Here is a 266,543-nt window from a genome sequence, read left to right as displayed (position 1 = left end):
CCATCTTTATATTTTGGGGGTTGGGGTGAGGCAAGCACGAAACTCCTATGGTATGTTCTTCAGTTCACCTATCACAGATCAGGCAAAAACAAGTGGTAAAGTTCTACGAAATCATATTATTGAGTTAGGACTAAAGTGAATACACCATTCGATGCCGTTTTTTATGCTGATTACGAATATAATACGTAGTTCTCCCAGAAATTAATTATCGCCCCCCCCCCCTATATCGGGTCCGTCAGGGTTAGGTTAGGTTGCTTCGTTTGCAAGGGAAGGGCGGGTAATTCGTTTACATTATAAAATCTTACTATATTTGTAATCAGCATAAAAAAAGGCATCGAATGGTTCATTCACTTTATTCCTAACTCAATAATATGATTTCGTAGAACTTTACCAAACAAGTTTCTTGTTATTGGACTATCAATCCCAGAAAAAACAAGAAAGTTTGGAAACTTTCACCTTTATAGAAGATAATGGACATCGCCTTTGTTTGCCTTCTAATTTGGACATAATGTTCTATATCCATTCAGTGTCGTATGTCTCTTACGCACGATAATAAACATATTTATGCCATATAAACAGTGAATTGTCGGATAAATTTATCTGCTTAATAAAAATCTAGCTTATCATCTAAATTTACCAACCTAAATTTCTAAAGAAGTAACCAGTTTGAATTTCGATCAAGGCTTGATTACGTGACAGGAATTGCACGTCAGTAGCCAAGTTTTAATCTTACTCAAATGTAGTAACTTCTGATACTTGAATCTGTGCAAAATCCATTATGAAAATATGACAGAAATAGCGAGAAAAATTGAAAGAAAACTAATATTAAAAAAGGATGATGAAGACGAGCTAATATTTGAAAGTGTAACTGTTGGAAATTCTGAAAACGAGTATACAGATGAAGAAAAGTGCGAAACTATTCTAAAAGTGAAAAAGAAGAAGCTGAAAAGTACAAAGGCCAGAAATGCAACAAGAAAAAATAAAGAGACTACTGAACCGAAGACCAAAAATACTGTTATAGAGGTATATTATAATTCAGTTCTACCTAGGGGTGGAAATACGGTGGAGGGAATTTTGAACTAATGTGTATTATATTTCAGTTAGTTAGAACCAAGGTTCTGCTTGATACTATATGAAAAAAGAAAGTATATTTTCCTCCAGCTCTTGTTAAATTTATCCGTTTTTATTACCCATCACGGACACGTATGCTGAAATTTTTCTTTGCGGTGAGAGGGGGTGTGAAAATCTCAAAATAACGCAAAAAAGGTGGATTCAAGAGAAACACACTAAAACAAATATGTGAGAAATTTCGAGATTTAGGAGGGGATAGGTCCCGAAGCTCCCTCTCCCACACCATGTAAGTTCCTGGTTCAGTGTACGGGAAGTTACTTTCATAGTAAGTTAACCTTAGAGCAGACAGGTTTGTACTTATGTTGGCTCAGTTTAAGGATCCTTAGTTATGCCGTTGCTGGACAACAGTCTCCACATGAAGCACAACAGATCTCTTTTTTTTTGTGTGGGGGGGGGGGGGTGAAACCTCTGCCGTACCGTCTTTCGTCCCTTCAGCTAAAGTAATAACTTTTACAACTAAATACTATCACAGTAGGGACTGGCTGTAAGACAGTTGTCAAATACTTCAAAAAAGTTTTAAGAAATTTTTCAATGTCTTGATTTTTCATGTTTACATATATATATATATATATATATATATATATATATATATATATATATATATATATATATATATATATATATATATATATATATATATATATATATATATATATATATATATATATATATATATATATATATATATATTGGACAACAGTCTCCACATGAAGCACAACAGATCTTTTTTTTGTGTGTGGGGGGGGGGGGTGGAACCTCTGCCGTACCTTCTTTCATCCCTTCAGCTAAAATAGTAACTTTTACAACTAAATACTATCACAGTAGGGACTGGCTGTAAGACAGTTGTCAAATACTTCAAAAAAAGTTTTAAGAAATTTTTCAATGTCTTGATTTTTCATGTTTATATATATATATATATATATATATATATATATATATATATATATATATATATATATATATATATATATATAAATATATATATATATATATATATATATATATATATATATATATATATATATATATATATATATATATATATATATATATATATATATATATATATATATATATATATATATATATATATATATATATATATATTTAATTTTATTATTATTACTTGAGAAGGGGGGGGCGGGTGACCCAAGCCTGGGTTAGAAATGTTTGTTGTGAGGGGTATTGAGTTTGTTTAACATTTTCTGTGGCTTGGTTTCAAATATATATATTTAGAATTTTGTTTAATTCTTTAGATTGTCCTACATCCTCTTTTTTTTTGGGGGGGGGGGGTCTCTTAAAATCGCTTTTTATTTGGGTCTTTTAATTTTTTTTTTTTTTTGTGTGTGTGTGTGTGGGTGTGTGTGTGTTGAGTCTTTTAAAGGTTGAAATGCATTATATTGAAAATACTTTTTTCTTCTTTTTTTGTATTTGTGTAATTTCTGTTTTTCCCCTGTTTTTTTTTTCCTGGTCATAGAGCCTTACGATTCTATGTTGAAGTGTTTTTGTCGTAAATTTGATTGGTTGAATTAATTGATTGATTGATTGGGGATTCTTCTCAACGTTTACTGAAGTTACAAAGTAGAACCAGAATTATACTTGCTTCTTTGCTCTGCTTCTTCCGTTAAGATAAAATTCTAAGGTCATTATATCTATTTCTAAGCCCCATCGGTACTTGTTACATAACCCGACCACACTCAAGAAGTGAAGTTAAGTTAATCAAAATGAAATATACTAAAATATTACGAAAATATAATACTTTAGTTACAAAATTATGGAAACTACAACAGAGAATTATGGAAAGCAGGTTGCTCAAAACACATTATATTAAATACCTAACCTAACCAAAATACCAATTCTATATATTAAATGTTTAATCAAAACATACCTGCATAGTAGTTTATCTCACTAAGCCTAAGCTAGTTATCTCCAAATGCAAACAAAAAACCGGTTTCAAACACATCAAACAGGTCAAACTTCTTGAGTGTGGTCGGGATATTTAACAAGTACCGCCCCATCAACCGTCCGAAAAATCACATCAAGCGGGATACTTCCTATGGCGTCAATTCAAAGAAATTTAGGGTAGGGAGTAATATGTATTTTTCAAAATCTAGGGGCCAAGAACATCTTTTTTTCCAATGAAAATATAAAAAAAAGCAGTTTTAATGAAAATACCCCCAAAAGAGGTATTTTTCAAAATCTAGGAGAAGGACAAAAATTCTAGGGCCCCCACTGCCCCTCAATTGACCTCTTTTGATACCGTTATGTATGTTATCTATACAGGTGATTTCGTTGCCTTGCAATGCACACCTCCATCAGTTTTGGTTTATAGTAGATGAATATTTTAACCACATTGCCTGGCCTGTATCTTAAGGTAGCCTTGAAAAATAGAAGATATTTGGCACAGAGGTTTTTCAGGAACATTCAATGTCTTGAACATAAGCTTTTCCTTATAAACACAATACAATACTATAAAGCGTCATTTGCAAGCTATGGACAGTCAGGGTGACCACTCGATCATAGAAACGTTGAAACAGACGTCGTAAATAGGGAATAAGTTCACAAGGGTCGTCAGAAATTGTAATCTAAACGGTGTTGTGTGAATACACCCCATTAATGGGGTGCATATATAAAAGGAAACCAGTGGATCCTGTTTTCATTCAGCCAAAATTAAAACTGCTGAGCTGAGCATCTCTCATGGGCGGGGGGAATAACAAAAATAGAAAAGAAAACGCTGTCAGTTCAACACAGGTTTTTGATATGTAATGCACTGATTTTGATGAACTAACTTAATATTATATTATTTGATTTAGTAGTGAGTTTAACTGGAAATTGGCTAATCTAAGGCATATTTACGTTGAGATTTAGCTAGCACTAGACCCATTCATAATAAGAATTATCGAATTTACTACTTTAAATGGGAAATTCCTGCTACTCCTGCTGACTATCCATTGAAGCAACTAGCCACCTGAGACCAGCATTACTCCGCCTGCTCTTTCATTCCGATGCATTCACACCTTCAGCCTTTACCCTCTCTCATGATGTCTTACAGAACCTTGTGAAGACTTCTTCCGACTTTATTTGAGGACGCCCTGCTTTTTGCTTGGTCTTAGGTGGTTAGCTAAAAAGTATAATGCCTGCTAACTTATCATACTCCATCCGTGAAACCCGCATTGAACGTCTCAGCCGTACTTTTATTATACTCCCAGAAAATGGAATTGATCCACGTTTGTCGCACAGCTTGTTGTGTTATTTATGGCTATTAAAACGAGTACCAAAAACTATCCAAAGAAAATTAATGTGGGAGACATCGAGCATACCCTCGTTCAAGCACACCCATGTTTCAATGCTATACTTGTCACTATCATTAGTGAAGCATAAGATAGTTGTTATCACCCAGTAGTTTGGACTAATATATTTCTATTCTGGCAGTCCCATCCACTACAATTACGTTATGGCAACTAAAGTATCACATTATTAAGTTCTTGGAATTTAAGTATGCATTGGTTTTGCTTTTCCTGAGGCAATAATAGTTTCGACGATTTAAATAACATAAAAATTGCAACTTGGAATGTCACAACATTAAAAAACATTGGCATTTTGACTGACGAATTCAAATGTTTTGAGCTGGACTTGTTACGAGTTTCAGAAACCCATTTCTCAGGGGTATGAAACATGAAATTCGGTGTACAGAATCTGTTTACTCTGGCAGAAAGTATATAATAATATACTAGTTGCTCATTGTACCACTAAAAAGTGCAAGGTATCAGTCATAGTAGTGAAAGCTCCTGTAGAAGCAACTGATGGAGATAATAGTGACTCACATTGAATATAGTTAGAGCTGCATAAAATAATAGACAGGATCCTAAGTAGAAATATTGTATTTTCATTAGGGCATTTTAATGCCAAGCTCGGTAGGAATAGGGATAGATGGTATCTTAGCCTATGTAAATTTGTTGTAGGAATGTAGGTATAAAAAACTAGCTATAACCAACAAGGTATTTCGTCATTAAATGACCGTTATTAGCATGGTGAGCTCAAGACAGCTAACTTTATCGATTGCATCATTGCAAACAGAAGACTGGCAGGATTGATACAAGATACAAGAGTTTATAGGGGTTCTGTTATTTATTTTAAAAGTAAAGATCACCATCTAGTGAATCCTAGGGTTAATCTAAAGAGGAAATTTAGGAAGCGTAAATATCTTCCATTAAGTTATGACGCTGGTAGACTCCAGAATGAGGATTTAAGGAACACTTCTGCTACAGTTGAATATTAAATTATAGAGTCCAAAATTAGACAATTTAGAACATGGTTGGAGTAATTTTAAGAAAATAGTCTGTGAAGTAGCAGATGGTGTCTCAAAAATGCATCTTGGAAAATTAGCAAAAACGCTTTAGTAGAGAAGAAGCATTTGTACAAGAAGCATTTGAGTGATAAAAAAAACTAAAACTTTCTCGCATGCTGACTAATGGTTTGCATAGCGCATGTACCGACCTTCTGATTCACTGCCTTTGACCAGGCGTGCAATCCGTGGTTGGGGGCAAATAATCCGACGCTTCCCGTGTTTTTTCCCCAGAATTCTCCAGGTACCCATTTGGAGCTGGGTCGACTCTGGCTGAGCTTACATATTCACTCCGCTGACACCTGTTCCAAACCAAATAACCAGCGACACCAGGATTCAAACCCCGTCCTCATGGACAAAGACTTTCACTTCTAGTTTGCTGTCCACTCAGCTAGGACGGCTGCCATTTGAGTGATAGATCATGTGAAAATAACATGAATTTAAGGAAAGTAGAGAAAGCATTACAACACGAATTAAGGAGGTGGGAGGTTGAAGCCATGAGTAAAATTGCTGAAGATGCAGCCAGCCAGAATAGTATACACAAAGAAATGAATCTGAAAATGAAAAACGGGTCTATGGCCAATAAAGGAAACGAAGAGAACAAAAAGCAAACACATATTTCAGCCGTATACAACAAGGCGTCTTCAGTGTTAAAAAAAAAAAAAAATAGAATCTGAAAGTAAAATAATATAAATATGAAACAATGGATAAAATTAAAAAAGACTAAATAATACAATTGAAACAGATTATATGTATAAGATTGCCAGCTACGCTCATGAAACCAGAAAAGTACTTTTCCGGTTTCATGAGGGTAGCTGGCAATTGTATATATATATATATGTATATATATATATATATATATATATATATATATATATATATATATATATATATATATATATATATATATATATATATATATATATATATATATATATATATATATATATATATATATATATATATATATATATATATATATATATATATATATATATATATATATAAATATATATATAAAAAAAATATATATATATATATATATATATATATATATATATATATATATATATATATATATATATATATATATATATATATATATATATATATATTATTTAGTCTGTTTTAGTTTTATCTATATTTTTATTTATATTGTTTTAGTTTTAGATTCTAGTTCTTTTTTGTTTTTGTTTTTTGACAACCTTGTTTTGTACGGGCAAAATATTCGTTTGATGTTTGTTCTCTTCGTTTCCTTTACTGACCATAGACCCGTTTTTCATTTTCAGATTCATTTCTTTGTTTTGTCACGAGGTCGGCTTTAAACCTTTTAGACGGAATAGTAGTAAAATATTGCATTGGCATGTTAAAAAATTCATCTGGACTTATCCCCGTTAAAGACAGGAACGGGGGCCGTAATTAGTGACATTTTTTAAAATATGCTTGTTGTGAAGTTAGAAGTAAATTACTGAAGATTAAGAATATGGTTTTCGGAAAAGTGGAAGAACCTGGCGATTGTAAGAAAATTTTAAGTAAACCCGACTATAAGAAACATGTTAAGAATGAGTGCGGTAATTATAGAGGTATTAGAGAGGCTAATTATAGAGGCTATTATAACAGTAGGATGTAGCTGATGTACATGTAGCCTGGTTTCTGTAGGAAGTAATCACTTTTTATGATGATACTTTTAGACTTGGACCTGATGTAGATAAAGTTTTAAGAGACGAACAGTATGGTTTTAGGAAAGGGAGAGGATTTGTCGACCAAATTTCTACTCTTAGATTAATAATTGAGAAGTGCCTGAGTCATCAGACCCCTTTAGTTCTTAGCTTTTCAGATTATGAGCAAGCGTTACTTTAAATACATTAAAGTGATTAATGTTATGTACATGAATAACATTGCAGGGGTTAAGGTAGGAAATGAGTTTAGTTGCTGGTTTCATATTGACCCGGGAGTTAAGCTAGGTTGTGTTCTATCCCCATTTACATGGATCACTTTGATGGACTTTGTACTAAGGAACACGGCAAAGGCCATGGGAGAGTATTGAATCAAAAGTAAAAAGTGTTCTAGACTCAGATTCTGATGATGGTTTGAGCGTATTAGATGAAAATGTCAGCAAAAACAATCATTAATTAAATTGTACTTTAGTGCTGCCTCCTACTAGTTCCAGAATTCAACCAAATTGTGTAATTAATGAGTCATTACCCCGGCATCAGCTACATCTTGATGTCAGCTAAATCTTATTGTAAGGGAAGCTTCAATATTGGAGCTGAGAATTACTACCACATAGTTTTCCCATGAGATGGTATGAGAGTTTATGCAGCGGAATTTTTTGAAGCAAAATTTGCTCAAGTTCTGCATCTTGTAATTTGTCTGGGTTAATGATGGTCGAGCGACTAGAGAAAATGTACAATAAAAAGTACGGGAAGTATCAAACAGTTCGTGGTAACGAACTGTGAGTAAGGAGTGATCCGGCTCAATAGTAACCGTAGCTCTAAAAAACGGAATTTTAATACGAATATATACATAAAAAATTGGCTTATTATGCTGATTCCAAATATATACGTTTCATTAAGTTTGGTCTACGAGCTATGAGTCTGAGAAAATTTGTCTGATTTTGATAAATGGGGGGAAGACACCCTATAAATCATAGACTTTTATTGAAAATCACACCATCAGATTCAGCGTATCAAAGAACCCTATCGTAGAGGTTCCAAGCTGCTATCTGCCAAAATGTGGAATTTTGTGCTTTTTTCCACAAGAAAGATCACTAATGTGTGTTTATTTGTTGTTTTTTTTCTTAGGGGTGATCCTATCGACCCAGTGGGCCTGGCACATCAGGCGAGGGCTCATTCTAACGGAAATAGTAAGTTCTAGTGTCCTTTTCAAGTAGTTCTTCTACAAGTAGTTCTAGTGTCCTTTTGCCCTCCTAGTTGGAGGGCAACTAGGCCCCTTCTCACGTCATTTTTTTCCCTATATCGTCTGATCAAAGTTTTGAGATAGCTATTTTATTCAGCATAATTGAAAAGCCTAATAACTATGTCTTTCGAGATAAAATTACCCCCCACAGCCCCCGGGGAAAGGTCTTTAAACTATAACATTTGCCCATTGCTTACGTATAGTATTTGTTATTGGGAAGTATGCATGGTTATTTAGGGTGGAGAGGGTAGGAAGAATTTCGGTTGGGGGGAAAATGCACGGAGAGAAATTTTAATTGAGAGGGAAGTTTCCAGGGGGTGAACTTTTCAGGGGAAATTTTACTCTGGGGGAATTTGCTAGAATTCCTATACGGAATTTCTTGTGATGTCTTGCTTTCTCTTTACCGATTCAATTTTACGTGTGGAAATGTTAAGGGAAATTTTCCGGGGCAAGTTTCCGCCAGGATTGAATTGTACAGAAAATAATTCCGTGGGGAGGGAGATTTTTCCGTGGAAGTGGAGCCAGACATCCTGTTTTTTTTTTACACCACAGTATTTCACCTTTGCCTCTGTGTGCCACCTGCTGAATTGACAATGACTCAACTGCGCAACAAAAAAAGAAAATGCGGGTTGACCCTGCTCCACAATTTCCGCTGAAGACGTCTGTCTCTCTTCCTAAATTCCGATTGTAGATAAGTCCAGAAAATGACCCGGGAACGGGCAATAGTCAGCTCATGAACAAAACCATTCTCACAGGAGTAAACCTTAAGATAGAACAAAAAGTAACTATAAATAGCACGGATTAAAAAGTCGAACATAGTTCATGTGGTAGTATATTTAACAAGGGATTTAATATTCTTTTTGTTGCAAGTGTGTAATAAGTCCTGCCTCTGACACTATCTTCAGCCCTTTCTGTAAAGTAGGAATGTCTCAGTAAGTTAAAAAGTAATTATAAAGAGACATTTTTAAGTACAGAAATATGACTAACTATCGACCAATTTTTGTGCTGTTTGTGTTTTGTAAAATTAATATTCAAATTTCGTTTTAATTATTCATGTACGCTGAGCCAAATTCAAAACCTGCATTAACTCAAAAGCGTTCAGAATTAAATAAAAAAACAGGTTTTTTAACTGAAAGTAAGGAGCGACATAAAAACGTAAAACGAGCAGAAAATATTCCGTATATGAAAGGGGCGGTCCCCGCCTCAACAACCCACTCTTTACGCTAAAGTTTGACTTTTTGTCACAACTCCACTTTTTAAAACAATAAAAATCTTTAGCGTAAAAAGCGGGCTGTTGAGGAGGGGACAGCCCCTTTCATATACTGAATAATTTCTGTTCATTTTAAGTTTTAATGTTACTCCTTACTTTCAGTTAAAAAAAACTTGTTTTTGTTTATTTAATAGAAACAGAAAACAACCTTTTGTTCATTGCAGTATGCCTAGACACACCTTCCCAAGAACCATGCAGTTTTTGTCTAAAAACAATATACCAACTGTTTCTAACCCTCCCCTCCCAATCTTCTCTACAATCGTAATTCGAGCAATTCAACTTGGCTGAAGTTAGTTTCAGGAAGCTGAGTTGAAACGGCTTAGTTGGACCGGCTTAAGTAGATACTTTCAGTGTGTGTTTAGGTGCATTTTAAACTAACCAAAAGGCACTGTGTGCGTACTACTATTAGTTTCAACTAAATCAAAACAAACTACATGCATGCAGGCATGCATGTCAACGTGCAACACGTAACATGTATATATATATATATATATATATATATATATATATATATATATATATATATATATATATATATATATATATATATATATATATATATATATATATATATATATATATATATATATATATATATATATATATATATATATATATATATATATATATATATATATATATATATATATATATAATGAGGAACGGCTTAGAGAATTAAGCGGAAGCTTTCAGGGAATCTTGATGTTTACTGAGGCTAAGAGTCTTTTGGTGAAACTTTAAGAGGATATTTAGGGGGATGTTTAACTAAATCGAAACACACTGTGTGTATTCAGGTTACCACAAGGCTGTTTTAGCAGTACAGCTTAGAGTATTAAATTGAAACTTTGAGGGCGTGTTGGGAGGGATGTTGATATAAAAAGCGCCATGCAGGCTATTAAAAGAGCGTAACAGCTATATCCATGGGCGTAAGGAGGGGGGCAGCTGCCCCGCCCCCCTAGACCTTCAAATTTACATTAGATATGGCTGAAAAAGCAGATGGTTGGAAAAGCAGTTGATAAAAGACCTTCCATCACCCTATTGACTGCCCCCCCTAGACAATATGCTGCCTACGCCCATGGCTATATCCCAGGTACAGCTGAGAGTACTAAGAAGATACTATATGCTTACTACTACTAATATTTCTATTGCTACTACGGACAACAAATACATTTTTACACTTAATATAATTTCTCTTTTTTCAAACAGTTCGTGGTAACGAACTGTAAGTAAAGAGAGACCCGGCTCAATGTTAACCGAAACTCTAAAAACCGGTTTTTTGATACCAATAGATACATCAAAAGAATCAGATTTCAATGCTGAATTCAAATATATAACTTTCATCAAGTTTAGTCCTACCCATCAAAAGTTACTTGCCTGAGAAAATTTGGCTGATTTTCGAAAAAAGGGAGAAAGACCCCCTAAAAGTAATAGAACCTTAATGAAAATCAAACCATCATATGCAGCGTATCAAAGAACCCTACTGTAGAGGTTTCAAGCTCCTATCTGCAAAAATGTGGAATTTTGCATTTTTTTGCCAGAAGAAAGATCACGGATGCGTGTTTATTTGTTGTTGTTTTTTTTTCCAGGGGTGATCGTATCGACACAGTGGTCCTAGAATATCGTGGGAGGACTCATTGGAACGGAAATTAAAAGTTCTAGTGCCCTTTTTAAGTGTCAAAAAAATGGAGGGCAACTAGGCCCCCTCCCACGCTCATTTTTTCCCAAAGTCACCTCATCAAAATTTTGAGATAGCCATTTTGTTCAGTATGGTTGAAAATATGATAACTATGTCCTTTAGGATGAATTAATCCCCCGAAGTCCCCGGGGGGAAGGCCGAAAGTTATGAACTTTACCCAATGTTAACATATAGTATTGGTTATTAGGAAGTACACAGACGTTTTCAGGAGGATTTTTCCTGGTAGTAGGGGGGTGGGTCGGTCGGGGGTTATGTGGGAAGATCTTTCCACGAAGGAAGTTTTCATGGGGGAAGGGACATTACTATGAAGGGGGCGCCGGATTTCCCAGCATTATTTAAAAAAAAGATCAGAAATTAAATATAAAAACAAACAAGTTTTCCAACTGAAAATAAGGAGTAACATCAAAACTTAAAACGAACAGAAAATATTACGTGTATGATTTGGTTCACCCCCTAGTCAATACCTCGCTCTTTAAGCCAAATATTTTTTAGTACTTTCATAAGAGCTATTTATTCTAAATAACGGCCTTTGTGATTAAGGGGTCATTGTTAAAAAATTGGAACAAAATTCGATTTTTAGCTTAAAGAGCGAGGTATTGACTAGGGGCGATCCCCCTAATATACGTATTAAAAATATATGAATATAGAAGTTCATTACGTAAGTTAATTCGTAAGTTACGTATATTTATTACTAATAAAAATATTCATAAATAAAATTAAACAAGTTTCGAGAAAGCCATTTAACCAAATAAAAGTAAAATTAATATGCAAATCTTTTTTTAATTATTCATGTACTATGAGCCAAAATCAAAACCTTAATCAAATCAAAAACTTTCAAAAATTAAATGAAAAAAACAAGTTTTTTTTAACTGAAATTAAGGAACGACGTTAAAACTCAAAACGAACAGAAATTGTTCCGTATACGAAAAGGCTGTCTCCTCCTCAACGCCTCGCTCTTTACGCTAAAGTTTGACTTTCTCACAACTCTTATTTTTTTAAACAATAAAAAACTTTAGTGTAAAGAGCGAGGCGGTGCGGCGGGGACAGCCCCTTTCATATACGGACTAATTTCTGTTCGTTTTAAGTTTTAACGTCGTTCCTTACTTTCAGTTAAAAAACTTGTTTTTTTTCATTTAATAACTTTAATAAATACAATAGCCTTAAGACTTTCTGGCTATTGTGATGATTTCTTTTCAGTAAAGTACAAATTATGTTCTGGTCTTTAGAAGGCACTGGAGGGGGTGTCAGCCCTACTCCTCTTAGTTCTGCTCGTTTTGAGCTTGATCCACTTATTTATTGTAATTTCTGATCGTTTTGGGTTTCATTTATTTATTAATGGTGGTTTATGGAAGTTTCACACTTAAGAAATTATTTGACTTTATTTCTGCTCATCTTTGATTTAACTTGGCTCTTTACTTTTCTTTGAAAAACTTCTTTTGTGGAAATTTTTGTTTTACAATGAGTCATATTTATTAAGAACAATGCATTATTTTGAAAATAATTTATCGAAAAGACTGTAGTCGACTATCTGGGATTTTTTATTTTTTTTTATAGCCCTAATATAATCTAAAACCAAATACAGTAGCAATCACCAAGAATGAGCTGAATATAAATCAACAAACTACCTATTATTTATATTCTTGACAACATCCTCTGAAATCAAAATTACCAGAATATATTAACTTAAATTAAAGGTTGTAAGAAAAAGATTGCTTTAATAAATTAAAGGTTATAAGAACGCCAAATTGCCTAAAATAACAGATCGAGCATGGTTAATCTGATTATAAATGTAAGAAAAGAATCAAAGTAAATACTGAAAAATTGTACCTCAGGAAATTCAGGAATAATAATAAAAAACAAACAAGTCTCCAAAGAAGAGTCTGACATGCAACAAGCTCGCATTACTATATTTCTTTCTTCGGTAGAAGTGGACCGACAAAACAAAACTTTTCCCTGAATTCATATCAATGCTAATTTATTAGATTGGTTTCCAATTGTCTTTAGTTTATCAAGCTGTTAATCTAAATCCAAATATACTTGCAATAACAAGAACCATCAGCATATAAATCGACGGTCTGCCTACTATTAATATTCTTAACAACCTCCTTTGAGATCAAAATTACCAGAATCTACTAGTTTAAATGAAAATTTATAGGAAAATACAAATTAAAAAGATCTGAAACTTTACTGAGAATATTGCCAGAACAGCGTTTTTTTCTTAATATGCAAGAAGAATTAATCCTGAATAGCATGCCAAAATTGCTTATAATAATAGGCCTGGTATGGTTAATTTAATTGTAAAAGAAAGAAAAAAGTCAGTACCTTGAAATCTTGTTTTGTTAATCTGAGGAATGACTTTACACACAAAAAAAAAAAAAAAAAAAAAAGTCTTCGAAGGGGAGTCTGACGTACAATAAGGTCGTGCAAAATGAATCGCCTCGCTTTTATTGGTCTTTAGAACCATACCAATCAAAGAAGACTTCGAGTACAAATAATGACAGAGCCAAGGTTGGGGGCAGATTTAAAAAGAATAGGAGCATCAGCAAATAGACAAGATGAATAGCAGCCTAAGATCATCAATGTAAACAAGAAAAGCAGAGGACTAATGGTAGAGCCCTGTAGTACCCCCTCTTCTTATAAATGAAGGTTGAGGACAAGACTATTCAATAATCACGCTCTTAGAATGGCCATTAAGAAAGGAATCAAACCAATAGATGTAAAAAAAAACTATTAACTAGATTTTTGCGGTTAGACCCAAAATTATTTGCCTTAATCGGGTAATTTTATGGTTTCCTAGTAAATATTTCTCTATCCAGGCTAAAAACCAAATCCATAAAAAAACCACTACCACTGAAGACCTATGACAGCACCTTGGCACCTGAGTGCAACACAGCTGTGCACGGTCATCCTCCGCCCCACCTCTTCAGAATTTCATTCTTTACTCCTTAAGCCTTTCCTTGTAACCCCTCTTCCCCCCTCATGTGAGGTACTACTTTTCATTTGGCTCAGTTAGACTGTCAAAGTGCATACTTTCTGGCAGTTTGTCATTCACAAAACGCAACTTACCATCTTACTCGTTCTTTTTCTGCAATCCCAGAAATCGGGTGTGATCTATAAACTGTGTACAGCTTTTTTTTTAAATAGGGTACTTAAATGGGTACCTAAAACTATCCTTAGATATTGAAAACATCTAATATCTCTTCCTCGTTCGTTACCACGAACTGTTTGAAAGATCAGCATAACTCAAAACTACTTGCAATAACGTAAAATTTATGAAGCTAACATTGTTAAAATTATTCAAAGAAGCCCAGAACGCAATAAAAGTTCCCCAGACAACATTTAGAACAGGAAGTATCACTTTTTCCTGCATGTACGTTTCATTTCTTTTTTAAATCAGGTAATCTAACTCCATTAAAATACTGTAAAATAATAATCAGTTCATAAATACTTGGACTATCCACTAACAGTATTCAGCAAAAATGATAAATACTACCCAGCTTCTCCTATGACCTCTTAAAAAAAATAAGAACAGTCGAATAAACTGTCAAATATTTAGTCTATTTGGCAAATGACCCGCCTATAACAATTTGATCCGTGTTTTTTTCTTTTAGGATCGTGCAAGGAGCAAGAGAAAATTCCGCAAAAGAAAGCGCGTTGCTGGCCATGTTTTGAATTCAAAGAAGGAAGTTTTCATAAACAAGGTACTGTTCTCTACTAGGCTATAGCTTGGATCGTTTTTTTATTTCCTGGAGATTGTATATCAAACTAACGTTTTTTAAATGAATATTTCGTACAACATTCGTGAGGGCGTGTGGGAACCTTCTTCTTTTTCCCTGCAGGTTTCATATCAAACGGACATTATTTTTAATGTGCCTTTCATCATTCACCACTTACAAGGGCTGAAAGCCAAAGTTGAAGCCCAAACAAAAAAAGGAGCCCTACTTTATGAATCAGAAGGAAGAAAAAAAATTATAAGGTATTTCAGACTAGAATGATTGAAGTTTTTTCGGTACTTGTGCATTATACGGTACCCACCGCTGTAGACTGTACAAGGAAGTATTAATGGAAACCCGTCAAACGGGTATTTGCCAGAGATATATTGATCGCAAAGCGTGGTTTGTCATTGAGTTTATAATATTTAAACTGTTGTTTTGGGGGGTTTACGGGGGGGGGGAGGTACTTTGGTTATTTTCCGTATTTAATATATTCTATGATTTACCCCCCCCCCCCCAAATGCAAATATCTAGCCCAAATTTGTTTCTAAAATATTATATATTCATCCTCTTTTATTTTACTTCATTAGCATTAACCAAACTTGACTTCTTTCGTGGGTAACGTATAATGTACAAGTACCGTTTTTTCTTACCGTTTTAGGCATAAAACTTTAGTAGAGAGTGAAGTAGTGTTATTTTGTAGATTCTAATTTTATTTTTAATCACGCATGGAATACCCGCAATTTAATTTTTAGGGAGGGGCTGCAGAAAAGATAGTAGTCTGGATTTTTTTTAACTTAAAATGTATCACCATCAAATCCAATAAAAAACAATAAACTGTTTCAAAAATAAATGTAATGCTTTTGATGCTACGCTTATCTTATGATGCAGTTCAGAATATGTCAGAAGTTCGAAGTATGTCAGAAGCAAACTGGTTTCGAAATTTATTGCTTGTTCGTTGATCAGCATAAGATTTGCGAGAACAAGATCTCACGAAACAAATACATAATACCAAAAGTAAACCCCTGTTTCAGTTAAATATTCTTCTCGCATTAACACTCTAGGTAAAGCTTGAAACTCTAAGTACGGCTCTATGCATGATTTCATAACGAGGGTAAAGAAGAGAGTGGCGACGAGGGTAAAGAAGCTCCAGAATTTATTATCCTTGACCAAGTACATTACTATTACTATACTCCCCGAAATTCTGCGGAGACGTGTCCAAACTCTCTGGCCTAGATAATACCCTAAACGTCATCTGTAAACACTGTTGCACTGAAGTAGACGGTGTTTTATCCCCCCCTTTTTTTTATTAAAATAGGTAAACTCTACAAAACATGGAAGGGGGAAAAGTGACTTTCGAATCTTGAGGAGGCAATTTATCCATTTGCAAGGAAAATATTGACCCTAATTTCCGACCGTGCTTCTTAATGTGGACCCTAATCTCCGACCGCCTTCAATAATTTTCTACAAATTTGGCAATCTAGTTCAAGTCATGTTTAAAAGAGTTAATTCCACAACATATAATAAAGCACTTAAAGTTTTAAGTCCAATATTGGAAACACTAGCAGTGTTATCACTTGGGGTCTATCAAGCTGCATCTTTTGTTTTTAATCTTTTGTACACCTGCTACCATTTTTATTTCAAAAATTACTCCCACAAACACCAGAAGTTCACAGTTTGAACTATAAACCCTGATATGTTTGAATGAAGTGTATGTTACTGTTATGGGCCCAAATATGTATGTACATTCAAAAGATTGTATAAAAAATTTATTTTTTAACTGAACTACCATTGAACTTAAAGAGCCTTCGTGATTTTTAGTTACATTACGTTAATCACCAAGATTTTGTAAGAGTCATAAATAATGCTAAAACAAAAGAAGTAACAATAGAAAAAAAGAAAAAAAGAAAAGAAAATAGAAAAAAAGGTGAAAAAGAGGGGCAACAAAAGTCTCACAAGTTCAAATTTTTTAGCTGCCATTCCAAATTATAACCACCACCCATACCTTTAAGTATGAAATGAAATGAACTACGTCTAGTCGTATCTGTATCATCCCTGTTTCAACCGAAATAGATTAGTCCCATGAACCAAACTATTACTACTTCTACTAACAACTCGTTGCAGCATCAAGTCGTCTGAATTCAACAGAGCTGTGCGTATTCTTCATCCATCCCGATCTATTCAAAGCTTTACTCTTTACCACCTTGTATTAAATTACAATGTCCTTTAAATCCTCACTTTTGACCTCTTCCCATTCTATTCGGGGACAACCTGCATTTCCTGGTCCCAGATGGATGACAAAAAAGTAAAATATTTGGCAATCTGTCATCATTCTTCAGTGAAATCTGCCTTAGCCATCACAACCTTTCTTTTATTATAGTCCTAGAAAATGGCATATGAACATATTTTTGGTTTACGTACGGCTAGTCAAACGAGTACCCAAAACTATGGACATTTCCTCTGGAAAACATTTAACAAAATCTTCCCCTGCCTTCCGAATCCCCCACGATTCAGAACCATACTTGACCACTATCATTACCATAGCTTCAAATATCCCAGTGTTGGTACACAGACTTACCTTCCCATTGTTTCAGACCTTTTTCAATTGCGAGAAAATACCTTGGGCCTTCGCTATTATACTTTTTACATCTTTACTAATAATACGACCATGGTAAGTGAAGCAGTCCGCTTCATCGATCTTCTCGTTACCCAACATCACCTCTTCATCTTCCTTTATTCATAATCTAGTCGATTTAGTCTTCTTAACATTAATTTTCAAACCTATTTTTGCATCTTGAAATCTCAAAACTTCCAAAAATTAATTCAATTTACTAAAATTTACATCCAGGACACTCAAATCATATGCACAATCTAAGCGTAGGATATATTTACCTTCCCATAGCCCTTGTAGCGCTCCTTAGGATCAAGTCCATCAAAACGATCCATATAAACGGAGATTGAATAAACCATGAACCAAAAAGGGTTGAATAAGGAAAAACGAAAAAAAAAGAAACACTGCAATGTTTTATTACAATAAATAGATAATCAAATTGATCTCAGCTTCTTTGTGCTTACTTATTAGTTTGACCAAGTTTAAGTATATTCAGGATTGATCTTCCCTCTTAAATATAAGATTTGGCGACCAGTCAGCAGCTGTAACGCACCAAAATGACAGTATAATATATATTCAATTCAATTTATTATTAATTTATTATTATTATTCAATTTATTAAATACTACAATAATTACATAAACAGACTCAGGCGCTAGAGGTCCCAAGAAGCATAGCTTGGGGAGGACAATTGAGTAATATCAGATCTATGCATTCGCCGATCCAGAACTACAATATTACTCTGAATTTTACCAACAGAATGATCTAAATATGCTTAGAAAATAGGAAAAGTTTCCTATTTTTACATGTTTCTGGCGTATTCTCAACATATTTTTCAATATCAAAAAAGATACAGACAATTTCAGAAATATAAATCGGTAGATGGATGAAACCGAATTTTGGCTACCGAATGATAGCGAAATATTTGTCTAGCGTTGGAACGTTAAAACCGCGGGAGGTACGAGTGCAAAAAAAATAACCCCAAAACCTGCAGAGGGAACAATTCCTAAGCATAGAGCTATCAAATTGAATACCAAAAATTGTTTATAGTGAAATATCCCATTACTGGAAGAATTCCATCGTTATATTCTTCCGCTTGAATTGGTAGAAGATTTTTTTCATCTACCAATTGGTAGATCAATTTTTTTCACTTTTTCCGTCTTTTTTCTAATAATATTAATCTTCTGAAGTCTTAATATTATTATTAACTCCGAAAAATCTATTTTAATGCTTTTAGTTTTATTTGTCTTTGAATTTCTCCTTCAGAAAAGTCTCTTTTCATGTCATGCTGTGCGCATATTCCATCGTTATTCTTACGCATGAATTGGTAGATGACGAATTTAAGGGTCATCACTTTTTTTTCATTTTCTCCGTCTTTTTTCTAATAATATTAATGTTCTAAAGTCTTAATGTTCTTGTTAACTCAGAAAAAATCTATTTTAGCGCTTTTAGTTTTATTTGTCCTTGAATCTCTTCATCAGAAAAGTCTCTTTTCTTATTATGCTATTCGCAGCAGCGCACACCTAGTAAAGATATGTGACGGAAAGCCAAACTTTTCGTCAATAATATGTTGAAAACAGATTTTTTCCAGGAAAAACAGTATAATTATCCATCATCTTTTTCATTTCTAGAAGCTCCAAAAAGCTGGACAGAAGATAAAATGGATTATGAAGACAAGCATGCGATACTTGGGCATTGGCTTGGTGAAACTACTGTCAATCCCTGTTTATGTTGACAACCATAAACAGTACTGTGGGTGAAATTAGTAGCTTTTTCCTAGAAACCGAACCCTGAGAGCAAAACTGTCGCACTTTCCTCTTAGCCTAGGTTCACAATGGAGTAATGTTCAATAGTCATTGTAATTTAGTCGGCCCCAAAATCGCAATTTCAGTTGATTTGTGAAGCAACGACGGGAGTTGTCCAACTCAACCTTTAACAAGTAACTTGGCAATTTTATCTGGAAAACAGCAACTGTCACAAAAGAGACAAATTTTGAGCTTAAAAATTCGACGACAAACATATAAATGCATAACTGAAACTAAAATTTCTCATATATGTGATTGACAAATAACATTTACCGCAACTAGTCTTTTTTTGTGCGAAAGTAGGATTAGGCCAAAAAATAGCAAAAACTCACTTTTCATTTCTTCTTCTTCTTTACCGTTGAGTAACGGTAAAGTTGTTACCGTTGAGTAACGGTAACAGACAACGTTACCGTTGTCTGTATCTCTCCTAGTCAAGGTGCCCTAAGATATACGATGTCAAGCCTGCTCGATTCAAACCTAGGCACACTCAAGCTTTCAAAGCTGGTTTTCTCAAATTCATTACTTTATTGCAGGAATGGAGCGTATTTGGGATTCTGGACTTATTTCTGATTTCTGTTTTATTCCACATCAACACTACGTTGTTGCTGTCATATAACCACACATTTATTCTGTGTTAAACATTTATTATGTTTACATTTATATGCTGCATAACCAAAGATTTATAGATTTATTAATTACTTGATAAAGGTAATAAATTGCACCATAAATAACAAAGTGATTACCCCATGAATCATCAGGTTCAATTATGATTTCATTCAGTTATGCAATAATTTTAAGTCAGAATTGAGACAACTATAATAGTTTGAAATGGCAAATGAAATTACGAATTCAAAATTGCACAACGTGTAACATAATCAAAATGGCATCTATTAAATATTGCTAATCAAGCCAAAATACGAAGAGTAATGAGTAACAAAACCATACCCAGGATTTTATTCTGGCATGGAAGAAGGGGGAGGTACAAATTAGAAAAAAACATTAAAATAAGTGGATTATATCGAAATGTGAAAAACTATTAAAAATTCGTAAAAAATTGTAACATTTTATGTGGCAGAGATTGCAAATGAGCCCAAAGACATACTACCCTAACTACATAGCCGAGAAATATAGTTTTTACTGGTTATACCCACTTAAAACCCTCTCATCTCTTACTCCGTGCTCATTATTCTAACCTAGCTCCCAAGTTCTGCTTATTTGAGGAAAGGACAATTTTGCTGTCAGGAGACGTTACGGTGACGCAACAGTGACACTTTAGGACCTATATTACGGATCCAATGTAAGAGGTTTATGATTGAAGAGTATTTTTATTAGCAAGCTGTCAAACTAGTGCACGATGAACGCATAACACATGTGGCAAATTAAGGCGTTTATTAGCGTCATCATCAATATTAGCTTCAACTATGTTATCAGTGATAAAAATTCTAACGTAGTTATTAGATTCTAGTTTCATATTCAGGGTTCAGATAGTTGTATGTTCATTACCGCAAAACGGCTCGCACATAACAGACGCAGTAGAAACACGGCTTTGTTCACATAAAATCAGATTGCATCCTTTAGGAAAACTGCAAAATTGGAGGTTCCATGGGGCTGAGGAGAAAAAAGAAATCATTGTTGCTAGCAAGGCCGTACCCAGGGGGAGGTTAGAGGAGTTTCAACCCCTCCCCCTCGGAAATGTTGGCCCAACTAGTAAACACGCAGAAAAAATGCCTACTAACAACTTTTTTATGTATTTTTAAAAGTAATTTTGTAAACCCCCCCCCCCCAAACAAAAAAAATTATCCTGGATACAACCTTGGTTGCTAGCATTATTTTAGCTCGTAAAAGAAGTCATATATGATTTTTTGGTAAATTGTAATGAAATTTAAACTCCCAAATGAAGCTAATATTTTTGAAATTTCCATTTTTTTTTATCCGCATCTAATGATTTTTTTTTCTTTAATTTTATGTAGTTCAAAATCACAAAAGTAAATAAAAGAATAAATTTTTCAATGACTCAGGCAAAATAATCAACACAAAAAAGAACTATTCATGGCACATGAACTTAGAGCAAAATCGCATAAAACTTGAAATAAAAGGTAAAAATTTGCGCAAAAAATGCATCTAGGTGAACCGATAAGTAGAGCTAATTCCGCCTGAAATCAGCTATTTGTTATGTAGCCGGTGGTTTCTGCAAACCACCTCATTAATTACATATTTTTATTTAGAATTAGGGACTATAGCCTGTCAGTGATAGCGATATGTATAATCTTAATAAGGCTCAATTAGATGCATTGCCCTCCAATTCCAATGAAATGAGTAAAAAAAATGAGTTCCTTTTGCCGAGGGGGGGTACCCGTCTTTTTGGAGGTTGTTCAAATGGAAAACAGGTTTTTGAAAAAATATATATAAAATTTGCACAATTTTCACATTACGAAGGGGAGGGGGTGTGTAAAAACGGTATTCCTGACTAGCCAATGTAAAGATTACGGATTTGTAAAATGTATCTGCAGCTAAATGACCCTTTCTTTCTATTTAATCTTGTTACGTTTGGTTAGCCTTTATTATGCTCTATATTAGTTTAGCACAATTAAAGACGAATTATGATTTTGTTTTAAAATAAAAATCTATTTATATGACGAAAAGGTATGAAAAGAATTGAAACGACCTTCATGGCCTTCGAAGGCGGTTCTTTGGTGATTCAAGCCAAGCTGCTCTAATCTGACTCTTAGAGAGTAGAACTACCTGTTTTCTTCTAATTTGCCTTTGAAGCTCCTAATATGTTCTAATGTCTTAAAAGCTCAAAAAATAGGGCCTTAGCTTTCTATCAGATGGTAGTAGTAAAAAAAAGTTGATGTGCCTGTGAGCGAGAGAGAGAGAAAGAGAGAGATACATTAATTAATAAAACGGAAACTATTTGCAATTCAAGTGCCAAGAAAGGCATTGAAGGACCTGGACAATTGAAAAATAAATTCTTTTCTGATCTTGACCCTCCTTCAACTAAAAGTTTCTCTGATCCTTCTCCCCCTCTGGGGCAGGCAAAAAAGGTATTTTCTGTCAGTCAAAGAAACAAGGGAGAAAACTCAATGCAGAAAAGAGACAAAACGAGACCTCAGCCAGTAGCAAGATTAAAAACTAGAATAAACTAAAACACCACCAATATTAAACTACAATTGTGGCAACAGAGCCACTTGTTTGGTATGTTCAAAAATTATGTTAGAGAATTTCGAGCTAGTAAATAAGTTTTTTTTTCCGGTTTCCCTTGGAGTTGATGCCTCTTAATTGAGTTGGGAAAATCATGCGCTACCCCCTGCCTAGCTTGTCATTTTGGGGATTATTAAGGTGGGCGACTGGATTTTTTTTGGATTTTGTTTATATTTTTTGTGTCTTGGTATTTTTTTCTCCCCTGTTCTTTCCCGGCCATAGAGCCTTATGCGGGAGATTGTGTTGATGTAGTTTTTTGTTTTATTATTTTTATTCTTAAATAAAGAACTTAGAACTCAGAACCACTAGGGTTACTGTTACTAATGGAGTTACTTCGATGAAAGCACCAAAGCAACTTTCATTTTCTGTCAGTGAATTACTTATAAATTTATTTTCTATTGTGTGTCTACCATCGTCTAACAGCAAAAACAGAAAAAAAACCCGAGGGTGGAAAAGTCTACAACAAGTAAAATCTGAAAAGAATTTTTTTTTTCTTGTAAAAATATAATCAAACGGTATTAAACGAAGAGATTTTACTAAGTCTTAGCCATCTTTCCAAGAGGTTCAGCGTCGTCATCACTAGGCAGATCATCATCTTCAGCTACAAAAGAATAAAAAAAGTTAGGGCGGGACTTGCAATAAGACATTCACAAGTAAGGTGCGTATGCAAATACACGCAAAAGCACACTGCCAGAAAATGGAGGACAGAGAAACTAAGGGAGTCAAAAGAGAAAAATAGTCTTTCCTAACGGTAACTACACATCTAAAGTTTATTTAGCTTGTCCTTGAAGCCAGAATACTGATTTTGAAAATAAACGATCTTTACAAAAAGTTAGATTTAAACAAAATTGAATTTGATCAACATATAGTAACAGTTTACCTTTCAAATTGTATTTAAATATCTCTTGTCGATTTTAAACTTTTCTCAGCTTTAACAACTGTAATAACTTTGAGTGTTTTACTAATAACGAAGAAATGAAACTGGAAAACGCTGCAACAATTCACGCAGCCCGGGTAACATACATCTAGTTGCATCCTGAATTTTGACAAACGTTAAATTCATTTACAGTTGTTTAGCATACGTGTTGGAATGATAGGTGCACGAGGATTTATACCCTTGAAATAGAAAAGTCAATGGAGTGTGAAGATTTTCAATAGAAGAAGCAGAACAAACCAGAAAGAAAACCATCCCCTGCCTCAGTGCATATGGAATCAACCACGCACATTTATCCGCGAGCTATCCAACAAAACGACAAAATCTTCTTGATTTTTTCGACTAATTACAAGAACTATAATATACTGTTCATGCAAATGCCGGTTCAATACAAATAAATCCTTTTATTTGACAGCGAAACAATATTTCGGCCACATATACTGTGGTCGTCATCAGCATATAAACTAAATTAATACAAATAAAATACCGACATTTATACAAAATAACAAATTAATTACATATTGCTCTTATTTTCTTCAAAGCAGTTATAGATTCTCATCTCTTCGATTTCCCAGTTTCCGGTCCATTGGCTTGATTTTTAGGTGAAGGTTCATTATTAGGTAAACAAAGGTCAATGGTATTGGGGTAAACTAAATTTATTTTATTTGACTGTAGTAAATTATCATAAATTTAATTTAAGACAAATTCACCAGCATCTCTGTTCAAAGCCAGAGTTTAGAGTTTCTGGAGATTTCTAAGGAAGTCTCAGAGACAACTGGGGAGAAGAATGTTTTTTGTACTTTACCACAAGTTCCAAGGCTGAGTGAAAAACTGAAAAAGATTTTACAAAGTAATGGTTTAAAGGTAGCTTTAAAAGGTGGTAATAATTTAAGTAGTTTTCTGAATTCTGGAAAGGATCAAAATTTAGTGGAGCATTAAATTCGAGTCTATCAGATCCCATATACTCGCGGAAGCTCCTATGTAAAATTTACTAACCAGAATTTAAAAAATAGATTACTAAAACATCAAGAATCTATTTCGTCAACGCTAAAAAAAAAAATCAAAACCTGAAATTTTCACATCAGATGTATCTGAATACATTTATAATTTCCCGGAAGCATTTTATTATGTTCGAAAATGTCGCTCTAGTTTCTAGGGACCAGGGTTTCAAAAAAAGTTTGTAGGGAAACCATTGAAAAAAAAAAAAAAAATCTTATTGAAAAACCTGGCCTTGAAAAGGTGAATTTGGCTTAAATTGAATTTACGATAATTTACTACAGTCAAATAAAAAGATTAGTTTCTCTAAATACCATTGACCTTTGTTTATCTGATAATAAACCTTCACATAAAAATCCAGTCAATGGACTGGAAACTGGGGAATCAAAGAGACTAGCACCTGTAACTACTTTGAATAAGAGATTTAAACAATATGTAATTAATTTGTTGTCTTGTATAAATGCAGGTGTTTTATTTGTATTATTTTAGTTTATCTGCTGATGACAGCCACTGTATATGTGACCGAAATATAAAGACTTTGTTATCAAATAAAAGAATTTGTCCCTATTGAACTGTTATTTGTACGTCACGGAAAAACTGTGTGGTCTTCGAAAATACTACTATAATACACCTCGCAAAGTTCGTTCCAGATTCTCAAAAGACAGTATAAAAAATTTATTTTCCTGATGCAGACCTGACAAAAAAAACGACCAAAATACAATAAATTAGACCTAGTTAAAAGTTGAGCTTATTACTACCTTCCACAACATCATCTTTTTCAAGCTCACAAGGTTTGAGTCCATTATGGCTATTACAAATGCAGGTCAACTCCTTATTAATGGCTGTCCTCTGGTTTTCTAAGGACATAACCAGTGTACTCAGAAATTCTTTCCTGGTTGATTTAGGAGCAATAGCATAGTTGTATTCTCCAATGACGGTTGATGAATGTAAAATGACAGATTTTAGGTTTGGCTCCATTCCTGGGTCATGACTAGAAAAAAAAAGAGATTTAAGGATTTCTACAGTTTAGAAAAAAACTAAACCCCCTCCTCTGAAGATGCTATAATCTTTACCATATCATATCATCAGATTCAGTTTGTCTTGAAATCTTCGCTCTTGAAGCGTGATATCAAAAATTTGTATCATAAACTCTTCCGCGTACCAAGGCTAGAGATGTTTCGCGTAAACTTAGTAAGACATTTGTAGTAAGATTGCACATTCTCAAATTTGATTTTGTCTATGATAAATTGATGGCGAATACCTTGTCTTGGAAGACAATGCTCAAGAATGTATCTACCAAACGATAAACCATATGAATAATTTAACTGAAATAGATAATCAAAATCTGAAACACCTTCTTTACAAAAAAACAATTTTAGCGATTAAATGTGCCATAAGCAGCTATTGGTCTCCCATGAAGATTACTGATCTTTGCAGATTAAACACTGCGAAGTTTTAAATCCGATATTTTCTAAAACCTTTAATACATCGTGGGAGGCATTCTAGAAATCGATTGCAATTGATTATAATTGATCGATTATTTTTACATCCAGCCTAAAATGACTTTGAACTACAAATCTAGCCCTTTATAATACCCATAACAAGCAAAAAAACTAACATTTTAGCTCTTTCGATACTTGCAATCAGAGCCGGATTTAAATCTTCGGCGCCCCTAGGCCCAAGCGTTTTGGCACCCCTAGACCTAAGCATTTTTTTTTCGGGGAGACACAGAGATTTATGGGGATATCCCTGAAAATTCAGGGATAGATGATACCCTGTACAGAAAGCAACTGATGAGTGATGGGTCAAAAGCAATGCAAGAGTAAGATGATACCAAGCTCTCAGCTGCCATTCTTGGGTAACATCCAATAGTCAATAAGTGGCCACGGAATCCCTGTGCTGTTTTTAATTCAATTTTCTGTGGATAAGCGGCCCAGCAGCAAAGTGCACCTGCAGTTTGACGATAAATCATATCAGTCCAGTTTTTGTTAAGAAAAAAATCGCTCAGTTCTTTCCCCTCGGCATTGTGCGCCCTTAGGCCCGGGCCTATGTGTAAATACTGGCCTGCTTGTAATGCAAAAAAAAAAAAAAAAAAACAGGCCAAATTATTGTATTGTTTTGGAGCACAAATAATAAGCAGTGGATTATTATTATTAGAAATTGCCTTCTGGAACGGATCCCTTGTCGCTTCAACCTGCATTCACTTATAACTTGGAGACTTTTGCGCCTACCTAGAATGTGTTATGTCCTTGAAGCAGTATTAAGCGAAAATTAAACTTTGCCGTAAAGTCGGGGCTGACAGGGGCAGCAGTGAATAGAATACATTTATTTTTTAAAATAATTTTAAGCTAAAATGAGCAAGTCAATTATGAAAAAATTAATTTATTTATTAAAGAAATTAAAAAAGAAATAATAGCAAGTGTCAAAATCCAAACTGGCAAGTACAACCTAAAGGTCAACACAGTAATATATTAAATAAAAAAACATTTTTTTTTAACTAAAGGTAAGGAGCGACATTAAAACTTAAAACGAACAGAAATTATTCCGTATATGAAAGGGGCTGTCCCCTCCTCAACGCCTCGCTCTTTACGCTAAAGTTTTTATTATCTAAAAAAATAGAGTTGTGAGACAGAGTCAAACTTGAGCGTAAAGAGCGAGGCGTTGAGGAGGGGGAGCGAGAGCGAGGCCCTTTCATATAAGGAATAATTTCTGTTCGTTTTCAGTTTTAATATCGCTCCTTACTTTCAGTTAAAAAACTTGTTTTTTATTTAATTTCTGAACGTTTTTGAATCAATGTAGCTTTGATTTTGGCTCACCGTACATAAATAATTAAAACGAAATTTGCATATTAATTTGACTTTTTTTGGCTAAATGGCTGTCTCGAAATTTTGTTTTGACTTAACTTACGAATTAACTTACGTAACGAATTTCTATATTCGTATTACATATATTAGGGAGTTCGCCCCCTAGTCGATATCTCGCTCTTTACGCTAAAGTTCGAATTTTGTTCTGATTCTTTAAGAATGACCCTTTAATTACAAAGGCCGTTAATTAGAATAAATAGCTTTGATGGTAGTACAAAAAAATTTAGCGCAGAAAGCGATTTAATGACTAGGGGGCGGACCCAATCATATACGTAATAATTTCTGTTCGTTTTAAGTTTTGATATTGCTCCTCACTTTCAGATGAAAAAATTTCTTTTTTTTAATTTAATTTCTGATCGTTTTTTTAAATAATGCTGGGAAATCCGGCGCCCCCTCATAGCAATTTCCCTTCCTTCATGGAAAGATCCTCCCATGTAACACCCGACCCCCCTCTCCCAAATACCAGAAAAAGTCTCCCCCTGAAAACTTTTGTATACTTCCCAATAACCAATACTATATGTAAATTGTAAACATTGGACAAAGTTCATAACTTGCGGTCCTTCCCCCGGGGACTGTGGGGGATTAAGTCATCCTTAAAGACATAGTTATTGTACTTTTCGATCATGCTGAACAAAATGGCTATCTCAAAATTCTGATAGGGTGATATTGGGAAAAATGAGCGTGTGAGGGGGTCTAGTTGCCCCCAGTGGTCCTATTCTAGGACCACTGGGTCGATACGATCACCCCTGGGAAAAAAAACAAACAGAAAAAAACAAATAAATACGCATCCATGATCTTTCTTCTGGCAAAAAATACAAAACTCCACATTTTTGCAAACAGGAGCTTAAAACTTCTATAGTAGGGTTCTCTGATACGCTGAATCTGATGGTGCAATTCTCATTAAAGTTCTATTATTTTTAGGGGGTGTTTCTCCTTTTCTTGAAAATAAGGCAAATTTTCTCAGGGACTCTTGATGGACGCGCGCAACATTTGATGGGTAGGACTAAACTTAATGAAACTTATATATTTGAAATCAACATAAAAATCTGATTGTTTTGATATATCTATCGGTATCAAAATTCCGTTTTTTAGAGTTTCGGTTACTATTGAGCCGGGTCGCTCCTTACTTACAGTTCGTTACCACCAACTGTTTGATGGGGAAAACGTCAGCAATACATTAAATAGTCAAAATGACGGAAAAATTCTTTAAAAATGAATTAGAATCTCTTTTTGTTGCCGAAGTGAAATTCTAAGGAAGTAAAAATCTACTGACAGTGGCGTCAATTGGGGGACGGGGGCAAGTATCCATTCCTCCCCCTATTTTTCAAAAATAGCTTTTTCCAATATTTACAACGAAAAATGATTTTTTTTTTTTTTTTGGTACTTCCATTGAAAAAATGAAAAAAAACAAAATTACATCCTCTCCCCAGACTTTGAAACATACGTTCTTATCCACTTCCTCCTACTTTCTATGAATTGACGTCACTGTCTACTGGCATTCTTCTTAGATATTCTAATATGGTATTTTTTCCAAGTCGTCTTGGTAGGGAGGTAGAATAAAAGGGTAAAAGTCAGACGGCAGGCGTTTCAGTCCTAATTCCCAATGTGACTCCCAAGTCAGGTCAGATGAACCTGACTTACACCATCTCCTTAGATACTAAAGGAAGAGCCAAGAATAGTTTTTAGAGCCGCTTTTGAATATTTTTGATCTCTGATGGTTGGTGAAACCAAACGAGAAAAGATCATTCAAGTGTAGGTCGACCATAATAGCAATGAATAACTCAAACTAGTCATCAGAATATTAGTTTTTTAAGTTGAGAAAAAGATTGTGGCAAAAAGCTTGGAGGGGCACCAATGCATTAAACTGTAAGGGGATTTATTTTTCAAAGTCAAGGGACTAAATTTGTTATTTTCAACTTTTCAATGAAAATAATTTTAAAAAAAGAAATTTTTTAATGAGAATACACCGACAAGAAATTTTTCAGAATCTAGGGGGATGGTATAAAAAAATCTATTTGCAAATACCCACCCTCCTCCAATTGACACATCTGTACATGAGGAATAAATTTGAGGTAACTATCTAACCAAACGTATTAGAGTTTTAGAGAGTCTTAGGTGATCATTTAGTCAATGCTGTCAGTTGCATTGGTTTTAAGGAAGGGAATTGACACATGGAAACGTTTTAGTTTTGCTAACATGTCTCAATCTTTAATTAGTTAAGCCATCTCAACGCAGAGATTATGTGATACAATTTTGTTTTTGTTGGTTTTATTAGAATTGTAGTTAGACTTCGATAGATGAAAATCGACTGACTTAACTTTGAATTTTTTTTACCATCCAAACTAGTTCATAGTTTTGTAGTGTGTGTGCCATTGTATGACTTCGGCATTGATTCAATTTTCTGTAAAGAGTGTCAAAGAGGGAGAGAGAAAAATTGATATCGTTTGTCATTGACGTGTGTGTGACTGCGCAAACTTGAAAGTTTGATGAAACTATTGGGTTCTTTTTTCTTGTTTTTTTTTTCAGTTAATTAATAGTGGATTTGCAGGTATTTGTGCATTATACCTTACATGTTACAATTATGCGCCCAGAACGCTATTATGTCTTCGAGAATCGCTGTAAAATTATCTCTACCTTCACACTTCACTTTCGGACGCCACATGTGCAAAATGGATTACATTTCTTGTCATTCAAGTAAAAAGTCATGGTGTGTCCATTTTCACACTCTTTTGTCTTCGGCAATAACCCCTTATCATGAAAAAATTCAACTACCTCTTTTTCTGTCTTTGACAAATTGCAAATTATAATTTTATCATTCATTTTAGATCACCCGCTTCACACAACTCGACTCTAACACAGGGTTGCCACCCTGACCTGGAAGAATTTACTAAATCGGAGCGGAAAACTTTTCTAGATTGCATCTGTTTTTACTAAATGCTAAAAAAATAGCCGCACGCGCACCATCAAGCATCGATTTTTACTATAGGAGGATAATCAATACGATTTTCACAATTTTTTTTTCCTTTTTTCTTCTTTTTTTCTCTTTTCTTTCGTTTTCATAGTATGTTTTAAAATTCCAGAAAAATCCTTTTTTGGAGATATATATATATATATATATATATATATATATATATATATATATATATATATATATATATATATATATATATATATATATATATAATGCTACATTTCTTCTTACTTTTAATTTCTCAGCAGGCTCCTTTTTCCTCAATAAAAGTTATCAAGCTGAGTAGATTCACCTAATCACCCTGGGTGGTTGACTTTTGTTTTGATACCAATAGATTCCCAATCATCACAAATCCAACTGTCATTATAGCTTCATTTTTAGTTGGTAAGATTTGATACACAGAAAGCTGATTTTGTCGACCTTTAGACGCCGGAAGTAAAGTGTCTGTATATGAAAATAGGTGACTGCTTGTCTGTCTCTCAGACAGACAAGCAAAATTATAAATTGTAAAACAGACAAGCAAAAATTATAAATTGTCATATGTTTACAATAATTTTTTTCCCTGAATTCATGGAAAATAAAAAAAAGTTTTTTTTTACTATAAATCATGACTTTTTACTAGTTTTTACTAGATTTCGGAAAATTTACTAGATCCTCTAAGCTTACTAGATTTTTTTTTACTAGATCTAGTAAAATCCTACTGACGGTGGCAACCCTGCTCTAACAACTGTTTTATGATCGGGTATCTCTCCCGCATCTGTCCCGGTAACTGCCGCGTCTCATTCAGGGTTGCCAACTTTTCGGTCCATAAATATGTCCCCTGAGTATCCAAAAAAATTTTATTTTTAGCCAAAATATGTCCATATTTCGTCTTAAATATGTCCATCTTGAAATCTCAGAACCTAGAGGTTATTTTTCTTATCAATTGGGATATTGACCAAAAGACGCTTTGGAAACATCTTTCAAAGCGGCCAGTCAACATCAAGTATATTGAAAACGAAAAAAACTATTTAATACAAGCACATAACTCATAAAAACAAGTAAACACTAAAAATAACTTGCGGGAGCTTAAGATTAGTCTTCTAGCGAGAATTCATCTTGAAAATTGTGTTCAGCATGAGAGTCAGCCTTATTTCTTCCTATGCTAGCAATTTGCCAATCGAAGTATTTCTTCCACATTTCAAAACGTATAATCGAGGATTCCAGCAACGTTCCAGAACGCCAAATTAGTTGCTTGACATACATTAAACAACTAATCGTTTGCATTAGAAGACCATTCAGTAATTTTATTGTGATGTTACCAAGTAGCATAAACTGTCTTTCAGCAGCTGCTGAAGAGTGTGACAGGCCACATAACGTTAGCATAAAATCACAAAGATCCTTGTATTTTTCTTTATCCTAGACATCCTTACATTTTCTTAGTGCAGACCAGAAAACTGATGGATTTGCTTATTCAGAATAGAAATTAAAAGTTCTAGTGCCCTTTTTCAGTGACCAAAAAGAATGGAGGGCAACTAAGCCCCCTCCCACGCTCACATTTTTCCCAAAGTCACCGGATCATAATTTTTAGATAGCCATTTTGTTCAGCATGCTCGAAAAATACAATAACTATGTCTTTGAGAATGACCCCCACAGTCTCCGGGGGACGGTCTGCAAGTTATGAACTATGTCCAATGTTTACCTATAATATTGGTTATTGGGAAGTATACAGAGGTTTTCAGGGTAAATTTTTTCTGGTAGTTGGGGGGGGGCGTCGGGTTTTACGTGGGAGGAGCTTTGCGTGGAGGGGACATTGCTATGAAGGGGGCGTAACAATAAGAAATTAAATAAAAAAAAACAATTTTCAACTGAAAGTAAGGAGCAACACCAAAACTTAAAACAAACAGAAATTAATACGTGCATGATTGGGTTCGCCCCCTTGTCATTACCTCGCTCTTTGCGCTAATTTTTTTTTTGTTTGATCAGAACTGTTTATTCTAATTAACGGCATTTGTGATTAAAGGGCCATTCTTAGAAAACTGGAAGAAAATTTGAACTTTGGAGTAAAGAGCGAGGTATTGACTAGGGGTTACGTAAGTTAATTCGTAAGTTGCGTCAGATCAAAAGTACGCAAAAGCCATTTAGCCAAAAAAGTAAAATTAATATGCAAATTTCGTTTTAATTATTCATGTACGGTGAGCCAACATCAAAGCTGCATTAACTCAAAAACGTTCAGAAAAAAAATTTTTTTTAACTGAAAGTAAGGAGTGATATTAAAACTTAAAACAAACAGAAATTATTCCGTATATGAAAAGGGCTGTCCCCTCTTCAAATATATATATATATATATATATATATATATATATATATATATATATATATATATATATATTGAGCTATATCACCTAACATTAAATTTTACTTACTTAAATTTCTTTCAGCTCCTTTCCCGTGATGAAAATTTTCAAAATGAAGGAATTTACCCCGGGTGTTTGACAACTTGGCTTTAGTTTTGATTTCAGACCATCAACAATCGAAAGGTTTCATTTTGTTAACTTTTCATTGAGCTTTTTGTGTGACGTTCGGAAGCCGGAAGTAAGTTTATATGAAAAAGGCGACAGCTTGTCCTTTATCTTGACCGTGGCGAGTAAAAATCAGGGCTAATAATACCATTTATAGGTGAAAAAATTTAGAAGGCATTTTCAGAAAGTTTGCTTCGGGGAAGAGCAAGCAACACCGGAAAATAAACACAAAGCTTAAAAAATAAGTAGATATAAGTCTTAGCACTCAGTTGGTGATGAGTGACATTTTTTTTTATGAAAGTATTTTGTTTTATGTAATAAATATGGAAAATGTATCCACTTTATGTCCCAAATGTCTAAAATGTGTCCATTTTTTGACCTATTATGTCATTATGTCCAGTCACATAGAAATATGTCCTTTGGACATAAAATATGTCCACTTGGCAACCCTGGAATTAGTGTTGCCAGACTGGGTTGCGAACTTTTCGGTCCATAAATATGTCCTTTGGACATAAAATATGTCCAGTTGGCAACCCTGGTCTCATTTGACATATATAAAAGAGTGGGTATAATGCACAAGTACCGATTTGCATATTATGGCAACTATATGCAAGGAAACCTAAAAAATTAATGTTTTTACCTCCTCTCTAAAGACATCATTCAACAATACATCTAACAAATGATGAGCCAAAGACAAAGAACATATTATCACAGTGATGAGTATTTCTCCAGCTCCAAACTCGAGCAAAAAAACAGCAAGCGCCAGCCAAAGCATACAGCAAAGCAAATTCGTCTTTTCAGGTCAATAAACTGAAAAAGCAGGCAACTTTCTACAAGCAAGCATTAAAAAGAAGCATGCTAACCTACCTTCACCCTTTATTTTAATAAATAGACTTGAATCAGCACAGGGCGTCAATGAGAAGGGCGGTAGCCGGCGTTTACCCCCCCCCCCCTGGAAAATACCCTCCTAGAAAATAACCCCGCGGAAAATACCCCCCCCCCCGTGTAAAATGGGACTTTCCAAATTTGAGAATTTTGTTTGATTTTTTTTCTGTAGGGGAAAGAAATTTTGGTGCTTGTGTATTATACGCCACTCACTCAAGCTTACGCTGTGCAAAACTCGAGAACAAACCGCTTTCTTCATTAGTTTCTTTCAACTTAGCACGAGACAAGACAAAAACAAGTGACAGAATAGATGGGAATATATAATTTGGGCTACATATTTGCACATAGGGGGGGGGGGTAAATTAAATTAAAAAAAGTTTTTTTCAACTGAAAGTAAGGAGCAACATCAAAACTTAAAATTAACAGAAATTATTGCGTATATGAAAGGAGTTGACCCTTCCACAAGACCTTGCTCTTTACGCTAAAGTTTTAACTTTTTGTCCTAATTCTTTAAGAAAGATTCCTGAACACAATGGCCGTTTAATTAGAACAATAAGCTTTATTTTAAAGTTCTAAAAAAAACTTTGAAAAGTTCTAAAAAAAATTTTGGTTTTTAAAGTTCTAAAAAACTAGATAGTATTTGTTAATGGGAAACGTAAGTTTTTTAAAGAATAGTAAAGAGCCTCATTAAACCAAAAATGAGCAGAAATAAACTCAAATAATCTTCAAAGTAAAAAAATATGGAGTCTAATAGAAAAAATAAAAAGACATAAAATATTTTTTTATATGAAAAAGATTATGTGAATAAAAAATAAACGGAAATTAATATAAAAAACTGTTTTAACAAATAGAGAAGTTTTAAGACTATAAGGAATAGATATCAGAATATGCATACCAAACTGACATACATGGTTATTTTTTTTTTTTTTTTTTTTTTTTAAGTAAACTGCAAATTATGTTCTGATCTGAAGAAGACATGGGTGTTGTCAGTCATACTCCTTTTAATTTTTGCTCGTTTAACTTCTGTTAGTTTTAGGTTTCGTTTATTGATTAATGGTGATTGGTGGTAGTTTTAAATTTGGAAGATAAGAAAAACTAAATCGTAGAATTTGACTAACGCTTTCGTCCGTAAAAATTCAAACAATAATAATTTGTTGGTTCCCAAATCAAACTATCTTTTCAAAGGATGGCTAAAACTTCTTAAACTTTTTGGTACCATATTTTTTAGCTTAATTTTGATGATTGTTCGCCTACATTTTTTTCTTCTTCCTTTTTTTTTTTTTTATTTCTGCTAGTGCCAAAAATTGCAAAAGTTCATATGGAAGTCTTTTCACCACAAATGGATTTGCGTTATTTTTAAGCTTTTAAGATACTTCTGGTGTGTAAATTCCTCTCTTTCCCGTTCCTTAGCACTTTTCAACAAAACTTAAAAAAAAAACTCAAAAAAATTCTCAAATTTGGAAACCTTATTTTCAGGGGGGGGGGGGATTTTCCGCAAGGGTATTTTCCGAGAGGGGGTATTTTCCGCGGGGCGTTTTCCGCCGCGGGGGGGTATTTTCAGGGGGGTAAACGCCTAGAACCGAGAAGGGTAATGGGTGGCATTTGCTCCTTGCCCTAGATTAAATTTTTTTTCAGGTATTATATTTCAAGCAAATGCCTCTTTGCATTTTCATTGCAGAAATTGAAAAATACCCCCCCCCCCCTCGCCCACACAGATTTCAAAAAATACCTTTTTAAGGTATTTTCATTGAATGTGCCTATTTTTAGTATTTCCATTGGAAATACTTTTTTATATTTTCATTAAAAAAAAATTAATTAAACAGAAAAAAATTGTCCCCCCTTCATTTTGAAAAATATACACTGCTTCCATAGATTTTGAAAAATACTTTTCGTCCCCTCCCCTTACGCTTCCATGAATTAACTCCACTGAAGCAGCACCTCATATATCTAGATTAACCTCCAGGAGGATACTTCCGAACTCCCTCCACCAGGTGGAATACACAAGATGTATATAGATATACAAAAAAACAAAAACAAGAGGGGCCTGGCCAATGAGAAGAATTCCTCAGGCCCAGGGCACATGGGACTCAGGCTAGGCATAGGTCCGAATATGTTCTGATTCTAAGAAAAAACTCAAAATTGTTTCCTTAATTTTGCTTAGAAAAACAATGTGTATTAAAGTTATTTTACGAAATTTTCAGCAATATCAGTGTAAATATGATTTCTTTCAGTTTTAGTCTTTAAGAGATAAGTTTTTATGCAAAACTGAATAAAACTATTTTTTTATAATTAGTTATTATAGAACTCAGGTAAAATAGCAATTATCTTTAAGTGACCCTTGGCCAAATTACCTCAAGATTTTGGAAGTGAAGATACTCAAAATGCTGAAACGTCAAAACATTAGGATTCATTTCCTTAACATCAGGTTGCAAGACAAAATTTGTTACCTTTTACTTTATCAAGAATTTGTTTGATTTTTTATATAATTTGTTTTTTATTAATTTCAATTGACATACATTTATTGTTATCCCTCTTTGAGTTGTGTGCATTTCTTTTTTGTACTTTTGTTATTCTATTGCATTATGATTGTTTTTCTTTGATTTATTTTTTTGTGTGACAAGAAATAAAATTATGGAATTTTAACTTCTGAAAACCATTTTGATAACAAAACATTTATCTTATTTTTGCCTTATCTGGGTACTTTCTACAAATTTAGGCAAGAAAAAGAACAAAAAATGCATGTCTTTATTGATGGATTCCAAGGCTTATTAGGAAACCAAGGGTATTTTCCAGAACCAAAAACCATTAATGATCATGTGTTATTACCTTGAACCTAAAATGATAGACAGCAAACTGAGCCCTTAAGCCAATTATAATACACAAAAAGGGCTAGCACTGTAGTATGTTTAAACACAAACTGCATATAATGTTGTAATATATGTTGTCTTGAACCCAAAATGCTGGTGGTAACATCCCAAATATTGGGAGTGAGACATCTTGCTGATTAAAAACAACAGGATCTTAGACAGTTCTGTTGTTTTTTTTTGTGTGTAAGGCCATTTGGGATTCTTCATTTTGCTGGTAGGGGCGAAAAAGAGGAGACACTAAGACATTTTTGGATTGCTTAATCTATTGCCTATTAACTTTTCTGGCTATGGGACCCTCCCCAAGTCCCCCCTCCCTTCAATCCTAAATTTTCTTAAATTTCTGGGCACTTTTTCAAATTATTAAATAAAAGATTGTTTTTACAAAAAAAAATTAGCAAAATTGATTTTATAAATAAAATGGCATAGATCAACGAGCAACAAGCAAATGTTTAGTTTGTAAATAGCATACTTACATGTTTTCCTGGTACAGCAAATCAAAATGATTTGAAAATCAGCTTCATTCAATATATCTATATCTCCTAAAAAGTACAAATATTGATTAATGTAATAGAACTGAATAGAAATAGAAAGATTACTGTTTTACAGTTCTGTCTTGAAAAGTGTGCTTTATTTCAATTGGCTTATTTTTGTGACAACAAATACAAATAAATGTCTGAGTATTCTAGCTTCACATTCAGAAGCTTTATTAATGGGAGAAAAAACTAGATTAAACAAAATAGCATACACTAAAAAATGAAAGTCTGACAAAATTTACACCTAGCCTTTATTTTACTAATTTAGCCACCAGACAAACAGAGAAGAAAAATAAACAAGGATTTTGAACAGCTTCTAAAATGCACAAAGGAGTATGCATAGGAGGAATCCCCCTGGATTGTCCAAAATGACTCCTTCATCTTCGGAAAATTAATAAACAATGGAATAATTTTTTCTATCCCCCCCCCCCCTGAGGGTCTGACCTGTAAGCATTTAAAAATATGTGCTATCATTAACTTAATTTGGTAGAAGTACTTGGTATGAAATTAAGGATTTTCACAATGGATTTATCTCTTCTTTATTGAGTGACAAATCAAGATATTAGCTGAATCAATTTTGACTTTTGAATTTTATTCACAAATTTTGAATACTCTGTAGATAAAGGGGAGAGCTGACAATTCTTCATGTTTTTAACAGACAATTAAATGTATTGCAAAATATTGCCTTACTTTGCAAGCTAGATTCAAAGCTGACTTTCTCTGCATAGGAAGAAAATCAAAATTGAAAACAGCATCATTCATATAAAATTTAAAAGTTAGACTCTTGAATTATGGTTCTGAAACATAGTTTTGATGTTGCCTTGAATCTCAAGCTAGATGGAAACTTACATATTGGCTTCCAACAAGGCAAAAGTTTGTCAGCTAGCAATCTAGAATAAAGCTTTTGGTCTGCTGCTTGTTGGCTATGTAAGCTAGGCTCAAGCTTGTTTGCTCTGCACAGCAAGCTTGGATCAAGGAGACATGTCAGTTGGGAACATGACAGCAAGATAATTGTTTTTTTTTTGTTTTTTTTTTAATCTGAACAAGAAAGAAAATGAAAGAAAATGAATAAATAAAACAAGGGACAAATAACTAAGATCCATTTTGCCCCCTTTTATACTTGTGTTGCAGGTGAAGGGTTTGCAAGGACTGCCACTCTTGCACTATAATTAGATTACAATAGGGCCAATTTTTCACTAATCAATGTGCTAAGATATTACATCTTCTGTCAGAAAACGCTTAAAAGTGAAATCTTTAAACTAAGATCTTTCATCTTTTGTCGTTTTTATGCAAACGTCTTTCATCATTCTGCTCAGATCAGCAATTTGAGGACATTGATAAGTATATCATCAAAGTTCTTTCATCATTGTTCTATATGGCAGAAAAATGGCGTTCTTCACATTTTTGCTAACATCAGTGAGTTGTAAGATCTTAGAACAAAGATCAGTTAAAAAACAATAATCTTTGCATAAAGATGCAAGAGCTTAGATGTAAGATCTTAGTGGTAAAAAAAACGGCTTTTATGTTTGATGATGTGTATAGCCTACAGCAAATACTTGGGTAGGTATTGAGCTAATATACTAATTTAGTAAGTTCTTGCTAACTGAAAAAGGTTCTGTGCTATGTAGTGTAGCTTGACTCTTTTCTTATTAATAATTCAGAGGCACATGCTAAACAACTAGCAAAAAAATACCTACACTATTGAAAATACAATGAATATATCTAATTTAGGCTATAGCCTAGGCAATGTTTTACTGATAGGGCTGGAGGGGGTTGGTAAAGTGAAGCAAAGAAAACTTTATGAATAATATAGCCTAAGCAAGTGTATTAGAATGTTTTAAAATAGTTTTGGTGAATATAAAGGTAAACCAGTAACATCAAGAAGTAAATATAGAGCAGTCCATATTCCTGATCTACAAATAAAGTGAACATAATATTCAAGGTAAATATTGAGCAATTAATATAATTGACCTACAAATATAGTGAACTTACCACTAGATGCCATTTTTTATGCTGTTTCTGAACATAACAATTGATTTTCTTGCAAATTCATTTTTAAGCCTTCTTTGGACCCTTGAAAATGACAATTTCTTTCTATTTTTTTTTTTTTTGTATAAAAAGGGTTAAAACAATGGTTTCAAAAATTACTATTTCATTATAAAATCTATTTTTTAAGCTTAGCCTATATAATCAGCAAGCATTGATTTGTCACAATTAAGTTGGATAAAATAAAAATGAAAACAATTTCTCTGTTTTTCCATCCACCATGTTTCTTCTGTTGGCTTTTATAATTTTCAACATATAGGTGAAAAATCAGTTTTTAAGCAGCCTAAATAGAAAACATTTTAAGCAGAATAAGAAGAAAACACTGCAGAATTGTTTTGAATTTTTTCATTAAACTTAATCTTGACAAATCAATGTTAGTGAATTATTTAAATTTTACAAAATGGATTTATAATGAAATAATAAGTTTGAAACAAACATTTTCACCCATTTTTATATCCAAAAAATATAGAAGGAAATTATTATTTTCAAGGGTCACAAAAGGGCTTGATATTGAATTTGCAAGAAAAGCAATTATTTTATTTAGAAAGAGCATAAAAAGTGGCATCAAGTGGTATGTTCACTTTATTTGTAGGTTGAATATATGAACTGCTCAATATTTACCTTATTCAATGCCCTTTTTATGCTCTTTCTGAATATAGTGTAGGCTATTACAGGTAATTACTAGGTAAAAAAAAACTGTCTTCCTAATTTAGTAACTGAGATAAATGAACACTTGAACAAGGTCTAGACCTTACTCGTCCATCCAATCACCTATGACAAAACAGTAAATCCAAACCAATAGTCCCAAAATCATGCCCAAAATAGAGCAAATTCAACATTAACAAATGTAAATCATTGTCCTAAAAGCAGGCCAAAGCACCTTAAGTCTACGAAATTCAATATTCCCCAAGTAATCACCACATATCAGGGCTCCTCAGAGGAAACCTCACTTGCCCATATGGGTTTCGGCACTTAAATTTCCTAACCCAGGAAAATGAGCATGCCTGACATAGAACCATATGGCATAACCTATGTAGTGTTGCCTTTGGAATATCTACAAAAAATACAATACCAAAAAATATAAAAATACCCCCAAAAAATTTTCAAAGCTTCATTCACCACCACTCACCTAAAACTGATTCAAATTAAGAACTACCCAAATCTGAAAGAATAACACTTCAGCCAGTTCACCTCCCATAACTGCATAACAACAAATGTCAACAAATACCATTCACTTTCATGCCAAAAATCTAAGAACTAATCTCCACCTATCCTCTGTAACTAGGCACCTGCTTGTGTTGAAACAAACTCTAAATTCCAAAAATTATAGGGAAGAGAAAAAATACATCCAACAAGTTACATTAAAATATGGTTCAAAATTTCTTTATGATTTTTATTATACTTATTTAAAAGTTAATTATATTGAAAACTAATTTTTTAAAATTTCCAAGCATGTTTATTGGCAAAAAAACCTCTTATGATTAATTTATGGCTAAGTATTTGACTTCTACTTTTAAAATCAATGTAATTAGCACAAATTCTTGCATATCTAAATAGTTGGGAATAATACAACAAATATGTTATATTTGAATGTATATTACTTTTAAGGAATGGGAAATTAACTATTTCAAAATTAAAATCATCTGTTTTATCATATATTTTAAAAACTAATGTATTATTAGGTGTAACATTATTATCTAACTATAGAAAATGGTCATAATTGCCTTTCCTATTGCTGGATTCCATCTTTAACTGTGGTGGGTACACCTTATGTAAAATCTCTAAAAATTCTGCAAAATTTATCTCCTGAAGGTCATCTAAATACCTTCTATTATTTAAAAGCGAGTGTACTATATTACTTGGATTCATTTAATCAATCATAAATTCATATTCTAAATGGCAATAAACAGGTCCACCATAAATGGACTCAGCATTAACCCCCATAGGAATTCCAATACTTTAATTATACAGATTACCATTAAATTTTAAAAAGGTATTAAATAGAATAAATTCTAGTACTTCGTAAATCATATCCATGCTATAGCATCTTGAACTAGTGATATTGTTAACGAAATTAGTCCATCTAGCCTTCTTATTATTCTTATCAATTTTTAGAAAAGCCAAAGTAGACAAATGGAAAGCCTTCTTAATAATCTTTTTTTAAATTTACAAATACGAAATTAATTGGTAGATTTGTATATAATGTAGTGAAATCAAATGAGTCCAGTCTTTTGGCTGAGAGTAAAGCCAGAGAATCTATTACTTGCAATGAATTATTAATGCTCAAATATGGATTAAAACTAGAAAACTTTTTAATTCCTGAGCAATATGCCTTAAATTTATTTTTAATTTCCCTTAAAATACATGACTGGTCAGTTGCTGCAATTCTGGTGGGCTATCTGGCTGCACCAGCAATAAAGCATGGTTTTGGGGGATTCCTATGAAATTTTGCTGTCCAATATAAAAAAGGGAAATTGTTATCATTATCATTAATATTAATATTAATTTTTTTTAGTTTTTAAAAAAATATATCTTCTATTCTTTTCATTAAACTATTATTAACATCTTGAACCTTTTCATATGTATTCATTGTACTTTGCTCCTTTGATAAAACATCACAATATAGCTTTTTACAAATTATTGCAAAATTATTATTAGCTTTACCAATAGGTACAATTACAAAATCTTTCTTTATATTAGGAATCGCTTGTTTTATCTTAGCATTATAGAAAATACCTCATTATTACAATTATTTACATTATTATATATCTTATTTCTAACCCTATTAATAATTAAATTTTTCCAGTTCTGAAAACTTTTTATTAAATTTCTAATTTTTGCACCACTTACCAATAAATAAATATAAATCATTATTTAACCCACTAAGCACATTAGAGGGTTTTAGATGATTAGAAAGATGGAATTTAGCCCCCATTTTGATTATACTGTGCAGATCCATTTGTTTTATTTTTGCCAAATCACCTGTTATATTATGTTTGTAAGTTGGATTTACAAATGATAAAAATTACTCACACTTACATGCAGATTTCCAATTATTATCCATGTCAAAATTCTTAAGCATTAAATTATAATTAAAAATCACTTGTCTTGTCATTTTGGAGAACTTGTATGTTATAATTGGATAATTCTTATAACTTAAATTACTAAGAAGGGCCTGTTTTACATCATGCTGGTTTAAAATCCAGGTATTTGTTTAGCCTTGTGCCACCTAAGGAGACATGTTAAGAAAACAATTCTTACTTTAAAATATGTATAATGATCCTAGTTCTTATATTATACAACGGGAGAATCTTTATCATCGAGTCTTTCTTCTAAAAATCCTTCTTTTTCCAGCTTAAAATAAAATGTTTCCAAAACTCACGCTGCTGAGATTCAATGTTTAAGTGCTTTTTAAATTGCTGCTATTAATTGCCACCTAATAAGTTCTATTACGTATAGCGTTCATGCCGGTCTTTTTTATACTTTTTTTTTAAAGAGCAGTGGCGAAGGGCAAATATCAAAATATGAACGCTAAAGACCGGCATGAATGCTATCCATAAAAGAACTTATTAGGCGGCAATTTATAGCGGCAATTTAAAAAGACTTAAGCATTGAATCTCAGCAGCGTGGGTTTTGGAAACTTTTTATTTTAAGCTGGAAAAAGAAGGATTTTTAGTGGAAAGACTCGATGATAAAGGTTCTCCCATTAGATAATATAAGAACTAGGATCATTATACATATTTTAAAGTAAGAATTGTTTTCTTAACATGTCTCCTTATCAGGTGGCACAAGGCTAAACAAATACCAAAATCCAAAGTAAATTTATATCCTCTATTTGTTAACTTCTAAAATTTATAGATAAATATAATCTCTTCTCCCTATTAACAGTCATATCAGACTTTATATCCTTTGAAATATATTTAGTTCTAGCTAAAATACACACTGTATCATAAATTAGTTGAGTTTTTGAAATTCATTGCGTATTATTCTTTAGAATCCAAAGGAATTTTATTAAATTTTTTTGTAACTTATTTAAACATTTTATTATACTAGCCACACAGTTAGACTCAAAGAGCTGGCACAAATCCCTCAAATAAATATTTAAACCTATATTCTTTTTTCTATTATTCAACCTGAAAGGATAAGCAGTACTAAGGGCATGGATCCAATAATCTTCACATTTTTATAATTTCATATTTTTCTCTTCTTTAGTTAAATTATTTAAATCCAAATTTTCTAAAATTGTAATAGTTAAATTAGTTTATAGTTGTTGTAAATTCAATTTTGATCTAACTTAACCTTATCCAAATATATAGCCTATATTTTATATTTTGGTACTTATGTATTATACTGCCAACACTCAAGAAGTGAAGTTAGGTTAATCCTAATGAAAAATACAAAAACACATTGAAAATATACTACTTTAGAAATAAATTTGGGCTATATATTTGCACATTAGGTGGGGGGGGGGGGGTAACCCCCCTTGTAATGTGAAAATATATAAGCCAAATTATATAATTCCAATGTATTCTGTCACCTGCCACTTATTTTCCACCAAATGTGAGGTAATTGTTTCTTAGTACAGACAGATAAAACTGGTTTGTTTTTTAGTTTTACACAGTGTAATTTAGGTTTTGGCAGTATAATACATGAGTAGGCCTACCTATATTTACCTCTTTTATACTCTTTCTATATATAACAGGCTAATTGCTTTAGATGCAAATTCAATTTGAACTTCAACTAACCTTTCTAACTTTATCCAAATATTTAGTTCATATTATATTTCCCTTGTAATTATCCATTCTCAATTTTGTCACTGTTGTTGATTCAGTTCACAGATAAACTGATTTTGACAAGATTGATAATAACAGAGGTAGATTACTAGGCTACATAGGCCTATCTAAAATAAGAGAAAAATTATCATCTTCAAGGGTCTGTAAAGGGTTTAAAATTGATTTTAAACCCTTAATATGAAAGATCATAAAAAACCATCAAGTGGTAGACTATGTTTACTTTATTTGTAGGTCTGAAATATGGACTGCTCTATTGGCCTGTTTACTATTTTACCCACTCTAAATCCAAATAGCACCAATTTGAAAAAATAATCAACACTACAAGCAAACATGCTAAAATTCTACTTTAGCTAGGTCTACTTTTGGCTATCTTGGAAAGGGGTTAGGAAAATGAAACTTTCAGGGATGAAACTACAGGCTAATGTATGTCCTGGGAAGGTATTTTGAAATATCTACCTCCACTCCTCTTTCTAAAGGGTCCTGACCTTTGATCACCTTTAAAAATCTGCATGTTAAAAAAGTGAAACCTTGCAAAACAGATATTCTACTTAAATGAAGTAGCCTACAACAAAATTGTTTGCAGCTTCATAACTTTGCTCAATCCCAATTTATAAGGTTTTAATGATATGCAAATACATTTCCTAAATTTTCAAAATAAAAACATTGATATGGCTTAAAATTCTACTGGAGGAACAGGAATTTTATTCTCAGAACTAAAGCCAGAGAAAAAGAAATTGATAACTGAAAATTAAGGTAAAATGTTGTTTTGTCTAAATTTCAATAGGACTATAGTTACCTGTGATGTAGGCAACTTTCAGGATCCTCTAGAGGGAGAAGAAGTGAGGTAGGTACTTCAAAATACCTTCCCAGGACACACTTTAGCCTGTAGGCCTAGACCCATCCTTGAAAGTTTCATTTTCCTAACCCAACCCCTTTCCAAGATAGCCAAAAGTAGCTAAAGTTGAATTTTACTGTAAACTTTTTTATACATCAAAGGCTATCTCTAGATATTAGTGGGGGGGGGGGGGGGAAGAGGCAGATAAAATGGAAGCAACTCTGAAGATCATTAAATATAAATTTTACAAATGTAATGAAGTAAATAAAACTGTTCGGTTCAGAAGAAGAGACGGCTTTTTTAGGTTTAAAAACATATTATATGGTGATATGAAAGTTTTACACAGTACTATTTCAATCAAATTTGCTATCAGGATCTGTCTTGTAAATACCTCGTATTAAATATTTGAATTTTATCCCGATTAATTTTGTTTTTTTTAAGCCAGAAAATTGTTGGCTCACGTTTCCGTTTGGACGGCGGAAAAAACCCTTAACAAGCAGCAATTTATCCATAGACATCCATTCACGAAAATTGAGGAGGGGGATGTCGTTTCAAAAGGTGGGGGGATAAATTTGTTGTCTATTAAGCAGGGGTGTTATCCTGAGGAGCGAATTTTCCCCAGGCAAGTGAAAATGACCCAGCGAATGTGATTAATGAGCCACATAGTACCGTAAAAGTATATTAGAGGAACTGATCTGTTTCTGTGAGTGTTTGAGTTATGTAGGCATATCTTAGTTTTGAAAATTTTTTTGAAGAGACTAGATTTCAGCTTGGGGGGGGGGGGGAATGGGGCATGGGGCAGTTGCCTCCTGCCTAGATCGAATAAGCAAAAGATAAATTATGGGTTGGGATAGTCGATTTTGCCGGGTTTTGGGCTGGGTTTTTAATTTTGCGGTTCAACCAATTATAATTTAACAATATAGCTTTTTAAACCTGCTTCAGAAGCGTCTTTGTTCCGTTGATAATCCTTAATCTTGTTTTAAGAGCCTGGTGTCTCAGTTAAAAACGTCTTTGTAGTTAACTGCGAGTTTAGGCTGTAGATAATAAATAGTTAGTGACCAATAATGATAACTGAATTCTGTAGCACCCAGCGTTACTGACATGCTTCAAAAATAAGGGAAAAGGACAAGAGAGAATTGAAAAGAAAGTATCGGAAGGCTCCGATCTCATAGGACTCAAAATCAAAACAGCCAAAGCCCCATGATATTCTTTAGTCGTGTGGCTTTTGATTTTTTCCTATCTTTCTTGGTTTCGATCTTGTAATCATCGAATAAAAATAGTCAAGTCTGATTTGTCTTGTTACCTTGGCTCTTTATCTTGTGGGGTTCTGATCTTGAAATGGTTAAGTGAAATCGCTGTGGTTTGCCTTTGTTAGCAATAAATGGTAAAAAAAAATTATTTTTGCAAAATTTTGTGAATAAGACAAATAGTACTATCGATATTAACAGATAGCAATGTTTAATTTGTCTTATCCATCTTAGTGTTGGAGCAAATCCTACCCTGGACTCATACATGTACGACTTTTTTCATATAGCGATTATAGTTTGGCCAAAAATGAAATTATTGCTTCGGTATAAGATTTTTCTTATAAAATATATCTGACTTGCGAAATTGTTGCATAGGTCCACAACTCTACTTGGCTTGTAAACCGGACTCATAAATTACTTTTAAATCACTAATAAGCTAAACAAAACGGGTTAAAAAAAAATTTGGCGGTAAGAGACCATGCGGATTACAAATAAAACAGGTCTATTTTCTTAAATTTGGCATAAGATTTTTCTTATAAAATATATCTGACTTGCGAAATTGTTGCATAGGTCCACACCTCTACTTGGCTTGTAAACCGGACTCATAAATTGCTTTTAAATCACTAATAAGCTAAACAAAACGGGTTAAAAAAAATTGGCGGTAAGAGACCATGCGGATTACAAATAAAACAGGTCTATTTTCTTAAATTTGGCGAACAAAATTTCGCTTTCGATTTTGGCCTGAGTCTAACTTTGGCTTCGATGATTTGATTTAGATTTTAATTATAGATTTTGATTTATTTTTACAAATTCTTGAAAACGCTAAAAACGAGGATTTTGGAAGGATGCGACCGTACAGCATTTTTCTATAGCCTCCTTTTTGTTGTAGGTATAGCTTCATTTGCAAAATTTTCATCTTTATAACATAGGGCTTGTTCATGTTCATTAAAGGCCAGTACCTCACAGAAGATAGAGAAAAAAACTTCAAAAGAGCTTCTCAGGACATAATTTAAACTCAAGATTATTTATACAAGATTGATTTATTATATGGCTTCCTTTTTTAAGAACTTGGAAACACCATTTTCAGTTTAAAATTATGGCCACTTAAAATTGGATAGAAATTAAATATAGTGCAACCCCTTAACATGATTATTCTGTTAACACATAATTTTCGAATTTCGAATTTATTCTTAAATTATAATAAGAGGCAACGCTATAGCGTTGTATATAATAAAGGCCATACGGCTCCAATGATTTATTATTTTTTCACAGACGCACTTCATATGGAAGGGGTCTTCGTACAAACGTCGAAGGTGGTTCATTCGATTGGAAACCGGAAGTTATAGTGTCCGGTTTAACAGTCAAAAATGACCGGAAGGCAATTGGACCCCCACGCCTTTTTTCCCCCAAATGTATCTGATGAAAATTAAAAAAAAAAATCATTTTGTATGAAAACAGTTCAACAATCAGATAACAAAAACTCTGACGTCGACACAACCCCCACGGCCCGGGGGAAGGCGTTGTAAGCTATGCCCTGGGGACACATATGGTTCTCAAGGAAGGGATACTCGTATAAACTTTAGAGAGGGCTCATTTGATTGGAAATTGAAAGTTCTAGTTCCCTTTTTAAGAGTCAAAAGAGATCGAGGGCAACTGCCCCCCTCACGTCCTTTTCACCTAAACCCATCCGATAAAAATTTTGAGATATCGATGTTGTTAAAATAGTTCAAACACTAGATAACATAAACACCGGGGTCGACACAAACCACCAGAGTCCAAGGGGATGGGTTTTAAGCTATTCCCCGGGGGCATATAAGGATCTACGTGATGGTTAGTCGCATAAACTTCAGAGGTGGTTCATTTAATTAGAAATTGGTTCTAGTTGCCTTTTTGTGAGTCAAAGGGGATCAGACGACATTTACCTTCCCCCCTCCCCCACACACACACCCTTGTATCTCCTAATGCATCTGATCAAAATTATGAGATTGCCAGTTTATTTGAAATAGTCTGACGATCAGATAAAGAAATTTTGGGGTCAACCTACCCCTCCCCCCAGAGCCTGGGGTAAGGATTGTAACTTATGCCCCGGGGGTATATAAAATTTTTATGGAAGAAGTGATCGTAAACCCCTTGGAGGGGACTCAAACGATTAGAAACTGAAAGTTTTAATGCCCTTTTTAAGAGTCAAAACTGATCCGATTGCAACTATCCATCGGATCAACCCTCTTTTTCCCAAATGCGTCTGATTGAATTTTAACATAGCCATTTTGTTCAAAATAGACCAAAGATTATACAACAAAACTCTAGGGATAACACATCCCCCCAGAACCTAGGGCAAACGTTGTAAATTATTCCCCCAGGGCAAGTAAGGTTCTTACGAAAGGGATAGTCGTATAAACTTCAGAGGGGGCTCATTTAATTGTAAATGGAAATTTAGAGAGCCCTTTTTAAGAGCCAAAAGTAATTGGAGGACAACTAGCCCCCCCCCCCCCCTGGCCCTTTACTCCCCAAATGCATTCAATCAAAATTTTGAGATAGCCATTTTGATCAAAATAGTTTAAAGATCAAATAAAAAAACTCAGGGGTTGACACAATCCTTCAGAGCCCGGGAGGACGTGTTGTAAGTTGTGTCCCGGGGCAGATAAGGTTTTATGTAAGGGATGGCAGTATAAACATCAGAGGTGGCTCATTTGATTGGAAATTGAAAGTTCTAGTTACCATTTTAAGAGTCATTAAAACTGAAACTGGCGGGCATATATCACCTCCCCACACCCTGTTTTCCCCGAATGTTCTTTCCCAAAAATTCTAAGATAGCCATTTTTTTTAAATAGCCCAAGGATTAGATGACAAAAACTTCGGGGTCAACCTAACCCCCCCCCTCCCCGCCCAAAACCCAGGAGAGGGGTTGTAACTCATGCCCGAAGGCATATAAGGTTTTTATGGAAGAGGCGGTTATATAAGGCAACTCAAATGATTAGAAAGTTATAGTTTTAGTTCCCTTTTTAAGAGTCAGAATAATCCGATGACAACTAGCCTTCCGCCACCAGCCTTAAGGCCATAAGACTCCAATATATTTTCCCCAGAGACACTTCATATGGAAGGGATGGTCATATAAACTTCGGAGGAAGCTCATTCGATCAAATATGAGAAATTATAATACCCTTTTTAGGAGTAAAAAATAATAGGAGGGCAAATTGTCCCGCACCTTTTTCCCCCAAATGCATCTTATAAAGTTGAAAAATGTTCAAAGATCAGATAACAAAAACTCAGGGGTCGACACAAAGCCCCAGGGCCCAAGTTCAGGTATTGTAAGTTGTGCCCTACGACCATATTCGGTTCTTATGGAAGGAAATTCTAGTTCTCTTTTTAAAAGTCAAAAGAAATCGGAGGTTAACTAGCCCCCCCCCCCCCTCACGTCATTTTTCTCTCAAACCCATCCGACAAAAGTTTTGGGATAGCTATTTTATTGAAATCATTCAATCATCAGATAATGAAAATTTCGGGGTTGACAATACCCCCAGAGCCCAGTTGCAAGTGTTTTAAGTTATATGCCGGGGGCATAGGAGGTTTTTATTTAAGGGGTGGTAGCATAAATTTGATTGGAAATTGAAAGTTCCAGTTAAATTTTTAAGAGTAAAAAACGATCGGAGGGCAACTAGCCCACCAAACCCTTTTCCCCAAAATGTATCCGATCACAATTTTTAGACAGCCATTTCGTTCAAAATAGTTTAAAGATCAACTAACAAAACTCAGGATCGACACAACCCCCCAGAGCCCTCAGAGCCCGGGAGCAAGCGTTGTAAGTTATGCCCCGGGGCGGATAAGGTTTTATATAAGGGGTGATGGTATAAACATCAGAGGTGCCTCATTTGACTGAAAATTGAAAGTTACCTTTTAAGAGTAACCAAAAGTGATCGGCGGGCATATATCCCCTCCTCACACCTTCTTTTCCCGAAATGTATCTGATCAAAATTATGAGATATCCATTTTGTTTAGAATAATAATCCAACAATTAGATGACATAAACTTCGGGGTCAACCTACCCCCCCCGCCCAAAACCCAGGAGAGAGGTTGTAGCTCATGCCCGAAGGCATATAAGGTTTTTATGGAAGAGGTGGTTATATAAGGCAACTCAAATGATTAGAAAGTTATAGTTTTAGTTCCCTTTTTAAGAGTCAGAATAATCCGATGGCAACTAGCCTTCCGCCACCAACCCTAAGGCCATAAGACTCTAATATATTTTCCCCAGAGACACTTCATATGGAAGGGATGGTCATATAAACTTCGGAGGAAGCTCATTCGATCAAATATGAGAAATTATAATACCCTTTTTAGGACTAAAAAATAATAGGAGGGCAAATAGCCCCGCACCTTTTTCCCCCAAATGCATCTTATAAAAATGAAAATAGTTCAAAGATCAGATAACAAAAACTCAGGGGTCGACATAAAGCCACAGGGCCCAAGTGCAGGTATTGTAAGTTGTGCCCTGCGGTAATATTCGGTTCTTATGGTAGGAAATTCTAGTACTCTTTTTAAAAGTCAAAAGAAATCGGAGGTTAACGAGCCCCCCCCCCCTCACGTCATTTTTCTCTCAAACCCATCCGACAAAAGTTTTGGGACAGCTATTTTATTGAAATCATTCAATCATCAAATAATGAAAATTTCGGGGTTGACAATACCCCCAGAGCCCAGTGGCAAGTGTTTTAAGTTATGTGCCGGGGGCATAGGAGGTTTTTATTTAAGGGGTGGTAGTTGATTGGAAATTGAAAGTTCCAGTTAAATTTTTAAGAGTAAAAAACGATCGGAGGGCAACTAGCCCACCAAACCCTTTTCCCCAAAATGTATCCGATCACAATTTTTAGTGAGCCATTTCGTTCAAAATAGTTTAATGATCAACTAACAAAACTCAGGATCGACACAACCCCCCAGAGCCCTCAGAGCCTGGGAGCAAGCTTTGTAAATTATGCCACGGGGCGGATAAGGTTTTATGTAAGGGGTGATGGTAAAAGCACCAGAGGTGCCTCATTTGACTGGAAATTGAAAGTTGCCTTTTAAGAGTAATCAAAAGTGATCAGCGGGCATATATCCCCTCCCCACACCATCTTTTCCCCAAATGTATCCGATCGAAATATGAGATATCCATTTTGTTTGAAATAATTCAACGATCAGATGAAAAAAACTTCGGGGCAAAACAACCTCACCCCCCCCGAAAAAAAACAGGGGAGGGTAACTTTTCCCCGGGGACGTATAATGTCTTTTATGGAAGAGGTGGTTGTATAAACTTCGAGAAGGACTCAAATGATAAGAAATTGAAAGTTTTAGTTCCCTTTTTAAGAGTAAAAAGTGATTCAGTAGCAACTAGCCTTCCCCCACCAACCCAAAGGCCATAAGACTCCAATATTTTTTTCCCCCAGGGAAATTTCATATGGAAGGGATGGTTTTATAAGCTTCGGAGGAAGCTCATTCGATCGGAAATAAGAAATTATAGTGCCCTTTATAGGAGCAGAAATGATCGGAGGGCAAATAGCCCCCACTCCCCTTTTCCCCATATACTTCCGATAATTTTTTTTAAGTTCAAATATCAGAAAAAAAAACTCAGGGGTTCGACACAAACCCTCAGGGCCCAGGGGCAGACGTTATAAGTTATACCCTGGGGCCGTATACGGTTCTTATGGGAGTCCTCGTATAAACTTCAGAGGGGGTTCATTTGACTGGAAATTCAAAATTCTCCTTCACTTTTTAAAAGTTGAAATATGCCGGAGGTCAACTAGCCCCCCCCCCTTCCACCCAGATTCTTTCTCCCCTAAACACATCCGATAAAAGTTTTGAGATAGGCTGTTTTTTGAAAACATTCAATCATCAGAAAACAAAAATTTTGGGGTCGACACAACCCCCGGAGCCCAGTGGCAAGTTTTTTAAGCTATACCCCGGGGGCATATAAGGTTTTTATGTGAGAGATGATTGTATAAACTTCAGAGATAGCTCATTTGATCGGAATTTGAAAGTTCCAGTTACATTTTTAAGAGGCAAGACTGATCGAAGGGCATCTATCCCCCTCCCCCCACACCCTCTTTTCTTTATATGCATCTGATAAAATTGAGATATGCATTTTCTTTCAAATAGTCCAACGACCAGATAACAAAAACTTCGGGACCGAAATACCCCCCCCCCCCAGAAATCGGATGAAGTAAGGGTTGCAACTTGTGCCCCAGGGGGCATATAAGGTTTTATGGAAGAGGTTGAAGAGACTCAAATGATCATAACTTCAAAGTTCTAGCTCCCTTTTTAAGAGTCAAAAGTGATCCAAAGGCAACTAGCCCCCCGCCCCACCAATCCTTTTGTATAGCTATTTTGTTCAAAATAGACCAAAAATCATATAACAAAGACTCCAGGGATAACACAGCCCCCTTCGGAAACTGGGGGCAAGTGTTATTAGTTATGCCCCTGGGGCATATAAGGTTTTTATGGAAGGGATGGTAGTATAAACTTCGAAAGGGGCTATTCGATTGTAAATTGGAATATCTAGTGCCTTTTTTAATTCAGAAGTGACCGCAGGGCAACTAGACCCCCCTGCAAGGACTTTTTTCCTAAATGCATCGCATCAACATTTTTAGATTGTCATTTTTTCAAAACAGTTTAAAGATAAAATAACAAAAACTCTGGAGTTGACACAACCCCTCAGAGCCCGGGCCTAAGTGTTGTACATTATGCAACGGGGGCATATAAGATTTTTGTGTAAAACGTGGTCGTATAAACTTCAGAGTTGGATCATTCTGTTTGAAATTGAAAGTTCTAGTTACCATTTTAAGAGTCAAAAGTTAACGGAGGGCATCTATCCCCCCTCCTTCTCACACACCCTCTTTTCCCCAAACACATTTAATCAACAATTTAAGATATCCATTTCGTTTGAAATAGTCCAACCATCAGAAAAAACTTCGGGGTTAACATACCCCCCCCCCCCCCAGAGCCCGGGGAAGGGTTGTAACTTATACCTGGGGAAATAAGGTTTTCATGGAAAATATAAACTTCGGAGGGGACTCAAATGACTATAAATAAAAAGTTCTAGCTCCCTTTTTGAGATTCAAAATGAATCTGATGGCAACAAGCTCCCCCCCCCCCCCGACCAACCTTTTTTTCCCCAATGGCGTCCGACAGAATTTTTTGGATTTTCATTTTGTCCAAAATAGACCAAAGATCATATAACAAAAACTGAAAAACAAAAAACACAATGCCTAGAATCCGGGGGCAAGTGCTGTAAATTATGCCCAAAGGTATATAAGGTTTTTCGTGGAAGGGATGGTCGTATAAACTTCATCGAGGGCTCATTCTTTTGGAAACTGAAAGCTCTAGTTCCCCTTTTAAGAGTCAAAAGGGACCGGAGGGAAACTATCCCTATTACTCTTTTTACCCATAATCCATCCAATCGAATTTTTGAGATAGCCATTTTGTTAAAATAAGTCAAAAGATCAGACAACAAAAACTTCAGGGTCACCGTCCAGAGTTCGGGGGTATGTGATGTATATACTATACTGGGGGCATATTAGGTGCTTGTGCGAGGGTTTTGAGAATAGTTCAGAGATCAGATTTAGAGAACGAGAGATCATAGTTCAGAGAACCCCCATGCCTACTCAAAAAGCTCATGAGTGCTATTTTATTCTAAAACTTAAGGGACCTGACCCCTAGCGTTCTCTGCAATCCCCCCCCCGAAAAAACACAATTTATTAACAATAATCTATTTCAAAACTTATGGGAGCTGACTCCTGGTCCTCCATGGCCCAATACCCCTCCATCCCCCAAAACAAATTATCAGTGATTAATATATCATGCGAGCTGGCCCTCCCTCCATGGCCCGACAACCCTCCTTCGCCAAAAAACCAAAACTTATTACCGATATTTTATCCCAAAAATCATGGGAGCTGACCCCTGGTCCCCCTCCATGGTCCCTCTACCGAAAAAATATTAGCGATATTATATTCCCAAAATTGAGGAAATTCAGTTTATTAGCTCTTTCAAAAACTGTTCAAGACACCTATATACTTCACTACAATGGGCAACTGCCTGTATCTCTAACGGTAAAAGCATAAGGCCTGTTGCGTATTTGGCGCTTTACTAAAATGAATTATATTATAAATATTTAGTTTTTTAAATATTATAACATTAAAAATAAAATAAAAATTGCACTGAAATTAGACCAGGATTCACCAGTAGGCCCACCAAGCCCTGTGGCTATCACTATTCCCAACCTCTTGGGATTTCACCAAAAATCTTGAAAAATGGAGCGGCAAAAAAGCATGGGCCTAGAAGTGGCAAAGCTTTTGATCCGGCTTTGAGCGAAACAAAATCTTGAGCTAGTGAGCTTTCAGCAATTAATATCATTATATATCAAATATTAAGTTTAATTTTATCAGTTTTTTCCAAGACTGTTCAAGACAAAAATTGCTTCACTACAAACAAGAGTTAAATGCTAACCCCTTCCCTAACTCTAAAAGTCTAAAGCCTACTGCGTCATTGATGCTTCACTAAAAAACAAATTATATTACAAATATTTTCTTTTACAGTTATTACAGCATTGAAAATGAAAATAAAATTACAGTGAAATAGAATATTGAAATGATGATCTTTCAACAACTAATATCATTATACCAAACATTCAGTTTGATTTTATTTGTACTTTCCCTGACTATTCAAGACACATATAGTTTTCAGTAAAGCGTCATTGACTCAGTAAATTTAAACTTCTACAGCGAGAGTAGTAGGCAAAACCCTAACTTTTGTTTGTAGTGATTTTTGTTCGTTTTAAGCTTGATTTGCATTTTCTATTAAAGTTTCACTCGTTTTAAGATTTATTTATTCATTTATATTGGTTCCTATTGTATGTTCGTCTGCCATGATTGTTTATCTAATTTCTGTTCGTTTTGGGTTTCATTTATACTTCAAAAGCAAAATATTTTTGTTCATTTTAGTTTGATTTGCATATTAAGTTTAAACTTTACTTGTTTAGCGATTCATTTATTCATCTATATTAATACCTGTTGTGTGTTTTCTGCTATGATTGCTTATTTAATTTCTTTTCATTTTGTATTTATTCTTTTATAGTAATTTCTAGTCGTTTAGTTTTTGAGTTATTGTAGGTTTCTATTTCTTTTGATATTAAGTTTAATATGACCTTTACTTTTCTTTAAAAACTGCTTTTTCGTTTTTTTTTAAATTAAAATATAAGAAAAGCGTATGTTTGTTAACCCAGGGAAAAAAGGAAAACAGTGGCCTAGTCCTTCAAATTTTGCAGTCAGAAAATACCGTTAATACAGAGTAAGGTTGATTTCTAAAATAAAATAATAAAAAAAAACTGATAAAAATCTAGCTCTATTTTTTTTGTATCTACATAGAAAACGACCGGTTACAAGTTCGGAATGGCTACTGGTTTGAAAAGAGAGTAGTATGTGATCGCATTTGATCGTGTTATATCTACTAAGATGGAAATTGTTATGGGTGAAGGGCATGGTCTTTCTATTATCATTCTCCTACAGTAGGCATTTTATTTTGTTCTACAGAGTGGATTATTGAACATGCACTTAAGTTGTAACTTGTAACTTTGTCTTTAGACTAGTTCTTGGAAATTATTGCAGTGTGGCTTTTCTGCAGAGTCGATTTACAAGGAATTAATAATTTTGAAGTTTCATTTAATTTCCATTTCTAAATAGTTATTATTTCTTGCCTATTGTTGGTGAAGATGGTAAAAGATTATCACTTTTCTTTATCTTAGACTTTGAGGATATAAATTTCCTACTGCTTCAAGTAGCTAGGAGATCGTCAACTACATTTTTAGATAAAGTATTTTTTTTTAATTCTTTCGTTAAAATTTCTTATGACCCAGTTTATGGGTTGAAAGTTCCTGTTATTTATTTTAAGTTCTAGCCTAATTCTATGACAGCAATTTTTGATTTGGCTCATTGCCATTCTTGAATGTAATCTGCCTAGCAAAACCGTTTATGACATGGTCATCTAAAAATAATCTACCAAGCAGAGGTAGCTTTACATTCTTACAGACCTTACGTAAAATGTTGATAATTCTGCTTAGACAATATGACACCGCTGTTAAAAAGAAATAATAATAAAAAAATGCTAGATTGGTCCATTCTGGTGTTCAGTTTTAAGAAATTAATTTTTGTTTGTATTTCTTGAAAGCACGATGTTTCTTTTTTCTTGTGGGGCACAAATATCCAAAAAATCGGGGTTTATATGCCAAATTATTTATCTTTTGTTTTCCAACCAAAAAACATTCCCTGAAAAACGGAAAAAAATCTATTACACAATTTCAAAAGACAGCCAAATGAAGTCATATCCTTCAATTTTTCTCTAGTTCTTACCTTTCAGACTTTTACGACAGCCTTCATTTCGTGCGTCATGACCGCAGCAAAACAGAGGTTTATACTAGTTAAATTTTGCTATGATAATAAAATGATGATAATAATAGTAAAGCGCTGATAAGTAAAAGTAGTAATAATGAAATTAAAATGATAAGGACCACAATAAAATAATCAAATTTCACTAACCCAATCAGCCGAAATGATTCAATCTGGTACATATCATAGCCATCTCAGGGAACCTCAACGCTTAAGGAAGAAACAGTATAAACGAATGGCTAGTGCCCCAAAAAATGGGAGAACATTTGTTAATTTTTATTGTATCAGCTATTTGTGTTCAGTTTGTTCTTTGTCAACTGCAACCTCAGCAGCATCAGTTTCCCAATCCACAGCCTATGACAGGACAACCTTCAACTGTGCTGCCACAGGGCATGCCAAACATACTGCAAATGGGACAGCCAATGATACCTCCTCCTCAAGTTGTTCCTCAAATGCAGGAAACTGCTGGTTCAATTTCAACTGAAGACTCTGACCAAAATGGTCCTCCTGGTGTTGCCATGGAGTACAAAATTCATATAGAACCTGGAAAAGAAGAGTGTTTCTATCAATATGTTGAACCTGGTGCCACATTTTATGTCAGCTTTCAAGTAAGCTTTGTTTTGTAAAAGCACAGAAATGGGGCTATTGAGAATGAAAATGGTAAAGTTCTACCAAATCATATTATTGAGTTAGGAATAAAGTGAATACACCATTTGATGCCTTTTTTTATGCTGATTACAAATATAATAGGCCTAATCATTTCTATCGGAAATGAATTTCAGCCCACCCTTTATATACCAAACCTACCCCTGAATTGGCATATATCGGGGGGGGGGATGAAATTCATTTCCAATAGAAATAAATAGGCTATTATATTTGTAATCAGCATAAAAAAAGGCATCGAATGGTGTATTCACTTTAGACCTAGGATAAAAAACCAGTATCCGATTGATCAAATTCGTTCCAAACTAAAACCCTCACAGCTTGTTACCACAGATAACTTGAGAAGGATAGGTCATATTAATGAATATCTAAATGTATAGACTCTTTATCAGTAGAGTTATTAATCAGGTTATATAAGATCAGAGACTTGAAATTTTTAGTTTATTGACTTACCTGCAGGGACCTCTTTTTGGAAATACCAATTATCCTATTTTCATGCAAGTATTCTTTTAATGTTTCAGTTTTACTCACATATTGACAGAAAGCTGACTTTATTCTGATTCTAGAAATATAACTTTTAATGCTTGAAATTTATTCTATAGATCACAAATATTTAAATAGCCTATAGTTTTTCTTTCAAATTGCATTTCAAAACAGAGACCATATTTTCAGTTAATGCTGACAAATCATTGGTGAAAATTTGACCAAGAAGGCGGGGTTCTTGTTACTGCCCTCACATTGCTTCATATTGTAGTAAAAAGGGGTGGTCCAAAAACCCATTGCTATTTTTCCAAAATGCCAAAGAAAAGTGGTCTTTCCCAAAAAGAGGTCTTTTACCCTAGGCCTAACTCAATAATATGATTTGGTAGAACTTTACCATGAAAATTGTTAATATAATAATTCTTATGCCATAATATGCAGAAAAATTGTAGGCTAGTTAACACATTTTGAATGCACTTCCACTAGCCTATATTTTCCATAGTGGACATGTCTACTTGACAGGTCTATACCTATTGAAATTTTTATAAAACAACATTTTACTTGTTTAAATTCTACTTTAGCTACTTTTGGCTGTCTTGGAAAGGGGTTATGTTAGGAAAATGAAACTTTCCAAGATGGGTCTACAGGCTAAAGTATGGGGTTAAATATATACCAAATCATATTATTGAGTTAGGAATAAAGTGAATACACCATTTGATTACAAATATAATAATCATTTCTATCAGAAATGAATTTCAGCCCCCCCCCCTATATATGCCAATTAAGGGTATATATTTATACATTAGGGGGGGGCAAATTTTGGTTCTGTTGTAAATGGGAGGTAAGTTTTAACTCCCCCCCCCCCTAAATGTACAAATATATATCCTTAATTGGAATATAGAGAGGGGGGGGGGGCTGAAATTCATTTCCAATGTAAATGATTATTATATTTGTAATCAGCATAAAAAAAGGCATTGAATGGTTTATTCACTTTATTCCTAACTCAATAATATGATTTGGTAAATATTTACCAATACGGGTACTCCTATATGCAGTTCTTAGGAAGTAGGCTAAGAATTGGGTAAATTTTTACCAAATCATAATATTGACTTACAAATAAAGTGAATATACCACTTGATGCCTTTTTTCATGCTCTTTCCAAATATAATACTTATTTGTGTCTAAAATTTTATTCATCCCCACCCCTACGTACCAGTTCAGGTTAGGCCTATGTTTGCAAAGTAGGGGGGTGGGGTAAGGTTGAAACTTACTTCTCATTTACACCAGAACTAAGGTTTGCCCCCCCCCCCCAATGTGCAAAGACATACCCTGAATTGGTATATTTACGGGGGGGGGTAAAATTCATTTACAACACAAATGATTATTATATTTGGAAAGAGCATAAAAAAAGGCATTGAATGGTATATTCACTTTATTTGTAAGTCAATAATATGATTTGGTAAAAATTTACCAAGAATTGTTTTCTTTACATTACCTTAAATTACCTTAAATCACACTTGCTAGCGATAGGACGAATCCTGTGTCCGCCAGCTTCAGTGATGATAGTTAATCATCATCTGTGGCGTCCCAAATGGTGCACCACGGTTTGTTGAGTCACTCCCTATCCACTGCGGACTTGAACGCATCCATGCTGTTAGAGGTTACTGTTTTTTCGCTAAGGGAGTTCCACAAGCTGACAACTCTATTTGAGAAGAACTTGTTCCTTAGTCTGGTGTTGGCTCGTTTTCGGAAAAGCTTTTGAGAATGACCACGAGTTCTGTTTGAATTGTCCGGTTGGATTGTTTGAATTGTCCAGTTTTGTTTTTTATAGCCCTAGTTTAAGGCTTCTATCCTTGGTTTTGTCAATATTACATTGTTATCAAGCTCTGTTGCACCAAAAAGTTCATATTCAAAAATAATTCTTGGCCTAAGTACAAAGAGAAAGGGTAATGGGCTATAGCATATTCAGTACTTGTATGAAATGCCCCCTACATAATATTCTTCATATATGTTTCTCTGATGCTCAATTCAAATGGCATATACCAAAGTAAGATTAAAATATAATACTTGAGAAACAAATTTTGGGCTATATATTTGCACATTGGGGGCAGTAAAGTATAGTGGGTCTGTTTCTCTGATGCTCAATCTTAATGAAATATTAAAAAAAATATAATGAAAATATAATACTTCATTAATCAAATTATGGAAACTACAGAGGTACTTTACCCCCACCATGGGCGCCCATAAGCTGAATTCCAGGGGGGGCAAACTTCGTCTAATTGCTACTTTTAATGCTATATAATAGAAATCTCAGAACAAAAATATAAAAACAAGGCAGCATCATTCAGCCAGGGGGGCAAGAGCCCCCCTGCCCCCCATATGGACGCCCATGACCCCCACCCCCCCATGTGCAAATATATAGCTCAAATTTGTCTGTAAAAAAACATCAACAAAAAAACTGGTTATACTGAAGTTCTACTTAGATAAAGAATATTGTGTAGGGGGTATTTTATACAAGTACCACCTGCTCTCCTAGGTTAGACTAGCCTACCTAGGACAAATGGTAGATTTTTTCTTTTTTCATAATTTAGCTAGGAAGAAATAAATACATCACTTGATGACTTTCCACTCTTTTTAAATATAATAATTGCTTCCACAGGAAATCTCTGTTTGAGCCCTTAAAGCCCTAAAGGGTAATCTTGTCCATAGTTTTTGACTGTGATGTAAGTTTAATAATTAGTTAAAACCTTGCAATTAAATTATTAAATCCATTATTCTAAAGTAATATAGGCTATTCCAAAGGCCTAGCTTCATTCCAAATGCATATTCATAATAAATGATTGAATTTGCAAAAGTTATTCTCAAATCCTCAACATTTTTCCACTGGTTGTATTTAAAGGCATGTTTTCTGCAAAATTAACTTTTCTATAGCATAGTAATAGTTAGTAGGAAAATTAAGTGAAAAACAACCCATTGCCTTCCTTCTACTTTGGGTAAGTTTATAAATATTCACATAATTTAGCTAGCTTAAGAAGAAAGTAAATACATCATTTGATTCCCTTTTTTTTGCTGCTCCCAAATTTAAGAGTCACTTCTGAGGCCAATTCCATCTTGAACCCTTAAAAAGGCTCAAAACAGCCCACAGTAGGCCTTTTCAAAAGTATAAAATGGGTTTCTAAAAAAAATCTTTCTAGTGAGAAAAAATTACCATTTGTAGCTGATTTAGGAATCGAAATTTTTACTTTGGAATTGTCATAATAGTAAAATGTTATTTTGAAAGCAAATTTGAAGGAAATTTTAAAAAGAGCCTGAAACTTTAAAAATCACACCACAGTAAAACAAAAAGTACACAATTGAAATATCCTTTGGTGAAAATTATAAAGAGGAAACCTGTGGCCCCAATCTTGAATGAAGATCACAAAGATCTTGAAGGAAAATCACATTTTGTCATGGATATCTCTGATGATTCCTCTTTTTCTTTTTTTGTTCTTTTTTTTTCTTTGTTGCTAACAGGGCACTGAAACATCATAGAGAGTTCTTTAAGACCTTGTTTAAAAGCTAATTATTATACCCAATTAGTTTTTAACCATATACTATATTCTAAAAACTGTAGTCAAGGTAATTAGTTCCCTTTTTGGGCTCCACTAAGGGTTCAGAATGGAATATGCTCTAGGAGTGATTATTGAATTTGGAAAGAGCATAAAAAAGGAATCAAGTAGTGTATTCACTTTCTATGCCAGCAACAAGGTGTGAGTGATCTACTTGTAGAACATTACTGGGTGGGTGACATTGTGGTGCTACTATCTTTGTGTGGACTTAGTCTGGACTGTAACTTCACTTAGAGAATTCTACAAGGGGATGCCTTGAGCAGCAAAGAAGTTGTATTGTTCATGGTGTTTGTGGACACACTGTTGTAGCTTCTTTGAGTGTCCCCTGGTGATTTCTGATTCAGTTGGAGAGAAAAGGGCATTGCCTGCATCTGCATACAAAAATTTCCTCATCATTATTACATCTTCACACTTTCCCCTGCAGGCCAGAGTTGGGAAATTCAGCGTTTTTTTTAGCCATTCCTCATACTGCAGATGTTTGAGGTTCTTTGGGAGCTTAGTAGCTCTCCTTTGGACTCTATCCAACACATGTTTGTCTGTTTTATAGTGGGAGCTGGCAACTTCTGTCCCAAAAATTCAAGTTTTGGACATACTAATGCTATGCACAGCTTCTTTATAATATTAGGTTTTCTAGTCATGATAGTTCTTTTTATCAGTCCAAGTGTCATGTTGTTTAGTTCAGTTTAGGTTCATGTACAAAGATAGTAATGTTATTGGAAACTACAGCTGCTGCTGAATCATTAATGTACAGGCTGAGCAGGGTAGATCTATGCTTTGTACCTTGCAGCATGACACTGAGGACATGCACTGGATCTGAGTACACCTGTATCCTGTTTTCATTGTTCAGGACTACATAATATGTTCTTCCACAAAGAAAACTAATAATCCATTCAATTATATTGGGATTAGCTTTGTAGGCTTTAAGTTTTTTAGTACGATAGCAGTGCACAACTTTATCAAAAGCTTTTGCCTGGTCAAGTAACACTGTGTCCACAGGGATATTTTCCCTATCAACTTGGTCACTATGTTGTAAGAGTGAATGAAGTTAGTCTGTTTAGACTAACCTTTTCTGAAGCCATGTTGTCCATCAACCAGAAAGTTTTTTTGTTAGGTTATCATTATTATTATTGTTTACTGAAAACCTGTCTTTGTACAAAAAGAACATGACAGCACTACAAAGAGAAAAAAAGAAGCAAAATATCACTATACAAACATGACAAGGTAACTATAGTTGAAGAAATTGGCTCCAAGTATCTTGAAATCTTGTGGCTGTGTTTCTCCATAAGTTTAGCAACAGCTATAGTAAGATCTGCAAATTGAAGACTGTTGGTGAGTTTTGAATTACATGTCCAAGTTGAATATCACAGTAGGTGTTTTGCAAAATGGAAGAAAGTGCAGCAGATTTTCAATTTATCAACATTTGTAAGAATGGTCCAGAAGCCAATGTAGAGGATTTGGGGGAGAGCAACAGTGTCTTACAGCATTACAAGATAACAGCAATTGAAACAAGCTTAGCAGAGACTGTGGAAGTATAGGCAGCTGACATGTGGTGTTTTATGACTTCTGTTAAGATATGACTTGTATGAGAAATGGTATTTCCGATGGGAATACCAAGATAAGTGATTTGGTCAGATGGGCAGATTGTTGAAATCCCAAGTACAATTTAATGAGGAAGTGGGCCTTTCCAGTTAAAAAGCATGATGTTGGATTTTGCAGCATTAAATTCAAGACCAGGTTTTAAAGATTCTGCTTCAGTTAGTACATTAGAATGACTTCAGCATGCATTTAGAGAAGTAACATACTATCCCACTTTGTGACAGAGCTCTTGCGCTGGTGCTTTTTAAAACTTGTTCAAACTAAAAGCTCATTGAGTTTTAATATTGCTATGTAAAATTTACTTTTAAGTTGATGTTATCCTTCATCCTTGTGGACAAGTATTTACTTACTCCACTTCTCTTCAACTGAAAGTGAATATTTGTTCAAATCTTGTACACATAGCAAATTCTCTCAAATCCATTTATTTGTCACTTAAAAGAATCTTTATAGGGCTGTTAGCTATCAAGGTGTACATACAATTAAAGCAGGTAATGGGAAAACTGAAACATGGAAGATTAGTATCCTAAAACAGCCATACTACAATGCATCAGCAATTCTCTGTTTATTTTGGGGATTAGATTAGGGTAAAACTAATATCACAGCTTCATAATGCATGTGACTGCCAGGCTGCCAATCAATAATGTTCTCCCAGAAAATAAAATAGTAATAGTTGTAGTATAGTGATCAATAAGTATCAAGCATGCAGTTGGGTAAAAAAAACTATTGATATTTCTAACTGCAAGCTATACTAAGTTACATTTGTTACTGTTCTGTAAATTTTATGCATAAAAATACTTTTGCTCAAAACAAAGCTGTCAAAACACAAGTTTTACTGCTAAAGTGTCAGCAGCTTTTGGAATTTTGCTACTGGCAGCTTTGGAACTTTTTGCATACCTGGTAAGGATCTTTGACACTTAACTGTTTAGCCTGCATGTATAGCCAGAAGAAATTGTTACCATAATTTTCTATCTATCATTTTTATAGGTATTGAAAGGTGGTGATGGTAAGGCTGGCTTTGCTGTAAGAAATCCAAGAGGGGAATTGGTTCATCCATACCAGTGGAAAATAGATTCTGATTACCAGGAAGTATCTATTAGTGGAGGGTACTACTCAGTCTGCATTGATAACCAATTCTCAAGATTTGCTGCTAAACTGGTGAATCTCTACATCACAACATTCAGGTAGAAAAGTGTTACTTTTTTGTTTAAAATAAGATTGAACCTGTAAGACTTGTCTCAAAATGAGGTTTCTTGTATATACTACAATACTTAAGTATAGTTTGATTTGTAAAAGGGTCCTTAATTTGATTGAAAAGGTCTGGGGCCAATTCATTTGATTTGTTAGTGGACTGAGTTCTTTATTGTTTATTGAACTCCTTTAATGTCGTCTTATTTGCTTTGACCTCAAATGCTGAGTTTTATGTTGCATTTTCATGCTTGTTTCGAAGTTTGAAACACTTTTTGAAAACTTGGCTCACACTGAAAAAACCCTAGCTTGAGTTTATCCCCCCCCCCTGCTCCTCTGAAATATATTTCTAAAAATGTGTCTGAGTAGGTTTGATGTAATTTACCAATCCTAGCCTAGGAAGAAATAATGGTAGATTCTGCAATAAAAGTAGGCGGAATAGAATTAAAGAAGTCCAAAGCAGAGTGAACATTAAATGTCAATTTAATAGTTGGCTATCTATATTAAGAATATAAATATGTAAAATGGCACAATTGAGTTAACTAATGCTAATTACAATAAAACTAAAGTTGCAAATTGAGCTTTATCTTTGGGTTCACAATTGTCAGACCCATATTTTTCCTTTTTTAGTAACAAACTATTCAAGGAAACTATAAAAATTTAAATGTAAATCTCATTCCCAAGTGATGCTGAAAAGACCAAGTTATGCTATATCAATTTCAAGGTTTTCCAATAATATATGTTTGCCATGCGTGTTTGATGTTTATTATTTAAATCAGAACTACAGTAAACTCAGAGCTCGCACTGCAGCCCTGGTAAAAGCATCTGTCATTAATTTGGGAAGAAGGGGTCAAATCTTGGCCATTATTGACAATATTTCAGATACTTTTCACTAACTTGCTAAGCAACCCCATGGTCATACACAGGGCAAACTGTGACAACACTGGCAAATAACACTCTAAGAGGGTGTTTCAACAAAGATAGTTGACCTGCTAAGATAATACCCTGAGTAACATACAAGTATTTGGTGAGCTAACATAACTAATTGAAATAGCATAGGGCTTCTGCCATGAATGGCTGGCATCGCCAATTCTTTTCGCGTATGTTATCGTTTAGATTATGAAAAACGCAGTGAAAGAAGATGATGGTGTTGCCATTTAGAGATAGAGGTATTTATTTCGAGAAATTACTATCACAAGCCCTGAAGAGCCGAATTCAAATTTCGAAGTCCATAAAAAAAACAAACAAGCAAGAAAATCATAACAAAAGCACAACAACTAAAAAATTGGCAACCAATGCAAAAAAATAAAAATAAATAAATAATCAAATTTTGGAATGCTATATGATTCCTTTGTCACTTATATTAAAAACTGCAAAATGACAACTAGTTAAAAAGATAAAACTGATACAACTGAAAAAATAAATAATATACACATTAACAGATGTTTAAAAAACAACGTAAAAAGGGGATAAGGGAAAAAAAAAGAGTATAAAGAAAAACGAGCTGTTTCTTTTATTATATAATAGAAAAGACAAAATTTATGTACAAATTAATGACTATTTATTATATCAGTAAAAAAAGGGATAAAAGATTTCTTATACCGCAAGGTAGTACAAAGAATGGGAGATAAGGTGGGGATAGGCTGGGACACAGTTCGTGTAGGATAATTTCTATCAGGTACATGGTATTCGGGGAAAAGGTTCGCAGTACAGGGGTCCAAAAGTGCCAACTTACCAAAACGGAGGCACAAATTATTTCTTCGTCTCTCAAGGGTCTCTAGTTTTGAAATATTTAACAAATGCAGAATGGTATCATGCCCTCTTGAAAAATAATTCTTAGACCTCTCTTTTGGACATTTTCAATTTTTTGTGTTTCTTCATTTGAGAGGCCTAGGTGCCACACAGGACAAGCATACTCTAATATGGGACGCACAAAAGAGATGTATAGTTGTAGTAAATGTGATTGGGGGCAACTGAATTTATTTAAAAGTTTAAGGTGGGAAAGCGAGGAGTTTGCTTGTTGTAGGATATTATTTATATGGGCATCCCATTTCAAATTGGAAGAAATTGTAACACCAATGAATTAAAGAGATGTGACAGAGGTTTCAGGAGGTATAGGAGGAAGAAAAAGGGGAAGGGATTTAAGGAAACTTACTGAGACTGTTGCGGATTTAGAAGGGTTAACTGTCATCTCAAAGGAAGAGGCCTCCCTGGCAATATCTTGGAGTATGCCCATTGGGTTGCTAAAAATGTTTTTATGACATATCTCTAAAACTGTCAAGTCATTGACAAATTTCCACCTATTGCCGTAAAGGGTTGAAAGGTTAATCATAAGAGGAAAAAGGTGAGGGTCTTAAATAGTACCTTGAGGAATGCCATTAAATATGGAAAGATGATGTGAGAAACATTTTAGATATTTAACTGCTTGAGATCTGTTAGAAAGAAAAGAGGCAACGAGCTTAACAAGGAAAGTTTCAATGTGGAATTCCTTTATAAGTTTATCTATGAGTAAATTGTGGTTAATCAAATCGAAAGCTTTTTGAAGATCAATAGAAATTAGATTAAGCCAAGTGTTAGGTTTTTCAAGTAATTTACCCATGGTATCAACAAGATGGATCAGGCAATGAGAGGTTGATGTGGATTTCAGATTACCAAACTGTCTAAGATCAATGAGGGGGAGGACTTTCATCTTAAGCCAGTCTGCGAGAAAACTTTCATACAATTTTGAAAAATTGAGGTGAGGGTAATAGGACGAATGCCATCAAAGCCAGGCTTCCCATTTTTCTTTTTGATTGAGGTAATAACGTCTTGTTTCCAATATTGAGGGAACTGTCCAGATTTGGTAATTTCATTAAATAGGGTGGATAGGGGTTTTGAGAGGTAATCACTGAAAGCTTTAATCAGAGGAACAGGAATATCTAAAGGGCAAATACTTGATTGCTTTAGTTTTTCAATTTTTTTTACAACTTCAAGTGGAGAAATATGTTGGAGTGAAAAAGGATCAGAAATATCTGGAAATGTGTAAGATCGTGGTGGGAGAATCTGGAAAATAGTATCCTGACACTCATTGTGGTCATTAGCTGTGGTCTTTGGAAGTTCATTTATATTAAAATTTAGTTGTTCTTGACTCTTGCCGGTAAGTTTTTTAATTTCAGAGTACCAGTTCTTTGATTTATCATGGCGCAAGTATTTAATTTTATTTTTATAATAGGCTCGGGCAACTTTTCTAATTTGACTTTTTAATTCCTTTCTTAACTTATTTGCTTCAGCTAAATTACCCCTTTTAAATAAGCTTATTTTCGTGCGGATTAACATTTTTATGTGATTATTTATGTAAGGTTTATCACTGGATTCATATTTTTAGATGTTTAAAAATATGAATAACTATATTTTAGATTCTCCAGTTGTAAAAGAAGATTAGCCTAATTGAGGGAGTTCAGAGGCATGTCATAAAGTGCATGGCTGGCCTACAAGATATCCCTAACACCAAGAGACTGGAGCATTTTAGTTTATTAGTTGAAGATATTAGATATTAGTTGAAGTGAATCATTAAATTAGCCTAGATATTAGTTTTACATTAGTTCTGCAAGCTAATGTTGAAGTGAATCAATAAATTAGGCTAGATATTAGTTTATTAGTTGAAGATATTAGATATTAGTTGAAGTGAATCATTAAATTAGCCTAGATATTGTTTTTACATTATTTTTTATATCTATTGTTGAAGTTAATGAATAAATTAGACTATATATTTGTTGTATATGAGTTCTTCAAGCTAATGTTTAAGTGAATCAATAAATTATTCGATATTTGAGTTTATTAGTTTAAGATATTAGATCTTAGTTGAAGTGAATCATTAAATTATACTAGAGTTTAGTTTTACATTATTTATGAAAGCTAATGTTGAAGTGAATCAATAAATTAGGCTAGATATTAGTTTATTAATTGAAGATATTAGATATTAGTTGAAGTGAATCATTAAATTAGGCTAGATATTTGTTTTACATTAGTTTTGCAAGCTAATGTTGAAGTGAATCAATAAATTAGACTAGATATTAGTTTATTAGTTGAAGATATTAGATATTAGTTGAAGTGAATCATTAAATTAGGCTAGATATTGGTTTTAAATTAGTTTTGCAAGCTAATGTTGAAGTGAATCAATAAATTAGGCTAGATATTAGTTTATTATTTGAATATTTTAGATATTAGTTGAAGTTAATCATTAAATTAGGCTAGATATTGGTTTTACATTAGTTTTGCAAGCTAATGTTGAAGTAAATGAATAAATTAGCCTAGATATTAGTTTTACATTAGTTTTGCAAGCTAATGTTGAATTAAATGAATAAATTAGCCTAGACATTAGTTTTACATTAGTTTTGCAAGCTAAGGTTGAAGTGAATCATTACATTAGCCTAGATATTAGTTTTACATTAGTTTTGCAAGCTAATGTTGAAGTGAATCAATAAATTAGGCTATATATTAGTTTATTAGTTGAAGATATTATATATTACTTGAAGTTAATCATTAAATTATGCTAGATATTGGTTTTACATTAGTTTTGCAAGCTAATGTTGAAGTGAATCAAGGCTAGATATTAGTTTATTAGTTGAAGATATTAGTTGAAGTGAATCATTAAATTAGGCTAGATATAGGTTTTACATTAGTTTTGCAAGCTAATGTTGAAGTAAATCAATAAAGTAGGCTAGATATTAGTTTATTAGTTGAAGATATTAGATATTAGTTGAAGAGAATCATTAAATTAGGCTAGATATTTATAAGTAGTAGGTTTAATGTGTCACTGAGTTATATATTTCTGTATATAACTTATATAGGCCTAGTCAGTGAGTTACACATATTTTAAGTAGTAGGCTAAATATGTCACTGAGTTATATATTTCTGTATATAACTTATGTAGGCCAAGTCAGTGAGTTATGTATATTTATAAGTAGTAGGTTAAATATGTCACTGAGTTATTGCCTTTGCAAAACAAAAGTAATATGTTTGTCTGGCCTCCCCCAGGCCATTCAGCATGTCCCCAGGTGGCGATAGGGGAACGCTCTACAGATATGTAGGGTACCTCCATAGGAGGCATGGACCAAGGGGGGACCTTGTCCCTGGGGGTCCATAATAGACTCTGGGGCACCCTTGCCCGGGGTCATAAATACAGGCGGAGGAGGAAGAAGGCCCCTCAAATGTACACTCAAAAGGGCCCACTGGTTTATCCACCAATCCCATAAGTCATGTAATTTTTCCCTGTAACGTGGAAAAGAGCATATTAATGCAAAACACCCATACAAGTTGATTTATTATTGGAGGGCTACTGCGGTGGAGCGCAAACCAAAGACAAATTAATCGCGAGCTCTGCACAGGGTTTTCACGTCACTGTTATGGCACCTGCCCGAGCGGGGACCGTGCGTTAAACTCTAGTCCCACTTGAGGAGTGGCGCCCCTCGAGGAAATTATAGCCTAGTAAACGACACAGCATTCGCACGGGATTCTGACTAATGGACAATTTTTCTGGGATTGGTATAATTTGATGGGCGTCTTTGGGCTGAAAAACCTCTTCCTAGCTAATTTATCTATTACGGGTTGCCTCCCCGTAGTAGCATAATATTTGTAGGCATGAATATATAATGAGTCGGAGGTAATAGGCTTGAGATTGTCTGTGCAGGATTTCGACTCTTGTTGATAGAAGAGCATCGCCAAGCGCTGAAAACCATGTTGTGACCAAAATGGGCCCAGGATTGCACAAAGCCTCCATTCATGGAGGTCCCAGGGACTTCTTGCTGTCCGGTTCTAAGCCGGCTTAAGCACTTCGGTGTAGACTTGAGAAGATATGTGATCCCCGTCCTGCACTGGTATCCGGGATCATTGCTTTTCCTGAGGCGAAAAAAATTTCAATGATTTAAAGAACATGAAAATTGGAACTTGGAATGTTACGACATTAAAAAATGACTATCGTATCGACATTTTGACTGACGAATTCAGACGATTCGAACTAGATCTATTAGGAGTTTCAGAAACTCATATCCCAGGGGTAGGAAGCATGAAATTAGGTGATATAGAATTTGTTTACTCAGGCAGGAAGGATGGGTTACATAGACAGGGAGTAGGGCTCATGATGAATAAGGAAGCGGCTAAGTCTTGTTTAGGCTGGGAAGGTATTAATAATAGAATACTAATTGCTCATTTTATGACTAGTAAGTTCAATGTATCAGTTATAGTAGTATACGCCCCTGTAGAACCGACTGATGGAGATACTAGTGACTCAGATGAATTCTACTTACAGTTACAGGAGCAAATAGACAAGGTCCCAGGTAGAAATATGATGTTATTACTGTGATATTTTAACGCCCATGTTTGTAGAAATAAGGATAGATGGTATCCCATCTTAGGTAAATTTGGTGTAGGAAAAGAAAACATTAATGGATACAGACTTTTGCAATTTTGTAGGTATAACAATCTAGTTATAACCAATACGGTGTTTGGTAAAAAAATGGCTCATAAGCTAACATGGTATTCACATGATGGTAAGACAGCAAACCTTATTGATTATGTTATAGTAAATCGAAGACTGGCAGGATCAATACAAGATACTAGGGTATATAGGAGTGCTGTTATCGATGTTAAAAGTAAAGATCACCATCTAGTAGTGTCAAGGGTTAATTTAAAGCTGAAATATCGGAAGGGTAACTACCTCCCGGGAAGTTATGATGTTGGTAGACTCCAGGATAAGAATTCGAGAGAAACTTTCCAGGAACAGTTGAATACTAAACTTGTGAGTTTAAAATTTGATAATGTGGGAGATGGTTGGAATAATTTTTGAAAAATAATTTGTGAAGTTGCTGAAGGTGTATTAGGTGAAGAAAGCTAGAACTGCAGCTAAGAATATTAGTGAAAAAGCTTTAAGTTTAATAGAAAGGAGAAAAGACTTGTACAAGAATTATCTGAGTGATAGATCACATGAAAACAAAAGAAATGTAAAGAAAGTGGAGAAAGCATTGAAATATGAACTAAGGAGGTGTGAAGTAGAGGCCATGGATAAAATTGCCGAGGATTTAGAAGATGCAGCTAGACGGCATAATAGTAAAATATTGTACTGGCACGTTAACAAATTGAGAGGTAGTAGTCAATCCGGACTTGTCCCAGTTAAAGATAGGAATGGGGTGGCAATTAGCGATAAGACAAAAGCTAAAGCGAGATGGGCCGAACATTTTGAGAATTCGCTTAACCGAGATAGAGTTGCAGGAAAAAATATAGAGGAAAATGAAAAAGTTTGCGATACCTTGGATGTGAAGGAAGATTTGTTTTGTGAGGAGGAATTAGAAACAGTACTAAAAGGATTAAAGAATAATAAGGCTCCAGGTGCTGATAGGGTAGTAAATGAGTTTCTTAAATATGGTGGCTCTGAGGTTAGAAATAAGTTATTGGAGATTATGAATATGATTTTTGAAAAAGGGGAAGTACCTAACGATTTTAGGAAAACCTTAATTAAGCCACTTTATAAGAAAGGTGATAAAAGTGAGTGTTGTAATTATCGAGACGTTAGTCTGATCTCTGTAGGTAGCAAATTGTGTAGTAGTATGATACTTCTTAGACTGAGAGATGCCGTAGACAAAGTTTTAAGAGAAGAGCATTGTGGTGTTAGAAAATGTAGAGGATGTGTTGACAAAATTTTCACTCTTAGGTTAATAATTGAGAAGTGCCTAAGTTTTCAAACACCTTTGGTCCTCAGTTTTATAGATTATGAGCAAGCGTTCGATTCTGTTGATAGAGGAGCTTTAGTAAAGGTTTTATCCTTGTATGGTATACCAGACAAATACATTAAAGTGATTAGTGCTATGTACGAGAATAACACTGCTGCGGTTAAGGTAGGAAATGAGGTTAGCAGCTGGTTTTGTATTAAATCAGGAGTTAAGCAGGGTTGTGTTCTATCCCCCTTTATATGGATTATTTTGATGGACTTTGTTTTAAGGAGCACAGGAAAGGCAATGGGAGACCACGGAATCAAATGGGGAGGAAAAAGTCTCCTGGAATTGGATTATGCTGATGATTTAAGCATCCTAGATGAAAGTGTGAGCAAAATGAATGAAGTTTTAGAGGTTTTGCGAGTTCAGGGTGCTAGTATTGGTTTGAAAATTAATGTTAGGAAGACCAAGTCACTAAGGCTAGGAATAAGTGAAGATGAAAAGGTGACGTTGGGTAATGAAAAGATTGATCAGGTGGGCAGTTTCACTTACCTTGGTAGTATTATTAGTAAAGATGGTGGGAGCAGTGAAGATGTTAAAAATAGAATAGCCAAGGCTCAGGGTGTTTTTTCACAGTTAAAAAAAGTCTGGAAGAATAGGAAGATAAGTCTGCAAACCAAGATTAGAATATTAGAAGCTACAGTGATGACAGTGGTCAAATATGGCTCTGAAGCATGGACGCTCCGAAGAGCGGATGAAGATTTGCTGGATGTTTTCCAGAGAAATTGCTTAAGGATTGTTCTGGGTACCCGGCTGACTGACCGTATTTCGAACAATAGGCTGTACGAAAAATGTGGTTCAATACCGCTTTCTAGGTCTATAATGAGAGAAAGGTTGAGGTGGTTAGGGCATGTTGTTCGGATGAAGGATGACAGATTGCCGAAGATTGTTCTTTTTGGCCAACCATCTAGGGCTAAACGGAAAGCAGGTCGTCCCCGTCTGGGTTGGGAGGACGTCATAAAGAAAGATTTAAAGGAAATGGGAACTTCGTGGGCGGGTGTAAAAAGGGAGGCTTTGAATAGATTGGGGTGGAGGAGGAGTGTGCGTAGCTGTGTTGGCCTCGGGCGGCTTGGTGCTGCGATGAGTTGTTAGTAGTAGTAGTAGTAGTTTATCACTGGAGCATTTTCTGATTTTTTTTTCTGGGAAACATAATGAGTAGGAATCAGTTAATTTTTTGTGAAAAATCTAAATTTTATCATCAAGGTTATTAGAATTATAAAGGTCTGACCAACTTTCACTGGTCAGCCATGATCCAAAAGAAAAAAGGCCTGTGTCACTGAGGGGACGGCAAACCCCAATGTAAGTAGTAAAGGAATGTTCAATGGCTGAAGAGGGAGAAAAAAGAAGACAATAGTGGTAACTGCCTCCTACTGGTGGCAGTGCTTGCGGGGAGTTGTAATACTTACTCATGTTTGAACAAATAACATCCAAAGAAGTGTTACCTTTTGTTGTAGATATTCTAACCAGTTGTTTAATATTTAGAGAGGTGCAGATAGTCCATCTTCAGGTCATTCGCATCGCCAAGTAAGCAAATACCAGCGTTCGGATACTTCGATAACACAAAGTCAGCACTTATAAAAAATTGTTGCATAAATTTGCGTTTCTGGTCAATACTTAGGCTAGGGGAATGATAAAGACGGTGATTACAATTAAATTGAAAGGGTGGGGAAGTACTTTTGGTCTAAGGCTCAGCCATAGGATTTCATCATAATCAGATAAGTTTGGGGTGGGGATGAGTTTAGGTTGGAGGTTATCTCGGACAAAAAATAATATACCACCCCCGTTTTTACCAAGAGGGTGATCGGGAGGGCGAAGTTTTATAAACTGAGTATAATTGCTGATTTTTAGGAAATCTGGGTTCTGGGACTGAGCCTCTGTCACAGCAATAATATTAATTTTATGAATTTCAGAGATGCCCTCGAGTTCGGTAATTTTGTCAATATTCAGACTCTCAGCATTGGTAAGTAGGAAAGTTAAACCGATTTGGGTACTTGGATTTTTTTTTTCAATTCGGGATGGAGTTTTTTGGGGTTGAAATTTATGAGACGGATGATGTGGGTAAGGGGGTGGCTTTGAGGCATTATTAAAACACGGGACTGGACCGGGCTTGAAAGGAAAGGAGGACAGCGGACAAATTATGGGAATATTATTAAATTGGGGTGGAACTACGGTGGAATTCGTCTTACTATTTGAAGTCTTAGAAACTCTGCATGGAGGTGTTACCTGTGGATCGTTCTGCCTGCTTACTCTTAAACCAGAGTCATACTGATAGGGTAGCCAGGGGGGATAAAGTGCTAGGGGAGGGAGAAAGGTTTCCTGGTGATCTGGGAACAAGTCAAATTGGGAATGTTCTTTATATGGGGGGGGGGGGGCAAGATGATGTTGAGGGAAGGAAGTACGGTTGGGGGTGTATGAGAGGAGAGGGGTTGTGTTTGTTCGGCAAATAACGGGTGGAGTCCAGAACCGGTCGGTAACTTCTGGGATGCACGGAGAAGAACGGAGTCGAAAGGAAGTGGATTTTTGGGAGGAAAATGAGTCCGGGGGGGTTTGGGGATGGTCCGAATTGAGTAAAGTGATTGTGGGGGTTGGACTGACTGGGCAGGCATAAGTACTTGGGGTGGAGGATTGTTTCGAGGGATGGATTCCTGAGGTATACTGCGCTGTATCGGGTATGTAGGGGGATAAGACTGAAAGTCGAATGGAACACGAACTAGGGGAGGGGGGTCGTGAATACTTTCGGCGTCGCCCTAAAAAACGTTGGGTTTTAAACCTGTGCTCCAATCCTGAAGATGCATGAGCAAAAGTACACGACTTATCAACACAAGATAAAACAGAACACAGATCATCATGGTCAAAAATACGCTTATCAGACACACAAACTACCGAAATAAAATGACGACAAATATGTAGAAACTTGCGGTGTTTGCGAAACGTGCAGAAACCATTATCAAAATTCGTACAGATCATATTTTACTGTCTGGCTTATTTTTAAATTTGTTTCCCTTTTTTCCATCACTCTCATACTTTTTTCAAAACTAGTAACAATGTCATCTTCTGGTAGTGACGTCTCCATAACCTTTGTAATCCTTTTGTTTAGTTCATTATCACCTGATAATTTATGTAAAAATCCGGAAGTCACTGGACTATTCCCGAACTCAAGGGCGTCATCAGTAGTCATACTCTACGTAGGTATTTGTATGCTCTCATGGCATACTTTGCAATTAATGCTGGATTTGCTGAACTGTGATAATTAATCCCCTAGTGTAGTAATAAGTGCTTCGTTGTTTTTTTTAGTCCTCTCGTAATTTGGGGATTTTCGATTTAAGAGTCACTTGATTGTTTTCTAGATTGTAGAGTTCATCTTCCATAAGAAGGCGGTGGGAATTATGGGAGTTGATATTTTCACTTAATTTTTTAATTTCCAGATCGCCTTTATGGAGTATATCGTTACCAATTTTTTGGTCATTGAGAAAAATGTCAACTTGTTTTTTCAAGTCTTCTATGGCTACTTCATGGTCTGAATTCTTCTCTAACTGGGACTTGTATTTATCTCGGAGATCAGCCAGCTGTTTGATGTGTTTAACACAGTCAACACAAGGGGGGACTTGGGAAGCTTGATTTTTTGAAACTGATTTTGGGGTTGTAGGTTTTGTGGCAGACTTGTGTGTAGAGTGTGGTTTACAGCCGGGGGGTAGAGAACCGTTGCTGACACTGAATATGCTGACAATGGTACTCTAATTGCAGACTCTACCCAGAAACACTGCTAGCAAGGTAGAACTTGTGATTAGTATCCCTAAGACCTACTCAGCATGCGTGCATTAAATTTTATTACATGACCGGGAGACCTGGGCCCTCTATGTGGAGGAGGATTATGATCTTGACACTCTTGACCGAAAATACCTATGGCCTATTTGCAACATAACGATGTCGTGAAGAATCAGCAACTAGCAGATGACGAAAATGTATGGACAAAAACTTGACTTTTTCAGTTTAATAAGAAAGTGGCTAGGCCACGTAATAAGGTGCCGAGAAGAGACCCTGACACGCTAGGCACTACTAGGGGTCCCCCCTTCTTCGTGGAGGAAAAACCTAGTGACCAGATGTTTTGGAAGAAACGTCGTCAAAATGTATGTCGACTATTTGGGTGTTTCTGAAAGCATGGATGCAAATGGGACTAGACTTTATTCGACCATACACAGAAGACAGAATCCAATGGAAGCACTTGGTTCAGCAGCTTCTTGATGCTGACATGGTCTGAAGAGTATGTATCTCATCTTAAGTTTGTAAGAAAGTTATACTCACCAATGTTTGAGAAAGTTTTCAATCTTGATCCATGAAATGCTTATGTGAAGCGGTGTTTTATTTAATTACTTTTCTACCAAACAGGGAAGATGTTGTTTGTGCCCATTTGCCATATAACATATGATTTTTCCCACTTCAAATTTTGGCATTAATCAATTCCTTTCTCTCCATATCATTGATGGAGAACTATCAAGAAGGTAAAAACAGGAAAATAAAAATTATGCATTCCCGTGTTCAAGAAATCTTGTGAACTGCTTTTGTTTAAGGTTTCCGATTTGAAACGCTGTTTTCAGTAATAAAAAAAATGAATCAAATTTTGTAGACGTAGTTTTTCATAGAAAAAACTGCTTTTTGGAAAAAGCTAAGTGTTAGAAAACCTTTAGGCTAGGTAGAATAAGAATTTGTGCTGGATTAATGTAGAAAAAAATTACTAGGTTTGAAAATTGGAAAAATTCTCCCGCCATTGGTTGCAACAACATGCAACCAATAAAACCAAAAATTCTTTCTTCTCATTGAATCGCCTTGTTTTACCTTAATTTTTATCAGTCCTGGTTGAACTTCGCTGAAGTAAGGATGCTAGGACTGCTTTGAAAAATTTTTAATTTTTGGTTTTATTGGTTGCATGTTCTTGTGAGTCTTTTTTCTTTTATATATCTTTGTCTTGCTGAGGACGGCCCTTGGACATAGGGCCAAAATATTCCTTCAAATTATCTCCACTGTCTTGCAAAAATATTTTCCTATTGTTTTTTGTACTTTTGTTGTTTGTTAAGGAAAGGCAGTGTGGTCTTCGTCACTATTTTCGTCTCACTTATGGGGAACAATCGACCAATGATATCTTTTATTTTATTAGTTTATGCGAGAAACACAATAATGTCATTAAACAGCAAAAATTCTTGGAATCTTGTAAGATCGAAAATCTTATTCCCAAGTCTCTAAGATTCAGCTTACACTTAAATACCCGAAATGAAGAGCAATTTGCTCGCACACCATAATTAAAAACATGAGCACACATCATTAAAGACAAAATACAAAAAATATACACTATTTCCTCTGAAAGAAAATCCTATAGAAAAATTATTATTTGAAAATGTGTCGTCTGTTGATTTTAGTCAGGTTGCTAGATTGGAAAGAAATTTGTTCAGTCATGATTTCCGCTTATCAAGGGAACGACTTATTAAGAAATTGGAAAACCTCAGATATGAATTTTCGAGAAATAGCCCTACTTACACTCCAAGATTCACTCCTGGACCGGCTGTTGTTAATCTATCCTCTAGAACGCTTGAACCAAAGGAAATTCAAATTCTCGAAAAAGGTCCAAAATTCTCTTTTCTTCCAAGACATGTCCCTGTAGCAGATTTAATTTCCTCTCTAGAATCCTCTGTGCACAAATTTTATACATCTATATCCAACCCGGATGAAGTTAGGGCTAGTCTTATAGATACCCTTTACAACAATCAAAAAAAGATTAATTCTCCCGCCAGTAAAAAACCAGATAATTTGTATGACCTAAAAATACTATCTAATCTCCGTAAAGAGTCATCCATTATTATAACTAAAGCAGATAAAAGCAATTCTCTGGTTGTCATGGATAGGACAGATTAAGATACAAACAATTATTCTCATCTAAATGATGGGACAACATATAGGACTACAACCCACAATCATACTGATCAATTTGCAAACAAAATTATAAATGAACTAAAAAGTTTAAACAAAATGGTAAAATTACTCCACAGCTATACAATAAATTTTTCCCCTGCGGTAGCTTTTGCCCAAAGTTTTATGATCTACCAAAATTACACAAGCAAGGCACTCCTTTAAGACCCATAGTAGCTTGTACGAAAGCCCCCACATCCAATATTGGGAAATGGTTATGTACAGCCTTTAAACCTTTACTTTACTCTCAAAAATCATATATATGTAATTCGGTAGATTTGGTTGAAAAACTCAAAAACGTAAATATCTCAGAAAATACAATTATAAGTAGCTTTGAAATTGTTTCAATGCATACAAATATTAATATCACAGTATCTGAACAGTTATTAGAAAATAAAATCAAAGAAAATTATCACCTAATAGAAGTTTTAGCAGCGGGAATAGATTGTGATTTCTTAATGATCTTGGTTAAACTGTGTAACTAGAATTCAATGTATTTATAATTCCATGAATCTTTTTAACCAGCAAATTAATGGCTTAGCGATGGGTGCGCCCTCTCCGGATTACTGACTAATATGTTTGTGGAACATATTGAAAATTGGGCATTAGATTCGTATTTTTTAAAACACGTCTTTTGGGGACGTTACATGGATGATGTAATTTCACTCTGGAACTATGGGGGAAATGAGCTTAAGGGTTTTTTTTAGATCACCTTAATACATACGATAGAAATTTACAGTTTACTTTAGAAATCGAAATCGCAAATAAAATCCCATTCCTAGATGTGTTAGTTATTCGTAGCTTCGATAAACTCAATTTTACTATTTATAGAAAACCAACACAAAATAATAGATATTTGCATTTTAAATCAAACCACCCCCCACAAGTTAAAAGAGCAGTTGTAATATCCCTCGTCAATCAGGCCCTAAATATTTGTTCTGATTCCCACATAACAGCAGAATTAAATTTTATCAAGGACATACTTTTTGGAAATGGGTATCCTATTTTATTTATTAATAATGTAATTAATTGTAGACTGAAGAGACATTCCCGTAAAATTAATGATAGTTTACCATGTGATATTTCTGACAAGCCCTTAAACATAATTTACCTCCCCTACATCCCAAAAATCACAACAAATCTTAAAAAAGTTTGCACAAAAAATAATCTGTATGTAGTATTCACAAATAATTTTAGAATCATAAATTTTCTAAATTCTGGTAAAGATAAAACCCCAGTTACTCGTCAAAGAGGGGTCTATCAAATTCCTTGCGATTGTTGCAAATATTATTTAGGTAGAATACACCAGAATTTAGAAAAGTGCATACAGCAGCATAAAGATGATATAGTCAGAGCTCTAGATTCTAGTATTTCTGCTGTTTTATCTGATTCTCCATTAGGCAGCCTTATTTTTGAAAATCCTAGCCACAATGTACTTTTTGATGAATCCGCCCTTATTAGCAATGATCTAGGCATAAAGCAGGTAGTCCGAGAATCAATTGAAATCAGACTTAAGATTAATAATAATATTTCCTTAAATAGGGACTTGGGGCAATATACACTAAATGCTCTATACACAAATTTAATTAAAAATGATCTTACAAAATATTTTAAAAAACTGATAGACATTAACACAGAACTGGTCACAAAAAGACCTTTGAGGTTAGCTGCCAAAAAAGCTGGATTAGCAATAATAACGTGTTTTTAAATTATTTTTCTTTCTTCTCATTGAATCGCCTTGTTTTACCTTAATTTTTATCAGTCCTGGTTGAACTTCGCTGAAGTAAGGATGCTAGGACTGCTTTGAAAATTTTTTAATTTTTGGTTTTATTGGTCGCATATTGTTGTGAGTCTTTTTTCTTTCATGTATTTTTGTCTTGCTGAGGACGGCCCTTGGACATAGGGCCGAAATATTCATTCAAATTATCTCCACTGTCTTGCAAAAAGATTTCCCTATTGTTCTTCGTACTTTTGTTGTTTTTTATGGAAAGGCAGTGTGGTCTTCGTCACTATTCTCATAGTAACACTAAGTAAAAAGCAATTCTTGTCAATGGAAACTCTAAAAATTTTCAATTACCACATATGCAACAATAAAATACATTATTCATGCCGATTCTGACTATGAAAATGTATTAATTTTAAAGTTACTCATTAAAAACTATTAGCATACAAAATTTTGTTTAATTTTTTGCAACATAAATTACAATTTCCCATAAAGGAATGTCATTTTAATGGAAATTATGCAATTAAGTTCAGCATTTATGCGTGACTGAAGGCGCTTTTGGCAAAGTGTTAAATTAAACCTCCTTGCATTTAGGGTAATACTGGATATACTATGAAGAACGAACAGAAATGAAATAAAAAAAGAAGCTTTCTCAAGTGAAAGTAAATAGGGACATTAAAATTTAAAAGGAACAGAAATTATTCCATATCTGACAGGGATCCCCCCTCAATCCTTGCTCTTTACGCTAAAGTTTCATTGTGCTTTAAACATACTTGCGGTTCCTATTAAATTACGCTTGCGTTTGAGCGGTCATTCTTAGAGAATTCTGAGGGGGGTAGCCCCCCTCATATGCGGAATATTTTCTGTTCGTTTTAAATTTTATGTCGCTCTTTGTGCTGCTGAGAAGGTAGTATGCTGGCATCATATATTTTGCATTATCTAAATTTCGAAATTTTCCATCAAATATTTTGCATTATCTAAATTTCGACTTTTTCATTCTTTTTTTCAGGTAGAAGAATTAGGTTTAGACCTAAAAAGCTAGTATTGTGGCCTTTTTAGAAATAAAATCTGTTATATTCGGATATCTATCTATTGATTAATCAATAATTTTGAAGTACCCTTCAGCGATTTATTTTACAGCTTTTGATCCTTGTTAGTCTACAGTTGATTTCGATTTATGTGTACATTTCTAAAATCCTTAGTAAAGTCTTCTTTTTTTTAAGAACTATGTGATTTAGGGTTGGACCTGGAAAGCTGACAAAATAGGCTGTTTACTAATAAAGTTTGTTGTGTTTGTTTGTTTATAAAATATTTACTGTTTTTTCCTTTCGAAACATCTCTTTTGTTTGTTTGAAATCTGTAAACTCTTTATCCCAACCTTCTCTTTTCATAGGTATGATCAGTGGGAGAAATATGCCGACGAGTTGAAGGAAGCCGAAATTAGTGTATCTAGTTTCATTGTAAGTATCTCTAATTTCAACTTTTGTTTTGGGATAATTTTTTACTTTCTTTCATGGTTGTGTTGATATAAATCACGCTGTCAACCATTTATGCACACTTTAAGGTAGGGTCTTTTCTTTTATTCAGGAACTGCTTTAGAATGTAGACACGATAAAGATCGAATTGATTGCTTCTTTGTTGACAAGTGCTCAGCCATTGAATGGCATGTATGTGTGGTGTCTTCAGTGGTGGGTGCGTGCAGGGACCGCTTGGTTTATTTGCCAACCGATTCAGGCTGGCAGAGCGAAATTGTGCAAGAAGACTTTAGGGTAGATGAATCGGTTTGAAGTGCAGCTGGTCGTCAGTGTTCGCATAATCCTCCAGAAAGATAATAGCTGGGGCTCCATATTTCCAAAAAATTAGATAGAAAAATGGTTTTGAACGTATATTGTAAAAAAGCATTTTGTTAGTACCCCATGAGGCTCTTAGGAATGCATATAGGAAGAGGGGGGCTAAGACCTAGAAAACTCTGTCGTGGGGAGGAGGGTAAGCTTCAGAATTGTCTTCTGTTGCAATTTACATAGTGCAAATACGAGCTTTATTTTTATCTTTTTCAACCCCTGGTTGGCTATTAAGGAACACGGGTGAGCATAAGAAATAGCTTTTATTACCAAAATTGATATACAATCAGGATTACGTCTTAACTTGCTAACCTTGACCATTGAAGTATTTATCATATCTCTGAACCAGCTTTGTCATATCTTCTTAGAAAATGTCAATATGTTCAATTATATGACCTGAAATGTGATGATTTTTTCGCACTCATCTTCACTTAGGAACTGTTACTTCCAAACCAACTAGAATCTCGATGTCTGTAGACAAAATGACAGTATGTCCGAAAATGTAAAACAGTGGATGAACACAAATTCCCTAAACAAACTCACAAATTCACACCAACATTCAACAACCGCAAGATGATGGGATGGTAGTTGTTCCTGGAACCAAAAAGGTGTATTACTTGTGGAGTTTATGGAGCTGAAATTCTTTTTGTAAAATGTTCTGATGGTTACGCTAAGCTAATCAAAATAACTGAAAGTGTTTTTACACATTGCGGAAATCCGTCCGGATTTAGCAATCCATGTGGAGATTCCATCCGTTTTCGTACTTAAAAAACTCTAGCGTTCCGCAACGATTTGGTCAAATCAGGACGCATTCTTGGCATGGTTTAAAAATGAATAAAACTATTGCTATGGATCATCAAAAACTTTGTGATCTTATAACATTGGTTCAAAGCTATCCCAGCTTGTATAATACTGCTCACCTAGGCTATAAGAAAACCGAAAAATTGTGTCATTTGGCTCTCTATCGCTCAACAGCTTTCAGAGGAGGGTCACGCTGATGCATTTATTTGAAAACTCTGCCTTAAAGCGTAGTGTTTTCTGGGCCATCGTTCGAAAAGATACGGACGGATTTCCAATGTGTGAATGAACCATGAATTGGCTATCCTCATATTACTCTTGTAACCGAACGGCTCTTTCAGCTATTTAAATGGGTGGTTTTAGACACCAACAATGTCCTGGCTTGACACCGATTTATTTCTATAGTTTTCCTGAATTGCAGAATCGGCTTTGCGGTAGCACTTCCAAACTAACAAGGAGCTGAAAGACACCGTCACGGCTCACTTCCCATCATTGGCAGCTACCTTTTATTATGAGGTTATTACGAAGCCTTTGCTATTCATTCACAGATATAGTAAAGGCTTCAATTGCCATTGTGATTATGCAGAAAAGTAGTCTCGATTGAATATTACTTTGGACAATAAATACATTTTTTTTTCGACCATCTTTCATAGCTAATTGGAGGCTAAAAGCAAATAATCCTTGCATGTACAAAGAAAGAAGACGAACGAAATTTGCTTAAAGGGGAGATGTGGTTGGCACAGATCATTTTTCTATTTTTGATTTCTGTTACAAGACTGAATAACATATTGAAAGGTTTTCTTGTGTCAAATGAAAATAGAACCATGTCGACATCAATATAATTTGTCTTCGATTTCTCTTTCTCGATGCTTTGATGTCTTCAATACGGAAAATCGTTGTATTGATCGAATATCCTAGACAACTTTACTAAAGGGGTATTATTGACTAGGAAGCATAGGTTTGACTACCTATATTTCCTGCAGATGTGTATACGCTCTTGTATTTTTTTAAAATAGAAGCATACCTGCATTTACTAAAGAGACCCCTCCTTCCCTCTTTAAGTATTCTCTAAATACTTCTGAGTATCTAAAATAGAAACCTCACTCAACCTGCAATGTAAGACATTTAAGGATAAAATGACAAAAGGGATTGGAAACGAAGAATGATATTTATTGACTCTATGCAAATGAATTACCACAAAACAATGGCAATCTTTACAGTAATGCTGTTTTGTCTGTTTGTGCAGTTTTTGTTCTTCTGTGCTACTGTCTTCTATGTCATTGAAAAAATGTTGTTATGCGTCTTTGTTTTTCTAACAAAGTTGTCCTTGCCCTCTCCCCTCCCCCTAGAGTCGTAGCAGTTTTATCCTGTGTAGGATCAAAGGTAGCAAAAAAAATAACAGAAATAATATGAACGAAATTAGGAACAAAAGAGTCTTCTTCCTGTGTCTTGCATATTTCCTATATTAAAGCCAAAACACAAGGTGATAAATAAAGCCAGAAGGAAAAAAAAGCTTCTTGTTCTAGCCTCTATTGCATGCATCGAAGTGATATGGACAAATAAATCAATGTTTTGCTCCCTCCGTTCCTTAGCTGCTACTGAGGCAGAGGCAAATACACCACCGTACATAGTAGTTCAGTAATCTCTATCTATGATATTTTTTGAGCAGCCTGAATAGTTATTAAGATGTATGAGGATTCATGGCAATAATTACTGCTGTGTTTAGCAAATGTTTTTACATCATTATCTTTTCTTTGTGAAAATTTCAAAATTGGGAGCAACAGGTAGTGAAAAGCGAAAGTTGTGCTACAGATTAGTACATGGCATCGTGCGGTTGGTTTAAAATTAGAAGTTTGGTGTTTGTGTGTGTCTGGTGTTTGTCCGTATGTATCTCTTTGTCACTGTTTGGATCAATTCTTTTGGATTTTGAAATTCTTTTTGGCTGATTGATTCATGTGTGGTCGTTTTTTTACCTTTTGATTTCTACTGTTTTTTCCTTTATAATAAATTTTTTTCTGTATCATAGGGGTGTATTATAGCATTCTCGTATTTATGTAGTAGGGTTTCCCTTTTTATTCTAACTAGTTGTCTTGAAAGACTGATTATTTCCACACCTGTTTATAAGTTCTAAAATGACATTTTCATCTTCTCATTGCTAGAGTGTTGAAAGCTTAAAAGGGGGCTCCTTAAATGTCACTTTGATCTAGGTCAGTGGTAAGATACATATTAAGTTATCACATTATCAAATCCCTCCAGTATATTTGACAAAAAAACAGTCGTTTGGAGATATTATTGTCTAATCCATGCTTCATTCGTGTTTTGTCACGAAGGTTCCATTGCATATAAATATGGGGAGCGTAAAAGTGTCAATTGAAGAATAATTAAAAAACTACAGAGAGGAAAAAACGGTAGATAGGTTGAAATTGCGAAACCTGAACTAAAAGACTGGTGGAAAACTTTTGCTTTTCCTTAGATCCTTCTGTGCCTTCAGAAGTGCTTAGGTCATCGCCAGTTATCTCTCGTCAATGCAGCTGTCTAGATTTCTTCTTGATGGGGGGAAGTGAGGGGTTGACATGTTGTAATGATAGCTATGTTATAGTATGTCTTCTGGATGTTATCATTTTCTGGAGTCTCACGACTGCTGCTGAAGAACTACTAATACTACTAACAACTCACCGCAGCATCAAGCCGCCTGAGTCCAACACAGCTACGCCCGCTCCTCCTCCATCCCAATCTATTCAAAGCCTCCCTCTTTACATCCTCTTAGGACGTTCCCATTTTCCTTAAATCTGTCCTAACGCCATCCTCCCACCCCAACCGGAAAAGAGCTGCGTTTGGTTTAGCCTTATATTTTTGGTCGAAAAGGACAATCTTTGGCAATCTGTCATCCTTCATCCGCGGAACGTGCCCAAGCAACCTCAATCTTTCTCTCATTATAACCCTTGAAAGTGGGATTGAACCACACTTTTCATACAGCCTATTGTTTGAGAAATATGGTCAGTCAGTAGGGTACCCAAAACAATCCTTATTCAATATATCTGGAAAACATCTAACAAATCTTCCTCTATTTCTCGGAGCGCCCACGCTTCAGAACCATACTTGACCGGTGTCATCACTGTAGCTTCCAGTATTCTAATCCGGGTTCGCAGACTTATCTTTCTATTCTTTCAAACTTTTCAACTGAAAAAAAAAACACCCCGGGCCTTGGCTATTCTACTTTTAACATCTTCACTGCACCCACCGTTTTTACTAATAATACTATATAGATATGTAAAGCTGTCCACTTAATCGATCTTCTCGTTACCCAACATCTCCTTGCACCCTGAACTCACAAAATCTCTAAAAGTTCATTCATTTTGCCAACAGTTTCATCTAGGACGCTTAAATCATCAATCTAGGTCCAGGAGAGTTTTATTTCTTCATTTGATTCCGTTTTCTCCCATAGTCTTTGCTGTGCTTCTTAAGACATAAGTTCTACAAATTATCAGTATAAATGGGAATAGAACGCTATTCTGCTTAACTCCTGATTTAATACGAAATCAGGTGCTAACCTCATTTCCTACCTTAACCACAGTAATGCCAATCTCGTACATAGTACTAACCACTTTAATGCATTTGTCCGGTATACCACACAAGGGAAGACCTTCGCTAAAGCCCTTCTTTCTGCTGAATCAGACGCTTGCACATAATCTATAAAAGTAAGGACTAAAGGTATTTGATGAAGATAATTTCTTAAACCAACGTATCTGATGACTCAGGCACTTCTCATTATTATTCTAAGAGTAAAGATTTGGTCGACGCATCATCTACCCTTCCTAAAACCACGCTGTTCTTCACTTAAAACTATATCTACAACATATCTAAGTCTAAAAAGTATCATCGTACTAATTAATTTACTATGTAAAGAAACTAGGCTAATGCTTCTATAATTACCGCAACCACTCTTATCCCTTTTCTTATAAAGGTGTTCAATTAGAGTTTCCTGAAATCACTATGTACTTGCCCTTTTTCAAAAATCATATTCATATGTTCAGTAACTTATTTCTAACCTCATAACTGCTATATTTAAGTAACTCATTTACCACAGTATCGGCACCTGAGGCCTTATTATTTTTAATCCTTTCAGATATGTCTATAATTCTCCCTCACAGTATATATCTTCCCGCGTTTACAAAGTTTCAGGAACTTTTTCAATGGTTCTTCTGTGGTTTCCTGTTACTCTATCTATATCTTTTCCACTGAAGAATTATCTTTTGGAAGTCATGTTTCTGTCATACGAATCAGGTGCCAAGATTAATCTACTTCTCTTGCTTCATGACGGCTAATAGAGGCTGGGACGTCTATTTTTAGCGTTTTTACTTTTTTAGTCCTATGGATGTTGATGATCAGTCTTAAGCACATGCTTTTCAACTTATAGAAATGTCTCTTCCAGCTATTGGTCTAAGTGCCATGTTTCCCAGACGTAGCAGAGTGGGGAGAAACTTTGCTATTGAAGTATCTTAGCCTTAGTTGCAGAGAACAATTTTTGATTCTCCAGATAAACGGTCTTTCTAAAGCTTCTAAACTTTCTAAGCTTTCTAAAGCTTTCTAAGCTTCTTTCTAAAAGAAGCTTGACTCCCCATGGACATGATGTAGTATAATGCAAGGTACTCTTCTTATGCTTAAACTCGATAATCTGTTTGACCGTCTGGTTATCACAACGTAGATCTAACGAGGATCCAGTGTTTGCCATGCTTTTTGTTTTATTAACATCGATCCTAAGGCAAAAATGTTTGATGACAAGTTGATGACCAGGCCATAGGTTCTCCTCTCTTCAAAGGAACAAAATATCAAATTATTTCCAGGTACATATTCATTATCCGTTTCAATGCAATAATGACGTCGCTATTCCAGATATTAGCGTTCAAGGCCTAACACAGGCATGAAGAACCGTTGTTAGCCCCTAACCCAGGAACACTAATGTATTTTGCGAAGCATTTAATTTCGGATAGCTTCAATTCTTAGCCCAAAAATCTTTGAAACAACTTTATTATATTAATATTTGCAGATATATAGATTTATTCCACAAATCTGAGTAATTTGTAGAACAGAGTCAGCAAAACAGGTATAATTTGGTGCTTTTACAAAGCCGAATTAGAATAAAATGCGAAGGTAAGACACACAATTTCTAAATGTTTTCGTTTGAGGGCTTTAATAGAGTTTGACAATTTTTTTTATCAACTCTGCTATTTCAGCTTGTATCTGTAAGACTATATTGGTATCAGATATCATCTAAGGAAGGGGGGAGGGGATTACGACGTTCCAGCTAGCAGCTCCCTCGTACCGTGGTCCTACATTAGACATAGCTTTGACAGAAAACGTCAACTTTTCAGCAGAAAGTTTCCTTATTAGTCATTAGTATAAATAATTCATGGTAAATATAGATTAAATTTGTATAAAAACCTCAATTTAAAGGCTACCAGTATAAATATGGCTGTTACTTTTGGTTTATTAAAATCGTGGATTTAAAAAGTTTTTTTTTCAAAAATTTCACTCAAACTTTGCAAGCTTTTCAACATGGAGTAAATGAGCATGGATTTGCAACTAAATTTAGCATTTTAACCCAAAAAATTAGTAAATGTTCATTAAATAAAGAAATTTTTTTTAGGGCTTTAGTAAAAAAGTCAGGGCCGGACTTAACGCTTTGACGCTTCTTGACACCAGCGTGTTTGGCGCTTCATTTTCCCGAAATTTTAGGGGAAGCCCCCGGACGTTAGGGGGTGGCGGAAGCGCTGAATAGAATTTAACTGATGAGCCAAAAGTAAGAGAAGACAGAGGTAATACCAAACTCTCAGCTGTCATTCTAGCAAGACACCTGACAGTTTATAAGTGGCTATGGAATCCTTATGTTGTTTTAAAATCACTTTTCTGGGAACAGGCAGCGTGGCGGTGGAACCTTGCACTTTCACGATAAATCACATCGGTCTAGCTTTTGTTACAAAAAAAAAAACACACTCAGTGATAATTTATTGCGCCCCTACACTCTTGAGTGATAATTCATTCCTCATTGTGTGCCCCTAGACCCGGGTCTAGTGGGCCTATTGGTGAATCCGGGCCCGAATATAGTTTAAAGAAGGGTCTTCTATTTTCCGCAAAGTAAAGCCGGAGTTAAGAATTAACCAGGCTAATAATTTGTAATTTACTTTTTAAGTTTTCAAATGTTTTAAGCACTTTCATATAGTCCTTGTGTAATAGTAATTGTGATAGTGATAGTCTTGTAATAGTGATTGTGGGTTGTTCATTTCCTGAAGTTTTCCTTTCTCAATACTGTCTTGGAAAAATCAGAACCTGCAAATTTGCACCATTTATATCTTCGTATTACAAATGTGAAAATATTTTATTTTATATAAAAGGACGCGTCAATTTCAATACTATTGGGCTGGGGGAGAGGGGGCGGGGGGGCGTAGAATATTCTTATGCGGGGCCAGGGAGGAACATTACAACAATAATATGTAACACCTACACATTTGGTTCTACTGGAATAAGTAACTAAGTGTCAATGCTTTGATTTTTATTCATAATTGTTTGTTTATTCTTTTTCTGTTTATTTACTAATCTAGGCTAATCGTCTCCATTTCAGGAAACTTTGTCGCATGTTGACAAAAGAATTCAGGAGATGTTTCAGTTTACCCAGAATAGGCGGAGTGGCGAAGCTAGAGATTTCAATCTTTTGCGTGACAACAACGAATACATTCAAATGTGGTCAATTGCTCAATGCCTAGCCATTGTGGCATCAGCAACACTGCAAGTTTATTTTGTTCGTAAACTTTTCGATACAAAAAATATTACCGGAAAAAGTATGTTCCGATAGTCGATTTTGAAGCGTAATTTAAAGACAAGAAGTATTTATAATGAAGGGAGCAAAAATCTCCATGACCTGACTATGGGTATTTCTTCTTTTGAGATTGCATATTTAAATCCAATTTTCATAGTTTAACACTAATTTTTATATACAATTTCATAGTTTAAGACTAAGGTCTTATATACAATTAGTTGTATTAGAGTAACACAATTAGAAGGTTATTACATAACTTAGATATGAATATACTTTATATTAAGCCTTTATCTTTGTTAAGTATAGCCTAAACATGATTTATGTTTTTTTGAAGAAGCATTGTTCTTCGTCCATTTCGAAACTGAGTTGAGTCAATATTTGTCTCTTTTATTTAAGTTTTTGTCTTTCTAAATAAATTTTGCAAATCGTAGTTTCAAGGATAGTATCAAATATTTACAGTCTAAATAAATGCATTATTTTTTAACTTTGCATTATTTTTAAATTAAATTTGCATTAAGCAATGCATTATTTTTTAACTTGTTTAACTTTAATTGTTCCTAAACTTCTCTACTGGATTTTTGGGAAAGCCTCTCATTAAAGAATTAGTGTGATTCTAGAGGAGGCTGAAATCGTATTTTGAGACTTAGGCCTCCGCTAGTCTCTTTCTAATTTTGCGGTTCTTCTCCTCTTAGTCAATTTCAAAGTTCTCGCGTTTTTTTTTGAAGATTCATTTATTTTATTATGTGTCGTTTATATTATTTATATTGGTGTCGCTTTGGTTGTTTAAAAATAGTTGTTTTTGACGCCCCATCTCTTATCATGTGGCCAAGTTGAACCATGAAAATAAAAAAGCGAAACTAATTAGTTGAGTCTCAGAAAGTTTTTCGTCCATAACAATTCAAACTTTGACCAAAGGAAAGCTCCACCTTCATAAACTGTTTTGTGCTTGTCTTCCTTGCCTTCATATGTTTTTAGCTTGTCTTTTTTGATGATTATTCACCCACATTTTTTTTTCTTTAAATTTGATGCCCGCTACTACCAAAAACTTTAACGTCTCAGTAAGGTGTTTTTCATTGAAAATGAAACTTCCGATTTTTCCTAATTTTTCAAGATTTATACTGTTGTGTAAATTTCCCCTTAACCAGTTCAAAAAATCAGGTTCCATTTTTACTGTCCTTCGTACTTTAGATGCATTGAATTCTTGGTCAATTGAATTCCGCTTCTTAATGTCTTTTTTGCCAAATCTATCGGTGATTGGCATTCATAAAAAAATGCTCTGTCTACATTCCATTGATGTGCTGATTCTGTCGCTGAGGCTGTTCTGCCTGAATATTTTTTTTTTATTAACAAATGGGTCGCAAAAAACAACAACATAGAAATATCCATATGATACTTACAATACAAAACTGTATATAATACTAACAATATCAAAATAGGTCCCGACGCATATTAGCGTGAAATTGTGTTATTATTTTTAGTCGACGCGTATTTTGTTCTTAATTCAAGTGGATTGAAACATTGATTTATTTTTAAAAAATTGACATTCCATTATTTCTGTGTTGCTTTATTTTGTTTTAACTATCTGGTGGTTTGTTATCGGTGACTGTGATGGAAAATATTTTAGAAATAAAGTTTTTAATTTTTTATCTTTTTTGTTTTCTTTTTATTATATGTGCAAGTCCTTAGACATTCTGATGGGTCGTTAGGAATTGGATTCTCATGAGTAAGCAAGTGTTGGCATACTTTCTAGGTTTTGGAATTTCCCCGCAGGGTTTTGCTTCATATATATCAACAAGGGAAATGAATAATTTCTATACAATTGTGAAAAAATTATGCCAGCTTTGTCTCTCACAGAGAATATCTGTCTTGGCTTTAATCTAATCAGCCATGTCTCTCAAGTTTTTCATCACTTCTACCAAGTTAATTATAATTTAAAAATCAACAGACAAAAAGTTTATTCTCTTTCTTTTTTAGTGAAAGTTATGTATGCAAAAAATTGACATTCTGTGTTTTGCTAGATTTCATTTTCATCTGTTGGAAATTTAAAGCTTCCTAACGTTTCTACATATTTCTTTGAGACAAATTTGCTTTGCTAATTTGACTTCATTGGGGGACAAATACGGTTTGCTTCTGCTAAAAAAAAACAAGAACTGGTACTTGCGTGTTATAGCGACCACACTCAAGAAGTGAAGTTAGGTTCATCATAATGAAATATACCAAAATATGATGAAAATATAAAAACCTTAGTAACAAAAATATGGAAAATACAACAGAGAATCATGGAAAGCAGGCCGCCCAGAACGTATTTTATTAGATTCTTAAGCTAACCGCTTCTATATATTAAATATTTAATTTAAATATACCTTCATAGTTACCGTTTATCTCGCTTAGGCTAAGCTGATTATCTCCAAGTCGACACAGAAAACCGGTTTCATTACAGTTCAAGAACAAAGTGTGGTCGCTATAACACGTAATTACCCAAGAACTTTATATTTTCTATCTCTTTATCGATTTGCCTGAAAATAGGTCCCCTGTATTGTGGTTGTCTTTGAAAATGGGTCTTACCGACACGTGTATTGTGTCGGTAATTTGTAGGAAAGGCAAACATAGATGTCGTTGAAGAATGTAACCCTTAAGGACTAGACAGACGTGACGTTTTCTTCAGCGCTTCAACAGCATACACTTGCGAATGATAAACCGGCTTTTTCACAGAAAAAGTAACGTCTTCTTGGCAAATTATTTTAAATTCCTAAAGTATGGATACAGACCGAGGGTAATTTATGTAGGTATTTTTTGAAAATATTTCAATATACTGAGGAAATCTCTCAAACTTATAAGTCAGCCTAAAAAACGTTCAAAATGAGCGTTAACTTAGCAAGAAATCATGGTTTCAAAGAAGGCATAAAATACCCTTGTATTGAATAGGTATAGCCGTTTTTAGCATGAGATACGCTACGTCTGTCCGCCAATTCAAAGGACTATATTTACTGTAGACATGTTTAAGCTCATAGGTGGGGCTTTTAAAAAATATAATGCCATCCATTATCGGTCTATCCAAGATAATATTGCTTATTTCATGTATCTAGATAACAAATTACTGACAAGAGTGCTATTGCAGGCCAGTAATGCAAACAGTGGCGGATCTAATGAGAAGAGGGGTGGCCCCGTAGCTTAGGGTACATCTTCATTTTTCACTTATAAATATACGAATTTTTCGAACAAGAAAAAAAAGGAAAAAAGGGTCATCCAAACATAATGTTTCAAGCAAAAAAAAAGATTATATTTCCAGCCATTTGTCTCTCCCCTCTGACAAGAGAGCAAACTCAAAAATAAGAAAACTTGAAAGCTCAAAATCTTAATTCTAAACATAAAAACCCTACTAGAAAAATGAACTCTTTATATCCTGTGTATTGTTTTTTTTGGCTATGATGACTCAAAAGGTGGTATGTTACATAGCTTGAATTTTTTAGAGCAGTGGGAAAATTGAAAAATGTTTTTCGCTTTCTCAACTGTTGTTGATAAGTAACTGATCGTAAAACAAAACTCCTTTTTATCGGCACGGATGCAGCGAAAACAACTTTTAATTGAAAATTTCCAATTTCCTCGTACATTCACGAGTGGCAAAAGATGGTATATTGTTGGAAAACAAAAGCTAAGGATTTTGGGTACTGAATAAGATAGAAGAAAACACATTGAGCCAGTTCATAGAACTTGTTATGTTTTTGGGAGGTTGAACACAAACCTAAGTAACTGAACGACGTCATGCAGCGGCCTTTTTGCTTTGCTTTGCTTTCTGCCATAGATAAAGGAATACCTTTTCGCACTTAAAATTCGATTAAACCTAATTTAAGCTTGTTTTGAAATTTTTTAGCTCTACAAAGTAACGCTGCACTGTCAATGGCGCTGTGATTCTTTAATTCCTATTATGCTTGTGTTAAAGTGACAAAGATTACTCTCTATTCAGTTGCCTATTTTCTTTGGCGGAACATTAATTGAGATCAATAAGCAGATGTGCCGTCGTTTTTTGGTATTTGTGGGTTGACATGCTGAGTGTAGATGTTTGTATGGCTATCATTATTGCTTTTCCTTCAAACAGTTCGTGGTATCGAACTGTAAGTAAGAAGAGACTTGGCCCCATAGTAACTGAAATTCTAAGAACAATAATTTTGGTAACAGTTAGTACATGAAACGAATTAACTTTTTACGCCGAGTCCGAATATCTAAAATTCATTAATTTTATGTTGCCTGCCAAAAGCTACGTGCATGAGAAAACTTTTATAAAGAAAGAAAACAATCGAAAATGGGGCTTTTAGTGTTAAATGAGAATACTGAAAAAACACACAAAACAGATATTTTGAGAGGACAACCGCCTTTCTTCAGTGCGAATAAAATAATGTATTCAAGGAAATGCCGAAGAAAAAGCCAACAAAACAAACGCCTTAGACATCCGAAAAACCACAGACATCCGATTAAAACTTTAAGATAGCCATTTGATTCAGCTCGGTTGAAACATCCAATAACTATGCTCCTGGGGATGACATGAACCCCAACAGCCCCCGAGGAAATGGCTCAAAGCTATGTAGTTTGCCCATCGTTTACGCAAAGAATAAGATATTGGGTAATAGTAGTATCTCTCGTCTGGATTCTGGGACTTTATGTTCCTTCCGGTTTTTCTGGTAGTCCTATTCTACAGGGGCATTACACCCTTTCAAAGAGAGTGAGTATCCTCTCACATAGCCTTATACTTCTACAACGCCCCCGTACCAACAGGTTTTTCTGGTAGAACCTTATACTTTGCGTACGCCCCCGTACCAAACAGGTTGTGCCAAGAGATTTACGAAATTTAAGGACAATTTTTTCTGAAGTATTTGTCTTTTTCCTTATATAAAAGTTTTTTTTTTTAGGTTAAATCTGTGATAATTCATCTTTACGCTGATTTGAAGGTTTTTTTTTTTTTAACTTCGATAATATGTTTTTAAACATATTAATAAGAACGCTAAATTCATTCTATTTTTGGAACTAGGAGCGAGATTGTGTGATGCTATCAGACAAATTTCTTTTAATGGGTTAATTAATAGAAGGACTAATGTTTTTGAAAAGAGTAATTACTTCTTTAGTTTACGAGATTTGCGAATTTTTTGCGAAAAGGTATTTACGTAAAGGTATTGCGATTGTTAAGAATGCCTCACGGGTAATTAAAGAATGGGATGCTTGCATCAACAATACAAAGAATATGCTCAGATACTTAATAGATTTGACGCCTACAAGAGACATTGGTAGAAGGTATTCAATAGCTTAATTGAAAAGTAACGATAGAATGACATTGTGACTTGACCTAGCTTTACCTCTCCGATGTGGTCTGTATAATACACAATTGATGATTTGCACAGTGTTGTCAATTTTAAATAGTTTAGAAATAAAAAAAAATTAACAAGAAATGGCTGAAAAGTGTTTTGAGGGAGTTGAGTTGCACGAGGGTTCAGTTACATGCGGATTCAGTTACACGGGGATTAGTTAAATGGGGTCGAGTAGCACGGAGGTTCAGTTGTACAGGGTTTCGGTTATACAGGGGTTCAGTTACATGGAGGGTTCAGTTGTAAGGGGTTTCGGTTAGACAGGGGTTCAGTTACATGGGGGGTTCAGTTATTTTTTCTGATTTTGTGTGTTTTCGCAAGAAAATAACTGGTGTTTTAGCAAACTTAGCCATAGCTACCTGAAACTCTGCATAAATATCTTCATTTTTAATCTAATTGCATAGCTACTAAAGGAACATTGAACATTTTTTCTGATTTTGTGTGACCACCCGGCACCCCAAAGACTCCTGAGCCTCCATTATAATACTTTTTAAGGCTTGATTATATCTTTTCAGAACAAATTATATCTTTTCAGAACAAATTATTATTTTAGGCAATTATTTCGGTGAAACAGTTAGAGACATTTTAAGAGATGATTTTAGAAAAGGACTTGAGGGTGAAACTCTGTGATCGTTATAATACACAAGTTCCATTTGAACGGTGTTGTGAGGTCCCTTACCACAACCCCTAAGAGCTCCGATCCCCCCACCCCCACCCCGAAGGAAGCCCCCGGACAGCAAAGGTTCTCTGGACCCCCAAAGGACCCCCGGCGCCCCGATGCCTCCTGAGTCCCCCATTATAATACTTTTTAAGGCTTTATTATATATTTTCAGAACAAATTATTATTTTAGGCAATTATTTCGGTGAAACAGTTAGAGACATTTTAAGAGATGATTTTAGAAAAGGACTTGAGGGTGAAACTCTGGTCGTTATAATACACAAGTTCCATTTGAACGGTGTTGTGAGGTCCCTTACCACAACCCCAAAGGGCTCCGATCCCCCCACCCCCACCCCGAAGGAAGCCCCCGGACAGCAAAGGTTCTCTGGACCCCCAAAGGACCCCCGGCACCCCGATGCCTCCTGAGTCCCCAATTATAATACTTTTTAAGGCTTTATTATATCTTTTCAGAACAAATTATTATTTTAGGCAATTATTTCGGTGAAACAGTTAGAGACATTTTAAGAGATGATTTTAGAAAAGGACTTGAGGGTGAAACTCTTTGGTCGTTATAATACACAAGTTCCATTTGAACGGTGTTGTGAATTCCCTTACCACAACCCCAAAGGGCTCCGATCCCCCCACCCCAACCCCGAACGTAGCCCCCCGACAGCAAAGGGTCTCTGGACCCCCAAAGGACCACCGGCGCCCTGATGCCTCCTGAGTCCCCCATTATAATACTTTTTAAGGCTTTATTATATCTTTTCAGAACAAATTATTATTTTAGGCAATTATTTCGGTGAAACAGTTAGAGACATTTTAAGAGATGATTTTAGAAAAGGACTTGAGGGTGAAACTCTGTGGTCGTTATAATACACAAGTTCCATTTGAACGGTATTGTGAGGTCCCGTACCAGAACCCCAGCTCTGTTGTTCTAAGCCGTTTGATTTTTTCTTTACATGGTATTCATTCAAAAAGCGAGGATTTCTGTTAAATAAATAATTCTTATATTTTTTCCGTTCAATTGAAAGCGAGGATTTCTGTTAGATAAATAATTCTTATATTTTTTCCGTTCAATTGAAGGCGAGGATTTCTGTTAAATAAATAATTGTTATACCTTTTAAAATGGCTTTACGGGGTTTGAGGGACTCTGTTGTTTTAAGCCGTTTGATTTTTTGTTTACATGATGTTAGTTCAAAAAGCGAGGATTTCTGTTAAATAAATAATTGTTATACCTTTTAAATTGGCTTTACGGGGTTTGAAAGACTCTGTTGTTTTAAGCCAGTTTGATTTTTTCTTTACATGGTGTTCGTTCAAAAAAGAGAGAATTTCTGTTAAATAAATAATTCTTATATTTTTTCCGTTCAATTGAAGGCGAGGATTTCTGTTAAATAAATAATTGTTATACATTTTAAAATGGCTTTACGGGGTTTGAGGGGCTCTGTTGTTCTTAGCCGTTTTATTTTTTCTTTACATGGTGTTCGTTCATAAAGCGAGTATTTCTGTTAAATAAATAATTGTTATACCTTTTAAAATGGCTTTACGGGGTTTGAGGGACTCTGTTGTTTTAATTCAGTTGGATTTTTTCTTTACATGGTGTTCGTTCAAAAAAGCGAGAATTTCTGTTAAATAAATAATTCTTAAATTTTTTTCCGTTAAATTGAAGGCGAGGATTTCTGTTAAATAAATAATTGTTATACCATTTAGAATGACTTCACGGGGTTTGAGGGGGCTCTATTGTTTTAAGCCGTTTGATTTTTTCTTTACATGGTGTTCGTTCAAAAAGCGAGGATATTCCGTGTGATTTTTTTTTGGGAAGTTTAATGAATTTATTAGTTACCGAGAGTTCAATGACTCCTCCCCTCAATGACTTCCAGGGGTTTTATGACTCCTCCTCACAATGAATTCAGATGGTTTTAGGACTCATCCCCTAGCCATAACTCCATTCAACCTTGAGCGAAGATATAAAAGTTTGATGAAGTATTTTTCTGCTTAACAACTACATTAATAACTTCCAAGATGATAGGACTGTATGACACAGAATTTATCAGTTTGAAAAAATCATCTTGTGGTGTTATATTTGAATGTGCATTTTTATTATTGTCTATGGAACTCGAAGAAATTGATTGTTATCATTCGATAGTGAACTATAACATGTTTGAGTATGATAAAAGCTTGTGGAGTACTACATTACGTCATATAAACAGACTGGGATTTTACGATAGAGTAATTACACCATTTAATAATGCTGGTCGGGAACTGAGAGATGTTCAGGAGGAAGTCAGTGAAATTTGCAGCTTTTTCGGGGTTGAAGCGCTCTACGTAAAGGGCAATGTACCTACAGATAAAGTTTTAATTCAAAAGTGTGACCCTAGGATTCCACTTTTCAATCTAGAAGTTTAAGTGTCCTAAATTTGAAGGGCGTTATCACCGTCCTGAATACGAGGTTAGGTTCTTCGCACAGTGGATACCTAAGAAAATACCTGATCGTGATAAATCCATAAGACATGGTAAAAACTATTCTATATCATGGGACCATCGTTTGTGGATGTTTAAGAGTTAACTCTAAGTACTATTTTTTTATGTAAACATTTGTTGTTGTGTTTTTTTCTCAAAAAAATCTGTTAATACGTTTAAGCAATAAATATCTTAAGCTTAACCCGTCTTTATTCTTTAGAATAGTTCTATTGTAAGCAAGTACAATTTCTTTCTTGAAATCAACTATTGGATACACAATACTGAAATTTCATTCAAGAAATTATGAAGGAATTGTAAATAGGTAACACACTCATTCTTGAGGTCACCTCTTGGAAAACACAATACAGAAATTTCATTAAAGAAATTATGAAAAAATTGTAAGTAAGTAGCAAATTCTTTCTTGAATTCACCTGCTTGATAAACAAAAAAAAAGACATTTCGTTCAAGAAATTATGACAAAATTCTAAGTAAGTAACAAACTCTTAATTGTTTTCATGACTTAGATATAGGATGTAGAAATTTAATTCAAGAAATTATGAAAATATTTGTAAGTAAGTAAATAACTCTTTATTGATTTCACCTCTTGGATATACAGTACAGATACTTCATTCAAGAAATTATCAGTCGTTTTATTCCGTGTGATTTTTTTTTTACATGGTGTTCGTTAAAAAAGCGAGGATTTCTGTTAAATAAATAGTTCTTATATTTTTTCCGTTCAATTGAAAACGAGGATTTCTGTTAAATAAATAATTGTTATACCTTTTAAAATAGCTTTACGGGTTTTGAAGGGCTCTATCGTTTTATTCCGTGTGATTTTTTCTTTACATGGTGTTCGTTCAAAAAGCGAGGATAATAAATAATTGTTATCCTGCTGGATAAACAAAAAAAGACATTTCGTTCAAGAAATTATGAGAAAATTCTAAGTAAGTAACAAACTCTTAATTGTTTTCATGACTTAGATATAGGATGTAGAAATTTAATTCAAGAAATTATGAAAATATTTGTAAGTAAGTAAAAAACTCTTTATTGATTTCACCTCTTGGATATACAGTACAGATACTTCATTCAAGAAATTATCAGTCGTTTTATTCCGTGTGATTTTTTTTTACATGGTGTTCGTTCAAAAAGCGAGGATTTCTGTTAAATAAATAATTCTTATATTTTTTCCTTTCAATTGAAAAAGAGGATTTCTGTTAAATAAATAATTGTTATACCTTTTAAAATAGCTTTACGGGTTTTGAGGGGCTCTATCGTTTTATTCCGTGTGATTTTTTCTTTACATGGTGTTCGTTCAAAAAGCGAGGATAATAAATAATTGTTATACGTTTTAAAATAGCCTTACGGGTTTTGAGGGGCTCTGTCGTTTTATTCCGTGTGATTTTTTCTTTACATGGTGTTCGTTCAAAAAGCGAGGATTTCTGTTAAATAAATAATTCTTATATTTTTTTTTACGTTCGATTGAAAGCGAGGATTTCTGTTAAATAAATAATTGTTATACTTTGATTTTGTCGATGCTACCCCAAGTATCCGTCAATAGATGTCGATTGAGAATTTATTCATTCTTATACCTAGATTTTCTCTATGTTAACATATCTATCCAATATATGATGTATGTAAATCCTTTTCTTACATCTCCGATGTTTTAATACATTCTAAACGTTCGATATGCTAGCTTACTCTAAAAATAATGAACATATAACAATGTAAGGTATAATATATTTTTAATGAAATAATGTCATGTAGAATTGAACAACTTTGAACATTTTGAATCTGTTCCATAAAATGCTTCACCATGAACTCTCTTGATAGTCTAGCTATTGTCTTCTCTTAGTTTGTAATCAGTAGAATAATCATTATTCCATTTTGACTCATACACAATTTTTATAGGTGTGTCATCGACAGGGTCAATATACTTTTCGTCTTTGGTATTATTTGATTCATTGACTGTTTGATCAATGGCAGTAACGTTTGCTGGTACTTTGTTTTTCATCGACTCATCTTTATATTCCTTAGTGATATTTTCTGCCAATGCCCTTTTTATTTTTCTAGCAATTTCACTGTCTCTTATCACACTATTTTTACACAGGTAACAGTTCCGGCACATAGACAGGATATGGTTTATGATATTAGCAGAAGCGTAGGCCTTTTTTTCGTCTTTGCTTTCATTTGAATGCTAATACCCCAAAGCTGCCGATAGGGTTTAACACTGGGTAACATGTTACCAGAAGCACTAGCAAGAAGATACCCCTCTTCATCAACTATTATTTTTATGTTGGCATTCTCTTTGAGTGCGATCATCTCCGGAGATCTCAATCTCGCATATCCACAATCATAAGAGTTGAATTTGTTCGGTACTCCAAAGATATTCAGTTTCTTACTGTCATGACAACGCACGCATACGTTTCCGATAGTACTACCACTTGTACTTATTTTATAGTTTAAATACTTCTCCTTGTCAGCATTCAATGCTACAATAACACTATCATGTGAACACACTTTCTTAAAATGCTTCATCTTCACTTTTTAGAGATATTAGTTATGTGTTTATCGTTCCACTGTGTAAAGAATGCTGATTTAATACATGCAATAAACTAGGTAGTGTCGATAACTGGCCATAGAGCAATAGTGGGAAAGCCACATCGTGTCTCAGGGACAAGCATAGAGTACAATTCATTAAAGAAATTATGAAAATATTTGTAAGTAAGTAATAAACACGTTTTGAAACTACATGCTATTTGCATGCCTTTCCTTGGCACCTTTCCAAAAACGAGCGGGGATCCCCCACTGGTTCCTACACATTGCAAAAAGTGAGCAGTACGAAAACTTGGCACCTTTCCAAACGTGCGGGGATTCCCCACTGGTTCCTAGACATTGCAAAAAGTGAGCAGTACGAAAACTCCACGTTTTCAACCAGACTGGTTTTTTAGGGACCAATCAGGAGAGACAGGCAAAGTCGACATAGCTTTATTTCATTTTTTTACGGTTAATTTAGACGAGGTTAGGTGCCCGCACGAAACCTCGTCTAAATTAACCTTAAAAAAATGAAATAAAGCTATGTCGACTTTGCATGTCTCTCCTGATTGGTCCCTAAAAAACCAGTCTGGTTGAAAACGTGGAGTTTTCGTACTGCTCACTTTTTGCAATGTGTAGGAACCAGTGGGGAATCCCCGCTCGTTTGGAAAGGTGCCAAGTTTTCGTACTGCTCACTTTTTGCAATGTGTAGGAACCAGTGGGGGATCCCCGCTCGTTTTTGGAAAGGTGCCAAGGAAAGGCATGCAAATAGCATGTAGTTTCAAAACGTGTTAATTACTTACTTACAAATATTTTCATAATTTCTTGAATGAATTGTACTCTATGCTTGTCCCTGAGACACGATGTGACTTTCCCCCTATTACTCTATGGCCGGTTTTCGACACTACCTAGTTTATTGCATGTATTAAATCAGTATTTTTTACACAGTGGAAAGATAAACACATAACTAATATCTCTAAAAAGTGAAGATGAAGCATTTTAATAAAGGGTGTTCACATGATAGTGTTATTGTAGCATTGAATGCTGACAAGGAGAAGTATTTAAACTATGAAATAAGTACAAGTGGTAGTACTATCGGAAACGTATGCGTGCGTTGTCATGACAGTAAGGAATTGAATTTCTTTGGAGTACCAAAAAATTCAACTCTTATGATGGTGGATATGCGAGATTGAGATCTCCGGAGATGTTTACACTCAAAGAGAATGCCAACATAAAAATAATAGTTGATAAAGAGGGGCATCTTCTTGCTAGTGCTTGTGGTAACATGTTACCCAGTGTTAAACCATATCGTCAGCTGTCGGGTATTAGCATTCAAACGAAAACAAAGACGAAAAGAAATGCTTACTCTTCTACTAATATCATAAACCAGATCCTGTCTATGTGCCGGAACTGTTACCTGTGTAATTATAATGTGACAATAAACACTGGAATTTCTAGGATAATGAAGAGTGTATTGTCAGAAAATATCAATAAGGAATATAAAGATGAATCAACGAAAAGGAATATACCAGCAAACATTACCGCCATTGATCAAATAGTCAATGAATTAAATAATACAAAAGACAAAAAGTATATTGACCCTGTCGATGAAACACGTATAAAAATTGTGTATGAGTCAAAATGGACTAATGATTATTCTACTGATTACAAACTAAGAGAAGACAATAGCTATACTATCAAGAGAGTTCATGGTGAAGCATTTTATGGAACAGATTCAAAATGTTCAAAGTTGTTCAATTCTTCATGACATTATTTCATTAAAAATATATTATACCTTACATTGTTATGTGTTCATTATTTTTAGAGTAAGCTAGCATATCGAACGTTTAGAATGTCTTAAAACATCGGAGATGTAAGAAAAGGATTTACATACATCATATATTGGATAGATAGGTTAACATAGAGAAAATCTAGGTATAAGAATGAATAAATTCTCTATCGACATCTATTGACAGATACTTGGGGTAGCATTGACAAAATCAAAGTATAAAAATTATTTATTTAACAGAAATCCTCGCTTTTTGAACGAACACCATGTAAAGAAAAAATCACACGGAATAAAACGACAGAGCCCCTCAAACCCCGTAAGGCTATTTTAAAAGGTATAACAATTATTTATTATCCTCGCTTTTTGAACGAACACCATGTAAAGAAAAAATCACACGGAATAAAACGATAGAGCCCTTCAAAACCCGTAAAGCTATTTTAAAAGGTATAACAATTATTTATTTAACAGAAATCCTCGTTTTCAATTGAACGGAAAAAATATAAGAATTATTTATTTAACAGAAAGCCTCGCTTTTTGAACGAACACCATGTAAAAAAAAAAATCACGCGGAAAAAAACGACTGATAATTTCTTGAATGAAGTATCTGTACGGTATATTCAAGAGGTGAAATCAATAAAGAGTTTTTTACTTACTTACAAATATTTTCATAATTTCTTGAATTAAATTTCTACATCCTATATCTAAGTCATGAAAACAATTAAGAGTTTGTTACTTACTTAGAATTTTCTCATAATTTCTTGAACGAAATGTCTTTTTTTGTTTATCCAGCAGGATAACAATTATTTATTATCCTCGCTTTTTGAACGAACACCATGTAAAGAAAAAATCACACGGAATAAAACGATAGAGCCCTTCAAAACCCGTAAAGCTATTTTAAATTTTATAACAATTATTTATTTAACATAAATCCTATTTTTAATTTGAAAGGAAAAAATATAATATTTTTTTTTTTAAAATAACTCCCCGATTTTTTAAATAATCCAATGTAAAAAAAAAAAAAATCACACGTAATAACAAGACGGATAATTTATTGAATGAAGTATCTGTACTGTATATCCAAGAGGTGAAATCAATAAAGAGTTATTTAATTACTTACAAATATTTTAATAATTTCTTTAATTAAATTTCTACATCCTATATCTAAGTCATGAAAACAATTAAGAGTTTGTCACTTACTTAGAATTTTCTCATAATTTCTTGAACGAAATGTCTTTTTTTGTTTATCCAGCAGGTGAATTCAAGAAAGAATTTGCTACTTACTTACAATTTTTTCATAATTTCTTTAATGAAATTTCTGTATTGTGTTTTCCAAGAGGTGACCTCAAGAATGAGTGTGTTACCTATTTACAATTCCTTCATAATTTCTTGAATGAAATTTCAGTATTGTGTATCCAATAGTTGCTTTCAAGAAATAAATTGTACTTGTTTAAAATAGAACTATTCTAAAGAATAAAGACGGGTTAAGCTTAATATATTTATTGCTTAAACGTATTAACAGATTTTTTTTGAGAAAAAAACACAACAACAAATGTTTACATAAAAAAAATAGTACTTAGAGTTCACTCTTAAACATCCACAAACGATGGTCCCATGATATAGAATAGTTTTTACCATGTCTTATGGATTTATCACGATCGGGTATGTTCTTAGGTATCCACTGTGCGAAGAACTTAACCTCGTCTTCAGGACGGTGATAACGCCCTTCAAATTTAGGACCCTTAAACTCTTCTAGATTGAAAAGTGGAATCCTAGGGTCACACTTTTGAATTAAAACTTTATCTGTAGGTACATTGCCCTTTACGTAGAGCGCTTCAACCCCGAAAAAGCTGCAAATTTCACTGACTTCCTCCTGAACATCTTTCAGTTCCCGACCAGCATTATTAAATGGTGTAATTACTCTATCGTAAAATCCCAGTCTGTTTATATGAGGTAATGTAGTACTCCACAAGCCTTTATCATACTCAAACATGTTATAGTTCACTATCCAATGATAACAATCAATTTCTTCGAGTTCCATAGACAATAATAAAAATGCATATTCAAATATAACACCACAAGATGATTTTTTCAAACTGATAAATTCTGTGTCATACAGTCCTATCATCTTGGAAGTTATTAATGTAGTTGTTAAGCAGAAAAATACTTAATCAAACTTTTATATCTTCGCTCAAGGTTGAATGGATTTATGGCTAGGGGGATGAGTCCTAAAACCATCTGAATTCATTGTGAGGAGGAGTCATAAAACCCCTGGAAGTCATTGAGGGAGGGAGTCATTGAACTCTCGGTAACTAATAAATTCATTAAATTTCCCAAAAAAATCACACGGAATATCCTCGGTTTTTGAACGAACACCATGTAAAGAAAAAATCAAACGGCTTAAAACAACAGAGCCCCCTCAAACCCCGTAGAGTCATTTTAAAAGGTATAACACTTATTTATTTAACAGAAATCCTCGCCTTCAATTGAACTGAAAAAATTTAAGAATTATTTATTTAACAGAAATTCTCGGATTTTTGAACGAACACCATGTAAATAAAAAATCAAACTCGCTTAAAACAACAGAATCTTTCAAACCCCTTAAAGCCATTTTAAAAGGTCTAACAATAATTTATATAACTGAAATCATCGCTTTTTGAACGAACACCATGTAAAGAAAAAATCACACGGCTTAAAACAACAGAGCCCCCTCAAACCCCGTAAAGTCGTTTTAAAAGGTATAACAATTATTTATTTAACAGAAATCCTCGCCTTCAATTGAACGGAAAAAATATAAGAATTATTTATTTAACAGAAATTCTCGCTTTTTTGAACGAACACCATGTAAAGACAAAATCACACTGGCTTAAAACAACAGAGTCCTTCAAACCCCGTAAAGTCATTTTAAAAGGTATTACAATTATTTATTTAACAGAAATCCTCGCTTTTTGAACGAACACCATGTAAAGAAAAAATCACAAGCCTTAAAACAACAGAGTCACTCAAACCCCGTAAAGCCATTTTAAAAGGTATAACAATTATTTATTTAACAGAAATCCTCGCTTTTTGAACGAACACCATGTAAAGAAAAAATCACACTGGCTTAAAACAACAGAGCCCCTCAAACCCAGTAAAGCCATTTTAAAAGGTATAACAATTATTTATTTAACAGAAATCCTCGCCTTCAATTGAATGGAAAAAATATAAGAATTATTTATCTAACAGAAATCCTCGCTTTCAATTGAACGGAAAAAATATAAGAATTATTTATTTAACAGAAATCCTCGCTTTTTGAACGAATACCATGTAAAGAAAAAATCAAACGGCTTAGAACAACAGAGCTGGGGTTCTGGTAAGGGACCTCACAAGACCGTTCAAATGGAACTTGTGTATTATAACGACCACAGAGTTTCACCCTCAAGTCCCTTTCTAAAATCATTTCTTAAAATGTCTCTAACTGTTTCACCGAAATAATTCCCTAAAATAATAATTTGTTCTGAAAAGATATAATAAAGCCTTAAAAAGTATTATAATGGGGGACTCAGGAGGCATCAGGGCGCCGGGGGTCCTTTGGGGGTCCAGAGAACCTTTGCTGTCCGGGGGCTTCCTTCGGGGTTGGGGTGGGGGGATCGGAGCCCTTTGGGGTTGTGGTAAGGGACCTCACAACACCGTTCAAATGGAACTTGTGTATTATAACGACCACAGAGTTTCACCCTCAAGTCCTTTTCTAAAATCATCTCTTAAAATGTCTCTAACTGTTTCACCGAAATAATTGCCTAAAATAATAATTTGTTCTGAAAAGAAATAATAAAGCCTTACAAAGTATTATAATGGGGGACTCAGGAGGCCTCGGGGTGCCGGGGGTCCTTTGGGGGTCCAGAGAACCTTTGCTGTCCGGGGGCTTCCTTCGGGGTTGGGGTGGGGAGATCGAAGCCCTTTGGGGTTGTGGTAAGGGACCTCACAACACCGTTCAAATGGAACTTGTGTATTATAACGACCACAGAGTTTCACCCTCAAGTCCTTTTCTAAAATCATCTCTTAAAATGTCTCTAACTGTTTCACCGAAATAATTGCCTAAAATAATAATTTGTTCTGAAAAGATATAATAAAGTCTTAAAAAGTATTATAATGGGGGACTCAGGAGGCATCGGGGTGCCGGGGGTCCTTTGGGGGTCCAGAGAACCTTTGCTGTCCGGGGGCTTCCTTCGGGGTTGGGGTGGGGGGATCGGAGCCCTTTGGGGTTGTGGTAAGGGACCTCACAACACCGTTCAAATGGAACTTGTGTATTATAACGATCACAGAGTTTCACCCTCAAGTCCTTTTCTAAAATCATCTCTTAAAATGTCTCTAACTGTTTCACCGAAATAATTGCCTAAAATAATAATTTGTTCTGAAAAGATATAATTTTTTCTGAAAAGATATAATAAAGCCTTAAAAAGTATTATAATGGAGGCTCAGGAGTCTTTGGGGTCCCGGGTGGTCACACAAAATCAGAAAAAATGTTCAATGTTCCTTTAGTAGCTATGCAATTAGATTAAAAATGAAGATATTTATGCAGAGTTTCAGGTAGCTATGGCTCAGTTTGCTAAAAGACAAGTTATTTTCTTGCGAAAACACACAAAATCAGAAAAAATAACTGAACCCCCCATGTAACTGACCCCCTGTATAACCGAAACCCCGTACAACTGAACCCTCCATGTAACTGAACTCCTGTATAACCGAAACCCTGTACAACTGAACCTCCGTGCTACTCGACCCCATTTAACTAATCCCCGTGTAACTGAATCCGAATGTAACTGAACCCTCGTGCAACTCAACTCCCTCAAAACACTTTTCAGCCATTTCTTGTTAATTTTTTTTTATTTCTAAACTATTTAAAATTGACAACACTGTGCAAATCATCACTTGTGTATTATACAGACCATATCGGCGAGGTAAAGCTAGGTCAATTCAAAATGTCATTCTATCGTTACTTTTCAATTAAGCTATTGAATACCTTCTACCAATGTCTCTTGTAGGAGTCAAATCTCTTAAGTATCTGAGCATATTCTTTGTATTGTTGATGCAAGCATCCCATTCTTTAATTACCCGTGAGGCATTCTTAACCATCGCAATACCTTTACGTAAATACCTTTTCGCAAAAAATTCGCAAATCTCGTAAACTAAAGAAGTAATTACTCTTTTCAAAAACATTAGTCCTTCTATTAATTAACCCATTAAACGAAATCAGTCATATATCATCACAAAATGTCACTCCTAATTGCAAAAATGGAATGAATTTAGCGTTCGTAGCAATAGGTTTAAAAACCCATTAGACAAGTTAAAAAAAAAAAAACTACTAATCAAATTACAGATGAATGACAACGGATTTAACCTAAAAAAAAACTTGTATATCAGGAACTAGAAATCTACGTCAGAAAAACTTGTCCTTAAATTGCGTAAATCTCTTGGCACAACCTGTTTGGTACGGGGGCGTACGCAGAGTATAAGGTTCTACCAGAAAAACCTGTTTGGTACGGGGGCGTTGTAGAAGTATAAGGCTATGTGAGAGGATACTCACTCTCTTTGAAAGGGTGTAATGCCCCTGTAGAATAGGACTACCAGAAAAACCGGAAGGAACATAAAGTCCCAGAATCCAGACGAGAGATACTACTGGTAATATACTGAAAATTTTTGGTGGGAATTATATAGGGGATGGGGGGATTTTCCACGGGAAGAATTTCCCAAGAGGAAGAAATTTTCTGGCGAGAATATTCATCCAGGGGAAATTTTACATGGGGGTGGAAGGGAGATTTCCTGGCTGGGTTTAAAAAACGGTCAGAAATGCAATACAAAAACGAAACAAGTTTGTTCAACTGAAAGTAGGTATCAACATTCAAACTTAAAAAGAACAGAAAACTACGTACGTGAAGTTGGTCGTCCCTTCCTCACATCTTGATCTTTTCGTTAAAGTTTGTTTTTTTGTCCCAATTCTTTAAGAACAACTCCTGAAACTCAAGGGGCGTTGCATTTGACTGAGAAGTATTTTTAAAGGATTTTAAGACTTTACGTGCCCTCCACCTTCTCATGGAAGAATCTGCTGATTTCCAACTTAATAGCTGGTGTAAGAATATGCGATATTCTAACGGTTAGTTGGATAAACTGTCTGTTGTAACAATATAAACTGTATGTTATATCGCGCTCAAGTATGGCCTCCGAGACTGGGAGACCATAATTACCCATTCAATACTTCCCAGATTTTACGCTCGATAATAGTTCAATCCTGTTTTGGCATTGCTATTTGTAGAGAAAAAGGTATAAAATGGAACTTTACTCTAGCATTACCTGTTTTGTTACTTCAAAAGGACACTATATATTAAATTTTCGTTCGAATGAGCCCTCTTTAGATAATCGGCGAGCACCGGCTTACTACAAATTACCCCTGGGAAGAAAAGCGAAACTCATGCTCGGCCATCCTTCTTTGAAAAGAAAACATTTCTTATATTTGTCGAAAGTAGCTCTAGCCTTCTAACACATCTTTAATTTCATTGTATAGTTTTCATCGAGATCGCTTTTTTTTTGGAGTTTAAACCTTTTTTTCTGAAGTCGTTAAAAAGTTAATAGTTTTCAATAAGTATACTCAAAGGTAATGAATTTTACATTTTTAAGATTAGCATATAAATAGTACATTTTTTGGATGCGTATATTATAGTCTATATATATATATATATTTTTTTTTAGAGTTTTGTTTTTATTGACAAGGGTCGCTCTTTATTTACAGTTTGTTACTAGACTACAACCGCTATAACTTTTTAATTCAAGGCTCTTTCTAACGTAAAGTAGGCTACCATCCTTCCCCTCTTTAAACACTTATTTCTAAAATTCTGTTGTGAAGTGTTATTCTATGGTATTTGGGGGGTGTAATCGTAGATGCCTTTATTCTCCCTTTATAGGGGAGATAAACTCTGGGCCTAAGGTAATTTAACTTCGGTAGCGTACCTTAAGCTATGACCAAACTAATGAAGCGTACCTACTGGGTCTATTCGAGAGGCTAAAAATAGATCGTAGAGAGGTTGTCTAAAATACAGTACTTTTATTCATTTAACATATAATATAATCGGATATATTCTGTCTACTGGGACTGGCTGTCCCAAGTAGACCACAAGTCTAAAAAAAACAACAATAATATATAAATAGATACTTAGACACTTACAATGATAAGACAAAGTTCCAAAGTATTTCTAAAACAACGGACCAGAGGTCAGTCCGGCATAAAGTTAGTATAAGATTTTCTCTTCCGATAAAATGTATCTTTTATACATTTTTATCAACCACACCTTCCCACGTAATCGCTAGGAAGTGGTAATTTCTCAATTTCCCGTTAAACAGAACTTAGCAGGATATGTTCCTTATCTTAATAAAAAGTTGTATTTCAAAACTTCATATTTGCGCCTTATATATTTTTACTAAATTAATAATTAACTAAATTAGAAAGCTTTACCATAATTCAAGGTCGATGTTCGGATAACAGTGCTTCAATCCTGACTGAAAGAATTCACCCCTTAACATGTTTTGTCGAGCGGGAAGGGGTCAAAAGCATCCAAAAAGAAATTTAGGGTCTTCTTTGTCAGAGTCTTCAAGGAGCATCCATAGAAAAAATATTACACTGTATGTAGAATTGGTATAATAATTTACTTTTTGAAGTCTGTAATAGGGTTCTTTGACTTGCTGAATTACATAATGTAATTTTTGTGGAGGTCAATCTCCTTCTGAATTGGCTCAGGCTCATAATATTTGATGAATAACTCAGTTCAGTAGACTTTAAAATTTTCAAATCACCATAAAAACCAATTCTGTTGATGTCTAAACTGTTGTCAAAATTATATATTTTAAAGTTTTGTTACTGTTAGTTATAATTAGTTAGCACGAACTTGCTGCTAACGTCATTTTTTGCTCTGATTAATTAAAAAAAATCATTTAATGCCGCACTGTAAACAAGCTGGGCTATCGATTTCGTTTTTGTTCAATATTTAAATACTTCCTACGATTTTAGCAGTTATGTTTAAAACTTTTGTTTGCTTTCGGCTTTTTCGGCCCATCTCTACGGTTTTGTTTAAAGAAACACGATATTTTAATAGAAATTCTGAATGTTAAGCAGGGGCTGTGGCAGTTGTAAGGATTATTTGTTGGAATGTTGCCAGCATGTTTTTTTTTTTGGGGGGGGGAGGGTCTAACTAACTAATTAATTTACTATGCCACTCCTTGATAAAAATTATATGTAAATACTAAACTTAAAAGTCTAGAAGATCCACCTCTCAGCCCTCCTCTTTAGGGGATGGGGGCGGAATCCTTAAAAAGTGACCTTTTAGTTCCCCTGTAAATACCTCGAATTAATGATATTTAAAGAAATTACTGTATGCGCAACAAGGGAGTTTTGGTAGCCCTTCTGTTGGCCCCAAAAATGAAATTTTTTGTTCCGAAAACCTAACATTTATTCTCCCCATCCCTATTGTTCACGGACGTTGTTTGGGGGGGGGCAAGGGGGCAGTTGCACCCCCCTAATAATGCGGAGAAAAAACTATTATATACCCCATGCCCCTTGACTATCCCGATATGGAACCCTCTTGCCCCCCCCCCCCCCGAAATAAAATGCTGGAGATTCGCCCCTGCTATTGTTAACTCCCAAGTACGCCTATGAAGAATGCTAAAACTCTTCACTTTTGTCTTGGCAGCGTGCATAATGTCAAATTAAATCACTTGACTCGTAAATATTAACAGAAGCAAAAAAGGAAAAGTGAATAGAACCATTAATTTTTTTTTTTGTGTGAGGTCAATATCTTTGTTTAATTAATAGCTGGACATTTGTTTGTCTCAGTACATATTCAAGAATGGTCTTCGAATTTGTGTTTACAGAATTCTTCAGGAAAATAAAGTAAGATTTTTAGCTTCCGTTCTTAAATACTGAGATGTCAACACAGCCATAATCAAAGAAAAAAGAAGCGCTGACTTGTACTCGTCAATTCTTATCAAAATTAAATAAAAACTAAAAAAATTTTGCTGAAAGTAGGGAGCAGCATTAAAACTTAGACAGAAATTGTTCCGTATATGAGGTGAGCTGCTCCCTCCTCAATACCCCTCTCTTCACGCTAAAGTTATCAACAACGTTTGTAAAAGGTTGATTCTAATTACACGGCCCTTGTGTTTCAGGAATCGTTCTTTAAGAATTGAGACAAAAGGTTGAACTTTAGCGTAAAGAGCTGAGAATTGAGGAGAGGGTAGTCCACCTGATATATGGAATAAATTTTGTTCGTTTTAAAGTTTGATAATGCTCCCTACTTTCAGCAGAAATTTTTTTTTTTAATTTAATTTCTTATCGTTTTTCAAATCAACCCAAGAAATCCGCCCCCCGCCGTTGAAAATACCCCCACGAAAAATTTCTCCATAGAAAGTTCCTCCCACGTAAAATTTTTCCGCCGAGAAATTGCCCCCGGGCAATTCCATTCTTGCTTCGAATTCCCCCAGAAAATTTCTTGCTTAGGATTCCGTATGAAAAATACTTCTTAGCATACTGTCATTTGAAGAAAGACTTGTTTTTACTTAATTTCTGATCCTTTTTGAGGTTGTGGGGAATCCCCTCCCCCACGGCGTGGGAATTTTTTTCTGGCAGTCCCCCCCCCCAAATCGAACGTTTTTTGCGCAGAAGATTTGCTCCTGTGGGAAATACTACCCGCCACGTAAAAATCCACCAAAGAGTTCCAATTCCGCAGAAAATTTCCCCCGGACAAATTCCCCAAAGTATCTCCAAATGTAAAATGGGGTCGCCAACGAGAAGGGGAGACATATAAAACTAATTTTGTATACGAATTCTGGCGTATTCACTCCGTGTAAGAGTTTCCTTGGAAAGTTTACCCCCCGGGAACTTTCATCCCAGTAGGAAATTCTCCCTTAAAAAAATCTATACTCAGAAAATATCCCCCCCCCCCGAAAAATTTTGGTATACTTCCATATAACAAATACTATATGTAAACAATGGGCAAATTTCATGGCTTGCAGTCCTTCCTCTGGTTGTTCTGGGGGGTCATTGCATCTCCAAAGTTATAGTTATTGTACCTTTTAACTGCACTGAAAAAAAAATGGCTTTCACAAAATTTTGATCAGACGATTTTTGGGGAAAAAAGAGCATGAGAGGGGGGGGCTAGTTTCCCTCCAATTTTTGGTTCTTTAAAAATGACACTAGAACTTGTAATTTCCGTTAGAATGAGCAATCTCGCGATATTCTAGGACTGGCAAAACGTTCTATATTTTTGCAGATAAAAGCTTGGAACATCTACAGTAGGGTTCTCTGATACGCTAAATCTGATGGTGTGATTATAATCACGATTTTTGACTCTAAGGGGTGATAGCGACACGGCTCTTTGCGCTAAAGTTTGAGTTTTGTCCCAAAAGTACTAAAAAACGTTAGCGTAAAGAGTCGAGCAAAAGATGTCGAGGAGGAGGCAACCCCCTTCACATACGTAATAATTTCTGTTTGTTTTAAGTTTTAATGTTGCTCCTTACTTTCAGTTTAAAAAACTTGTTTTTTTTTATTTAATGCACATAACAAAACGACTGTGTAAGTAGGACAATTACTGTGTCAATACCAACTTTAAAACTGAAATTGTTCCTTCAATTAAAGGTTAGGATTAAAGCAAGTTGTCCCCGGCTGGGGTGGGAGGATGTCGTAAAGAAAGATTCAGGGAAAATGGTAACTTCTTGGTGTATAGAGGGAAGATTTGAATGGATTGGGATTGAGGAAGAGCATGCGTACCTGTTTCGGCGTCAGGTGGCTTCTTGCAGCAGTCAGTTGTTACTAGTAGTAGTCTGTATTAAATGAAGATTTGTTCATCTTAGTAGATTTTACAGCATGTAACTAAACCCAAAATAGAGGCCTTTTCTGGCGAACAAATTGTTGATAAACAATGTTAACCAACACAAGTCTTTATTATTGTTCGAAATAAACTGCTCAATGAATTGTTACAAAATCAGTTGAAAGTTCTTTTCAGTAAACTCATGTATAATTCTTTAGTTTCCTCTGTTTATACTTTTTTTTACTGAAAGGGGTGAATAATTGAAAAGAAAGTACAATCTGATGTTTTATTTTAGGTAAGTGATTAAGCAAAAACGAAATAAATCTAACAACCTTTATGGCAAAGTAACTATTTTTCTCTTCTAAAATTGAAAGAACAAAAACAATTTCCCCCCATGATATTCGTCCTTAAATTTCCTGCTTACATTTGACCAACAAATTGGACAAACAGTCATTTCAATTGTGGGTTGCTTTCATTCAAAATGTCAATCAACACCCCCTTTTTCTGTATACGACAGAAAAATCAGTACAACAATTATTCTTTTACTAATATATCCCCATATCGGAAAAAGGTAATACGGTGTTGAATTCAATGGATAAAAACTAGGTCTTTATCAACTGTATTGTGTATCTTGTAGTTGTTTTCAAGCCATATCTAATGTTCATGCAACATAGTTGCGGTGTATTTTTTTTTTTTTTTTTTTTTTTTTTTTTTTTTTTATAGTTATTATCGTAAGCCCAGACGAAAGATTTTATGTTACTATAATCCATTAATATGAAAGACCCGAGACCTGAAAATACATTAAAAGACCCGCGAGGATTCAGAATTTCCGTGGGAAGAATTGTTGAGCTTTGTCCTCAGAGGTATAGGATTTTTAAGAGTCTCAGCATCAGCTGACCGTTTCAAAGAAAAAGTGCTCATTAGCAATTTTCTCCCAGCATCACAGAGAGTTCCCAAAGCAATCTTGGTAAAAACTGATCCAGGATCCTTAATGTGTCAAAAGTTTGAAAAGCTAACAAGAGGCTAGTTTAAAATAAAGAAAACGTATAATAAAGTAGAAGAAGGCATTGCTACACGACCGGGAGTGACATCACAACCAAAAACCCTTTGAATCCGACCGGTACATGACCACATCCTCTTTCTAAACCATTCACATAGCTAGAATACTGGGCTAAGTGACTTCAGAGCAGATTTCTGCTGTTTCAGCATTGCATTTGAGCATTGAGCATTTGAGCATCTGCTCTTTCAGCATTTCAGCATTGCATTTGCGCCATAGCTCCAAGAGGTATTAGCAATCGACGCAACTAATATAAGGAAGACACAATTTCACCTCGTGAACATTCCTTGATAACTTATTATAATTAATTACCAGACAGAATGATGTGTAATTAATACAGACACTAATTACCTTTAACTTATAGTATATTTCGATTGTGTAAGAATTGAGGAGAGAAGAATCAAAAGATTTCATTGGAATTTGGAATTCATCTTTGCAAAGTTGTCAGAAACATGGAAAGGTCAGAGGTTAATTAACATTTTAAGTGAATTAGTTGGGGTGAAACAGATTGAAACATATGACTTGACATAGCTTTACTTCTCGGCTGTGGTCGCTATAATAAACAAGTGCACAATATGGGATTAGTGAGATGGTTATGGATTTGAACCATCAAGGACCGCAACCTCCAAGGGGCCCCCTCCCTACAAATTTTTGAGCCCTTCCTCCCATTTTTTGTATACTTTTTGAAGCTAATTTTTTTAAAATTATAATTTTATTTCAACTTTTTTCACATGTCTTAGAATAAACAAGTACACAATATAAGATTAATGAATCGGTTTTTGACTTGAGTAATCAAAGACTGCAAGCACTAATGCCCCCGGCCACCAAGGACTTTAACTGTCAAGGCCCCTGCTCCTCCACCGCCCAGAAGCCCCCTCACTCCAAAGGTTCGGGCCCATCCCCACCATTTATTATAATACTTTTTTGAAGTTAATTTTTTTAACTTATTCATTTTATTTCAACTTTTTTTTACATGTCTTAGAATGACATAAAACATACTTAAAGCATAAAAAATTTATAATTTAGAGGAATATTTGGGGTGAAACAGATTTAGACATGTGACTTGGCATAGCTGTACTTCTCAGCTGTGGTTACTTTAATAGACAAGTACACAATGTGGGATCAATGAAATCGCTATGGATTTGAATCATCAAGAACCACAACCACCAATGACCCTAGCCACCAAGGACCTCAACCTCCAAGGCCTATCTCCCCAGCCTCCAAGGGGCCCCCTCCCTCCAACGTTTTGGGCCCATTCCCCCATTTTTTTTATACTTTTTGAAGTTTATTTTTTTAACATGATAATTTTATTTTAACTTTTTCTATATGTCTTAGAATAAAACAAAATACATTTAAAGCGTAAAAAATTCATATTTAAGCTAGATTTCATAACGTATTTAGATGTTTGTTTTTCTGAAACCTACGGTTTACTTAGAATGCTGGGTTCTCTATTTTAGCCACTTGTTACATATGTTTCTTAGCCTTTTATAGGTTATTGTTGTTTGAAATATATGATTTGGGTTGTTTGGTTTACTATTTTAGACTTTTTTTTAGCTAGGTTTCTAAACCTTTCATAGGTGTGTGTTGCATTAAGCTTATGATTTGGGATGTCTAGTTTGCTATTTTAGACCTTTTTGAGCTATATTTCCTTGCCTTTCGTAGGTGTATGTTGTCTGAACCCTATGATTTGGGATACTTGGTTTACTATTTTGCACTTTTCTGAGCTAGGTTTCATAGCCATTCATAGGTGTATGTAGTATGAAACTCATTGATTAACTTTTTTTTTTTTTGGGGGGGGGGGGTGATCCAAGGCCTCATTTGGTAAATTTTTGAATATTTTTTAAATAAAGTTGGGTTTTAGTTTTCAGAAATATGAATGTCCATGTTTAAAATACATCTGGTTTTATTAATGATATTTGATTTTCTAATAAAGCTGGGTTTTAGTTTTCAGAAATAAGAACGTCCACGTCTGAAATACATATGGTTTTATTAATAATGTTTAATTTTCTAATAAACCTGGGTTTTAGTTTTCATAAATAATAACAACCATGTTTAAAACGAATCTAATTTTATTTGCAGTATTTGATTTTTTTTAATAAAGCTGGGCTTCAAATTTCAAAACTACAAACATCCCCGTTTAAAATACATCTGATTTTATTAATAATATTTGATTTTTGTTAAAATAAAGTTGGGTATTAATGTTCAGAAATACGAACATCACCGTTTAAAATACATGTGATTTTATTAATAATATTTTTTTTTTAATATTTGACTTTTTATCTATACTTTTTATGCCCCCAGGGCATAACTTACTAACCTTGCACTGACGGCTGAAGGGGGGCTATCATCCTCAAAGATATAATTTCCGGGCCTTTTAACAACGTTGAAAAAAAAATGGTTACCTCAAAATCTTGATTGGATGTCTTTGAGGAAATGGTGGGCGTGGGAGAGGGGTTAGTTGCCTTCCAAGCACTTTTGACTATTTAAAAGAGCACTAGCCCTTTCAATTTCCAATCGAGTTGGCTATTTTCAAAGTTTTTACGACAACAAATGGCCATCTCAAAATTTCAATCAGATGCATTTCGATAAAATGCGAGGTAAAAAGGGCACCAGAACATTTTATTTCCAATCAAATGAACCCATTCCGGAACTCTTACGATTAAATTTTCTATATGTACCTCATATGCCCCCAGGGCATAACTTATAACCCTTTTCCTGAGGGCTCTGGGGGGATGTCATCCTCAAAGACATAATTTCTGTGCCTTTCAAATACGTTGAAAAATGGCTCTCTTAACATTTTGATTGGATGTGTTTGATAAAATGGTGGGCATGGGAGGGGGTTAGTTGCACTCCAATCACTTCTGACTATTTAAAAGGGCACCTGCCCTTTCAATTTTCAATCGAATGAGCTCTTTTCGAAGTTTCTACAAGAGCAAATGGCCATCTCAAAATTTATATCAGATGCATTTCGGGAAAATACGAGGTGTCGGGGGGGGGGGGGTCCACCCTCTAATCGCTCTGAATCTCAAAATGGGCAATAAAACTTATGATTAACAATCCGATGAGCCACCTCCGAAGTTTATACGATCACCCTAACTATATATACCTTAAATACCCCCAGGGCATAACTTACAACCCTTGCCCTGAGGGCTGTGGGGGGTTGTTATCCTTAAAAACATAATTTCTGGATTTTTCAACGACGTTGAACAAAATGGCTATCTCAAAGTTTTGATTGAATGTGTTTAGGGAAGTGATGGGCGTGGAAGGGGGGTTAGTTGCCCTCCAATCACTTTCAACTGTTAAAAAGGGCACTAGCCCTTTCAATTTCCAATTGAATGAGCCCTTTTAAAAGTTTCTACGACAACTCCTTTGATACGAAGTGCCCTGGTCTAAACAAAATAAAATACTTTTTTTTTTAATCCTTAATACTTACTAGTCAAAAGCTTGTGTTCAAACTTTTGTTGAGGACTAGTGTCACGCATAAGATGTATTCTTCCCACAAAGAAAAGACGACTTGAGGGGGGCCGTTTATTATAGCGGAATTTGATGCCTATGATATCTCAGGATCTGTAGTTAAGACACACTAAGAAAAGACTTCCCCAGATTGCAAGAACGGTTGCTTGGCCTGAAAAAAAGTTGCCGTTGACAGTTTTCTCAAGCAAAAAGAAAAATGAAGTCCAACTGACTGCTTTTCTGTCCTGTACATTTCTTGTCAGTCAAAATTCTGACATTATATTATGGATGCGATTCTGTTTCAATTCTTTCATAATTTCAGTGCAAACAGTTTTTTCGTTTTTCCACTACCTTTTTTCACAGACTGAAAAGTCGTTTAATCGTTAAATCGTTTTCGAGCCATAATATCTTTCGCTAACCATTCACAATTTTCCATCAATTGTTCATGAAATCATTGCTAGCGGTACGAAATATTGCTAATGGCTTTGCATTTATCGTTATAGCCCACATACTGTTTGTTTTTACTGTATTTAACATTAAAGCAGATACCAGAGCACGCAATAACATTTTATTATTGAATAGCAAAAATCATATCTTCACATTTTTGAAAATTGTTCAAGAGCATCGAAAAACTCCAGTAAACTAAGACGAGTCTAAATTTTTTCCTGTGACCAATATCTCTGTACCACTGTGCCCATCTTAGTAATTGAGAAACACCTACACATGCCTTGAAGGCAGTTACTTCCAAATTCATTAAAAAAGACAGATACGCGACTTTTACAATCCATTGTCAATACTACTTCATACAGAACGGCTTCGGTTTTCCCTACAAAAATTAAAAGGCATATAAGTTGGACGTATAGATGTTCTTGACCAGGCAAATTTTTTTAGATATAATTTTTTTTTATCGTAGGCCAGATCCATTCCTAGGGTTGGTGGGGCCCGGGGAAAAATTAATTATGGACCCCCTCCTCTCTCCCAACTCAAATAGCCTATAAGCAAAAAAGCCGAATAAAAAATTTGATCGAAGTGGACAATCTCCGCCAAGCTGCGGTGCCCACTAGCCACGGCACCCGCCGCAGCTACGCCCTTGCCCCTTCAAACGGATTCGTCGTAGGCCTACACCCACAACTTGCCATGTGGGAAGGTGAGGAGGTGTATACTAGGATGCCCCCTAGAAAATTTTGCTTTAGAGTAAATTTCTTGGGAGAGAGTAAAATTTCAATTAATAGGTGATATATTAAGAAACGAAAACCGTTCCAAGACTTAAATTCGTAGTAAAATCTACGTTAAAATGAAGAATACTTAGTTTTGAGGTAGTCCGAGGGCAAAGGGATGCACACAGAACCCCAAGTATCAACATTGAATTTTTTTTATTGCTTCCCTCACTCCAAGGGGCCATAGATCCCCTGGTCTTTCCCTGGTTATGCCTATTGGTGTAGGCTAAGACTGCGCTTGCAGTTAATGTAGGGAAATGGTCTCTTGACTCGAAATTTCGAAAAATTACATACATTGATAATATACTTGCTAGGACCGATAGGGAAAATTAAACCTCCGAATTCTGGTCTGGGAGCCGAATAGAGCAAGAAAATAAGGATTATTTATTTATCCAGAAAGGTTAAACCTTCTCTATTGATCCTGTACTGTACGTTATTAATGCAAGTGATTTTCCAAATGTTTTAGTCGAAATTTTATTTTTGCAAACTTCGTCCCAAAATTAATTGGGGAGGTCATTTTCCCCATACTGATCCCAGATAATATGTTGTCAATGAATGTGTTATTTAAATTGTATATGATCAGTTAAAAACAAATAAAAAAACAAACAACAAATTGGTTAAAAAATTAGGCAAAATTTGCTGAATAAAAAATATTGTTGTGTCACCGCTCATTATCTTAATTGGGCTAATTATTTTTATCGTTTGAGCTAGAATAGTCCAAGAAAACTGACAATCTTATTTCGTTGAACTCAATTTGGCTATTATTTGGCTATTATTATATGCTAACAAATTAAAAGACCTTAATTTAGAAGTTTCTAAAAATCTATTAGTTAGAAAAACACATATCAACTCAATTATATATTCAGTAAGCGAAGCCGCAAATCTGACAAAATTAGGCAATTTTGAGACCACAATAGAATAAAATCATAAGATAACATTTCTATACATAGCTTCTAGTATAAGGATGTACGATAGGTTGAGAAGTAAGAAGTCTTTCAAAAATGCGTACGAAAATGTGCCTAGTATGTTTTCAATTGTTTCGGCTACGGCTGGCATTCGAAATGATTTAAATACTAGCTCTCAAGCTCTAACAAGGTAATTGTGTTGATTGTTTCCTCGCCAACTTTTTCTGAAATTTTGAATTCCTAACGAATCCAAATTTCTCTGGAATTCCCTTCAACTTTCTTCTGTCCTTGAGGAAAAAAACACCTTTGTAACCTTAAAGTTGATTCAATACATAGACCTACGCACACATTTTCGTCTGTAGTATATTTATTTCCAGAGTCTCGAGTTTTCTATTTAGAATCGTTGTTCCTTTTAGTAATTTTAAATCCTATTAATTGCTGAATTATTTCCAGGCTTCATTGTTTACATATTTATTAATCAAATTGAAGGTCATTTAGGAAGAAAATTGCATATCAAATATGTTTAGGGAAGCAACCTTAAAGTAGGGTGTAAATCTACATAATATAATTAATTGTGTTTGAAGTTTGCGCCCTCCTGGTCTCCAAAAATCGATTCCAAATTTCTCTGTAATTCCTTTCAACTTTCTTCTGTCGTTGAGGGAAAAAACACTGCTGTAACCTTGTTTTGGCCCTTCCACTTTGATGCCTCAAAAGTTTTACTATTATTTCGTATATTTTCCATACAAACTCCTGGCTTTTTGCGTTTTTTTAAGTTGCCCCCTTTTCAACATTGGGCACACCTTAAGTAAAATTCCAACAAGTATTTCCTAAAATTCCTACAAAAATTCCTAAAATCCCTACAAATATTCATTTTAATTAAATATTCATTATTAATTTAAATATTCAACATTAAATATTCAATATTCAAACATATTAAAATATTCAATAGCGTTATACAATACTTAGCAGTGCGACTTAAAGGAAAAACAAGCTAAGCTTTTGTTTTCCAAAGTCAACCTTAGTTCTACTTTAAGAAACAACAACACAATTATCATTTCCAAAGTGATTATTAGTAATTTCATTAATTTCTCCACTTAAATTCTTAGTGAATTTTAAGGTGAAGGAGCTAAGTTCTATTTTGGGTCTCATCCAAGTCACACTACCCAGATAATGAACTTACTTTAGCTTTAAAGTGTAATTTTTTTTTAATAAAACGTGTAGCTTCAGAAATATAAATAAATATTTGATTTTGAATTAGTGTTCGGAAGAAATTAGAATTCCCTTAATATCTACACTACTCATAAGAAAAGAAAATATATTATGACTAATAATTATTTAACGTCTTTTCGGAACATTCTTTAAAGTGTTTATATTTTTTACATTTTTTTGCTGCTGCTAAGTAATTTCAGGGGAGAATTTCTTTGTTTGCAATTGGCAATTCCCTAGCTCTTTTGGGAATCTTGGAAAAAACTTCCAAGATATCGATTATAATATCAATATTTTAGTAATACCTTCCCCCGTTAATGTTTTGTTTCTGTCTTTTAGTTTTTATATATTTATTTTATAATATTTATTTATTTATACTTATTAGATTTATTTGTAACTATAATATTCAACTATAGACTTCCTAAGCTCCATAGTTACTGTAATTAGCGATTTTGTTTTGTTTCTTTCATTTTCAGTAATCTTGCTGTGGCAGACCAAAGTTCTTAGAATCCAAAAATTTGATTGGTTATATCCATTTCTTTGATTATATTTACCTGTCAAAATTTTTCATGGACCTGCCCAGCCGAAACTGCCACATTAGAGTTTTACTAGTTAAATCATTTCATCCCCTATTTACCGTGTAGGGTACCCCCTTTATTTGGTTTTATCACACTAGCATCCTGGCAGCATTTGATAACTTTTACATCCAACAATTGACCTAATCTACTGTCAGCATTGCCAGTCAGACAAACGAGAAAACAAGCTTCAGTGATAACCGCTCATTTTCCTGCAAAATTTTTTCATTTTTATAGTGTGCATTACGATTCATAGGAGGAAGGGGGGGGGGAGAAACAGCTCCCTTCTTATTGCAGAAATGTTTCAGTGTGAAATGAAAGATTAAATTCAAACCCTTTCGGGAAAAGGATTGAAAGGACACCATAAAAAAATTCCCCCCTCTCCCAATGAAAATTTTCAAATTATAACCGGAAGATTTACTTTTCGCATTCCAGAAAAATCGCAACCCTTATTAATTTTCCTATCATTGGAATTTCATTGAAAATGAAGCAGATTTATACATTTTTTTTTCAAAATTCAAAACGGAACTTTGAATTTTGAAATTTGCGGTGTTGCATGGACACAACACCCTCCAAGTGGTTTTCTTACCGTTATTTACCGTTAAGTGGGAACTCATGGGGAAATAAGGACCTGTTCAAAGTTTTCTGCTATTGGGTAAGCTCACCTCTAGGGCTATTAAACCTTTCATGAATGCCAGTTTGTGTTTAAAATTAATGGTAACCGCCAAAAAAAAAACCAGAAAGTAAAAAACCATTTAAGAGTTTAATTGAAAAACAAAGAAAATTGTGCTAAACGGTCTCTTTGATTGTTTATAAAGTTTTGGGTATTCCGCTTGTATTATATAATTTTATTACTGCAGTGTTGTTCTTCTTCTCAAGAACATTGACCATGGCCAGAATGTCACAAACAAACTATTCTATTCTTTAAATTAATTAACATTTCTCTCTAAATACGAGTATAGCACAAGTATTTTTTCTGCTAAGTATTATTTTTCTTTTACTATAATTAATTTTTAAAAACTTTCTGAAAAAGAAGTTTTTCAAAGAAAAATAAATGACATTTTAAATTTAAGACCAGCAGATACGAATTCCTGTTAAAATTCAAACTCAAAACGACCAGAAATTACTATTAAAGAATAAACGAAACCCAAAACGAACAGAAATTAAATGAACAATCATAGTAAAAAACATACAAAAAGTAATAATATAAATGAATAAATAAATCTTAAAGCGAGTAATGTTTAAATTGAATATGCAGATCAAGCTTAAAACAGAAAAGAAATGTTTTGCTATTGAATTATTCATGAAACCCAAAACAAACAAAAATTAAATCAACAATCAACATAAACAAACATACAATAGATACTAATATACATGAATACATAAATCTTAAAACGACTGAAACTTAGATTGAATATGCAAATTAAGCTTGAGACGAACAAAAATTACTACAAGCAAGAGTTTGGGTATCACCTCCTTCTCTAACCGTAAAAGTCTAAAACCAACTGCGTCATTGGCGCTTTGCTGAAAACTATATTTGTCTTGAACAGTCTTGGAAAGTATAAACAGAATCAAATTGAATATTTGACATATAATGATGTTAATTGTTGAAAGATCCATCAGTTCATGATTTTATTTCGCGGTAATTCCATCTCAATGTTTAGTGATTTAAGAGCTAGAAAAGAAAATATTTGTATCATAATTCCTTTTCAGTGAAGTGCCAATAACCCAGTAGGCCTTAGGTTTTTACAATTAAGGAAGGGGGCAGTATCCAAACTATTTTTTGTAGTGAAACTATTTTCGTCTTTAACACTCTTAGAAATAACTAATAAATTAAAGTCAATATTTGATGTATACTAATATTAATTGCGGAAAGCTCATCAGTTCAAACTTTTACTGTAATTTTAATGTTTATTTTCAATATGAAGTACAAAAGAAAATACTTGTAATATAATCCATTTCCAGTACAGTGCAAGTGATGCAGTAGGTTTTAGACTTCTGCAATGAGAGAAGGACGCAGTACTCGAACTCATGTATGCAGTGATTTTTGTTCGTTTTGAGCTCGATTTTCATATTCAATTTAAGTTTCACTCGTTTTAAGATTTATTTATTTATTTATATTAGTATCTATTGTATGTTTGTTTACATTAATTGTTTATTTAACTTCTGTTCATTTTGGGTTTAATTTATACTACAATAGCAACATAATTTTTCCGTTTTATGCTTGATTTGCATATTCAATTTAAGCATTACTCGCTTTAAGATTTATTTGTTCACTTATATTATTACTTGTTGCCTGTTTTTTTCTGTGATTTTTTAGTTGATTTCTGTTCGTTTTGGGTTTCATTTATTCTTTAATAGTAATTTCTGGTCGTTTTGAGTCTGAATTTTAACAGGCATTTGTATCTGCTGATCCTAAGTATGAAATGGCCTGTACTTTTCTTTGAAAAACTTCTTTTTCAGAAAGTTTTTTTTTTATAAATTTTTGTTCGTTTTTGATTGCAAAAAGTTTCAAGTTTTTAAAAATTCCTTATTTCAAAGAAACAAAAGTAACCTTATTTCTAAACATCAAATGTTCATCAAAGTATCAAACCAGTATCAGAGTAACAATGTCAAAGTACAAAAAAATAACAAAGTAAAGAAAGCATCAAAGTAAAGAAGGTATCAAAGTAGCAATAAGCAACTTGCATAAATTACAGTATTTGCACCGTAAATCAGAGTTGCCACGTAAATCAATAAATCCAAGTATTGAAGTAAACAATGTATCAAAGCAACAATAAACAAGCTCCGTAACTCAGAGCCATTTCTCAAGGGGTCGAAGGTGGGGAGTGTAACCCCGGAAGCATAATTATTTGGCATTTGAACTTTTTGAACAAAATGGCAATTTCAAAATTTTGACCGGATATCCTTTGAAAAAGTGGGGCGTGGGCTAGTTGCCCATTGATGACTCTTAACTCTTAAAAAGAACTAGAAATTTCAATTTCCGATCAAATGAGCCCCCTTCAAAGTTAATACGACCACTCCTTTCAAAATAATTTTATATACTATAATAGAAGCCTTATATGCTAACGATAAGCTGCTAGTATAACTTACAACCCTTTCCCCCAGGGCTGGGGGGGATTCAAACCCGAAACCGTAGCTGTTTGACATTTGGACGATTTTGAACAAAATAGTTGACTCCTCCAATAACCCTACGATCGCTTTTGACGCTTAAACATTGAAATAGAACTTTCAATTTCCAATCAAATGAGCCCTCTTTGAAGTTTATACGAGCATTCCTTCCATAAGAGCCATATATACTCCCAGGATATAAATTACAACGTCTGCCCCCGGGCCCTGGGGATTTGTGTCGAAACTGGAGTTTTTGTTATCTGATGTTTGAGCTATTTGAAAAAAAAACGGCTATCTCAAAATTTTTATTGGTTGGGTCTGGGGAAAAAGGGAGCGAGGAGCGGGGTCTAGCTGCCCTCAGATCTCTTTTTATTTTTAAAAATTAAACTAGAACTTTCAATTTCCAATCAAATGAGCCCTCTTTGAAGTTTATACGAGCATCCCTTCCATAATAACCATATATTCCCCCAGGGCATAACTTACAACACCTGTACCCCGGGCCCGGGGGGCTTGTCTCGACACCAGAGTTTTGTTATTTGACCTTTGAACTATTTTTTACTAACTGACAAACTCAAAATTTTTATCTGATGCAATTGGGAAAAAAGGGCATGTGGGGGGGGGGCTAGTTGCCCTCTAATATCTTTTGACTATAAAAAGTGAACTATAACTTGTAATTTCCATCAAATGAGCTCTCTCTGAAGTTCTGAAGAGCATCCCTTCTATAAGAACCATATTTGCCCACATGGCAATACTTACAACGTCTGCCCCCAGACCATGGGGGCTTGTGTCGACCCCGGAGTCTTTGTTATATGATCTTTGAACTCTTTTTAACTGAATGGCTACCTCAAAATTTTTATCGGATGTATGTGGGGAAAAAGGGCGTGGGGAGGGGGCTAGTTGCCCTCCGATCACTTTTTACTCTTAAAATAGGGCTCTAGAACTCTCGATTTCCAATCGAATTAGCCCCCTTTGAAGTTTATAACGACAACCCCTTCTATATGAAGTGCTTCTGGGAAAAACAATAATAATAAATAATTCAACATTGGAGCCGTATGGCTTTTACTATAGGCAACGCTATAGCGTTGCCTCTGAGTAAGGTCAGGTATCACGAATGGGAACAAAATCAGATGCCGTCAAGGTTTTTTCGAGTTTTTGCTTTTTTAAATTTCATTTCCGAAAAAAAAATTATATTCCATTCCAAACTCGAAGGTGTATTAAAAGTGTCTGATATGAAGTGTGTATTTGAAGATTTGTATCGTTGTTTGGGTTTGCAAATGCAGAGTTAAATTTAACTCGTTTTACGTCAAATTGGCACATATGGGACGGACTATTGGAAAGAAGAGCAGTATGTTCCGTGATTCATATACTTTTGGCTCTATGCGTATCCTATGATCGTATTATACATACTCCTGTCTTTTGGTTTTAAGCTCAGAGTCAAAAATCGATATGAGCGTATATATCTTTATTTTAATATGCACACATACCTTTAGCTCAATATGCCACAAAAGATTCTTGACTTGAATCTCATGTTCCTTTAGTTCCTTTGTTCTGCTTCTTTGTTGAGATCACTGTATATACATTTAGATGTATAATTTATAATTTTATATATAATTTATATGCAGTGGTTGAGATCTAGTTTTTATTAGGCCAAATTTAGCCCGAAAAGTGAGACGAACTATTGGAAAAAAGAGCGGTCAAACATGTTCCGCAATTCATATAATTCTGGCTCGTCTGTGTATCGTATCATATCGCATCATAAACGCTCCTTTCTTTGGGTTTTATGTTTTTACTCGTAAGATGATATGTCTGCATTACTCTTTAAATTACTCTTTAAATATGCCATAGAAGATTCTTGACTTGAATCTCATTTTTCTATGTTCTGCTTCTTTGCTTAGCTCTATTTGCCGAATTGAGCGCAAATAGAGTGATGACAACAATGGATTAGTTTCGATAGGTCCCAATTTCCTAACCATCATCAATAAGTAAAATTAAATGAAAGAAGATTTGTCTCTGAACGTTGAACAGTTAAATAAAAAACAAGTTTTCAACCAGGGGCGTGATTTGCTATGGGGTAGGGGGGTAACTGCCCCCTCCAGACCTTAGTTTGCCCCCTTGACTTTGGTTTGTCCCCCAGCTGAAATTTAGTTTCTGCAAAAAATCTTGTCAATAGTAAGATAATCCTGCATAATCCAAGCATCCAGAGAAACGGATCAGTTTTCTTGGTACTTATGTGTTATAATACACACTCGAGAAGTGAAGTTTGGTGAATGCTAATGAAATAAAACCAAATATGATAAAATACAGTACTTTTGTAAGAAAACTATGAAAACTATAACAAAGAATTATGGAATGGGGGCCGCCAAGAGCGCATTATATTAAATACTTAACCTAAATTAAACTAACCTAACCAAAATATCAACTAAATATTTAATTAAAATATAGCTATAATGTAGTTACCCTCCGAGCCGAAGCTAATTGTCTGGTATAAACACCGTGAAAACCGGGTATTGTCTCGTGTTCACAATAAAAGTTCTCGAGTGTGTATTATATAACACATAAGTACCTTTTTCTTTAGTATATATTTGCCATTATGGTACTGTATTGCTTATTTTTCATTTTTCACTGTCATTTTCTCTTATTTTCGGAAAATTGGCTCCAACTTTGCCCCCCCCCCTCTCCCAGGATTCTGACAAAATTACGCTACTGTTTTCAAGTGAAAGTAAGCAACATCAAAACTTAAAATGAACAGAAATTATTACGTATACGAGGGAGTTGCCCCCTCCTCAATAACTCACTCTTTATGTTAAAGCTGTTTTAGAACTTTAAAAGAAACTTGTTATTCTAATTAAACCGCCCTTGTGTTTCAAAAGTCGTTCTTAAGGAATTGGGACGAAAATTCAAACTTTAGCGTAAAAAGCGGGGTATTGAGGAGGGAGCAATCCCAACATACAACTAATACTTTCTGTTTGTTTAAGTTTTGATGTTGCTCCGTTTTGATGTTATCTGTTTTTTAGAGTTTCGGTTGCTATTTAGCCGCATCAATCCTTATTTACAGTTCGTTACCATGAACTGTTTGACAATAGCAAGAAAGCGGATATTTCGTTGAAGAAAGACTACTTTTGAAAATGGTATGCTTAAAATTTATCTCCAATCATACGAATTAATAATGAAATTTATGTTATAAGTAATGATATTTAGTTATGTCAATTTGGTTTTGGTCATATTTATGTAGACATTCATCGTATTTTTTGTTTACACGTTTGTTTTTCCCTTTCTTAGCTATGATCAGGAAGCCCCTCCACCTCGCCTAAGATCAAACTCAACAGACTTCATTGGGAACGGATTAAAAAGTCAAAGCAAGACAGTTTTAAACCAAGATATATATTCGAACGCTTCAACTGAATTCATAAACCACATCAACAGCTACGTACCAAACAAACCTCTTGAACAAATTAAGGTATTTTTGTCTAGTTTTATTTTTATTATTAGTGTATGGCTACTAGAAGAGAATAGAAAATGCAAAGTAGGAAAAACGAAGAATAAAACAAGAGGAAAGAAAAACGATAAAACTAACAACGAGGACAATTTTTAGCCAATGAGTCTCGAAACAAAGCAGATGCTTGGGCAAGGACTTCCGCCAAATGGTCTTTATTGCTCAAACAAATATAAAAACATAAATTAAAAAATATAAAATATAAAACAATATAAATGAAAAAAAGGAAGGAAAAAAGAGAAGGCAGTAACCTTATTATAACGAAAGTTCTTAAAATTGTCAGTAGCCCTACTTTTATTTGTGGTACTTATTTTAGTTTTAAGTTGGACGCTTGTGTTAGTGAACAATTAGAAAAGAGTAAATAATTCAATTGTTTGGAATAAATTTTAAAGATAATAGTTTTATTTTTAAGCGAATAAGTATTTGACTCTTATTGTTACTGAAGTTACCAGTTAAAAATTAGCTGCCTAAGAAAATATGCGTTAATTGTCAAAAATGAAGGGCTCATTGAAAATAGAGACAATTTTGATAACGATTTAGGCTACCAGTTTTATTTATAAATAATATTTACTTTATTTATTAAGGGAATTTTTTCGGAAAAGGGAGAGTTTTCTGCTGAAGGCAGGTTTTCAGTAAAATAAAAATCTTCTTGGATATGGATAAGAAAAGACCGACTTCACAAATTCTCGTCTCGACTAGCGTTTTGGAATAGCAATGACATTAAAAAGCAAAATCAAATATTCCCTTAAACCTTAACGCTAAAAGGGAGATACGTTTTTCGTAAGATGAATTTCTTTGATTTAATTTTTATTTTTAAACTTCTTTCCACCATTTTTACTACTTCCTGAAGATCACTGGTAATTTCAATTAGAAAGTTGAACTAGGGAGCTCGAATGTTGTAGTCAGGACTAGAAACTATATCTGAGTGTATCATAAAGCTGGCACTCAACAAATCCTTCGATAAGTAATTCCGTGTTTTGACCGTGAATCTTCAATCAGTGTGAATCGTAACAAATTCCTTTGCATAGTATTATAATGGAAATATAATCGAATCATTGGGAGATATGATGTCCTCAGGACATTCTGAAAAGCTTTTTAATAAAAAAAAAAAAATAAAAAAAAAAAAAAAAAAATTAATTAAAAATGTGATTTCTAGTTTGGCACTCATGAAGGAATAGACAGTAACTGTCGTGGTCGCACGGAACTAGAATTCAAGATTTACGTTCAATAAACAGTTTTACTCGAAGGATTTGGTGAGTTTCAGCTTTGCCCAAATTTATTTTTTGTGAATCTCTTTTGGTCACTCGCTCTAGGAACATCTTCACAATCAAATCTGAAATTCTTGGCAATTTTTTCCGAACTATTTCTTTCTTAAAAAATCTATTAGCAAAACCAAAATAGCTTGGTCTTTTGTAAACCATCCTATGGTATTACAATCCATATAGCAGTGTAAGATGCCTCTGCTTCTATGGAAAATACCTTTCTTACAAGACATATTTACATCAATGCCATTTGTGGTGCTAATTCACCATTTCCGGTGCATTTTCATGGCTCATTTTACCTTTTTTCTTGTAGTAACCCTTTACCAAAATGTGACACTTTGTTTGAGGGGCACTGTTTGCTAGCTCTGTCAAAAATTTGATCCTAACCATAGAAGGGACGCTTACATCGTATTTTTACTTAAATAAGGGAAAAGGACCATACCCACCAATCCTGTCATAGAGCTTGATTGGGGTGTGCGTGTAACGCGACTCTTCTTTAACTCAACCCCGTTCAACTCAGCCCATTTAACTCAAGCCTCGTTTATATCAACACCGTTTCGACTCAGCCCCCACTTTATTCAGCCTAGGTTTAACTCAACCACCGAATGGAGCTCGTCCGGAATGATGCAGACCATGTCTGCTAACCACGTACCTCTGGATACAGGGTTTCACCTAACTAAACATTCCGATCAGGGTGGCCTCAACCTCGTGAGGTGGGTGGAGCCCACCGCAGGATTCTCAGTATCCAGGTAAATCCTGGCTTTAATCAGAATCCAGGCCTAGGGTTGGTTGGGCTTGCAACCCTCTACCCGAGACCCATTGCAACGAACAGCTTAGCAACTGCCTCGGATGACCAACCTTCTTTTCTCCCATCACGACCCTTGCTTGCCCCTGGACTGAGAAATGACCAGCGTTTGAATATTCTTGACCAAGGTGGCCTCCGAATTGCCACCTGGAATGTATTGACATTAAATTTTCCCGGAGCTAATACGCTTCTGGCGACGGAACCGAAGTGATTCAACATCTCTATTGCTAGAATAACAGAAACCCACCTAGTCGGGAATGGAAATGATCCCATAGGTGAGGGATACCACCTTCTCTGGTCTGGCAGACAACCACCAGAAGAAATGGAGTCGGACTAGTTATTAACAAATCCAAGAAGTGTCTACTGTCATTCACTCCCGTCTCGGATAGAATCGCTAATGCTCGACTCAATCACAAGCAAGGAAAAATGACGGTCCTTGTTTGTTATGCCCCGAAAAACGAAGCTGACACCGAAATAAAGGAAACTTTCTACTCTGCCTTAACGAATGAATCGTCTAAGATATCCCCGCACGATATTGTCATTCTCCTGAATGACCTTAATGCAACTGTGAGCGACAACCACAACTTATGGTGACAAGTCATTGGACCAGTTAATCCTGGATCCCCTAAATGACAATGGTCTAAGGCTCCTACAACTCTGCAGCATGCACAACCTTGTGATTACGAATACCAAGTTTGCAAGGAAGGACATTCACAAATATACATGGTACAGCAACGACGGCCACACCAAAAAAATGATCGACTACATCATCATGTCACAGAGATGGAGGTCTTCGATCAGTAACTGCAGGATGTATAGGGCAGCTGAGATTGGCAACACTGACCATCGCCTCGTCGTTGCTAACATGCGACTAAGGCTCAAAGCCCAGCGCTCAGAACCAAGACCAGTCAAGATCGATGTATCTCGCCTCTGCGATCAGAAGATACGGTCGAAATATGCCATTGATGTCTCGAACCGCTTCGACGCACTCCTGCTATTTGAAAGTTGTGAAAATGCATGGCTCTCGTTAAAAAAGAATGTCCTGGAATCAGTGACAGCAAACGTTGGACGGAAAAAGGGTGCTTATAAAGCGTGGATTCAGTCGGATACGCTTGACGTCATAGAGCAGAGACGCAAGGCGAGGTTACTCGGTGACACGCCAACTTATAGAAGCCTTAATGGTGTCCGCGACAAACTGATACAGCGAGACAAGAAGCTGTTTGAGGAAAGGAAGGCACATGGGCTAGAGGATGCTGCCAAGAAAGGTGACGCTGGCAGTCTCTATAAGCATCTCCGTGATCTAACAGGCGACGTAGCCCCCTCGGTTGCATCTGTTGTCTCTGCAGATGGCCAGCCGCTCGATGACGAAGCTGCCCAGGTCAGTCGATGGAAAGACCACTTCTCGGGCCTCCTCAACGCCGAAGCCGTAGCGCAGACTGACCAGGAACTCATCAGCCTAGCCGCCAACACTCAGGAACTGCTAACAAGTGACACAGAAACTCCTTTCTTGTCATCAGAAATCTACACAGCAGTAAAACGTTTGAAGAACAACAAAGCGGCAGGCGTATGTGGAATATCTGCTGAGCTCCTGAAGTATGCCGGACCGGCGATGCTACAATGGCTCCATATGCTGTTTTCTGTGGTTTGGCGCACAGAATGGATCCCGAAGGACAGGCGAGCTGGTATAATCCTGCCCTTATGGAAGAGAAAGGGAAGCAAGAGCGTCTGTTCAAACTACAGAGGCATAACGCTACTTTCAGTGCCCGGAAAGCTTTTTGCTATGACCCTGCTGGATAGATGCATGAGTATCCTCAGAAGAAAGAGGAGAGTCCAGCAGGCAGGGCTTATGCCCAGGAGATCCACTGTCGAACAAATTTTTACCATGCGCCAGTTAATTGAGAAGACGAAGGAATTCAGGAGAAAAACATATCTAGCCTTTGTGGACGTCAAGGCTGCGTTTGACTCGGTGGATCGCAACTCACTCTGGCTGATGCTTCGATCAACTGGTCTACCCGACAAATACTGCAAGTTGTTTGAAAAAATTTACGAAGAGACCGTGCGTTGCGTCCAACTCAACGGCAAACGGAGCACGACATTCGGCATCAAAACCGGTGTACGACAAGGGTGTGCAACTGCCCCGGAACTGTTCAATTGCGTGATAGACCATGTCATGACACGAACAACAAATCGCCTGCTCTTTGGTCTGCAGTTTAGAGATCGCGTTCTGACGGACGCTGACTTCGCAGATGATCTTGGTGTCGTTGCTGACTCGATCGACCAGTTGACTGACGCTCTGGAAGTCCTGCAGGAAATGGCAGCAAAAGTAGGGCTGAAAATAAACTGGCTTAAGACGAAGATAATGGCAATTGACCCCCGGAGCCCAGTCTCGCCCCCTGAGAACATAACTGTTTGCAGAGCTCCTGTTGAAGTTGTAAAGAACTTCACTTATCTTGGCTCCGTGCTGTCTAATGACGGTTCTATAGAGAAAGAGGTGTGCAGCCGAGTTTCAAAAGCCTCGTCTATCGTCGGAAGGCTCAACAATCTCTGGAGAATGCCGCATATATCTAGGCATACGAAGGTATTTATAATGCATTCGTAAGTTTAGTCCTCTATGCAGCGGAAACCTGACCTCTCAAATCAACAATCCTCGGCACGATCGACGTCGGCAAGACGAAACAGCTCCGCCAGATTAAGGGACTCCGGTAGTACAAATTTATAAGCAACACAAGGTTGCTCTCACTCACCTTCCAAGTGCCATTCTCCGTCCAAATAGCGCACCGCACTCTCAGATGGTTTGGACACCTCCTGCGTATGCCGACGACAACCCCAGCCCGAATAGTCTTCGATTTTTACGCTAAATCTCATGGCTGGTCTCGCCCGAGGTGCAGACCTCAGACAAGGTGGAAGGATAGCCTCAACAAATTCCTTGAGATAGCTAGCATTGCTATCGACGAGGCCCCACTAGTATCAGAATACCGGTCAGCCTGGAGGAGCAGAGTTGCGACGCTCTCTAAGCCGCCCCTAACGCGGCAGGAGCCTTAAGTCAAGTAAGTCACCGTTTAATTCAGCCCTATCCAACTAAACTCCTATCAAATTCGACCCCATGTGACTTCACCCCCGTTCAACTCAATCCCCATGCAACTCGAGATTCATAGTTTTGTGCTCTTTCCAAATAACTTGTTCGCTTTTCTGAAAATGAAACCCCCCCCCCCCCTTCCTTGATGGTCCCAGATATAGTCCTAATAATATACTTGTCTGCTGTTTTCTATCTCATAATACCTCAAGTCTCCTTTGTTAAGCAGTTTTCTTGACCCTGTTGAAAATGTGGTCGCATTCTTGACCCTGTGAAAACTTTCCACCAAGATATTTCGATACAAATTTGGATAGGAATGCTATTTGAAATAATATAAAAATGGCTATAACAATGGAAGGAAAATGATAATCTGATTAATAGAAACATGCCGCAATCATACAGTAAGAATATTACAAGTAAATAAGCTATAAAGTAAGAACACTTTTTTTTTTTTTATCTTTTTTTAATATATATCCTAGTTTTATATATGGGACCACAAGAGGGGGAGGGGGGCACATTGTCTGAAAAACAACTGTGATATTTGCAAAGAACCAAAAATTAGGAGTAAAATCGTATCATTTTTACTTTTCAGACATGTTTTCTTAGGTTGGGGTCAACCACGTCAAATTTACCCATCCCGAATTAAACCTAACCTAATTTGTTTTAGGGGTTGACTTGAATTTAGGCTGAGTTAAATGGGGACTGAGATGCATAGGGGTTCGAGTTAAATGGGGTTTGATTTAAATAGGGGTGAGCCGAACGATGTTTGGGTTGAATGGGCCTCAGCTAAACAAGTGATGAGCTGCATGGGAACTCTTGATTGGCTATTAACAATCCTAGACGGTCATACTTCTTGCCCATCTCATAGACATATTTAAAAACGTATTATAAACTGGGTAGGCTTTTGATGCTTAACGTAAAAATATTACTCAAAATAAAAAGCGATGTGTATCTTGTGACTACGTCTTAGAATCGGTTGAAAATTGGTCCTGACCAATTAAGGCCTGAATTCTGGTCTCATTAGCTTTCTAAGGAAACCGTAAACATTCTGAAATTGTATGGATACATTACCTACCAATATTCCCGTATATTGAGTAAGTGGTGGCCATTAGACTTCCACTATAGTTCTCCTAAGAGCAAATTATTATTTCCAAAATCATAGGCAGTGCGCTAGCGCTGCCTAAGTAAAGAACGATGTGGCCACAATGTGTTTTTTTTCATTCTTCGACAGGCACTTGGTATTGAAGTTGTCGTAGAAACTTCGAAAAGGGCTCATTCGATTGGACATTGGGATGGCTAGTGCCCTTTTTAATAGTAGAAACTGATTGGAGGGCAACTAGCCCTCCCCCTCCACGCCAGTCATTCCCCAAAACACCTCCAATCAAAATTTTGAGATAGCCATTTTGTTCAGCGTAGTTGATTTCCAGATAGAAAATATCCTTTTGAGGAGGACACTCCCCCACAACCCTCGGGGCAAGTGTTTTAAGTTATGCACTGAGGGCATATAAGAACAATGTTGGCACAATATACCATATATTATTTTGTTACTTTAGAGAAGGGCACTTCATATGGAGGGGGTAGTCGTAGAGACTTCAAAAGGGGCTCATTCGATTGGAAATCGAGAGTTCTAGAACCCCTTTTAATAGTCGAAAGTGATTAGAGGGCAACTAGCCCCCCCCCCCCCCCATCATTCCCCCAAGCACATCCAATCAAAATTTTGAGATAGATATTTTCTTCAGCGTAGTTGATTTTCGGATAGAAAATGTGTTTTTGAGGAGGGCACTCCACCACAAACCTCAGTGCAAGGGTTTTAAGTTAGGACCTAGGGCAATTATAGTTTTTTCTACAGAGTGTTGTCGTTAAAACCTCAAAAAATGCTATCTCAATTTTATGTTTAAAGTTTTAGTACTTTTTTTAATGATCGAAAGTGTATGAGGGGCACCTATCCTCCCCCCCCACACAGAATATCGTGGGAGGGCTCATTGGAACGGAAATTAATAGTTCTAGTGCCCTTTTTAAGTGACCAAAGACAATGGAGGGCAACTAGGCCCCCTCCCACGCTCATTTTTTTCCCAAAGTCACCCGATCAAAATTTTGAGATAGCCATTTTGATCAGCATGGTCGAAAATATGATAAAAATGTCTTTTAGGATGACTTGATCCCCCAAAGTCCCCAGGGGGAGGGCTGAAAGTTATGAACTTTACTCAATGTTAACATATAGTATTGGTTATTGGGAAGTATACAGACTTTTTCAGAGGAGATTTTTTCTGGTAGGTGGGGAAGGAAGGTGGGGGACGGAGCGGGTCGGGGGCGATATGGAAGGATCTTTCCATGAAGGAAGTTTTCATGGGGGAAGGAACATTGCTATGAAGGGGGCGCCGGATTTCCCAGCATTATTAAAGAAAAAGATCAGGAATTAAATAAAAAAAAACAAGTTTTTCAACTGATAAACTGATTGTGATTAAGAGGTCATTTTTAAAGAACTGGAAAAAAAAATTCGAACTATAGTTTAAAGAGCAGGGTCTTGACTAGGGGGTGAACCCCCTAATATACGTGTTAAAAATTTATGAATATAGAAGTTCTTTACGTAAGTTATTTCTAAGTTACGTATATTTATTACTAATAAAAACGTTCGTAAATAAAATTAAACAAGTTTCGAGAAAGCCATTTAACCAAATATAATATGCAAATTTTGTTTTAATTATTCATGTACGGTGAGCCAAAATCAAAACCTGCATTAATTCAAAAACGTTCAAAAATTAAATTAAAAAAAACAAGTTTTTTTTAACTGAAAGTAAGGAAGGACGTTAAAACTTAAGACGAACAGAAATTATTCCGTATATGAAGGGGGCTGTCCCCTCCTCAACGCCTCGCTCCTTACGCTAAAGTTTGACTTTCTCACAACTCTATTTTTTTAAACAATAAAAAAACTTTAGCGTAAAGAGCGAGGCGTTGAGGAGGGGACATCCCCCTTCATATACGGAATAATTTCTGTTCGTTTTAAGTTTTAACGTCGTTCCTTGCTTTCAGTTAAAAAAACTTGTTTTTTTTATTTAATTACGATTAAGACTGGTTATAAAGGTTTTAGAATTACTTGTGATTCGGGTTCAGACAAAATTATCTCTTTGATTTGTTTTAGTCAGTTATTACAGGCCTTACAGCGCACACTGGAGCCAAAACAAGTTCACCATCAAAATTAAAGTCAGATTCTACGACACTGGTGTTATGGAAAGATAAAGATGGCTCAAGCAAATAAAGTTATTTCAAGCAAATTTATGGTCCTATGTCAATTTTAAATTCTTGGTCAACCTTCTTGAGACCATAGGCGGGTGTGCCTTGTTTGCCTTTTTTGAATTCTTGATCAGCATGCCAAAGACTCTAGGCAGGCATGCCTTTCCAAAAACTAACCTGACAAGTATGTGTCCAATAAAAGAGTCATGCATACTCCTGCCATTTACCCGTGCCCCTGCCGTTTAAACTGCCTCTCAATTACTTGGACTATCTGTCTTGGCTTTTCTCTGTCTACAATTACCTAGCGTCTTGATGCAACCTATGCAACCTATTGCAAAATACTTCATAACTTCAATTCACGTTATTAGTTTTATAACATTTCTGCGAAGCGGATACCCTGAGAGGTCAAAAAGCAATGCCTTTTGATGTTTTTGACCTTAACTGCTTCTAATACATCCAGTGTATTAGCCAAGTTTGACCTAGAATATCAAACAAAGAAGTAAATTGATGACACGAATAGATATCCAGTTACAATAAAAAATTGCCTTGTATTTCCAAACGTGATAGTGTGTTGGAATCAGGGTGTTTTATCTTGAGGCAGATTTACGTATAACCGGACACTGCCATCGGGAACGTTAAGGCAAGATGGTTATCGTAGAGACCTATAGCAGACACATAATATTATCTTAGTCTTTGAGAAGGCTTCTAGAATTGAAAAACTTCTCTGATAAGACAAAGAATTACTGAAAAATACTTCTCTGATTGAGAAGCGTTTGTCTTATAATTGAAGAATGTGTCCCTCCAAAAAAAAAGAATAACAACAATAACTGGAGTGTTTTGTATTTTTGTTGGCACTGGACTGACAAACTTCGTCTCACACGGCAAGGAAGTAATCAAGCATTTTATTCATTGGCAACACTTTTATATCCCCTCAAATATATACATTTTTAAAAGGGTCCGCTCTGTATTGGCCTATGGCATAGTAGCCTGGCATTGCGCTCCCTAGAATTCAGCTAAATTATGATGCATAATCGAAGTTGTAGTATTTGTGAGAGTGTCTTTTAGATTTATGATCAAATTTTATTTTTCAGTAGCAGAATGAAAATGCACAATTATGGCAGTTTAGCATTAATCAAATCTGTCTGTTATTTTTCTGTTGACTTTTTGACAGTAACATTTGCGAGATTTTGCAAAACCGTAAACAGTTGAGGTTTATAATTCGAGAAAAGCTCACAAAAGAATAAATAAATGAGTAATTTTAAAGAATCTCAATATCTATTTGAAAGCTATCCGAATGAAATAGCAAGGAATTCATTCAAATTTATGGGATTTCAAATTGTCTTACTGCTGAATGATCTCAGCATTATTGTTTGTCCAGTAACTGAGAATAATTTGAAAGCCGAAGGCTTCAAGTTAAACACCATTGAATGTCTACGAAGTGCCTTATCAAAATATACAAAAATTCCCCCAAAAAATTTCACTCTATTATATAGAGACAGACAACTCACGAGTAAGGATGATCTACCAGAGGGATCTCAGATTACTTTAGTGCCATATGATTTTAGTATTGTGATTTTTCCAGTCATTGGAAATAATTTAGAAGCTAAAGTCCGTAATACAGATACCATTGAACGTCTAAAAAATGCTATTTCAATATATCTAAAAATTCCCAAAGAAAATTTTGTCTTATCGTTTAGTGATACTCAACTGAAAAAAGGCTCACTCAAAGAGAACGGGATAACAAAGGGGTGTCGGATTACCTTACTGCCTTCTGCTAGAACAGGATTACTGGGTAGAAAACATGAATACAGTGCATGGAGACAATTACAAAACGTCAAAGAAAAAGAGACGAACAGCTTTCTCAATGAAACAGAATCTCTTCAATTTTTAGTTCGATTTCGTGGATATGAAACCAAATTTCAGGTAAACTTGACTGAAGCAGAATTAGGTAATTTTTCAGGAGACAAAAACTGTGTACGATCAGTGGAACAGTATCAAGGTGAAGACCTATCCCCATGTGAAAGTGGACTTGAAACTAAGTCGTCTAAGTGGGAAATAAACAATACAAATTTTGAAGATTTAGTGCAACATCTAATACAGACTGCGAAGCAGGTATCTTCTGATGATTGTAGTGAACAAGGAAAATCAAGAATATATATTAATGTAGCATTCAAACCGAAAGTGAATTTAACAGACCCATTGAGGTTGACTCGGAAAGATTTAGTCAAATATGTTAAAATTTATGCAAGTAGAATTATTTCTAGTTTAAATAAACTTCTAAGTATAAGACCAGAACATAAAAGAATAAAAGGAAAGGGAAAATTACAAATCGAGAACATCAGTAATCAAACAGAAAATGCATTAAAACAAAACGAAATAACGCGTAAAACACTTGAAAGACTCCGCGTGGCCATGAAGAAAGGCCGTACAAAGCGAAACAAGATGACAAATATAACAAAACCACGATAGTTTCGACCAAGTCAATAGCTTATTGGTCAAATCATGCCAACCTTTTTGTATCATCAAGGTTGCCAAATGGACACATTGCCAAATGGATTTTCTTCAAAGTATGGGATTACGTGTTTATATGAGTTTGGCGCTTTCACACCAAGTCATTATGTAAGCAGTATCCCATCACTGCTATTAGGCATACACATAGCCCACACTCTTTTCTTCCTTTAATGATTTAAGATGAAGGAACAGTTTAACGGCGATTCCCTCAAGACCCAGCTGTTATTAATTTTCTAAGTGATGCAGGTGTGTGTTACATAATAGGGAGTGTTTTCTTCAAGAAGCAGGTGCTTGTTATGTAATAGGGGGGTTTACTTCAAATATTTCTATGGTTGTAAAGTAATAGGACTTATGAGAGTCCGCTAGTCACGCGGGGAGGTCCCGGTTGTACAAAATTGATCATGGTCCAATATTTACAGATGAAGATGACGTAATCTTACGTGACGTGTTTTGGTTCCGGTGGACCTTTATAATCAAGCAAAAACCTGTTTTGACGGTCAACGACGTGTAACATGTTAGATCTTGGGTTCACTCATCTCAGTATTGAAAAGTAGTTCAGTGCGTCAACATCGAGGATATTATTCTTTTGTAACGGATGCTATTACTCTATTGGGTATTGAAGCCACTAGCAATGGCGAAACGGAACCTAGGGTGCCTTACGTAGCAGTAGAAATTACAAGAGGTTGTCGGTTAACCCTAGAATGGGACGAGATGTTTGTATGATATGTAAAATAATTGAGCAAATAAAAGTCGGAAGAACAGTTATACTTTGCAGCAAAAGTGAATATAATGCGTATACAAAAATTTAAAGATGGATTAAATGCATTAGTGAAATATATTGAAGACAGCGATCTGAATCAATATATAAAAAAGGAGTAATTTTTTTAGACATTTTACTAGCGAGGAAGAATCTTTATTGATTTTTAGTCTATAATCGGAAGTGAGAGTGTCAGGATTAAAATGCCTGAATTTAAGAAACAAAAAATCATAGGGAATTGAGTGACTTTCAAAAAATGTTTGATTCCCGCTGATGATTTTCAAGAGTTATCTCTTCAAAGGAAAATATTTGCTCAAAGAATGCTTAAAGATATAATGAGAAATGGTTTTCAGTCTTTGGAATATTATATGAAACTTTTACGTCGTGGGTCAGATGCATTTACTCAATTTATTGAAATATTAATTGAAACAAAACAAGATGATATTGTGGATTTCCTTTTGAGCAATATCTAAAAATTCGTTAAGACGGCCATTTTGCCAAGTAACGTGTCCTAAAATATAAAAAAGATTCTTTTTTAGTTCTTAGTTTAGGATCGCTAAAGTTATTATGTTAAATGCAAAAATATTTATGGCGTCTGAGCAATAATTATAATTTTTTCAATAAAACTAGAAAAATACCTGAGATTTAAATTTGGTTTCACTTATTACGTCATATATGACGAAAGAAGTGAATACAATACTCATGCACGTTTATCTTTTGACACGGTTATTTTATTTTAGTTCTCAGTTCAGGATCGCTAAAGTTATTATGTAAACTGCAAAATGGTGTCTGTACAATAATTTTAGTTTCTTAATTAAAACTAGACAAATACCTCAAAATTTTAAAATTAGTTTCACTTATTTTGCATTAAAGAACGAACTTTAGTCAATAGTAAGTTAAGCATTATAAGGAATCATTATATAGATGATTAATTTCCCTCACGAAATCATCATAGGTAAAAATTTCCCATACCGGGAATCAAACTCAGGCCAACTAGTTGAGAGCCAGCTATGCTAACCACTAGACCATACATAATATTGGAAAATATCTGTTTAATGAAGTTTATGTTAAGCAATCCGGGTTTCAGCGGTAGCTAGAAACCTAGTAAGAGACGATCACGTCCAATGTTAAGAAATAAAAAAACTCATAGTTCCTAAAAAAGGAGTCAGATCAAAACAAAAAGTACACCCTTAGAACCGCCTTGTCCGAAAATCCTGAATAGTAAACTTACTGTCCCTTGGCTTGAACAGCAAGGGAAATATATTGGCTTGAAAATCAAGAAAATTGACTTTAACCGCGTTATTCTCCCCAAACGGGATATTTCTTTCTTTCTTTCGTTTCCAGAGATAGCTTGGCACTGGAACATCGTAGAGGGTTGTTCAATGGCTCATCTTAAAGGAAATTAATTGGGTTAAAAACCTTTTATAACTAAAATCAATTATTTCTAAAAGAGAATAAATTTTTCCACTAAAAACTGTATTTTTGATGCAGTGACGTCATAATTATTATATAAGAAACATCAAAACTGTTAATGGTCTCATTCATGAATACATAATGGTTAGATCAAAGCAAGCTACACGCAAGTTAAAAAATCAGTACTACAAAAAAAAACAGAGATAGTAATCCGGGTTGCAGCGGTAGCTAGCAACCTAGTAAGAGACGATCACCTCCAATGTTAAGAAATATAAAACCCCCCAACTCCTAAAAAAAGAGTCAGATCAAAACAAAAAGTACACCATTAGAACCGCCTTGCCCGAATCCTCTATAAAGGAAACTTACCGCCCTTTGGCTTGAATAACAAAGAAAATATATTGGCTTGAAAATCAAGAAAATTGACTTTTACCACGTTATTCTCCACAAACGGGATATTTTTTTCTTTCCGCTTTTTTTCCTGCTCAGCTAGCTGGGCACTGGACAATCATAGAGAGCTGTATAATATCTCATTTTAAAGGAAATTGCAAAATCTATTCACTTTTGTATTTAAAAATAAAATAATTTTTAAAGTAGAATAAATTTTGTCAAAAAAATTGCATATTTGATGTATTTTCATACTGAAGTCTTTTCAAAGATATTTGAATTTTGAAGCAATAAAACAGTCCATGGTAATGAACTCTATAGTAATAATAGCTACTTGTCTCAATAGTAACCGAAACTCCTGGAACCAAAATTTTCTTTTTTGGCTTAATCGCTAAAATTATTATGTAAACTGCAAAAATATTTATGATGCCTAATCAGTAATAGTAATTTTTGAATTTAAACAACAAAAATACATGAAAATTCTAAAATTAGTTTTTCTTTTTGTCTCCTGGAAGAAAATTTTTTTTCATCTCAGTTCAAATTTATTATTGTATCCTGTAACCAAACTTTTTTTGGTTTTTAACCCGTAAAGTACATATCTCCATATTATTGTCTCATCATTGCAATGATTTTAGTTTTAAGTCCAGAATCGCTAAACTTATTATGTAAACTGCAAAAATATTTATGGTGTCTAACCAATAATACTAATTTTGTAATTCAAACAAGATAAATACCTGAAAATTTTAAAATTAGTTTTGTTTAATGCTAGGTTTTAGATACTCGACACGGGATTTTGTGTACTTAATAATTTTAAACCTTGAAAAAATATGGTCTCACGCGAGTGGAAAAAAAGATTATAATAAAGATCGAACTCTTCCCTATACTAACTTGCATACGCAACTTCCCTATAGTTAAGATTACAGTATTTATATTATACATCATTATAAATTATAAAAGGTTCAAATGTTCGTCGAACCCGAGCCTGTTAAGTGAAAATTAACTATCCTAGCCACTAGACCATATGGAGCCATAAAGAAGTATGATTTAAGAGCCATATGCATATTATTATTTCACCATACCAATTATAATAAGGCCAAAACAAAATCGTCGACTTTTACTACTTAAGAACGACAAAGATGTAAATGGTCTCATTCGTGAATTACATAATGGTTAGATCAAAGCAAGCTGCACGCAAGTTAAAAAAACAGTACTACACAGAAAACAGAGATAGTATCTTGAAAATTATAATAAAGATCGAACTCTTCCCTATACTAACTTGCATACGCAACTTCACTATAGTTAAGATTACATTATTTATATTATACATCATTATAAATTATAAAAGGTTCAAATGTTCGAAGATTATAGAGTTAAAAATTTTCCCACACCTGGAATCGAACCCGAGCCTGTTAAGTGAAAGTTAACTATCCTAGCCACTAGACCATATGGAACCATAAAGAAGTATGATTTAAGAGCAATGTGCATATTATTATTTCACCATACCAATTATAATAAGGCCAAAATCCGGGTTGCAGCGGTAGCTAGCAACCTAGTAAGAGACGATCACGTCCAATGTTAAGAAATATAAAAACCCATAGTCCGGGTTGCAGCGGTAGCTAGCAACCTAGTAAGAGACGATCACGTCCAATGTTAAGAAATATAAAAACCCATAGTTCCTAACAAAGGAGTCAGATCAAAACAAAAAGTACACCATTAGAACCGCCTTGTCCCAAACCCCTGTATAGGAAACCTTCTGTCCCTTGGCTTGAACAGCAAGGGAAATATATTGGCTTGAAAATCAAGAAAATCGACTTTAACCACGTTATTCTCCCCAAACGGGATATTTTTTTCTCTTTTCTTTTTTTTTCTTTTCCAGAGATAGCTTGGCACTGGAACATCGTAGAGGGATGTTCAATGGCTCATTTTAAAGGAAATTAATTGGGTTAAAAATCTTGTAACTAAAATAAATTATTTCTAAAAGAGAATAAATTTTTCCACCAAAAACTGCATTTTTGATTTCTTTTCACACTGCAGTATTTCAAACATAATCGTATACCAGCGGTAAGATTTGAACCCACGCCTCCGAAGAGACTGTTGGCTAACACCAGTGCCTTGGACCACTCAGCCAGGCTGCCTCTCATAAATAAATATATATGTGAATTTGGGTTGCAGCAGTAGCTAGCAACCTAGTAAGAGACGATCAGTCCCATGCTAAGAAATATAACAAAACTCCTAAAAATAGAGTAAGATCAAAACAAAAATACATCATTAGAACTACCTTGTCTGAAACCCTACTAGATAAATAATCCGGGTTGCAGCGGTAGCTAGCAATCCGAGTTGCAGCGGTAGCTAGCAACCTAGTAAGAGACGATCACGTCCAATGTTAAGAAATATAAAAACCCATAGTTCGTAGCAAAGGAGTCAGATCAAAACAAAAAGTACACCATTAGAACCGCCTTGTCCGAAACCCCTGCATAGGAAACTTTCTGTCCCTTGGCTTGAACAACAAGGGAAATATATTGGCTTGAAAATCAAGAAAATTGACTTTAACCACGTTATTCTCCCCAAACGGGATATTTTTTTCTCTTTTCTTTTTTTTTCTTTTCCACAGATAGCTTGTCACTGGAACATCGTAGAGGGTTGTTCAATAGCTCATTTTAAAGAAAATTAATTGGGTTAAAAATCTATAGTAACTAAAATAAATTATTTCTAAAATCCGGGTTGCAGCGGTAGCTAGCAACCTAGTTAGAGACGATCACGTCCAATGTTAAGAAATATAAAAACCCATAGTTCCTAACAAAGGAGTCAGATCAAAACAAAAACTACACCATTAGAATCGCCTTGTCCGAAACCCCTGTATAGGAAACTTTCTGTCCCTTGGCTTGAACAGCAAGGGAAATATATTGGCTTGAAAATCAAGCAAATTGACTTTTACCACGTTATTCTCCCCAAACGGGATATTTTTTTCTTTTTTCTTTCTTTTCCAGAGATAGCTTGGCACTGGAACATCGTAGAGGGTTGTTCAATAGCTCATTTTAAAGGAAATTAATTGGGTTAAAAACCTTTTGTAACTAAAATAAATTATTTCTAAAAGAGAATAAATTTTTCCAATAAAAACTGTATTTTTGATGCAGTGACGTCATAATTACTATATAAGAAACGTCAAAACTGTAAATGGTCTCATTCATGAATATCACAATAAGAGACGATCACGTCCAATGCTAACATAACAATAAAGAACGAACTCTAATTAAATTTTGTTATTATCCGGGTTGCAGCGGTAGCTAGCAACCTAGTAAGAGACGATCACGTCCAATGTTAAGAAATATAAAAGCCCATAGTTCCTAACAAAGGAGTCAGATCAAAACAAAAAGTACACCATTAGAATCGCCTTGTCCGAAATCCCTGTATAGGAAACTTTCTGTCCCTTGGCTTGAACAGCAAGGGAAATATATTGGCTTGAAAATCAAGCAAATTGACTTTTACCACGTTATTCTCCCCAAACGGGATATTTTTTTCTTTTTTCTTTCTTTTCCAGAGATAGCTTGGCACTGGAACATCGTAGAAGGTTGTTCAATAGCTCATTTTAAAGGAAATTAATTGGGTTAAAAACCTTTTGTAACTAAAATAAATTATTTCTAAAAGAGAATAAATTTTTCCAATAAAAACTGTATTTTTGATGCAGTGACGTCATAATTACTAAATAAGAAACGTCAAAACTGTAAATGGTCTCATTCATGAATATCACAATAAGAGACGATCACGTCCAATGCTAACATAACAATAAAGAACGAACTCTAATTAAATTTTGTTATTATTATAATAAAGATCGAACTCTTCCCTATACTAACTTGCATACGCAACTTCACTATAGTTAATATTACATTATTTATATTATACATAATTATAGATTATAAAAGGTTCAAATGTTCGAAGATTATAGAGTTAAAAATTTTCCCACACCGGGAATCGAACCCGAGCCTGTTAAGTGAAAGTTAACTATCCTAGCCACTAGACCATATGGAACCATAAAGAATTACAAAAAGACGATCATTAGGATATCATACATAAGGCATTATAGTATGGTAAAGATCGACCTCTAGCCTATTTAAATTTTTACTATAGAGTTCATTACCATGAACTGTTTGATTGGTTCAAAATTCAAATATCTTTGAAAAGACTGCAGCATGAAAATACATCAAAAATGCAGTTTTTTGACAAAATTTATTCTACTTTAAAAACTATTTTATTTTTAAATATAAAAGACACTAGATGTAGCAATTTCCTTTAAAATGAGCTATTATACAACTCTCTATGATTTTCCAGTGCCCAGCTAGCTGAGGAGAAAAAAAGGCGGAAAAAAGATGCCGTTTGTGGAGAATATCGTGGTTAAAATCAATTTTCTTGATTTTCAAGCCAATATATTTTCTTTGTTATTCATTATAATAAAGAACGAACTCTTGCCTATAATAGATTAGATACTCAACTTAATTATAGTTAATGATACAGTAATGATAGGGTTTTATTGATAGCTGAACTACAAATTAAAAGAAAAAGACACCAGCTGGATTTGTTACATTAAAATATAATAAAGATCGAACTCTTCCCTATACTAACTTGCATACGCAACTTCACTATAGTTAAGATTACAGTATTTATATTATACATCATTATAGATTATAAAAGGTTCAAATGTTCGAAGATTATAGAGTTAAAAATTTTCCCACACCGGGAATCGAACCCGAGCCTGTTAAGTGAAAGTTAACTATCCTAGCCACTAGACTATATGGAACCATAAAGAAGTATGATTTAAGAGCCATATGCATATTGTTATTTCACCATACCAATTATACTAAGGCCAAAACAAAATCGTCGACTTGCAACCTTACTTTTGACACATTAGTTAAATCTTCATCAGGCTTAAAAAATTTTTTGCTAGTTAATTTCTAAATTGTTAATTTGTAGTTAATTTGTAAAGACATCCATTTAGCAAAAGAAAAGTAATATTTTTTATAATAAATTATAGTAAAGAACGAACTTCAGTCCATAGTAACTAAAACAAGATTATAATCAGCTTTGGTATAAAATACTGTCATCCGGGTTGCAGCGGTAGCTAGCATCCGGGTTGCAGCGGTAGCTAGCAACCTAGTAAGAGACGATCACGTCCAATGTTAAGAAATAAAAAAAACCATAGCTCCTAAAAAAGCAGTCAGATCAAAACAAAAAGTACACCATTAGAACCGCCTTGTCCGAAACCCCTGTATAGGAAACTTTCTGTCCCTTGGCTTGAACAGCAATGGAAATATATTGGCTTGAAAATCAAGAAAATTGACTTTAACCACGTTATTCTCGTCAAAAGGGATATTTTTTTTTTTTTTTTGTATCCAGAGATAGCTTGGCACTGGAACATCGTAGAGGGTTGTTCAATAGCTCATTTTAAAGGAAATTAATTGGGTTAAAAATCTATAGTAACTAAAATAAATTATTTCTAAAAGAGAATAAATTTTTCCAATAAAAACTGTATTTTTGATGCAGTGACGTCATAATTACTATATAAGATCATCATAGTTTTATATTAGAGCTATGACGTGAATAGAGTGACGTCATAATTAGTATATAAGGAAAGTCAAAACTGAAAATTCTCTCATTCTTGATTAGAATAATGGTTAGATCAAAGCAGGCTATACGCAAGTTGAAGAAAGAGTACTACACAAACAACAGAGATAGTAACTTGAAAAGAAAAAAGCAAAGGTATTCAACCGACCAGGTGTATCGAGAAGTAATAATTGAGAGAGCAAAAAAAGGTATTCAACCGACCAGGCGTATCGAGAAGTAATAATTGAGAGAGCAAAAGAACGGTATGGTAATGATGAACATTACAGAGAATATAATAAAGAACGACCTCTTACCTATACTAAATTTTATACGCCACTTAATTATAGTATAGGTTAGTAATTCAACAGATAGCATGGCACTGGAACATTGTAGAGAGTTGTTCAATGGCTCATTATCCGGGTTGCAGCGGTAGCTAGCAACCTAGTAAGAGACGATTATAATAAAGAACGAATATTGTGTACTAATAACCATATATGACTTAATTAGCGACGTGACGTAAAAATTGAAAAAATTAATTTTTATTTTATTTTCGTTTTTAGTTCAGAATCGCTAAAGTTATAAACTGAAAAAATATTTATGGTGTCTGAACAATAGTTTTAATCTTTTAATTTAGACTAGAAAAATACCTGAAATTACAATAAGGAACGAACTTTAACCCATAGTAACTTAAGTATTAAATCAAACGGTTCGTTGTCATAGTAAAGAGCTGTGTAATGGCTCATTTTAAAGGAAACTGCTGTATATAGAAACCTTTTGTAATTAACAAAATTAATTATTATTATAAAACAAATTATTACGATGTGGTAAAGAACTAACTCTAGGCGATAGCAACTAATTTAATTTTGAAAAGAAAGAATTACAGCAGAAACCTAAATCGTAGTATAAGTAAGCTACATTTAATAACGACCGTCCACCAGCATTTGAACTCGGATCGCAGGATTCAAAGTCTTAAGTGCTAACCACTACACCAAGAAATGTTCATATAAGAAAGAATTTTAACAGTATATGATAACTTAAAGACCAAACTCTATCCATCAGTATTGTCTATCAGATCGTTTTAACGAACTTTATAGCAATTTTATACATTAAAAGACGATCATTGGAATAAGAAATTATTGCATACATTGGACTTAGTTAGCTACTTGATCGTTTGAGGTTCGTCTCTTACTATTTCAAACAAGAAAAAGCCGTAGGCTTTTTCCTGTTTGTAATATCCGGGTTGCAGCGGTAGCTAGCAACCTAGTAAGAGACGATCACGTCAAATGTTAAGAAATATAAAAACCCATAGTTACAATAATTACAATAAAGAGCGTGTATGGGCGTGAGGAGTGGTTATATCATCATAGTAGTAGCTATAGCTGCAATCTAGTAAAAGTCCAATTGCCAAAGCCAAAAGCGGTGGCGTAATCTTGTGAAAGTTCAGGGTTACAGCGGTAGCTAGCAACCTAGTAAGAGACGTTCACATCCCGTAGTAAAAACAAAATAGCCCATAGCTCCTAAAACTACAGTCAGATCAAAAAAGAAGTCCAAAATTAGAATTGCTTTTTCCGACACCCTTATTTAGGAAAATAACAGCCCTTGGCTTGAATAACAAGGAAAATATATTGGTTTGAAAATCAAGAAAGTGGCTGTAACCACGATATTCGGCATCTAGAGCATCTTCTTTTCTGTTATTTTTTCACCCAGATAGCTGGGCACTGGAAAATCATAAAGAGCTGTTTAATAGCTCATCTTAAAAGAAATTGCTACTTTTAGTACCTTTTGTAATTAAAAAACAAAAAGTTTTTAAAATAGCATAATAAAGATCGAACTCTTCCCTATACTAACTTGCATACGCAACTTCACTATAGTTAAGATTACAGTATTTATATTATACATCATTATAGATTATAAAAGGTTCAAATGTTCAAAGATTATAGAGTTAAAAATTGTCCCACACCGGGAATCGAACCCGAGCCTGTTAAGTGAAAGTTAACTATCCTAGCCACTAGACCATATGGAACCATAGAGGAGCATGATTTAAGAGCCATATGCATATTATTATTTCACCATACCTACAATAAAGAACGAACTGTAGTCCATAGTAACTGAATCCGGGTTGCAGCGGTAGCTAGCAACCTAGTAAGAGTACAATAAAGAACGAACTGTAGTCCTTAGTAACTGAAGCATTCTAAGGAATCGTTATATAGATGGTAAATTTTCCTTAAGAAATCATCAGAGGTAAAAAATATCTCTTACCGGGAATCGAACTCGGGTATAATATATAATAAAGAACGACCTCTTGCCTATACTAAATTTTATACGCCACTTAATTATAGTATAGGTTAGTAATTCCACATATAGCTTGGCACTGGAACATCGTAGAGAGTTGTTTAATGGCTCATTTTAAAGAAAATTAATGGGGTTAAAAACTTTTTGTAGTTATAAAACAAATTATTTTTAAATAGAATGATTTTTCTTACGAAATTATTATAATAAAGAACGACCTCTTGCCTATACTAAATTTTATACGCCACTTAATTATAGTATAGGTTAGTAATTCCACAGATAGCTTGGCACTGGATTATCCGGGTTGCAGCGGTACCTAGCAACCTAGTAAGAGACGATCACGTCCAATGTTAAGAAATATAAAAACCCTTAGTTTCTCAGAGGAGTCAGATCAAAACAAAAAGTACACCATTAGAACCGCCTTTTCCGAAACCCCTGTATAGAAAACTTTCTGTCCCTTGGCTCGAACAGCAAGGGAAATATATTGGCTTGAAAATCAAGAAAAATGGCTGCTACTACAGCTTTCTGCCTAAACGGCATCTTTTTTTTTCTTTTTTCTTTCTTTTCCACAGATAGCTTGGCACTGGAACATCGTAGAGGGTTGTTCAATGGCTCATTTTAAAGGAAATTAGTTGGGTTAAAAACCTTTTGTAACTAAAATAAATTATTTCTAAAAGAGAATAAATTTTTCCACCAAAAACTCCATTTTTGATGTCTTTTCACACTGCAGTCTTTCAAACATCCGGGTTGCAGCGGTAGCTAGCAACCTAGTAAGAGACGATCACGTCCAATGTTAAGAAATATAAAAACCCATAGTTCCTAACAAAGGAGTCAGATCAAAACAAAAAGTACACCATTAGAACCGCCTTGTCCGAAACCCCTGTATAGGAAACTTTCTGTCCCTTGGCTTGAACAGCAAGGGAAATATATTGGCTTGAAAATCAAGAAAATTGACTTTAACCACGTTATTCTCCCCAAACGGGATATTTTTTTCTCTTTTCTTTTTTCCTTTTCCACAGATAGCTTGGCACTGGAACATCGTAGAGGGTTGTTCAATAGCTCATTTTAAAGGAAATTAAGTGGGTTAAAAATCTATAGTAACTAAAACAAATTATTTCTAAAAGAGAATAAATTTTTCCACCAAAAACTGCATTTTTGATGTCTTTTCACACTGCAGTCTTTCAAACATAATCGTATACCAGCGGTAAGATTTGAACCCACGCCTCCGAAGAGACTGGTGGCTAACACCAGTGTCTTGGACCACTGGGCCAGGCTGCCTCTCATAAATAAATATATATGTGAATTTGGGTTGTCCGGGTTGCAGCGGTAGTCCGGGTTGCAGCGGTAGCTAGCAACCTAGTAAGAGACGATCACGTCCAATGTTAAGAAATATAAAAACCCATAGTTCCTAACAAAGGAGTCAGATCAAAACAAAAATTACACCATTAGAACCGCCTTGTCCGAAACCCCTGTATAGGAAACTATCTGTCCATTGGCTTGAACAGCAAGGGAAATATATTGGCTTGAAAATCAAGAAAATTGACTTTAACCACGTTATTCTCCCCAAACGGGATATTTTTTTCCCTTTTCTTTTTTTTCCTAACAGAGGAGTCAGATCAAAACAAAAATGTAACCCATAACTGGGTTACATATATGGGTTACATTAACATGGGTTAATGTAACCCATAACTCCTGAAAATCATGGTAAAGATCGAGATTGGAACTGGATTACATAAATTACATAAAGGACTGATATAGTTCTTCATAAATGGTGTTTGTCTATACAGTTTTTTTTATATAATTGTCCATTATTATTGAAAATGCAGTAATTTTTGGGGGGTTTTAACAAAAAATTAATTTGTTAACTGAAACTAGAATAATTCCTGAAATTTTTAAATAAAATAATTTTATTTTTACATGTTACATTAAAAGACGATCATTGGAATAAAAAGTTATTGCATGCATCCGGGTTTCAGCGGTAGCTAGCAACCTAGTAAGAGACGATCACGTCCAATGTTAAGAAATATAAAAACCCATTTTTCCTAACAGAGGAGTCAGATCAAAACAAAAAGTACACCATTAGAGCCGCCTTGTCCGAAACCCCTGTATAGGAAACTTTCTGTCCCTTGGCTTGAACAGCAAGGGAAATTTATTGGCTTGAAAATCAAGAAAAGTGGCAGCTACTACAACATTCTGCCTAAACGGGATATTTTTTTCTTCTTTTTTTCTTTTTTCTTCTTTTCCAGAGATAGCTTGGCACTGGAACATCGTAGAGAGTTGTTCAATAGCTCATTTTAAAGGAAATTAATTAAGTTAAAAATCTATAGTAACTAAAATAAATTATTTCTAAAAGAGAATAACAGTAAGGAACGAACTTCAGCCCATAGTAACTAAGATTATAATTGAATTATATTAAAAGATGATCATTAGAAGAACAAACCGTTGCATATATTATACTTAGTTAGCAGCCTGATTCTTTGAGGCTCGTACATAAAGAACCGATACAATTTATTATAAATGGGGCCTATGCTAGTTTCATCGGATATAGCTGAAAACCTAGTAAAGAACAAACCACGGCACAAAATAACTAAAAGTTAAGATAGTAAAATCATCTTTTGAATGGAAGTTTGTTGCCTGACTTTTTGAGGTTCGTCTCTTGCTTTACCAAATAAGAAAAAGGCACAGGCTTTTTCCTGTTTGGAAACTAAACTGGTATAGGAAACTTATAAAGGAAACTATATTGGTGTAGGAAACCTATAAAGGAAACTATACTGGTATAGTAAATTTATAAGGGAAATTTTGTAGTAAAGAACGAGCTGAAGCCCAAAGAAACTGCACCCTGTGGCTCACTCATATAATCTTCATTATTTTAATTAGGATGTAAATAAGACGAGTTTCTATTCAATTACAATAAAGAATGAACTCTTGCCTATACTAACTTGTATAGGCAACCGGGTTGCAGCGGTAGCTAGAAACCTAAAGTTAATCTTAATACTAGCTTTAATTAAGTAAATTATCATGGTTGCAGTCTTAGCTAGCAACCTAGTAAGAGACGATCACGTCCAATGTTAATCCGGGTTGCAGCGGTAGCTAGCAACCTAGTAAGAGACGATCACGTCCAATATTAAGAAATATAAAAACCCATATCTCCTAAAAAAGGAGTCAGATCAAAACAAAAAGTACACCATTAGAACCGCCTTATCCGTAACCCCTATAAAGGAAACTTACCGCCCTTTGGCTTGAATAACAAAGAAACTATATTGGCTTGAAAATCAAGAAAATTTACTTCAACCACGGTATTCTCCACAAACAGGAAATTTTTTTCTTTCTTTCTTTTGTTTCCAGAGATAGTTTGGCACTGGAACATCGTAGAGAGTTGTTCAATGGCTCATTTTAAAGTTAATCTCTAGATCTAGTGCTATTAGTACTTAATTTTTTTTTAATTAATTATTTTTTACGAAAAAATTAATTTTTTATATACAATATTGATCAATGACTTCATAGTCGTTTGATGTAGTTAGTATTACATAAAGGCTCGATCATCAAATTTAAGCTGAAACTAAGTAAAGGACAATTATACCTCCATATATTCACAGTGATGTATAAGATTTCCCATTACATCTGTAAACTTTTCCACATTTGCCGGTCCATACCTTGGAAGCTTTTCACTAAGCATGCAACATTTCTTTTGGATATTACTATGAAGTTTTGCGAAAGCATCTCTAGCTGACTTTTCAACAAAATCAATTCTATCAGAGAAAATTATTAATCTTTAATTTTGAAAATTTTTCGTAATCCCGGTAAAACATTCGTAAAATTTTTCTCAATTTACAAAGATCAGCCTGTGCGTTCTTTGCAGCTTGTGTAAACTGCAAAAATATCCATGGTATCCGAGCAATAGTTTGAATATTTCAATAAAAGCTAGAAAAATACCTTAATTATTATATAGATGATTATTTTAATTACACTTCTAAAGTAATCATTAGTAAAATTTTCCCATACCGGGAATCGAACTCGAGCCAACTGGGTGAGAGCCAGCTATCCTAATCACTAGATCATGTAGGATATACTAAGATATTTGATTAATGACGTTTATCTTAATTTACTTTGTTCTCTTGAGACCATAATATATTTATAGCTATGTTTCCAAACACCTCCTTATATTATGATGTTTCGAGTAGTAAGAACCTATCAAAAATACTAATTAATTTTAAAATTTTCAGGCATTTTTCTAGTTTTCATTAAAGAATAAAAATTATTGCTCAGACACCATAAATATTTTTGCATTTTACATAATAACTTTAGCGATCCATGAAACAAAATTTTATAATATAGAATAAACTTTTGCCTATACTATTTTATATACGCAACTTGATCCGGGATGCAGCGGTAGCTTGCAACCTAGTAACAGAAGATCACATCCAATCCCAAAAAATATATCCGGGTTGCAGCGGTAGCTAGCAACCTAGTAAGAGACGATCACGTCCAATGTTAAGAAATATAAAAACCCATAGTTCTTAAAAAAAGAGTCAGATCAAAACAAAAAGTACACCATTAGAACCGCCTTGTCCGAAACCCCTGCATAGTAAAATTTCTGTCCCTTGGCTTGAACAGCAAGGGAAATATATTGGCTTGAAAATCAAGAAAAGTGGCAGCTACTACAACATTCTGCCTAAACGGGATATTTTTTCTTTTTTTCTTTTTTTTTTCTTTTGTATCCAGAGATAGCTTGGCACTGGAACATCGTAGAGGGTTGTTCAATAGCTCATTTTAAAGGAAATTAATTGGGTTAAAAATCTATAGTAACTAAAATAAATTATTTCTAAAAGAGAATAAATTTTTCCACCAAAAACTGCATTTTGATGTCTTTTCACACTGCAGTCTTTCAAACATAATCGTATACCAGCGGTAAGAATTGAACCCACGCCTCTGAAGAGACTGGTGGCTAACACCAGTGCCTTGGACCACTCGGCCAGGCTGCCTCTCATAAATAAATATATATGTGAATTTGGGTTGCAGCAGTAGCTAGCAACCTAGTAAGAGACGATCAGTCCAATGCTAAGAAATATAAAAACCCAAAACTCCTAAAAATAGAGTCAGATCAAAACAAAAGTACATCATTAGAAATACCTTGTCTGAAACCCTACTAGATAAATAATGAACGTCATCATAGTTTTATATTAGAGTTATGACGTGAATAGAGTGACGTCATAATTAGTATATAAGGAAAGTCAAAACTGAAAATTCTTTCATTCTTGATTAGAATAATGGTTAGATCAAAGCAGGCTATACGCAAGTTGAAGAAAGAGTACTACACAAACAACAGAGATAGTAACTTGAAAAGAAAAAAGCAAAGGTATTCAACCGACCAGGCGTATCGAGAAGTAATAATTGAGAGAGCAAAACAAAACAGCAAGATGTGTTATCACAATGATGAAGATTATAGACATGCAAAAATTGAGACAGCCAAACAAAAGATCAAGGAACGGTATGGTAATGATGAACATTACAGAGAAGCAAGAATTGAGCAGGCTAAACAAAAGATCAAGGAGCGTTATCACAATGATAAACTTTATAGAGAAGCAACAATTGAGCAGGCTAGACAAAAGAGCAGGGAACGTTATCACAATGATGAAGTAATAAAGAACGATCTTATGCCTATACTAAATTTTATACGCCACTGAATTATAGTATAGGTTAGTAATTCCACAGATTTATATTAAAGGAAGATCATTAGAAAAGCACACCATTGCATATATTGGACTGAGCTAGATCTGGAATTTACATTATTTATAGTACCGGGAGCCTGGAGGCTTTGCTGCTGGGCCCCAGCACTCGGCACGTGGCAGGCTTCTATATATATATAGATTCTATATATATGAATTCTGATTGTCACTTGTCTTCTAACCGCAGACAATTTGTTGTCTTTATAATAAAGAACGACCTCTTGCCTATACTAAATTTTATAGGCCACTTAACTATAGTATAGGCTAGTACAGTTATATTTAATTACATTATCCGGGTTGCAGCGGTAGCTAGCATCCTAGTAAGAGACGATCACGTCCAATGTTAAGAAATATAAAAACCCCTAACTCCTAAAAGAGAGTCAGGTAAAAACAAAAAGTACACCATTAGAACCACCTTGTCGGAAACCCCTGTATAGTTAACTTTCTGTCCCTTGGCTTGAACAGCAAGGGAAATATATTGGCTTGAAAATCAAGAAAAGTGGCAGCTACTACAACATTCTGCCTAAACGGGATATTTTTTTTTCTTTTTTCTTTCTTATCCACAGATAGCTTGGCACTGGAACATCGTAGATAGTTGTTCAATAGCTCATTTTAAAGCAAATTAATTGGGTTAAAAATCTTTAGTAACTAAAATAAATTATTTCTAAAAAAGAATAAATTTTTCCACCAAAAACTACATTTTTGATGTCTTTTCATGCTGCAGTCTTTTCAAAGATATTTGATTTTTGTACATAAATCATAATCGTATACCACCGGTAAGATTTGAACCCACGCCTCCGAAGAGACTGGTGTTCCTAAACATAGAGTCATATCAAAACAAAAGTACATCATTATCCGGGTTGCAGCGGTAGCTAGCAACCTAGTAAGAGACGATCACGTCCAATGTTAAGATATATAAAAACCCATAGTTCCTAACAGAGGAGTCAGATCAAAACAAAAAGTACACCATTAGATTCGCCTTGTCCGAAACCCCTGTATAGGAAACTTTCTGTCCCTTGGCTTGAACAGCAAGGGAAATATATTGGCATGAAAATCAAGAAAATTGACTTTAACCACGTTATTCTCCTCAAACTGGATATTTTTTTCTTTTTTCTTTTTTTTTCTTTTTCTTTTCCACAGATAGCTTGGCACTGGAACATCGTAGAGGGTTGTTCAATAGCTCATTTTAAAGGAAATTAATTGGGTTAAAAATCTAAAGTCACTGAAATAAATTATTTCTAAAAGAGAATAAATTTTTCCACCAAAAACTGCATTTTTGATGTCTTTTCACACTGCAGTCTTTCAAACATAATCGTATACCAGCGGTAAGATTTGAACCCACTCCTCCGAAGAGACTGGTGGCTAACACCAGTGTCTTGGACCACTCGGCCAGGCTGCCTCTCATAAATAAATATATATGTGAATTTGGGTTGCAGCAGTAGCTAGCAACCTAGTAAGAGACGATCAGTCCCATGCTAAGAAATATAACAAAACTCCTAAAAATAGAGTAAGATGAAAACAAAAGTACATCATTAGAACTACCTTGTCTGAATCCCTACTAGATAAATAATGAATGTCGTAGCTTTATATTAGAGCTATGAAGTGAATAGAAAAACACGAAATTATATTGTTGTTTCTGATGACGTCATGATATAATAAAGATGAAACTCTTCCCTATACTAACTTGTATACGCAACTTCACTATAGTTAAGATTACATTATTTATATTTTTTTTATATTAAAAGACGATCACTGAAATAACAAACCATTCCATACATTGGACTGAGTTAGCTACTTGATTGTTTGAGTTTCGTCTCTTACTATTTAAAAGAAGAAAAAGCCGTAGGTTTTTTCCTGTTTGTATAAATAGTTAAAAAACGATCCGGGTTGCAGCGGTAGCTAGCAACCTAGTAAGAGACGATCACGTCCAATGTTAAGAAATATAAAAACCCATAGTTCTTAAAAAAAGAGTCAGATCAAAACAAAAAGTACACCATTAGAACCGCCTTGTCCGAAACCCCTACAAAGTAAAATTTCTGTCCCTTGGCTTGAACAGCAAGGGAAATATATTGGCTTGAAAATCAAGAAAAGTGGCAGCTACTACAACATTCTGCCTAAACGGGATATTTTTATCTTTTTCTCTTTTTTTTTTTCTTTTGTATCCAGAGATAGCTTGGCACTGGAACATCGTAGAGGGTTGTTCAATAGCTCATTTTAAAGGAAATTAATTGGGTTAAAAATCTATAGTAACTAAAATAAATTATTTCTAAAAGAGAATAAATTTTTCCACCAAAAACTGCATTTTGATGTCTTTTCACACTGCAGTCTTTCAAACATAATCGTATACCAGCGGTTAGAATTGAACCCACGCCTCTGAAGAGACTGGTGGCTAACACCAGTGCCTTGGACCACTCGGCCAGGCTGCCTCTCATAAATAAATATATATGTGAATTTGGGTTGCAGCAGTAGCTAGCAACCTAGTAAGAGACGATCAGTCCAATGCTAAGAAATATAAAAACCCAAAACTCCTAAAAATAGAGTCAGATCAAAACAAAAGTACATCATTAGAAATACCTTGTCTGAAACCCTACTAGATAAATAATGAACGTCATCATAGTTTTATATTAGATTACATTAAAAGACGATCATTAGAATAACAAACCAGTGAATACATTGGAATTAGTTAGCTACATGATTGTTTGAGTTTCGTTTCTTATCCGGGTTGCAGCGGTAGCTAGCAACCTAGTAAGAGACGATCACGCTCCATAGTAAAAACTAAAGTAACCCATAACACCTGAAAAAAGATTCAGACCAAAACAAGAAGTACACTATTAGAACCGCCTTGTTCAAAACTTCTATATAACAAACTTAAATTCCTTTGGCTTGAATAACAAAGAAAATATAGACTTGAAAATCAAGAAAATTGACTTTAACCACGATAATCTCCACAAACGGCATCTTTTTTTCTTTCCGCTTTTTCTTCCTCCTCAGCTATCTTAGTACTGGAAAATCATAGAGAGTTCTATAATAGCTCATTTTAAAGGAAATTACTACATCTAATCACTTTTGTAATTAAAAATAAAATAGTTTTTAAAGTAGAATCAATTTTGTCCAAAAAATTCATTTCTGGTGTATTTTCATACTGCAGTCTATTCAAAGATATTTGAATTTTGAAGTAATCAAACGGTTCATGGTAATGAACTCTATAGTAATAATAGCTACTTGTCTCCATAGTAACCGAAACTCTAAAGAACAAAATTTTGATACCAATAGATACATCAAAGCAGACAGTTGACGTGATAAAGAACTGTATGTATAGTAAGAGTGACTCGTCTCAATAGTAAAGCTTGCTACATCTAATTCCTTCTGTAATTAAAGTTAAAATATTTTTTTAATAGTTCCGGTTTTTTTACATTAAAGAACGAACTTTAGTCCATAGTAATTATAATAAAGAACGACCTCTTGCCTATACTAAATTTTATACGCCACTTAATTATAGTATAGGTTAGTAATTCAACAGATAGCTTGGCATTGGAACATCGTAGAGAGTTGTTCAATGACTCATTTTAATTACAATAAGGAACAAACTCTAGCCTATAGTAACTAAAATATAAAAATAAATTATTAAATAATTACAAAAATATCTTATTTGTCAACTGAAACTAGAATAATTCCTGAAAATTTTAAATACTTTTTTTTATTTAACTGAAAACGGCACATTATAATAAAGAACTACCTCTGGCCTATACTAAATTGTATCCGGGTTGCAGCAGTAGCTAGCAACCTAGTAGGAGACGATCATGTCCAATGTTAAGAAATATATCCGCGTTGCGGTGGTAGCTAGCAACCTAGTAAGAGACGATCACGTCCAATGTAAAGAAATATAAAAACCTTTAACTCCTAAAAAAAGAGTTATAGTAAAGAACGAACTCTTGCCTATACTAACTTGTATAGGCCATTTAACTTGTATAGGTCTGTTTTAGTCATGGTTAGAAAATATTTCGGATTGCTTAATAAACTTTCGTCTTGAAATCAAAATGGCCTCTAGCATCCAGGTTGAAGCGGTAGTTTATAATAAAGAACGACCACTTGCCTATACTAAATTTTATACGCCACTTAATTATAGTATAGGTTAGTATTTCCACAAATAGCTTGGCACTGGAACATCGTAGAGACTTGTTCAATGGCTCATTTTAAAGGAAATTAATGGGGTTAATAAACTTTTGTAATTAAAACAAATTATTTTTAAAATGGAATCATAGTAAAGAACGATGTGGGCACAATGTGTTTTTTTTTTCTCCATACTTCGTATCGGGCACTTCTTATCGATGGAGTCGTCGCAGACACTTCAAAAAGGGCTTATTCGATTGGAAATTGGAGTGGCTAGCGCCCTTTTTAATAGTCGAAAGTGATTGGTGGGCAACTAGCCCCCCCCCCCCCCCAGGCCCATCATTCCCCCAAATACATCGATGTGGGCACAATGTGTTGTTTTTTTTGGGAGGGGGGTTTCTCCCTCCCCGGGCACTTCGTATCGAAGGAGTCGTCATAAAAACTTCGAAAAGGGCTCAATCGAGTGGAAATTGGAGTGGCTAGTGCTCTTTTTAATAGTAGAAAGTAATTGGAGGGCAACTAGCCCCAAAGGCACTAAACAAAACAAACAACGTTGTACTACTGCAGTACGACCTCACACATAATGGTTACCTAATAAAGGGCCAACCCCGGCCCATAGAATCCGATTCAAGAGAAGTAACTATTAGTCACCTCCAACAAAACAGTGTTTAGGAATTTTACAATAAAGAACGACACCTAGCCCATTAAAAATGAAACATAAATAGGGATTATGTAATTTCCATCAGTATCATGGCTGTAGAGACGGCTGATACCTAGTAAAGAACAAACCATTACAGCATAGAACATTTCATGTTAAAGATTGATCAATGATGCCATAATCATAGTTTGTAGCCAGGTCGTCTCTTACTAATCCAATCAAGAAAAAGCCATAGGCTTTTTCCTGTTTGTAATTTCACATCATCCGGGTTGTAGTGGTACCTAGCAACCCTATTAAGAGACGATCACGTCCAATGTTAAGATATATAAAAACCCATAACTCCTAAAAAAAAATTCAGATCAAAACAAAAAGTACACAATTAGAACCACCATATCTGAGACCCCTGTATAGGAAACTTTCTGTCATATGGTTTGAACAGCAAGGGAAATATATTGGCTTGAAAATCAAGAAAATTGTTTTTAAACACGTTATTCTCCATAAACAGCATCTTTTATTCTTTCTTCTTATTTTCCACAGATAGCTTGGTACTGGAACATAGTAGATAGTTGTTCCATGGCTCATTTTAAAGGAAATCTCTAGATCTAGTGCCATTTGTACTTATTATTTTTTAAATAAAATCAATTTTTTGCGAAAATTTACGAACTGTAAATGTTCTCATTCATAATTAGATAATGGTTAGATCAAAGCAAGCTATACGCAGGTTAAAAAAACAGTACTACACAAACAACAGAGGTAGTATCTCGAAAAGAGAAAAGCAAAGATATTCAACCGACCAAGCGTATCGAGATGCAAAAATTGATAGTGACAAACAGCGTTATTATAATGATGTAGTTTATAGACATACGAAAATTGAGACAGCCAAAGAAAATCCTGGTTGCAGCGGTAGCTAGCAACCTAGTAAGAGACGATCACGTCCAATGTTAAGAAATATAAAAACCCATAGTTCTTAAAAAAAGAGTCAGATCAAAACAAAAAGTACACCATTAGAACCGCCTTGTCCGAAACCCCTGCATAGTAAAATTTCTGTCCCTTGGCTTGAACAGCAAGGGAAATATATTGGCTTGAAAATCAAGAAAAGTGGCAGCTACTACAACATTCTGCCTAAACGGGATATTTTTTTCTTTTTTTTTTTACAGTAAAGAACGATCTCTCTCCCATACTAACTGATATATGGTGGCTCCAGGTTTAGTTACATAAAGGACGAATATAGCTCATCATAAATGGTGTTTGTCAATTATCCGGGTTGCAGCTATAATACTCTTGCCTATAATAACTTATATAGGTATCCGGGTTGCAGCGTTAGCTAGCAACCTAGTAAGAGACGATCACGTCCAATGTTAAGAAATATAAAAACCCATAGTTCCTAACAAAGGAGTCAGATCAAAACAAAAAGTACACCATTAGAACCGCCTTGTCCAAAACCTTTGTATAGTCAGCTTTCTATCCCTTGGCTTGAACAGCAAGGGAAATATATTGGCTTGAAAATCTAGTATGAGACGATCACGTCCAATGATAAGAAATATAATAACCCATAACTCCTAAAAGTAGTGTCAGATCAAAAAACAATACGGGTTGCAGCGGTAGCTAGCAACCTAGTAAGAGACGATCACGTCCAATGTTAAGAAATATAAAAGCCCATAGTTCCTAAAAAAGGAGTCAGATCAAATTCAAGAGTACACCATTAGAACCGCCTTGTCTGAAACCCTTGTATAGTAAACTTTATGTCCCTTGGCTTGAACAGCAAGGGAAAAATATTGGCTTGAAAATCAAGAAAAGTGGCAGCTACTACAACATTCTGCCTAAACGGGATATTTTTTTTCTTTTTTTTTCTTTTTTCTTTTGTATCCAGAGATAGCTTGGCACTGAAACATCGTAGAGAGTTGTTCAATGGCTCATTTTAAAGGAAATTAATTGGGTTAAAAATCAATAGTAACTAAAATAAATTATTTCTAAAATAGAATAGATTTTTCCACCAAAAACTGAGTTTTTGATGTCTTTTCCCACTGCAGTCTTTCAAACAGAATCCGGGTTGCAGCGGTAGCTAGCAACCTAGTAAGAGACGATCACCTCCAATGTTAAGAAATATAAAAACCCATAGTTCTTAAAAAAAGAGTCAGATCAAAACAAAAAGTACACCATTAGAACCGCCTTGTCCGAAACCCCTGCATAGTAAAATTTCTGTCCCTTGGCTTGAACAGCAAGGGAAATATATTGGCTTGAAAATCAAGAAAAGTGGCAGCTACTACAACATTCTGCCTAAACGGGATATTTTTTTCTTTTTTTTTTTCTTTTTTTTTTCTTTTTTTGTATCCAGAGATAGCTTGGCACTGGAACATCGTGGAGGGTTGTTCAATAGCTCATTTTAAAGGATTATAATAAAGAACGACCTCTTGTACAGTAAACACCGATCTGTAGCCCGTAGTAATGAAGATCCGGGTTGCACCGTATTATAATAGAAAAAAGGAACTCTAACTTATATTAATTGGATTACATAATTACAGTAAAGAACGATCTTTCACCCATAGTAACTGATAATCAATGACGTCATAGTCTTTGGATGTAGTTAGTACATAAAGTCTGGATCATCGAATTAAAGCTGAAACTAAGTAAAGAACAATTATGCCTCCATATATTCACAGTGATCTATAAAATTTCCCATTAAATCTATAAACTGTTCCACAGTTGCCGGTTCATACCTTGGAAGCTTTTCACTAATCCGGGTTGCAGCGGTAGCTAGCAACCTAGTAAGAGACGATCACCTCCAATGTTAAGAAATATAAAACCCCCCAACTCCTAAAAAAAGAGTCAGATCAAAACAAAAAGTACACCATTAGAACCGCCTTGTCCGAATCCTTTCTTTAAGGATACAACACTGTACAACACTGTAATAGCAAATGGTATTAACATCACCTTAAATACAAAGATCAAAATAGTGTTATTAATTTTATCAAAAGTATGTAGATATAGTTATATTATATATATTAGGTTCTTTAGTTTTAACAAAAAAACTGATTGCTGAATTGAAACTAGATTAATTCCTGAAAATTTCAAATAGAATAATTTAATTTTATTTCTTTAAGGATTTCTTTAAGGATACAACACTGTACAACACTGTAATAGCAAATGGTATTAACATCACCTTAAATACAAAGATCAAAATAGTGTTATTAACTTTATCAAAGTATGTAGATATAGTTATTTTATATATATTAGGTTCTTTAGTTTTAACAAAAAAACTGATTGCTGAATTGAAACTAGATTAATTCCTGAAAATTTCAAATAGAATAATTTAATTTTATGGATGACTAAAGTTATTATGTAAACTGCAAAAATATTTTTGGTGTCTGAGCAATAATTCTAATTTTTTAATTAAAACTAGAAAAATATCAGAAAATTTAAAATTAGTTTTTATTTTTGATAGGTTTTCGATACTTGATGCGTGGTTTCAATATAAAGCAATAGTATTGTAATTTGAAACAATGACTAAATATTCAGACATTGCAAATGAGATTCTTATGAGCTTCTCTTCTCAGCTGAAAAACTTGATAACCAATAGTTGGAATCATCTACGTCAAACTCCTGTTGTTGAAGAATCACCTCTTAATTATGATGAGATTAAAGCTATTGCTGATTTTTTATTATCTAAAACAAAGTACAGGTGCCAGATAGGAATTATTTGCGGCTCTGGGTTAAGTGAACTTGGAAACTTATTAGAAAATAGAACCACCATTCATTACGAAAATATACCCCATTTCCCTGTTTCAACCGTTGTTGGGCATAAGGGCCAAATGGTAATAGGGCTGCTTAAAAATGTCCCAGTTGTGTGTATGCAAGGTAGATTTCATCCGTATGAAGGATACCCGACTTGGAAGTGCGCTTTACCGGTTCGAGTCTTGCACGTAATGGGAGTTAAGAGTTTGATCATTAGCAATGCTGCTGGTGGTTTAATGTCCAATCACAAAATTGGCGACATAATGATAATAAAAGACCATGTAAGCATGCCAGGGTTAGCTGGAAGATCTCCATTGGTTGGCCCAAATGATAACAAATTTGGCACTAGATTCCCCTCAATGCAAGGTGTGTACAATAAAAAATATCGTGAATATGCACTAAAAATTGGTAGCGAAATTGGCTTGAAAGAAAATATTCACGAAGGTGTTTATTGCATGAATGGTGGTCCAGCATATGAGACACCGTCTGAATGCCAAATGCTATTACATACATTAAATATTAATGCTGTAGGAATGTCTACTGTACCAGAAGTTGTTGTAGCTCGCCACTGTGGCATGTTTGTTTTTGCTTTCAGCCTTATTTCAAATAAATGTGTGATGGACACTGATTCTGAAAATTCACCTAATCATTCAGAAGTTATCGCAGCTTGTGAAAGTAGGAAGTCTGACTTGAAGGTTTTCGTGGAAAGAATGGTACTTCAAATAAATGACGACTTGCAATCACTGCCGTCAGAAAATGACAAAGTTTAATGGTAATCATGCAAAGGAGTTTATGTTTTGAGGATATCGAGGACTTATGCTCATTAGAGTCCCGAACAAGTCCAACAAAGATTCGAAAAGATTATAATAAAGAACGACCTCTCGCCTCTACTAAATTTTATAGGCCACTTAACTATAGTGTACGCTAGTACAGTTATATTTAAGGCCAATATCCGGGTTGCAGCGGTAGCTAGCAACCTAGTAAGAGACGATCACGTCCAATGTTAAGAAATTTAGAAACCCATAGTTCCTAAAAAAGGAGTCAGATCAAATTCAAAAGTACACCATTAGAACCGCCTTGTCCGAAACCCCTTGAAAGGAAACTTACCGCCCTTTGGCTTGAACAACAAGGGAAATATATTGGCTTGAAAATCAAGAAAAGTGGCAGCTACTACAACATTCTGCCTAAACGGGATATTTTTTTTCTCTTTTTTTCTTTTTTTCTTCTTTTCCAGAGATAGCTTGGCACTGGAACCTCGTAGATAGTTGTTCAATGGCTCATTTTAAAGGAAATTAATTGGGTTAAAAATCTATGGTAACTAAAATAAATTATTTCTAAAACAGGATAAATTTTTCCACATAAAACTGCATTTTTGATGTCTTTTCACACTGCAGTCTTTCAAACATAATCGTATACCAGCGGTAAGATTTGAACCCACGCCTCCGAAGAGACTGGTGGCTAACACCAGTGCCTTGGACCACTCGGCCAGGCTGCCTCTCATAAATAATATAAATGCGAATCTGGGTTGCACCAGTAGCTAGCAACCTAGCAAGAGACGATCAGTCCAATGCTAAGAAATATAAAAACCCAAAACTCCTAAAAATAGAGTCAGATCAAAACAAAAGTACATCATTAGAACTACCTTGTCTGAAACCCTACTAGATAAATAATGAATGTCATCATAGTTTTATATTACAGCTATGAGACGTGAATAGAAAAACACGAAATTATATTCTTGTTTCTGAAGACGTCATGAAATAATACCATTGCGCCATGACGTCATGAAATAAAATCATTACGCCATGACGTCATAATTACTATATAAAAAGCGTCAAAACTGTAAATGTTCTCATTCATAATTAGATAATGGTTAGATCAAAGCAAGCTATACGCAAGTTAAAAAAACAGTACTACACAAACAACAGAGATAGTATCTTGAAAAGAGAAAAGCAAAGGTATTCAACCGACCAGGCGTATCGAGATACGAAAATTGATAGTGACAAACAGCGTTATTATAATAATGTAGTTTATAGACAGGCGAAAATTGAAACAGCCAAACAAAAGATCAAGGAACGGTATGATAATGATGAAGATTACAGAGAAGCAACAATTGAGCAGGCTAGACAAAAGAGCAAGGAACGGTATGATAATGTTACATAAAGGCTCGATCATCGAATTTAAGCTGAAACTAAGTAAAGGACAATTATGCCTCCATATATTCACAGTGATGTATACGATTTCCCATTACATCTGTAAACTGTTCCACAGTTGGCGGTCCTATCCGGGTTGCAGCGGTAGCTAGCAACCTAGTAAGAGACGATCACCTCCAATGTTAAGAAATATAAAACCCCCCGACTCCTAAAAAGAGAGTCAGATCAAAACAAAAAGTACACCATTAGAACCGCCTTGTCCGAATCCTCTATAAAGGAAACTTACCGCCCTTTGGCTTGAATAACAAAGAAAATATATTGGCTTGAAAATCAAGAAAATAGACTTTTACCACGTTATTCTCCACAAACGGGATATTTTTTTCTTTCTGCTTTTTTTTCATCCTCAGCTAGCTGGGCACTGGAAAATCATAGAGAGCTGTATAATAGCTCATTTTAAAGGGAATTGCAACATCTAGTGCCTTTTGTAATTAAAAATAAAATACTTTTTAAAGAAGAATCAATTTTGTCAAAAAAATTGCATTTTTGATGTATTTTCATAGTGCAGTCTTTTCAAAGATATTTGAATTTTGAAGCAATCAAACAGTTCATGGTAATAAACTCTATAGTAATAATAGCTACTTGTCTCAATAGTAACCGAAACTCCTGGAACCAAAATTTTCTGTTTTGGCTTAATCGCTAAAATTATTATGTAAACTGCAAAAATATTTATGATGCCTACTCAGTAATAGTAAGTTCTTAATTTAAACAACAAAAATATATGAAAATTTTATAATTAGTTTTACTTTTTGTTTCCTGGAAGAAAATTTTTTTTCATCTCAGTTCAAAGTTGTTAGTGTATTCTGGAACCAAACTTTTTTTGGTTTGTAACCCGTAAAGTACGTATCTCCATATTATTGTGTTATAATTGCAATTATTTTAGTTTTCAGTCCAGAATCGCTAAACTTATTATGTAAAATGCAAAAATATTTATGGTGTCTAACCAATAATACTAATTTTGTAATTCATTATAATAAAGATCGAACTCTTCCCTATACTAACTTGCATACGCAACTTCACTATAGTTAAGATTACAGTATTTATATTATACATCATTATAAATTATAAAAGGTTGAAATGTTCGAAGATTATAGAGTTAAAAATTTTCCCACACCGGGAATCGAACCCGAGCCTGTTAAGTGAAAGTTAACTTTCCTAGCCACTAGACCATATGGAACCATAAAGAAGTATGATTTAAGAGTCATATGCATATTATTATTTCACCATACCAATTATAATAAGGCCAAAATCCGGGTTGCAGCGGTAGCTAGCAACCTAGTAAGAGACGATCACGTCCAATGTTAAGAAATATAAAAACTCATAGTTCCTAACAGAGGAGTCAGATCAAAACAAAAAGTACACCATTAGAACCGTCTTGTCTGAAACCCCTGTATAGGAAACTTTTTGTCCCTTGGCTTGAACAGCAAGGGAAATATATTGGCTTGAAAATCAAGAAAAGTGGCAGCTACTACAACATTCTGCCTAAACGGGATATTTTTTTCTTTTTTTCTCTTTTCTTTCTTTTCCACACATAGCTTGGAACTGGAACATCGTAGAGGGTTGTTCAATAGCTCATTTTAAAGGAAATTAATTGGGTTAAAAATCTATAGTAACTAAAATAAATTATTTCTAAAAGAGAATAAATTTTTCCACCAAAAACTGCATTTTTGATGTCTTTTCACACTGCAGTCTTTCAAACATAATCGTATACCAGCGATAAGATTTTAACCCACGCCTCCGAAGAGACTGGTGGCTAACACCAGTGCCTTGGACCACTCGGCCAGGCTGCCTCTTATAATTTGGGCTGCAGCAGTAGCTAGCAACCTAGTAAGAGACGATCAGTCACATGCTAAGAAATATAAAAACCCAAAACTCCCAAAAATAGAGTCAGATCAAAACAAAAGTACATCATTAGAACTACCTTGTCTGAAACCCTACTAGATAAATAATGAATGTCGTCATAGCTTTATATTAGAGCTATGACGTGAATAGAAAAACACGAAATTATGTTGTGGTTTCTGAAGACTTCATGAAATAACATCATTGCGCCATGACGTCATCATGAAATAAAATCATTACGCCGTGACGTCATAATTACTACTTAAGAACTACAAAGATGAAAATGGTCTCATTCGTTAATTATATAATGGTTAGAACAAAGCAAGCTACAGGCAAGTTAAAAAAACAGTACTACACAGACAACAGAGATAGTATCTGGAACAAAGAAAAGCAAAGGTATTCAACCAACCAGGTGTATCGAGAAGTAAAAATTGAAAGAGCAAAACAAAACAGCAAGATGTGTTATCAAAATGATGAAGATTATAGACATGCAAAACTTGAGACAGCCAAACAAAAGTTCAAGGAGAGTTATCACAATGATGAAGATTACCGCATCAAATATAAGAAAAACCAAAAGCAAAGGTATTCAACCGTCCAGGTGTATCGAGAAGTAAAAATTGAGACAGCCAAACAAAAGATCAAGGAGCGTTATCAAAATGATAAACTTTATAGAGAAGCAACAATTGAGCAGGCTTGACAAAAGAGCAAGGAACGGTATGATAATGATGAAGATTACCGAAACAAACATAAGAAAAAAGTTGCTACCAGAATAATGGGTAGATACTGGGGTGACAAAAGCTATAATGAAAAAATTAAATTCTCTGCGAGGTTGTACCGAAGAACGCATAAGGACAAAGGGAAAAATTATATTCAGAAATACAAGAAGATGGCAAAAATGCAGGCTGATCTTCGTAAATTGAGAAACATTTTACGCATATTTTACCAGGATCACGAAAAGTATTCAAAATTACAGATTAAAATTCTCTTTGAAAGAGCTGATGCTGTTGAAAAGTCGGCTAGAAATGCTTTGGCAAAGCTTCATAGTAATATCCAAAAGAAATGTTGTCAGTTTAATGAAAAGCTTCCAAGGTATGGACTGGCAACTGCGGAACAGTTTTTACAGTAAAGAACGATCTCTCTCCCATAGTAACTGATATGTTACATTAAAAAACGATCATTGGAATAAAAAGTTATTGCATGCATTGGACTTAGTTAGCTACTTGATCGTTTGAGGTTCGTCTCTTACTATGTCTCTTAATGGTGTACCTAGTAAGAGACGGTCACGTCCAATGTTAAGAAATATAAAAACCCATAGTTCCTAAAAAAGGAGTCAGATCAAAACAAAAAGTACACCATTAGAACCGCCTTGTCCGAAACCCCTGTATCGTAAACTTTCTGTCCCTTTGCTTGAACAGCAAGGGAAATATATTGGCTTGAAAATCAAGAAAAGTGGCAGCTACTACAACATTCTGCCTAAACGGGATATCCGGGTTGCAGCGGTAGCTAGCAACCTAGTAAGAGACGATCACCTCCAATGTCAAGAAATATAAAACCCCCCAACTCCTAAAAAAAGTCAGATCAAAACAAAAAGTAAACCATTAGAACCGCCTTGTCCAAATCCTCTATAAAGGAAACTTACCGCCCTTTGGCTTGAATAACAAAGAAAATATATTGGCTTGAAAATCAAGAAAATAGACTTTTACCACGTTATTCTCCACAAACGGGATATTTTTTTCTTTCCGCTTTTTTTTCCTGCTCAGCTAGCTGGGCACTGGAAAATTATAGAGAGTTGTATAATAGTTCATTTTAAAGGCAATTGCAACATCTAGTCACTTTTGTAATTAAAAATAAAATACTTTTTAAAGTAGAATCAATTTTGTCAAAAAAATTGCATTTTTGATGTATTTTCACACTGCAGTCTTTTCAAAGATATTTGAATTTTGAAGCAATAAAACAGTTCATGGTAATGAACTCTATAGTAATAATAGCTACTTGTCTCAATAGTAACCGAAACTCCTGGAACCAAAATTTTCTTTTTTGGCTTAATCGCTAAAATTATTATGTAAACTGCAAAAATATTTATGATGCCTAATCAGTAATAGTAATTTTTTAATTTAAACAACAAAAGTACATGAAAATTCTAAAATTAGTTTTGCTTTTTGTCTCCTGGAAGAAAATTTTTTTTCATCTCAGTTCAAATTTATTATTGTATCCTGGAACCAAACTTTTTTTGGTTTGTAACCCGTAAAGTACATATCTCCATATTATTGTCACATAATTGCAATTATTTTAGTTTTCAGTCCAGAATCGCTAAACTTATTTTGTAAACTGCAAAAATATTTATGGTGTCTAACCAATAATAATAATTTTGTAATTCAAACAAGATAAATACCTGAAAATTTTAAAATTAGTTTTGTTTTATGCTAGGTTTTAGATACTCGACACGGGATTTTGTGTACTTAATTAATTTTAAACCTTGAAAAAATTTTGGCAGAATGTTGTAGTAGCTGCCACTTTTCTTGATTTTCAAGCCAATATATTTCACTTGCTGTTCAAGCCAAGGGACAGAAAGTTTACTATACAGGGGTTTCGGACAAGGTGGTTCTAATGGTGTACTTTTGAATTTGATCTGACTCCTTTTTTAGGAACTATGGGTTTTTATATTTCTTAACATTGGACGTAATCGTCTCTTACTAGGTTGCTAGCTACCGCTGCAACCCGGAACATGGGTTACAGTTCGTTCCTTATTGTAAATGGAAAAGAAAAAAAGAAAAAAAAATATCCCGTTTAGGCAGAATGTTGTAGTAGCTGCCACTTTTCTTGATTTTCAAGCCAATATATTTCCCTAGCTGTTCAAGCCAAGGGACAGAAAGTTTCCTATACAGGGGTTTGGGACAAGGCGGTTCTAATGGTGTACTTTTGAATTTGATCTGACTCCTTTGTTAGGAACTATTGGTTTTTATATTTCTTAACATTGGACGTGATCGTCTCTTACTAGGTTGCTAGCTACCGCTGCAACCCGGATTAGATCTGACTCTTTTCTCAGGAGTTAGCGGTTTTTATATTTCTTAACATTAGACGTGATCGTCTCTTACTAGGTTGCTAGCTACCGCTGCAACCCAGACTATGGACTAAAGTTCGTTCTTTAATGTAAAAATTCGATGATCGAGCCTTTATGTAACCCGGATTAAAAAATTATTATCATATCTTATATGTAACTTTTATTTTATAAGTGTTCGATAGTCTAATGGAAAGTATACCCACTTGTTACCTAGGAGAAGGGGGTTCGATTCCCCCTCGGGGAAAACCTTTAATATTTTGAATTGAAAGCACTATCTTTTCAATTTAAAATTTTAAAAAGAAACTTGTTTATTTACATTCTAGCTAAAATAATGAACATAATATGAATGAACCATAGTGTTCAGTTTCTTTGAACTTGAGTTCATTTTTTAACTATAAATGCAAACAGGAAAAAGCCTACGGCTTTTTCTTCTTTTAAATAGTAAGAGACGAAACTCAAACTATCAAGTAGCTAACTAAGTCCAATGTATGGAATGGTTTGTTATTTCAGTGATCGTCTTTTAATGTAAAAATATAAATACTGTAGTCTTAACTGTAGTGAAGTTGCGTATGCAAGTTAGTATAGGGAAGAGTTTGATCTTTATTGCATAATTTCCTTTAAAATGAGCTATTGAACAACCCTCTACGATGTTCCAGTGCCAAGCTATCTGTGGAAAAGAAAAAAGAAAAAAAGAAAGAATAAAATATCCCGTTTAGGCAGAATGTTGTAGTAGCTGCCACTTTTCTTGATTTTCAAGCCAATATATTTCCCTTGCTGTTCAAGCCAAGCGACAGAAAGTTTCCTATACAGGGGTTTCGAACAAGGCGGTTCCAATGGTGTACTTTATGTTTTGATCTGACTCCTTTGGTAGAAACTATGGGTTTTTATATTTCTTAACATTGGACGTGATCGTCTCTTACTAGGTTGCTAGCTACCGCTGCAACCCGGATATTTAAATGATCGTTCTTTAATGTAACAGCAACCCGGATCAATTAACATGGGTTAAGGGTCGTTCTTTACTATAACCAAGGAGCTCTAAGTTTCCTACATATGGGTTTCGGACAGGGCAGTTTCGATAGTTTACTTTGTGTTTCGATCTAACTCTCTTTTTTAGGAGTTATTGTTTATTCTACTTCCTTAGTATGGGAATTGACCGTCTCTTACCAGTTGCTAGCTACCGCTGCAACCCGGATCTTTACTCTAATTTAGAGTTCGTCCTTTACTATATTTAAAGGTAGAACTCTTTCTAATTGATTACAAAAAGGAAAAAGCCTACGGCTTTTTCTTCTTTGAAATAGTAAGAGACTAGCCTCAAACAATCAAGTAGCTAACTAAATCAAATGTATGTATTGGGTTTTTATTCCAATGACCGTCTTTTAGTGGAAAATTTTAATATATTGACCTTAAATATGATAACTGTACTAGCCTATACTATAGTTAAGTGACCTATAAAATTTAGTAGAGGAAAGAGGTCGTTCTTTATTATAATTCTTTATTATAATTTTATTGTAAATCTTAATGTAATAAAAATAATTTATTTTAATTACAAGAAGTTTTTAACCCCATTAATTTTGCTTTAAAATGAGCCATTGAACAACTCTCCACGATGTTCCAGTGCCAAACTATCTGTTGAATTACTAACATATACTATAATTAAGTGGCGTATAAAATTTAGTATAGGCAAGAGGTCGTTCTTTATTATTTCATGTAAAACTAGCAAAACATTTTTTAAGTCTGATGAAGATTTAACTAATGTGTCAAAAATAAGGTTGCAAGTCGACGATTTTGTTTTGACCTTATTATAATTGGTATGGTGAAATAATAGTATGCATATGGCTCTTAAATCATACTTCTTTAAGGTCCCATATGGTCTAGTGGCTAGGATAGTTAACTTTCACTTAACAGGCCCGGGTTCGATTCCCGGTGTGGGAAAATTTTTAACTCTATAATCTTCGAACATTTGAACCTTTTATAATTTATAATGATGTATAATACAAACACTGTAATCTTAACTATAGTAAAGTTGCCTATGCAAGTTAGTATAGGGAAGAGTTAGATCTTTATTATACTCGTTTTCGCCATAATTGAAAAACATTGCTTTTCCTTCGCTGTTGATAGGTATGCTTGTATATATATTTTTATTGCTGCTACATAAACCGCAATTGCTCCTTCCAAAATTAATATACGAATTTTCTAAGAAGTACGCCTCCGTATATTCGCTGTGTTGTCGAACATTTTCCATTGCATCTATAAACTGTTCTGCAGTTGCCAATCCATACCTTGGAAGCTTTTCATTAAACTGACAACATTTCTTTTGGATATTACTATTAAGCTTTGCCAAGGAATTTCTAGCCGACTTTTCAACAGCATCCGCTCTTTCAAAGAGAATTTTAATCTGTAATTTTGAATACTTTTTGTGATCCCGATAAAAAATGCGTAAATGTTTCTCAATTTACAAAGATCAGCCTGCATTTTTGCCATCTTCTTGTATTTCTGAATGTAATATTTCCCTTTGTCCTTATGCGTTCTTCGGTACAACCTCGCAGAGAATTTAATTTTTTCATTATAGATTTTGTCACCCCAGTAACGCTTCTTGATCTTTTGTTTGGCTGTCTCAATTTTTGCATGTCTATAATCTTCATCATTGTAATAACACATCTTGCTGTTTTGTTTTGCTCTCTCAATTATTACTTCTCGATACGCCTGGTCGGTTGAATACCTTTGTTTTGCTCTCTCAATTATTACTTCTCTATACGCCTGGTCGGTTGAATACCTTTGTTTTGCTCTCTCAATTTTTACTTCTCGATGCGCCTGGTCGGTTGAATACCTTTGCTTTTCTCTTTTCAAGATACTATCTCTGTTGTTTGTGTAGTACTGTTTTTTCAAATTGCGTATAGCTTGCTTCGATCTAACCATTATTCTAATCAAGAATGAGAGAATTTACATCTGTGTCGTTCTTAAGTAGTAATTATGACGTCACGGCGTAATGATTTTATTGACGTCAAGGCGCAATGATATTATTTCATGACGTCATCAGAAACAACAATATAATTTCGTGTTTTTCTATTCACGTCATAGGTTTAATATAAAGCTACGACATTCATTATTTATCTAGTAGGGTTTCAGACAAGGTAGTTCTAATGATGTACTTTTCTTTTGATCTTACTCTATTTTTAGGAGTTTTGTTATATTTCTTAGCATGGGACTGATCGTCTCTTACTAGGTTGCTAGCTACTGCTGCAACCCAAATTCATATATATATTTATTTATGAGAGGCAGCCTGGCCGAGTGGTCCAAGACACTGGTGTTAGCCACCAGTCTCTTCGGAGGCGTGGGTTCAAATCTTACCGCTGGTATACGATTATGTTTGAAAGACTGCAGTGTGAAAAGACATCAAAAATGCAGTTTTTGGTGGAAAAATTTATTCTCTTTTAGAAATAATTTATTTGTTACTATAGATTTTTAACCCAATTAATTTCCTTTAAAATGAGCTATTGAACAACCCTCTACGATGTTCCAGTGCCAAGCTATCTGTGGAAAAGAAAAAAAAGAAAAGAGAAAAAATATCCCGTTTGGGGAGAATAACGTGGTTAAAATCAATTTTCTTGATTTTCAAGCCAATATATTTCCCTTGCTGTTCAAGCCAAGGGACAGAAAGTTTCCTATACAGGGGTTTCGGACAAGGCGGTTCTAATGGTGTACTTTTTGTTTTGATCTGACTCCTTTGTTAGGAACTATGGGTTTTTATATTTCTTAACATTGGACGTGATCGTCTCTTACTAGGTTGCTAGCTATTGCTGCAACCCGGAAAAAAAACACATTGTGCCCATATTGTTCTTTACTCAGGCAGTGCTAGCGCGCTGCCTATGATAATAAACTGATTACACACAGGAAAAAGCCAACGGCTTTTTCTTCTTTTAAATAGTAAGAGACGAGTCTCAAATAATCAAGTAGCTAGCTAATTCCAAAGGTATTCAATTTTTGTTATTCCAATGATCGTTTTTTATTGTAACTAGGTTTCAGCCATCTCTACAGCCATGAAACTATTGGAAATTACATAATCCCTATTTATGTTTTAGTTAACATGGGCAAGGTGTCGTTCTTTATTGTACTATTGAACAACCCTCTACGATGTTCCAGTGCCAAGCTATCTCTGGATACAAAAAAAGAAAAAAAAAAAAAAGAAAAAAATATCCCGTTTAGGCAGAATGTTGTAGTAGCTGCCACTTTTCTTGATTTTCAAGCCAATATATTTCCCTTGCTGTTCAAGCCAAGGGACAGAAATTTTACTATGCAGGGGTTTCGGACAAGGCGGTTCTAATGGTGTACTTTTTGTTTTGATCTGACTCTTTTTTTAAGAACTATGGGTTTTTATATTTCTTAACATTGGACGTGATCGTCTCTTACTAGGTTGCTAGCTACCGCTGCAACCCGGATATGGACTAAGGTTCGTTCTTTCATGTAAAACTAGCAAAACATTTTTTAAGCCTGATGAAGATTTAACTAATGTGTCAAAAGTAAGGTTGCAAGTCGACGATTTTGTTTTGGCCTTATTATAATTGGTATGGTGAAATAATAATACGCATATGGCTCTTAAATCATACTTCTTTGTCGTTCAATATGGTCTAGTGGCTAGGATAAATAACTTTCACTTAACAGGCTCGGGTTCGATTCCCGGGGTGGGAAAATTTTTAATTCTATAATCTTCGAACATTTGAACCTTTTATAATTTATAATGATGCATAATATAAATACTGTAATCTTAACTATAGTGAAGTTGCGTATGCAAGTTAGTATAGGGAAGAGTTCGATCTTTATTATAAAATAGTAAGAGACGAACCTCAAAGAATCAAGTAGCTAACTAAGTCCAATATAAGCAATTGTTTGTTCTTCTAATGATCATCTTTTAATTTGGCGTTTCTTACTAGGTTACTAGCTACCACTTAAACCCGGATTATGTAATAGGTTGCTAGCTACCGCTGCAACCTAGATATTCTTATTTCTTCTACTATGGGCTAAGGTTCGTTCTTTCATGTAAAACTAGCAAAACATGTTTTAAGCCTGATGAAGATTTAACTAATGTGTCAAAAGTAAGGTTGCAATTCAACGATTTGGTTTTGGCCTTATTATAATTGGTATGGTGAAATAATAATATGCATATGGCTCTTAAATCATACTTCTTTGTGGTTCCATATGGTCTAGTGGCTAGGATAGTTAACTTTCACTTAACAGGCTCGGGTTCGATTCCCGATGTGGGAAAATTTTTAACTCTATAATCTTCGAACATTTGAACCTTTTATAATTTATAATGATGTATAATATAAATACTGTAATCTTAACTATAGTGAAGTTGGGTATGCAAGTTAGTATAGGGAAGAGTTCAATCTTTATTATAATTTTCTAAGAAGTACGCCTCCGTATATTCACTGTGTTGTCGAACATTTTCCATTGCATCTATAAACTGTTCCGCAGTTGCCAATCAATACCTTGGAAGCTTTTCGTTAAACTGACAACATTTCTTTTGGATATTACTATGAAGCTTTGCCAAAGCATTTCTAGCCGACTTTTCAACAGCATCCGCTCTTTCAAAGAGAATTTTAATCTGTAATTTTGAATACTTTTCGTGATCCCGATAGAACATGCGTAAAATGTTTCTCAATTTACAAAGATCAGCCTGCTTTTTTGCCATCTTCTTGTATTTCTGAATGTAATTTTTCCCTTTGTCCTTATGCGTTCTTCGGTACAACCTCGCAGAGAATTTAATTTTTTCATCACAGCTTTTGTCACCCCAGTATCTACCCATTACTCTGGTAGCAACTTTTTTCTTATGTTTGTTTCGGTAATCTATATCGTTATCATACCGTTCCTTGCTCTTTTGTTTTGCTGTCTCAATTTTCGCATGTCTATAAACTACATCATTATAATAACGCTGTTTGTCACTATCAATTTTCGCATCTCGATACGCCTGGTCGGTTGAATACCTTTGCTTTTCTCTTTTCAAGATGCTATCTCTGTTTTTTTGGTAGTACTCTTTTTTTAACTTGCGTGTAGCTTGCTTGATTGAAACCATTATGTAACCATTAGTTGAATTTTTATGTCCCGTATCAAGTATCAAGAACCTAACAAAAAATTAAACTAATTTTTAAATTTTTAGGTATTTTTCTAGTCTAAATTAAAAGATTAAAACTATTGTTCAGACACCATAAATATTTTTGCAGTTTGTAACTTTAGCGATTCTGAACTAAAAACGAAAATAAAATAAAAATTAATTTTTTCAATTTTTACGTCACGTCGCTCATTAAGTCATATATGGTTATTAGTACACAATAGGTTTTAGATATTACGTCATATCACTTATTACGTAATATATGGTTATTAGTAGATAATCGGTAAAATATTCGTTCTTTATTATAATTATATAATACTAACTACATCCAACGACTATGACGTCATTGGTCAATATTGTATATAAGAAATTAAGTTTTTCGTAAAAAATAATTAATTGAAAAAAAAATCAAGTGCAAAAGTTGCTAGATCTAGAGATTTCCTTTAAAATGAGCCATTGAACAACTCTCTACGATGTTCCAGTGCCAAGCTATCTGTGGAAAAGAAGAAAGAAAAAATATCCCGTTTAGGCAGAATGTTGTAGTAGCTGCCACTTTTCTTGATTTTCAAGCCAATATATTTCCCTTGCTGTTCAAGCCAAGGGACAGAAAGTTTCCTATACAGGGGTTTCGGACAAGGCGGTTCTAATGGTGTACTTTTTGTTTTGATCTGACTCCTTTTTTTGGAACTATGGGTTTTTATATTTCTTAACATTGGACGTGATCGTTTCTTACTGGGTTGCTAGCTACCGCTGCAACCCGGAAATAATGTAAACCACCTTATATCAGTTACTATGGGCCAGAGATTGTTCTTTACTGTAACAATGATTAATCTTTAACATTAATTATAATCTTATTTTAGCTACAATGGGCTGGAAGTTTGTTCTTTAATATAAACAAAGTCTAATGGATGCAATGGTCTGTTATTCAAATGATCGTCCTTTAATGTAATTCTTTGTTATTCAAGCCAAAGGGCGGTAAGTTTCCTTTATAGGGGTTTCAGACAAGGCAGTTCTAATGGTGTCCTTTTTTTATCTCACTCTTTTTTTAGGAGTTAGGGGTTTTTATATTTCTTAACATTACACGTGATCGTCTCTTACTAGGTTGCTAGCTACCGCTGCAACCCGGATTCCTTTAAAATGAGCCATTGAACCACTTTCTACGATGTTCCAGTGCCAAGCTATCTATGGAATATGAAGTTTTAATATAAATTTACCACGAACTGTTTGATTGCTCCAAAAATCAAATATCTTTGAAAAGACTGCAGTATGAAAAGACATCAAAAATGCAGTTTTTAGTAGAAAAATTTATTCCGCTTTAAAAATAATTTGTTTAAGTTACAAAAGGTTTTTAGTCCAATTTATTTCCTAAGAAAATGAGCCATTGAACTACTCTCTACGATGTTCCAGTGCCAAGCTACCTGTGGAAAAGAAAGAAAGAAAAAAAAAAGATGCCGTTTAGGCAGAATGCATAGTAGCTGCCACTTTTCTTAATTTTCAAGCCAATATATTTCTCTTGCTGTTCAAGCCAAGGAACAGAAAGTTTCCTATACAGAGGTTTCGAACACGGCGGTTCTAATGGTGTACTTTTTTACCGCTGCAACCCGGATGGGTTCAAATCTTACCGCTGGTATACGATTATGATTTATGTACAAAAATCAAATATCTTTGAAAAGACATTTGCAGTATCAAAAGACATCAAAAATGCAGTTTTTAGTGGAAAAATTTATTCTCTTTTAGAAATAATTTATTTTAGTTACAAAAGATTTTTAACCCAATTAATTTTGTTTAAAATGAGCCATTGAACAATTCTCAACGATGTTCCAGTGCCAAACTATCTGTGGAAAAGAAAGAAGAAAGAAAAAAAATATGCCGTTTAGGTAGAATGTCGTAATAGCTTCCACTTTTCTTGATTTACAAGCCAATATATTTCCCTTTCTGTTCTAGCCAAATGACAGAAAGTTTCCTATACAGGGGTTTCGGACAAGGCGGTTCTAATGGTGTACTTTTTGTTTTTGTCCTACTTTTTTTTATTATTTATGGGTTTTATATTTCTTAACATTGGAAATGATCGTCTCTTACTAGGTTGCTAGCTACCGCTGCAACCTGGATTACTATGGGGCGTGATCGTTTCTTACTAGGTTGCTAGCTATCGCCGCAACCCGGATTCCAGTGTCTATGGGCTATAGTTCGTCCTTTAATGTAATTAACATGGTCTAGGTGTCGTTCTTTATTGTTATTATGTTTGAAACACTGCAGTGTGAAAAGACATCAAAAATGCAGTTTTTGGTGGAAAAATTTATTCTCTTTTAGAAATAATTTATTTTAGTTACCATAAATTTTTAACCCAATTAATTTCCTTTAAAATGAGCTATTGAACAACCCTCTACGATGTTCCAGTGCCAAGCTAGCTGTGGAAAAGAAAAAAAAAATATCCCGTTTGGGGAGAATAACGTGGTTAAAGTCAATTTTCTTGATTTTCAAGCCAATATATTTCCCTTGCTGTTCAAGCCAAGGGACAGAAAGTTTACTATACAGAGGTTTCGGACAAGGCGGTTCTAATGGTGTACTTTTTGTTTTGATCTGACTCATTTGTTAGGAACTATGGGTTTTTATATTTCTTATGGACGTGATCGTCTCTTACTAGGTTGCTAGCTACCACTGCAACCCGGAAAACAGGAAAAAACCTATGGCTTTTTCTAATTTGGAATAGCAAGAGACAAAGTTCGAAGAGTCAGGCATCAAACTAAGTCTAATATGTCCCATGGTTTGTTCTTTATTAGGTTTTCCAATTCTCGTTCTTTACTATAAATTAACATTAATTATAATCTTATTTTAGTTACTATGGGCTGGAAGTTTGTTCTTTACTGTAAATGAGCCATTGAACAACTATATACGATGTTCCAGTGCCATGCTATCTCTGGATACAAAAGAAAAAAAAATATCCCGTTTAGGCAGAATGTTGTAGTAGCTGCCACTTTTCTTGATTTTCTAGCCAATATATTTCCCTTGCTCTTAAAGCGAAGAGACAGCAAATTTTTCTATAGAGGGGTCTCGGACAAGGCGGTTCTGATGGTGTACTTTTTGTTTTGATCTGACTCCTTTGTTAGGAACTATGGGTTTTTGTATTTCTTAACATTGGACGTGATCGTCTCTTACTAGGTTGCTAGCTACCGCTGCAACCCGGATTTGGCTGTCTCAATTTTCGCATGTCTATAATCTTTATCATTGTGATAACACATCTTGCTGTTTTGTTTTGCTCTCTCAATTATTACTTCTCGATACGCCTGGTAGGTTGAATACCTTTGCTTTTTTCTTTTCAAGATACTATTTTTTTTTTTTTTTGTAGTACTGTTTTTTTTAACTTGCGTGTAGCTTGCTTTGATCTAACCATTATGTATTCATGAATGAGACCATTTACAGTTTTGACGTTTCTTATATAGTAATTATGACGTCACGGCGTAATGATTTTATTTCTTGACGTCAAGGCGTAATGGTATTATTTCATGACGTCTTCAGAAACAACAATATAATTTCGTGTTTTTCTATTCACGTCATAGCTCTAATATAAAACTATGATGACATTCATTATTTATCTAGTAGGGTTTCAGACAAGGTAGTTCTAATGATGTACTTTTGTTTTGATCTGACTCTATTTTTAGAAGTTTTGGGTTTTTGTATTTCCTAGCATTGGACTGATCGTCTCTTACTAGGTTGCTAGCTACTACTGCAACCCAAATTCATATATATATATTTATTTATGTGAGGCAGCCTGGTCGAGTGGTCCAAGGCACTGGTGTTAGCCACCAGTCTCTTCGGAGGCGTGGGTTCAAATCTTACCGCTGGTATACGATTATGTTTGAAAGACTGCAGTGTGAAAAGACATAAAAAAATGCAGTTTTTGGTATAAAAATTTATTTTCTTTTAGAAATAATTTATTTTAGTTACTATAGATTTTTAACCCAATTAATTTCCTTTAAAATGAGCCATTGAACAACTATCTACGATGTTCCAGTGCCAAGCTATCTCTGGAAACAAAAGAAAAAAAAATCCCGTTTAGGCAGAATGTTGTAGTAGCTGCCACTTTTCTTGATTTTAAAGCCAATATATTTCCCTTGCTGTTAAAGCCAAGGGACATAAAGTTTACTATAAAGGGGTTTCGGACAAGGCGGTTCTAATAGTGTACTTTTTGTTTTGATCTGACTCCTTAGTTAGGAACTATGGGTTTTTATATTTCTTAACATTGGACGTGATCGTCTCTTACTAGGTTGCTAGCTACCGCTGCAACCCGGATGCCTATATAAGTTATTATAGGCAAGAGTTCGTTCTTTATTATAAATAAAAACATGATACCGCCGATACTTACGAAATTCCAATTTACAGTATCGATCCCTTATGTATGGTCTCCTAGTGATCTTTTTTTTTAATATAACTTCAGTTACTATGGACTAAAGTTCGTTCTTTAATGTAAACTTTTTGTTTTTATCTGACTCCTTTGTTAGGAACTATGGGTTTTTATATTTCTTAACATTGGACGTGATCGTCTCTTACTAGGTTGCTAGCTATCGCTGCAACCAGAAAAAAAACACATTGTGCCCACATCGTTCTTTACTCAGGCAGTGCTAGCGTGCTGCCTATGATAATAAACTGATTACACACAGAAAAAAGCCTACGGCTTTTTCTTCATTTAAATAGTAAGAGACGAGTCTCAAATAATCAAGTAGCTAGCTAATTCCAAAGGTATGCAATTTTTTTTATTCCAATGATCGTTTTTTATTGTAACTAGGTTTCAGCCATCTCTACAGCCATGATACTATTGGAAATTACATAATCCCTATTTATGTTTTAGTTAACATGGGCAAGGTGTCGTTCTTTATTATATATAGACTAAGGTTCGTTCTTTCATGTAAAACTAGCAAAACATTTTTTAAGCCTGATGAAGATTTAACTAATGTGTCAAAAGTAAGGTTGCAAGTCGACAATTTTGTTTTGGCCTTATTATAATTGGTATGGTGAAATCATAATACGCATATGGCTCTTAAATCATACTTCTTTATAGTTCAATATGGTCTAGTGGCTAGGATAGTTAACCTTCACTTAACAGGCTCGGGTTCGATTCCCGGGGTGGGAAAATTTTTAACTCTATAATCTTCAAACATTTGAACCTTTTATAATTTATAATGATGCATAATATAAATACTGTAATCTTAACTATAGTGAAGTTGCGTATGCAAGTTAGTATAGGGAAGAGTTCGATCTTTACTATAATTTCCGTATGGGAAATTTTTACTTATGATGATTTCTTAAGGAATATAATTAGAATTTCTTCATGTAATAAAAATAATTTGTTTTAATTACAAAAGGTTTTTAACCCCATCAATTTCCTTTAAAATGAGCCATTGAACAACTCTCTACGATGTTCCAGTGCAAAGCTATCTGTTGAACTTATACTATAATAAAGTGGCGTATAAAATTTAGTATAGGCAAGAAGTCGTTCTTTATTATACAATACAGGGGTTTTGGACAAGGCGGTTCTAATGGTGTACTTTTGAATTTGATTTGACTCCTTTTTTTTTAGGAACTATGGGTTTTTATATTTCTTAACATTGGACGTGATCGTCTCTTACTAGGTTGCTAGCTACCGCTGCAACCCGGATTAAAGGTAGAACTCTTTCCAATTGATTACAAACAGGAAAAAGCCTACGGCTTTTTCTTCTTTGAAATAGTAAGAGACTAGCCTCAAACAATCAAGTAGCTAACTAAATCAAATGTATGTATTGGGTTTTTATTCCAATGACCGTCTTTATAATATGGACGAGAGATCGTTCTTTACTGTAATAACAGCTTCATAGAAAGGTGGCCTGATAGCAAAACATATCGAAGAGTTTAAGTTTTAGTTTAGAGTTTTAATTTAGAGTATTATGGCGTTTATAATGGCATTATAACGGCATAGTTATGTGAGGCAGCATGGTCGAGCGGTTTAAGGTGCTGGTGTTAGCCACTCTTCAATTCGGAGGCATGGGATTGAATCCCACCGCCGACAGTATTTTATACCAAAGCTAATTATAATCTTGTTTTAGTTACTATGTACTGAAGTTCTTTCTTTACTATATTTTCAATTTAAAATTTAAAAAAGAAACTTGTTTATTTACATTCTAGCTAAAATAATGAAGATAATATGAATGAACCACAGTGTTCAGATTCTTTGGACTTGAGTTCGTTTTTTAACTATAAATACAAACAGGAAAAAGCCTACGGCTTTTTCTTCTTTTAAATAGTAAGAGACGAAACTCAAACAATCAAGAAGCTAACTAAGTCCAATGTATGGAATGGTTTGTTATTTCAGTTATCGTCTTTTAATATAATTAAAAGCACTATCTTTTCAATTTAAAATTTAAAAAAGAAACTTGTTTATTTACATTCTAGCTAAAATAATGAAGATAATATGAATGAACCACAGTGTTCAGTTTCTTTGGACTTGAGTTCGTTTTTTAACTATAAATACAAACAGGAAAAAGCCTACGGCTTTTTCTTCTTTTAAATAGTAAGAGACGAAACTCAAACAATCAAGTAGCTAACTAAGTCCAATGTATGGAATGGTTTGTTATTTCAGTGATCGTCTTTTAATGTAAAGAAAATTATAAAAATACTGTAATCTTAACTATAGTAAAGTTGCGTATGCAAGTTAGTATAGGGAAGAGTTTGATCTTTATTATGCTGGAAACAAAGAAAAGAGAATCTTATATAGTAATTATGACGTCACTGCATCAAAAATACAGTTTTTATTGGAAAAATTTATTCTCTTTTAGAAATAATTTATTTTAGTTACTATAGATTTTTAACCCAATTAATTTCCTTTAAAATGAGCTATTGAACAACCCTCTACGATGTTCCAGTGCCAAGCTATCTCTGGATACAAAAAAAAAGAAAAAAATATCCCTTTTGGGGAGAATAACGTGGTTAAAGTCAATTTTCTTGATTTTCAAGCCAATATATTTCCCTTGCTGTTCAAGCCAAGGGACAGAAAGTTTCCTATACAGGGGTTTCGGACAAGGCGGTTCTAATGGTGTACTTTTTGTTTTGATCTGACTCCTTTTTTAGGAGCTATGGGTTTTTATATTTCTTAACATTGGACGTGATCGTCTCTTACTAGGTTGCTAGCTACCGCTGCAACCCGGATCTCAATTATTACTTCTCGATACGCCTGGTCGGTTGAATACCTTTGTTTTGCTCTCTCAATTATTACTTCTCGATACGCCTGGTCGGTTGAATACCTTTGCTTTTCTCTTTTCAAGATACTATCTCTGTTGTTTGTGTAGTACTGTTTTTTCAAATTGCGTATAGCTTGCTTCGATCTAACCATTATTCTAATCAAGAATGAGAGAATTTACATCTGTGCCGTTCTTAAGTAGTAATTATGACGTCATGGCGTAATGATTTTATTGACGTCAAGGCGCAATGATATTATTTCATGACGTCATCAGAAACAACAATATAATTTCGTGTTTTTCTATTCACTTCATAGCTCTAATATAAAGCTACGACATTCATTATTTATCTAGTAGGGTTTCAGACAAGGTAGTTCTTATGATGTACTTTTGTTTTGATCTTACTCTATTTTTAGGAGTTTTGTTATATTTCTTAGCTGGGGACTGATCGTCTCTTACTAGGTTGCTAGCTACTGCTGCAACCCAAATACACATGTATATTTATTTATGAGAGGCAGCCTGGCCGAGTGGTCCAAGACACTGGTGTTAGCCACCAGTCTCTTCGGAGGAGTGGGTTCAAATCTTACCGCTGGTATACGATTATGTTTGAAAGACTGCAGTGTGAAAAGACATCAAAAATGCAGTTTTTGGTGGAAAAATTTATTCTCTTTTAGAAATAATTTATTTTAGTTACTATAGATTTTTAACCCAATTAATTTCCTTTAAAATGAGCTATTGAACAACCCTCTACGATGTTCCAGTGCCAAGCTATCTGTGGAAAAGAAAAAGAAAAAAAGAAAAAAGAAAAAAATATCCCGTTTGGGGAGAATAACGTGGTTAAAGTCAATTTTCTTGATTTTCCTGCCAATATATTTCCCTTGCTGTTCAAGCCAAGGGACAGAAAGTTTCTTATACAGGGGTTTCGGACAAGGTGGTTCTAATGGTGTACTTTTTGTTTTGATCTGACTCCTCTGTTAGGAACTATGGGTTTTTATATTTCTTAACATTGGACGTGATCGTCTCTTACTAGGTTGCTAGCTACCGCTGCAGCCCGGATATGGTCTCACGCGATTGGAAAAAAAGATTTACATAAAGGATCGATCTAGTCCGGGTTGCAGCGGTAGCTAGCAACCTAGTAAGAGACGATCACGTCCAATGTTAAGAAATATAAAAACCCATAGTTCCTAACAAAGGAGTCAGATCAAAATCCGGGTTGCAGCGGTAGCTAGCAACCTATTACATTAAAGGACGAGCTATAGCCCATAGTAACTGGAATACGGGTTGCAATATTTGCTTGCAACCTACCCGGGTTGAGGCGGTAGCTAGCAACCTAGTAAGAGATGATCACGCCCCATAGTAAAAAATGAAATAGTTACATTGAAAGACGATCATTGGAATAAAAAAAGGATTGTATACATTGGAATAAGTAACAGTAGAGTTGGTCAATGGCTCATTTTAAAGGAAATAAATGGGGTTAAATACCTTTTGTAATTAAACCAAATCATTTTTATCCGGGTTGCAGCGGTAGCTAGTTTTAATAAATAAAGAACGACCTCTTGCCTATACTAAATTTTATACGCCACTTAATTATAGTATAGGTTAGTAATACAACAGATAGCATGGCACTGGAACATCGTAGAGTTGTTCAATGACTCATTTTAAAGGAAATTAATGGGGTTAAAAACATTTTGTAATTAAAACAAATTATTTTTATTACATTAAGAAATTTTCATTATGTTCCTTAAGAAATCATCATAAGTAAAAATTTCCCATACAGAAATTGAACTCAAGAATACTGGGTGAGAGCTATCCCAACCTCTAGACCATATAGGATATATTAATATATTAATATAGCTTTAATTTATAGCTTTAATTAAGTAAATTATCATGGTTGCAGTCTTAGCTAGCAACCTAGTAAGAGACGATCACGTCCAATGTTAATCCGGGTTGCAGCGGTAGCTAGCAATCTAGTAAGAGACGATCACGTCCAATGTTAAGAAATATAAAAACCCATAACTCCTAAAAAAGGAGTCAGATCAAAACAAAATGTACACCATTAGAACCGCCTTATCCGAAACCCCTATAAAGGAAACTTACCGCCCTTTGGCTTGAATAATAAAGAAAATATATTGGCTTGAAAATCAAGAAAATTGACTTCAACCACGTTATTCTCCACAAACGGGATATTTTTTTCTTTCTTTCTTTTGTTTCCAGAGATAGCTTGGCACTGGAACATCGTAGAGAGTTGTTCAATGGCTCATTTTAAATTTAATCTCTAGATCTAGTGCTATTAGTACTTAATTTTGTTTTTAATTAATTATTTTTTACGAAAAACTTAATTTTTTATATACAATATTGATCAATGACGTCATAGTCGTTGGATGTAGTTAGTATTACATAAAGGCTCGATCATCGAATTTAAGCTGAAACTAAGTAATGGACAATTATGCCTCCATATATTCACAGGGATGTATAAGATTTCCCATTACATCTGTAAACTGTTCCACAGTTGCCGGTCCATACCTTGGAAGCTTTTCACTAAACATGCAACATTTATTTTGGATATTACTATGAAGTTTTGCGAAAGCATCTCTAGCTGACTTTTCAACAAAATCTATTCTTTCAGAGAAAATTATTAATCTTTAATTTTGAATATTTTTCGTAATCCCGGTAAAACATTCGTAAAATTTTTCTCAATTTACAAAAATCAGCCTGTGCGTTCTTTGCAGCTTGTGTAAACTGCAAAAATATCCATGGTATCCGAGCAATAGTTTGAATATTTCAATAAAAGCTAGAAAAATACCTTAATTATTATATAGATGATTATTTTAATTATACTTCTTAAGTAATCATTAGTAAAATTTTCCCATACCGGGAATCGAACTCGAGCCAACTGGGTGAGAGCCAGCTATCCTAATCACTAGATCATGTAGGATATACTAAGATATTTGATTAATGACGTTTATCTTAATTTACTTTGTTCTCTTGAGACCATAATATATTTATAGCTATGTTTCCAAACACCTCCTTATATTATGATGTTTCGAGTAGATAGAACCTATCAAAAATACTAATTAATTTTAAAATTTTCAGGTATTTTCTAGTTTTCATTAAACAATAAAAATTATTGCTAAGACACCATAAATCTTTTTGCAGTTTACATAATAACTTTAGCGATCCATGAAACAAAATTTTATAATATAGAATGAACTTTTGCCTATACTAACTTATATACGCAACTTGATCCGGGATGCAGCGGTAGCTTGTAACCTAGTAACAGAAGATCACATCCAATCCCAAAAAATACATTTCTTTAAGGACACAACACTATACAACACTGTAATAGCAAATGGTATTAACATCACCTTAAATACAAAGATCAAAATAGTGTTATTAACTTTATCAAAGTATGTAGATATAGTTATTTTATATATATTAGGTTCTTTAGTTTTAACAAAAAAACTGATTGCTGAATTGAAACTAGATTAATTCCTGAAAATTTCAAATAGAATAATTTTATTTTATGGATGACTAAAGTTATTATGTAAACTGCAAAAGTATTTTCGGTGTCTGAGCAATAATTCTAATTTTTTAATTAAAACTAGAAAAATATCAGAAAATTTTAAAATTAGTTTTTATTTTTGATAGGTTTTCGATACTTGATGCGTGGTTTCAATATAAAGCAATAGTATTGTAATTTGAAACAATGACTAAATATTCAGACATTGCAAATGAGATTCTTATGAGCTTCTCTTCTCAGCTGAAAAACTTGATAACCAATAGTTGGAATCATCTACGTCAAACTCCTGTTGTTGAAGAATCACCTCTTAATTATGATGAGATTAAAGCTATTGCTGATTTTTTATTATCTAAAACAAAGTACAGGTGCCAGATAGGAATTATTTGCGGCTCTGGGTTAAGTGAACTTGGAAACTTATTAGAAAATAGAACCACCATTCATTACGAAAATATACCCCATTTCCCTGTTTCAACCGTTGTTGGGCATAAGGGCCAAATGGTAATAGGGCTGCTTAAAAATGTCCCAGTTGTGTGTATGCAAGGTAGATTTCATCCGTATGAAGGATACCCGACTTGGAAGTGCGCCTTACCGGTTCGAGTCTTGCACGTAATGGGAGTTAAGAGTTTGATCATTAGCAATGCTGCTGGTGGTTTAATGTCCAATCACAAAATTGGCGACATAATGATAATAAAAGACCATGTAAGCATGCCAGGGTTAGCTGGAAGATCTCCATTGGTTGGCCCAAATGATAAAAAATTTGGCACTCGATTCCCCTCAATGCAAGGAGCGTACAATAAAAAATATCGTGAATATGCACTAAAAATTGGTAGCGAAATTGGCTTGAAGGAAAATATTCACGAAGGTGTTTATTGCATGAATGGTGGTCCAGCATATGAGACACCGTCTGAATGCCAAATGCTACTACATACATTAAATATTAATGCTGTAGGAATGTCTACTGTACCAGAAGTTGTCGTAGCTCGCCACTGTGGCATGTTTGTTTTTGCTTTCAGCCTTATTTCGAATAAATGTGTGATGGACACTGATTCTGAAAATTCACCTAATCATTCAGAAGTTATCGCAGCTTGTGAAAGTAGGAAGTCTGACTTGAAGGTTTTCGTGGAGAGAATGGTACTTCAAATAAATGACGACTTGCAATCACTGCCGTCAGAAAATGACAAAGTTTAATGGTAATCATGCAAAGGAGTTTATGTTTTGAGGATATCGAGGACTTATCCTCATTAGAGTCCTGAACAAGTCCAACAAAGATTCGAAAAGAATTTAGTAAGTTCCCTTGCTTGTTTTCTATGTTCTATATATCTATCAAACAGTTCTTGGTAACGAACTGTTTAGTAAGAGTGAATCGTCTCAATAGTAACCGAAACTCTAAAAAACGGAATTCTGATACCAATCGATACATCAAAAGTACATAAAGGATCGACATAGTTCATCATAAAATGTGTTGGTCAAGAGGATGTCATGTAGTAGTTATTAATAGGAGTTTAAAAAGACAAATGTATGAAAATTGTCTTCGGCAGGATTTCAATCTATGACCTTTGGAGCAGAACTCCAACACACTATCCACTGCGCCTCCTAGGATTTCAAGGACACGATTTTAAAATAGTTTATGTTTTTTATTAAAAGATGATCATTGGAATACTAAACCATTGCATATATTGGACTTAGCTGCCTGATTCGTTGAGGTCCCTCTAATACTATTCCAAATAAGAAAAAGCCGTAGGATTCCTTAAAAAAGGTCAGATCAAAGCAAAAAGTACACGCGTAGAACCACCAAACCCCTGCCTTGTCCCAAACCCCTATAAAGGAAACTTACCGCCCTTTGGCTTGAATGACAAAGAAAATATATTGGCTTGAAAATCAAGAAAATTGACTTTAACCTCGTTATTCTCCACAAACGCCATATTTTTTTTCTTCTTTTCCCCAGATAGATTGGCACTAGAACATCGTAAATTGTTCAATGGCTCATGTTAAAGGAAATTTCTAGATCTAGTGCCATTTGTACTTAATTTTTTTTTTAAAATAGAATCAATTTTTTACGAAAAACTTAATTTGTTATGTACATTATTGATCAATGACGTCATAGTCATTGGATGTAGTTAGTACATTATAACTACCCGACGTGTGATTTAATATGTATTTCCAGACCAAAAAATTCAATTTTTTTTATTATATATCTTATTTTTCAGTGTAGAATCGCTAAAGTTATTATGTCAACTGCAAAAATATTTATGATATCTGAACAAAAATTTTAATCTTTTCATTCAAACGAACAAAATACCTGAAAATTTAAAAATTAGTCTTATTTTTTGTTAGGTTATTCGTACTTGATAGGAGACGAAATTATAATAGGATAATTAAAATAGTAATATCCGGGTTGCAGCGGTAGCTAGCAACCTAGTAAGAGACGATCACGTCCAATGTTAAGAAATATAAAAACCCCTAACTACTAGAAAAATAGTCAGATCAAAACAAAAAGTACACCATTCGAACCACCTTGTCCGAAACCCCTATAAAAGAAACTTACCACCCTTTGACTTGAATAACAAAGAAAATATATTGGCTTGAAAATCAAGAAAATTGACTTTAACCACGTTATTCTGCACAAACGGGATATTTTTTCTTTCTTTTGTTTCCAGAGATAGCTTGGCACTGGAACATCGTAGAGAGTTGTTCAATGGCTCATTTTAAAGGAAATCTCTAGATCTAGCGCCTTTTGCACTTAATTTTTTTTTATTAATGATTTTTCACGAAAAACTTAATTTTGTATATACAATATTGATCAATGACGTCATAGTCGTTGGATGTAGTACATAAAGCCTCGATCATCGAATTTAAGCTGAAACTAAGTAAAGGACAATTATGCCTCCATATATTCACAGTGATGTATAAGATTTCCCATTACATCTGTAAACTGTTCCACAGTTGCCGGTCCATACCTTGGAAGCTTTTCACTAAACATGCAACATTTCTTTTGGATATTACTATGAAGTTTTGCGAAAGCATCTCTAGCTGACTTTTCAACAAAATCTATTCTTTCAGAGATAATTTTAATCTTTAATTTTGAATATTTTTGGTAATCCCGGTAAAACATTCGTAAAATTTTTCTCAGTTTACAAAGATCAGCCTGTGCGTTCTTTGCAGCTTGTGTAAACTGCAAAAATATCCATGGTATCCGAGCAATAGTTTGAATATTTCAGTACAAGCTGGAAAAATACCTTAAAATGTTAAAATTAGTTTTATTTTTGGTTAGGTTCTAACTACCCGATGTGGGATTGACTATGTATTTTCAGACCAAAAAATTACATTTTTTAATATATATTTTATTTTTCAGTTTAGAATCGATAAAGTTATTATGTAAACTGCAAAAATATTTATGATATCAGAGCAATAATTTTAATCTTTTCATTCAAACTAACAAAATACCTGAAAATTTAAAAATTAGTTTTATTTTTTGTTAGGTTATGGATACCTGATACGAGTTATAAGAAGTGTTAATTAGATGAAAATATTATTTCTTGTTTTGTAATAAGATGCCTTCTAAGCGAGTTATTATACGTAATTTAAAAAAAACAGTACTATACAAAAAACAGAGACAACATCTTGGAAAGAAAAAAGCAAAGGTATTCAACTGACAAGTTACAGTAAGGACCGAAGTCTATCTCATAGTAACTGATGCAACAGGAAAAAAAGAGGTATGTGGTATATCTGGGTTGCAGCGGTAGCTAGCAACCTAGTAAGAGACGATCATGCCCCATAGTAAAAACTAAAGTAACCATAATTCCTGAAAAAAGATTTAGATCAAAACAAGAAAGATACTATTCGAACCGCCTTGTCCAAAACTTCTATATAGCAAACTTACCGTCCTATAGGTTGAATAACAAAGACAATATATTTGCTTGAAAATCAAGAAAATTGACTTTAACCACTATATTCTCCACAAACGGCATCTTTTTTTCTTTACGCTTTTTTTCTCCTCTAGCTAGCTGCTGGGCACTGGAAAATCAGAGATAGCTGTATAATGGCTCATTTTAAAGGAAATTGCTGCATCTAGTGCCTTTTGTAATTAAAAATAAAATATTTTTTAAAGTAGAATCAATTTTGTAAAAAAACAGCATTTTTGATGTATTTTCATACTGCAGTCTTTTCAAAGATACTTGATTTTGTTTACATAAAGGACCGATATAGTTTATCATAAATGGTATTTGTCAATTAGGTTTTTATTATATAATTATCCATTATTATGTAAAATGAAGTAATTTTTGGTGGTTCCGGGTTGCAGCGGTAGCTAGCAACCTAGTAAGAGACGATCACGTCCAATGTTAAGAAATATAAAAACCCCTAACTCCTAGAAAAATTAGTTTTATTTTTGGTTAGGTTCTAACTACCCGATGTGGGATTGACTATGTATTTTCAGACCAAAAAATTACATTTTTTAATATATATTTTATTTTTCAGTTTAGAATCGCTAAAGTTATTATGTAAACTGCAAAAATATTTATGATAACTGAGCAATAATTTAAATTTTTTCATTCAAACTAACAAAATACCTGAAAATTTAAAGATTAGTTTTATTTTTTGTTAGGTTATGGATACCTGATACGAGTTATAAGAAGTGTTAATTAGATGAAAATATTATTTCTTGTTTTGTAATAAGATGCCTTCTAAGCAAGTTATTATACGTAATTTAAAAAAACAGTACTATACAAAAAACAGAGACAACATCATGGAAAGAAAAAAGCAAAGGTATTCAACTGACAAGGCGTATCGAGAAGTAATAATTGAGAGAGCAAAACAAAACAGCAAGATGTGTTATCACAATGATGAAGATTATAGACATGCAAAATTGAGACAGCCCAACAAAAGAGTAAGGAACGGTATGATAATGATGAAGATTACCGAAACAAACATAAGAAAAAAGTTGCTACCAGAATAATGGGTAGATACTGGGGTGACAAAAGCTATAATGAAAAAATTAAATTCTCTGCGAGGTTGTACCGAAGAACGCATAAGGACAAAGGGAAAAATTACATTCAGAAATACAAGAAGATGGCAAAAATGCAGGCTGATCTTTGTAAATTGAGAAACATTTTACGCATGTTTTATCGGGATCACGAAAAGTATTCAAAATTACAGATTAAAATTCTCTTTGAAAGAGCGGATGCTGTTAAAAAGTCGGCTAGAAATTCTTTGGCAAAGCTTCATAGTAATATCCAAAAGAAATGTTGTCAGTTTAACGAAAAGCTTCCAAGGTATGGATTGGCAACTGCGGAACAGTTTATAGATGCAATGGAAAATGTTCGACAACACAGTGAATATACGGAGACGTACTTCTTAGAATCCGGGTTGCAGCGGTAGCTAGCAACCTAGTAAGAGACGATCACGTCCAATGTTAAGAAATATAAAAACCCATAGTTCTTAAAAAAAGAGTCAGATCAAAACAAAAAGTACACCATTAGAACCGCCTTGTCCGAAACCCCTGCATAGTAAAATTTCTGTCCCTTGGCTTGAACAGCAAGGGAAATATATTGGCTTGAAAATCAAGAAAAGTGGCAGCTACTACAACATTCTGCCTAAACGGGATATTTTTTTCTTTTTTTCTTTTTTTTTTCTTTTGTATCCAGAGATAGCTTGGCACTGGAACATCGTAGAGGGTTGTTCAATAGCTCATTTTAAAGGAAATTAATTGGGTTAAAGATCTATAGTAACTAAAATAAATTATTTCTAAAAGAGAATAAATTTTTCCACCAAAAACTGCATTTTGATGTCTTTTCACACTGCAGTCTTTCAAACATAATCGTATACCAGCGGTAAGAATTGAACCCACGCCTCTGAAGAGACTGGTGGCTAACACCAGTGCCTTGGACCACTCGGCCAGGCTGCCTCTCATAAATAAATATATATGTGAATTTGGGTTGCAGCAGTAGCTAGCAACCTAGTAAGAGACGATCAGTCCAATGCTAAGAAATATAAAAACCCAAAACTCCTAAAAATAGAGTCAGATCAAAACAAAAGTACATCATTAGAAATACCTTGTCTGAAACCCTACTAGATAAATAATGAACGTCATCATAGTTTTATATTAGAGTTATGACGTGAATAGAGTGACGTCATAATTAGTATATAAGGAAAGTCAAAACTGAAAATTCTTTCATTCTTGATTAGAATAATGGTTAGATCAAAGCAGGCTATACGCAAGTTGAAGAAAGAGTACTACACAAACAACAGAGATAGTAACTTGAAAAGAAAAAAGCAAAGGTATTCAACCGACCAGGCGTATCGAGAAGTAATAATTGAGAGAGCAAAACAAAACAGCAAGATGTGTTATCACAATGATGAAGATTATAGACATGCAAAAATTGAGACAGCCAAACAAAAGATCAAGGAACGGTATGGTAATGATGAACATTACAGAGAAGCAAGAATTGAGCAGGCTAAACAAAAGATCAAGGAGCGTTATCACAATGATAAACTTTATAGAGAAGCAACAATTGAGCAGGCTAGACAAAAGAGCAGGGAACGTTATCACAATGATGAAGTAATAAAGAACGATCTTATGCCTATACTAAATTTTATACGCCACTGAATTATAGTATAGGTTAGTAATTCCACAGATTTATATTAAAGGAAGATCATTAGAAAAGCACACCATTGCATATATTGGACTGAGCTAGATCTGGAATTTACATTATTTATAGTACCGGGAGCCTGGAGGCTTTGCTGCTGGGCCCCAGCACTCGGCACGTGGCAGGCTTTTACATATATATAGATTCTATATATATGAATTCTGATTGTCACTTGTCTTCTAACCGCAGACAATTTGTTGTCTTTATAATAAAGAACGACCTCTTGCCTATACTAAATTTTATAGGCCACTTAACTATAGTATAGGCTAGTACAGTTATATTTAATTACATTATCCGGGTTGCAGCGGTAGCTAGCATCCTAGTAAGAGACGATCACGTCCAATGTTAAGAAATATAAAAACCCCTAACTCCTAAAAGAGAGTCAGGTAAAAACAAAAAGTACACCATTAGAACCACCTTGTCGGAAACCCCTGTATAGTTAACTTTCTGTCCCTTGGCTTGAACAGCAAGGGAAATATATTGGCTTGAAAATCAAGAAAAGTGGCAGCTACTACAACATTCTGCCTAAACGGGATATTTTTTTTTCTTTTTTCTTTCTTATCCACAGATAGCTTGGCACTGGAACATCGTAGATAGTTGTTCAATAGCTCATTTTAAAGCAAATTAATTGGGTTAAAAATCTTTAGTAACTAAAATAAATTATTTCTAAAAAAGAATAAATTTTTCCACCAAAAACTACATTTTTGATGTCTTTTCATGCTGCAGTCTTTTCAAAGATATTTGATTTTTGTACATAAATCATAATCGTATACCACCGGTAAGATTTGAACCCACGCCTCCGAAGAGACTGGTGTTCCTAAACATAGAGTCATATCAAAACAAAAGTACATCATTATCCGGGTTGCAGCGGTAGCTAGCAACCTAGTAAGAGACGATCACGTCCAATGTTAAGATATATAAAAACCCATAGTTCCTAACAGAGGAGTCAGATCAAAACAAAAAGTACACCATTAGATTCGCCTTGTCCGAAACCCCTGTATAAAAAACTTTCTGTCCCTTGGCTTGAACAGCAAGGGAAATATATTGGCATGAAAATCAAGAAAATTGACTTTAACCACGTTATTCTCCCCAAACGGGATATTTTTTTCTTTTTTCTTTTTTTTTCTTTTTCTTTTCCACAGATAGCTTGGCACTGGAACATCGTAGAGGGTTGTTCAATAGCTCATTTTAAAGGAAATTAATTGGGTTAAAAATCTATAGTAACTAAAATAAATTATTTCTAAAAGAGAATAAATTTTTCCACCAAAAACTGCATTTTTGATGTCTTTTCACACTGCAGTCTTTCAAACATAATCGTATACCAGCGGTAAGATTTGAACCTTACAATAAAGAACGAACTCTTGCCTTTATTAACTTGCATAGGCAACCGGGTTGCAGCGGTAGCTAGCAACCTAGTAAGAGACGATCACGTCTAATGTTAAGAAATATAAAAACCCATAACTCCTAAATCTGGGTTGTCAATCCGGGTTGCTCGTCTCTTACTATTTCAAAGAAGAAAAAGCCGTAGGCTTTTTCCTGTTTGTTATCAGGGTTGCAGTTTATATAAAGAACATACTCTATTCAGCAGTAACTGAAATATTAAACTGAAGTTTAATTTGAAATATGCATGATTACGCAGCACACTTATCTTTTAACAAGATAATATAAAACTATGAAGACTAATCGAGATAATACCAATATAACATCATCTTGCATATGAAGATCTAGTTTTTTTTCAAATCATGGTTGCAGCTAGAGTTGCAACCTTGTGAGGGTGAACCACAGCCCATACTAACCAAAAGCTAAAAATAGTGTATGAAAAAAAATGCTTAACGAGAAAAATTGCTATCTAACACTGATTCAGGAATGGAAACTATTATTTCGGTCATCAGGGTTGCAGTGCTTGCTACAACCTAGTTAAAGGCAAGCCGCAGTCCAAAGTAAACAAAACATAAAAACGCCTTTAAAAAAAACTGCCTAATGAGATATCTAAATGAGAACACGCCTGAATATTCACGTTTACTCACCGATATCTTTGACAATGAATTTACCATATATATTCCAGTGAACAATAAAAATGGTCGTTAGTTGATATAAATACACTGACGAAACTACATGAAAATAGACATTTGTTTTTCGTCCTGAGCAATTCAAAACCCGTACTAGGGCAGGCCATGCTGAAGTATGGTGTTGACAAGGAATTCATCAACCTCATATCTGAGCTCTCTAAATTTCACTGAAGTCAATGTTTAATTGCCAGAACTAGTTAAGCAACAGACAAAGCAACATCGTTCTATTGTATGTGCTCTAGCAGTCAAAAACAAGGGACAAGATTTAAAAATCAAAAGAAAATGTCTTTTCCAAGCGGGCAGTAGTTACATTAAAGAACGAACTGTAGTCCATAGCAACTGAAGTATAATAAAGAACGAACCTTGGCTCATAGTAACTGAAATATTCATTGATAGTTTAATGGTAGTATTATCATCGGTACATTTTTCTTGGGTATCGGGCAATTTTTGACTTACTTAGTTGTCTGATTCCCTGAAATTCGTCTCTTGCTTTTTAAACTAGGAAAAAGCTGTATGCTTTTTCCTGTTTGTTTACATTAAGGAAGGAACTGTAATTTACATAAAGAATCGATAAAGTTCATCATTAATGATGTCACTCAAGAGAATTTTATGAATTAGATATTAATAGTAGTTTTGTTTAGACTTTAAATTGACAAATGTGTAAAAACTGCCTGCGGCAGGAATTAAACCTGCAACCTTCAGGGTACAATTCCAATAAGCTCTTCACTGCACCAAGCAGGCTTCCGAGGACACAGTTTTAAAGTGGTTTATCATAGGCAGCGCGCTAGCGCTGCCTAAGTAAAGAACGATGTGGGCACATTGTGTGTTTTTTTTGGTTGTCCATACCCGGGCACTTCGTATCGAAGGAGTTGTCCTAGAAACTTCGAAAACGGCTCATTCGATTGGAAATTGGAGTGGCTCATGCCCTTTTGAATAGTCGAAAGTGATTGGAGGGGAAGTCGCCCCCCCCCCCACGCCGATCAGTCCCCCAAACCCATACAATCAAAACTTTGAGATAGCCATTTTGTTCAGCGTAGTTAATTTCCAGATAAAAAATATGTTTTTGAGGAGGACACTCAACCCTCAGAGCAAGGTTTTAAGTTATGCCCTGGGGGCATATAAGGTTTTCTATAGAAGGCGTTGTCGTAGAAACTTCAAAAGAGGCTCATTCGATTGGAAATTCAAATGGCTAGTACCCTTTTTAATAGTCGAAAGTAATCGAAGGGTAACTAGCCCCCCCCGCCCATCAATCCCCCAAACACATCCAAAATCAAGATTTTGAGATAGCCATTTTGTTCAACGTAGTTGATTTCCAAATAGAAAATATATTTTTGAGGAGGACACTCCCCCACAACCCTCAGGGCAAGGGTTTTAAGTTATGCCCTGGGGGCATATAAGGTTTTTATAGAAGCCGTTGTCGTAGAAACTTCAAAAAATGCTCATTCGATTGGAAATTCAAAGAGCTAGTGCCCTTTTTAATAGTCGATAGTGATAGGAGGGCAACTAGCCCCCCCCCCATGCCCATCATTCCCCCAAACACATCCAATCAACATTTTTAGATAGCCATTTTATTCAACGTAGTTGAAAGTTTTTAATAGTTGAAAGTGATTTGAGGGCAACTAGCCCCCCTCTCTCTCCCACCTTTTCCCCAAACACATCCAATCAAAATTTTTAGATAGCCATTTTGTTCAGTGTTGTGGATTTCCAGATAGAAATTATGTTTTTGAGGAGGACACTCCCCCACAGTTCTCATGGCAAGGGTTGTAAGTTATGCCCTGGGGGCATATAAGGTTTTTATAGAACGTGTCGTCGTAGAAACTTCAAAAAGGGCTCATTCGATTGGAAATTCAAATGGCTAGTGCCCTTTTTAATAGTCGAAAATGATTGGAAAGCAACTACCACCCCTTCCACGCCCACCATTTCCCCAAACACATCCAATCAAAATTTTTAGATAGCCATTTTGTTTCACGCAGTTTAAGGTTCAGGAAATTATACCTTTGAGCAGGTACAATAAAGAACGACACCTAGCCCATGTTAACTGAAACATAAATAGGGATAATGAAATTCCATCAGTATCATGGCTGTAGAGATGGCTGAAACCTAGTAAAAAACAATATATAAGAGATCAATGTCAGTCAAGAGGATCTAATGAGGTTTATAGTTAAGTCCAGGTTGCAGCGGTAGCTAGCAACCTAGTAAGAGACGATCACGTCCAATGTTAAGAAATATAAAAACCCATAGTTCCTAAAAAAGGAGTCAGATCAAAACAAAAAGTACACCATTAGAACCGCCTTGTCCGAAACCCCTGTATAGGAAACTTTCTGTCACTTGGCTTGAACAGAAAGGGAAATATATTGGCTTGAAAATCAAGAAAAGTGGCAGCTACTACAACATTCTTCCTAAACGGGATATTTTTTTCTTTTTTTCTTTTTTTCTTTGTTTCCAGAGATAGCTTGCCACTGGAACATCGTAGAGGGTTGTTCAATGGCTCATTTCAAAAGGAAATTAATTGGGTTAAAAACCTTTTGTAACTAAAATAAATTATTTCTAAAAGAGAATAAATTTTTCCACCAAAAACTGCATTTTCGATGTCTTTTCACACTGCAGTCTTTCAAACATAATCGTATACCTGCGGTAAGATTTGAACCCACGCCTCCGAAGAGACTGGTGGCTAACACCAGTGCCTTGGACCACTCGGCCAGGTTGCCTCTCATAAATAATATATATGTGAATCCGGGTTGCAGCAGTAGCTAGCAATCTAGTAAGAGACGATCAGTCCAATGCTAAGAAATATAACAAAACTCCTAAAAATAGAGTCAGATCAAAACAAAAGTACATCATTAGAATTACCTTGTCTGAAACCCTACTAGATAAATATTGAATGTCGTCATAGTTTTATATTAGAGCTTTGACGTGAATAGAAAAACACGAAATTATATTGTTGTTTCTGAAGACGTCATGAAATAATATCATTGCGCTATGACGTCAATAAAATCATTACGCTGTGACGTCATAATTACTATATAAGAAGCGTCAGAACTGTAAATGTTCACATTCATAATTACATAATGGTTTCAATCAAGCAAGCTGCACGCAAATTGAAAAAAAAAGTACTACACAAACAACAGAGATAGTATCTTGAAAAGAAAAGAGCAAAGGTATTCAACCGACCAGGCGTATCGAGAAGTAATCAAGCAAAACAGCAAGATGTGTTATCACAATGATGAAGATTATAGACATGCAAAAATTGAGACAGCCAAACAAAAGATCAAGGAACGGTATGGTAATGATGAAGATTACAGAGAAGCAACAATTGAGCAGGCTAGACAAAAGAGCAAGGAACGGTATGATAATGATGATTACAATAAGGAACGAACTGAACCCATAGTAACTTAAGTATTAAATCATTACAGTAAAGAACGATCTCTCGCCAATAGTAACTGATATACGGTGGCTCCAGGCGTAGCTACAAGTGCATAAAAGGATCGATATGGTTCATCGTAAATGTTACTATTTAAGAACGACAAAGATGTAAATGGTATCATTCATGATTACATAATGGTTAGATCATCCTTACAGTAAAGAACGACAACCTAGTAAGAGACGATCACGTCCAATGTTACGAAATATAAAAACTCCCTAAACGGGATATTTTTTTTTCTTTTTTCTTTCTTATCCACAGATAGCTTGGCACTGGAACATCGTAGAGAGTTGTTCAATAGCTCATTTTAAAGCAAATTAATTGGGTTAAAAATCTTTAGTAACTAAAATAAATTATTTCTAAAAGAGAATAAATTTTTCCACCAAAAACTACATTTTTGATGTCTTTTCATGCTGCAGTCTTTTCAAAGATATTTGATTTTTGTACATAAATCATAATCGTATACCACCGGTAAGATTTGAACCCACGCCTCCGAAGAGACTGGTGTTCCTAAACATAGAGTCATATCAAAACAAAAGTACATCATTATCCGGGTTGCAGCGGTAGCTAGCAACCTAGTAAGAGACGATCACGTCCAATGTTAAGATATATAAAAACCCATAGTTCCTAACAGAGGAGTCAGATCCAAACAAAAAGTACACCATTAGATTCCGCCTTGTCCGAAACCCCTGTACAAGAAACTTTCTGTCCCTTGGCTTGAACGGCAAGGGAAATATATTGGCATGAAAATCAAGAAAATTGACTTTACCCACGTTATTCTCCCCAACCGGGATATTTTTTTCTTTTTTCTTTTTTTTTCTTTTTCTTTTCCACAGATAGCTTGGCACTGGAACATCGTAGAGGGTTGTTCAATAGCTCATTTTAAAGGAAATTAATTGGGTTAAAAATCTATAGTAACTAAAATAAATTATTTCGAAAAGAGAATAAATTTTTCCACCAAAAACTGCATTTTCGATGTCTTTTCACACTGCAGTCTTTCAAACATAATCGCATACCAGCGGTAAGATTTGAACCCACTCCTCCGAAGAGACTGGTGGCTAACACCAGTGCCTTGGACCACTCGGCCAGGCTGCCTCTCATAAATAACTATATATGTGAATTTGGGTTGCAGCAGTAGCTATCCGGGTTGCAGCGGTAGCTAGCAACCTAGTAAGAGACGATCACGTCCAATGTTAAGAAATATAAAAACCCATAGTTCTTAAAAAAAGAGTCAGATCAAAACAAAAAGTACACCATTAGAACCGCCTTGTCCGAAACCCCTGCATAGTAAAATTTCTGTCCCTTGGCTTGAACAGCAAGGGAAATATATTGGCTTGAAAATCAAGAAAAGTGGCAGCTACTACAACATTCTGCCTAAACGGGATATTTTTTTCTTTTTTTCTTTTTTTTTCTTTTGTATCCAGAGATAGCTTGGCACTGGAACATCGTAGAGGGTTGTTCAATAGCTCATTTTAAAGGAAATTAATTGGGTTAAAAATCTATAGTAACTAAAATAAATTATTTCTAAAAGAGAATAAATTTTTCCACCAAAAACTGCATTTTGATGTCTTTTCACACTGCAGTCTTTCAAACATAATCGTATACCAGCGGTAAGAATTGAACCCACGCCTCTGAAGAGACTGGTGGCTAACACCAGTGCCTTGGACCACTCGGCCAGGCTGCCTCTCATAAATAAATATATATGTGAATTTGGGTTGCAGCAGTAGCTAGCAACCTAGTAAGAGACGATCAGTCCAATGCTAAGAAATATAAAAACCCAAAACTCCTAAAAATAGAGTCAGATCAAAACAAAAGTACATCATTAGAAATACCTTGTCTGAAACCCTACTAGATAAATAATGAACGTCATCATAGTTTTATATTAGAGTTATGACGTGAATAGAGTGACGTCATAATTAGTATATAAGGAAAGTCAAAACTGAAAATTCTTTCATTCTTGATTAGAATAATTTATAGTAAAGAACGAACTCTTGCCCTTAGTTACCTACTATGTCTTGTCAAATTAGCTAATTAATTTAATCTAATTTTGTTTAAAAATAATTCCCACACCGGGATTCGAACCCAAGACAATTAATTGAAAGTCAATTACCCTAAACCACTAAACCATATGAGATATATATAGAAAGCGAATTAATTGTTTTATGATCTCTTATAGCATAAATTTCATCGGATATAGTTATAATAAAGAACGACCTCTTGCCTATACTAAATTATATACGCCACTTAACTATAGTATAGGTTAGTAATTCCACAGATAGCTTGGCACTATAACATCGTAGAGAGTTGTTCAATAGCTCATTTTCAAGGAAACTATCGGGGTTAAAAACCTTTTGTAATTAAAACCAATTATTTTTAAAATAAAATCAGTTTCTTATTTTATAATAAAGAACGACCTCTTGCCTATACTAAATTATATAGGCCACTTAACTATAGTATAGGTTAGTAAATTTACATTAAAAGACGATCACTGAAATAACAAACCATTCCATACATTGGACTTGCTTGACACTGGAACATCGTAGAGAGTTGTTCAATGGCTAATTTTAAACATATTTCATATTAAAGATTGATCAATGATTATATAAAGGACCGATATAGTTCATCATAAATATTATTTGTCAATTATTACAATATTACATAAAGGACCGATATAGATCATCATAAATGGTGTTTGTCAATACGTTGTTTTTTATATTTCAGGCAAAGTGTTGGTAATTTTGATATATAGACGTTTCTGACAAGGCGGTTCTAAAAGTGTGTTTCTTGTTTCAATCTGAATTTACTTAAACGATCGAAATAGTTCATCATAAATTACATTAAAAGATAATAATTGAAATAACAAGTCATTGCATACATTGGGCTTAGGTAGCTACTTGATTGTTTGAGACCTAAGTTACAGTAAAGAACAAACTTCCAGCCCATAGCAACGAGAATAAGATGTTTGCTTTGGTATCAAATACTACCAGCGGTAAGATTTGAACCCACGCCTCCAAAAAGACTGGTGGCTAGGACCACTCGGGCACGCTACTTCTAATAACTATGTGAATCCGTGTTGCATCAGTAGCTAGCAACCTAGTAAGAGGAAAAACCCAGAACTCCTAAAAATAGAGTCAGATAAAAAAAAGTACATCATTAGAACCACCTTGTCTGAAACCCTACTAGATAAATAATGAATGTCGTCATAGTTTTATTAGAACTATGACTTGTAAAATTAGTATAGAAATAAGTGACTGATATCAGTTTTTGAAAGAGACACGATTTCAAAGCTTCAAAAATGTTAAAAATAGCCAAACGTTAGATGGCACTGGTGCGCTGACTTGAGAATTCTTTGTCCCAAGGGGCACGGGTTCGATCCCTGCAGTGGGCAGTTATTTGAGTTTGGGTCGCGGGTCAGTGGTGTGACTCTGTAAGCTTAGCCAGAGTCGACCCAGCTCTAAATGGTAACCTGGAGAAATCTGGGGAAGGTAAACAGGAAGGGTGTGCGAAAGCACAGGATGGCTGGCCCCCATACTCCCATTGCACTTCCTGGCTGAGGGCCACGAAACGGAGATCAGCACCGCCAGTTTGGTCCTTAGGGGTCTAGTGCCGTCATACTTACTTACATGACTTGAATAGAAAAACACGACATTATGTCGTTATTCATCAAAATGTCATTAAATAATTACATGAAGGATCGATATAGTTTATAATTACTATCGAGGGGGGGGGGTTGTTATCTCCTGTCGTGATTTGACCATGATTTTGGTCTTGTTTGCGTTAATCTGCATAACAAACGGCTTCGTCGTTTGGGAGATGTAGTCAGCCTGACTCTGGAGTTCTTGGGCGGTAGTGGACATCAGGTCAATATCATCCGCATATGCTAGTTTGTCAATTAGGATTCCTCCTATTCTGGCTCCATATTCGACGGGTATCAGGGAGAGGATGGCATGCAAAAACAGGTTAAACAAGTGCTGCGAGAGGGTGCGTCCTTGCAGGACTCCAGAAGTTGTTGGTTACATTAAAAGACGATCACTGAAACAACAAACCATTCCATACATTGGACTCAGTTAGCTACTTGATTGTTTGATCCGGGTTGCAGCGGTAGCTAGCAACCTAGTAAGAGACGATCACGTACAATGTTAAGAAATATAAAAACCCATTGTTCCTAACAAAGGAGTCAGATCAAAACAAAAAGTACACCATTAGAACCGCCTTGTCCGAAACCCCTGTATAGTGAACTTTCTGTCCCTTGGCTTGAACAGCAAGGGAAATATATTGGCTTGAAAATCAAGAAAAGTGGCAGCTACTGCAACATTCTGCCTAAACGGGATATTTTTTTTTCTTCTTTCTTTTTTACATTAAAAGACGACCTTGGTGAAAGACGTTCTAATGGTGTACTTTTTGTTTTGATCTGACTATTTTTTTAGGAGTTAGGGGTTTTTATATTTTTTAACTATAATTTAAAACTCAAACAAGTAATTTGTTTGCTTTTTATATTAAAGGAGGATGATTAGAAGAGCAAACCATTGCATATATTAGACTTAGTTAGGTGCCTCAGTTTTTGAGGTTCATCTCTTAATATTTTAAAGAAGAAAAGGCCATAGGCTTTTTCCTGTTTATTTATTTTAAAGTAAGAGCGAATCGTCTCATATCCGGGTTGCAGCGGTGGCTAGCAATCCGGGTTGCAGCGGTAGCTAGCAACCTAGTAAGAGACGATCACGTCCAATGTTAAGAAATCTAAAAACCCATAGATCCTAAAAAAGGAGTCAGATCAAAACAAAAAGTACACCATTAGTACCGCCTTGTCCGAAACCCCTGTATAGTAAAATGTCTGTCCCTTGGCTTGAACAGCAAGGGAAATATATTGGCTTGAAAATCAAGAAAATTGACTTTAACCACGTTATTCTCCACAAACGGCATATTTTTTTCTTTCTCTTTTTTTCTTGTTTTCCAGAGATAGCTTGGCATTGGAACATCAAAGTTGTTCAATAGCTCATTTAAAAGGAAATTAATTGGGTTACAAATCTATAGTAACTAAAATAAATTATTTCTAAGAGAGAATAAATTTTTCCACCAAAACTTAATTTTTGATGTCTTTTCATGCTGCAGTCTTTCAAGAATAATCGTATACCAGCGGTAAGATTTGAACCCACGCCTCCGAAGAGACTGGTGGCTAACACCAGCGCCTTGGACCACTCGGACAATCTGCCTCTCATAACTATATATATATATGTGAATTTGGGTTGCAGCAGTAGCTAGCAACCTAGTAAGAGACGATCAGTCCAATGCTAAGAAATATAAAAACCCAAAAACTCTAAAAAATTTATTCAGATCAAAACAAAAGTACATCATTAGAACCAACTTGTCAGAAACCCTACTAGATAAATAATGAATGTCATCATAGTTTTATATTAGAGCTATGACGTGAATAGAAAAACACGAAATTATATTGTTGTTTCTGAAGACTTCATGAAATAATACAATTGCGCCATGACGTCATGAAATAAAATCATTACGTCATGACGTCATAATTACTGTATAAGAAACGACAAAACTGTAAATGGTCTCATTCAGGATTACATAATGGTTAGATCAAAGCAAGCTGCACGCAAGTTAAAAAAACAGTACTACAAAAAAAAACAGATAGCATCTTGAAAAGAAAAAAGCAAAGGTATTCAACCGACCAGGCGTATCGAGAAGTAATAATTGATAGTGAAAAACAGCGTTATTATAATGATGTAGTTTATAGACATGCGAAAATTGGGACAGCCAAACAAAAGTATGGTAATGATGAAGATTACAAAGAATTAACCATTGAGCAGGATAGAAAAAATTTCAAGGAGCGCTATCACAATGATGAAGATTACCGAATCAAATGTAAGAAAAAAAAGCGAAGGTATTCAACTGACCAGGTGTATCGAGAAGTAAAAATTGAGAAAGCTAAACAAAAGAGCAAGGAACAGTATGATAATGATAAAGATTATCGAAACAAACATAAGAAAAAAATTGCTACTAGAATAATGGGTAGATACTGGGGTGACAAAAGCTATAATGAAAAAATTTTACATTAAGAAACGATCTGTAGCCTATAGAAACTGAAGTAATAAAATGATTACAGTAAAGACAAATATTTCATTAAGGAACGAACTGTAGCCCCTAGTAACTGAAGTAATAAAAGGATTCTTTATATATGTTGTTATTTTAATTATATTCCTTAATAAATCATAAGTTAATATAATATAATAAAGAACGACCTCTTCCCTATACTAAATTTTATTGGCCACTTAACTATAGTGTAGGTTAGTAAAGTCTACATAATCCGGGTTGTTATCCGGGTTGCAGCGGTAGCTAGCAACCTAGTAACAGACGATCACGTCCAATGTTAAGAAATATAAAAACCCATAGCTCCTAAAAAAGGAGTCAGATCAAAACAAAAAGTACACCATTAGAACCCTCTTATCCGAAACCCCTGTATAGTAAACTTTCTGTCCCTTGGCTTGAACAAGGGATATATATTGGCTTGAAAATCAAGAAAAGTGGCACCTACTACAACATTCTGCCTAAACGGGATATTTTTTTTCTTTGTATCCAGAGATAGCTTGGCACTGGAACATCGTATATAGTTGTTCAATAGCTCATTTTGAAGGAAATCTCTAGATCTAGTGCCTTTTGCACTTATTTTTTCAAATTAATTATTTTTTACGAAAAACTTAATTTTGTATGTACAATTTTGATCAATGACGTCATATTCTCTGGATGTAGTTAGTATTACATATAGGCTCGATCATCAAGTTTAAGCTGAAACTAAGTAAAGCACAATTATGCCTCCATATATTCACAGTGATGTATAAGATTTCCCATTACATCTGTAAACTGTTCCACAGTTGCCGGTCCATACCTTGGAAGCTTTTCACTAAACATGCAACATTTCTTTTGGATATTACTATGAAGTTTTGCGAAAGTATCTCTAGCCGACTTTTCAACAAAATCTATTCTTTCAGAGATAATTTTAATCTAAGATCAGCATGTGCGTTCTTTGCAGCTTGTGTAAACTGCAAATTATCCATGGTGTCCGAGCAATAGTTCGAATATTTAAATTCCAGCTAGAAAAATACCTTAAAATGTTAAAATTAGTTTTATTTTTGGTTAGGTTCTAACTACCCGATGTGGGATTGACTATAGTTTCAGACCAAAAAAATCAATTCTTTAATATATATTTTATTTTCCTGTTTAGAATCTCTTAAGTTATTATGTAAACTACAAAAATATTTATGATATCTGAGCAATAATTTTAATCTTTTCATTCAAACTAACAAAATACCTGAAAATTTAAAAATTAGTTTTACTTTTTGTTAGGTTATGGATACTCAATACGAGTCATAAGAAGTGTTAATTAGATGAAAATATTATTTCTTGTTTTGTAATAAGATGCCTTCTAAGCGAGTTATTATACGTAATTTAAAAAAACAGTACTATACAAAAAACAGAGACAACATCTCGAAAAGAAAAAAGCAAAGGCATTCAACCGACCAGGCGTATCGAGAAGTAATCAAACAAAACAGCAAGATGTGTTATCACAATGATGAAGATTATAGACATGCGAAAATTGAAACATCCAAACAAAAGATCAAGGAGCGTTATCACAATGATAAACTTTATAGAGAAGCAACAATGGAGCAGGCTAGACAAAATATCAAGGAGCGTTATCACAATGATGAAGATTACCGAAAAATATATATGAAAAAAGTTGCTAACAGAATAATGGGTAAATACTGGTGTGACACAAGCTATAATGAAAAAATTAAATTCTCTGCGAGGTTGTACCAAAGAATGCATAAAGACAAAGGGAAAAATTACATTCAGAAGTACAAGAAGATGGCAAAAATGCAGGCTGATCTTCGTAAATTGATAAACATTTTACGCATGTTTTACCATGATCACGAAAAGTATTCAAAATTACAGATTAAAATTCTCTTTGAAAGAGCGGATGCTGTTGAAAAGTCGGATAGAAATTCTTTGGCAAATCTTCATAGTAATATCCAAAAGAAATGTTGCCAGTTTAATGAAAAGCTTCCAAGGTATGAATTGGCAACTGCGGAACAGTTTATAGATGCAATGGAAAATATTCGGCAACACAGTGAATATACGGAGGCGTACTTCTTAGAAAATTCGTATATTAATTTTGGAAGGAGCAATTGCAGTTTATGTAGCAGCAATAAAAATATATATACAAGCATACCTATCAATAGCGAAGGAAAAGCAATGTTTTTTCAATTATGGCGTGTTTGTCAGACTAATTATTTAAAACAAATTCCTGGAACACGGACTCAAGAAAAAAATATTTCTAACTGTGTTTTAAACAGTTGTTTTAGTTCTACTGAATATTTGGCAAAAAATGCTCTGTGTAGTAGAACAAACTGTCCTGGAAAGTAAGAGACAACTATTAAAAAGGCTCTGAAACTAGATCTGACAAGGAAATTATGATGGCTGGAGTCAGCTATAACAATCTGAGTAAACATTCAAACCCAAAAATTTGGCAGCAGGTTACTTGGCAATGTCACCCTGATATCTGCAAGCTCTATCCGACGGATATTGAATTACGTCAAATTCTTTTTGATATCCTTGAAAATAATATAGCATTAAAATTTTCAACTGACAAAGTGGTTAATTCCTACCTTGGCGAATTGGATTATTGTGAAATCAGTTACAGGGACACAAGAAAGCATGGGCATTCGTTATACTGTAGCCCAAATGAGGGATGTCAGAGCTATTTGCGTTGTCTAAGGGCACTAGCTCCACATTTTCCTGTCTTGACCTGTTTCATTAATAGCGTATATAAGGCAGTATCAAAATCTAAGATTATACAACATATTAATCTACTAAAAGTCGAGTGTTCGTACAATGAACTAAGTCATTATTTAGAAGAGTGTCAAGTAGACTTTATCGTAATAGTCAAGACGTCATCTATGGTGATAACAACAATAGAGTTTCTGTGGATGAAAATACAATAATAAAATTATTTGGTGAGAGCTTTGATAAGGTAGCTAACATCAGGGATGTATACCCCACAATGCATTGTGACAGTTGCGAGCAGATAAAGACAAAATACCAATTGAAGAGTCTAAGATCCCTTTCAAATAAGAAAGGTTTTGATGTAATGTTGGCCACGATTTTAGAACACCTCCAACAGGACATACCCAAAGATGACAGAGAACAGCTAATTCATTGTACAGGTTGGAAAGAGGATGTCATAGATTCATTCTCTGTCTGTGATTACTGTGCTGGGAAAATGTTGAAAAGTCAGGAGAATGTCCGATCAGTATTAAATAACCTTCATATCGACTATACACCGGAATGCATAAAGTGTTTAAATAATTTTGAAATGGCAGTGATTCGATTTGTAATGCCTTGTCTTACGATCGTCAGATTAGGGCAAGTAACTGCGTTGAAGAGACCTAGAACAAAACTTGTTGACGCTCTTAAGGGTAGAATAGTATATCTACCTGTTGATGTGCAAGCAAATGCAGATATTGAGCCTGAAAAACTTCTTAGCATTGATAGTTTTTTAGTCATTGTCAATAGTCAGCCTACTTACAACGAGAATGTTTGGACTGCACTAATAGATCTGAGAAAAGTCCATGAAGCACTGTTGTGGTTAAGAGGGAACACCAGTCTCTATAAAACAATACTTGCATACACCCTAGAAGATTTAAATAAAATACTTGAAGCGCGTCTTGCTGAAAAAGCGGTTGGTGTTGATAATTTACCTGAAATATCGGAAGCTGCAATCCTTCAGAAACTGACAGAAAGCACAAAATCTACATTGGTTGAACATTTTTCTGTCCAGCCTCTCAATTCAGCGGTTCGAAAAGACTTCATAGAAGATTATAAGCAGATGAAAGATCTTGGTACTGACCAATTTCAAATCAAGAAACTAAAAGGTGAGAGCGAAGACTTATTTCAGGAAGAACTTGATCTAAAAGTGTTTCCAAATCTTTTCCCGAAATGCAAATATGGCTTGCGTGACAAGGCAAGACCTTTTCGGATTAGGAATTCAGAATATTTTAAATCAAGGCTTCTTAGCAGACATACTATTTTATAATAAAGAACGGCCTCTTGCCTATACTAAATTTTATAGGCCACGTAACTATATTATAGGCTAGAACAGTTATTATATTTAAGGTCAATATATTAAAATTTTCCATTAAAAGACGATCATTGGAATAAAAATCCATTACATACATTTGATTTAGTTAGCTACTTAATTGTTTGAGGCTAGTCTCTTACTATTTCAAAGAAGAAAAAGCCATAGGCTTTTTCCTGTTTGTAATCAATTTGAAAGTGTTCTACCTTTAAAATGAGTACGTATATAAGGGATTATCCACAGTATCCGGGTTGCAGCGGTTTACATAAAAGACCGATAAGGCTCATCATAAATGGTGTTTATCATCCGGGTTGCAGCGGTAGCTAGCAACCTAGTAAGAGACGATCACGTCCAATGTTAAGAAATATAAAAACCCATAGCTCCTAAAAAAGGAGTCAGACCAAAACAAAAAGAACACCATTAGAACCGCCTTATCCGAAACCCCTTTATATTAAACTTTCTGTCCATTGGCTTGAACGGCAAGGGAAATATATTGGCTTGAAAATCAACAAAAGTAGAAGCTACTACAACATTCTGCCTAAACGGGATATTTTTTTTTTCTTTCTTTTTTATCCAGAGATAGCTTGGTACTGGAGCATTATAGAAAGTTGTCAATTGGCGCATTTTAAAGAAAATTAATTCGGTCAAAAACCGTTTGACACTAAAAGAAATTATCTTAAACAGGATAAATTTATCCCCCAAAAAATGTATTTTTGATGTTTTTTCATACTGCTGTCTTTTCAAAGACATTTGGTTTTTGAAGCAATCAAACAGTTCGTGGTAAGGTTGTATTTTAAACTTTATAGTCCATAGATAGCTTAGCACTGGAATATCGTAGAGAGTTGTTCAATGGATCATTTTAAGTTAAATTAATAACATTCAAGGACGTATCCAAAGGGTTTAGTGGGTTTGAACCCCCCTCCCCCAAAATGTTTTTCAGATTTAATAAAGAACGACTTCTTGCCTATACTAAATTTTATAGGCCACTTAACTATAGCATAGGTTAGTAAAGTGTACATAATCCGGGTTGTAGCGGTAGTTACAAACAGGTAAAAGCCTATGGCTTTTTCTTAAGTGGTTACATTAAAAGACGATCAATGGAATAACAAACAATTGTACACATTGGAATTAGTTAGCTACTTGATTGTTTGAGGTTCATCACTTACTAATTCAAAGAAGAAAAAGCCGTAGGCTTTTTCCTGTTTGTAATCAGTTTATTATCCGGGTTGCAGCGGTAGCTAGTTACATAATGGATCGATACTGTAAATGAGAATTTTCAGCGTTGCAGCGGTAGCTAGCAACCTAGTAAGAGACGATCACGTCCAATTTTAAGAAATATAAAAACCCATAGTTCCTAACAAAGGAGTCACATCAAAACAAAAAGTACACCATTAGAACCGCCTTGTCCGAAACCCCTGTATAGGAAACTTTCTGTCCCTTGGCTTGAACAGCAAGGAAAATATATTGGCTTGAAAATCAAGAAAATTGACTTTAACCACGTTATTCTCCCCAAACGGGATATTTTTTTCTCTTTTCTCTTTTCTTTTGTATCCAGAGATAGCTTGGCACTGGAACATCGTAGAGGGTTGTTCAATAGCTCATTTTAAAGGAAATTAATTGGGTTAAAAATTACATAAAGGCTCGATCATCGAATTTTATAGTAAAGAACGAACTCTAGTCCATAGTAAATGAAAAATAAATCGTGATTGCTACGGTAGTGGCAACCTAGTAAAAGACGAGCAGGTAAATGAGGACTATTTAAGTTTCGTCGGATATACCTGAAATTACTATATAAGAAGCGTCAGAACTGTAAATGTTCACATTCATAATTACATAATGGTTTCAATCAAGCAAGCTGCACGCAAATTGAAAAAACAGTACTACACAAACAACAGAGATAGTAACTTGAAAAGAAAAAAGCAAAGGTATTCAACCGACCAGGCGTATCGAGAAGTAATCAAACAAAACAGCAAGATGTGTTATCACAATGATGAAGATTATAGACATGCAAAAATTGAGATAGCCAAACAAAAGATCAAGGACCGGTATGGTAATGATGAAGATTACAGAGAAGCAACAATTGAGCAGGCTAGACAAAAGAGCAAGGAACGGTATGATAATGATGAATATTACAGAGAATCAAGAATTGAGCAGGCTAGAAAAAAGATCAAGGAGCGTTATCATAATGATAAACTTTATAGAGAAGCAACAATTGAGAAAGCTAGATAAAAGAGCAAGGAACGGTATGATAATGATGAAGATTACCGAAACAAACATAAGAAAAAAGTTGCTACCAGAATTACAGTAATTACAATAAAGAACGAACTCTTGCCTATACTAACTTGCATAGCCAACTATATTATAGGCTTGTACAGTTTTATTTAAAGCTAACATGTTAAAAATTCCCTCCAACAGGGAATTGAACCCCAATTACATGCGTAACAAGCAGCTATGCTTCCCGTTGTACCATCGAAGACTTATGAAAAATAAGTTACACATAAGACAGGATAAAAAATTTGTTAATACACTAAAAAATTATATAATTAATCTGTCTGGTCAATTATAAATGGTCCGGGTTGCAGCGGTATTACATTAAAAGACGATCATTGAAATATTAAACCATTGCATACATTGTAATTAGTTAGCCTCTTGATTGTTTGAGGTTCGTCTCTTACTATTTCAAAGAAGAAAAAGCCGTAGGCTTTTTCCTGTTTGTAACCAGATTATTATTATCTGGGTTGCAGCGGTAGCTAGCAACCTAGGCGATCACGCCCCATAGTAAAAACTAAAGTGACCCATAGCTCCTGAAAAAAGATTAAGATCAAAGCAAGAAGTACACTATTAGAACCGCCTTGTCCAAAACTTCTATATAGCAAACTTACCGTCATTTGGCTTGAATAACATTATAGTAAAGAATGAACTCTTGCCCTTAGTTACCTATTTCTTGTCAAATTAGCTAATTAATTTCACCTGATTTTGTTTTAAAAATAATTCCTACACCGGGATTCGAACCCAAGCTAAATGGTTGAAAGCCAACTATCCTAAACCACTAGACCGTATGAGATACGTGTAAAATGCTAATTAATTGTTTTATGATATCTTATACCATAAATTTCATCGGATATAGCTGAATTACATTAAAAGACGATCACTGTAATCCGGGTTGCAGCGGTAGCTAGCAACCTAGTAAGAGACGATCACGTCCAATGTTAAGATTCGGGTTGCAGCGGTAGCTAGCAACCTAGTAAGAGACGATCACCTCCAATGTTAAGAAATATAAAACCCCCCAACTCCTAAAAAAATAGTCAGATCAAAACAAAAGTACACCATTAGAACCGCCTTGTCCGAAACCCTATAAAGGAAACTTACCGCCCTTTGGCTTGAATAACAAAGAAAATATATTGGCTTGAAAATCAAGAAAATTGACTTTAACCACGTTATTCTCCACAAACGGGATATTTTTTTCTTTCCGCTTGATATTTCTCCTCAGCTAGCTGGGCACTGGAAAATCATAGAGAGCTGTATAATAGCTCATTTTAAAGGAATTTACAGTAAAGAGCGAACTTCAGCCCATAGTAACTAAAACAAGATTATAATTTTAGACTCCAACTAGTAATTTGTTTGCTTTAGTATAAAATACTTTCATTATATTAAAAGACGATCATTAGAAGAACAAACCATGGTATACATTGGACTTAGTTAGCTGCCTTACACCTTGAGAGTCGTCTCTTACTACTCCAAAGAAGAAAAAGCTGTAGGCTTTTTCCTGTTTGTAATCAGGGTTTAGATAATTATATTAAAAGACGATCATTTGGATACCATCCGGGTTGCAGCGGTAGCCAGCTACCTAGTAAGAGACGATTATACCCCATAGGAAAAACTGCCTTGTCCAAAACCCCTGTATAGGAAACTTTCTGTCATTTTGCTTGAACAGCAAGGGAAATATATTGGCTTGAAAATCAAGAAAATTGACTTTAACCACGTTATTCTCCACAAACGGCACGTTATTTTCCACAGATAGCTTGGCACTGTAATCCGGGTTGCAGTGGTAGCTAGCAACCTAGTAAGAGACGATCACGTCCAATGTTAAGATTACATAAAGGCTCGATCATCAAATTTAAGCTGAAACTAAGTTAAGGACAATTATGCCTCCATATATTCACAGTGATGTATAAGATTTCCCATTACATCTGTAAATTGTTCCACAGTTGCCGGTCCATACCTTGGAAGCTTTTCACTAAACATGCAATATTTCTTTTGGAAATTACTATGAAGTTTTGTGAAAGCATCTCTAGCTGACTTTTCAACAAAATCTATTCTTTCAGAGATAATTTTAATCTTTAATTTTGAATATTTTTCGTAATCCCGGTAAAATATTCGTAAAATTTTTCTCAATTTACAAAGATCAGCCTGTGCGTTCTTTGCAGCTTGTGTAAACTGCAAAAATATCTATGGTATCCGAGCAATAGTTCGAATATTTCAATTCAAGCTAGAAAAATACCTTAAAATGTTAAAATTAGTTATCCGGGTTGCAGCGGTAGCTAGCAACCTAGTAAGAGACGTCACGTCCAATGTTAAGAAATATAAAAACCCCTAACTCCTAGAAAAATAGTCAGATCAAAACAAAAAGAACACCATTAGAACCGCCTTGTCCGAAACCCCTATAAAGGAAACTTACCGTCCTTTGGCTTGAATAACAAAGAAAATATATTGGCTTGAAAATAAAGAAAATTGACTTTAACCACGTTATTCTCCACAAACGGGATATTTTATTCTTTCTTTCTTCTCTTCCACAGATAGCCTGGCACTAGAACATCGTAGAGAGTTGTTCAATGGCTCATTTTAAAGGAAATCTCTAGATCTAGTGCCATTTGTACTTAATTTTTTTTTCATTAATTATTTTTACGAAAAACTTAATTTTTTATATACAATATTGATCAATGACGTCATAGTCGTTGGATATAGTACATAAAGGCTCGATCATCGAATTTAGGCTGAAACTAAGTAAAGGACAATTATGCCTTCATATATTCACAGTGATGTATAAGATTTCCCATTACATCTGTAAACTGTTCCACAGTTGCCGGTCCATACCTTGGAAGCTTTTCACTAAACATGCAACATTTCTTTTGAATATTACTATGATCCGGGTTGCAGCGGTAGCTAGCAACCTAGTAAGAGACGATCACCTCCAATGTTAATAAATATAAACCCCCCCCCCCCCCCACTCCTAAAAAAAGAGTCAGATCAAAACAAAAAGTACACCATTAGAACCGCCTTGTCCGAATCCTCTATAAAGGAAACTTACCGCCCTTTGGCTTGAATAACAAAGAAAATATATTGGCTTGAAAATCAAGAAAATAGACTTTTACCACGTTATTCTCCACAAACGGGATATTTTTTTCTTTCCGCTTTTTTTTTCTGCTCAGCTAGCTGGGCACTGGAAAATCATAGAGAGTTGTATAATAGCTCATTTTAAAGGTAATTGCAACATCTAGTCACTTTTGTAATTAAAAATAAAATACTTTTTAAAGTAGAATCAATTTTGTCAAAAAAATTGCCTTTTTGATGTATTTTCATACTGCAGTCTTTTCAAAGATATTTGAATTTTGAAGCAATAAAACAGTTCATGGTAATGAACTCTATAGTAATAATAGCTACTTGTCTCAATAGTAACCGAAACTCCTGGAACCAAAATTTTCTTTTTTGGCTTAATCGCTAAAATTATTATGTAAACTGCAAAAATATTTATGATGCCTAATCAATAATAGTAATTTTTTAATTTAAACAACAAAAATACATGAAAATTCTAAAATTAGTTTTGCTTTTTGTCTCCTGGAAGAAAAATTTTACAATAAAGAACGACACCTAGCCCATGTTAACTGAAACATAAATAGGGATTATGTAATTCCCATCAGTATCATGGCTGTTCACATTAAAAGACGATCATTGGAATAACATACCACTGCATACATTGGACTTAGTTAGCTACTTGATTGCTTGAGGCTCGTCTCTTACTATTTCAAAGAAGAAAAAGCCATAGGTTTTTTCCTGTTTTTATATTAAAAGACGATCATTAAAAGAGATAAACATTGCATATATTGGACTTAGGTACCAGCCTGATTCTTTGAGGATCGTCTCTTATTTCCGGGTTGCAGCGGTAGCTAGCAACCTAGTAAGAGACGATCACGTCCAATGTTAAGAAATATAAAAACCCATAGTTCCTAAAAAAGGAGTCAGATCAAATTCAAAAGTACACCATTAGAACCGCCTTGTCCGAAACCCCTGTATAGTAAACTTTCTGTCCCTTAGCTTGAACAGCAAGGGAAATATATTGGCTTGAAAATCAAGAAAAGTGGCAGCTACTACAACATTCGGCCTAGACGGGATATTTTTATCTTTTTTTTTTCTTTTGTATCCAGAGATAGCTTGGCACTGGCACAACGTAGAGGGTAGTTCAATAGCTCATTTTAAAAGAAATTAATTGGGTTAAAAACCTTTCGTAACTAAAATAAATAATTTATAAAAGACAATAAATTTTTCCTCCAAAAACTGCATTTTTGATATCTTTTCACACTGCAGTCTTTCAAACATAATCGTATACCTTACAATTGCCCATGTTAACTGAAACATAAATAGGAATTATGTAATTTCCAATAGTATCATGGCTGTAGAGATGGCTGAAACCTAGTTACAATAAAAAACGATCATTGGAATAACAAAAAATTGCATACCTTTGGAATTAGCTAGCTACTTGATTATTTGAGACTCGTCTCTTACTATTTAAATGAAGAAAAAGCCGTAGGCTTTTTCCTGTTTGTATTTATAGTTAAAAAACGAACTCAAGTCCAAAGAAACTGAACACTGTGGTTCATTTATATTATCTTCATTATTTTAGCTAGAATGTAAATAAACAAGTTTCTTTTTTAATTTTTAAATTGAAAAGATAGTGCTTTTAATTCCACATATTAAAAGTTCTCCCCGACGGGGAATCGAACCCCCTTCTCCCAAGTAACAAGTAGGCATACTTACCATTAGACTATCAAAGACTTATGAAATAAAAGTTACATATAAGATATGATAATAATTTTTTAATCCGGGTTACATAAACCGGGTTGCAGCGGTAGCTAGCAACCTATTAAGAGACGATCACGTCCAATGTTATCCGGGTTGTAGCGGTAGCTAGCAACCTAGTAATATATAATAAAGAACGACCTCTTGCCTATACTAAATTTTATACGCCACTTAATTATAGTACAGGTTAGTAATTCAACAGATAGCTTGGCACTGGAACATCGTAGAGAGTTGTTCAATGGCTCATTTTAAAGAAAATTAATGGGGTTAAAAACTTCTTGCAATTAAAACAAATTATTTTTATTACATTAAGAAATTTTAATTATGTTCCTTAAGATCCGGGTTGCAGCGGTAGCTATCAACCTAGTAAGAGACGATCACGTCCAATGTTAAGAAATGTTTATAATAAAGAACGATCTCTTTCCTATATTAAATAAACCTATACTAATTAATGATATAGTAATGATATGATTTTATTGATAGCCGAATGAAAAATTAAAGAAAATGATCCCGGTTGGCTTGAACCACCATCCTTTCGGTTAAAGGCCGATCGTGCTTGCCACTTCTTTTATGACGTCATTAATAAAAGTTAAAAAATTAACAATATGTTACACATGATACTTTTATCAATTGTCTTTTCATATTGCAGTCTTCTCAAAGATATTTGATTTATTAAGCAATTTTGCCAAAATCCCGGTTGCAGCGGTAGCTAGCAATCCGGGTTGCAGCCCAAGGCCAGAACATAATTTGCACTTTCTGAGAAAAGTATCAATGATTTTACTTTTATAATTTTAATAAATCAAATAATATTAAGATTTTAATTACTAAATATCAGCATATGTAAATTAAACTGACAATGCACATTCATTTGTATTTTTTTCAGTAAAGGGCAGATTATGTTCTCAATTTCCAATCAAATGAGCACCAAATGAAATTTCTACAACAAATTTCTATATAAACCTTATATGCCCCCAGGGCATAAATTACAACCCTTGCAGTGAAAGCTCTGAAGGGGTTATCATCCTAAAAGACTTAATTTCCAGAACTTTCGAATACGTTGAACAAAATTGATATCTCAAAATTTTGATTGGATGTGCTTGGGGAAATGGTGGGCGTGAGAGGGGGGTTGGTTGCCCTTCAATCACTTTCGACTATTAAAAGGGCAATAGCCCTTTCAATTTTCAATTGAGTGAGCCCTTTTAGATGTTTTTACCACATCAATTTCAATAAAAACTTTACATGCTCCGAGGGCATAACTTAAAACCCTTCCCCTGAGGGTTGTGGCTGGATGGGTTGTCATCCTCAAAGACCTAATTTCCAGAACTTTAAACTACGTTGAATAAAATGGCTATCTAAAAATTTTGATTGGATGTGTCTGGGGAAAAGGTGGGCGTGAGAGGGGGGTTAGTTGCCCTCAATGCCACTTTCAACTATTAAAAAAGGCACTAGCAGTAGAGATGGCATTCTGGATTCTATGGAAGCTATAGGAAAACATTTCTATGGAAGCTCTACACCTTTTCAAAGAGAGTGAGTAGCCCCTCGCATCTAGGTAACTCTTTTATAGAAGCTCTACACCTTTTCAAAGAGCCCGAGTACATGCATTACCACGGACTATTACTAGGATCGGTATATGCCTTAACAGACGGGTTTCTGAGGCAACATCTATTTTTTGGACAATTGCCTTTAGTCAAGACTAGTTTGTTAGGAATGCGTCGCCGCTAATTAAGGAATAGGATGCTACACTCAGAACTGATTGATTGACCTATGGTGTTAAATCAATTACCAAAAAATAACTTTATTTGCGAAAAAAGATATAGTATTTGTGAATTGGACTGTATGAACGATCTTAATTGAATAATAGGAGAAAACGAACCTAGATAACATTTGAGGATTGGATTGTATGAAGGTGGTAAAAAAGGGTTAAACTTATTACCAGTTAAGGTAGCCCCAAAGGGCTTATTAACTCAGGCAATTTGTTCTAAATTTGGAACAACATAAATCTATGAAAATGGTTAATGATGATAAAATGACCTTGTGAGTTGACCTAGCTTTACCTCTCCGATGTTTTCTGTATAACACACAAGTGGCGTTTGAACAGTGTTGTCAATTTAAAATAGGGTCTAACGTTATAGTGTACTAAAAAGTTGATACTATGAGAGATGTAGATGGCAAGAAAAGAATTTTAATAAAGAAATTCAGAACAATCCATAGAAAATCCTTACAAATCAAGTAGTGAGGTGTATATGAGTATGAACCGCAAAGGATCTTAAGAACCAATGACCCTAACCACCAGGGACCTCAACCCCCAAGGCCCCTATCCCCAAACTCCATGGGGATCCCCTCCCCCCCCCCAACTTTTTGCCCCCCTCCCCCAATTTTTTTTCAACTTTTTTTTACATCTCTTTGAATGACATGAAAAATGGCTCATTCGATTTGAAATTCAAAGGGCTAGTACCCTTTTTAATAGTCGAAAGTGATTTGAGGGCAACTAAACCCCCTCTCACGCCCACCTTTTCCTAAAATACATCTATTCAAAATTTTTAGAAGCCATTTAGCTCAACGTAGTTGAAAGTTTTGGAAATAAGGTCTTTAAGGATGACAACCGCTCCCCCCACGGCCCTCGGTGCAAGGGTCGTGAGTTATGGCCTGGGGGAATATAAAGTTTTTATTGAAAGCGTTGTCGTAAAAACTTCAAAAGGGCTCGTTCAATTGGAAATTGAAAGGGCTAGTTTCTTTTTTAATAGTTGAAAGTGATGTGATAGCGACTAATACCTCTCTAGCCCACCATTTTCCCAAACACATCGAATTAAAATTTTGAGATATCCATTTTGTTCAACGTTGTTGAACGTTCTGGAAATTAAGTCTTTTGTGATGATAACCCCCTCAGAGCCCTCAGTGCAAGGGTTGTAAGTTATGCCCCGGGGTATACAAAGTTTTTATTGAAAGCACTGTTGTAGAAACTTCAAAAGAGCTCATTCAATTGGAAATTGAAAGGGCTAGTGCCTTTTTTAGTAGTTGAAAGTGAATGGACAGCGACTAACGCCCCTCTCACGCCAACCATTTTCCAAAACACATCCAATCAAGATTATGAGATATCCATTTTGTTCAACGTAGTAAAACGTTCTGGAAATTAGGTCTTTTAGGATGATAACCCCCTCAGAGCCCTCAGTGCAAGGGTTGTAAGTTATGCCCTGGGGGCATATAAGGTTTATGTAGAAAGTTGTTGCATAAATCATAGGCAGCGTGATCGAACTGCCTAAGTAAAGAACGGCGACACTCGAGAACGAGACGAGAAACGGGGACTAAGTAAAGAAGAGGACACTCCCCCACATTCCTCAGGGATAGGGTTTTAATTTATGCCCTGGGGGCATATAAGAACGATGTTGGCACAATGTATTATTTATTAATTTTTTCCTTTAGAGCAGGGCACTTTGTATCGAAGGAGTTGTCGTAGAAGCTTCTAAAAGGGCTCATTCGATTGGAAATTGGAGTGGCTAGTGCCCTTTTTAAAACTTGAAAGTGATTGGAGGGCAACTACCCCCTCCCCCAACGACCATCATTCCCCCAAACACATCCAATCAAAATTTTGAGTTAGCTATTTTGTTCAGCGTAGTTGATTTCCACATAGAAAATATATTTTTGAGGAGGACACTCCCCAAGAACCCTCAGGGCAAGGGTTTTAAGTTATGCCCTGGGGGCATATAAGGTTTTTATAGAAGGCATTTTTGTAGAAACTTCAATTGAGGCTCATTCTATTGGAAATTCAAAGGGCTAGTACTCTTTTTAATAGTCGAAAGTGATTGAAGGGCAACTATCCTCCCCCCCCCCGCCCATCATTCCCCCAAACACATCCAATAAAAATTTTGAGATAGCCATTTTGTTCAACGTAGTTGATTTCCAGATAGAATATGTTTTTGAAATGGACACTCCCCAACAACCCTCTGGGCAAGGGTTTTAAGTTATGCCCTGGGGGCATATAAAGTTTTTATAGAAGGTGTTGTCGTAGAAACTTCAAAAAATGCTAATTGGATCGGAAATTCAAAGGGCTAGAACCCTTTTCAATAGTCGAAAGTGAATAGACGGCAACTAGCCCCCCCCCCCCCAACGCCAATCATTTCCACAAACACCTCCAATCAAAATTTTGAGACAGCCATTTTGTTCAGCGTAGTTGATTTCCTGATAGAAAATATGTTTTTGAGGAGGACACTCCCCCATAGCCCTCAGGGCAAGGGTTTTAAGTTATGCCCTGGGGTCATATAAGGTCTTTAAAGAAGGCATTGTCGTAGAAACTTCAAAAAAAGCTCATTCGATTGGAAATTCAAAGAGCTAGAGCCCTTTTCAATAGTCGAAAGTGAATGGAGGGCAACTAGCCCCTCCCACACCCATCATTCCCCCAAATACATACAATAAAAATTTTGAGATAGCCATTTTGTTCAGCGTAGTTGATTTCCAGATAGAAAACATATTTTTGAGGAAGAAACTCCCCCACAACCCTCAGGACAAGGATTATAAGTTATGCCCTTGGGGCATATAAGGTTTTATTGAAATCTTTGTCTTAGAAACTTAAAAAAGGGCTCATTCAATTTGAAATTCAAAGGGCTAGTAACCTTTTTAATAGTCGAAAGTGATTTGACGGCAACTAATCCCCCTCTCACGCCCACCGTGTCCCCAAACAGATCCAATAAAATTTTGAGATAGCCATTTTATTCAACTTAGTTGAAAGTTTTGGAAATTAGGTTTTTAAGGATGAAAATCCCTCCCCCCACAACCCTCAGGGTAAGGGTTATAAGTTATGCCCTGGGGGCATATAAAGTTTTTATTGAAAGCGTTGTCGTAGAAACTTCAAAAGGGCTCATTCAATTGGAAATTGAAAGGGCTAGTGCCTTTTTTAATAGTTGAAAGTGATTGGATAGCGACTATCACCCCTCTCACGCCCACGATTTTCCCAAACACATCTAATTAAAATGTTTAAATATTCATTTTATTCAACGTAGTTGAAAGTTCTGGAAATTAGGTCTTTTAGGATGATAATCCCCTCAGAGCCCTCAGTGCAAGGGTTGTAAGTTACGCCCTGGGGCATATAAAGTTTTATTCAAAGCGCTGTCGTAGAAACTTCAAAAGAGCTCACTCAATTGGAAATTGAAAGGGTTAGTGCCTTTTTTAATAGTTGAAAGTGAATGGATAGCGACTAACACCCCTCTCACGCCAACCATTTCCGGAACACATCCAATAAAAATTTTGAGATATTCATTTTGTTCAAGGTAGTTGAACGTTCTGGAAATTAAGTCTTTTAGGATGATATCCCCCTCAAAGCTCTCAGTGCAAGGGTTGTAATTTATACCCTGGGGCGATATAAGGTTTATATAGAAAGTTGTTGCATAAATCATAGGCAGCGTGATCGCGCTGCCTAAGTAAAGAACGGGGACACTCGAGAACGAGACAAGAAACGGGGACTAAGTAAAGAGGAGGACACTCCCCCACAATATTCAGGGTAAGGATTTTAAGTTATGCCCTGGGGGCATATAAGAACGATGTTGGTACAATGTATTATTTATTAATTATTTTCCTTTAGAGCAGGGCACTTCGTATCGAAGAAGTTGTCGTAGAAACTTCGAAAAGTGCTCATTCAATTAGAAATTCGAGTTGCTTGTGCCTTTTTTAATAGTCGAAAGTGATTAGAAGTTGACTAACACCCCTTCCACGCCCACCATTTCCCAAAACACATCCAATCAAAATTTTGAGATTGCCATTTTGTTCAATGTAGTTGATGTCCAGATAGAAATTATGTTTTTGAGGACAGTCCCCCTTGGGGCAACCCTTAGGGCAAGGGTTGTAAGTTATGCCCTGGGGGCATATAAGGTTTCTTACAGAAGGCTTTGTCGTAGAAACTTTAAAAAAGGCTCATTCGATTGAAAATTCAAAGGGCTAGTGCCCTTTTTAACAGTCGAAAATTATTAGAGGGCAACTAACCCACCTCTCACGTCCACCTTTTCCCCAAACACATCTAATCAAAACTTTGAGATAGCCCATTTATTCAACGTAGTTTTAAGTTTTGGAAACTAGGTATTTGAGGATGACAAGCCCCCCCCCCCCTCACACAGCCCTCAGGGCAAGGGTTGTAAGTTATGCCCTGGGGGAATACAAGGTTTTTATATAAGGCTTTGTCGTAGAAACTTCAAAAAGGGCTTATTTGATTGGAAATTGAAATGGCTAGTGCCCTTTTTAATAGTCGAAAGTGATTGGAAAGCAACTAACACCCCATCCATGCCCACAATTTTCCCAAACACATCCAATAAAGATTTTGAGATAGCCATTTTGTTCCATGCAGTTCAAAGATCAAAGAAGCCATACCTTTGAGCAGGATACTTCTCCCACAGTCTTCAGGGCAAGGGTTATCATATGCCCTGGGGTTAAATAAGGTTTCCTCATATATCCTTATCGCGGAAACTTGTAAAAGAGCTCAGTCAACCGGACCGTCACAGGGATAGCGCTCTTGTTAATAGTCAAAAGTATGGTGAGGACGAGTAACCCCCCTCTCAAATACATAAGTCTCACACGCGTCTCCAAGCAAAATTTTAGCAAGTCATGTTATTCCATAGAATTGATGTCCAGATAAAAAGTATGTTTTTTAGGAGGATACTCCCCCACAATCCTCAGGGCAAGGGGTTTAAGTTATGCCCTGGGGGCATATAAGGTAGAAGGCGTTGTCGTAAAAACTTAAAAACAGACTCATTTGATTGGAAATTAAAAGGGCTAGTGCCCTTTTTAATAGTCGAAAGTGATTTAAAGGAAACTAAACCTCCTCTCACGCCCATCTTTTCTCGAATCAATCACATCCAATCAATCATAGGCAACGCGCTAGCGCAGCCTAAATAAAGAACGATGTGGGCACAATGTGTTTTTTTTCTCCATACCCGGGCACTTTGTATCGAAGGAGTTGTCGTAGAAACTTTGAAAAGGGCTCATTCGATTGGAAATTGGAGTGGCTTGTGCCCTTTTTAATAGTCAAAAGTGATTGCAGGCCAACTAGCCCCCCCCCCCCCACGCCCATCATTCCCCCAAACACACCCAATCAAAATTTTGAGATGGCCATTTTCTTCCGCATGGTTGATTTCCAGATAGAAAATATGTTTTTGAGGAGGACAATCCTCCAAAACCCTAAGGGCAAGGGTTTTAAGTTATGCCCTGGGGTTATATAAGGTTTTTATAGAAGGTGTTGGCGTAGAAACTTCAAAACAGGCTCATTCGATTGGAAATTCAAAGGTCTAGTACCCTTTTTAATAGTCGAAAGTGATTGGAAGGCAACTAGCCCCCCCCCCTCCATCTCCATCATTCCTCCAAACACATCCAATCAAAATTATGAGATAGCCATTTTGTTCAGCGTAGTTGATTTCCAGATAGAAAAAATATATTTTTGAGGTGGACACTCCCTCAAAACCCTCAGGGCAAGGGTTTTAAGTTATGCCCTGGGGGCATATAAGTTTTTTTTTATAGAAGGCGTTGTCGTAGAAACTTCAAAAAATGCTCATTCGATTGGCTATTGAAATTGCCAGTGCCCTTTTTAATAGTCGAAAGCGACACCCCTTCCAATCCCACTATTTCTCCAAACACATCCAATCAGAATTTTGAGATAGCTATTTTGTTCAGCGTTGTTGAAATTTTTGGAAATTAGGTCTTTAAGAATGACAACCCCTCCCCCCACAGCCCTCAGAGCAAGGGTTGTAAGTTGTGAAATGGTTGTAGTTGATTTCCAGCTAGAAAATATGTTTTTGAGGAGGACACTCCCCCACAACCCTCAGGGCAAGGGCTTTAAGTTAAGCCCTGGGGGCATATAAGTTTTTTATAGAAAGCGTTGTCGTAGAAACTTCAAAAAAGGCTCATTCGATTGGAAATTGAAATGGCTAGTGCCCTTTTTAATATTACAGTAAAGAACGATGTCTCGCCCATAGTAACTGATATATGGTGGTTCCATGGGTAGTTACATATCCGGGTTGCAGCGGTAGCTAGCAACCTAGTAAGAGACGATCACGTCCAATGTTAAGAAATATAAAAACCCATAGTTCTTAAAAAAAGAGTCAGATCAAAACAAAAAGTACACCATTAGAACCGCCTTGTCCGAAACCCCTGCATAGTAAAATTTCTGTCCCTTGGCTTGAACAGCAAGGGAAATATATTGGCTTGAAAATCAAGAAATGTGGCAGCTTCTACAACATTCTGCCTAAACGGGATATTTTTTTTCTTTTTTTCTTTTTTTTTTCTTTTTTTGTATCCAGATATATATTGGCACTTGAAAATCGTATAGGGTTTTTAAATTGTTCATTTTAAATGAAATTAATTTTTTTAAAAATATATATTAAATAAAATAAATTATTTCTAAAATAGAATAAATTTTTCCACCAAAAACTGCATTTTGATGTCTTTTCACACTGCAGTCTTTCAAACATAATCGTATACCAGCGGTAAGAATTGAACCCACGCCTCTGAAGAGACTGGTGGCTAACACCAGTGCCTTGGACCACTCGGCCAGGCTGCCTCTCATAAATAAATATATATGTGAATTTGGGTTGCAGCAGTAGCTAGCAAACTAGTAATAGACGATCAGTCCAATGATAAGAAATATAAAAACCCAAAACTCCTAAAAATAGAGTCAGATCAAAACAAAAGTACATCCTTAGAAATACCTTGTCTGAAACCCTACTAGATAAATAATGAACGTCATCATAGTTTTATATTAGAGCTATGACGTGAATAGAGTGACGTCATAATTAGTATATAAGGAAAGTCAAAACTGAAAATTCTTTCATTCTTGATTAGAATTATAATAAAGAACGACCTCTTGCCTATACTAAATTTTATCGGCCACTTAACTATATTATAGGTTAGTAAAGTTTACCTAAAGGACCGACATGTTCATCATAAATTCATAAAGTACCGATGCAATTCATTATAAAATGGGGCCTTTGCTAGTTTCATAGGATATAACTGATTATAGTGGGGCCTTTTCTAGTTTCATAGGTTATAACTGATTATAGTGAAGTTACATTAAAAGAAGATCATTGGAATTATATTAAAAACCGATCATTAGAAGTTATAATAAAGATAGAACTGCAAGAGTTCTAGCTTTATTATAACTTCTAATGATCGCATTTTAATATAAACCTTCAACATAAAGTTTCTTAATCAGATATTTTAATATATTCTGTATGGTCTAGTGGTTAGCATAGCTGGTTCTCACCTAGTTAGCCTGAGTTCGATTCTCGGTATGGGAAACTTATACTTATGATGATTTCTTGAGGAAAATTCATCATCTATATAATGATTCCTTATATTACTTAAGTTACCGTGGACTAAATTTCGTTCTTTAATGTAAAATTTTATATTTCTTAACATTGGACGTGATTTTCTCTTACGAGGTTGCTAGCTACCACTGCAACCCAGATAAGTGAAACTAATTTAAAAATGTTCTGGTATTTTTCTTGTTTTAATTAAAAAATTAAAATTATTGCTCAGACACCATAAATATGTTTACAGTTTACATAATAACTTAAGCGATCCTGAACTGAGAACTAAAATAAAATTGCCTTGTCGAAAGATAAACGTGCACAAGTTTTGCTTTCACTTCTAACTCCTATACGAACTGGTATAGGTCACTTAACTATAGTGTAGGCTTGTACAGTTATATTTCAAGTCAATATATTAAAAATTCCCTCCAACGGAGAATCAAACCCCAATCGCCCTCGTGACAAGCAGGTATGCTTAGTACTATTTGAGACTTATGATAAATATATTACCTATAAGACATGATAATAAAATGGCTAACGTACTAAAAAAATTATATAACGAATCGGTCAGGTTAATTATAAATGGGGATTATGTAGGTTTCATCGGTATCATGGTTATATAGAGATGACCGGAACCTAGTAAAGAACAAATCATGGCACATACTGGGTGAGTCAGATCAAAAACGAAGTACACTATTAGAACCACATTTTTCAATACCCCTATATACAAAACTAACTGTCCCTTGGCTTCAAAAGCAAGGAAAATATATTGGCTTGAAAGTCAAGAAAAGTGGGTGCAACCACGATATTCCGTATCGACAGCAGGTTTATTTTTTCGTTGTTTTCTCCTCAGCTTGCTGGGCACTGGAAAATCATAGAGAGCTTTATAATGGCTCATTTTAAAGGAAATTGATAAATCTAGTGTCTTTTGTAATAAAAAATAAAACAGTTTTAATTAATTTTAAAAAAAAACTGCATTTTCTTGTACAAGCTTGATGAATGACGTTATAGTCGTACATGTTATAACCATAAATGACGTAATAAGTAAATGCATTATTTATACACTCTTATCTTTCGACAAGACCCATAAGTACTTATCTCTCAGAGGTACATTTCGAAAAGACCCTTAACCCATAAAGTACGTATCTCTACAGCGTTGTCCTATATTTCCAAAGAAAAATTCATTTTTTTGTTTTAGTTTTCAGTTCAGATTTGCTAAACTTATTATGTAAACTGCAAAACTATTTATGCTGTCTAACCAATAATACAAACTTTTGAATCAAACCAGAAAAATACCTAAGAAATTTAAAATTAGTTTTGTATTTTGTCTCCTGGAACAAAATTTTTTTTGGCTTAACCCATAAAGTTCATATCTCTATAGCATTGTTCTATTTTTCTAAAGCATTTTGTTTTATTTTAGTTGTCAGTTCAGAATCTCTAAAGTTGGAAAAATATTTATGGTGTCCAATAATATTGATTTTTTAAATTCAAACTTGAGAAATACATGAAAATTTTAAAATTAGTTTTGTATTTTGTTAGGTTTTAGCTACTCGATACGTGATTTCGTGGATTTGATAATATTAAACATTGATTTTTAAAAGGGTCCACTTTGTATTGGCCTTTGCTATGGGAAGCCTGGCATTACTTCCCTTAGTCTTTAGCTAGATTATGATGCATAATTAAAGTTGCAGTATTTGTGATAGTTTCTTTAACATTTATAATCAAGTTTTATTTTTCTGCAGCAGAATGAAAATGCACAATTATTGCAGTTTAGCATTAATCGAATCTGTCTATTATTTTTCTGTTGACTTTTATGACAGTAGCATTTGCGAGATTTTGCAAGACCGTAAACAATTGAGGTTTGTAATTTGAGAAAAGCTTACGAAAGAATATATAATGAGTAATTTTGCAGAATCTCAGCATCTATTTGAAAGCTGTCCAAATAAAATGGCAAGGAATTCATTCAAATTTATGGGATTTCAGAGTATCTTACTGCTGAGTGATCTCAGCCTTACAATTTGTCCAGTAACTGAGAATAATTTGAAAGCCGAAGGCTTCAAGTCAAGCACCATAGAATGTCTATAAAGTGCCTTATCAAAATATATAAAGATTCCCAAAGAAAATTTTACTCTGTTACACAGAGACGGACAACTCACCAGTGAGGATGATCTACCAGAGGGATCTCAGATTACTTTAGTGCCTTAGACTTTTAGTATTGATATTTTTCCAGTCATTGGAAATTATTTAGAAGTAAAAGTCCGCAATACAGATATGATACCATAGATCATTTAAAATAAATGCTATTTCAATGTATCTACAAATTCCCAAAGAAAAATTTGTCTTATCGTTTACTGATTCTCAACTGAAAGAAGGCTCACTCAAAGAGAATGGAATTACAAAGGGGAGTCGGATTACCTTACTGCCTTCTGCTAGAACAAGATTACTAGGCAGAAAACATAATTACAGTGCACGGAGACAATTACTAAATGTCAATCAAAAAGCGACGAACAGTTATCTCAATGAAACAGAATCTCTTCTATTTTCAGTTCGATTCCGTGGGTACGAAACCAAATTTCAGGTAAACTTGACTAAAGTAGTATTAGGTAACTTTTCAGGAGACAACAACGGTGTACGATCAGGGGAAATCAGCAATGGAATTACGTTTTTATATGAGTTTCACGCTTTCAAACCAAGTCACTTTGTAAGCAGTATCCCTTCACTGCTTTTAGGCAAACACATAGCCACTACTCTTTTCTTTCCTTAATGCTTTAAAACGACTGAAAAGTTTAACGGCGGTTTTCCCTGAAGGCTTTTCACTGGCCCTCGTAGGGTTTTTAAACGTTTGACGTAACTATGGTGTAATGTCTAAGTCTGTATCTTGATTTGACTGGGCTCTGAGCTCTAACAAGTCCTATTAGGTAAAAAGCAAAGAAATCCTGAAGTAAATATCCCTATTACCTAACATGCACCTCCGTCTTGAAGAAAACACTCTATTATGTAACAGACAACTGAATCTCTTAGAAAATTAACTACAGCTGCTTCTTGAGGGAATAGCCGTTAAACTTCTTCGCCGTCTTAGACCATTAAAGGAAGAAAGGCCAAATGCAGATGATTTTTACACAGCGAATTATACCCCCTTCTTTCTGCATTGGAGACCTTATCCCATTTTCCAAAAAAGGAAAAGCGAATCTAGAATATTCATCATTTCGACCTATTACCGTGGCGACCTCCTTTTGCAAGGTCTTCGAGCTTCTTTTCCAACCTGAATATGAAAAGACGTGTTGCACCCCACCTCACCAGTTTGGGTTCAAGCGAGGAATAGGTTGTACTGATGCTCTCACAGTTGTAGCTAATGCACGAATTGATCCCAAATCCTCAGGAGAATGTCTAGTTCTCGCTAGTCATGATATCAGACGCGCCTTTGATTCCCTCATCCACCCAGTTATACTCCTCAAAGCGGCCAAACGTCGACTAAATTTCTTGGTGACTCACTGTCTTCAAGATATGTACTCTCGACTTTGTGTTCGTTTAAAACTAACTCCGGATAAAAATATGCCCCTGTTGCCCCCTGGGAAATTCATTCCAGACTTGAAAGGAGCACGTCAAGGAACAGTATCATCTCCCAATCTTTTCAATGATTGTGTTTTGGATGCTCAAGACCAGTGCCCCATCAAGACCAGTGCCCCTTTGATTCTATCTTCTCTAAATCTGTTTCTAGTGTGTCTGGCAGATGATGTTTTGAATCTCAGCCACACCCTCCAAAGAATGAATGACATCTTTTTCACACTTAAACAGGAGCATCTTAAACTTGGTTTTGGTTTCAATCCTGAAAAGTCTGAAATAGTGCTTTTTAACTCGAAAGGTGAGCCCCGTCCCTTATAGCGCTTGGTGATACCATGGTTAGAGTCGTTGACCACCTCGTTTATCTAGCTCTTCCCATTGGCTCGTCACTACGCCACACCCGATCTCTGCTCCTAGACCATCTCACACGACGTATATCTGCTTCTTATGCATCAATTGTTTCAGCAAAACCTCGATTGAACCACCTACTATTGCTGTTTACTAGAACTGATTGTCTGAAAGTGCAGTCCATTTTCTTTCGGCTTGCTAAGTATTTGCTTCAACTTAATCCTTGGCATTGACATTCTCATTTAATCAGAAAATTTAAACTTGCGGATCCTAATCTTGCAATCCTTAAATTAATTGCCAAGCATAACCGAAAATTGAATTCACAGAATGATTGGTACCATGTTTTAATTCAATAGTGCTCTAATTCAACAGTGTTCTGTTTTGTTGTTTGTCTGTGTCATTGATTTCCTGTTCGTTAGCTTTTGTTTTGTTTGTTTTTTTTCTTTTTCTTTTCTTTTCTCTTTACTCCATCTTGTCATGTTTTTTGATTGATGGGTTTTCAATAAATAATAATAATAATAATAATAATAATAATGGCTACGTGTGTGCCTAAGCGCAGTGAGGGGCTACTGCTTATGTAGGAATGTTTTATATGGATTTTTTTTTATTTTGATTTATATTTGATGTTAACTCGCCACTTTGAAGAAGGTTTAATAAGTATCTTTTGGTCAGTAATACAATTAGTAAAAATAACTTGTAGTTTTTGAGATTTAGAGATGGCCACATTTTTGCTAAAAATTACACATTTTTTAAGGCTTAGGGAACACATACATGGACCAAGAAGTTGGCAACCCTGTGTATATCCCACACGCGAAAAGTAGCCTCAAATTGAAACAGGAACGATAATAAAACAACACGAAGCAGCAGCTGTTCTTCTTCTCTTTGTCCAAATAATTAAGATAGCATTGGACGGCAAATTCGAATATTTTTTCGTCTTAAAAAATAATTTTTTCCGGCTTGCAGCATACTTACTTTTGGTAATAAAATTTTCAATTGATGACTACTTCAACTTCTTCAAAGAACAAAATGCTACCAGTAATGGACTAAAATTAACCAAGCTACATCTGCAACTATTAAATCAGCTGCTAATGTTATCGCTGTATGACTGCTTCTAATTTTACTGATCAAAATATTTTTTAAACATGTTTAATTATTAGAACATACGCAGAAGGCCTGCTCTGCATCTCCAATTGCGTACATCCGGGCTGCAGCGATAGCTATTAACCTAGTAAGAGACGATAACGTCACGTTGTAAAAAGTAAAATAGCCCATAACCCCTAAAAATATAGTCTCATCAAACTCAAAGTACACAATTAGAATCGCCTTGTCCAAAAACCCTATACAGGAAACTAATATCTCCTTAGCTTAAGCAACGAGTAAAAAAAATTGGCTTGAAAACCCAGAAAAGTGACCACAGCCACGATATTATTCATCGACGGCATACTTTTTCTATCTGTGTTTATTTTTCTTTGCAGCTAGCGGGGAAATGGAACATCACAAAGAGCTGTTCAATGGCTCATTTCAAAGGAGGTTGATGTATTTAAAAACCTTTCATAATTAACAACAATAATTTTTATAATGGGATAAAATTCTTAAGTTTTTTACAGCACTGTAGTAGAAAATGTTATTAACATCTTCTTGTTTACGAAGATAAAAATAGGATTTCATTTTTAACATTACTATTATAATAAAATTATATAAAGGATCGATATAGTTAACTATAAATGGAGATTTTGTAAGTTTCTTGGTTATCATGGCTAAGATAGCTGAAACCTAGGAGAGCTGAAACATGTTGGTAATTATATATAATTAGGGTTACAGCAGTAGCTAGCAACCTATTGAGAGACGATCACGTTCCCTACTAAGAAGTACAATCAAAGTTGAAGTGGTAGCTAGCATCAAGGTTGCAGCAGTAGCTAGAAACCTAGTAAGAGACGATCACGTCCCATGCTAAGAAATACAATCAGGGTTGCATCAGTAGATACCATCCGGACTGCAGCAGTAGCTAGCAACCTAGTAAGAGAGGATCACATCCTATAGTAAAAAAGGAAATAGCCCATAACTCCTAAAAATAGTGTCGGATCGAAATCAGGGTTGCAGCGGTAGCTATATATATAACATTGCTCAGAATAAGTTTAGTTAGCAGCCCGATTCTCTGAAGTTCATTTCTTACTACTATTTTCTTGTTCTTCAAGCAAATAGATTTTCCTCGTTATTCAAGCCAAGGGGCGGTAAGTTTCCTATATAGGGTTTTTGGACAAGATGGTTCTAATAGTGTACTTCTTGTTTTGATCTGACTCTATTTTTAGGGGCTATGGGCTATTGTATTTCTTAGTATTGGACTTGATAGTCTCTTACTAGGTTGGACGTTAGCGCTGCAACCCGGATACAAGTCAGTAAAAGCTGTATGCTTTATCTTGTTTTTAATTATATATAACCAGGGTTACATTGGTAGCTAGCATGTTTAGCAAACAAGTAAGGGACTATCACTTCTCATAGTAAAAAGAAACTAGTGTCAGACTCCTAAAAATAGTTTCAGATCGAAATGAGAGTCTTAGCGGTAGCTAGCAACCTAGTAAGAGACGATCAAGGCCCATACTAAGAAATAAATTTACCTGTAACACCTAACAATACTGTCAGATCAAAACAAAAAGTACACTATTAGAACCACCTTGTCCGAAACCCCTAAAAAGGACAAATCACTGCCCCTTGGCTTGAACAACAAGGAAAATATATAGGCTTGAAAAACAAGAAAAGTGGCTGAAACCCCAATAATCTACATCGGAGGCATCTTTTGTCCGTTTTGTTTTTCTCTACAGCTAGGGGGTCATTGGAAGATCATAAAGACCTTTTTAATGGTTCATTTTAAAGCAAATAGCTACATCTAGTGCCTTTTGCAACAAAAAATGTTTTTATAATAAAATCAATTTTTACGAACTATAGTAAAGAACTAACTCTAGCCTGATGTGTCTTATTTTGTTCCGTTTTTTTTTTGTCATTGGTAACGGGAAACTCTAAAACATAGAGAGAAATTTAAGGGCTCAAAAAATGAAATAGAAAATATAATGCAACTCTTGACAAAAAAAATTCCATATACACAAGATGATGTAATATGTGTATCTTTTCTAGAGCATGATGTCATATTTGATTGACTCCACTGATTAAATATTTAAGTGTGCATATTAGTAACTGTGACTTAATTGGCAGCGTTCCACTCTTTCCGTTCTTCTGCTTAAGAATTACCAGAAGGAATAATTAATTTCACATACACAATATCATAATTAATTTTGTGTATTGTATGATAATTTATTTAATAAATTCATCATTAAACTACAATCAATGCATAACTCATGTCGTGTGTTTCATAACCTAGAAAGGGAATTTGATTCTTTTGGCAGATCTCCAGTTCTAGTGATCAAAAAACAGAAATAATTAGATACTAGTAATTTAAGTGTTCCCAAGTATTCCCATGAAAACTTACTTCAACTAAAGTTTTCAGTAATGAAAACTTACTGAAAACTAAAATGCAGTTTTTGTAAAAAATGATTTCATATTAAAAACATTTTTCTTATAATTACAAAAAGCACTTGATGCAGCAATTTTCTTTAAAATGAGCTCTAAAACAGCCCCCTATGATGTTTTAGAACCCCGCTAGTTGTCGTGAAAAAAAAAGGAAAAAAAAAATATCTTCGATGCAGAGTATTATACTTGCAGCCACTTTCCTGGTTTTCAAAGCCAATGGATTTTTCTCGTTATTCAAGCCAGGGATCTCTGGGTCTCCTGTATAGGGGTTTTGGACAAGGCAATTCAAATAGTGTGTTTGTGTTTTGATCTGACTCTATTTTTAGGAGTTATAGGCTACTGTATTTTTTACTATGGGACGTGATCGTCTCTTACTAGGTTGCTAGCTACCGCTGCAACCTGGATGTACGCAATTGGAAAAGTGCTTGCAGCCATTCTCCTTATTTTTCAAGCCAATATATTTGACTCGTTGTTCAAGCCAAGGAGCTGTGAGTTTCCATTTTTTGGGTTTTGGACAAGGCAATTCTAATGGTGTATGTTGTGTTTTGATCCGACTCTATTTTTAGGATTTATGGGCTATATAAATTTTTACTATGGGACACGATCGTCTCTTACTAGGTTACTCGCTACCTCTGCAACCCGAATGTCGTAATATAAGTTTATTACATAATCATGCATAGGATAATTACGTTTTTGCCCAAAACTTTATTTAAGTTTAATTTTACAGTTACTATGGGCTAGAATTTGTTCTTTATAAAGGACTGCGGGAAAGAGAAAGCTCTTTACTATAGTATTAAACCAGTCTTTATGATGTTCCAGTGCCCCAGTGGCTGCACAGAAAGAAAAAAAGAAAAACAAGCCTTCAGTGAAAAATATCGTGGTTTCAGCCCCTTTGCTTGTTTTTCAAGCCAATGCATTTTCCTAGTTGTTCAAACCAAGGGACTATAAGTTTTCTATATAAAGGTTCTGAACTAAGTAGTTCTAATAGTGAACTTCTTGTTTTGATCCGACACTATTTTAGGGAGTTATGGGCTAATGTATTTTTCAATATGGGATATGATCGCCCCTTACTAGGTTGCAAGCTACTGCTGCAGCCCTGATTCACCACTTAGTAGATTAAAGCTACTGCTACAACCATGACTTTGAGCTCTAATATAGTAATTACTATGGGCCAGTGTTCGTTCTTTACTATAAACTACGTAGGGGTTTCGGACAAGGTGATCCTAATTGTATAGTTTTTGTTTCGATCTGACTCTATTTTTCGGAGTTATGGGCTATTTATTTCTTAGTAATGGACGTGATCGTCTCTTACTAGGTTGCTAGCTACCGCTGCAACCAAGATAAATCGATGAAAAGATGTATTTGATGAAAAAAATCGTGGGTGTAACCACTCTTTTTTCAAGCCAATGAATTTACCTTGTTGTTCCTGGGAATTATCCAAGGATCTCTAATTTTCCATTAGAAGGATTTCAGACAAGGCAGTTCTAGTAGCGCACTTCTTTTTTGATCTGACACTATGTTTAGGATTTACGGTCTATTGTATTTCCTAGCATGGGACGTGATCGTCTCTTACTACATTGCTAGCTACCGCTGCAATCCTGATATTCATCCCTGATGATAGCCATCTTGTGAAGGGTTTCAAAAAATAAGTTTATGTTTTTTTCTGCATAAACCCTTTATTTTTGTAGCTATCGATGACGCCTTGACTATCACAATCGAGTCTTCTTAACACTTCAACTGAATAATCACTTAGTTCTATGTACGAACCCTCGACTTCTAGAGTTTTAATATGATCATATAATCTTGAATTTTGATGCTGCCTTATATACATATTATCACGTCTTAGACACCACAAACTGAATGGTATATTTTTATAATAAGTTACCATAGTAGAGTGTAGAAAGGACCGTCCTTCTGCGCTGAAGGATTCGAGTTCAATAAACTTTGTGGTACCGATCAATCTTAATAATATTTAGCAGCAAAAATATATCTTTGGAACATTACACGTCCACCCACTTCAAGTAAAAAGCTCATGAAAGCACCGGCTGTTCTTTTTTTTGTTGTTTCAGATATTTCTCTAGTTTCAATTAAATAACTAATTCTCATTTGTGACACACTCTAATTCTAGTTTTCGCATGTATTCTAACCGGAATTGTCTTTGCTCTTCATTTTCCACTTTTACAAGTTTTGGTTTTAGCTGTCACTTATCTACTAGCCCCATTTTTCCTTGTTCTTCATTTTGGATTTTGATTATTTCAGACAAATTGTCAGTACCATTAGCTTTAGTTGCCTATATTGGTCTCGTCTCTTCTGATGGTCCAGGCTGTTTATCTTCACCCATTGTGAATTTAACTTGTTCAGGCTGTTCTCTTGGTCTTATCATGTTTGATAATTCGGGTGGTTCCTTAGAACTATCATTTGCAACAATTGCAAATTGTCGTTTTTTTTAGTCTTTCTAGAGGCATTGTATAACTGCTTACATTGAAAACTGTACGCTTACTGGTTTTTATTCTGTCGTATTTCTCACATATACTATCTTTATATGTGAGCAATAATTGTGAATATATTTATGTATGTATTTATTCTGTTTCTCGAAAACGGCTCCATATTTTTTCGGGAAAATTGGTATCTTGGAATATTCTTGTTTTAAAAAAATGATCTAGATAGGTCAGAAGTCTGAGAAAATCGTTAAGAGCCTTATTTTTGCAAATGACGTCATATACTATGTTATTACATCATATAAGCATTTCTTATGACATCATATTTGACATCATATAAGTATTTTCTTGTATGATGTTATGCGTAACATAAATAAGACAGGAGTTTCCAACGCAACAATTATTTAAATAATATAATGTCTGTTGAAAGGCCAAAAAAACGAAAATTTGAAGTTGCAGATAGTATAAATGATGATTCTTTGGAACCAAAAACTGAACTATCAAACGTGATAAGATGTGAAATTTGATAACCTGGACCATCAATTGCGACAACACCAATACGGACAGCTATTAAAAAGACCATTGCTAAATTGTCTGCAGTAATCAAAATCTAAAAAGGTGTAAAAAATTACGTTGAAGAGCAAAGACACGGGCGGTTCGAAGATATGCGAAAACGACAATTAGCGCATGTTAAAAACGAAAATGAAGGGCAAAGACACACGTGGTTAGAAGATATACGACACCGAACAAGTGGGGGATTCAAAAATGAATAGCGATGATAAATGGGTTTTGGATTTTGACAGGGACAAGGTCATCAATATCTACCGTACCTTTGAAAATCAAAAATATGGACTGGATAAATCGTGGGATGAAATAGAAGTTTTTGTCCCATCACATGAACAGTTAAAAGAAACAAAGGTTCGGCGATATGTCTTTCATAATGACAAAAGACAAGCCAAGGTGAAAGAAGAAGTTTTTCTCCCACCGTCTGAACAATTAAAAGAAACAAAGGCGGTCGTCAATGCCTTCCATACATTGTAAAATGAAAAACCTGGACTATATAAATCGTTTGGAAAAAAAAGAAGTTCCACCTGAACAACTACCTGAATTTTGTCCCACCACCTGAACAATTAAAACAAACATAGGATCGGCGATATGTCTTTCATTATGAAAAAAGACAAGCCGAGGCAAAATTTAAATGTCCATTAAAAAAACATGTAATTTTACAAAGGCACCACCTCTAATTTAAGGTCCATTTGGACATCATGACATGGAGAAAAGGCTCAAATTGTCTGCGTTAAGAACAAAAGCGACGGTGAGAATCTATATTTAAAAGTTTGCCGCGTGCCCCATACCTTTGTTAAAAAAAAGGTTCGACGATACCTATTTCATAATGACGAAAAATAAGCCGAGGTGTAACAAACCAAGCAAATTGAAAATGATAGCGATGATGATTGAGTTTTGGATTTTGACATGGATAAAGTCATCAACATCTACCATACTTCGGAAAATCAAAGATATGGACTGGATAAATCGTTGAAAGAAAAAGAAGTTTTTGTCGCACGACCTGACCAATCAAAAGAAATAAAAGGTTCGGTGATACGTCTTTTATAATAACAAAAAACAAGCCAAGGCAAAAGAAGAACTGTTTGTTCCACCACCTGAACAATTAAAAGAAACAAAGGTGGTCGTAGATGCCTTCCATACCTTTGATAATCAAAAACTTGGACTAGATAAATCATTGGAACAAAAGGAAGTTTTTGTCCTACCACCTGAACAATTGAAAGAAACAAAGGTTCGGCGATGTCTTTCATAATGACTAAAGACAAGCCGAGGCAAAAGTTAAAAGATCCAATGTAATTTTACATTTATATATATATATATATATATATATATATATATATATATATATATATATATATATATATATATATATATATATATATATATATATATATATATATATATATATATATATATATATATATATATATATATATATATATATATATATATATATATATATATATATATATATATATATATATATATATATATATATATATATATATATATATATATATATATATATATATATATATATATATATATATATATATATATATATATATAGATCGTTTTTAGATCGAATTAGATCGTTTTTGTGGCCAATTATGTCAATTTGCCAGTTTTAAGGGAAAAAAAAACCGTGTAGCCGATTTCAAGACCAAGCCCCATAATGGTTACGCGACAGGATTGTCTATATTGATTCTCATTGTCCCTTATCTTGTAACCGTAGACAATATGAGCCTATTCTGGATGTCATGGCGTCACTATAGATTTGATACAACCACCTTGTTAAAGATACAAATCCTTCCTTAAATTTTCGGCCTTTTTAGATGGTTTTAGTGGCCAGAAATGTCAATATCCCAGTTAAGAAGAAAAAACTATGTAGCCGGTTTCAAAACAATGTAGTCGATTTCAAAACCTCCAAATGAGTCAGCCTTGTTTGCTACTTTTTCCTCGGGAAAATGGAGGGCTCCCCAGGGAACACATAAAACCATGAATGGTCCCAATGACTTATAATAAATAGTTGCATTGCTTATGGCATCTTTGAAAGTTTGCACTTGGTTTTGCGTTAAAGTTTGTGATGGTGATGTTCTTGTGTTGGTGATGGTGTTGTTCTTCTAACGTAATATTTCTCTCTTCTTCATTTTTACTTTTGACTCGTTCTGGTTATGCTATCACTTGTCTACTAACAGCGCAATTCTTTGTTTTCACTCCATTTTTGAGACTTTCTGATACTATTTTTCTCGCGATTGCTTATAATTCTCACTATCGCTGATTTTTCAACCGCATATTTCCTTGTTGTCGCTTTGGCATATCATTTAACCACATATTTATTTGTTCTTCATTCTTGTTTTTGAGTGTAGTTTGAAGTGACGTGTTGTACCAATTTTTACTCCCAATTATTCAAGAACAATTTAAGGAAAGGTCTAACTACTAAATTTGAAATACCAAGGACAGTGAAACTAAAATTGTATTGTTCGATTCGGTTAATGGGAAAATTAAACAACCCTTTATATCTTTAAACTTAATCGCAATTGGGAATCCAATTTTTAATGGACAGGACCTCCGATAGTAGCAGACGCCAAATTAAAAAAAATAAAACGTGGTTGTAAAATCAGCAAAATATAAGCTAAAAACTTATGGCACCAAACAGCTTAAGAAGTTACAGCTTTTCTTTGAAGGTGTTGGTATCTTCGGTAATCCACAAATAGTTATTGTTGAATTTTTATGGATGAAGAATGTTGTTAAAGTAATTACTTTACTTACTTACTTGTACTTGTTGCGGGACCAGACGCGGACGCCTCACCTGGCATCTAGAAGACTACGTATGATTGACTCCCATTTGTCGCGATCTTGTGCCAGCTCTTCAGCAAACCGGAGCCAGCAGCTCTCCCATTTTCTGCCAAACTTTTGAAATCTGGCAATGGGGTCGGGGTCATTTTTGGCAGTTGTCCACCAATTCTTAAATTAACCGCCATATCGCCTTCACCAATCTTTCAACGGTGGTAGCTAGAAACAATTTCTTTATGATGCGGTCATCGGGTCTTCTAAGGATATGACCAAGCCAACAAATTCTTCTCTGCTTGACAACATGGCGGCGGGTTCGATGTTACAGCAGCGGTGGCGCACATCAACATTTGAGATTCTGTCGGATTATCGAATCCTCAGGATTTTTCGTAAACAGCGGTGGTTAAAGACTTCCAAATCATGGATATGAAGCGCCTTCAGTGGCCAATTTTTTACTGCATAGAAGAGAATAGATCTAACAGCCGATTTATAGAACAAAAATTTTTGTCTTCATGCTGATCTCCCGCCGAATCCACAAATGGCAGCGGAGTTGTGTGAAGGTGGCTTGGGCTTTGTTGATTCTGTTCTGTACGTCAAGGTCACAGCCTCCACGAAAGTCTATTATTGAGCCAAGATAGGTGAAGCTGCCGACTTTTTCCAATTCTTGTCCGTAAAGCACAAGCTGATAATCCGGCTCTATGTTTAGGTCCATGACTTTAATTTTGGCCGTGTTGATTTTCATACCCAGTAGCTGAGAGAAATAGGCTATTTCATTTAACATCAGTTGCTTGATCAGCAGCAAGAGCGTTGATGTTATCCGCGTAGTCCAGGTTGGACACGTTAATGCCCAATACCATAACAACACCATCAAAACTCGAGAGTGCACTCTCTAGAATCCAGTGTATACAGTAGTTAAACAAAACAGGGGAAAATATGCACCCCTGTTTTACAAGACTTTCAACATTGAAGGGCTCAGTTTCTTCTCCCGGCACTCTTACGATTTGCAATGCTCTCAGTAGGCCTTCAACAGCTCTATGAATTCAACTGGCATACCATCTTCCAACATGATTCACCAAAGGTTTTCACGAGTTACAGAGTTGAAAGCAGCCACAAAATCAAGGAACATGTTAATTATGGGGAGTTTGTAGCGTTCGCACTGTTGAGGAATAAGGCGAAGAGGGAAGACCTGGTCAGTGCACTCTCTCCCTCTTCGAAATCTGCATTGATTTTCACGTGTCCGCGCATCCCTTTCTTCCTCAAACCTTTTAAGCAAAATCATCACAAATACTTTGGTAGCCATATCCATAAGTGATATCCTTTCGGTAGTTGCGGCTGTCGCATTTGTCCCCCTTTTTAAATACTGGGACTATTATTGACACCTTTCAATCAGACGGGAAGGTCTTCTTCTCCCGTATCAGACTAAAAAGTGTTTCTAGTTACTCCGTTACAACGTATGTCGACGCCTTGTAAACCTCGGGAGGCAGACCATCTTCTCCAGGAGACTCATTGTTTTTTAGCCGTTAGATCGTGTTTAGCATCAGTGAAGCTGAAGGTGGTGCCATGTCGATTTCATATGGTGGTCTCTCAGCTGTTGGTGGTAGCATCAGCGTTGGATCTTGCCCATCTGTATTTGGATTAAGCAGGTCTTTAAAGTGATTCTTCCAGTGATCAAGTTTACCTTGTAGGTCAGGGATCACACTTCCTTGAGTGTCTTTTAAGGGACCAGCGGTAGGTGACTTTATTCTAGTTATTTCTTTGAGGATTCTATTCAGACTTCTCGTGTCATTATTTCTGGCTGCTTTTTTCACCTCTAAAGCAACCTCATCCGAAAATTGTTGGCGGTCTTGAAGTAAGCTTGTTTTAACCTGTTTAGGTAGCGACTTTTTTACTGCTATTGATGCGTTCGATGCCTGTCACCTAGCCTAGATTAGCTTTATAGCTTTCTCTGAGACATAATTCTTCCTTGTCTTTGCAGGGGCATAGCCGATAACTTCAGCGGCCACCTTTTCAGTGGTGTTCCGGAATTATTTCCATCGGGTGGTAAGGTCTTCATCACAGTTGGTTAGGCTTGCGAATTGGTTTTGTAACTTCAGGCAAAAGTCTTCTTTCACTGTTTGGATTTTCAGTTTCTCCACGTGTAACTTCCTTTTCGGGCGTTGTCTGTTCCTCGCACTCAACTTCAGGAGTATTTTAACACCTACAAGCGTAGGTGTTCTCTCTGTCTATACAAGAGTGAATTTCAAGCTATGATACAAATTCTAAAGCTAGTCTATAGTCCTAATACTATCAAGATGGCCTTACTTCGAACTTGCACATAAACTAATCATGACCGATTGTCCTTTTCAGAACCAAAACGAGAGCCAGTCATTGAACTGAGCCATTGTGCAGAAGTGATACCAAATTAGACGTAAAAAAAGTTAAATCCTAAAATGGATTGTTGCTTTATCTTAAAAGGAATTGATCCTAAAAGGGATTTATAATATTTTGATTCTATAGATAGTGACCTTAATTGGTTTGCTTTTAATGTACGAAAACTCCTATATTATTTTGTGTTTTCATTAAAGCGCTGGTTTCGCATATTCGTAAAAGCATAGGAGGATGTAATTAATTGGCCTACTTGTGGTACTATTACTAATATATGTTAGATAGGCTGTGAAGTAATAATTTTTGTTCGTTTTAAGTTTCAACTTCGCTCTTTACTTCCCTCGGAATAACTTTGTTATTAAAAATTAATTTTCTGGAAATGTTCAGGGGGGTATTAAACTAAATCGACATACCCTCTGTGTATTCGGGTAGCCAAAAGAAAGTACCACCAATATGTAGGAAGAGCTTAGAGTATTAAGTTGGCACTTTCAGGGTATTTTGAGGGGGATGTTGAACTAACCAAAAGGCCAAGAGTGTTCTATTGAAACTTTCAGGGCATGTTAAGGAATGTCGAACTAACAAAAGGGCAGTATTTGCATGCTACTACTACAACAATTGCCATTACTGCTACTGCTGTTGAACAACTGCTATTACTATTGTTGCTACAACTGCTACTACTATTACTGTTACTATGACTAAACCAAAAGAAACTAGGCGCATGCTAATACTACTTCTACTGCTGGTCTACTACTTCTACTAAAGGAAAGGGTATTAAAGTTATATTTTCAGGAAATGTTCAGGGAGATATTAAACTAAATTGACATACGCTCTGTGTATTGGGTTGCCAAAAGAAAGTACTACCAATATCTAGGAACAGCTTAGAGTATTAAGTTGGCACTTTCAGGATATTTTGAGGGGTATGTTGAACTAACCAAAGGGCCAAGAGTGTTCAATTGAAACTTTTAGGGCATGTTAAGGAATGTTGAACTAACAAAAAGGCACTATTTGCATACTACTACTACAACAATTGCCATTACTACTGCAACTGCTACTTCTATTATTGTTACTATGACTAAACCAAAAGCAACTATGTGCTTGATAATACTACTTCTACTGCTGGTCTACTACTTCTACTAAATGAAAGGGTATTAAAGTTAAACTTTCTGGAAATGTTCAGGGGGATATTAAACTAAATCGATACACGCTCTGTGTATTCGGGTTGCCAAAATAAAGTATAACCAATATCTAGGAATACCTTAGAGTAGTAAATTGGCACTTCCAGGGTACTTTGAGGGGGCTGTTGAACTAACCAAAAGGCTTAGATTATTAAGTTGAAACTTTTAGGGCATTTGAGGGATGTTCAGCTAACGAAAATCCACTATGCCCATTCTGCTACAACTGCTATTACTACTGCTAGGGCTACTACTACTACTGAGTTTAAGGGCTGTAAGATGAAACTTTCAGGAAATTTAAAGGGGAGTTGTTGAACTAAATCAAAACACACTATGTGCAAAACACACCATTTGCACTCACACAGTGTGAGTCGCTCTTTTGCCTTCAACAGCATCGATAAACGAAAGCGATAAACGATAAAACAAACTACCATATACTAAACAAACTAGTATATGAATAATGGGCGCTATAAACTGTGTCCAGCTAATTCCCTCCTCAGACAATCCTTCCTCCAACAAAAATCTCCAACTGTTGAAAAAAATCCCCCGTTGAAAATTTTCTCTGAAAAGCTCCTTCATCGTGGAAAATACTCCCCGTAAAATACCCCCCCCCCCCAACAGTTTTTATAAGGAAAATTTCCCCCTTGTGAAATTGATCAGCCAGAGAAAAAGTAAGAAAAATAAAAATAATAAAGACAAGGAGGGAATCAGGAAAATTCTATCAATATTCCAAAATACAGCTAGAGTACATGATTTTGAATATCCTATACGATTCATTTTTTAATTTTCTTACTTTTAATTCTTTTTTGTCGTTTTTTTAACGGGTCTAGGTGGTTATCATAGGAGGGTAAGATGGATAAACTAATAAATTGAATAGAAAAATAAAAGAAATGAATTAATTTACTTGCTCTTTTCAAATAATGAGTTATGTCAATCTGACTAGGGTCTAACTTGGTAGTTGAATCCATGGTATTGACTTAAATCCCCCCCCCCCAAAAAAATAAGTATCTCTCCTTAAAGGTACTTCAGATGTACTGATACGTGAATAGTGAGCACGTTCTCGATTGCACGAGGTTAAAAGGAATTATGTATTATTGGTCTCGGTACCAGACCAAGTCCAAGGGAAATTATTAATATTATCTTAAAAAAAGGCCCCTTAAATATAGTAATGGTCGGAAAATTCTCTTATGCACGCCTAGTAGACAATAGCCAGCACTATTTTGTGAACAGGGTTAGTAGAAAGAAGCGTTCAGATTTAAACAAAAGAGAATCGGAGAATTCCTGCAACAATGTTTTGAGAGGAAGTGCGAACAGATCAAACAGTAACTCCTGGTCTTGTTTTCTGGGGCTGGGCAAATTCCTATCTACTTTTTTTCCGAGTGGCGTACTGAAACATCCCGTAAAAACAATGATAAGAACTCCATTTTTTTTTAATTTTAACTGTTATACGGGATTCAAAGAAATTAGAATTATGTTTACGCATTCACTTTTTACCTTTTGTTTGTGAAGCAAATTTTGCTATATCTTATCTGACGGATATTATTTTACCCAAAAGTTGACATTTTATCTAAATAAGTGCAGATGCTTTTAGCATGGGAATGATATGCCAAATTTTCGTGGTCTATTAATTTCATAATTTATGTGATATATGCAAGCGGATTATTTAACATTTTCTAAAGTATCTCTCCACTTTCCTGTAATTTTTCCCATACATTTGTTCTCATATTTCTAATTTCTTGCGCTCATATGGAAAAGGTCAGATACATTAAACCAAAATATATTCAAAGAAGATACATTATACGTCATTTCACAGCATTCTCTTGGATAAATTCTATTTATGAAATGAAAAGAAATTGGTCACATTTTTTCGAGGTCTTTTATGTTTTATGATGTAAATTGACCCTTTAATAAATGATTTTCTTTGATCCTAGGCTATTTTTCTAAACTTTCATAAATTTATTTTCAAAACAGCATTTTACTATTAAGACTAATTCAGATAAAAGTTATCTTTCTTAATCAGCTACACATGAAAATTTTTTCTCACCAGTTTTTTAAAAGCCTTTGTTCAATTTTTGATTACTATGGGCCGTGGTTTATTCCTTTTCATCACAGTTGGTTAGGTCTTCATCACAGTTGGTTAGGCTTGCGAACTGGTTCTGTAACTTCAGGCAAAAGTCTTCTTTCACTGTTTGGATTTTCAGTTTCTCCACGTTTAACTTCCTGTTCGGGGGTTGTCTGTTCCTCGCACTCAACTTCAGGAGTATTTTAACACCTACAAGCGTAGGTGTTCTCTCTGTCTATACAAGAGTGAATTTCAAGCTATGATACAAATTCTAAAGCTAGTCTATAGTCCTAATACTATCAAGATGGCCTTACTTCGAACTTGCACATAAACTAATCATGACCGATTGTCCTTTTCAGAACCAAAACGAGAGCCAGTCATTGAACTGAGCCATTGTGCAGAAGTGATACCAAATTAGACGTAAAAAAAGTTAAATCCTAAAATGGATTGTTGCTTTATCTTAAAAGGAATTGATCCTAAAAGGGATTTATAATATTTTGATTCTATAGATAGTGACCTTAATTGGTTTGCTTATACTGTACCAAAACTCCTATATTATTTTGTGTTTTCAGTAAAGCGCTAGTTTTGTATATTCGTAAAAGCATAGGGGAATGTAATTAATTGGCCTGTTTGTGGTAATATTACTAATATATGTTAGATAATCTGTAAAGTAATAATTTTTGTTCGTTTTAAGTTTCAACTTCGCTCTTTACTTCCCTCGGAATAACTTTGTTATTAAAAATTAATTTTCTGGAAATGTTCAGGGGGGTATTAAACTAAATCGACATACCCTCTGTGTATTCGGGTAGCCAAAAGAAAGTACCACCAATATGTAGGAAGAGCTTAGAGTATTAAGTTGGCACTTTCAGGGTATTTTGAGGGGGATGTTGAACTAACCAAAAGGCCAAGAGTGTTCTATTGAAACTTTCAGGGCATGTTAAGGAATGTCGAACTAACAAAAGGGCAGTATTTGCATGCTACTACTACAACAATTGCCATTACTGCTACTGCTGTTGAACAACTGCTATTACTATTGTTGCTACAACTGCTACTACTATTACTGTTACTATGACTAAACCAAAAGAAACTAGGCGCATGCTAATACTACTTCTACTGCTGGTCTACTACTTCTACTAAAGGAAAGGGTATTAAAGTTATATTTTCAGGAAATGTTCAGGGAGATATTAAACTAAATTGACATACGCTCTGTGTATTGGGTTGCCAAAAGAAAGTACTACCAATATCTAGGAACAGCTTAGAGTATTAAGTTGGCACTTTCAGGATATTTTGAGGGGTATGTTGAACTAACCAAAGGGCCAAGAGTGTTCAATTGAAACTTTTAGGGCATGTTAAGGAATGTTGAACTAACAAAAAGGCACTATTTGCATACTACTACTACAACAATTGCCATTACTACTGCAACTGCTACTTCTATTATTGTTACTATGACTAAACCAAAAGCAACTATGTGCTTGATAATACTACTTCTACTGCTGGTCTACTACTTCTACTAAATGAAAGGGTATTAAAGTTAAACTTTCTGGAAATGTTCAGGGGGATATTAAACTAAATCGATACACGCTCTGTGTATTCGGGTTGCCAAAATAAAGTATAACCAATATCTAGGAATACCTTAGAGTAGTAAATTGGCACTTCCAGGGTACTTTGAGGGGGCTGTTGAACTAACCAAAAGGCTTAGATTATTAAGTTGAAACTTTTAGGGCATTTGAGGGATGTTCAGCTAACGAAAATCCACTATGCCCATTCTGCTACAACTGCTATTACTACTGCTAGGGCTACTACTACTACTGAGTTTAAGGGCTGTAAGATGAAACTTTCAGGAAATTTAAAGGGGGAGTTGTTGAACTAAATCAAAACACACTATGTGCAAAACACACCATTTGCACTCACACAGTGTGAGTCGCTCTTTTGCCTTCAACAGCATCGATAAACGAAAGCGATAAACGATAAAACAAACTACCATATACTAAACAAACTAGTATATGAATAATGGGCGCTATAAACTGTGTCCAGCTAATTCCCTCCTCAGACAATCCTTCCTCCAACAAAAATCTCCAACTGTTGAAAAAAATCCCCCGTTGAAAATTTTCTCTGAAAAGCTCCTTCATCGTGGAAAATACTCCCCGTAAAATACCCCCCCCCCCCAACAGTTTTTATAAGGAAAATTTCCCCCTTGTGAAATTGATCAGCCAGAGAAAAAGTAAGAAAAATAAAAATAATAAAGACAAGGAGGGAATCAGGAAAATTCTATCAATATTCCAAAATACAGCTAGAGTACATGATTTTGAATATCCTATACGATTCATTTTTTAATTTTCTTACTTTTAATTCTTTTTTGTCGTTTTTTTAACGGGTCTAGGTGGTTATCATAGGAGGGTAAGATGGATAAACTAATAAATTGAATAGAAAAATAAAAGAAATGAATTAATTTACTTGCTCTTTTCAAATAATGAGTTATGTCAATCTGACTAGGGTCTAACTTGGTAGTTGAATCCATGGTCTTGACTTAAATCCCCCCCCCAAAAAAATAAGTATCTCTCCTTAAAGGTACTTCAGATGTACTGATACGTGAATAGTGAGCACGTTCTCGATTGCACGAGGTTAAAAGGAATTATGTATTATTGGTCTCGGTACCAGACCAAGTCCAAGGGAAATTATTAATATTATCTTAAAAAAAGGCCCCTTAAATATAGTAATGGTCGGAAAATTCTCTTATGCACGCCTAGTAGACAATAGCCAGCACTATTTTGTGAACAGGGTTAGTAGAAAGAAGCGTTCAGATTTAAACAAAAGAGAATCGGAGAATTCCTGCAACAATGTTTTGAGAGGAAGTGCGAACAGATCAAACAGTAACTCCTGGTCTTGTTTTCTGGGGCTGGGCAAATTCCTATCTACTTTTTTTCCGAGTGGCGTACTGAAACATCCCGTAAAAACAATGATAAGAACTCCATTTTTTTTTAATTTTAACTGTTATACGGGATTCAAAGAAATTAGAATTATGTTTACGCATTCACTTTTTACCTTTTGTTTGTGAAGCAAATTTTGCTATATCTTATCTGACGGATATTATTTTACCCAAAAGTTGACATTTTATCTAAATAAGTGCAGATGCTTTTAGCATGGGAATGATATGCCAAATTTTCGTGGTCTATTAATTTCATAATTTATGTGATATATGCTAGCGGATTATTTAACATTTTCTAAAGTATCTCTCCACTTTCCTGTAATTTTTCCCATACATTTGTTCTCATATTTCTAATTTCTTGCGCTCATATGGAAAAGGTCAGATACATTAAACCAAAATATATTCAAAGAAGATACATTATACGTCATTTCACAGCATTCTCTTGGATAAATTCTATTTATGAAATGAAAAGAAATTGGTCACATTTTTTCGAGGTCTTTTATGTTTTATGATGTAAATTGACCCTTTAATAAATGATTTTCTTTGATCCTAGGCTATTTTTCTAAACTTTCATAAATTTATTTTCAAAACAGCATTTTACTATTAAGACTAATTCAGATAAAAGTTATCTTTCTTAATCAGCTACACATGAAAATTTTTTCTCACCAGTTTTTTAAAAGCCTTTGTTCAATTTTTGATTACTATGGGCCGTGGTTTATTCCTTTCTAGAATTACTAGAATTACTAGATTACTAGAACACTTAAACTTTCCCAAAGGCAATGTATACTTTTCTATTGCCTTCAAAAGGCAAATATTTGATGTTTTGTGGCATACAATAGCTTAAAATATCACTTTGTCAAGACGGGAAACTCAAAACCTCCTGTTTCGGGTGTTAGACCGTTGCACAATGTTTCTGAGTATAAAATAGCACAAAAAGCCAATTTATTGTGGTTAGTCAAGCTGATCCCTATAAATCCCCTGTTTTGAACTTCAGACCATGAAAAACCAATTAGGTATCATGGGCTTTGCAATTCCTGGTGTTTTGACCCTCTTTTGGTCAAATTTGATGTTTTGTGGCGCAGAGTGGCAGAAAAAAGATTCCACTGTGGCAAGATTTCCTTTGTAACAATTTTCTCAAACAGAGAAGACTGCAAATAATTTCTCAGACCACATTGCTTTTCTATTTACTAAAATTAAGCAAGAAAAACGGGTTTTAATTTTGATAAAGCAGTGAATAAATAAAACAAAATGAACACTTGATTAAACAAACACACTCTGAATATTTCGGCCCCACGTCCGGGAGCCTTTCTCAACGGAAAAAAGGGGAGGAAATGAAACAAAAATGTGCTTTTTTTAAACTTAACTTACATCGAAATACAACATAGTAAACACACGAAAAGAAAGAAAAAACAAAAGAAAAGAAATATAAATAAATAAGAAGTAGGAATCAAAACTCACATATTAAATAACAATTCCATGCACTGGCATATAAACTAAATCGAATGTCTATAATGATACACTCGTCTCCTCACAATGTATAAATGGAAATATATTAAATAACGCTTCCATGCACTGTCTTATAAACAAAATTGAATGTCTATAATGATACACTCGTCTCCTCACAGTATATAAATGGAAATATATTAAATAACACTTCCATGCCCTGGCGTTTGAACAAAATCGAATGTCTGTAATGATACACTAGTCTCCTCACAATGTATAAATTATTCGGAATATATAAATTATTCGGAATAAAATATTCGGAGTGTGTTTGTTTAATTAAGTGAATAATTTATTTATTCACTGCTTTATCAAAACTAAAACCCGTTTTTCTTGCTTAATTTTCCGTGAGAGAAGACTGCGTTGGCTTGCCGATGTCCTGAGATGACTTGAGATCGTCCTGAGATCGATCAAGTGATTCTAGCTGTTCCTTTGCCAGATTTTTAAAAATAAATCTTATCTTATCAAACTTAGGGGACTTGAGCTTTGTCGAGAATTTCTAAGATCTCTTCACTTTCATCATCACTAATTCTTCCTATTTTTATGCTTGAACATAATTTTTAAATTATATATTCCACTCATGAAAAAGCCTTCGACTTTTTATTTTTTAGAATCTAGTAAAACATAAACCAAAGGGAGTCTGGCTATTTTGTCTATAATTTTTTTGGAATCCTCAATATTAAGAATTTTTTTGCATTTGATGATAAATAAAAAGATGCAAATTTTACAAAAGAAAAATTCCAAAAAAAACTATTATATTGGAACACTCTTTACAAAACTATGATGCATGCATTCCTGGGTTAAATCATTTTAATCTAAACAAAATTTTACAAGGACTGTTGGGTTAAGCATATATTCAGGGGGATGACAGCGCCCATCTTACTGAAGACAATCTTTGTCTGTGTAGAGTATGTCTTTGTAGTACTCTTTGTATAATCTTTGGATGTCTCTGTCTGTACAATGGAATGATGTGTGTCGAGTGGTGTGTAGGGCGTGTAGCTCCTTTGTTTATAATATATATTACATACAGGAAAAAGTCTTTTGATTTTTTTTAGTTGGAGAAGTGAAGAACGAACAGCAGGGAATCAGGTAATGGAGTCATCCACATATGACATAATACCTCAGGGAAGGAACTTTTCAAAGGATATTTGAGTTATAATATCTTGTTAAAAGGTACAGGTGTTGCATCATCGTGCAATCGTGTATATGGTGATTCAGTTGTTTTGGAATTTCCATTTCATTTTAATATTTTGCTTACTATAAGCTAGAGTTCGTTCTTCACAAAAAAGCATGCTGACGTCATTATAAATAACGTCATCATATAGTTTTTAGTTTTAACGCCATTTGGAACCAACGATTATGACATCATTCATCATCTTGTATGCGAATATGCAGTTTTTTGCCAATAATTTTATTTTAAATATTGCCTTTTTTAATTACAAAAGGCACTAGATGTAGCAATTTTCTTGAAAATGAGCCATTAAACAGCTCTCTATGATGTTCCAGTGTTCCGCTAGCAGCGGAGGAAAAAAAATGTTTCTAATGCAAATATCTAATATCAATGTGTCTAATGCAAAAAAGAGATTTTCCTTATTTTCAGGTCAAGGGATTTTGCTTGTTGTTCAGGCCTAGGGATTAAGTCTCCTCTATAAGGTTTTCGGCCAAAGCAATTCCAATGCCGTACTTTTTGTTTCAATCATACACATTTTTAAGGGTTTTTCGGTTTTATTTTGGTTATTATGGGTCTTGTTTGTCCTTTATTAGGTTGCAGCTACTGCTGCAACCATGATTTACTTCTAAATATTTTGTTTGTTTCCGATAGGACATTAATCCTATCATGGACGCAACGGCATTTCAAAACTGAATGCGACAAATTCATATTGCTGCTAAAATCAGTTTTATAGTGGCATTAACGAACGACATGACGGTATTTCAGACAATGGTAGAACCGACTTTCAGACGAAAGCTAATATATGTACATCCAAAGTATCGATAGTTTCAAGACTATTTATCCAATTCCAAATATATAAAATTCACTAAGTTTAATGCTACCCGTTGAAAGCTACAAACCTGAGAAAAATTACCTAATTTTTGAAAAAAGGAAAAAAATCAAGTGATCTTGACGAAAATCACATAATTAATTTCAGCATTTCAGATAACGCTGCTGTCGGGATTTTCCAGCTTCTGTATAAAAAAAGTGGAACTAAGCGTTTTTCGCACATATATGTTTATTTTGACATCTGTGATCTGCAAAATCACAGATGTGAGTTTACACATTTTGTTTTCTGCACAAAGACTCTAAGCGGAGTCCGGTAAAGAAAATAAAGAAGTAAAGATTTAACAATAATATAATGAGCACAAGCACAAATATAATGCACAGCAAACAAGCTAAAAATTTAAAAATATAATATATATAATATATTATAATATATTTATATAATATATTTATAATATAATATAAAAATATAAATATAGCACAAGCAAACAAGCGCACTCGGAAGAAACTGATAACATTCCCATCTACTCGCAGAGACAAACAAATAATATAGTTTTGCCTCTATTAGGCTGTAATCGAACCTTCGGCTTTGATGCAAATCCTCAATTCCGGTGTCGACAGCACAAAAAATGCCAGGCACTTGATATTGTATACTGATATACGGGTTACATATCTACGGAACTTAACAAAGCAAGAACTTGCAAAAGTGGTGAAAACTGGACCAAACTCCCCACTAAAACTTTATTTTTGCAGCTTGTTCCTATTAATCTTCTTTCAATAACAACTTTATTCCTCCATTTTTATCCAGATTTTAAAGTCATTTTTAACAATATCTTGAATAGAGATTGGGTCCAACAGGGCTGAGGTAACAAGGTATGAGTTGAAAAAGGTTTGAGTTAAATGGATTTAGTTGAACGAAGTTGTGTTAAACGGGGGTACAATTACATGAACACCCAGAAAAGGACTAGAGAAGGACAACTAGAATTCCATAAGGCTTAGCAAGTTTTATTTATTTAATTTTATTGTCAGATGGAGACATGTTGTATTTTTATGTTGCCAGTAGTATCATTTTTTTTTCTTTTCTTTTTTTCTTATTTTGGTAATGACAACAGATACTTCTTTTAGTCAAGAGGCAGTTTCTACAGTCCATCATTCCAGTCATGGAAGAAGTTACATACGAGCAGAGCTCAACTCAAAGCGGTTAGCAACATATCTGCACTGCTTGCTGGTTTTGCAATGGTAAGCTGCTATAATATTGTATAAAAATTTTTTTGAAACTTATTTTTTAAAGTAAAATTAAAATCATCAAGTTAAGATGTTATTGGCCTTCAAAAAGTATGCAAAAAATTGGTTTACAAGCAATGGGAAACCTAAAGAGAAAAACTGATTGGTGCGACAGGAAAAGTGTTCAATCGATATGTTCAAGATTTTCCTTGTACCTGCAACATACACCTGTCTGCGCTTTCTATGGCTAAACAAGTTGGCAAAAAACAAAAAATGTCATCAGATACCTCTGACTTAGAAGCTACAGAATCATTTGCTTTGTACAAAGCATGACTCGTGTTGCAGAAAAACTGGTTGTTCTAATCAAGAACCGCCGAATCTAATGATTTAGGATGGCTTTCAATTAACAGGTTTTGGACTTTCAAAATTATTTTCTCATTTTTGCTTGACAACAGACAAAAACGACCAGTACCACAGGGAAACTAGAAAAATTCCTAGCCCCAAAACCGCTTGGTACTTTGGTGGGGAAAACTAATCAGTTTACCAAGACCGCACCCAGAATTTTTTTTCGGAGGGGTTTCTACTCAATTTTTTTTTTTGGGGGGGGGGGGGTACATAAAAAACCTCACGTCAAGTCCTTGTATGAATTTTATGCTTGGATCAATGTTCTTTATTTTAGCATAAGATTCTTGCCATATACTATAGCAATAATAGATATTTTTTGGATTCTCTAAAAACATTTTATCACGATTCTGAATTATTAACGTTAAAAGTGTTGTTTTCCCGGACATGGACGGTCGGCAAAGAAAGGATCTGAATAGTGTTTTAAATTGATACATACTCTTCCAATGCCAAAATGCAATTAACTAAACCTAACCTCAACGTGTTGAAAAAATATTCAAGAGGAAATAGAATATACATGGTTTCTTTAATTTACAACATAAAATATATATTTACAATAAATATTTAAATAGACATCGAGGGCACGGCGGCCATGCCAGCACCCGTGGTGGCCAGCGATAACGGCGGCCGAGCTGACACCCGCGGTGGCGGTGTAATATGTAATAAAAACACTTTAATGTTACCGCTTTGCGCAACGAAAAAATATAAATATATATAAATGACTTGAAAAAAAGACAGTGCCAAGCTGGGGACGGAAAAGACGGCCCTCCTCCCCCCAAAGATGGCCCCCCTCCCCCTCCCACAAATACAGAGCTTTCTCCAGACCGAGTTACTTCCTATAAGTTGCAAATTCAACTCGATCTGAAGTAAGATAATGGCCATGTGGTAGTACTTTCACACTACCCTCCGGTATATAGACTTTGTCCGATATGGTGGACATGGCATTTTTCTCGACTCGAAATGTATAGTTTTTATATTTTAAAGAGCGAATGGCCATGCAACTCGCTCTTGAAACTAAATTATCTTCTATACAGTTCGAGTCGACAAAAATACCATGTCCACCATATCGGACAAAGTCTATGTACTAGAGTATATGGCGAGTATATCTCGAGTATATGGCGAGAATTTTATGATAAAACAAGAATATTGATTCAAGTATCAAATTCATAAAAGGACTTAACGTGTTTACTAATATTGCGCCAAACTCGTGGTTGATTATTGACGATTCAGCTGAATCAATTGAAGAATGGTCGCAGGATATGTTACAATTATTCACGGTCCGGTCCCATCACGAAACTATCACGGTTTCGCATTGCCATCACGGTTTTGCATTGGCTAACACAGACAATGAATGCTGGTGTTCATGTAGCTTCTTCAATGTCATTAATTTAAAAAAACAAAGTTTTTCCGAGGGAAGTAAAGAGCGAAGTTGAAACTTAAAACGGACAAAAATTATTACTTCACAGCCAATTTAATATATGTTAATATAACTAGTATAAATAAACCAACTAATTATATTTCCCTATGCTTTTAGGATTATACAAAACTAGCGCTTTAGTGAAAACACAAGTCAAGTATAAAAAACAGGATTATTGATTTAAGAGTCAAAATGAGTATGTATCCTGACAACACGAAACGCATCTATAAAGCTTTTCATAGTCTTACACCAGTTTCGATATTAGTAACTTTTAGTATACAGTAAAAACTATCTTAAAAACATTAGCGTAAACCTAAATATTTTTTAATAACCGCGAAGTAATTGAACAACATACAGAAACATTGGATTCATTTATCAAGCCGCATTTTGCTCTCACCAGATATAATACCAATAGTGGGTAATACAAAGTATTAGCTTTCAATGAGTGTGCCTCAGTTATCCCCAAAATGGAGACTAAATAAGGCGCAATCTGAGATCCTTCAAGCCGAATTTTCCCTCTATGCAAGAACGAATTTTCGATTAAGCCGCAAATTTTAAGGATTGTCTACTGTTATGATTCTCTTAAGATAGTCCGAATTTAAGCTTGTGTACAAACTAATCATTATATTCTTTTTTCAGAACCGAAACGAGAGTCAGTTGTTCAACTGAATTCTTAGGCTGAAGTGATACCCAATTAAACGTAAAATAATAAAGAAAATCATAAAATGGATTATTGCTTTGTCTTAAAAGGAATTGATCCTAAAATCCATTAATAATATTTTCATTCTATAAAAAGCATCCTTAATTGGTTTGCTTTTACTGTACTATAGTCCTATATTATTTTGTGTTTTCAGTAAAATGCTAGTTTTGTAGTAATCCTAAAAGCATTGGGAAACATAATTAGTTGGTTTATTTATACTAGTTATATTAACATATATTAAATTGGCTGTGAAGTAATAATTTTTGTCCGTTTTAAGTTTCAACTTCGCTCTTTACTTCCCTCGGAAAAACTTTGTTTTTTTAAATTAATGACATTGAAGAAGCTACATGTACACCAGCATTTATTGTCTGTGTTAGCCAATGCAAAACCACGGCTTAGAAAAGCAATACTCAAGCATGGTGTTGACAAGGAATTTATTAATGTCTTTCCGGAACTTTGTTTAAATTTAACGGAAGGTAATGTTCAACTGTCGGATCGTGTTAAGCAACAGACAAAACAACATCGGTCATTTATACGCGTTCTAGCTTGTAAAAAGAAAGCAATTGTAAAAGAAAACGTCTTGTTCAAGCGGGTGGTAATTTCTTATCATTGTTACTACAGATAATCGCCGGACTTATAAACGCTATTCTCTAGAAATGGCTAAACCCTATAAACTGACACCAATTGAACTCGCTCTCTCACCAAAAGAGCACTTTGAAGATAATCTTGATAAATTTATTAACAATGAATTTTGCTTCAAAATACCCTTCGTCGTGTCAACAAACATAAACTTTATCGTGAAATCCGCTCAAAGTCAATGTCATTGATCAACCTCCTGAAAATGGTGAAAGTTTTAAAACTCTGAAAACACAAAAAAAAGAATATTCATTAATAAGTGTTGTAGACATGCTGCCCCAATCCTATCGTGAAGAAGGTTAAAGACTTTTGGCGTATCTCGCTGAGAATGAACAAATTGATGAGAAAAAGAATGAAGTTATAATCCATGGTAAGTTTTGCAATTTAATAGACTCGTTGTCGGATCTGATTGCTAGTCGTAAGAGTCAAATTCATTGACGGACATTTATATAATTTTTTTAAGTCGTTAGATTTTCATAAAACTTATTAGAAATAAGCAAATTCTAAAGAAATTAAAGGAACATAGTTCATCAACCAAATTAAAGGTAGAAGATTATGGTTTTAAATATTTCTTGGACAGCACACCTAGTGGCAATTTGACACCGGTAGCTAGACAAAAGCGAAGGGGTATTAATTCACCTGGTCGTATGCAAAAGGGTAGCGGATGATTACGTTCACAATGGATCAATTTTTGAAAGGTTCTTATGAAAATATTTGAGAACCAGGAAGTTTAAGTTCTCCCTCTACACTTGCTATGGTTACAGGAATTATAAAGAAGCTAGAAAAAGAGTATTTACAAAAGGAGCCCAGTTATACTCCTCATCGAAATCATAGGACTAGGGGTAATCACTATCGAAAAACCAAAGCCTTTTACCCTCTTCATATATTACTAGCAGATTGTACATCAAAGAGAGGCAATGGAGTTCCTAAAGCCCTTGAATCCATCTTTAAACAAGATTCATCTAAAAAAAAATCCTAACTGACCGTGGAAGTGAATTTGTTAATCCATATTTAAAGAAGGTTTTATCGAAATATAATACAATACTCTATCATAATAATAGTCCTATAAAGCCAACATTGGCTGAACGTTTAATACGAACAATTCGACTTTTAATTTCAAGATATTGTACATTCAGAAATACGGCTGCATTTATTCATGATTTAGATAAAATTATGTTGATTTATAATCATCGACCTCATCGATCCTTGTTCAATGCTAGTCCTCAGGAAGTTCATCATAGTGACAATACACATTTCCTTGCACAATATTCGAATGAAAAGGCAGGGAAGAAAAAATTTAATGTTACTGATACTGTTCGAATCAGTCGCACAGGAAATATTTTTGAAAAGGGAAATTACTTATTGTCCACAGAACTTTTTAAAGTATCAAACGTCTTGGACACTAAACCTATAACGCATCGGCCTCGTGATATGAACGATGAAGAGATTCTTGGCGGTTTATGAATTACAAAAAAGTTGGAAATACTGGTATCTAACTAATTAAAAAGGTATTAAAGGCTTTTACTTATAAGGTTAAGTGAAAGTTGCTTTATTATTGGCAAGGATACAATACTGATTTTGTTATGTGGATAACTATTGAAAAGGTTCGTAATGTCTCAAGGCTTTTATGTAACATTCATGTCCAATGTTTTCGATCCTCTTTATGATCCTTTGAATTAAACGAGCGATTTTTGGACAAAACTTTCCCCTGCCGTTAAACTTGAGGGAAGATGTGAAGTTTCTCTTGTAGATTGTATTCTTAAAAATCCATATGATGTCCTAAGAAAGGATCGTACACATGACATGAAAAATTAGACCCCATGATTGGCCAATCGTTAACGATCAATATGCAATTTGATTCATTTGAATATCCCTTTGCCACATTACCATATAAGGAGTTTGGGACTATGAACGATTTGTGTCGTGCTATCAACAAAAAAATTTCATATCCGTAAAAATGGTGCCTTTCACTTCAATTATTCAAAGGCAGAGGGTAAAATCTACATTAGTTCACCCATCGACAATGAAAAGTTTATTCACAACGATAATCTAAGAGAAGTTCTTGGTTTTAAACATAATGTAATCAACGGTAAAAGTGGAGGAAGTGATAGTGACATGAATCGTGTCATTTTCGCAGAGTATCCACCCGGACTCTCGTCAAATAGTTGTATATTTCTGCACGCTTCCTTTGTCGAGAGATCAAGAGTCGGTAATACCAATGTTCCGCTCCTACGTGTTCTTGAACAAAAAACATCTAATGACAATTTTCATCACAACAATATAAAGCATCTTCAATAAATTCCAGTCAACACTTCGTATTTGGACCTCTGTCAGTCTTCTTAGCATGGCTTCATACTCTAAAAAAGATTTCATTTTTGGACTTCTGTCTCAATTTTGGGCTGACTAAAAAGTTTTGGCTACGGTGAATTTGAGCCGTAAGGAAGATATTACCTATATTTTGCATAATTCAGCAGAAAGATGAGACAAGAAAGGACAATCTTAGATATCTTCGAGGAAAAGTTAATTTTTGAGTGTTTCCCAAAAATTTGGCTTTGATGTACAAGTTTGGATGAAACTGAATCCCAAAGCAATTTTAAAGCTGATATTTGTTCTCAGCAGGCAGGAATGAATAGTTAAAGACCCATAAAAACCCTCTTAAAGCCAAATATTTATTTTTATTTTTGGCTTAAAATTCTGGCCTTTATATGTGATCCTGGGTCATATCTCGGTTTGGTGGTTTTGGACACAATATGTTATTCTTACAATTTTTGAGAATATTTTAGTGTAAAAAAAAAAAAAAATTGTAGGCCTACTCCATTTTTTCCACCTTAAGCCGTAGAATGAATATCTCTAACAGTGTAAGCTAACACTTTGATGACCTTGTTCATTCTTCTTTTTTCTAGCTTAACAGACTTTTAAAAATGCTATTTGACATCCAAAAGTAAAGAGATTCTTATGCAAGGATAAATTTCAAAATTTTCCCAAACGTGAAAAATTACAAAGAAAGTGCAAAGTTTTGGTTATATTATGGTAGGAAAAGATCATTTCGTAACTGATTCCTCAACACAAAAATAATATTAAACTGACTATTTAGCACGTTGTTAGTCTTTTATCTATAAATTTTAGTAAAACTATTAGGACCTTGAAAAGGAACTAAGACAAACTAAAAAAAAGATTTCCTTGTCTAGGTAGCCATGGTTGAAATTAACCTTCAGGATAATCTTCCAGATGCTCTCTATATAGCTTTTGCATCTTGCACAACAGTCCTTGTAGTCATGCATACACTTGCCCTGATGATAAGTACTTGCATATTACCGCACGTGGATACTATTGCTGGATTGAAGCGAGCAGACTTAGTTGACGAATCTCCACACGAAATGCTACGGTGAGTTGATTTTGCCACATGTTAGCTCTTGCATTCTTTTACCAGCTTGATTAGTGACTTTGACCATTCTTCATGCGTTGTTTTTTTCTTAGTCGAGCTGAGAGGTAGCATGGAACTTAAGTTTTATAATGGTTGCAGTAATAGCTGTAACTTACTCGAGAACGATTACCGGTCAATGCGTAGTAGAAGTTTAAAACACGTGTTGATAAGGTAATTGTTTACCGAGAAGAAATTCCCAATAATCACTGACTTGGAAATAGTATTCTTTATCAAAATTGAACTAAGACGTAATCTACAACTGCGAAGACAAATTTTCGGGAACTTTGAAAAAGGGTCGTAAGCCTCTCAAGCTTCTCAATTGGAATTATAATATTCAAAAACCCTTAACCGGTGTTTACAGCTAACGTGACAAACAAGAACAATCAATTTTTTTGCATGATATGCACTTATATGTCCTCTTCGCTCCCTGGGGTCACCCTATAGAAGTTATGTATGGGAAAATTGAAAAAAATGACTCATATGAAGGTTAATCTCCGAGTTATTTTTGTAAATTGGCAGTAATAGTGCCCAGTTCTAGTGCCATTGTCATTGAAAAGTTTAAATTTTTGTTTATCATTTTTAGAAAGGAGAGGAGTAGAGAACTGGTTTGTCCTCCTTCCAAAAGCTGGGTTTCAGGAGAGTTACTGGAATAGATATAAACTCGATTGGATAAATAGGAGTTGTGCCAGATGATACAATATCACTAGCAACAAAGACTTCTTAGGTCGGTTTAGAAGTCATTACTTTTTAGATTGGTTTCACTTAACTTTGGGCTAGAACTGCTGTCGAAATGTGCCAATATTGAGTAGTATTTCCAGAACAGAAAGGTTTAGAAAACTGTTTAGTCTCTTTTTAGAAATAGGCTATAAAGGGGGATTGCTTAAACAGAAACAACTCAATTGCATACACAGATGTGGTTCCACATACGACAGTGCAACATAAAAGACTATATCTTACATATGCTTATTTCAGATTAATCAAAGATCATTCTTGTCTCAGATGGTAGGGCACTGGATTACCAAGTAAGTAGTAAGGGGATTGGGATGGTATACAAACTTTTTCAAACAGTTCGTGGGAACGAACTGTAAGTAAGGAGCGACCCGGCTCAATAGTAACCGAAACTCTAAAAAACGGAATTTTGATACCAATAAATACATCAAAAGAATCAGATTTTAATTCTGATTTCAAATATATAAGTTTCATCGAGTTTAATCTTACCTATCAACAGCTAGGCGCCTGAGAAAAATTGGCTGATTTTCGAAAAAAGGTGGAAAGACCCCCTAGAAGCTATAGAACCTTAATGAAAATCACACCATCATATTCAGCGTATCAGAGAACCCTACTGTAGAGGTTTCAAGCTCCTATTCAGAAAAATGTGGAATTTTGCATTTTTTGCCAGAAGAAAGATCACGGATGCGTGTTTATTTGTTTTTTTTTGTTTTTTTTTCTTTTCCCCAGGGGTGATCGTATCGACCCAGTGGTCCTAGAATATCGTGGGAGGGCTCATTGGAACGAAAATTAAAAGTTCTAGTTCCCTTTTTAAGTGACCGAAAAAATGGAGGGCAACTAGGCCCCCTCCCACGCTAATTTTTTTCCCAAAGTCACCCGATCAAAATTTGGAGATAGCCATTTTGTTCAACATGGTCGAAAATATTATAAATATGTCTTTTGGGGTGATCTAATCATTTGAAGCCCCCAGGAGGGGGGCTGAAAGGTATGAACTTTACGCAATGTTTACATATAGTAGGTCATTGGGACCTGGCTCAATGGTAATTGAAACCCTAGAAAACAGCAGTCTGATACAAATAGATAATACATCAAAAGAATTGAAAAAAATGCTGATTACAAATATACAAGTTTCATCAAGGTTAATCTTACCCGTCAAAAGTTAAGCGCCTGAGAAAATTTGGCTGATTCTCGAAAAAAGGGGGGACGACCCCATAAAAGCTATAGAACCTTAATGAAAATCACACCATCATATTCCGCGTATCAGAGAACCCTACTGTAGAGGTTTTAAGCTCCTATCTACAAAAATGTGGAATTTTGCATTTTTTGCCTGAAGAAAGATCACGGGTGTGTGTTTATTTATTTTTTTCCCCCAGGGGTGATCGTATCGACCCAGTGGTCCTAGAATATTGCGGGAGGACTCATTCGAACGGATATTAAACGTTTTACTCCCCTTTTTAAGTGACCAAGAAAATGAAGGGCAACTAGGCCCCCTCCCACGCTCATTTTTTTCCCAAAGTCACCTGATCAAAATTTTGAGATATCCATTTTTTCAGCATGTTCGAAAATATTATAAGTATGTCTTTTAGGATGACTTAGTCCCCCGAAGTTCCCGGGAGGAGGGCTGAAAGTTATGAACTTTACCCAATGTTAACTTATAGTATTGGTTATTGGGAAGTATACAGTACCAACGTTTTCAGGGGAGATTTTTCCTGGTAGTGGGGGGGGGGGTCGGGGGTTATGTAGGAGGATCTTTCCATGAAGGAAGTTTTCATGGGGGAAGAGACATTGCAATGAAGGGGACGCCGGACTTCCCAGCATTATTTAAAAAAAGATCAGAAATTAAATATAAAAAACAAGTATTTCAACTGCAACAGCAGCAACATCAAAACTTTAAACGAACATAAAATATTACATATATGATAGGGTTCACCCCCTAGTCAAAACCTCACACTTTAATCCCTAGATTTCTTAGTTATTTAATAAGAGATATCTATTATAATTATAGACCTGTGTGATTAATCGGTCATTTTTAAAGAATTGGAACAAAATTTAAACTTTCGCTTAAAAAGGTATTGACTAGGGGGCAAACCCCCTAATGTACGTATTAAAAATATATTAATATAGAAGTTCGTTACGTAAGTTAATTCGTAAGTTACGTATATTTATTACTAACAAGAACGTTCGTAAATAAAATGAAACAAGGTTCGAGAAAGTCATTTAACCAAATAAAAGTAAATTAATATGAAAATTTTGTCTTAATTATTCATGTACTGTGAGCCAAGATCAAAACCTGCATTTATTCAAAAACGTTCAAACATTAAATAAAAAAAAAAACAAGTTTTTTTAACTGAAAGTAAGGAGCGACATTAAAAATTAAAACGAACATAACTTATTCCTTATATGAAAGAGGCTGTCCCCTCCTCAACGCCTCGCTCTTTACGCTTAATTTTTACTTTCTCAAAAATCTATTTTTTTTAAACAATAAAAAACTTTATAGTAAAGAGCGAGGAGGTGAGGAGGGGACAGCCCCTTTCATATACGGAATAATTTCTGTTTGTTTTAATTTTTAATGTCGCTCCTTACTTTCAGTTAAAAAAACTTGTTTTTTTAATTTAATTTTTAGAAAGAGACAGATATGGAATCAAAATTCGTTAGGATAGTACAAATTAATAGGTAAAAAACAGTCTTGTTTCAGGGACTCAGACTGATTTATAATGCACTTTTCCTTCAGTAAAACAATTTGAATAATCATTCCTAACAGTTGAAATTTAACCATAAGCTGTAGCCTAAATACCAGAGCATAGAGCTTCCAAGCCTTTGCAGCATACGTGCATCTATAAAATTTCTTTGCAAGTGAACTTAATGTTACTACATACCTGCTAACAAAAGGACCTGTTGAACAATATGATTAAAAAAAAAACTGTAGCGCACGCTTTTCTTTCCTTTACTCCCCTAGTTCTTTCTTTTACTCCCCCAAACATAATAATCCAAGTTTTATAGCCCCCCCCCCCTGAACATTTTTTTTGGATATTTCAACTTGATGCAAAGCCGTGAAAAAACAGTTGGGAATAGTTATCAAAGTGTGTCTAAAATATGTCACCTTTTAAATAAATCTAGTGACTGTATACAACTAGCGAGATATAATTGCTTGTCTTTTGATTTCAGGAACAGAAAAAAACATATGCTGTTTTGTTAGTATCTGAACACCAACTGCCTCTGATTATAAAAATTGTTCCTGAGATTTGAGTTAGACTGGTGTTATTGACACTTACCAAATACGTAAACTGTAATGTTTTTTAGATAAAGCAAAACTAAGACTTTAAACACTTTACTAAAGACACAAATTCCGCGCAAAAAAGCAACCATGCTGGCGAAGGAGCAGAAAACCTATTGAGTGATATCCAAAAATTAACAGCCTGATTTATTAAGCTCAAAATAGTGTTTTACCAGCCAAGATATCGATAAATTTGAATATATATTTAAAAATTCTGCGTATTACTCCCGAAGATTTTAAACTCCCACTACCAACACAACTCTTGCATGCTTCTCGTCAACCGCTACCCAATTTAATAAACTGTAATTCCCCCAGAAACTTTTTGTAATAAATCCAAAGTCTTTTTCTGAAATAAGGGACTTGGGTATAGGGTTTCAAAGACATCTGAAATCGCAAGGTATGTCTTCTGATTATACGGCTGACCGTTGAAGATCTAAATAGCATAAAGACTACTATGTGTTCCACTGAAATAGTTTCCCTTACTTGACCATTTCTTTGAATTTTTTTTGTCTGAAAACCTAAAAAAATAATCCAAATTGATGAAAATTCATTCTTAGGTAATGAATTTATTTTTTCAGTGTCACACCAATAAAGCGCTTTCTTTATAAGGATATGGTAGTCAAATTCGTCTCTTTCTGACTTAAGCCTTGACAATTGACCTAAATCGCATTTTTTTATTTTTCTTGTAGCCTAACGCTTTTTTTTTCTTAAACATATTGTTTAGTTGGCAACATCTATTATCTTAATGGCAGCCCAAACGCAGATTACAATTTTGAAATCTTTGCCAGCTTCAGCTGTCCTGACTTGTTGGAAATGATGACTGTAATTCATTTTAAATCTAAAATTATAGTTTTAACTAAGCACGGAATTTTACTTGTGAATTGTAGCAGCCTAAACACTATTTTCTGGCCAGAAGTGTGTCTAAGCATGAAATTCTAGCTTAATATGCATGAATACACGGCTTTAAAACCTCGTGAAAATTTTGGAATTTTTTTTTTGTAACCGAAAAGTTATTACACAACCGGCAAAAATAGTAGACTGTGTGTTAAGGCAACTCAATAGTCTCTTTAGCCGTAATGTCAAAAGCTGTTTATCAAGAGCTTTCTCTTGACTGTTGACTGTTGACAACAGCTTTTTGACTGATTAAAACTGTTGAGATACAATTTATTATTAGCCTACTTGGAAACATCAAGCAGTAGATATTTTTTTTTTAATTCCAGAAACTTAGTTATTCTGTTTGTAAAACAGAAATTTTCAAGTTATGATGCTAATTTCTGAAGTTGGTTTACAGTCTTACCACAACCAAAACAAGTCCATTTCAAATTTGTCTACAAAACAACTATAATAGTTCCTTTAAAACTGAAATGGAAGTCTATTACTGGAAAATATATACTAAAAAATAGAAGGAGAAAGATGGAGATATTAAGAAGGAGAGAGAAGCAAAGAAAGTCGAACGAAGAGGTAGATAGAAAGAGAGAGAGAAAGAGATAGAGAGAGAGAGATAGAGATAGAGAGAGAGAGAAAGAAAGAAAGAAAGAGAGAGGGAGGGAGAAATGGAGAGAAATTTTTTATACGGACTGGAAGGGAATGCTATTGTAAAATGGTAAGAAAAGGTGTTAAAGGTGGGAAAAATAAGCTACAATACATTTTGAAATATTATTTACTAGTTTGTTATTTACTCTGAATTCCCTCATTAATTGTATATTCAATTTAGATCGTACATTCAACTGGCCTGGGTCCTGTCTACTGTCACTGGAATCGTTCTGTTCATGGTTGAAGTTGTTTTGCTTTGTTGGGTTCAATTTTATTCGTACTCAATTAATGCTGCTTACGCTTCGACTGGAATTGTTCTCCCTTCCCTATTAATATTTGGTTACATGGCCTTGAAATTCTACAAAAACTTGAACAAACACATGGAAATGAATTCCCAGAGGGATTTGAGTTCTCTGGAAAATGTAGCCGAGCAATTGAAAGGAACAATTGAGGGAAGAAGGGCATCCAGAGAAAGAACATACTCCATCATTGACATGCCTCAATAATTGGAGCTGAAACTGATTTATATGAAAATAATAAAAAGTGTAAGAATCAACTAAAAAATACTTTCTATAATTCATCGCTGAAAAATTTCCACAACTTACAAAATACTGTAAAGCTTATGCACAGGGTAAATACTGATCTAGCCAGGAGAACACAGATCATGCAGTTATTACCACCTCAAATTTTTGTGTTGATGAATTTCGTCTTTACACTAGGAGACTTTCAAAGAAAATAGCAAAAAACTAAAAAGCTCCATGAATGCAGTTTCCGTGATACATTTTTTTTTTGTAAATTCTACAGTCTTTATCCGTGTTTCTTAGTTTCCATTATTTTTCTCAAAAATTTTAATTTTACTTTGATGCGCTGTTTTATAAACGTTTATTTACTGTTTCTCTGCTGTTTATTTTGACTTTACGTATTGCACGCTAAGTAGATTGTCAAAATAGCTTAGTCTTCTCATTGACTTATTTTAATGTAGCTTATATATAAATAGAGTTGTAAAATTAAGTTTCCTTCAAATGCCTAGCTCTTTCTATATCAATTTCAACTATTTCAGCATCAACTTCAACTTTAGTTACTCTTCATCGCAGTGAGTTTGATATATACAATTTATTTCGCTACTTAGTTTTAATGTAAACTATAGCCGAAAATTCAGCCTCACATAGATATGAGTTAGGAAAGAGGAGGAGGACTTTCTTGGTGTCATCAAATAGGCAAGGATAGTTATCAGCAATTGAGAGCCAGAATTTTGACGACTCTTTACGATTAAAATTATTTTTCAGTGACGGATCTTCTGATTAATCAATGAGTTCTTCACTTGCTTCTAATGTTATACTAGCTGATAAGTAGTCTTGATATGGGCCAGAATTCACCTCAACGAATCAAACTTTTTCATTTCTTCTCCAAAATAGTTGTCAAAATTATTTTTTTAGCAGTGATATATGACTGTAAATTTTCAAAAATAGTTTGGAAAATTTCAGACAGTACCCTCATCTTAGGGTGCGCTTGGATTTCGATAGGAAAAGTTTCGAGTGTTTCAAAACGCACTTTATAAATCTAGATGGGACGATTCGGGAGGGAATGTCATTTAACTTTTTGACATCAATTTTCAAAAATAGTTTGGGGGTAGTTAATATTTATTTTTAGTTTGTCTAACCAAGGCTATCAAAAAAGACACTTCCAGTTGTGATATTACTATTTTGAATTTTTCTCAATAACCATTAGAGATAGGATAGAAGTTATAAGGACTAAAAAGATGTACTTTTTTTAGTTCTATAATTTTGATAAAGTAAGTCCCTTTTTTACTGCGTAACCGGACTATAGAACTGAAGCCCTCGCCTGAGACATGAAACCGTGATGAAGAAAAATCGGAAACGAATACATCCTTTCCATTCAAATAACTTTGTAAAAAAAAAACTTGCTGGTGTAATTATGTAAGTAATAAAAAAAATATTTAAGTCGTGTTTCTTATTATAACAGCCTTTCATTCATATTGGTCACACATGTAAAATTTCTTTTTTCATTTCAATTGGACCAAAAAAGTTTCACTGCTCGTCACTACGGAATCTGAGAATTGCCAGTACTAATGCTGGCAATCGCGACCCACTGATGGGTCACTAAATAAAAATGGAGTTGTTTTAGAACAGACACTTACGCACGGCGGGTCAGGACTTTGGTCCCAAGACCTTTTTTGAGGCTTCCTTCCCCCACAAGAAATATGAATTATTCGT

General features: G+C 34.8%; 3 protein-coding genes, 1 long non-coding RNA gene, 1 other non-coding gene and 2 pseudogenes across 9 annotated transcripts; 6 read left to right on the top strand and 1 right to left on the bottom strand.

Moving 5' to 3' along the window:
* Window positions 1-668: 668 nt before the first annotated feature.
* On the top strand, window positions 669-21,272 carry LOC148950932 (uncharacterized). The gene is made up of 3 exons (XM_089090516.1): window positions 669-1,023; window positions 14,973-15,062; window positions 19,317-21,272. The coding sequence occupies exons 1-3, from the start codon at window positions 787-789 to the stop codon at window positions 19,443-19,445; spliced, it is 456 nt and encodes a 151-aa protein (XP_088946642.1). The 5' UTR covers window positions 669-786; the 3' UTR covers window positions 19,446-21,272.
* Window positions 21,273-23,163: 1,891 nt separating this feature from the next.
* Window positions 23,164-56,577, bottom strand: LOC148950931 (uncharacterized). Of its 4 annotated transcripts, none has more exons than XR_016141885.1 (4): window positions 56,531-56,577; window positions 37,183-37,248; window positions 25,380-25,612; window positions 23,164-23,292 (listed from the first exon to the last, which is right to left on the bottom strand). It is a non-coding gene; the product is annotated as an uncharacterized LOC148950931 (long non-coding RNA). The 4 variants fall into 4 exon arrangements; XR_016141887.1 differs by lacking the exon at window positions 56,531-56,577 and adding an exon at window positions 45,308-45,331; XR_016141884.1 differs by lacking the exon at window positions 56,531-56,577 and adding an exon at window positions 45,266-45,290.
* Window positions 56,578-56,769: 192 nt separating this feature from the next.
* Window positions 56,770-90,616, top strand: loj (p24 family member logjam). Its single transcript, XM_089090515.1, has 4 exons — window positions 56,770-57,174; window positions 63,898-64,094; window positions 80,918-80,984; window positions 88,783-90,616. Exons 1-4 carry the CDS (start codon window positions 56,821-56,823, stop codon window positions 89,011-89,013), a joined length of 849 nt encoding a protein of 282 aa, XP_088946641.1. The 5' UTR covers window positions 56,770-56,820; the 3' UTR covers window positions 89,014-90,616.
* Window positions 90,617-110,593: 19,977 nt separating this feature from the next.
* On the top strand, window positions 110,594-265,203 carry LOC148950926 (calcium release-activated calcium channel protein 1-like). 2 transcript variants are annotated; one of them, XM_089090070.1, is made up of 5 exons: window positions 110,594-110,675; window positions 127,394-127,571; window positions 252,096-252,209; window positions 258,538-258,734; window positions 264,491-265,203. In XM_089090070.1, the coding sequence occupies exons 1-5, from the start codon at window positions 110,632-110,634 to the stop codon at window positions 264,813-264,815; spliced, it is 858 nt and encodes a 285-aa protein (XP_088946196.1). In that variant the 5' UTR covers window positions 110,594-110,631; the 3' UTR covers window positions 264,816-265,203. The 2 variants fall into 2 exon arrangements, with proteins under 2 accessions (XP_088946196.1, XP_088946195.1); XM_089090069.1 differs by lacking the exon at window positions 110,594-110,675 and adding an exon at window positions 119,282-119,412.
* Window positions 162,922-163,923, top strand: LOC148950929 (purine nucleoside phosphorylase pseudogene; annotated as a pseudogene).
* TRNAE-UUC (transfer RNA glutamic acid (anticodon UUC)) lies at window positions 172,121-172,192 on the top strand. Its single transcript has one exon. It is a non-coding gene; the product is annotated as a tRNA-Glu (tRNA).
* LOC148950927 (purine nucleoside phosphorylase pseudogene) lies at window positions 187,278-188,279 on the top strand (annotated as a pseudogene).
* Window positions 265,204-266,543: the final 1,340 nt, after the last annotated feature.

This window comes from Artemia sp. Qi Xiang Cuo, chromosome 6 (assembly GCF_049724085.1).
Source record: "Artemia sp. Qi Xiang Cuo chromosome 6, ASM4972408v1, whole genome shotgun sequence".
NCBI classification, from domain to species: Eukaryota; Metazoa; Arthropoda; class Branchiopoda; order Anostraca; family Artemiidae; genus Artemia; species Artemia sp. Qi Xiang Cuo.
The sequence above is the reverse complement of the archived record's forward strand: the minus strand, read 5'-3'. Positions and strand labels throughout refer to the sequence as shown.

Coding starts and splice junctions, on each gene's coding strand:
- LOC148950932 (XM_089090516.1), top strand. CDS start 787: ATGACAGAAATAGCGAGAAAAATTGAAAGAAAACTAATATTAAAAAAG. Junction 1,024..14,972: donor CCAAAAATACTGTTATAGAG/GTATATTATAAT, acceptor TTTTTCTTTTAG/GATCGTGCAAGGAGCAAGAG. Junction 15,063..19,316: donor AGGAAGTTTTCATAAACAAG/GTACTGTTCTCT, acceptor TTTCATTTCTAG/AAGCTCCAAAAAGCTGGACA.
- loj (XM_089090515.1), top strand. CDS start 56,821: ATGGGAGAACATTTGTTAATTTTTATTGTATCAGCTATTTGTGTTCAG. Junction 57,175..63,897: donor CATTTTATGTCAGCTTTCAA/GTAAGCTTTGTT, acceptor TCATTTTTATAG/GTATTGAAAGGTGGTGATGG. Junction 64,095..80,917: donor CTCTACATCACAACATTCAG/GTAGAAAAGTGT, acceptor CTCTTTTCATAG/GTATGATCAGTGGGAGAAAT.
- LOC148950926 (XM_089090069.1), top strand. CDS start 119,282: ATGTACGATAGGTTGAGAAGTAAGAAGTCTTTCAAAAATGCGTACGAA. Junction 119,413..127,393: donor AGCTCTCAAGCTCTAACAAG/GTAATTGTGTTG, acceptor TCCCTTTCTTAG/CTATGATCAGGAAGCCCCTC. Junction 252,210..258,537: donor TGCTTGCTGGTTTTGCAATG/GTAAGCTGCTAT, acceptor TTCCTTGTCTAG/GTAGCCATGGTTGAAATTAA.